This window comes from Heptranchias perlo, chromosome 12, assembly GCF_035084215.1.
Source record: "Heptranchias perlo isolate sHepPer1 chromosome 12, sHepPer1.hap1, whole genome shotgun sequence".
In the NCBI taxonomy this organism is placed as follows: domain Eukaryota; kingdom Metazoa; phylum Chordata; class Chondrichthyes; order Hexanchiformes; family Hexanchidae; genus Heptranchias; species Heptranchias perlo.
The window spans coordinates 5,936,939-6,225,296 of record NC_090336.1 but is presented as its reverse complement, the minus strand read 5'-3'; the positions used below and the strand labels follow the sequence as shown (position 1 = coordinate 6,225,296).

At 46.5% G+C, this 288,358-nt stretch overlaps 1 protein-coding gene and 1 long non-coding RNA gene across 2 annotated transcripts; both read left to right on the top strand.

Annotated features, from left to right (window-relative positions):
• The first annotated feature begins 13,027 nt into the window (after positions 1-13,027).
• LOC137327661 (uncharacterized) lies at positions 13,028-19,084 on the top strand. The gene is made up of 2 exons (XR_010964500.1): positions 13,028-13,166; positions 19,008-19,084. It is a non-coding gene; the product is annotated as an uncharacterized lncRNA (long non-coding RNA).
• Positions 19,085-64,702: 45,618 nt separating this feature from the next.
• On the top strand, positions 64,703-258,068 carry LOC137328125 (low choriolytic enzyme-like). The gene is made up of 14 exons (XM_067994304.1): positions 64,703-64,832; positions 92,762-92,903; positions 95,554-95,584; positions 102,865-102,942; positions 125,095-125,235; positions 172,268-172,385; positions 174,825-175,023; positions 181,756-181,877; positions 191,559-191,716; positions 196,718-196,775; positions 198,531-198,709; positions 210,449-210,530; positions 254,046-254,173; positions 257,968-258,068. The coding sequence occupies exons 2-14, from the start codon at positions 92,835-92,837 to the stop codon at positions 258,066-258,068; spliced, it is 1,464 nt and encodes a 487-aa protein (XP_067850405.1). The 5' UTR covers positions 64,703-64,832; positions 92,762-92,834.
• Positions 258,069-288,358: the final 30,290 nt, after the last annotated feature.

Genomic DNA, 288,358 nt, shown 5'->3' with positions numbered 1-288,358 from the left:
CTAGTATGGCAGGGGGATGGGAACCAAAGGGCAGGTGCAGATAGGACAAATTCAGACCAGGAAACGGGAAGTAGAAAAGTAGTTAGTGACGTAGTTAGCAACTCAGAAAGGCAAGAGAAGGAAAGGTTTAATAGTGTTCAGCACAGGAATTTGATGGGGTTAAAGGGTGTATACTTCAATGCAAGGAGTATTACAAACAAAGCAGATGAGCTAAGGGCACAGATAGACACATGGCAGTATGACAGCATTGCTATAACGAAAACCTGGCTTAAAGAGGGGGATAATTGGCAGCTCAATATCCATGGATATAGAGTTTTCAGGTAGGATAGAGTGGGTGATAAAAAAGGAGGGGGGTAGCATTATTGGTTAAAGAATCAATTACAGTTGTGAGAAGGGATGATATGCTAAATGGATCATCAATCGAGGCCATGTGGGTTGAGCTAAGAAATAAAAAAGGGGCAGTCACACTACTAGGAGTGTACTATAGACCCCCGAATAGCGAAAGGGAGACAGAAGAACAAATATGCAGGCAAATTTGAGTGCAAAAATAAGAGGGCAATAATAGGAGGGGACTTCAACTATCCTAACATCAACTGGGATTCAAACATTGTGAGGGGCACAGAGGGCGCAAAATTCTTGATCGGTGTCCAGGAGAACTTTTTTAGCCAGTATGTGACAAGCCCAACAAGAGGGGATGCAATTCTGGAGTTAGTCCTGGGAAATGAAGATGGGCAAGTGGGTGAAGTGACAGTGGGTGACCATATTGGGGATAGTGACCACAATTCAGTTAGTTTTAGCATTATTTTGGAAAAGGACAGAGTTAAATCAGGAGTAAATGTTTTAAATTGGGGGAAGGCAAATTTTACAGAACTAAGGTGATTTGGCAGAAGTGGACTGGACACAACTAGTTGAGGAGAAATCATTGGCAAGCCAGTGGGAGCCACTAAAAAGTGAAATTCTACAGGTACAATGCAGTCATGTCCCCTCAAAGAAAAAGGGTGGCACTGCCAAATTTAGAGCCCCCTGGTTGTCTAGAAGTAAATGGGGCAAGATAAAGCAGAAAAAGAAAGCTTATGACTGTCACAGAAAACTAAATACTGCAGAAAGGAGTATAGAGGAGTATAGAAAGTACAGGGATGACGTAAAAAAGGAAATAAGGAAAGCAAAGAGAGGGCATGAAAAAATATTAGCTAGTAAGATTAAAGAAAACCCAAAGATGTTTTATCAGTACATTAAGAACAAGAGGATAGCTAAGGAAAAGGTGGGACCTATCAGGGATGATAAGGGTAATTTGTGTGTCAAAGCAGAGGATGTGGGTAGGGTTTTAAATGAATATTTTGTCTCCATATTCACAAAGGAAAGAGATAATCCGGACGTAGTAGTCAAAGAGGAGAGGTGTGAAATATTGGATAAGGTAAACATAACAAGAGAGGAAGTACTAGAGGGACTGGAATCCTTGAAAGTTGATAAGTCATCGGGCCGGATGGATTGTTTCCTAGCCTATTGAAGGAAGCCAGGGAGGAAATAGCGGATGCTCTGAGGATCATTTTCCAATCTTCACTAGATACAGGGGCGGTACCGGAGGACTGGAAGGCTGCAAACATAGTACCATTGTTTAAAAAGGGTACGAGGGAAAGGCCGAACAATTATAGGCCGGTCAGTCTTACCTCGGTGGTGGGCAAACTATTAGAATCAATACTGAGAGATAGGATAAACTGTCACTTAGAAAGGCATGGTTTAATCAGGGATAGTCAACATGGATTTGTTCAGGGAAAGTCATGCCTTACAAATCTGATTGAATTCTTTGAGGCAGTGACAAGGAGGATTGATGAGGGTAGTGCAGTGGATGTTGTCTACATGGATTTTAGTAAGGCATTTGACAAGGTCCCACATGGCAGATTGGTCAGAAAGGTAAAAGCCCATGGGATACAAGGAAATGTGACAAATTGGATCCAAAATTGGCTCAGTAACAGGAAACAAAGGTAAAAGTCGATGGATGTCTTTGCGAATGGAAATCCGTTTCCAGTGGTGTGCCACAGGGCTCAGTGTTGGGTCCCTTGCTGTTTGTGGTATATATTAATGATTTGGACTTGAATGTAGGGGGCATCATTGGCAAATTTGCAGACGACACAAAAACTAGCTGTGTAGTTGATAATGAAGAGGATAACGAGACTCCAAGATAATATCAATGGGTTGGTGGAATGGGCGGAAAAGTGGCAAATGGAGTTCAACCCGGAGAAGTGTGAGGTAATGCACTTAGGGAGGGCAAAGAGTAAAAGGGAATACGCAGTAAACGGGAATATATTGAGAGGGGTAGAGGAAGTGAGAGACCTCGGTGTGCATGTGCACAGGACCCTGAAGGTGGCAGTATAGGTAGATAAGGTTGTGAGGAAGGCATACGGAATGCTCTCCGTTATTAGCTGAGGTATAGAATGCAAACACACGGATGTGATGATGGAACTGTATAAAACGCTGGTGAGGCCACAGCTGGAGTATTGTGCGCAGTTCTGGTCACCACATTACAGGAAGGATGTAATTGCTCTGGAGAGGGTGCAGAGAAGATTTACAAGAATGTTGCCAGGGCTTGAAAATTGCAGCTACGAGGAGAGATTGGATAGGCTGGGGTTGTTTTCCTTGGAGCAGAGGAGGCTGAGGGGAGACTTGATTGAGGTGTACAAAATTATGAGGGGCCCAGATAGAGTAAACAGGAAGTACCTGTTTCCCCTAGCGGAGAGTTCAAGAACTAGAGGACATAGATTTAAGCTGATTGGCGGAAGGATTAGAGGGGACATGAGGAAAAACTATTTTACCCAGAGGGTGGTGGATGTATGGAATTCGCTGCCCGAATTGGTGGTAGTGGCAAGGACCCTGAACTCTTTTAAAAAGTACCTGGACCTGCACCTAAAGTGCTGTAAGCTGCAGGGCTGCGGACCGGGTGCTGGAAGGTGGGATTAGAATGGGCACCTGGTTGTTCTTCGAGCTGGCGCGGACACGATGGGCCGAATCTCCCTCTTCTGTGCTGTATCTTTTCTATGGTTCTATGCTCAGGAAAACAAGGCTGACACCTGAAATGTCTTTGGATAAGCAGTTATACCAATGTTAGTCAATTGGTACTTATGCTCAGATATGGCAATATAAAGTAACTGACATTCATATATAGTTGTGTGTCATAATTGGTAGTGAATGGCTTCTCTTCCCACTCCCGCACCGTTACCTCTGGAGTCTCCCAAGGATCTATCCTTGGCCCCCTCCTATTTCTCATCGACATGCTGCCTCTCAGCGATATCATCCAAAAACACGTCAGATTCCACGTGTACGCTAATAACACCCAGCTCTACCTCACAACCAACTCCTTCGACCCCTCCATTGTCTCTCATTTGTCACACTGCTTGTCTGACATCCAGTATTGGAGAAGCAAAAATTTCCCCCAGCTAAATATTGGGAAGACTGAAGACATGGGACTCGATTTTCCCAGGAAATTGCAGGTACGTTGCGGGCAGGGGGGCTCTGAAAATCAGGGAAATCCCGTTTGGGTTTGGAAGCCGGCTCCAACCCGCCGACTTCTGAGTTCCCCACGGATGCACCTGTGTGCGCACGGGTGTCCCGAATCCAGAACTCCTCCGGCAATTAAAGCATCCGGGATGATAATTAAAGAGCCAAATGTGGATCATAGATGTACTTAAGGCACTTTACTTGTGACATATTAGGTAGTTGGCACAATTTTTAAACTTACCTGGGTGGCTTGCCCATCGCTTGAAGGTGCGCGTGGCAAACCCAAATAAACAAAACTTACTGTTTCTGACGCGATCGCAGCCAGCCTGATTGACAGGCGTGAAGCGCCGGATCAGGTAAAAAGAAACTAAATAAATTAAATAAAAAACTATTGCACAAAGTTAAAACACAAAATCAACCTGCCTTTCCACCCTGCTCTGATGTCTCCCTCTCCATTCTCCCCCTCTTAACCTCCCCGATGTCCCCCGATCTCCCCCTTTTCACCCCCCCAATGTCTGCCCGATCTCCCCCTCTTCACCCCCCAATGTCCCCCTGATCTTCCCCTCTCCCCCCCTGATCTTCCCTTCTCCCCCCCGATTTCTCCCTCTCTCCCGCCTGATCTTCCCCTCTCCCCCCCGATCTCTCCCTCTCCCCCCCCGATCTTTCCCTCTCCCCCCCGATCTTCCCCTCTCCCCCCCGGATCTTCCCCTCTCCCCCCACCGATCTTCCCCTCTCCCCCCACCGATCTTCCCCTCTCCCCCCACCGATCTTCCCCTCTCCCCCCCCCCCGATCTTCCCCTCTCCCCCCCCCAATCTTCCGTTCTAGCGCCGGGTGACATCTCACTCTTTCTCTTTTTCTCTCCCCTCTCCTGGCGTTGCAGCTCCTGACGGCAGCCAGCCTGTCAATCAGGCTGGCTGCCGAGCGCGAAACCCGGAGAGCACGTTACGATGCGATCGCATTGGAAACAGTAAGTTTTGTTTATTTGGGTTTGCTACGTGCACCTTCACCTCCGCCCCCCCCCACCACCCGCTGTCAAGACCGCCTACTTCCACCTCCATAACTTTGCCCGTCTCCGCCCTTGCCTCAGCTCATCTGCTGCTGAAACCCTCATCCATGCCTTTGTTATCTCTAGACTGGACGATACCAATGTTCTCCTGGCCGGCCTCCCATCTTCCACCCTCTATAAACTTCAGCTCATCCAAAACTCTGCTGCCTGTATCCTAACTCGCACCAAGTCCCGTTCTCCCACCACCCCTGTGCTCACTGACCTAAATTAGCTCCCTGTCCGGGAACTTCTCAATTTTAAAATTCTTATCCTTGTTTTCAAATCCCTCCATGGCCTCGCCTCTCCCTATCGCTGTAACCTGCTCCAGCCCTACAACCCTCCGAGATTTCTGCGCTCCTCCAATTCTTGCCTTTTTGCGCATCCTCGATTTTAATTGCTCCACCATTGGCAGCCGTGCCTTCAGCTGTCTAGGCCCTAAGCTCTGGAATTCCTTAATTCCCTCCCTAAACCTCTCCGCATCTCGACCTCTCTCTCCTCCTTTATGACGCTCCTTGAAACCTACATCTTTGACCAAGCTTTTGGTCATCTGTCCTAATATCTCCTGATGTGGCTCGGTATCAAATTTTGTTTGATAACGTTCCTGTGAAGCGCCTTGGGATGTTTTACTACATTAAAGGTGCTGTATAAATGCAAGTTGTTGTTGTGATTCTTATGATTTACCATGGCACTTTTCGTTAAATCATTCATTTTCTTTCACATGTCTCTCAAAGCATGGCAGGTTGTGGAGACCATTTTTACTTTCCACGTTATTGCCTTGGATGCCTGATGGACTTTCTGTTTAATAGTGAGTTGCCCTCTCAGCCCAGTTCTCCATTCCATGAATTCAGCCATGATAAACCAAAGGATTTCTTCAGTAAAGACAGCCTTTCTACGAATGGGACAAATATATACCCAGGATTCACAAGCACAGAGTAAACTTCTATTAATTTGTTAATCCTAAATGGATCAACAAATTACTTTGAAGCAAAATAAAGAGGAAAGATAAACTTTATAAATCCTTTGCGGAGAAAGGTGAAGGGATCCACTGAGATGAATACAGGAACATGTTAAACAGGTCGTCAGAGCAAGAAAGAGGGACCTAGAAAATTACATAGCTGTGGATAGAAAATATAAGAGTAAGAAATTCTTTCAGGATTATAACAGTGAAAAGATAGTCAGAGAATAGATGAGAACACTCAAACACGCTAACATACCAAAACTTAGGTGGAAGTTAAAATAGACTAAGAGGGCTCCAAATACATAAATCCCCAAGATTAGGTGATATTTATTCCTGAGTAAGAAGAGATGCAAAGTATGAGATTTGTGGGATATTGCTGGTTGTTATGATTGAATCAATGAACATTAGGTAGCTTCTGATAGATTGGATATAGGCTCATGTGGTGCCCATTTACAAAGAGGGTACTGATTCAGACACCTACAGATCCATTAGTCTTGATTCTGAGTAAAAATTACCCCAATAATAGTAACCTGGTAAACAGCAGCCAACATGATATCAGAACAGAAAGATCTTTCCTGACCAGTCTCCTTGACTTTCTTGAGGAAGAATACTGGTGAGGATGATGATACCTCAAAGGAGTGCAGTCCATAGCAAATCCATGGCATCATGGGGCAAAGGACTGCACAGGGGGGGCACAGCAAAGTGTAGAAATGCAGTGGTCATAGGGAATTCGATAGTCAGGGTGATAGGCAGGTGTTTCTGCAACCGCTGACGTGAGTCCCGCATGGTGTGTTGCCTCCCTGGTGTAAGGGAAGATGACATAATTGAACGGGTGCAAAACGTTTTGTGGTTGGGGGTGGGAGTGGAAAATAAATGCACGGAGCATGGTAAATAAGGTTGGGGAGCTGCAGGCACAAATTGCCACATGAGGTATGATATAGTGACAATAACGGAGACTTGGCTCAAACAAGGAGAGGATTAGGAACTTAATATTCCTAGCTACAAGATATTCAGGTATAACAGGGAAGGAAGAAAAGGAGGGGGTGGCCGTATTAATCAAAGATACTGTTACAGCACTGGAAAGGGATGATGTGCTTGAGGATTCAAAGACAGAATCTATTTGGTTAGAATTAACAATACAGGAGCTATTACACTGCTGGGTGTGTACTGTCGGCAACCAAATAGTGGAGGCCATCAAATAGTGGGAAGGAGATAGAGGAGCAAATTTGCAGAAAGATGCAAAAACTTTAGAATACTGATAATGGGGAACTTTAATTATCCTAATATAGACTGGGAAAATAAGTGTAAAGGCCAAGAGGGGGATGAATTCTTGAAATGTATACAAGCGAACTTTCTTGATCAATATGTTTCCAGCCCAACGAAGAAGGAAGCAGTGCTGGATCTCGTTCTGGGGAATGAAGTGGGGCAAGTGGAGCATGTTTCATTGGGGGAGCATTTGGGAAACAGTGATCATAATATCATTAGGTTTAGAGTAGTTTTGGAAAAGGACAAGGAAAAATCAAATGTAAAAATGCTGTACCGGAGGAGAGCTAATTTCAGTGAGTTGAAAAGGGAGGATTGAAATCAAAGATTGGCAGGTGAAACAGTAAATGAGCAATGGGAGGATTTCAATGAGGAGAAAGTTCTGGTTCAGACTAGACACATTCCCACGAGGGTGAAAGGAAGGGTATCCAAAGACTAAAGATATAGATTAAAATGAAACTGAAAAAGGAGGCTTATGACAAATGTCAGGTTCATAATACAGTAGAGAACCAAGCTGAATACAGAAAGTACAGAAGAGAACTGAAAATGAAAATGAGGGCCAAAGAGAGTGTATGAGAATAGATTAGCGGGTAACACAAAAGGGAACCCAAAAGTTTTCTACAAACATATAAACAGTAAAACAGTAATCAAAGGAAGGTTGGGGCCGATTGGAGAGCAGAAAGGCAATCTTCTTTTGGAGGCAGAGGGCATGGCTGAGGTCCTAAATGAATACTTTGCATCTGTCTTCACTAACAAAGAGGATGTTGCCAATGTCACAGTAAAGGAGGAGGTACTAGAGAAATTGGATACAATGAAAATAGATAAAGAGGAGGTTCTGAAAAGGTTGGCAGTGTTCAATGTAGAAAAGTCACCCAGTCTGTATGGGATGCATCCTGGGTTGCTGAGGGAAGTAAGGGTGGAAATTGCTGAGGCTCTGGCTGCAATCTTCCAATACTCCTTAGATATATGGGAGTGGTGCCAGAGGATTGGAGGATTGCAAATGTGACATCCCTGTTCAAAAAAGGGGAGAGGGATAAACCTGGCAACTGCAGGCCAGTCAGCCTGATGGCGGTGGTGGATAAACTTTGAGAGACAATAATCAAGGATAAAATTAATTGGCACTTGGAAAAATGGGTTAATAAATGAAAGCTAACTTAGATTTATTAAAGGCAATTGTGGTTGACTAACTTGATTGAGTTTTTTGATGAAGTAACGGAAAGGATTGATGAGTGTAGTGCAGTTGATGTTGTGTATGTGGATTTTCAAAAGGTGTTTGATAAAGTACCACATAATAGACTTGTTAGCAAAATTGAAGCCCATAGGTTTAAAGTTGCAGTGGCTGCATGAATACGAAAACTGGCTAAGGGACAGAAAGCAAAGAGTCGTGATGAACCGTTGTTTTTCAGACTGGAGTGAAGTATACAGTGATGTCCCCCAGGGGTTGGTGTTTAGGACCACTGCTCTTTTTTATGTATATTAATGACCTGGACTTGGGTATACAGGGCATAATTTCAAAGTTTACAGATGACACGAAACTTGGAGATGTAGTAAACAGTGAAGAGGATAGCAACAGACTTCAGGAAGACACAGACAGACTGGTGAAATGGGCATACATGGCAGATGAAATTTAACACAAAGTGTGAAGTGATTCATTTTGATAGAAAGAATGATGAGAGCTAATATAAACTAAATAATACAATTTTAAAGGGGGTACAGGAACAGAGAGACCTGGGGGTGTACATACCCAAATCCTTGAAGGTGGCAGTACAAGTTGAGAAGGCTGTTCAAAAAAAGCATATGGGATCTTATTAATATGGACAGAGTACAAAAGCAAGGAAGTTATGCTAAACCTTTATAAAACACTGGTTAGGCCTCAGCTGGAGTATTGTGGCCAATTCTGGGCACCACACTTTGGGGAGGATGTCAGGCCATGGAAAGGTTGCAGAGGAGATTTACTAGAATGGGGTCAGGGATGTCGGACTTCAGTTACGTGGATAGACTGGAGAAGCTGGGATTGTTCTCCTTAGAGCAGAGAAGGATAAGGGGAAATTTGAAAGAGGTGTTCAAAATGATGAAAAGTTTTATTAGAGTAAATAAGGAGAAACTGTTTCCAGTGGCAGATGGATCGGTGACCAGAAGACACGGATATAAGGTGATTGGCAAAAGAACCAGAGGCGACATGAGGAAAAGAACTTTTACGCAGCGAGTTGTTATGATCTGGAATGCACTGCCTGAAAGTGTGACAGAAACAGATTCATGAGTAACTTTCAAAAGGGAATTGGATAAATACTTGAAGGGGAAAATTTCTCAGGGCTATGGGGAAAGAGCTGGGGAGTGGGACTAATCAAACAGCTCATTTTATGATGTGCGTCCCAGGGGAATTAAGAAACGGCCTACAACAAAGTGTTCCTTAACTTCCATGTTCCACATTAAAGCCTACTATTTAAAAGATTAAAGGAGTGAGACTCAGGATAATACTTGGGAATGGATAAGAAATAGCTGACAGGCAGGAAACAGAAATTATATCAGGGTATGGGTGAGGGAAGTGCTGAATGGGGTGCTGCAATGGAGTGCTGCAGGATTTGTTGTTTGGACTCCTATTGATTCCAAATTACATTAAAGACGTGGATTCAGAAGCTCAATGCAAACTGGCTAAATTCGTAGACGATACCAAATTAATATACCTGTGACTCGGCCAATGTTGTCTACCTCATACGTTGCAGGAAAGGATGCCCCAGAGCATGGTACATTGGCGAGACCATGCAGACACTGCGACAATGGATGAACGGACACCGCGCAACAATCGCCAAACAGGAGGGTTCCCTCCCAGTCAGGGAACACTTCAGCAGTCAGGGACATTCAGCCACCGACCTTCGGGTAAGCATACTCCAAGGCAGCCTTTGAGACACACGACAACGCAAAATCGTCGAGCAGAAATTGATAGCCAAGTTCCGCACCCATGAGGACGGCCTCAACCGGGATCTTGGGTTCATGTCACGCTACACGTTACCCCACGAGTGAACAAATGTTATCTGTTTTTAATACAACGGGTCAGTTGCTGTCTTTTCTATGTTCCTGCCTCTCTCTCTTTTTTTTTGGTGGTTTGTATATTCGGGGGATCTGGAGGTAACACCTGTGTGTCTGCACACTGATTGCCTTGGCAACGGGCAGTTGAAAACACTGTCTGTAATCACCAAGCATTGTTCTGTGATTTATAAATGCGATAGGTTCGAGGATTTCATTTCCACATTCACCTGAGGAAGGAGGAAGCCTCCGAAAGCTTGTGAATTTCAAATAAAATTGCTGGACTATAACTTGGTGTTGTAAAATTGTTTACAATTGTCAACCCCAGTCCTTCACCGGCACCTCCACATCAAATTAAGAGAGGCAGTTTAATTTGAAGAGGCAGCATGGCAATGACAAAATATGTGTAAGTTGGCAGAAGAATGACAGATGAAATTTAAAGGATTGCAAATAGGAAGAAAAAAATGGGCAACATCAGTATCCCATGAATAGTGTTGAACTTGCCATGGATGAAGTCAAAAGAGACGTACAAACGTGATTTGCCTGCTATATGCCCTGGCCAGTATAACTTGGTAGTGCTATTTCAGTAATGAACAAGAATGTTCCTTCTCCACTCTGATCTGCAGCTTTATTTAAATGGAATACAAACTGTAACCCCACACCACTTAGTGGGCATTAGAAGGTCATAAGAAACAGTAATTGAACACTTAATGAGGCATTATTTACTTACTTATGTTTGTTCTTGTATTCAGTGCACCTTAACGGGGTGAGAACTAGTATACACAGCTGTTTCTGCCTGAAATAAACGGAGCACTTAGGACACTATAACCAGCAACAGTGCAAGTGGATAATGGTTATCACTTCTTCGCCGATATAAGCGATGGCCCATTTTAAACAATTGTAAACAATTTTACAACACCAAGTTATAGTCCAGCAATTTTATTTTAAATTCACAAGCTTTCGGAGGCTTCCTCCTTCCTCAGGTGAACGTTGTTGGAAACGTTCACCTGAGGAAGGAGGAAGCCTCCGAAAGCTTGTGAATTTAAAATAAAATTGCTGGACTATAACTTGGTGTTGTAAAATTGTTTACAATTATCAACCCCAGTCCATCACCGGCATCTCCACACCATTTTAAACATGCACATTTAAAGTGGCGGGAACTGTATAAGGGTTTTTGAAGATTTGTCGTTGAATCACTGTCCAGCTGCAATCAGCAAAGCAAATAGAATACTTGACGATATAATGAAATAATAGAGTACAAGTCAGAGGAAATCATGCTTAAATTGTATGGTACTATATCAAGTTCTTATCACCAAGATGCAAGGGGTAGTGTTAGGAGAAAAGCGATGTAACTGATCCCTCGGGAGAATTTTAAACCCCAAGAATGGGTGACTTGTGAAAATCATTGGTTTTTTCTAGCGCGACCGCAACCCGGCTCCAACACGCCCACTTCCAGGTTTAACGTGGGCACATTTGATTGCATGTGCGCAGCCAAAACACGGAAGTCACGTCCCCAATTACTGCCAGTGGGCGGGTACTTAACACGTCAATTAAGATTGTTGAGGTAGTTCAGGTAGGCATTTTTTTAATTAATTCTTAAACAGAAACAAATTTAACGCCTCCTGCATGGGTTTCCTGGGGCTTCTGAATCTCACCATTGAAACTGAGGCGAGATTCAGCTGAAGTTGATTTGGGCTTTCAAACCTGTGATTGATACATTTCAATAAAAGCTCAGGTATTGCAGCTTGTCTCTTAGTTTTCTCAGGCAAACGTTTGACTGAGAGTTCTTTGTTGAGACATTTTTAGCAAAATTTTAGAGCCCCTCAAACTGACAGCATCAGGATTGGGGGGGAGTGCAATGGGTGTATTCCAGAGGACATCTGAGGAGGAGGAAAATGACCATCCACAGCAGCCATGTTGTTCTGTGTTGGGATCTGCAGGTGCACAACAAGGATTTGGAGAACAATAGAGAGGGGAGCAACAGAGGTGCGAAGTCACAGGAGGCACAACCCACGTGAGAGGGTATACAGGCAGAGGTTGAGCTTCCTGGACCTCTCTGAGGAGCATTGCCTACGCAGGCTCAGATTGAGTTGTCAGGTCGTCGCAGATATCTGCAGCCTCCTTGAGGAAGAGTTGCTCCCTGCTGGACTTGATGGAAGTTGCAGTAAAAGTAACCACTGCCCTCAATTTCTTCACCTCTGGGTCTTTCCAGGGCTCTGCTGGAGACATCTCCAGGGGTATGTCCCTCATCTGCACATAAGTGTATTAAACAGGTGACGGAAGGGATGTTTTCCGGAGCGTCTGATTATGTAAACTTCACGTGCGACGACAACAGCCAGAACGAGCGGGCAGTGGGTTTTGCCTCTCTGGCTGGCTTCCCACTGTGAAGGGTTAGAAACTGACTTTTACCATTATCAGCCCTAACCTCCTCAGTATATTGATAATGTTATCAGCATACCACATGATCCTCAGCTAAAATGACAACTTTACTGTCACGCTGCCAAGTGCGGGCGGGACTCTTGACATTGTATAAATATACAGCTCGAACAAGGGTTCAGGGTCGAGGTCGAGATGTTGTACCAGAAGGGGCCAGATGGACTACGTGCTCTACCCAGAGGAGGAATGGGGTAATATCGTTTTGCTTCTCTGTAAATTACTGCTTAATATTGAAATATATTAGAACTCGCTTGTATTTGAAATAATGAACCGTTGCACCCAACGTGGTACCACTTCTGAATTCCTCCATCACGGGGGTGGGGGGAGATCAGGCGCAGCTGGGAGGGGGAAAGGGGTCAGCTGGGAGAGGTCGGTCAGGCGGTGGTGGGGGGAGGGGTCGGTCAGGCGGTGGTGGGGGGAGGGGTCGGTCAGGCGGTGGTGGGGGGAGGGGTCGGTCAGGCGGTGGTGGGGGGAGGGGTCGGTCAGGCGGTGGTGGGGGGAGGGGTCGGTCAGGCGGTGGTGGGGGGAGGGGTCGGTCAGGCGGTGGTGAGGGGAGGGGTCGGTCAGGCGGTGGTGAGGGGAGGGGTCGGTCAGGTGGGGAGCGGTTGGTCAGGTGGAGGGGGGCGGTCAGCTGGATGGGGAGGGGTCTGTCAGCTGGATAGGGAGGGGTGGGTCACGTGGTGGGGGGGTCGGCCAGGTGGGTCACGTGGTGGGGGGTCGGTCAGCACTGATGAGCGAGTCGGTTGGGCGCGCGCTGAAAATGGATTTAAAGTGAGCGCGCGCGAGGGTGGAGGAGTCTGGCGGCGGGAGGAAGAGGAGGAGGTCTACAGAACATATCACAGGCCGAGAGAGCCGACAAGGGGCGCTCAGAAAACACCAAAAGATCGCTGAAGGACGCAGCGAAAGTTTGAAGGAAGCTGGAGAAGAGAGCAGCGCGAGAGAGACTGGTAATAGAGCAAATGTTGTCGGTGACGGTGCATGAGGCGGACTCACTGATTGTCATTTTGAAAAGTATTTGCTGTTAACGGGTCTTCAGTACGTGGAAATAGGTGATATCTTGGAGATTTTCCGGTGACTGTTGACCCCTCAGCTTCCCCGCCGTTCTCCTCTGGTGATGTGGGGATCGTTCATTGAGTTTGATATCTGCGAACTTTGCTTCGCCCAAACCGCCGGTGACCATGGCGACCGCAGCCCTTCCGCGTCATCACTGACCTCACCCCGCATGGCGTCATCACTGACCTCACCCCGCATGGCGTCATCACTGACCTCACCCCGCATGGCGTCATCACTGACCTCACCCCGCATGGCGTCATCACTGACCTCACCCCGCATGGCGTCATCACTGACCTCACCCCGCATGGCGTCATCACTGACCTCACCCCGCATGGCGTCATCACTGACCTCACCCCGCATGGCGTCATCACTGACCTCACCCCGCATGGCGTCATCACTGACCTCACCCCGCATGGCGTCATCACTGACCTCACCCCGCATGGCGTCATCACTGACCTCACCCCGCATGGCGTCATCACTGACCTCACCCCGCATGGCGTCATCACTGACCTCACCCCGCATGGCGTCATCACTGACCTCACCCCGCATGGCGTCATCACTGACCTCACCCCGCATGGCGTCATCACTGACCTCACCCCGCATGGCGTCATCACTGACCTCACCCCGCATGGCGTCATCACTGACCTCACCCCGCATGGCGTCATCACTGACCTCACCCCGCATGGCGTCATCACTGACCTCACCCCGCATGGCGTCATCACTGACCTCACCCCGCATGGCGTCATCACTGACCTCACCCCGCATGGCGTCATCACTGACCTCACCCCGCATGGCGTCATCACTGACCTCACCCCGCATGGCGTCATCACTGACCTCACCCCGCATGGCGTCATCACTGACCTCACCCCGCATGGCGTCATCACTGACCTCACCCCGCATGGCGTCATCACTGACCTCACCCCGCATGGCGTCATCACTGACCTCACCCCGCATGGCGTCATCACTGACCTCACCCCGCATGGCGTCATCACTGACCTCACCCCGCATGGCGTCATCACTGACCTCACCCCGCATGGCGTCATCACTGACCTCACCCCGCATGGCGTCATCACTGACCTCACCCCGCATGGCGTCATCACTGACCTCACCCCGCATGGCGTCATCACTGACCTCACCCCGCATGGCGTCATCACTGACCTCACCCCGCATGGCGTCATCACTGACCTCACCCCGCATGGCGTCATCACTGACCTCACCCCGCATGGCGTCATCACTGACCTCACCCCGCATGGCGTCATCACTGACCTCACCCCGCATGGCGTCATCACTGACCTCACCCCGCATGGCGTCATCACTGACCTCACCCCGCATGGCGTCATCACTGACCTCACCCCGCATGGCGTCATCACTGACCTCACCCCGCATGGCGTCATCACTGACCTCACCCCGCATGGCGTCATCACTGACCTCACCCCGCATGGCGTCATCACTGACCTCACCCCGCATGGCGTCATCACTGACCTCACCCCGCATGGCGTCATCACTGACCTCACCCCGCATGGCGTCATCACTGACCTCACCCCGCATGGCGTCATCACTGACCTCACCCCGCATGGCGTCATCACTGACCTCACCCCGCATGGCGTCATCACTGACCTCACCCCGCATGGCGTCATCACTGACCTCACCCCGCATGGCGTCATCACTGACCTCACCCCGCATGGCGTCATCACTGACCTCACCCCGCATGGCGTCATCACTGACCTCACCCCGCATGGCGTCATCACTGACCTCACCCCGCATGGCGTCATCACTGACCTCACCCCGCATGGCGTCATCACTGACCTCACCCCGCATGGCGTCATCACTGACCTCACCCCGCATGGCGTCATCACTGACCTCACCCCGCATGGCGTCATCACTGACCTCACCCCGCATGGCGTCATCACTGACCTCACCCCGCATGGCGTCATCACTGACCTCACCCCGCATGGCGTCATCACTGACCTCACCCCGCATGGCGTCATCACTGACCTCACCCCGCATGGCGTCATCACTGACCTCACCCCGCATGGCGTCATCACTGACCTCACCCCGCATGGCGTCATCACTGACCTCACCCCGCATGGCGTCATCACTGACCTCACCCCGCATGGCGTCATCACTGACCTCACCCCGCATGGCGTCATCACTGACCTCACCCCGCATGGCGTCATCACTGACCTCACCCCGCATGGCGTCATCACTGACCTCACCCCGCATGGCGTCATCACTGACCTCACCCCGCATGGCGTCATCACTGACCTCACCCCGCATGGCGTCATCACTGACCTCACCCCGCATGGCGTCATCACTGACCTCACCCCGCATGGCGTCATCACTGACCTCACCCCGCATGGCGTCATCACTGACCTCACCCCGCATGGCGTCATCACTGACCTCACCCCGCATGGCGTCATCACTGACCTCACCCCGCATGGCGTCATCACTGACCTCACCCCGCATGGCGTCATCACTGACCTCACCCCGCATGGCGTCATCACTGACCTCACCCCGCATGGCGTCATCACTGACCTCACCCCGCATGGCGTCATCACTGACCTCACCCCGCATGGCGTCATCACTGACCTCACCCCGCATGGCGTCATCACTGACCTCACCCCGCATGGCGTCATCACTGACCTCACCCCGCATGGCGTCATCACTGACCTCACCCCGCATGGCGTCATCACTGACCTCACCCCGCATGGCGTCATCACTGACCTCACCCCGCATGGCGTCATCACTGACCTCACCCCGCATGGCGTCATCACTGACCTCACCCCGCATGGCGTCATCACTGACCTCACCCCGCATGGCGTCATCACTGACCTCACCCCGCATGGCGTCATCACTGACCTCACCCCGCATGGCGTCATCACTGACCTCACCCCGCATGGCGTCATCACTGACCTCACCCCGCATGGCGTCATCACTGACCTCACCCCGCATGGCGTCATCACTGACCTCACCCCGCATGGCGTCATCACTGACCTCACCCCGCATGGCGTCATCACTGACCTCACCCCGCATGGCGTCATCACTGACCTCACCCCGCATGGCGTCATCACTGACCTCACCCCGCATGGCGTCATCACTGACCTCACCCCGCATGGCGTCATCACTGACCTCACCCCGCATGGCGTCATCACTGACCTCACCCCGCATGGCGTCATCACTGACCTCACCCCGCATGGCGTCATCACTGACCTCACCCCGCATGGCGTCATCACTGACCTCACCCCGCATGGCGTCATCACTGACCTCACCCCGCATGGCGTCATCACTGACCTCACCCCGCATGGCGTCATCACTGACCTCACCCCGCATGGCGTCATCACTGACCTCACCCCGCATGGCGTCATCACTGACCTCACCCCGCATGGCGTCATCACTGACCTCACCCCGCATGGCGTCATCACTGACCTCACCCCGCATGGCGTCATCACTGACCTCACCCCGCATGGCGTCATCACTGACCTCACCCCGCATGGCGTCATCACTGACCTCACCCCGCATGGCGTCATCACTGACCTCACCCCGCATGGCGTCATCACTGACCTCACCCCGCATGGCGTCATCACTGACCTCACCCCGCATGGCGTCATCACTGACCTCACCCCGCATGGCGTCATCACTGACCTCACCCCGCATGGCGTCATCACTGACCTCACCCCGCATGGCGTCATCACTGACCTCACCCCGCATGGCGTCATCACTGACCTCACCCCGCATGGCGTCATCACTGACCTCACCCCGCATGGCGTCATCACTGACCTCACCCCGCATGGCGTCATCACTGACCTCACCCCGCATGGCGTCATCACTGACCTCACCCCGCATGGCGTCATCACTGACCTCACCCCGCATGGCGTCATCACTGACCTCACCCCGCATGGCGTCATCACTGACCTCACCCCGCATGGCGTCATCACTGACCTCACCCCGCATGGCGTCATCACTGACCTCACCCCGCATGGCGTCATCACTGACCTCACCCCGCATGGCGTCATCACTGACCTCACCCCGCATGGCGTCATCACTGACCTCACCCCGCATGGCGTCATCACTGACCTCACCCCGCATGGCGTCATCACTGACCTCACCCCGCATGGCGTCATCACTGACCTCACCCCGCATGGCGTCATCACTGACCTCACCCCGCATGGCGTCATCACTGACCTCACCCCGCATGGCGTCATCACTGACCTCACCCCGCATGGCGTCATCACTGACCTCACCCCGCATGGCGTCATCACTGACCTCACCCCGCATGGCGTCATCACTGACCTCACCCCGCATGGCGTCATCACTGACCTCACCCCGCATGGCGTCATCACTGACCTCACCCCGCATGGCGTCATCACTGACCTCACCCCGCATGGCGTCATCACTGACCTCACCCCGCATGGCGTCATCACTGACCTCACCCCGCATGGCGTCATCACTGACCTCACCCCGCATGGCGTCATCACTGACCTCACCCCGCATGGCGTCATCACTGACCTCACCCCGCATGGCGTCATCACTGACCTCACCCCGCATGGCGTCATCACTGACCTCACCCCGCATGGCGTCATCACTGACCTCACCCCGCATGGCGTCATCACTGACCTCACCCCGCATGGCGTCATCACTGACCTCACCCCGCATGGCGTCATCACTGACCTCACCCCGCATGGCGTCATCACTGACCTCACCCCGCATGGCGTCATCACTGACCTCACCCCGCATGGCGTCATCACTGACCTCACCCCGCATGGCGTCATCACTGACCTCACCCCGCATGGCGTCATCACTGACCTCACCCCGCATGGCGTCATCACTGACCTCACCCCGCATGGCGTCATCACTGACCTCACCCCGCATGGCGTCATCACTGACCTCACCCCGCATGGCGTCATCACTGACCTCACCCCGCATGGCGTCATCACTGACCTCACCCCGCATGGCGTCATCACTGACCTCACCCCGCATGGCGTCATCACTGACCTCACCCCGCATGGCGTCATCACTGACCTCACCCCGCATGGCGTCATCACTGACCTCACCCCGCATGGCGTCATCACTGACCTCACCCCGCATGGCGTCATCACTGACCTCACCCCGCATGGCGTCATCACTGACCTCACCCCGCATGGCGTCATCACTGACCTCACCCCGCATGGCGTCATCGGCCGCGCGATGTTCGGCTCAAACCCGAACCCGAGCGGGACGGCGGCGGGTTCAAGAGTCTCTCCCGTGCCTCAATTACGCGCCCAACTCGTTCACTTTTCTTTCTTGTTGATGGTAATCGCTGTCCTAGGTTTTGTCAAGCACACTTTTAAATTTTACTTATTTTTGTCAAAGAATTAATCCAAATGAAATGTGATGTGCTCCAGGGTTTCTTTATCCCAGCTGATGTTCAGGGTTCTGTGCTGGGTTGTTCTATATTGGTGAAGGTTGGCATTGACCTTCCCATTTGCTGCTGATTGAGGCACCAGTGTTGACTCTTACCACTTGCAGGGCTAGGTTGGTGCAGCTGATGCTGAATCCTCTGCTCTCCTGGGAGCCTTGTTGTTGATTGAAGTTGGCTGATGCTGTTTGAGAGAAATCATCCCACCCCCACCCCCACCCCCACCCCCACCCCCACCCCCATCCCCATCCAGCCCCAGTGAAGTTTGCAATCACAGTGACTTAACATTCTGATGCAAGGTCATCAACCTCAAACGTTACCTCTGTTTCTCTCTCCACAGATGCTGCCAGACCTTTGAGTGTTTCCAGCAGTTTCTGTTTCTGTTTGTGATTTGATAAAATTTCGTCTTAGAAAGAAGGGCGTTCCTCGGTGCTGGTCATGGTCATTCTTTAACAGCAAAGGAAGACAAAAAAGATAGTAAGTTCTGCAAAAAGAATATGAGAAGAAACTTGAGGGATATTAAGGTTAACAAAGTTTTTACAATTATATTAGAAGAAAAAAGGTAGTTGAGGGTAATGTGGGCCCTTTAAAAACAGATGTGGGTAATATTACAAATGAAAATAAGGAAATGGCAGACTTGTTGAATAATTACTTTTGTGTCATTCTTCACCGTAAAGGAAAAGGATAATATACCTGACATTCCAGGGGAACTAAATGAATCAAGGACTGGAACTTGCTAAAGTTAATGTAGACAGGAAAACAGTATTAGATAAAATAATGGCACTGAAGACTGACATCCCTAGGACCTGATGATTACCACCCCAGGGTTTTAAATGAAGTATGTAAGGAAATTATAGATGCTTTAGCCATAATCTTCCAAAGCTCTCTTGATTCAGGAATTGTCATCTTTAGATTGGGAAAATTGCAAATGTAACTCCATTATTTAGGAAAGGTGAGAGAAACCAGGAAATTATAGACCTGTTAGTTGAACATCTGTTGTGGGGAGTTATTTGAATCTATAATTAAAGATAGAATGACTAAGCACTTAGAGAAATTTGAGCTGATTAGAGAGAGGATTTGACAGAGTAGATACTGAGATGCTGTTGCACCTGGCTGGAGAGTCTAGAACTAGGGGGCATAGTCTCAGGATAAGGGGTCAGCCATTTAGGACTGAGATGAGGAGGAATTTCTTCACTCAGGGTGGTGAATCTTTTAGAATTCTCAACCCCAGAAGGTTTTCAATGCTCAGTTGTTGAGTATAATCATAGCTGAGATTGATAGATTTTTGGACTGTAAGGGAATCCAGGGAAATGGGGATCGGGCGGGAAAGTGGAGTAGAGGCTGAAGATCAGCCATGAGATTATTAAATGGTGCAGCAGGCTTGAGGGACCATATGACCTGCTCCTGCTCCTATTTCTTATGTTCTTAAAGGGTCGATCATGTCTAATGAACCTAATTTAATTTTTCGAGGAAGCAACTAAAGTAGTAGACAGGAAAATGTCTACAGATGTAGTTTATATCAACATTTGATAAGTTTCCACATAAGAGACTGTTAGCTAAAATTAAAGCTCATTGAACTGAAAGCAAATGATTGACCTGGTTAGGAGATTGGTTAGGTGGTAGAAGACTGAGTAGGGATAAGGGGTATGTACTCGAATTGGAAGGAAGTGACTAGTGGTATCCCACAAGGATCTGTGCTGGAGTCTCAACTATTCACTATATATTTACTAATGACTTAGATAATACAATAGAGAGCCATATATCCATGTTTGCCTATGACATAAAGATTGGTGACAGAGTAAGTAGTGTAAACAGGAGCATAAATTTACAAAGAAACTTTGGTAGATTAAGTGAGTGGGCAAAACTGTGCAGATGGATTTCAACACAGGTAAGTGTGAGATCATCCATTTTGGATTAATAAAGGATCGATCTGAGCATTTTTTTAAATGGTGAAAAAAATGAGGAACAGTGGAGGTCCAGAGTGATTTAGGGGTCCATCTACACAGATCGCTAAAATGTCAGGTACAAACAATAATCAAAAAGGCTAATGGAATGTTAGCCTTTATCTCTCTAGAGGGCTAGAATATAAAGGGGAGGAAGTTTTGCTACAGCTATATAAATCCCTGGTTAGACCACATCAGGAGTACTGTGTACAGTTCTGGGCACTGCACCCTAAAAAGGATATATTGGTCTTGGAAGGAGTGTAGTGCAGATTCACCAGAATATTACCAGGACTCCAAGGGTTAAATTATGCAGAGAGATTACATAAGATAGGCTCACATTCCCTGGAATATAGAAAGTAAATGGGTGATTTTTTTTGATTCAGGTTTTTAGGATTTTGAAAGGAATTGATAGGGTAGATAGAGAGAAACTTTTTCCATTGGTGGGGGGGGAAGACGAGTACAAAGGGACATAACCTTAGAATCTGAGCCAGGCCATTCAGGAGAGAAGTTGGGAAACACTACTTCATGCAAAGGTTGGTCGGAGTGTGGAACTCTCTCCCACAAAATGTAGTAGATGCTAGCTCAATTAACTATTTTAAACCGGAGTTCAATAGATTTTTGTTAGCCAAGAGTTTTAAAGGATGTGGAGCCATGGCTGGCAAATGAAGTTAGGATACAGATCAGCCATGATCTCTTTAACTGGTAGAACAGGCTTGATGGATGGAATGGCCTACTCTCCTATGTTCCCATGGTGGACACTGGGGATGCTTTGAGGCCTGCTTGATGTGGCAGCCCTCCCTATCTTATTGAAAAAGAAGCTCTTTATGCTTCGAGCTAGCTTTTCTCTATTAAATGCTGATAAACAAATACATGATTGGCTTTGGCTTGTAAAGCCTTAGGTTTCACGGATCGCTGACAGAAAAAAACAAATGAATCTATTTTTGGAAGGCAGGGACGTATGGTGGTCAGATCCTATTTTAGGTTTCCCCCCTTCTAGGAACTTATGTTCCACTCCACTGAGGCTGTTGGAGGGCTTGTTCCTTAACCAATCTGTGTTCTCCCACTCCAGAGTGGCCTACAATTTTAACATGGCTGCACAGGAACACCCTAGCCCAGAGGGTAGAACCTTTGCTTAGAACCTCCTGTGGTCAACAGTTTTACCTTCCTTTGGGCCACATGCAAACCTTGGTTACTCACAGGGTAGATTGCCTTTGCAGAGGCTACTGATTCCCTGCACGTACACCCAGTCCAGATTCCAGATAGTGTATCACCTGCAGGCACATTGGGTTCAATTTTCAAACGGAGCTGGGAAGGGGGCGGGAGGGGTCAATTTGAGGTCGGAAAACCCATTAGTACGGGTTTCCCAGAAGTCCTTACGATTTTGACGTAAGGACGTTATTTTTTTGCTGGTTTACTGACCGGCTGATTGACAGGCTGGTCTCAGTCGGACGGGAGAGGATGTCTGCAGTTCAATCTTTGTATGGATTGGGGGTGTGGGGAACATGGGTGGGCAAGGGGCATAGATGGGCACAAGGGTCGGGAGTCATGGGGGATGGGATTGGGGGTCAGTCACGTGGTGGGTGGGATCGGGGGTCATCATAGGGGTCTGCGATCGTTGAGGGGTGGGGGATCGAGGTCGGAGGGGGAGGGTCGGGGTCAGGAGTCTGCAATCGGGGGGGGGGGGTGGTGTCTGCGATGGGATGGGGAGGGGGAGTTGGTGCAAGTAAGCTTGTTCGGCTTGGGGGAAGCACTCCTGCTCCTCCGGGCCAACAAGCAGTGCCTTTCTAGGCACTTACCTGCAGTCTCAGGCCGCCTTGCCTCCTTTCTAGAAGCAGAAAACAGCGGAATCATGGCCCCCGGGGTTGAAATGGGGAATTAGTTTAAAAATGGAAGCCTGAAGTCACCTTGAAAGGTTTTATGCCCAACCGCCTCCTGGGAGTGGGTTGGCCTCCCACCCCCATGAAAACCTGAAATGGGTGGGTCTGAAATGGTGGCAATTTTCAATGCCGCCAACCCAACCGTTTATTACTTTGAAAATCGAGCCCATTGTGTTAAAGCTACCATTGAAGAATTCCACTGATTTAAATAGACTACCATTAGACATGCCTACCAGACACAGGTGAAGATAATCTAAACAATTTTACAACACCAAGTTATAGTCCAGCAATTTTATTTTAAATTCACAAGCTTTCGGAGGCTACCTCCTTCCTCAGGTGAACGATGTGGAAATGAAATCCTCGAAATGAAATCGCATTTATAATTCACAGAACAATGCTTGGTGATTACAGACAGTTTTTTCAACTGCCCGTTGCCAAGGCAATCAGTGTGCAGACAGACAGGTGTTACCTGCAAGGTCTCAGAATATACAAATCACCAAAAAAAAACAAACAAAAAAAAACAGATAGAGAGGTAGAAACATAGAAAAGACAGCAACTGACCCGTTATATTAAAAACAGATAACATTTGTTCGCTGGTGGGGTAACGTGTAGCGTGACATGAACCCAAGATCCCGGTTGAGGCCGTCCTCATGGGTGCGGAACTTGGCTATCAATTTCTGCTCGACGATTTTGCGTTGTCGTGTGTCTCGAAGGCCGCCTTGGAGTACGCTTACCCGAAGGTCGGTGGATGAATGTCCATGACTGCTGAAGTGTTCCCCGACTGGGAGGGAACCCTCTTGTTTGGCGATTGTTGCGCGGTGTCCGTTCATCCGTTGTCGCAGCGTCTGCATGGTCTCGCCAATGTACCATGGCGAGACCAATGGTACATTGGCGAGACCATGCAGACGCTGCGACAACGTATGAACGGACACCGCGCAACAATCGCCAAACAGGAGGGTTCCCTCCCAGTCGGGGAACACTTCAGCAGTCATGGACATTCATCCACCGACCTTCGGGTAAGCGTACTCCAAGGCGGCCTTCGAGACACACGACAACGCAAAATCGTCGAGCAGAAATTGATAGCCAAGTTCCGCACCCATGAGGACGGCCTCAACCGGGATCTTGGGTTCATGTCACGCTACACGTTACCCCACCAGCGAACAAATGTTATCTGTTTTTAATATAACGGGTCAGTTGCTGTCTTTTCTATGTTTCTACCTCTCTATCTCTTTTTTGGTGATTTGTATATTCGGAGACCTTGTAGGTAACACCTGTCTGTCTGCACACTGATTGCCTTGGCAACGGGCAGTTGAAAAAACTGTCTGTAATCACCAAGCATTGTTCTGTGATTTATAAATGCGATTTCATTTCGAGGATTTCATTTCCACATCGTTCACCTGAGGAAGGAGGTAGCCTCCGAAAGCTTGTGAATTTAAAATAAAATTGCTGGACTATAACTTGGTGTTGTAAACTTGTTTACAATTGTCAACTCCAGTCCATCACCGGCATCTCCACATCGAAGATAATCTAGGAATGGCTTGAGAAGCCTTCTGTCCAAGACTTTATGCAGATCAGCAATCTTTAGGCTCTACAGGTTGACACCCAGGATTTAGGAATGAGATACATCTGGTTGAGAATTTCTGGCTTCTTGATAAAGCTACACTCTTGCTTCCTGTCCTTGAATAAGGATTTCTTTGGGAAGCAAGTTGAAGAGTTGCTGTATGTTTCAAATGCTACCAGCAGAATTTCAAGTTTATTCTGGAATACCACTGATAGGTGGGCCAAAGCCTGGGGAATAGATGACCCTATCTGTCACCACAAGCCAAGTCAATACCTTTTTCCAACTTATTCAGGCTGCCAGAAGTTCCTTGGCACTGGGTTCACAAAATTGGGTCCTGGGGAAAAATTTCCTGTGTCCATTCGAGATGCATTTTGGTTGCCACTTCTGACCTGAGCCCATTACTTCCACCTTTATTTAAAATCTTTACCCCTCTTTGATTCTTCTCTCCTCCCCTTCTACCCAGTCAGGTGACCTTTCATTTCTCCCCTCTTAGTTACTTTGATCCCTAAATCCTGATCCAATCCATCACTATTCCTCTACCTTCCTATTCTCCTGCTGTCATCCCAAGCTTGACTCCCACTTGGAAAGGGTCGCAGTTTCCCTCTGTGCTTCTCTCTGCATTCTCCAAAAGACCCATTGAGGCACTTGTCGCTGCTTCCTTACGAGTAAAGACCCAATTTCCCCATCCCCTCATTTGAATCTTCCCATCACCCAGCGTGCCCGCCGGGGGCTCATCTCACCAATCTCCTTCCTGTCCCACTCACTCCTCCACTGCTGACCCCTTGGACGCTGCCAGGGGATCAACAATCACCGCCCCTCTCCACATCTCCCTCCGTTCACTTGCGAACAAGGCCCTTGTCATCCATGACCTTATTGTGGATCCATATTAACTTCAGCAATGCAGAAGTAAAAGTTAATTATTTCTAGCTTGTTAAATCCTTTCGGGGTGGGGGCATAGTCAATCAGAATAGCAGATCTCAGACTTGTAGATACCAAATTAAGAAACAGTGCTTTGCAAATGTTCAAATAGATTTAAAACAAGACCATGGGTCTTTAATTTAAACAATATAAAGCAATAGTAGCTTGTAGATGTAATCCAATTAAAAGCAAGTGTTTTGAAGAAGTTCAAATTGATTTATAACCAGACATTATCCCGCAACTGTAACTTGTAATTCTTTAAAGCTGCATTTTAACTTTTTTTCAAAGTCTTTCTGCTGTTAAAATAGTGATAACTTGCACAAATATCCTAATACAATTAAATTCTAGGTAATAAAAGCTGTTGAAACAAGCAGAAATCATTAGTAACATCACTATTAACTTTAAACACATTCTTGTCAGGAAGACAGCATTTCAGTTTGTTCATCTCATTTTAAGAAGAGTACAAGTGCCTGATTTTTTTTTTAATCTACAAATATTTCAGATAAAACTCCAATTGTTATTAAAGCAATTTAGCATTTATTTAAGTGGTGTCCCAAAATTTTATTGATGACCAACTACTCGACATCTCCGGATTGTTAACTGGGGCTAACTAGAGAAGTTAAGGATAGTATTAGATTAATTAACCTTCCCTCCATCATAAGGTCAGAAATGGGGATGTTCGCTGATTGCACAGTGTTCAGTTCCATTCGCAACCCCTCAGATAATGAAGCAGTCCAAGCCCGCATGCAGCAAGACCTGGACAACATCCATTCGCGCCCGACAAGTGCCAGGCAATGACCATCTCCAACAAGAGAGAGTCTAACCACCTCCCCTTGACATTCAACAGCATTACCATCGCCAAATCCCCCATCATCAACATCCTGGGGGTCACCATTGACCAGAAACTTAACTGGACCAGCCACATAAATACTGTGGCTACAAGAGCAGGTCAGAGGCTGGGTATTCTGCGGCGAGTGATTCACCACCTGACTCTATAAAGCCTTTCTACCATCTACAAGGCACAAGTCAGGAGTGTGATGGAATACTCTCCACTTGCCTGGATGAGTGCAGCTCCAACAACACTCAAGAAGCTCGACACCATCCAGGGCAAAGCAGCCCGCTTGATTGGCACCCCATCCACCACCCTAAACATTCACTCCCTTCACCACTGGCGCACAGTGGCTGCAGCGTGACCCATCCACAGGATGCACTGCAGCAACTCACCAAGGATTCTGCGACAGCACCTCCCAAACCCGCGACCTCTACCACCTAGAAGGACAAGAGCAGCAGGCACATGGGAACACCACCACCTGAATCTTCCCCTCCAAGTCACACACCATCCAGACTTGGAAATGTATTGCCGTTCCTTCATTGCCGCTGGGCCAAAATCCTGGAACTCCCTAACAGCACTGTGGGAGAACCTTCACCACACGGACTGCAGCGGTTCAAGAAGGCGGCTCACCACCACCTTCTCCAAGGCAATTAGGGATGGGCAATAAATACCGGCCTTGCCAGCGACGTCTAAATCCCATGAACGAATTTAAAAAACAAGCTTACAATGTTGCCAAAAAGAGCAGTAAGCCTGAGGATTGGGAGGTTTTTGGAAATCAGCAAAGGATTACCATGAAATTGGTAAAGAGGGAGAAAATTGAATGAGAGCAAGAAATATAAAAAGATTGAATGAGCTTCTACAAGTATGTAAAAAGGAAGACATTTGCAAAAGTAAACATAGGTCTGGCAGAAGCAGGAGAAATTATAATGGGGGAATAAGGAAATGGTAGAGATGCTAAACAAATATTTTGTATCTGTCTTCACAGTAGAAGACACAAAAAAATACCAGAAATAGTGGGGAACCAAGGGTCTAATGAGAGTGAGGAACTTAAAGTAGATAATATTAGTAAAGAAAAAGTACTGGAGAAATTAATGGGTCCAAAAGCTGACAAATTCCCTGGACTTGACCTACATCCTAGGGTTTTAAAAGAAGTGTCTGCAGAGATAGTGGATGCATTGGTTTTGATCTTCCAGAATTCCCTAGATTTTAGAATGGTCCCCTGTGGATTGGAAGGTAGCAAATGTAACTCTGCTGTTCAAAAAAGGAGGGAGAGAGAAAACAAGGAACTATAGGCCAGTTAGCCTGACATCAGTAGTCGGGCAAATGCTAGAATATATTATTAAGGGCATCGTAACAGGGCACTTAGAAAATCATAATATGATTAGGCAGTCAACACAGTTTTATGAAAGGGAAATCGTGTTTGACAAATCCATTAGAATTTTTTTGAGGGTGTAACTAGCATGGTAGATAAGGGGGAACCAGTGGATGTAATATATTTGGATTTTCAAAAGGCATTCAATAAGGTGTTACACAAGATTAGGGCTCATGGGAGTGGGGGAAATATATTAGCATGGAGTGAGGATTGATTAATGGACAGGAAGTAGGACTAAACGGGTCATTTTCGGATTGGTAGGTTGTAACTAGTGCTTGGGCCTCAGCGTTTTACAATATATAGCAATGACTTCGATGAGGGGACCGAATGTAATGTATCCACGTTTATTGACGATACAAAGCTAGGTGGGAAAGTTAGTTGTAAGGAGGACGCAAAGATTCTGCAAAGGGATATAGACAGGTTAAGTGAGTGGGCGAGAAGGTGGCAGATGGAGTATAATGTGGGGAAATGTGAAATTATCCACTTTGGCAGGAAGAATAGAAAAGCAGAATATTTTTTAAAAGGTGAGAGACTAAGAAATGTTGAAAGTCAGAGGGTGTCCTTATACATGAATCACAGAAAGTTAACATGCAGGTACAGCAATAAATTAGGCTAATTGTATGTTTAGCCCCTATTGCAAGGGGTTTGGAGTACAAGAGTTAAGGAGGTTTTGCTGCATTTATGAAGGGCTCTGGTGAGACCGCACCTGCAGTACTCTATACAGTTTTGGTTGTCTTTCCTGAGGAAGGATATACCTGCAATGAAGGTTCACTGGATTGATTCCTGGGATGGAAGGGTTGTCCAAGAAGAGAAATTGAGTAGAATGGGCCTATACTCTCTGGAGTTTAGAAGAATGAGAGGTGATCTAATTTTTTAAAAAGTATAAAATTCTTAGAGGGCTTGGCAGGGTAGATGCAGAGAGGCTGTTTCCCCTGGCTGGAGAGTCTCGAACTAGGGGTCATAATCTCAAGGTAAGGGCTTGGCCATTTAAGACTGAGATGAGGAGTAATTTCTTCACTCAGGGTTGTGAATCTTTGGAATTCTCTACCCCAGAGGGCTGTGGATGCTGAGCCGCTGAGTATATTCAAGACTGAAATCGATAGATTTTTGGACACTAAGGGAATCAAGGCATATGGGGATTGGGCGGGAAAGTGGAGTTGAGATAGAAGATCAGCCATGATCTTATTGAATGGAGGAGCAGGCTCGAGGGGCCGTATGGCCTACTCTGGTTCCTAGTTCTTATTGTTATTAGAGATAGCAGGAGATCCTTTAATCATTATTATTCTTTTGGTCACCTTTATTTTCTGACTACGGTCAATCACAAGTTCAAAGGATGCTGTCAGTTTGCTGACAGCTATCACATTCTAGTACAACCAAGATGATTAAAGAAATGGAATCGCCTCAAATGTCACAATGTTAAGATATCAATTCACACTCAGATATTCAACAAAACTCCAAACATATCAATTCACTTGACATTAACTCCTTAATCCACTTCAAATCATTAAGCATTTAAGAAATTCAAAATGCCAATTTTTAGATGTAGTAATCTCATGTCTGGAATTAGAGACTCTGACATTTACAATAACCAGAATTTCACCATGGCCACAATAAAAGTCTATTTTTCACAATTTAATAAGTTAACTAACCTCAAAAACTCCAATTTAATTCAGCAATATCTTACCCTAAACTGAATGCAGAACAGATAAAATTACCAAAATAGCACGTGATTACAAAAACCCATTAAATTACATAATCTTTCTTTGTGTTCTTTCTTCATGCACCTTTCCAAATGACTGTTAATATAACTGAAGAAAAAATTATCCTTCATAGCTAAACAAAAGCTTTGTAACATTACAGAAAAGGGAAAAACACATAAGCATTGAAAGGGGGCATAGCCAGCCACAGTGAAAGGAGAGCACTCGCACAGACTTTTAAAGAGACACTATGCTGAAAACAAAAATCATTTTCTGTAGCTTGTAACTATCTACTTAACCCCATTTCAAAATCTCAAGCTCACAGTCCGTATCCTCCCCTCTAGCCCCTCCATCTTTCTTTTTGTTCCGCTTTTCTTCCTCATCTATCAACCTACCCTTCAGAACGTCAACTTCCCTAGCTCTTGTAGCTGAAACTACAAGACTCCAACTTTCTAATCATCCTCTTTAATTTTCTTCTTCACCAGTTCCTTCATCTTCGTCTCCATCTCACACAAAGCCTGACAGTTTTTAACTAATAAAGCATAAGTTCCTATTTTCTCCTGGACGTACTTCTTGGTTTTACCCACCAGAGTTTTTATTGGCTTTCCTCCCATCTTCCCACAACTATCGACCTCATCTGCCATGGCTAAACACACTCCCTATTTTTGTTCCTTCAAAATCATGAATCCGTGCGAGGATATAATCTCTCACCATGTCAAACAACTCACCATGGTACCGCTCCTGGATTATTACATAGGCCTCTCACAACCCTAAACTCATAATCCCAACTTTACCAGTTTAACCAAAATACTTATACTCTACAAAACTACACTTGGAGAGCCAATATGTAAGTGATCTATTAAATGGTTCAGTCTTTAATCAAAAAGCCTAGAAGGTGTTTTGTTCCAAAGTACAATAGCTTTGTTAAGAAGTTATAATAAGTGGCAAAGATGTTAAAATTCAAGAATATAATTAAATATACCAATAAGATATTGGGATACAAACTGTCAAAACTTGTCACTGTACAAGGTGCATATCTCAAAAATCCATGATATTACTTGTGCATGTTCAGCCTCTTTCCGAGAATGTTCTAACAAATACGATTTTAATTCTCAGCTTATATATATTTTTAACACATTAGCTCTACAGGAGCTGTGTGCAAACGTGGGGCCTCCTCTCAATTATCGTCACTGTCTCATGGAGCATGCCATCTGTTTTGCTCCCTTCTCATTGCCTCCCATTGTCGCCATCAAGGACACCATGTTTATCTCATAGTTTAGTAAGAATACAGGATGCTATGGCCAACTCCCGTTATCCATCTTATGCACACGAGATAAGAGTTAAGGAAGTGGTATCAGGGCACTTAGAAAATCATAATATGATTAGGCATATTTAACAAATGTATTAGAGTTCTTTGAGGCTGTAACGAGCAGGGTGGACAAAGGGGAACCTATGGTTGTAGTATATTGGATTTCTAAAAGATGCCACATAAAAGATGCCACATAAAAGGTTGCTATGCAAAATAAGGGCTCATGGGGTTGGGGGTAATATATTAGCATGGATAGAGGATTGGTTAACGGACAGAAAACAGAGAGTAGGGATAAACGGGTCATTTTCAGGTGGGCCGGTGATAACTAGTGGGGTGCCACAAGGATAGTGCTTGGTCCTCAGCTAATTACAACCTAAATTAATGACTTAGATGAAGGGACCAAGTGTAATGTATCCAAGTTTGCTGACTTAAGAAAGTAAGCTGTGAGGAGGACACAGAGAATCTGCAAAGGGATATAGACAGGTTAAGTGAATGGGCAAGAAGGTGGCAAATGGAGTATAATGTGGGGAAATGTGAAGTTTTTATTTTATTCGTTCATGGGATGTGGGTGTCGCTGGCAAGGCAAGCATTTATTGCCCTTGAGAAGGTGGTGGTGAGCCGCCTCCTTGAACTGCTGCAGTCCATGTGGTGAAGGTTCTCCCAGAGTGCTGTTAGGAAGGGAGTTCACTTTGGTAGGAAGAATAGAAAAGCAGAATATTTTTTTAAATGGTGAGAAACTATTAAATGTTGGTGTCCAGAGAGATCAGGGTGTCCTCGTACAAGAAACACAAAGTTAGCATGTATGTACAGCAAGCAACTGGGAAGACAAATGGAATGTTGGCCTTTATTGCAAGGGGGTCGAAGTACAAGAGTAAAGAAGAATTGCCAGAATTGTACAGGGCTTTAGTGAGGCCACGCCTGGAGTACTATGCACAGTTTTGGTTTCCTTATCTAAGGAAGGACATCAATCCAGTGAACCTTTGTTAAACCCCCTCTAAGGTAAGTTACCCTAGAGGGGGTTTAACAAAGGTTCACTGGATTGATTCCTGGGATGAGAGGGTTGTCCTTTGAGGAGAGGTTGAGTAAAATGGGCCTATATTCTCGAGTTTAGAAGAATGAGAGGTGATCTAGAAACATATAAGATTCTGAGGGGGGTTGACAGAGTAGCTGCTGAGGTTGTTTCCCCTGGCTGGAGAGTGTAGAACTAGGGCGCATGGTCACAGGATAAGGGGTCAGCCATTCAAGACTGAGATAAGGAGGAATTTCTTCACTCAAAGGATTGAGAATCATTGGAATTCTCTACCCGAGAGGGCTGTGGATGCTGAGTCATTGAGTAAATTCAAGGCTGAGATCAATAGATTTTTGGACACTAGGGAAATCAAGGGATATTTGGATCAGGCGGGAAAGTGGAGTTGAGGTCGAAGATCAGCCATGATCTTATTGAATGGCGGTGCAGGCTTGAGGGGCCCTATGGCCCTACTCCTGCTCCTAAATCTTGAGTAATGACCATCCTGTGTCATAAAAACATAAGGGTGCCTCATCTACACAAGGTGACCAAAAGCCTGTTGATGCTTAATAACTGAGAAGAAGCATTGTTCATAGGAAAAGCATTAAATAAACAAGGTTAGCAATATTATATAGAAATCTTGTATAATGCTTCTCTTACACCATCTAAGGCCATAAGCTCTGGAATTCTCTCCCTAACCTCTCTGCCTTTCCACTTCTCTCTCCTCATTTAAGACTCTCCTTAAAATCTACTTTGACAAAACTTTTAATCACCTGTTCTAATATCTGCTTCTTTGGCTCTGTGACAGTTTTATAATGTACCTTGGGATGTTTTTGTACATTAAAGGTGTTATATAAATGCAAGTTGTTGTTGGGATTGTAAAAAGCCTTTTTATCTGGTGGTCCGACCCATCAATGACATTTCCTCCCACCCACACTGGATCTCGTTGGGGCTCTCTGTCCTTTCTAACAGCCAAATGCAAAGAGAGCACCATGGGTGCTTAGAGCAAGAAAACCATCCTCATGGGCTGCCCACTGAGAATTGAAATTCCCAAGATTCAAAAGTATTATTATCTCAAATTCTGAAAAGTTCCCAGCTATGAGTGTGCTGGCTCCTGAAGTATAAACTCTTCAAGATGCAGTAGTCATAGAATGATACAGAACAGAAGGAGGCCATTCAGCCCATTGTGCCTGTGCCGGCTCCTTGTAAGAGCTGTCCAATTAGTCCCACACCCTTGTTCTTTCCCCATACTCCTGCAAAATTTTCCCCTTCAAGTATTTATCCAATTCCCTTTTGAATGTTACTATTGAATCTGTCTCCACCACCCTTTCAGGCAGTGCATTCCAGATCATTACAACTTGTGTAATTTTATTTCCCCTCATGTTGCCTTTGGTTCTTTTGCCAATTACCTTAAATCTGCGTCCTCTGGTTCTTGACCCTTCTGCCAATGGAAACAGTTTCTCCTTATTTACTCAATCGAAACACTTCATGATTTTGAACACCTCTATCAAATCTCCTCTTCTCCTTCTCTGCTCTAAAGAGAACAACCCCAGGTTCTCCATTCTCTCCATGTAACTGAAGTCCCTCATCCCTGGCATCATTCTGGTCAATCTCTTCTGCACGTCTAAGGCCTTGACATCCTAAAGTATGGTGCCCAGAATTGGATACAATATTCCAGCTGAGGCCTAACCAGAGTTCATAGATGAATAATTCGTTCATACTGAATCTACAAGTTGATAGTAAAGGAAGGGATCTTTTTTACTTTTTTTGTTGTTTCCAAAGAAATCAAGGGAGGGGAGAAGAGGGGTTTCCATCTTAAATTTTTCAAGAGAAAGACTACTCAGGCAGCTTGCTCACTGACTAGCTGGAATGGAACCTCAAGGATATCTACTTTCACTTCGTCATTCAGCCAAGTCACTGAAGGCTACTAAGATTCAACATCTGGGGAAAATTGGGAGGGAAACATTTTCTTCCAGTCCAGAACCTCATACTCTACACATTTTTTGAGAGAGACAAATTCTTTCCTTTTGACCTTTCCTCTGCCCTCTCCCATTCATAAAATGCCTTTCTGCTGCAACTTATCGATATATGTGACACTGAAATTCCTGGAGCTGTACTCTGCTGCCGTAAATCCAATGGGCTCAATATTGCCAGGGCTGCGGGTTCGCGGCGGGGGCGGGGGGGGCTATTGGGCGAAATCAGTCTGCCCCGCGCACGATCGCAGCCTAATTGGATCCACTTACCTGGTCTTCCGGGTTCCCCGCTGCTAAGCTGCGCGGCGGGCGGACTGCGCATGCGCAGTAAGGTCTGTCAGCTGGAGGAGCTCTATTTAAAGGGGCAGTCCTCCACTGACTGACGCTGCAACAAATAGGAAAAAATACAGCATGGAGCAGCCCAGGGGGAAGGCTGCTCCCAGGTTTAATGATGCCTCACTCCAGGTATCATTAGATGGGGTGAGGAGGAGGGGGAGGACAGAGATCATCCTCCCCCCCCCCCCCCCCCCCCGGCGGGTGGGAGAAAGCGGCCTGCCTCTGCCACCAGGAAGGCCTGGCTTGAGGTGGCAGAGGAAGTCACCTGCACCACCAACATATCGCCCACCTGCATACAGAGCAGGAGGCGCTCCAATGACCTCAGTAGGTCAGCCAAAGTGAGTACACGTAGTTTTTCCCCTACACTCCGTCTGCCACATCACCGCCCCCACCCCACATCTCCTTCTGCACTGCCAACACGACTCTGTCACATCACCCCTCATACCCACTCAAACCTCATCCTCATCTTACCTGCACTTACTCACCTCGCCAGTACTCACCCCGCCAGTACCACTCAACCCAATCCTCATACAATCTCATGGCTCTATCTCATACTCACCCTCTGATGCATCTCTTTCACGGTCAGCCTCACTCAACCTGCCACTACCTGTGCTGCAGCCACAGGGCATGCATCACATATGTGCAGTAGGAAGCGTAAGGCAAACGTGTCGTGAGCATGAAGGGGATGCACAAGGGTGTTTGAGGGTTTGTCATGGTTTTTACTGCTATTTAATTTCTGACCAACTCACATCACATATTGGCACCACTACTGCCACGTCTTTGCGAATCTTGTCTGGTTTGTGCAATAATGCCCTTTCCTGAGGATCACAATGAAGACCCACACCTGATGCCACCCATTGTGTCACTGCAGAGTGGGTGTAGGTGTATTTGCAGGGCTCTTTTGTGCAGACGACTGAGATGTCGGCGATGTCCCAGGTGGCACCCTGGAAGGATGCGGAGGAGAAGTTGTTGAGGGCAGTGGTGACGTTGACAGCGACAGGTAAGAAGATGGTGCTTGGGCCAGCCGGGAGCAGCTCGGCATGAAGGAGGCTGCAGATGTCCACGACTACATGTCGGGTGACTCTGAGCCTCCGAGTGCACTGTTGCTCAGAGAGGTCCAGGAACCTGAGCCTCGGTCTGTGGACCCTGTGGCGAGGGTAGTGCCCTCTGCGACGCATCTCTCTGCGGTTGCCCTCCCTCCTGCTGTGCAGGTGGATGTGTCACAGCACTGTGTTGTGGAGCTCCACATGTCAGAGGTGGACGGCTTGGCCGGCGAGGCTGGTAATGCTGTTCGCCCTCCGAGGAGGTCATGACTGCAGCTACGGCGGCCCCCATCCAGAAGATGTACATCTGAGGGGGTCTGCAAGGTAGGTACATGTCTCTGGACCCGGGGTAAGTGTGCAAGTTGGTGACTTTGATTGTCAGGAGGAGGGTGGTGGAGGCCAAACTTTGTCCCAAGTGACAGAGTGGCCTCCTGCAATGAGTGAGGGTCTTTTTTCCCCCCCCCTCCCTCCCCCCAACCTGTCAAATGGACCTTTGCAGGCTGATAGCTGCAACATGTCCATTTCAACTGGGAGTGTTTTCTCCCAGTACGGGAAACAGTCCCAGTTGTTTCTAAAATCCCACCCCTCCAGACGTATTCCCTTAATCAGGTCTGTTATTGACCTGAAATAGCAATGTAAATAGTCTTAAGTGGCACCCCGCTGGCTTTAATTGCCGGCGGGAGTCCCACATGCGGGGGCTGCGCGCGCACGCCGGCGCGTCTGTGGGGAACCCGGAAGTGGGTGGGTTGGAGCCGGGCTCCCGACCCGCTCCAGGATTCCCCGATATTCGGAGCCCTCCCTGCCAGGAATGCACCCGATAGCGGGTGCTAAAATGGAGGCCTATGGGTCAGAACTTACAGCACCCTGGCATTGATCCTGTCTCAATTTGTGGGGACAGGGTCATTTCCACAGTTGGGGTTTGGTGACCTGTGCCTGTAGAGGCATAGTGGAAGCATCTGCCCTGAGCTGGCAGAAGTCAGAGCAGCATGCTGCTGCTTCAACAGCAATGGGTAAAAATTCCCTGGCCCGTGGGCCCCTGACCTACATTAAGGGCAGCAGAATTTCGGAATTCCTGTAAACATGTCAAGCTACTACAACTTGATGGAAAAAGGCTATTTACTGAGAAGATGGTTGTGCAGTGTTATACAAAGGTGGTAATTTTTACCTAAATCACCAGGTGGGAAAGCCATGCGATCAGGGGCAATGCCAGTTTTGCACCCCATCCAATATTACTATCCATTGACTTCATTGGAGAGTAAAATCGGGCAGGGCATAAATCCAGCATTGCACCCGAACCTGTAGATTAAAATTACCGCTCAAATATGGTTGTGTTTTTGTTCTGCATACCACTCAGGCTATCTCTTCACACTGCAGTATATTGATTCTCTCTGGTTTTCTTCAAAAATTATTTTTACATTTCCCATTTCTTGTTTTGATATCAATTAATGTGAACTCTTGACTAACTGTTCCATTGCTGGCTACTGCAGCACTCTGGTAGACACTTGAGTGTGTGAAGTCCAAGTTGTTGATTGATGCATGGTCCAGATCAATGGCTTTGAATACATTTGGCAATGTACAGTGTCCATCCTTAATGCAGCAAAAAGCATCAAGTTTGGCAAAAAATGCAATTATGGGCTTCATGTCTGTATCGAGGTGCTTGTCTTTAAAGCATGGCACTTTGTGCTCTGTCTGCCTATGGTTCCTGATCCATATCTACTGGTATATGTTCAAGATGCTTCAGGAGAGATTGAGAAAATAAGCCTTCAGCCATGAGTGTCTTCCTACCAGTCCCATCTTGATCCAGACAAGTGCCACCACAAGCTTGGTAATTGCCAGTACTAGTAGGTATGAAGCAACCCTTGGGCTCCATCCTGACAGTAGTAGGTGACCTGAGTTTTTATTCATTAAGGCTCTGCCCAAAAAGAAATGGAAAAAAAATGGTGGTAGCTTTTACTTTCCAGCCATTCTGCTGCATTAGAGTTAATGTGGCAATGTTCAGGTGTTCAGACCTCCTTTGTATGGTCCTGAAGTTAATTGATTTAAAAATTAAAAATTTCCTCCAACTAAATATTGGGAAGACCGAAGCTATTACCTAGGTCCCCACCACAAATTCTATTCCCTAGCCACCGACTGCATCCCTCTCCCTGGCCACTGTCTGAGGCTGAACCAAACCGTTCGCAATCTTGGCATCCTATTTGACTCTACTATAGGTCCTCTAATAGTAGCAATACCATTGGACAGAGTATTAATCGAGAAATAATAGGAGCTTGTAACAAAGGTAATGTAATAATCATGGGGGCTTTAATCTACATATAGACTGGACAAATCAAATTGGCAAAAGTAGCCTGGAAGACAAGTTCATGGAATGCATTCGACAGTTTCCAAGAAGGTAGACTGGGAAATTAGATTAAAGGGTATGACGGTCAATAAGCAACGGCAAACATTTAATTAAATATTTCAATATTCTCAAAGAATATATATTCCATTGAGAAATAAAAACTCCACAGGTAAAGTGATTTATCCATGGCTAACTAAAAAGTTAAGGATAGTATTAGATTAAAAGAAAAGGCTTATAATGTTGCCAAGAAGAATAGTAAGCCTGAGGATTGGGAGAGTTTTAGAAACCAGCAAAGGATGACCAAAACACTGATTTAAAAGGGGAGAAAATAGAATACAAAAGTAAACTAGCAAGAAATATAAAAACTGATTGTAAGAGCTTCTAAAAGTATGTAAAAAGAAAGAGAATAGCAAAAGTAAACATTGGTCCCTTAGAGGCTGAGATAGGAGAAATTATAATGGGAATAAAGAAATGGCAGAGACTTTAAACAAATATTTTGTATCTGTCTTCACAGTAGAAGACACAAAAAGCATACCAGAAATAGTGGGGAACCAAGGGGCTAATGAGAGTGAGGAACTTAAAGTAATTAATATCGGTAGAGAAAAAGTACTGGAGAAATTAATGGGACTAAAAGCCGATAAATCCCCTGGACCTGATGGCCTACATCCTAGGGTTCTAAAAGAGACGGCTGCAGAGATAGTGGATGCATTGGTTATGATCTTTCAAAATTCCTTAGATACTAGAACAGTCCCAGCAGATTGGAAGGTAGCAAATGTAACCCCGCTATTTAGGAAAAGAGGGAGAGAAAAAAAACAGGGAACTACAGGCCAGTTGGCCTGACATCAGTCGTCAGGAAAATGCTGGAATCCATTAGTAAGGAAGTGGTAACAGGGCACTTAGAAAATCATAATATGATAAGGCAGAGTCAACATGGTTTTATGAAAGGGAAATCGTGTTTTCCAAATCTATTAGTTTTTTGAGGATGTAACTAACAGGGTAGATAAAGAGGAACCAGTGGATGTAGTATATTTGGATTTTCAAAAGGCATTTGATGAGGTGCCACATAAAAGGTTGTTACACAAGATAAGGGCTCATGGGGTTGAGGGTAATATATTAGCATGGATGGAGGATTGGTTAAAGGGCAGAAAACAGTAGGGATAAACGGGTCATTTTCAGGTTGGCAGACTGTAACAAGTAGGGTGCTGCAAGGATCAGTGTTTGGGCCTCAGCTATTTACCATCTATATTAATGACTTATGATGAAGAGACCAAGTGTAATATATCCAAGTTTGCTGATGATACAAAGGTAGGTGGGAAAGTAAGCTGTGACGAGGACATGAAGTCTGCAAAGGGATATAGACAGGTTAAGTGAGTGGGCAAGAAGGTGGCAGATGGAGCGTAATGTAGGGAAAGTGAGGTTATTCACTTTAGTAGGATGAATAGAAAAACAAAATATGTTTTAAATGATGAGAAACTATTAAATGCTGGTCAAAAGCAAAATACCACAGATGCTGGAAATCTGAAATAAAAACAGAAAATGCCGGAGAAGCTCAGCAAGTCAGGCAGCATCTATGGAGAAAGAAACAGTGTTAACGTTTCAGGTCGAAGACCTTTCCTCAGAACTGGAAGATTTTAAGCGTTAGTTTTTGAGCAAGTACAGAGCCAGGGAAAGGAGGGAGGGGAGGAAAGAACAAAAGTGAAGGTCTGTGATAGGGTAGAGTGTAATCAAGCTAGCTGTGGGAGATGTTGGGCTTATAATGGATGTTGGTTGACAGCCTATCCCCAGAAATGGAGATAGAGAAGAGTCGGAGATGGACCATGTGAAGGTGAGGGAAAGGTGGAAATTTGAAGCAAAGTTGATTAAATTTTTCAGTTTGGGGCGAGAGTAGGAAACTACACCAATACAGTCATCAATGTACTGGGGGGAATAAAAGGTGAGAGAGGGGACCTGAGTGGGACTGGAACAAGGAGTGTTCCACGTATCCCACAAAAAGGCAGGGATAGATGGGACCCATGTGAGTTCCCATAGCGACACCTTTTATTTGGAGGAAGTGAGTGGAGTCAAAGGAGAACTCTTCCCTTCCCTTCCTTGACATCTCTATCTCCATTTCTGGGGATTGGCTGTCAACCAATATCTATTATGAGCCCACTGACTCCCACAGCTACCTTGATTACACTTCCTCCCACCCCGCTTCCTGTAAGGACTCTATTCCCTTCTCCCAGTTTCTCCAGCTCCGTCGCATCTGTTCTGACGATACCACCTTCCACACTATGGCTTCCGACATGTCTTCCTTTTTCCTCAAGCAAGGATTCCTCTCCACTGTAGTTGACAGGGCCCTCGACTGTGTCCGCCTTATTTCTTGCACTTCCGCCCTCACCCATTCCTTTCCCTCCCAGAACCATGATCGGGTCCCTCTTGTCCTCACCTCCCACCCCACCAGCCTCCACATTCAACGAATCATCCTCCGTAATTTCCGTCACCTCCAGCGCGATCCCACCACCAAACACATCCTCTCTCCTTTCAACATTCCGAAGGGACCGCTCCCTCCGCGACACCCTGGTCCACTCTTCCAACACCCACTCTCCTCCCCACGGCACCTTCCCGTGCGAGCGCAGGAGATACAACACCTGCCCCTTCACCTCCTCCCTTCCCACCATCCAGGGCCCCAAACACTCCTTCCAGGTGAAACAGCAGTTTACTTGTACTTTCAATTTAGTATACTGTATCTGCTGCACACAATGTGGTCTCCTCTACACTGGGGAGACCAAACGCAGACTGGGTGATTGCTTTGCTGAACACCCTCGTTCTGTCTGCAAGCATGACCCTGACCTGCCGGTCGCTTGCCATTTTAATTCCCCTTCTCACTCCTATCCTGACCTCTCTGTCCTCAGTCTCTTATTCTGCTCCAATGAAGCTCAACGGAAGTTCGAGGAACAGCACCTTTATCTTTCGTTTAGGCACTTTACAACCTTCCGGACTCAACATTGATTTCAATAACTTCAGATCATAACCACTGCTCCCATTTTTTCGATCAGCTAGTGCTAATAATAGTTCTGATGCTGCCATTTACAGTTACTCCTGATCAATCTTTTGTTTAACCTCTCCCATTACCACCTTGCACCATCATCCCTTTTGACATTCAATCACTTGTGCCCTTTACCCTATCACAGACCTTTCCTTTTCTTTCCTCCCACCCGCCCCCCCGCCCCCCCCCCCCCCACTTGCTCAAAAACTTTAACTCTTACAACATATTCCAGTTCTGATGAAAGGACTTCGACCTGAGCCATTGGGCCCAATATTAGGCGGGAGGCGGGTTGCCAGCAGGGGGATTGACTGGGCACGTGGGTAACCCACCCAGTAAAATCGGTGTGTTCCCCATGTGATCGTAAGTAAATTGAAGCCACTTATCTTGGCGTCCGGGTTTCGTGCTGGAAAGCTGTGCAGTGGGCGGACTGCACACCCGCATTATAGGCTGTCAGCTGGAGGAGCCCTATTTAAAGGGGCAGTCCTCCACTGACTGATGCTTGCAGACAGGAGCAGCCCAGGGGGAAGGCTGCTCCCAAGTTTAATGATGCCTCACTCCTGGTCCTACTGGATGGGCTGAGGAGGAGGAGGAGGAGGAGGAGGACAACAACAGAGATCTTCTCCCCGGCAGACGGGAGGAAGTGGCCTGCCTTTGCCACCATGAAGGCCTGGCTCGAGGTGGCAGAGGAGGTCACCAACACCACCAATATATCACGCACCTGCATACAGTGCAGGAGGCGCTTCAATGACCTAAGTAGGTCAGCCGAAGTGAGTACACTCCGTCTGCCACATCACTGCTCCCACCCCACATCTCCTTCTGCACTGCCAACACTACTCTGTCACATCACTCCTCACACGCACTCAAACCTTATCCTCATCTTACCTACATTTACTCACCTCGCCAGTACTCATCCCGCCACTACCACTCAACTCAATCCTCATACAATCTCAAGGCTCTATCTCATCCTCACCCTCTGCATCTCTTTCACGGTCAGCCTCACTCAACCTGCCACTACATGTGATGCAGCCACAGGGCATGCATCACATATGTGTAGTAGGAAGCGTAAGGCAAACGTGTCGTGAGCATGAAGGGAATGCACAAGGGTGTTTGAGGGTTTGTCATGGGTTTTACTTATATTTAATTTCTGATCAACTCATTACATATTATATTGTCACCACTACTGCCACGTCTTGGCCATTCTTGACTGGCTTGTGTAATAATGCCCTTTCATGAGGTTCTCCATGCACACCCTTGATGTCATCCTACAGTGGGTGTATGTGTAGTTGCACAACTACTTTGTGCAGGTGCCTGTTGCGCAGCACTGTGTTGTGTAGCTCCACGTGGCGGAGGTGGACAGCATGCCTGACGAGGCTGGTGATGTTGGTCGTCCTCCAATGCAGTGATGAATGCAGCAATGGAACCCCATCCTGTCGGTGTGAGTGTGAGGGGGTCCACAAAGTAGGTAAATGTGTTTGAACAGCAGAGTTTAGGGTATGATTAATAATTTGGAGTGTGGCGACAATGGTGTGGCAGGCAAAACTTTGTCTGAGGTGACAGAATGCCCTGCTGCAATGAATGAGGGTTTACCCTGCACTTGCTAAATGGACCTTTGCAGCTGCCACTGGCTGCAACACATCAGTTTAAACAGGGAGTGTTTTCCCCCAGCATGGGAAACACACTCTGGGTAGTCCAAAATCCGAATCCTCCTAAAATCTCCAACTAACGTGGTCTGTAAACGACCTCAAGTACCCAGATAATGATCTTAAGTGGGATCCCATCGGCTTTGAATGCCAGTGGGAGTCCCGCATGCGGGGGCTGCACGTGCACCAATTGGCGTCATTGGGGAACCCGGAAGTGGGCGAGTTGGAGCCGGGAGCCGGGCTCCGGTCCCACTCCGGGAATCCCCAATTTTAGGAGCCCCGCCACGAATGCACCTGCTTGGCCATCCAAAAATTGACCCCACTAACTGTTTCTTTCTCCACAGATGCTGCCTGACTTGCTGAGCTTCTCCAGCATTTTCTGTTTTTATTAAATGTTGGTATTCAGAGGGATTTGGGTATCATCGTACAAGAAACACAAGAAGTTAGCATGCAGGTACAGCAAGCAATTAGGAAGGCAAATGGAATGTTGGCCTTTATTGCAAGGTGGTTGGAGTACAAGAATAAGGAAGAGTTACTACAATTGTACAGGGCTTTGGTGAGACAACACCTGGAGTACTATGTACAGTTTTGGTCTCCTGATCTAAGGAAGGATATACTTGCCTTGGAGGCGGTTCACTAGATTGATTCCTGGGATGAGAGGGTTGTCCTATGAGGAGACATTGAAAAGAATGGGCGTATACTCTTGAGTTTAGAAGAATGAGAGGTGATCTAATTGAAACATAAGATTCTGAGGGGGCTTGACAGGGTAGGAGCTGAGAGGTTGTTTCCCCTGGCTGGAGAGTCTAGAACTAGGGGGCATAGTCTCAGGATAAGGGGTGGTCATTTATGACTTGGATGAGGAGGAATTTCTTCACGCACAGGGTTGTGAATCTTTGGAATTCTCTACCGCAGAGGGCTGTGGATGCTGAGTTGTTGAGTATATTCAAGGCTGAGATCGATAGATTTTTGGACCCTAAGGGAATCGAGGGATATAGGGATCGGACTGAAAAGTGGAGTTGAAGTCGAAGATCAGCCATGATCTTATTGAATGGTGGAGCAGGCTCGAGGGGCCGTATGGCCTACTCCTGCTCCTAATTCCTACGTTCTCTTATGTTCTGAGCTGAGCTGAGATTCCGACCATTGACCCGCTTCATCACCAATTCCCCCAGTTCCATCTCCGTAACACCGTCTGTCTCCACCCCTGTCTCAGCTCATCTGCTGAAACCTTCATCCATGCCTTTGTTACCTCTAGACTTGACTGTTCCAATGCTCTCCTTGCCGGCTTCCCATTTTCCACCCTCCATAAACTTGAGCTCATCCAAAACTTTTCTGCCTGTATCCTAACTCGCACCGAGTCCCGTTCTCCCTTCGCCCCTCTGCTCGCTGACCTACATTGGCACCCGGTCCGGGATCACCTCAATTTATAAAATCTCATCCTTGTTTTCAAATCCCTCCCTATCTCTGTAACCTCCTGCAGCCCTACAACTCTCCGCGATGTCTGTGCCACTCCAATTCTGGCCTCTTGCACATCCCCGATTTTAATTGCTCCACCAGTGGTGACCATACCTTCAGCTGCCTAGGCCCTAAGCTCTGGAATTCCCTCCCCAAACCTTTCCGCCTCTCTACCTCTCTCTCCTCCTTTAAGATTCTCCTTAAAATCTACTTCTTTGACCAAGCTTTTGGTCACCTGTCCTAATATCTCCTTATATGGTACAGTGTCAAATTTTGTTTGATAACCTTCCTGTGAAGCGCCTCAGAACATTTTACTATGTTAAAGGCGCTATATAAATGCAACTTTTTGATGATAGCAGCACTACCAGTAAAAGGAGAAGTCTTCCAGCATTGGCTGGTGCTGAAATATCCTCATTGGCTGTTGCCAATTGAGCTAGATTACCCCATAATGCACTCTTCTGTCAGTGAGTCCCTCACCACCATATGGCACCCTAACCACATCTGATCTGAGTTAGACCATCAGCGCTTAGGTGTTCCTGTTAAGGATGATTATTGTGGCTGTGGGGTGAGTTCCATGTCCTCTGTTATGTTACAGGTCTGGGTTCCTGCTCATACCTCTTAGGACAGCCTTTCATATGGTCTCTGCATATCCTAGAGTTGTCCTGGTGCAATGGATTTTGACATCCAATAAACATCAGGGTTCCCCCCCCTTTTGTCCCAGCAGTGACAGGAGTTCATGATTGGTAGTTTTGAGTCTGTCAGTTCCTCTATTTATAAGCTCATACCAGTAGTAGTCATCATCATCACCACTAGTCCCCTTGAGATCACCAACTGTTGTATCTGTCCCAGATACAGTCCCATCCATGGCAAATGAATGGGAGGGAGTGTTGATGCATGGAGAGGAGGAGAATGAGTACATGGTCGAGGACATTATGGAGCTAATGCTCCTTTGTTTTCCTCCTTCCGCTTGCACATTCACTCTTGCTGTTCCATTTCAACTTTCTTTTTAAGCATTTCTGGCTGCTGCGCGTGGGCCTTATCCTCCATCACTGGCATGCGATCCACCTCACTCAGTATTCCTCTGTGTTCCACCCAGGCCCTATGTTGTGTCCAAGCAGTGAGGAGGAAAATCTGCCCCAAAATCTCTAAAACTTATTAGAAAGAGTTCTGCCCTGAATGACACATCCAGTCTGTTAACATCCTCTACTACTTTTACTGAGGGTATGTTGCTTTGAACTCTCTCTCTCAAACCGGGAATTAAAAATGTTTCCCATCTGAAACAATTGTCAGAATTTTAGAAACACAGCTAAACTGAAACAACTCTGCAATTTTTTAACCTCTTAATTCCTTTGAAGTTAAAACTTTCAGATAAATTTAATGATGGGCCTGGGGATTTACGTACACAAATCTTTGAAGGTGGTAGCACAAGTTGAGGCGGCTAGTAAAAAACCATATGGGATCCTTGGCTTTATAAACAGAGGTGTAGGAGTCAATTTTGAGGTCGGGAAAACCATTAATACAGATTTCCTGGACGATCTTACGATTTTGACCTAAGGACGCCTTTTTTTTTGTCGGTTTCCTGTCCAACTGACCGGCCTGATTGACAGTCGGATGGGAGATCAGCCAGGGAGAGGACGTCTGCAGGTAAGTCTTTGTTTGCATGGTGGTGGGGGGGGGAAACTGGGGGCATGGGTGGGCAAGGAGCATAGGTGCATAAGTCTCAGGCCTTCTCGCCTCCCTTTACGAGACGTAAAACAGAAGGCCCGGAATCCTGGTCCCCCAGGGTTGGAACTGGGAATTAAAATGGAGGCCTGAAGCCTCCTTGATAGGTTTTAAGGCCCGGCCCGACCCGTCTCCTGGGAGCGGGTTGGCGTCCCGCCCCCGCCATGAAAACCGGAAATGGGCAGGATGGAGGCGGGTTTGAAATGGTGGCAATTTTCAATGCCCCCCTGCCCCTAACCCACCTATTCTTTACTTTTAAAATTGAGCCCATAGAGTACAAAAGCAAGGCAATTATGCTAAACCTTTATAAATCACTGGTTAGGCCTTAACTGGAGTATTGTGTCCAATTCTGGGCACCGCACTTTAGGAAGGATGTCAAGGCTTTAGAGAGGGTGCAGAGGAGGTTTACTAGAATGGTACTAGGGATGAGGGACTCTAGTTATGTGGAGAGACTGGAGAAGCTGGAATTGTTCTCCTTGGAGCAGAGAAGGTTAAGGGGAGATTTAATGTGGGTGTTCAAAATTACAAGGGGTTTTAGTAGAGTAGGTAGGGAGAAACTGTTTCCACTGGCAAGAGAATCAGTAACCAGAGGACACAGTTTTAAGTTAATTGGCAAAAGAACCAGAGGTGACTTGAGGATAAACATTTTTACGCAGCAAATCTAGAATCCACTGCCTGAAAGGGTGCTGGAAGCAGATTCAATGGTAGCTTTCAAAATGGAATTGGATAAATGCTTGAAAAGGAAAAATATGCAGAGTTAAGGGGAAAGAGTGGGGGAGTGGGACCAATTGGATAGCTCTTTCAAAGAGCCGGCACAGGCACGATGAGCCAAATGGCCTCCTTCTGTGCTGTACAATTCTATGATCTTACACACAAATATGCAATGGACTCTGCTGTATACAGAGATCCAAATTTCTATGTTAAGTGAGTAACTAGATATGATTGGCATGACCCAGTTAGAAGAACACCCCTACTTTCCCATCAACACTTCAGTCTGTCACTAAAATAAACAGTTTTTAACTTTTGATCAAAAGGCACTCTTTGCTTCTTTGATTAACAAGAAAACAAAGCAATTCAGATATTGTGGCATCATTCTCCCAACTTCCTGACCAGATTTCCGATGGGTGGCTACCGTACGGGGCCCACTTAAATAGATTCCATTTTTTCCAATAGCTTATCTGCATTACCATTTGCTCTTCCCATTTAGTATATGACGACCTTATAAATACAGGCAAATCAATACTCCAGTGTAGTTACCGCTTATTTTTGTTTATTATTGAATTTAGCTATAACAGAAGACTGTGGTCAGAATATGTTGTGACTAAAGTTCCTCAGGCATTGCTTGCGGTATTTGCAGCCCTGGTTCAGCATTAAAGAAAAAGATGGAGGACGGGTGGGGAATAAAATTTGTCAGCTGGGGATTAAAAAAAAGAAAAGGATTCATAACTGGGGGTTAAAGATTATGACAGCAATTGGAAAAAAAATAAAGAAACGGAACAGACTGTTTATTAAAGTGTCGGTTGATAATTTAACAAGAAGAGGCACATTTAGGGGTTAAAGGACAGGATGGAGAATAAAAGAAAAAGGTGCAATGGAGGGGGGCTGGAGAAAATACTGAAGTTGAAGAAAAATTAGAAGGGGAAAGTGAAAGTAAAGAAATATAAAACTATCATCATAAAAAGATGCAAAAATGGTTCTGAAAATGAAGAACTTTTGTAATTGCAATAGAGGGCTGCAGGCCCATATTTAAATTTTATCAGGGCTGACGAGCAGGGAGCGCTGAGGGATACTGAGCTAAAATTTTCATAGAGACCGACAAATTGAGAGTAGAGAACAAGGTCGGAGGCCCAAAGTTCAGATTTTGGAGGAGTTGGACAGGCCACATTGGGGCTGGAGGTAGGCAGGAAACATCAATAAATATATGAAAACATTAAAATTTAATCAAACATAGTAATTTAATTTAAGGTTATCTCTTTATGCAAAGAAGCTGAAGTGTTGTGATGGCTGTGCTGCAGATTTTTAAATTTTCAAGAATTTTGATAGACTGAACAGGGAAAGACTATTTCTCTGGTTGAAGAGTTGGTGAGAAGGGGTCATCAATTTAAAATTGTCACAGAGTTCGGAGAGAGGTTGGGAGAAATTTCTTTCCGCAGCATGTTGCTGGAGCATAGAATGCTGTCACTGGCACTGGTTGAGGCAGAGACCATCGCATCTTGAATAAATATTTGAAACAGAATAATCAGGGCTATGGAGAGAAAGTGGAGCTGAGCGATTAGTTTTTGATTACTCTAGCAAAGAGCCAGCACAGACACAATGGTCTGAATGGCCTATTTCTCTGCTGTCAACATCTCTGGTTTTATGGATGTGGAGGCTCTACAGCTGCACCAGATGACACAACTCTACTTGGTGGTGCCATGCAACGGGAGGCTGGGCAGCTGGACCTGCTGGCGTGACAGGGACCAGTGACACCTCATTGCTCAGTTCAGAATAGGAAATTGTTTTAAAGTGCCATCTACAGGCATGACAGGGAATTGTACCTGCTAATTATTGACATTTTAATAGAAATTACATAGAAGATGCTTGCCAATTTCTTCAGTGGGGTGTGTGACCTACATATAGATTTGCACCGTATGAATCCAACTGGGGTTTGGTAGCTTACACCACATGGTGTATTGTTTCTCATTCACAGGGTAGACCATTTCTCCCACCAATAGCTGTAGCTCAGGTAAATGGCACTGTACCACTCACTCATTTCTCCTAATTTAGTGTGGTTTCAGTGGCATGGCTTCCTTTCGTCAGTTCAGATGCTGTTTTCTGATAAGGTTGGTTAATGCAGTTATTGTTCTGGTCATTTATCTCAATGTTGTTTTGGGATATTACTGTGTGTAATTTGTCTGCTGTTTTTTTTTATTGATTCTCGATGTGGGTGTCACTGATAAGGCCAGCATTTATTGCCCATCCCTAGTTGCCCTTAGAAGGTGTGCCTTCTGGAACCACTGGGTAGCCGTTTGATACAACTGAGTGACTTGCTAGGCCACTTCTAAGGGCAGTTAAGAGTCAGCCGTGTTGGAGTGGGACTGGAGTCACATGTAGGCCAGACTGGATAATTTCCTTCCCTAAAGAACATCAGTGAACCAGTTGTGCTTTTAAAACAATCTGACAGCTTCATGCTACGTAACAATAGTGACTGCACTGCAAAGGTAATTCATTTGCTGTGAAGGACTTTGGAATCTCCTGAGGACGTGAAAGACACTATATAAATGCAAGGTCTTCCTTAATCTTTGTGGTCTCTGCTTCTTTGTCATAGGGCGAGACCATTGTGAGATAGTTTCCACTTTCATTTGTAGGTTTCTGTTCCCGCGCAGCCACCAACATGGTAACCATGTCGCAATTTTGTGTTTTTCAAGAACCATTTATATTTTATGGCTTCACAGCAATTCCTGTAAGTGGACTTAGTTCCCTATGATTTGGTGGCGTTATCTTTCCTATAATTTGCCATGCAGATGTGTGCTATCTCTAGCACTGAAAGTTATTACATTAGCAGTCATCTGTATACCATGGGAACATAAGGGCAGGTGTAGACCATTCAGCTCTTCAAGCCTGTTCTGTCATTCAATTATATCATGGCTGATCAATTCCATTCACCCGCCTATGTTCCATATCGCTTGATACCCATACCTAACAAAAATCTATTGATCTCAGTCTCGAAGGTTTCAATTGACCCCCAGCATCCACAGCCTTTTGGGGGAGAGAGTTCCACATTTCTACCACCGTTTGTGTGAAAAGTGCTTCCTGATTTCACTCCTGAATGGCATGGTTCTAACCAGAGGAAATAGTGGGAGGAATTTTAACCGCCACAACGGGTGGGACAGTGTGGGGGGGGCGGGTAGGTTAAAATTGCAAAAATCGGAAACCCGATCTCAACCTGCCGCTGATGCACCTACTTCCGTTTTAACCGAAGCGGGTTTGGATGTGGCTGAGAATCCTGTTCTGGAGAGGCGGATCACAATTAGAATATGTTAATGAGGCTCCTTTCATCAGATTTGGCAGCAATTTGAAATGAACGCCCTCCTGCGCGGGTTTCCCTGTGGTCGGGAAACTCGACATTAAAACAAAGGCGAGATTGAGTGGCACGTTAACAGCGGGATGGTTAACAGTCAGGTGTGTCGATAGGAATAATGGCTTAGTGCTCACAACTGCTTTCATAGAATCATAGAAAGTTACAGCACAGAAGGAGGCCATTCGGCCCATTATGTCCGTGCCGGCTGAGAAAAAGCTATCTAGCTTAATCCCACTTTCCAGCAGTTGGTCTGTAGGCACATCCAAGTATTTTTTAAATGCGATGAGGGTTTCTGCCTCTACCACCCTTTCAGGCAGTGAGTCCCAGATCCCCACCACCCTCTGGGTGAAAAAATTTCTCCTCAGCTCCGGTCTAATCCTTCTACCAATTACTTTAAATCTATGCCCCCTGGTCAATGACCGCACTGCTGTGGGAAATAGGTCCTCCGTATCCACTCTATCTAGTCCCATCATAATTTTATATACCTCAATTAAATCTCCCCTCAGCCTCCTTTGTTCCAAAGAAAACAACCCCAGCCTATCCAATCTTTTCTCATAGCTAAAATTCTCCAGCCCTGGCAACATCCTCGTAAATCTCCTCTGCACCCTCTCTAGTGCAATCACATCTTTCCTGTAATGTGGGGACCAGAACTGTATGCAGTACTCAAGCTGTAGCCTAACCAGTGTTTTATATATTTCCAGCATAACCTCCCTGCTCTTATATTCTTTGCCTTGGCTGGGAAATGGTTTGCTGAGAGTTCTTGTGCTGGGAGACCTGTTGGGAATGTTTGGAGGAGTTCACACAGAGAACATCAGGATGGTGGTGCCATGGCTGCTCTAGATTGGACTTTGGATGAGGAAGACAATCACCATCTACAGCAGTAATGATGTGCTGTGGAGAGAGGTGCAGGTGGACAACACAGAGGTGGGTGGCAACAGAGAGGTCTAGTTCGCAGGAGGCACTACCCAACTAACAGGTTCTACGGACAGAGGCTCAGTTTCCTTGACCTCTCTGAAAAGCAGTGCTTCCGAAAGCTGAGATTGTCACATCAGGTGGTTGCAGACATTTGCAGCCTCCTAGAAGATGACCTGTTCCCTGATGGAATATGTGGGAACTACTGGACAGTTTTGTCCAGGGCGACTACATCTGCGGTAAGTGTCCCCAGCTCGAGGAACTTCGGCTCCGAGTTGAGGAGCTGGAGTCCAAGCTGTAGACATTGCGAGGCTTCAGGAGGGAGAAAGTTACCTGGACACTTCAATCCAGGAGGCAGTCACACCCCTTAGACTAAATACTGTAGAATTGGCACATGGTCAGGGACAGGAGGGTGTGACTGCAAATGAGGCAGGTACAAGGATCCAGGAGGGAGCATTGCAGGAGTCTCAGCCTCTGCACTTGTCCAATAGATAAGAGGTTCTTGCAGCCCTTGTGGACGAGTGCAGGGACTGCAGGGAGGACAACCAAACTAGCCACAGCACCGTGTTTCAGGGGACCATTCAAGTGGGGGGAGTAAAAAGGAATGTGGTTGTAGTAGGCGACAGTATAGTTAGAGGGATAGGCACTGTTCTCTGCAGCCAAGAGGGGGCGTCCAAAGGCTGTGTTGCTTACCCGGTGCCAGAGTTAAGGACATCTCCTCAGGGCTGGAGAGAAACTTGGAGTGGGAGGGGGAGGATCCAGTTGTCGTTGTCCACCTAGGTAACAATGACATAGGTAGGACTAAGAAAGGTTCTGCTGAGGGAGTTTGAGCAGCTAGGGACTAAATTAAAAAGCAGAACCACAAAGGTGATGACCTCCGGATTATTAACTGAGCCAAGAGCAAATTGGCACAGGGTAAATCAGATCAGAGAGATGAATGTGTGACTCAAAGATTGGTGTGGGAGAAGGGGGTTTCGATTCATGGAGCACTAGCATCAGTACTGGGGAAAGAGGGAGCTGTTCCATTGGGACAGGCTTCACCTGAACCATGCTGGGACCAGTTTTCTGGCAAACCAAATAACTAGGGTGGTAGAGAAGGCTTTAAACTAAATAGAGGGGGGGGGTGCTCAGGTGGGGTGAAGTTTAGATTGATAAAGAGAAAAGACAAGGAAGTAGTACAGGAAAGTGATAGAGATAATGATAAACAAAGTGTGTCATGGAGGGACAGAGCGTACAAACATAAGAGTGCACTAGCAAATGGGGCCAGGGTAGGAAAGAATGGTAAAAAGACAAAATGCGCGCAGCATTTGTAATAAGCTAGATGAATTGACGGCACAAATAGAAACAAATGGGTATGATCTCGTGGCCATTACAGAGTCGTGATTGCAAGGTGACCAAGGTTGGGAGCTAAATATTCAGGGTTATTTAACATTTCTGAAGGATAGGAAAAAAGGTAAAGGTGGTGGGGTAGCTCTGTTAATAAAGGATGAAATTGGTATAATAGTGAGAAATGATCTTGGCTCCGAAGATCAAGATGTCGCATCTATTTGGGTGGAGGTAAGAAATAACAAGGGAAAAAAAATCATTGGTGGGAGTAGTATATAGGCCCCCTAACAGTAGCTGCACTGTAGGGCAAAATATAAATCAGGAAATAAGGGAGGCTTGTAAAAAAGGTAATACAATAATCATGGACGATTTTAACTTTCACATAGATTGGACAAATCAAATTGGTAAAAATAGCCCTGAGGAGGTGTTCATAGAGTGTATTAGGGACTGTTTCTTCGACCAATACGTTGGGGAACCAACCAGGGAACAGGCCATTTTGGATCTGGTAATGGGTAACGAAACAGGATTAATTAATGATCTCAAAGTAAAGGATCCCTTGGGAAGCAGTGATCGTAACATGATAGAATTTCACATCCAGTTTGAGAGCGAGGACCTACTGTATTAAACTTAAATAAAGGCAATTATAAAGGAATGAGGGCGGAATTAGCTGAAGTGGACTGGGTAAACAGACTAGATAGTATGATGGTGGTTAAGCAGTGGCAAACATTTAAAAAGATATTTTATGACTCGCAACAAAAATATATCCCTGTGAGGAGGAAAGACGCCACAAAAAGGGTGAACCAACCATGGCTAACTTAAGGAAGTCAAGGATGGTATCAGCTTAAAAGAAAAAGCATACAATATGGCAAAGATTACTGGTAAGCCCGAAGATTGGGAAAACTTTAAAAACCAGCAAAGGATGACTAATAGAATAATAAAGAGGGAGAAAATAAATTGAGAGTAAACTAGTAAGAAATATAAAAACTGACAGTAAAAGCTTCTACAAGTATATAAAAAGGAAGAGGCTAGCTAAAGCAAACATTGGTCCCTTAGAGGATGAGACTGGGGAAATAATAATGGAAAACAAGGAAATGGCAGAGGAATTGAACAGATATTTTGTATCTGTTTTCACAGTAGAAGACACTAATAACATACCAATAATAGTAGAAAATCAAGGGGCAAAGGGGAGGGAGGAACTAAAAACTAAGTAAACTAATGGGTCTAAAGGCTGACAAGTCCCCTGGACCTGATGGCTTGCATCTGAGGGTCTTAAAGGAAGTGGCAACAAAGATAGTGGATGCATTGGTTGTAATCTTCCAGAATTCTCCAGATTCTGGAAAGTTCCCAGCGAATTGGAAAACCGCAAATGTAACACTCCTGTTCAAGAAGGGAATGAGACGCAAATGTGCTGCTGTCCCTCGAATGAGACAGGAAGCAGGTAACTATAGACCAGTTAGCCTAACATCTGTCATTGGGAAAATGCTGGAATCCATTATTAAGGAAGTAGTAGCAGCACATTTGGAGACTCATAATACAACCAAGGAGAGTCAACATGGTTTTATGAAGGGGAAATCATGTCTGACAAATTTATTAGAATTCTTTGAGGAAGTAACGGGCAGGGTGGATAAAGTGGAACCAATAGATGCAGTATATTTGGATTTCCAAAGGGCATTTGATAAGGTGCCACATAAAAGATTACTGCACATGAGGAAAGATTGAACAGGTTGGGTCTATACTTCGGCTCACCTGGCTGCTCATGAGGCCAGGGAGTCACTGATATGTGAACAGTTCTCCTAACATCAGACAGTGTGAAGAGTCCAGCCCTCACCTGGACAGAGGAGCGCCCACACCAGTCACCCCCACCTCCCTGCACAAAACAGTCCTGCCACTACACATACACCCACTGTAAAGTAACCCAATGGGTGGCATCAAGTGTCGCTATTCATGGTGAACCTCATGAAAGGGCCTTATTACAGAAGCCAGTCAAGCATGGTCATGACGTGGCAGTCGTGGTGACAATAATAATATTTAATGTGAGTTTAACAAAAAGCAAATATAAATAAAAAACATGACCGACCGTCAAACCCCCTAGGGCATCTCCTTCGTGCTCACAAAACCTTTGCCAATCGCTTCTGACTACTTCTATGTGGCTGCAGCAGAGGTAGTGGCAGGTTGCTCTTTTTCATGCCCTCACTGATTAGATGCTTTGGGCCTACGCACCCTGGATTTTGGGGTCCGTGAGGGCCCCTCCAAAGACTGCTTCACCTGCACCTGTGCAGGGGCAGACTCGGCCACCTGGAGAGGAGGCAGCATTGCTGGTACTGGCTAAAAGTGGTCAATGGGTGAGACATGGGAGCGCTTTGAGTGGGTTCCCCACTTCCATGTACCCTTTTGCCACCATCTTACCCCTGGGCCAAGCCCACACCACTCCTACCACCCTGCTGGACGACAGTTTGGAGAATGTGTGTGAAATCTTGTAAGGCCAGTGCTAATGTATCTGCCTGCCTGTTTAAGGGGGCAGAATGTTGTTCACCCTGAGTCCGAAGGGCAGTTGTCAGGGCCTGAATGGACTCGGTGTGAGCCGTGCTTGAAGCTCAATGGAGGCTAGCCTTCCCTCCATCGCAGACGTTCCCGCACTTACCTGCGACACTATCTGAGATGCCCTCATGTCCCTGTGACAATATCTGAGATTCCTTCCCGTACCTGTGCCACCGTTCCACTCATGCAGGAGTTGGACTCCGCCATCCTCTGCGCGATTGTGGAGAGGGCGTGTGGCACCTGTTCCCTCGCAAATGTGCTGCTGTCCCTCGATCATTCTCCTTTGAAAGGATGGCCCCCAGGGTTCAGCATCTGCGTCCAGCTGAGCAAAGCCTGGAGAGGAGAGCTCCAACCGACGCAGACTCTCCACAGCTGCCCCTGCCATCAGTGTCTGCTCGTGTTCACGTGTGTGGTGACTCACCACGTGCGACCCCAACTAACTGCGGACTCGGACCCATGAGGTGTGAGTACCTGTGCTGGTAGATGGCTCGCTCAGATGTGACTGTGCCCCCTCAGGGGTCGGCAGGTCCTCTGTGGAATCACCCTCTGCCGTCACAGCAGTCGCTGAAGGCCCTGTAAGAGAACAGAATGCAATATTAAGCATGATCACAGATGTGTCATGTTGCGATGAGCATACTGAGGTGCTGAAGATGGCAAGGCATGTTATCAATTCATATTGTGTGTGTTGAATGTTAAGGTTCTGTCACCAGACGTTTGTCTGGTGCCAGTCTCGGCGTCCCCAACGGACAGGCTCTCGAGGGTTCGCCTCCGCTCCAGCGCCTCCTGCTCCGCGTCTGTGAGGATGACGATCTGTTGTGGCCCCCCCTCCAGTCCTCGCCCTTTCCCGTGCATTCTGGGCTCCCTTCTATAAGGGGAGAAAGTACAGACGCGTGAGTGAGTGATGGTGACGTGGCCAACCGATGAATGCATTGGCTTGGGTGAGGCTGACCGTGAAAGAGATGCATCAGAGGGTGAGTACAAGACAGAACCATGACATTGTATGAGGATTGGGTTGAGTGGTAGTGGTGGGGTGAATAATGTAGAAGTGAGGAAGTGCAGGTAAGTTGAGGATGAGCTTTGAGCGCGTGTGAGGAGTGATGTGATAGAGTAGTGTTGGCAGTACAGAATGAGTTGGGGGTTGGGGGCGGTGATGTGGAAGACTGAATGTAGGAGAATGAGTAAGTGTACTCACTTTGGCTGACCTAGTTTAGGTCATTGAACTGTTTCCTGCACTGGATCCAGGTACAGGAGATGTTGCTGTTGCTGGTGACATCCTCTGCCACCTCGAGCTGGGCCTTCTTGGTGGCAGAGACAGGCCACTTCCTCCCATCAGCCGAGTAGAACACATCCCTCCTCCTCCTCACCCCATCCAGTAGCACCAGGAGTGAGGCATCACTAAATCTAGGAGCAGCCTTTCCCCCGTGCTGCTCCATTGTGCTGTTTGGGTTTTTGCTCCAGGTGCAGCCATTGGAGGACTGCCCCTTTAAATAGATCTCCTCCAGCTGACAACCTGTGATGTGGGTATGTAGTCTGCCCACTGTGCTGCTTTTGGACGGCAAACCCGGAAGCCACGTTAAGTGGCTCCAATTTACCCGCGATCACGAGGGGAACGGACAGATTTTATTGGGCAGGTTACCCACGTGCCCAATCACCCCCCACCGCTGCCATCCCACCTCCCAGCTAATATCGGGGCCATCAAAGCTAACAGTAGAAGTTTTTATAAATATTTAAGAAAAAGAGAGCAGTAAGAGGGAAATGTGGGCCCATTGAAGACAGATGTTGGTGAGACTGTAATGGATAATAAGGAAATTCAAGACTTGTTAAATGAATACATTGTTTCTGATTTCACAGTGGATGAAGAGGACAAAATACCAGCAGTACAAGGGAACCTAAAATTAAGTCAAGGGGAGGAATTTATCAGATTTAATACAAATAAAAAATGGTAATGGAGAAAATAATGGGACTTTATGCTGACAAATATTCAGGACTTGATGGTTTCCACCTATGGTGTTAAAAGAAACAGGTGGGGAAATTGCAGATGTGTTGATCATAATTTTCCAAAGCCAGATTCGGGAATTGTGCTTTTGGATTGGAAAATTGTGACTGTCACTCCATTATTTAAGATAGAAGTGAGGGAGAAACCAAGAAACTGCGTGTCAGTTATGGAGAAGTTACTGTACCGGGGCCTATAGCTTTTCACCATATATATCAATGACTTGGATGCAGGAATAGAGAGTTGTACATTCAAGTTTGCAGGTGACACTAAACTAGGAGGAGCAGTAAGTTGTGTAGATGGGATCAGAAAGTTATGAAGGAGCATACACATATAAATGAGTGGGCAAAACTGTGGCAGATGGAGTTTATTGGAGGGCAATGGAAGGTAATCCACTTTGGATCCAAGAAAGACAAATCAGAATATTTTCTCAATGTTGAGATACTAGAAAGTGTGGAGGAGCAAAGAGATTTGGGTGTCCAGGTACATATCACTCAAGGCTAATGCACAGGTACAAAAAGTAATCAAAAAGGCTAATGGACTGCTTGCCTTTATATCAAGAGGGCTGGAATACAAGGGGAGGAAGTTATACTTCAGAGCCTTGGTCAGACCCATCTGGAGAATTGCATTCAGTTATGGGCAGTACTCAGGAAGGATATAGTGGAGGGGAAACAGCAGATTTGCCAGAATGGTACTGGGACATCAAGGGTTAAATTAGAAAGCAAAACATTTTATTTTTGTTAGTCAAGAATATAGAGTAAAAATATTTCTTCTGAATCAAGGATATCTTTTTCATATAAAACCTGGGAAACTGCGTACATGTCAAACTTTATTGTACAAGCAGCTTGCCATTTTTGGCTGTCCTTTTATCAGTGCTTCACGCTGTTCGCTTATGTTCCTACTTTTGCACAAGTCATTAAATCCAATCTGTAATTTTATTGCCGATATACTGGCACCTAGCCTTGATTCTTGACTCCTGCTGACCGTAAAGCAGCTTCTTTCCTTTCCAGCATCACAGCAGTCCGTGAACTGAGCCTTCCTGTTACGCGCCTGAGACGTGGTGGCCTTGGAATTAAACTCGTCTCTGCTGTGTTAATATTGGCAAAAATATATTTGAAATAGTGAAATGGCTGTTCAGCCTTTTTAGAAGTGTGAATCTGGCTGTATCATAGAATCATAGACTGATACAGCACAGAAGGAGGCCATTCAGCCCATCATGCCTGTGCCAGCTCTTTGAAAGAGCTATCCAATTATTCCCACTCCCCTGCTCTTTCCCCAAAGCATATGGGATCCTTGGCATAATTAATAGATGTATAGAGTACAAAAGCAAGGAAGTTATGCTAAACATTTATAAAACACTGTTCAATTCCCTTTTGAAAGATATTGAATCTGCTTCCACCACCCTTTCAGGCAGTGCATTCCCGATCACAACAATTTGCTACATTAAAAAAAATGTTCACGTCTCCTCTGGTTCTTTTGCCGATCACCTTAAATTTGTATCCTCTGGTTACCAACCCTCTTGCCGCTGGAAACAGTTTCTCCTTATTTACGCTATCAAAACCATTCATGATTTTGAACACCTCTATCAAATTTCCTCTTAACCTTCTCTGCTCTAAGGAGAATAACCCCAGCTTCTCCAGTCTCTCCACATAACTGAAGTCCCTCAGCCCTGGCACCATTCCATTAAATCTTTTCTGCACCCTCTCTAAGACCATTGTAAACAATTTTACAACACCAAGTTATAGTCCAGCAATTTTATTTTAAATTCACAAGCTTTTGGAGATTTTCTCCTTCCTCAGGCAAATGTTTGCCTGAGGAAGGAGAAAATCTCTGAAAGCTTGTGAATTTAAAATAAAATTGCTGGACTATAACTTGGTGTTGTAAAATTGTTTACAATTGTCAACCCCAGTCCATCACCGGCATCTCCACATCTAAGACCATGACATCCTTCATAATGTGTGGTGCCCAGAGTTGGACACAGTACTCCAGCTCAGTGTTTTATAAATGTTTAGCATAACTTCTTTGCTTTTGTACTCTATGCCTCTATTAATAAAGCCAAGGATCCCATATGCTTTTTTAACAGCCTTCTTAACTTGTCCGACCACCTTTAAAGATTTGTGTACATGCATCCCGAGGTCTCTCTGTTCCTGCACCCTTTAAAAATTGTACCATTTCATTTAAATTGCCTTTCCTCATTCTTATTACAAAAATGTTTCACTTCATACTTCTCTGCATTATATTTCATCTGCCATATATCTGCTCATTTCACCAGTCTGTCCATGTTCTCCTGAAGTCTGTTATCCTCCTCATTATTTACCACATTTCCAAGTTTCGTGTCAGATGCAAAATATGCAATTATGCCCTGAATAGCCAAGTCCAGGTCATTAATAAAAATCAAAAAGAGCAGTGGGTCTAATAATCCACCCCTGGGGAGTATCACTGTGTACTTCCCTCCAGTCTGAAAAACAACTGTTCACCACTACTCTCTGCTTTCTGCCCCATGGCTAATTTCGTATCCACGCTTCCACTGCCCCTTTAATCCCATGGGCTTGAATTTTGCTTACAAATCTATTATGTGGTACTTTATCAAACAGCTTTTGAAAGTCCATATACACAAGATCAACACTCTCCATTACTTCATCAAAGAACTCAGTTCCAGTACAGCTACAACACTGGCATCTACCCGACAATGTGGAAAATTGCCCAGGTATGTCCTGTCCACAAAAAGCAGGACAAATCCAATCCAGCCAATTACCGCCCCATCAGTCTACTCTCAATCATCAGCAAAGTGATGGAAGGTGTCATCGACAGTGCTGTCGAGCAGCACCAACTCACCAATAACCTGCTCAGCGATGCTCAGTTTGGGTTCCGCCAGGACCACTCGGATTCAGACCTCATTACAGCCTTGGTCCAAATATGGACAAAGAGCTGAATTCCAGAGGTGAGGTGAGAGTAACTGCCCTTGACATCAAGGCAGCATTTGACTGAATGTGGCACCAAGGAGCTCTAGTAAAATTGAAGTTAATGGGAATCAGGGGGAAAACTCGCCAGTGGCTGGAGTCATACCTAGCACAAAGGAAGATGGTAGTGGTTGTTGGAGGCCAATCATCTCAGGACATTGCTGCAGGAGTTCCTCAGGGCAGTGTCTTCGGCCCAACCATCTTCAGCTGCTTCATCAATGACCTTCCCTCCATCATAAGGTCAGAAATGGGGATGTTCGCTGATGATTGCACAGTGTTCAGTTCCATTCGCAACTCCTCAGATAATGAAGCAGTCCGTGCCCGCATGATCTGGACAACATCCAGGCAAGTAACATTCATGCCAGACAAGTGCTAGGCAATGACCATCTCCAACAAGAGAGAGTCTAACCACCTCGCCTTGACATTCAACGGCATTACCATCACCGAATCCCCCACCATCAACATCCTGGGGGTCACCATTGACCAGAAACTTAACTGGACCAGCCATATAAATACTGTGGCTACAAGAGCAGGTCAGAGGCTGGGTATTCTGTGGCGAGTGACTCACCTCCTGACTCCCCAAAGCCTTTCCACCATCTACAAAGCACAAGTCAGGAGTGTGATGGAATACTCTCCACTTGCCTGGATGAGTGCAGCTCCAACAACACTCAAGAAGCTCGACACCATCCAGGACAAAGCAGCCCGCTTGATTGGCACCCCATCCACCATCCTAAACATTCACTCCCTTCACCACCGGTGCACAGTGGCTGCAGTGTGTACCATCCACAGGATTCAATGCAGCAACTCGCCAAGGCTTCTTCGACAGCACCTCCCAAACCCGCGACCTCTACCACCTAGAAGGACAAAGGCAGCAGGTACATGGGAACAACACCACCTGCACGTTCCCCTCCAAGTCACACACCATTCCGACTTGGAAATATATCGCTGTTCCTTCATCGTCGCTGGGTCAAAATCCTGGAACTCACTACCTAACAGCACTGTGGGAGAACCTTCACCACACGGAAGGTGCCAGCTCGAGAGGGTGAGGTCGCACAATGGTTCTGCTGCAGAGGAGTCAGATGGCGACTTTGATGGGCCAGGCGACAGAAGATGGCTGATGGACGTACATAACCAAATATTTGGGGCACTGGAAAGCCTGCCAGAAAGTCTGTGCACAGTGACATGGGGCATGGAGGAGTCCAGTTCCAACTTGGCACAGGGCTTTGCGCAGAGCTTGGACCCATCCTTTCCAACATGGAACGGGTGGTTACTTCCATCAGCGCACCTGTGAAACCCACTGTGATGCAGCGTCTGATGACTGATGTCTCAGCTTCCATTGCAGCACAAACATCTTCCATCCAAGGTCTGTCTGCTGCTTTGGAAGCTCAGACTGCTGCTATTGTGGGTCTGGGGACCACTGTGGAACGTGGCTTCTTGGGCATCACAGCACTCCAGCAATTCATTTATCAGCTGATCACCAGGATTGCTGAGGCGCTGTTCCGGGAGAGTGGCAGTGGCTCCATGGCAGTCGAACCTGCTGTCCTCCCTCAGGATGACAGCCTTCCTGCTCCCACCCCTGCCACTCCGCCAGTGCCCTTACTGTTGCCTATCGGCCAGCCAGGCCAGATTGCTGCAGCCCGTGCTGAGATGGTGCAGTCTAAAGCCAGCTCCTCCTGGCCCAGAAGTGCTCGAGGTCGTCCTCCAATGCCATCTGCACGCTCCACCATTGAAGGTCAGCAGCCTTCCACCACCCATGCTCCAGCCACTGGGATGCACCTCGTCGGAGCATTAGGATAGGTAAAGGCACACGAACAAAAGGCACTAAGGGAATGCACAAGGGTGAATAGTCTAATGCTGTATACATGATTTCATGTGTTAATTTATAAATGTGTATTTGAAGTCGCAGTTTGTGGTTTTTATTTCTGCGATGTGCTGCGGGAGGAAGCAATGTGTAATCATGAGGACAATTTGATGGTCATGTGAGAGAGGAAAGGTGAGGAGTGTGGGACTGTTGTTGACTTGGGAGATGTCGTTCAGGTTACTGATATTGCTCATTAATAAGGTGAGCACACAGAGCCCTGGCAGGCAGGGCCTGTGCACCTTGTTGCCTCCTTGCCTCTTCCTTCACTTCCTTCTCCATCTCCTCCTCAGCCTCTTCCTCATCTTCCTCTTCCTCCTCTGCCTCTGGCCCAGGGTCTTGGTGGGTATGTGGTGGAAGAGCTGTTCCCTCATAAGGGTGAGGTTATGCAGCATGCAGCATACCATGACCAACCTTGACACCCACTCAGCGAAGGACTGCAGGGCTCCACCAGAACGGTCCAGGCAGCGGAAGCGTTGCTTTAGGAGGCCTTCGGTGTGCTCGACAAATCTGTGTGGCCGCATGGCTCTCGTTGTATGCCTGCTCTGCACATGTGCATGTGTGCCTGACCAGAGTCACGTGCCTCCTCATGAGGGGATAGCCCTTGTCACCCAGTAGCCAGCCTTTGACTTGCCGAGCCGATTGAAAGATAGTTGGGACGTTGGACTGCCGAATAATGAAGGCATCGTGACTGCTGCCAGGGTAGCGGGCAATTACCTGCATGATGTGCAGCGTGTGGTCACACACCAGCTGTACAATGAGGGAGTGGAAGCTCTTTCTGTTCATGAAGATGACCGAGTTGAGATGTGGAGCATGCATGGCAATATGCGGGCAGTCAATGGCACCCTGCACCATGAGGAAGCCTACAAAGTGAGCAAACCCTCGTGCTCGCTCATTCTGCTTCTCTCTGTTGAGAGGGAATGTTATGAATCTGTTGCGCAGCTCGTAGAGAGCTTCAGTGACCTCCCTTATACAGCAGTGCACTGCAAACTGCAAGATGTTGCACATATCGCCAACATCAGCCTGAAAGGATCCAGAGCCGTAAAAGTTCAGCGCCACGGTTACTTTGACAGCCACAGGCAATGCTGTCCCTGCCCTGCTCTCCGGCTCCAGTTGTGGCTGCAGCAGTTGACATATTTTTGTCACAACCTCTTTGGTGAACCTCAGCTGTCGGACGCACTGATCTTCACTCAGGTTGAGGTAACAGAATTGGTCCCTGAAGGTCCTCATTGGATATGGCCTCCTGCTCAGTGCCCTGTGCTGCCTCCTCCTCCTCCCTCTTCTTGCAGCTTGACCTGCTCTCTGTGGCCTCTCTGTATGCTCCCAGTCACGTTCAATGCCCTAGCAGGTCACCCATAATTACAGTAAACCTTGTTCAGCACACTGTTTTAAATGCCATTAACCTGCCAGACCACTCTCTATATAATATTGCAACTTTCTCCAAGTATAGGAAGCTTCAACAAACACCTACAATTGTACCAACAGCCAGAAGCAATAATCCACCAAATAACCTGCAACACCTGCATGATCCCTTTGAATAGCGCTGGGGGGGGGGGTCTGCCAGGCCATCTATGACTTGTTCAGCTGTGCGAGGTTAAGACAGTGCGTTGGCTGGAACTTTGAGTTCCAAAATTGCATCTGTTCCTTTAAATCAGTGTGGCACACTGATATACCGCATATTCTCCCTACTTTACACGGTGCCGGTGTTCATTATCTGCCTCCTGCCTTTACCAAATGGTGTCCGGCACACGTCACGCTAGAAGTGTGCGCGTGCATTCCGGATGCCATTTTGGGTCCTTAGGAGTCCGCATAGCACCTACACAACGGGCACTATGCCCAATTTATAGCCAGTGAGATCAGACTAAGAGAATACGAGAAGGTCTAAAATAAGTTTAGAGCACATGTAAACGCACGAAGTGTGGTAAATAAGGTTGGTGAGCTGCAAATAGCCACATGGGAATACGATGTCGTGGTGATAACAGAGACCCGGCTCAAAAAAGTGCAGGATTGGGTTCTAAATATTCCTGGATACAAGGTGTTCAGCTCTTGTCGAGCAGAAATTGATAGCCAAGTTCCGTACCCATGAGGACGGCCTCAACCGGGATCTTGGGTTCATGTCACACTATATGTAACCCCACCAGGGGAAAAAAAAAGTTATCTGTTTTTAATACAACTGGCCATTCTTTGTCTCTCTCTCTCTCTCTCTTTGTAATCTGACCGCTTGCGTATTCAGTGGTCTGGGGTGTAATGTTCCCCTGTCTGAACACCATCCATGCAGAGGTGTGATAATGGGCAGTTGGAAAGATTATCTGTAATCACCAGGCATTGTTCTGTGACTATTTATGTGGTGCTTTTATGGAAACCTTCACACACCTGATGAAGGAGAAAAGCTCCGAAAGCTTGTGATTTTCAAATAAAACTGTTGGACTATAACCTGGTGTTGTAAGATTCCTTAATTCCAAGGTGGTGATGCTCATCCATTCTTGTTTGCTACCCTCCCTTCTTGCAGATTCCCTATAGCAATGGGCAGCACAGGAGGAGGAAGATGATGGTAAAGAAATAAAGACCAAGCCAGTCAGCAGTCGCAGTTGCATGATACCACCGTTTCTCAGGACAGCAGCACATGCCAGGCCTCCAGAATTTAGCAGTAAATGGCAATTGATTCCATTTGTACACTGGCATACCATTTCCATCTTCTAAGACGTGATGTAACAGTGCTGCAATACCTGCAGGTAATGTTTCATTAAGAGCTAATCCTGGTCTCCTTCAACATTCTCATTTCTTTTGGTTTCATCCACGATTCTCCTCTATTAGAAGGGAGCATTGGGGGAGTCAAGTGCAGGTAGAACGGGGTGGGGGGGGTGTCAAGTGCAGATGGGGGAGGTCAAGTGCAGATGTGGGGGTCAAGTGCAGGTGGGTGGTCAAGTGCAGATTGGAGGGAGTCTAGCACAACTGGGGGGGGTCAAGTGCAGATGGTGGGGGCAAGTTCAAATGGAAGGTTTCAAGGGTAGATGCGGAGGTCAAATGCAGATAGGGGTCAAGTGCAGATGGGGGTCAAATGCGGTTACGGGGAGTCAAGTGCAGATGGAGCGAAGTCAGATGCAGTTGGGGGCGTCAAGTGCAAATGGGGGAGGGGTGTCAAATGCAGATGGGGGGAGTCTAGTGCAGCTGGGGGTTCAAAGGCAGATGAGGGGTTCAAGGGAAGATGGGGTCAAGTGCAGATGGGGGAGTCAAGTACAGATAGGCCGAAGTCAGGTGCAGTTAGGGGGGTCAAGTGCAGAGGAAGGGCGTCAAGTGCAAATGGGGGGGGGGGGGGGGGTTGAGTGCAGATGGATGGTCAAGTGCAGGTGGGGAAATCAAGTGAAGATGTGGGGTTGAGTCAAGAGCAGATGAGGGGGTCAAGTGCAAATGGTGGGGGGGTCAAGTGTAGATTGGGGGGTCAAGTGTAGATTGGGGGGTCAAGTATAGATTGGGGGGTCAAGTGTAGATTGGGGGGGTCAAGTATAGATTGGGGGGGTCAAGTGTAGATTGGGGGGTCAAGTGCAAATGATGGGGGCAAGTGCAGATGGGTTCAAGGTCAGATGGTGAGGTTTAATTGCAGATGGGGAGAGTCAAGTGCAGATTGGAGGTCAAGTGCAGATGGGAGTCAAGGTACATTTGTGGGGTCAAGTGCAGATGGGGGGGTTCAAGTACAGTTGGGGGCTTAAGTGCAGATTGGAGGAAGTCAAGTGAAAATGGGGGTTTGAGTCAATTGCAGATGGGGGTTCAAGTGCAGATGTGGGGGTCAAGTGCAGTTGCAGGGTTCAAGTGCAGCTGGGAGGGGGGTTCAAGTGCAGCTGGGAGGGGGGTCAAATGCAGCTGGGAGGGGGAGTCGAAGATAGCTGGTGGGGGGGGGGTCAAGTGCAGCTGGGAGGGGAGGGGAGGGGCTCAGGTGCAGTGGGGGGAGGGGCTCAGGTGCAGTGGGGGGAGGGGCTCAGGTGCTGCGGGGTGGGGGGGAGGGAGGTCAGGTGCAGCGGGTGGGGAGGGGGTCAGGTGCAGCGGGGTGGAGGGTGCAGTGGGGGGAGGGGCTCAGGTGCTGCGGGGTGGGGGGCAGGGAGGTCAGGTGCAGTGGGGGGAGGGGCTCAGGTGCTGCGGGGTGGGGGGAGGGAGGTCAGGTGCAGCGGGTGGGGAGGGGAGGGGGTCGGGTGGGGGTCAGGAGCAGCGGAGGGTCAGCTGGGAGGCGGATGGGTGGGTCACGTGGTGGGGGGTCGGTCAGCACTGATGAGCGAGTCGGTTGGGCGCGCGCTGAAAATGGATTTAAAGTGAGCGCGCGCGAGGGTGGAGGAGTCTGGCGGCGGCGGGAGGAGGAGGTCTACAGAACATATCACAGGCCGAGAGAGCCGACAAGGGGCGCTCAGAAAACACCAAAAGATCGCTGAAGGACGCAGCGAAAGTTTGAAGGAAGCTGGAGAAGAGAGCAGCGCGAGAGAGACTGGTAATGGAGCAAATGTTGTCGGTGACGGTGCATGAGGCGGACTCACTGATTGTCATTTTGAAAAGTATTTGCTGTTAACGGGTCTTCAGTACTTGGAAATAGGTGATATCTTGGAGATTTTCCGGTGACTGCAGCACGTTTTTAAATTCCACTATTACTTTTGTCAAAGAATCCGTCCAAGTAAAGTGTGATGTGCTCCAGGGTTTCTCTATCCGAGCGGATGTTTTGAGTTCTGTGCTGGGTTGTTGTGTATCGGTACAGGGTGGCATTGACCTTCCCATTTGCTGCTGATGTTGTAATTGGTAATCAGGAAATGGCAGACTTACTAAATAGTTACTTTGTATCAGTCTTCGCTGCAGAGGATGAGGATAAAGTACCAGAGATGCCAGGAAAACTAAAAATAAATCAGTTGTGGGGATAATTACTAGAATCTGTTATTAGGGTCAGAGTGACTGAGCATTTGGCCAAATATGAGTTGATCAGAGAGAGCCAGCATGGATTTGTAAAGGGTTGATCATGTCTAATGAACCTAGTTGATTTTTTTTTGAGGCGGTAACTAACCTGGTAGATATGGATGTTATTTATATGGACCTCCAGAAGGTATTCGACAAGGTTCCACATAAGAGAATGTTTTTTTTTAAAAAGAGCGCATGGAATTGGAGGCTACCTATTGGCTTGGATAGGGAATTGGTTCGGAGGTGGGGATGATGGGTACGTACTCAAATTGGCAGGATGTGACTAGAGATCTGTGCTGGGGCCGCAGCTTTTCACTATATTTATAAGTAACTTGGAAGAAGGATTAGAGAGCCGAATATCTAAGTTTACTGATGACACTAAGTTAGGTGGCACGATAAATAGTGTAGATGGGAGCAGACAGTTGTAAAAGGGGCATCGATAGATTAAGTGAGTGTGCAAAACTGTAGCAGATGGAGTTCAGTGTGAGAAAGTGTGAGGTCATCACTTTGGACCTAAGAAAGATCGGTCAGAGTATTTTGTAAATGATGAGAAGGAACTGTGCTTGAGCAGAGAGATTTAGGGTTCCAAGTACAGAAATCACTAAAAGCTACTGGACAGGTACAAAAAATAATTAAAAAGGCTAATGGAATTTTGGCCTTTATCTCAAGGTGGCTGGAATACAAAGAGGTGGAAGTTATGTTAGAGCTGTACAGAGCATAGGCCCCATGTGGAGTATTGCTTTCAGTTCTGGGCACTGCAGCTCAGGAAGGATATGTTGGAGCGGGTGTAGTGCAGATTCACCAGAATGATACCAGAGCTAAAGGGGTTAAATTATGAGGACAGGTTGCATAGACTAGGCTTGTATTCTCTTGAATATAGAAGATTAAGAGGTGATCTAATTGAGGTGTTTAAGATGATTAAAGGATTTGATGTAGATTGAGAGAAACTATTTCCTCTGGTGGGAGAGTCCAGAACAAGGGGGCATAGTCTTAAAATTAGAGCCAGGCCATTCAGCGATGATGTCAAGAAGCAGTTCACACCGAGGGGAGTGGAAATCTGTAACACACCAAAAAGTTTGTTGAAGCTTGGGGTCAATTGAAAATTTCAAAACTGAGATTGATGGATTTTTATTAGGCAAGGTTAATAAAGGTTACGGAACCAAGGCAGGTAAATGGGGTTAAACTACAGATCGGCCTTGATCTAATTGAATGGCAGGACAGGCTCGAGGAGCTAAATGGCCTACTCCTGATCCTATGTTCTTATGACTGAGGCACCAATGAATACTCTTACCACTTGCAGGGCTAGGTTGGTGCTGAATCTTCTGCTCTATCCTTATCATTGTTGTTTGAAGTTGACTGATAATACTATTTGAGAGAAATCACCATCTCCCCCCGCCCCCCAATCCATCCCCAGTGAAGTTTGCAATGACAGTGACTTGACAAGATTCTGAGGAAAGGTCATCTGTCCACAGATACTGCCTGACCTGCTGAGTGTGTGTTTCCAGCAGTTTCTGTTTCAATTTTAGTGACTTGACAACACTTGGTCTAAAAAGAAGAAAAGGCATCCTTTGTTGATTGCTGGTCAGGGTTGTTCCTTGATGCTGATGGGCACTGGGGATGCATTGAAACCCACTTGATGGTGGCAACCCTCCCTATCTTCATTTAAAAAAAAATCTTGTGGTACTTGAGTAGTCTCTTTATGATTGATTGGAGCTAGCTTTTCTCTTTTTAAATGCTAATAAACTAATACAAAATTGGCTTTGGCTTGTAGAGCCTTAGGATGCATTAGTCGCTAACAGTAAATTGCCCAATGAATCTTTATTTTTGGAAGGCAAGGGATATGGTGGTCAGATCTTATTTTAAGTCTCCCTTTCTAGGAACTGATGTTCCACTTTTCTCTGAGGCTGCTGGACGGTATGTTCCCATCACCAATCCTTTTTTCCCTCTATTCCGTGGGACCCAGTAGCTTCATCACCAGCTAATGAATGGAAGGAGTTGATGAATGAGGGATTTCTTTTGTAAATGATCCGTAAAAGGGCCTCTTTTTAAAAAAAAAAAAATAGGTTGGGGGTGGTGGTGGTGGTTTGAGGAGGAAATGCACAATGGAGCATGAGATTTTATATTTCTCTTTTTAGCTAAGTCCTCCAACTTCTCTAATTCCAGAGTGGCCTACAATTTTAACATGGCAGCTCAGGAACACCTTAGCCCAGAGGGTCGAACCTTTGTGGTCAACGGTTTACTCATTACAGCTTTTGTCCTTCCTTTAGGCCATATGTAAAACTTGGTTATTGACAGGGTAGATTGCCTTTGTAGGGGCTACTGATTCCCTGCACGTATACCCAGACCAGATTCCAGGATAGTGTATCACAAAGGACAAAGCAGCCCGCTTGATTGGCACCCCATCCACCACCCTAAACATTCACTCCCTTCACCACCGGCGCACAGTGGCTGCAGTTTGTACCATCCACAGGATGCACTGCAGCAACTCTCCAAGGCTTCTTCGACAGCACCTCCCAAACCTGTGACCTTTACCACCTAGAAGGACAAGAGCAGCAGGCACATGGAACAACACCACCTGCACGTTCCCCTCCAAGTCACATCATCCCTACTTGGAAATGTATCGCCGTTCATTATCACTCAGTCAAAAACTTGGAATTCCCTTACTAACAGCACTGTGGGAGAACCTTCACTGCATGGACTGCAGCAGTTCAAGAAGGCGGCTCACCACCTCCTTCTCAAGGGCAATTTAGGGATGGGCAATCAATGCTGGCCTTGCCAGCGACGCCCACATCCCATGAACAAATTTTTTTAAAAGTGTTAAAGCTACCATTGAAGAATTCCATTGATTTAAATAGCCTACCATTAGACACGCCTACCAGCCATCGGGATTTTGATAATCCAGGAAGCCTTTTGTTCAAGACTTTATGCAGATCAGCAATCTTTAGGTTCTACAGGTTGACACCCAGGATTTGGGAATGAGATACTTCTGGCTGAGAACTTCTTGATAGTGCTACACTATTTCTTCCTCACTGTCTTTCAATAAGGGGTTCTTTGCGAAGCAAGTTGAAGAGTTGCTGTATGTTTCAAATGCTACCAGCAAAATTTCAAGTTTATCCTGGAATATCATTGATGGGTGGGCCAAAGCCTGGGAAGTGGACTACCCTGTCTCACCACTAGCTAAGTCAATAACCCTTTTCCATCTTATACAGGCTGCTCTCATTCTTGGCACTAGGTTAACAAATCTGGGACCTGGTGAAAAATTTTCTGTCCATTTGTGTGTGCATTTTGGCTGGGACTCTGGACCTGAGCCCATTATTTCTATCTGCCTTTTATTGATCTTCTCTCCTCTCTCCTTCTCTTCCTATCACCCAGTCATGCCAACTTTCATTTCTCCCCTCTTAGTTACTTTGCCCCCCAAATCCCTAACCCAATCGTTCATTATTCCTCCACCTTCCAAGTCTCCTGCTGCCATTCCAGGCTTGACTCCCACTTGGGTAAGCTTTGCCTCGCTTGGCATTCTCTGAAGGGCCCATTGATGCATCCTCACAAGTAGAAACCCAATTTGCCCGTCCTCCTCATTTGAACCTTCCCATCTCCCAGCGCGCCCACTGTGGGCTAATCTCACCAACGTCTTTCCTGTCCCACTCACTCCTCTCATCGCTGAGCCCTTGGACTCTGCCAGTGGATCAACAATCTCCACATCTCCCTCCGTTCACTTACGAACAAGGCCATTGCCATCCATGACCTTATTGTGGATGCTTGCATTCATATCATGTCTTGATGGAAACATGGCCCATAGGTAATGACACCTTGCCCCTTACTGAAGTCGTCCTGCCCAGTTATACTTTCCGCCACTTGCCCTGCCGAAACCACCCTAGTGGCGGTGTGGCCGTTATCACCAAATATCATCTTGGTCTCTTCCCCCCCCCCCCCCCCCGCTCTGGTACCTTGATCCTCTTTTGACGTCCTCACCTAGTTCTACCCCTCTTGTGTCGCCTTTAAAATCCTCATCCTTTACCTCTCACCCAAGCCGCACCCCAAGTTTCTCAGACATCCTCACTCTTGCCTAAGCCTCCAAACTGATTGACTCTTCATACTCGGTGATTTCAAGCTCCATCTCAACTTACTTTGCCCTCTCTCCTCTAAGTTCATTGTCCACCTGTCACCCTTAATCTTTCCCTCCATATAAACTCTCCTACCCATATTCATGGCCACGCTCTCAACCTTGCCATCTCGGGTGACCCCTCTATTCCCATCGTCTCAATCACACAATTACCACTCATATCCCCCTTTCAACTCACGTCCTTTGGGGGGGGGGGGGAAACCCTTCCCCAAGTCACTTACAACTGGACTTTCATATTCCTAACTGTCTAGCCTCTAGTTCTGTAGTTGTCGATCCGCTCAATCACGCCACGCCCCCCACCTTTGATGCGCTTGTCCCCATCTTGGTCGTTCCTGGTGGTGCGGCTCCCATCATTGCTGCCTCAAGTGAAAGGGACGCAGACTGGAACATATTTGGCGCACAACTGGTTTTGGCCATTCAACGCTAGATTTGGCTAGACCATATTAAGCCCTGTCGAACCCTGCTCTCCTCTGCCAAAACTGCTTACTACTTCATGATTATCCTGGAATGCAAAGTTAACCCCAGCTTCTTTTCTCTACTATCAACCACCTCTTTTTAACCCCTTTCCCCTGCCCCCTCTGCTCTGACCTCCAACAGCATGCATTCAGCTGCCTCTGCCACATCCCCCACTTTCCTTTGCCCACCAGGCCAAGCATCCCCCAAGGTTCCCCCCAGCCTAGCTCTAAAACCACACCCTTCTCCAGTTACTTTCCTATCTCCCCTGATGCCCTGTCCTCCGTGAGACCCATCCCCAGCTCTCTCCACCCTATTCCCACTAAATTGAGGACTACCCAACTTCTCTTCCTAGCCACCATTCTATCTAACATTATAAATGTTTCCCTCTCCTCAGATATTGCCGTCATCACCCCCTACTCAAAAAAAAAAAAAACCCACCGTTGACTGCTCTGTCCTTACAAAACTACCCACTTTTCTTCTCCAGTCCTTGAATGTGTTGTCACCTCATTCGCAACTCCATGTTTGAAACTCTCCAATCAGATTTCTGCCTCTGCCACAGCACTGAAGCAGCCCTAATCAAAGTTACAAATGACATCCTCTGTGACTGTGACATTGGTGCACCCTCTTCTCATCCTTCTCCACAGACAGGTGCAAAAGCCATAGAGTAGTGATAATGGGGGATTTCAACAATCCTAATATAGACTGGGATAACAATAATATAAGGGGCAAAGAAAGGGAAGAATTTTTGAAATATGTTCAGGACAACTTTCTCGACCAGTATGTTTCTGGCCCAATGAGGAAGGACAAATTTCTGGACTTGGTTCTAGGGAATGAGACGGACCAAGTGGAACAAGTGTCAGTGGGGGAGCATTTAGGGAGCAGCAATTACAGTATCATAAGGTTTAGAATAGCTATGGAAAAGGACATGGAGCACTCCAATGTAAAAATACTCAATTGGAGGAGGGCCAATTTCAGTGGGATGAGAACAGACCTGGCCCGGGTAAATTGGAATCATAGATTGGCAGGCAAAACTGTAATTGAACAATGGGCGGCCTTTAAAGAGGTGATGATTTGGGTACAGACAAGGTACATTCCAACGATGGAGAAAGATCTGGCTTTACTTGCCCTATCTCCCTGGATGACAAAGGAGATAGAGAATAAGATGAAGTGGAAAAAAGCGGGCGTATGACAGATGTCAGGTTGATAACATAAGTGAGAACCAAACAGAATATAGAAAGTTCAGAGGGGAAGTGAAAAAGGAAATAAGAGGGGCGAAGAGAGAGTATGAGAATAGACTGGCGGCCAACATATAAGGGAATCCAAAAGTCTTCTACAGACATGTTAACGGATAGTAAGAGGAGGGGTGGGGCCGATTAGGGACCATAAAGGAGATCTACTCGTGGAAGTGGAGGGGAAGGCCGAGGTACTAAATAAGTGCTTTGCATCTATTTTTACCAAAGAAGTTGCTGCCAGAGTCTCGGTAAAGGAAAGTATAGTTAAGATACTGGATGGGCTAAAAATTGATAAAGAAGAGGTACTAGAAAGGCTAGCTGTACTTAAAATAGATAAATCACCTGGTCCGGATGGGATGAGGGAAGTAAAGGGGGAATTGCGGAGGTACTGGCCGTAATCTTTCAGACATCCTTAGATACGAGGGTGGTGTCAGAGGACTGGAGAATTGCAAATGTTATACTCTTGTTCAAAAAAGGGTGTAAGGATAAACCCAGCAACTGTAGGCCAGTCAGTTTAACCTTGATGGTGGGGAAACTTTTAGAAACGATAATCCGGGACAGAATTAACAGTCACTTGGACAAGTGTGGATTGATTAGGGAAAGCCAGCACAGATTTGTTAAAGGCAAAACGTGTTAAACCAACTTGATAGAGTTTTTTGATGAGGTAACACAGAGGGTTGATGAGGCCAATGCAGTTGATGTGGTGTATATGGATTTTCAAAAAGCATTTGATAAATTGCCACATGGTAGGCTTGCGATTAATATTGCGTCCAATGGAATAAAGGAGGCAATAGCAACATGGGTACAGAATTGGCTAAATGACAGGAAACAGAGTAGTGGTGCACGGTTGTTTTTCGGACTGGAGGGAGGTGTACAGTGGTGTTCCCCAGTGGTCGGTGCTGGGACCACTGCTTTTCTTGATATATATTACTGACTTGAACTTGGCAGTACAGGGCACAATTTCAAAAGATGCGGATGACACAAAACTTGGATGTGTAGTGAACAGTGAGGAGGATAGTAATAGACTTCAAGAGGATATAGACACTGGTGGCATGGGCGGACACGTGGCAGATGAAGTTTAACCCGGAAAAATGCGAGGTGTGCATTTCAGTAGGAAAAATTAGGCGAGGCAATATAAACTAGAGGGCACAATTCTAAAAAGGGTGGAGGAAGAGAGGGATCTGGGGGTATATGTGCATAAATCGTTGAAGGTGGCAGGGCAGGTTGAGAAAGCGGTTAAAAAAGCATACGGGGCCCTGGGCTTTATAGAGCACAAAAGCAAGGAAGTCATGATGCACCTTTGTAAAACACTGGTTCGGCCACAACTAGAGTATTGTGTCCAGTTCTGGGCACCACACTTTAGGAAGGATGTGAAGGCTTTAGAGAGGGTGCAGAGGATATTTACTAGACTGATTCCAGGGATGAGGGACTTTGGTTACGTGGATAGACTGGAGAAGCTTGGATTGTTCTCCTTCAGAACAGAGAAGGTAGCGAGGAGATTTGATAGAGGTATTCAAAATCATGAAGGGTCTAGACGGAGTAGATCGAGAGAAACTGTTCCCATTGGTGGAAGGGTCAAGAACCAGAGGGCATAGATTTAAGGTGATTGGCAAAAGAATCAAAAGTGATGTGAGGAAAAGCTTTTTTACACAGTGAGTGGTTAGGATCTGGAATGTTCTGCCCGAGGGAGTGGTGGAGGCAGATTCAATCATGGCCTTCAAAGGGGAACTGGATAAGTACTTGAAACAGAAAAATGTGCAGGGCTACGGGGATAAGGCGGGGCAGTGGGACTAGCTGGATTGCTCATGCATAGAGACGGCGCGGACTCGATGGGCCAAATGGCCTCCTGTGCTGCAACCTTCTATGATTCTCAATCTCTTTGCCGTCTTTGACGTGGTTGATCATACCATCCTCCTAAAACGCCTCTCCTCCATTGTCTAGCTCAGTAGTTCCACTCATATATCTATCCAACCTTAAGACAGAAAATCTCCAAAATGACTTCTTTTTCCACCTGCACACCTTTACCTCTGCAGTCCCCCAAGGATCTATCCTTGGCCACCTCCTATTCTTCACTTACATGGTGCGCTTGGTGACCTCATCTGAAGATATATCATCAGAGTCCAGATGTACTCTGACACCCAGCTCTACCTCACCACCGCCTCTCTCAACCACTCCACTGACTGTATTGTCTGCCTGCTTGTCCAACATCCAGTCCTGGATGAGCTGCGATTTCCTACAATTAAACATTGGTAAGACTGAAGCCATTGTCTTTGGCCCTGTCACAAACTTTGTTCCCTTGCCACTGATTCCATCCTCCTCCCTGGCCGCTCTCTGGCTGAACCAGACTGTTGACAAATATGGCATTCTATTTTACCCCGAGCTGAGCTTCTGACCCCACATCCTCTCCATCACAAAGACTGCTTACTTCCACCTCCGTAACATTTCCTGTCTTTGCCACTACTTCATCTGTTGCTGAAACCCTTCTCCTTGCCTTTGTTACCTCAAGACTCGACTATTCCAATGCTCTCCTGGCTATTCCTCCATCCTTCACCTTGCATAAACCTGAGCTCGGCCAAAACTCTGCTCCCTGTATCTGGACCAAGTCCTGTTTAATCATCACCCCTGTGCTCCTGGTCTACCAACACCTCAAATTTAATATTCTCTTACTCCTGTACCAATCCCTCCATGGCCACACCCCTCCATATCTCTACAACATTCTCCGGCCCTATGACCCCCTCAAGAACTCTGCGTTCCTCCAACTGTGGCCTCTTGAGCATCCCCATGCCTTTTGCACTACCATTGGCAGCTGTGCCTTCAGCCTTCTAAGATCCTATGCACTTGAACTCCATCCTGCGTTACTACAGTGACCAAATTTCAAAAGTATTTTTTTATTCATTCATGGGATGTGGGCATCGCTAATTGCCCTTGAGGAGAAGGTGATAGTGAGCCGCCGCCTTGAATCACTGCAGTCCGTGCGACGAAGGTACTCCCACAGTGCTGTTAGGTAGGGAGTTCCAGGATTTTGACCCAGTGACTATGAAGGAAAAGTGATGTATTTCCAAATCAGGATGGTGTGTGACTTGGAGGGGAATGTGCAGGTGGTGGTGTTCCCATGCTCCTGCTGCTCTTGTCCTTCTAGGTGGTTAGAGGTTGCGGGTTTGGGAGGTGCTGTTGAAGAAGCCTTGGCGAGTTGTTGCAGTGCATCTTGTCACTCGCCACAGAATACCCAGCCTATGACCTGCTCCTGTAGCCACAGTATTTGTGGCTGGTCCAGTTAAGCTTCTGGTCAATGGTGACCCCCAGAATGTTGATGGTGGGGGATTTGGCGATGGTAATGCCGTTGAATGTCAAGGGGAGGTGGTCGTTGCCTGGCACTTGTCCGGCATGAATGTTACTTGCCACTTATCAACCCAAGCCTGGATGTTGTCCAGGTCTTGCTGCATGCAGGCATGGACTGCTTCATTATCTGAGGGGTTGCGAATGGAACTGAACACTCTGCAATCAGCCCCACTTCTGACCTTATGATGGAGGGAAGGTCATTGATGAAGCAGCTGAAGATGGTTGGGTCTAGGACACTGCCCTGGGGAACTCCTGTAGTGATGTCCTGAGGCTGAGATGATTGGTCTTCATTGGCTAAAAAGTGCTTTGGGATGTCCTAAGATTGTGAAAGGCACTATATAAATTTAAGTCTTTTTAAACCTCTCTGCCTCTCCACTTCTCACTCCTCATTTAAGACCCTCCTTAAAATCTACCTCTGACCAAACTTTGTCACCCCTCCTACTATCGTCTTCTCTAGCTCGGTGTCAATTGTTATAATGTACCTTGTCATTTTCCTATGTTAAAGGTGCTATATAAATGCAAGCTTTTGATGGGATTGTAAAAAGCCCTTTCATCTGGTGGTCCTGCCCTTCAAACGTTTCCTCATTTGCTCACGGTGAATCTGGTTGGGGCTATGTTTACTTTCTAAGTACAAAGAGATCACAATGTGTGTTTAGAGCAAGAAAACTGTCTTTATGGGCTGCCCATTGAGAATTGAAATTCCCAAGATTCAAAAGTGGTGTTATCTGTAAAATTCAGAAAAATTCTCAGCTATTAATATTCCAGCTGCTGAGGTACAAACTCTTCAAATACAGCATTCATAGATGAATCTGCAAGTTGCTGGTAAAGGAAGAGATCTTCTTTATGTTGCAATTCCCAAAGAAATCAAGGGAGGGGAGAAGAGGGGTTTCCTTCCTGTTCAGGGCTCAATCTATTCAACAACTTTTTCAAGAGGAAGACTCTGCCTCAAACTACTCTGACAGCTTGCTCACTGACTAGCTGGAATGTGACCTCAAGGTTATCTACTTTCACTTAGTCATTCAGCCAAGGCACAGCATGCTACTAAACTTCAACACCTGGGGAAATTGGGGGTGAAGGGTTTTCATCCCATCCAGAACCTCATGCTCTACAATTTTCTTGAAAGACAAATTTGTTCCCTTTTACCTATCCTCTGCCCTCTCCAATGGTATTCATAAAATGCCTTTCTGTTGCAACTTATCTACAGTTGCAGAATCTATATGTGTGGCATTGAAATTCCTAGAGCCTCACTCTACTGCTGGAAATCCAGTGGGTCAGGACTGCCAGCACCCTGGCATTGACCCTATCTCAAATTGTGGGGACAGGGTTCCTAGTTGGGGTTTGGTGACCTGTGCCTATAGAAGCACCGCCCTGAGCTGGCAGACGTCGGGGCTGCTTCAATAGGGGAACCCTAAGCCCCAAGAAGGGGTAAAGAAAGAATGACAGCAAACTTTTTGGTAAGCTTTTAGGGAGCATCAGGGTTGCATTTTAAAGGTAATCAATCTCTCTGGGATCGATTATTTTGTGACTGGTAACCATGGGGCCTTTTTAAGGTCCAGTATGGGACTGCAGATGCTCTCCTGTACTGGGAAGAATTCTTGGAGTAGCCCAGGCATGCTCTCAAAGATAGTGAGAGTGGGCGGATGACTCATGTCTTTCTCCCCATTGGAACTTGGGTCGCATGCAGCAGAGCCCGAGCAGATCCAGGTTCTGCCCCTAAATTACGGTCAATCGTGGTCAATCTGCCTGTTTTGTGCCCCTCCAGGAATTTTGGTCCACAATTATAGAATCATAAAGGTTACAGCACGGAAGGAGGCCATTCGGCCCATCGAGTCCGCGCCGGCTGTATGCAAGAGCAAGTTACCTAGTCCCACTCCCCTGCCCTATCCCAGTAGCCCTGCAAATTTTTTCCTTTCAAGTACTTATTCAGTTCCCTTTTGAAGGCCATGATTGATCTGCCTCCACCACCCCCTCTGCAGTGCATTCCAGATCCTAACCACTCGCTACGTAAAAAAGTTTTTCCTCATGTCACCTTTGGTTCTTTTTTGCCAATCACCTTAAGACGATGTCCTCTGGTTCTTGACCCTTCCGCCAATGGGAACAGTTTTACTCTATCTAGACCCTTCATGATTTTGAATACCTCTATCAAATCTCCTCGTAACCTTCTCTGTTCCATGGAGAACAACCCCAGCTTCTCTAGCCTATCCATATAACTAAAGTCCCTCGTCCCTGGAATCATTCTGGTAAATCTCTTCTGCGCCCTCTCTAAGGCCATCACATCTTTCCTTAAGTGTGGTGTCCAGAACTGGACGCAATACTCCAGTTGTGGCCGAACCAGTGTTTTATAAAGGTTCATCATGACCTCCATACTTTTGTACTCTATGCCCCTATTTATAAAGCCCAGGATCCCGTATGCTTTTTTTTAAACTGTTTTCTCAACCTGCCTTGCCACCTTCAATGATTTGTGCACATATACCCCCGGATCTCTGTTCCTGTACCCCTTTTAGAGTTGTGCCCTCAAGTTTATTTGAACATACATACGAATTAAGAGCAGGAGTAGGCCTTTTGGCCCCTCGAGCCTGCTCTGCCATTTGATAAGATCATGGCTGATCTGACTGTGACCTCAATCCTACTTTCCGGTCTACCTACTATAGCCTTTGAATCCCTTGTTAATCGGGAATCTATCTAACTCGGCCTTAAAAATATTCAATAACCCTGCCTCCACTGCTCTCTGGGGAAGGGAGTTCCACAGATTCATGACCCTCTGAGAGAAAAAATTTCTCCTCATCTCCATCTTAAATAGGAGACCCCTTATTTTTAAACTGTGGCCCCTAGTTCTAGTGTTTCCCACAAGGGGAAACATCCTCTCAGCATCTACCCCTTCAAGTCCCCTCAGGATCTTATATGGTTCAATAAGATCACCTCTCATTCTTCTAAACTCCAGTGTATACAGGCCCAACTTGTCCAACCTTTCCTCATAAGATAACCCCCTCATCCCAGGAATCAGTCAAGTGAACCTTCTCTGAACTGCCTCCAAAGCAATTATGTCCTTTCTTAAATAAGGAGACCAAAACTGCACACAGTATTCTAGATGTGGTCTCACCAGTGCCCTGTACAACTGTAGCAAAACGTCTCTACTTTTATATTCCATTCCCCTTGCAATAAAAGACAACATTCTATTTGCCTTCCTAATCACTTGCTGAACCTGCATACTAACTTTTTGTGATTCATGTACTAGGACACCCAGATCCCGCTGTACTTGAGTTTTGCAATCTCTCTCCATTTAAATAATATATTGCTTTTCTATTCCTCCTGCCAATGTGGACAAGTTCACATTTTCCCACATTATACTCTATCTGCCAAATTTTTGCCCACTCACTTAACCTATCTATATCCCTTTGCAGACTCCTATGTCCTCTTCACAACTTAGTTTCCTACCTACCTTTGTGTCATCAGCAAATTTAGCAACCATACATTCGGTCCCTTCATCCAAGTCATTGATACAGATTGTAAATAGTTGAGGCCCAAGCACTGGTCCCTGTGGCACTCCTCGTTACATCTTGCCAACCTGAAAATGACCCATTTATGCCTACTGTCTGTTTCCTGTTAGCTAGCCAATCCTTTATCCATGCTAATGTTACCCCCTACACCATGGGCTCTTATTTTGTGTGGTAGGCTTTGATATGGCACCTTGTCAAAAGCCTACTGAATCGAAGAACACCACATCCACAGGATCTCCTTTATCCATGTTGCTTGCTACTTCCTCAAAGAACTCTAATAAATTAGTCAAACACAATTTCCTTTTCACAAAGCCATGTTGACTCTGCCTGATTGTATTGAGATTTTTTAAGTGCCCCGCTATAACCTCCTTAATAATAGATTCTAGCATTTTGCCTATGACCGATGTTAAGCTAACTGGCCTGTAGTTTCCTGCTTTCTGTCTCCCTCCTTTCTTGAATAGAGGAGTTATATTTGCTACTTTCTAATCTGATGGGACCCTTCCAGAATCTAGGGAATTTTGGAAAATTAATACCAATGCATCTACTATCTCTGCAGCCACTTCTTTTAAGATCCTAGGATGAAGTCCGTCAGGACCTGGGGACTTGTCAGCTTTTAGTTCTAATTTTTTTCAGAACCCTCTCCCTGGTGATTGTAAATGTTCCTCCCTCCCTTTCACCTCTTGATTCACAATTATTTCTGGCATGTTATTTGTATCCTCTACAGTGAAGATGGATGCAAAATATCTGTTCAGTTTATTCACCATTTCCTTATTCTCCATTATTAATTCCCCAGATTCACTCTCTCGACGACCAACACTCACTTTACTTACTCTTTTCCTTTTTAAGGAAAACCCTTACTATCTTTTTATATTTCTAGCTAGCTTTCTCTCGTATTCTAATTTCTCCCTCCTTATTATTCTTTGCTATGTTTTATATTCTGTCCAATCTTCTGACCTGCCACTAATCTTCTCGGAATTGCATCTTTTTCTTTCAATTTGATACTATCTTTAACTTCTTTAGTTAGCCACGGATGGTATGTCCTTCCCCTAGAGTCTTTTTCTCACTGGACTGTATCTTTGCGTGTTATGAAATGTCTCATTAAATGTCTGCCACTGGACTGACCTATCCCTTAACCTAAGTTCCGAGTTCACTTTAGCCAGCTGTCTTCATGCCCTCATAATTGCCCTTATTTAAGTCTAAAACACTAGTCTTAGACTTGCTCGTCTCTCCCTCAAACTGAATGGGAAATACAATCATATTGTGATCATTGCTACCTAGAGGCTCCTTTACAATGAGGTCATTAATTAATCCTGTCTCATTACACATTACCAGATCTAGAATAGCCTGCTGTCTGGTTCTAGAATGTGCTGCTCTAAGAAACTGTCCCGAAAGCACTCCATGAACTCATCTTCCAGGCTACCTTTGCCAATCAGATTCTTCCAATCTATATGTAGATTAAAATCACCCATGATTATTGCTGTTCCTTTCTCACAAGCTCCCATTATTTCTTCCTGTATACCCTGTCCTACAGTGTGGTTACTGTTAGGGGGCCTATAAACTACTCCCACAAGTGACTTCTTGCCTTTACTATTTCTTATCTCTACCCAAACTGATTCTACATCTTGGTCTTTAGAACTAAGGTCCTTTCTCTCTATTATACTCATGTCATCCTTAATTAACAGAGCTATCCCTCCACCTTTTCCTAGCTTCCTATCCTTCTGAAATGTAAAATGAATATTCAGGTTCCAGCCTTTGTCGTCTTGCAGCCATGTCTCTCTAATGGCTATCAGATGGTACATATTTATTTCTATTTGGGCTGTCAATTCATCCATTTTGTTACGAATGCTGCACGCATTCAGATACAAAGCCTTTAGTGCTGTCTTTTTTTACTATTTTTGCAACCTCTCGCCTTATCTGCACTCTTAAGTTTGCATGCTCTGTCCCTTTCTGCCACTCTCTAATTATCATTTCCCTTATTGCTACCTTGCTCTCTTGCCTTGTCTTCTTTCTTTAATTTATCACATCTTCCCTTACTTGACCCTTCGCCCCCATTATTTAGTTTAAAGCCTTCTCTACCGCCCTAGTTATACGATTCGCCAGAACACTGGCCCCATCCCAGTTCAGATGAAGGCTATCCCAATGGTACAGCTCCCACTTTGCCCAGTACTGGTGCCAGTGCCCCATGAATCGAAACCCATTTGTCCCAGACCAAACTTTGAGCCACAAATTTAATTCTCTAATCTTATTTACCCTATGCCAATTTGCTCATGGCTCAGGTAATAATCCAGTGAGTATTACCTTTTGAGGTTCTGCTTTTTATTTTAGCTCCTAGCTGTTCATACTCCCTAAGCAGAACCTACATGGACGACAACAACTGGATCCTCCCCTTCCCACTGCACGTTCCTCTCCAGCCTAGAGCCGATGTCCCAAACCCTGGCACCAGGCTGGTAACACAGCCTTCTGGATTCTCGTTCTCGGCTGCAGAGAACTACACTGTCCCCCATTCCCACACATTCCTACTAACTCCCCCTGCTTGAATGGTTTCCTGTACCATGGTGCCACGGTCAGTTTGCTCATCCACCCTGTCGCCCCTGCTTTTGTTCATACAGGCTGCAAGCATCTCAAACATGTTGGACAATTGCAAAGGCTGAGGCTCCTCCACTTCTACCTTCTCGATCCCCTTACCTGCCTCGCTCGCAGTCACGCTCTCCTGTCCCTGACCACTGACCAATTTAGACGACCTTGTCCTAAGGGGTGTGACTGCCTCCTGGAACCGGATGTCCAGGTACTTTTCCCCCTCTCTGATGTGTCGCAATGTCTTCAGCTCGGCCTCCAGCTCAATCTCTCTGAGCTGAAGCCCCTCAAGCCGCAGACACTTACTGCAGACGTGTTTGCCCTGGATCACACTGGCGTCCAGGAGCTCCCACGTTCTGCAGTTGCTAAACGTCACCTGCCCTGTCATCTTTATGATAGAGTTATACAGCACGGATAGAGGCCCTTCGGCCCATTGTGTCCGCGCCGGCCGTCAAGCCCAGTCTAATCTAATCCCATATTCCAGCATTTGGTCCGTAGCCTTGTATGCTATGGCATTTCAAGTGCTCATCCAAATGCTTCTTGAATGTTGTGAGGGTTCCTGCCTCCACAACCCTCTCAGGCAGTGAGTTCCAGACTCCAACCACCCTCTGGGTGAAAAAGTTCTTTCTCAAATCCCCTCTAAACCTCCCGCCTTTTACCTTGAATAGCTCCATCATAACCTCCTTGCTCTTATATTCTATGCCTCGGCTAATAAAGGCAAGTATCCCATATGCCTTCTTTACCACCTTATCTACCTGTTCCGCCGCCTTCAGGGATCTGTGAACTTGCACACCAAGATCCCTCTGTCTTGCCTAGGGTCTTCCCATGTGTTTGTTAATTAATTATTCTTAATAAAATGTATAATTTATATACCCTACTACTCCCAATAAGCTTTACAATTGCTAGTAAACCTTCTACTACTACTACTACTACAACAACCTTACAATTAGTAAGTTCAGCTCGTTTTGAAAGTTAAACGATTCAAAAACCCACCAACTGATTTTATCCCCGCTCTGTCTGCTGCTGTTCAGGTCCACTGCTGCTCTGCAGGAAAAGCAAAGGAGCACCTCCTTCCCCCACTTCACTGAAGTCCCACACTTACCAAACTCTAAAGTTACTCACTCTGTGCCCACTGCACTCAGTGCTGGTTGCACTCACAGGCCCCTGTATTTCTACTTTTTGTGACTCAGATGAGTCAGCCCTGCTCTGGCACTGTTACAGGAACCAGTTTAATCTAGCTAACTAATTAACTAACTACAGCAGCTCTTCAGTAGGAGAGCTTGCTTGTTTGCCTCTGCTTTAGCCTGACAATCTTTAACTTAAATTTTAAACTGTAAATTTTTAACACTTGATCTTAGTTAAAAGCTAATAGCAATTACGACTAGATTTTGAGATTAACCCTTAAAACACCCACATTTACCAAACTTCCAAGTTGCTCACTTTGTGCTTGCTGCACTCAGTATATTGCCTCTCCTTGTTCTTCCTACTGAAATGATCACTTCACATTTTTCTGTGTTAAATTTCATCTACCATGTGTCCGCCCATGCCACCGTCCTGTATATCCTCTTGAAGTCTATTACTATCCTCCTCACTGTTTACCACCCTTCCAAGTTTTGTGTCCTCTGCAAATTTTGAAATTGTGCCCTGTGTATCCAAGCCCAAGTCATTAATATATATCAGGAAAAGCAGTGGTCCCAGCACCAACCTCTGGGAAACACCACTGTACACCTCCCTCTAGTCCAGAAAACAACGGTTCACCACTACTGTTTCCTGTCACTTAGCCAATTCTGTATCCATGTTGCTACTGCCCCCTTTATTCCATGGGCCGCAATCTTGATGATAAGCCTACAATGCGGCACTTTATCAAACACCTTTTGAAAGTCCATATATACCACATCAACTGCATTGCCCTTATCTACCCTCTCTGTTACCTCATCAAAAAAACTCTATCAGGTTAGCTAAACAGGATTTGCCTTTAACAAATCCGTGCTGGCTTTCCCTAATCAATCCGTACTCGTCCAAGTGACTGTTAATTCTGTCCCGGATTATCGTTTCTAAAACTTTCCCCACCACTGAGGTTAAACTGACTTGTATATAGTTGCTGGGTTTATCCTTGCCCCATTTTTGGACAAGGGTGTAACATTTGCAATTCTCCAATCCTCTGACACCACCCCTGTATCTATGGATGTTTGGAAGCTTATTGCCAGTATCTCCACCCTTACTTCCCTCAGCAACCTAGGATGCATCCCATCTCGACTGGGTGACTTATCTACTTTAAGTACAGCTTGCCTTTCTAGTACCTCTTCTTTATCAATTTTTAACCCATCCAGTATCTCAACTATATTTTCCTTTTGTTGAGACTCTGGCAGCAGCTTCTTCCTTGGTAAAGACAGATGCAAAGCACTCATTTAGTATGCGGGCCATCCCCTCTGCCTCCATGAGTAGATCTCCTTTATGATCCCTAATTGGCCCCACTCCTCCTCTTGCTACCTGTTTACTGTTTACATGCCTGCAGCAGACTTTTGGATTCCCTTTTATGTTTGCCACCAGTCTATTCTCATACTCTATCTTTGCCCCTCTTATTTCCTTTTGCACTTCCCCTCTAAACTTTCTGCCTGGTTCTCACTTGTGTTATCAACCTGACATCTGTCATACACACTTTTTTTTCCATTTCATTTTACTCACTCTCTTTTGTCATCCAGGGAGCTCTGGCTTTAGTTGCCCTACCTTTCTGCCTCGTGGGAATGTGTCTAGACTGTATCTGAACCATCATCTCTTTAAAGGCTGCCCACTGTTCAATTACAGTTTTGCCTGCCAGTCTTTGATTCCAATTTACCTGGGCCAGATCTGTTCTCCTGCAATTGAAATTGGCACTCCTCCAATTGAGTATTTTTACTTGAGAGTGGTCCATGTCCTTTTCCATAGCTATTCTAAACCTTGTGATACTATGATCGCTGCTCCCTAAATGCTCCCCCACTGACACTTGGTCCACCTTATTCCCTAGAACCAAGTCCAGTAATGCATCCTTCCTCGTTGGGCCGGAAATGTACTGATTAAGAAAGTTATCCCGAACACATTTCTAAAATTCCTCCCCCTCTTTGCCCTTTATTATTGATGTGGAGATGCCGGTGATGGACTGGGGTTGACAATTGTAAACCATTTTACAACACCAAGTTATAGTCCAGCAATTTTATTTTAAATTCACAAGCTTTCGGAGGCTTCCTCCTTCCTCAGGTGAATATTGTGGAAATGAAATCCTCGATGAAATCTCATTTATAAATCACAGAACAATGCTTGGTGATTACAGACAGTTTTTTCAACTGCTCGTTGCCAAGGCAATCAGTGTGCAGACAGACAGGTGTCTGTCACCTGTCACGGTAACCTCTGCAAGCCATGCCAGATCATCGACAGATACCACCATCACACGAGAGGACACCACCCACCAGGTGCATGGTTCATACTCCTGTGACTCAGCCAACGTTGTCTACCTCATACGTTGCAGGAAAGGATGCCCCAGAGCATGGTACATTGGCAGACGCTGCGACAACAGATGAACGGACACCGCGCAACAATCGCCAAACAAGAGGGTTCCCTCCCAGTCGGGGAACACTTCAGCAGTCAAGGACATTCAGCCACCGACCTTCGGGTAAGCGTACTCCAAGGCGGCCTTCGAGACACACGACAACGCAAAATCATCGAGCAGAAATTGATAGCCAAGTTCCGCACCCATGAGGACGGCCTCAACCGGGATCTTGGGTTCATGTCACGCTACACGTTACCCCACCAGCGAACAAATGTTATCTTTTTAATATAACGGGTCAGTTGCTGTCTTTTCTATGTTTCTACCTCTCTATCTCTTTTTTTGGTGATTTGTATATTCGGAGACCTTGTAGGTAACACCTGTCTGTCTGCACACTGATTGCCTTGGCAACGGGCAGTTGAAAAAACTGTCTGTAATCATCAAGCATTGTTCTGTGATTTATAAATGCGATTTCATTTCGAGGATTTCATTTCCACAATATTCACCTGAGGAAGGAGGAAGCCTCCGAAAGCTTGTGAATTTAAAATAAAATTGCTGGACTATAACTTGGTGTTGTAAAATTGTTTACAATTGTCAACCCTTTATTATTGTTATCCTAGTCCATATTAGGATAGTTAAGGTCCCCAGTTATCACTACTCTATAGCTTTTGCACCTCTGTAATTTCCCTGCAAATTTGCTCCTCTATTTCCTTCCCGTTAGTTGGTGGCCTGTAGGATACACCCAGTAGTGCAATGACACCTTTTTTTTTATTCCTTAACACCAAACAAATAGATTCTGTCCTTGACCCCTTCAGGATATCCCCTCTCCCCAGTACTGCAATATTCTGCTTAATCAATACTGCCACCCCCCCTCCTTTCTTTCCTTCCTTAACTTTCATCAACACCTTGTATCCAGGAATATTTATTACCAAATCCTGCCCTTTGTTGAGCCAGGTCTCCGTTATCGCCACAACATCGTATTTGCATGTGGCTATTTGTGCCTGCAGCTCACCAATCTTGTTTACCATGCTTTGTGCATTTACGCACATGCATTGCAAACCAGTCTTAGACTTTCTTGTACTCTCCCTTAGTCAGATCCCACCTAATACATAAGAACTAGGAGCAGGCCATCTGGCCCCTCGAGCCTGCTCCGCCATTCAACAAGATCATGGCTGATCTTCTACCTCAATGCCATTTTCCTGCACTATCCCCATATCCCTTGATGTCTTTAATATCTAGAAATCTGTCTATGTTTTGAATGTACTCAATGACTGAGCCCCCACAGCCCTGTGGGGTAGAGAATTCCAAAGACTCACCACCCTCTGAGTGAAGAAATTTCTCCACATCTGAGTCCGAAATGGCCTACCCTTTATTCTGAGACTGTTTCTAGACAATCCAGCCAGGGGAAACATCCTCCTTGCATCTACCCTGTCGAGCCCTGTAAGAGTTTTGTATGTTTCAATGAGATCACCTCTCATTCTTCTAAACTCTCGAGAATGCAGGCCTAGTCTACTCAATCCCTCCTCATACAACAATCCCGCCATCCCAGGAATCAGTCTGGTGAACCTTCGCTGCACTCTCTCTGTGGCAAGTACATCCTTTCTTGGGTAAGGAGACCAAAATTGTACACAATACTCCAGGTGCGGTGGCACCAAGGCCCTATATAATTGCAGTAAGACATCTTTACTCCTGTACTCACATCCTCTTGTAATAAAGGCCAACATACCATTTGGCTTCCTAATTGCTTGCTGCATCTGTATGTTAGCATGTGCAAGGACACCCAGGTCCCTTTGAACATCAACATTTCCCAATCTTTCACCATTTAAAAAATACTCTGCATTTCTGTTTTTCCTACCAAAGTGGATAACTTCACATTTTTCCACATTATATTCCATCTACCATGTTCTTGCCCACTCACTTAGCCTGTCCATATCCCCTTGAAGCCTCTTTGCATCCTCCTCAAAACTCACATTCCCACTTAGTTTTGTGTCATCAGCAAACTTGGAAATATTACATTTGGTTCCCTCATCCAAATCATTGATATAGATTATGAATAGCTGGGGCCCAAGCACCGATCTCTGGTACCCCACTAGTCACAGTCTGCCAACCTGAAAAAGACCCGTTTATTCCTACTCTCTCTTTTCTGTCTGTTAACCAATTCTCAATTCATGCCAGTATATTACCCCCAATTCCATTTGCTCTAACTTTGCTCACCAACCTTCTGTGTGGGACCTTATCGAAAGCCTTCTGAAAATCCAAATACACCACATCCACTGGTTTCCCCCTTATCTATTCTATTAGTTACATCCTCAAAGAACTCCATTAGGTTTGTCAAACATGATTTCCCTTTCATAAATCTGTGCTAACTCTGCTAAATCCTATTATTTTCTAAGTGTCCTGTTATCACGTCCTTTATAATAGATTCTAGCTTTTTCCCTACTACTAATGTCAGGTCTGCAGTTCCCTGTTTTCTCTCCTTCCTTTCTTAAATAGTGGGGTTACATTTTCTACCCTCCAATCTGCAGGAGCTGTTCCAGAATCAATAAAACTTTGGAAGATGACAACCAATGCACCCACTATCTCTCGAGCTACCTCTTTCAAAATCCTGGGATGTAGATCATCAGGTCCTTGGAATTTATTGACTTTCAGTCCCATTAATTTCTCTAGTACTATTTTTTTTTTACTGTTATGAATTTCTTTCTGTTCCTCATTCTCGCCAGACCCTTGGTTCTTTAGTATTTCTGGGAGGTTTTTTGTGTCTTCTCCCGTGAAGACAGACACAAAGGGCTCGATTTTCGCACCCGCGATCGTGTGCGTTCGTGGCGGGGGGGGGGGGCTGCGAAAATCGGGGATTCCCGGGGCGGGTCCGGAGCCTGGCTGCAACCCGCCCCATTTCCGGGTTCCCCGCTGACATGCGCGCGCAGCCCCCGCATGTGGGACTCCTGCCGGCAATTAAAGCCGGCGGGGTGACACTTGGGGTAATTGAACAGGTACTTCAGGTTGTTTACAGACCTGATTGACCTGTTATTTTAGCAGGGATGGGATTTTGCAACTGACGGACTGTTTCCCATACTGGGGGAAACACTCCCAGTTCAAATGAACGTGTTGCAGCCTTCAGCCTGTGGCAGCTGCAAAGATCCATTTGACAGGTTGGGTGGGGGAGACCCTCATTCATTGCAGGAGGCCACTCTGTCACTTGGGACAAAGTTTGGCCTCCACCACCCTCCTCCTAACAATAAAATTCACCAACTTGCACATTTACCCCGGTGTCCAGACACATGTACCTACCTTGCGGACCCCCTCAGATGTACATCTTCTGGATGGGGGCCGCCGAAGCTGCAGTCTTGACCTCCTCTGAGAGCGAACAGCATCACCGGCCGCGCCGTCCGCCTCTGACCTGTGGAGCTCCACAACACAGTGCTGTGACACATGCACCTGCACGGCAGGAGGGAGGGCAACCACAGAGAGAGCTGCGTCGCAGAGGGCACTACCCTCGCCACAGGGTCCACAGACCGAGGATCAGCTTCCTGGACCTCTGAGCAGCAGTGCACACAGAGGCTCAGAGTCGCTCGACATGTAGTCATGGACATCTGCAGCGTCCTTCATGCCGAGCTGTTCCTGGCTGGCCCGAGCACCATCATCTTACCTGTCGCTGTCAAAGTCACCACTGCCCTCAACAACTTCTCCGCATCCTTCCAGGGTGCCACCGGGGACATCGCCGACGTCTGTCAGTCGTCTGCACAAAAGAGCCCTGCAAATACACCTACACCCATTGTGATCCTCAGGAAAGGGCATTATTGCACAAACCAGACAAGATTCACAAAGATGTGGCAGTAGTGGTGCCAATATAATATGTAATGTGAGTTGATCAGAAATTAAATATAAGTAAAAACCATGACAAACCCTCAAACACCCTTGTGTATCCCCTTCATGCTCACGACATGTTTGCCTTACGCTTCCTACTGCACATATGTGATGCATGCCCTGTGGCTGCAGCTCAGTTTGTGGCAGGTTGAGTGAGGCTGACTGAAAGAGATGCATGAGAGGGTGAGTATGAGATAGAGCCATGAGATTGCATGAGGATTGGGTTGAGTGGTAGTGGCGGGATGAGTACTGGCGAGGTGAGTAAGTGCAGGCAAGATGAGGATGAGGTTTGAGGGAGTGAGGAGTGATGTGACAGAGTAGTGTTGGCTGTGCAGAAGGAGATATGGGGTGGGGGCGGTGATGTGGCAGATTGAGTGTAGGGGAATGAGTAAGTGTACTCACTTTGGCTGACCTACTTAGGTCATTGCAGCGCCTCCTGCACTGTATGCAGGTGGGCGATATGTTGGTGGTGCAGGTGACTTCCTCTGCCACCTCAAGCCAGGCCTTCCTGGTGGCAGAGGCAGGCCGCTTCCCGCCCGCCCGCCGGTGGGGGGGAAGATCACTGACCTCCCCCTCCTCCTCACCCCATCCAATAAGAGCTGGAGTGAGGCATCATTAAACCTGGGAGCAGCCTTCCTCCTGGGCTGCTCCATGCTGTATTTTTTCCTATTTCTTGCAGCATCAGTCGGTGGAGGACTGCCCCTTTAAATCGAGCTCCTCCAGCTGACAGACCTTACTGCGCATACGCAGTCCGCCCGCCGCGCAGCTTAGCAGCGGGGAACCCGGAAGACCAGGTAAGTGGATCCAATCAGCCTGCGATTGCGCGCGGGGCAGACTGATTTCACCGGGTGCGCAATCTTTTTTTTTCCCCTAAAGGAATATATTTGTTGCAAATTATGTATTAATTCATTAAATGCTGGCCATTGCCTGTCTACCGTCATACCTTTCTAATGTAGTTCCCCAATCAACCACAGTCAACTTGTGCCTCATACCTTTGTAGTTTCCTTTGTTTAGATTTAAGACCCTAGTTTCAGATTGAACTACATCACTTTCAAACTTAATGGAGAATTCTATCATATGGTCACTCTTCCCTAAGGGCTTCTTTACAACAAGTTTATAAGTTAACCCTTTCTCATTGCACATTACTAGATCTAAAATAGCCTCTTCCCTAGTTGGTTCCTCAACATACTGATCTAGAAAACCATCTCCTATACATTCCAGGAATTCGTCCTCCACAGTGTTAGTGCTAGTTTGGTTTGCCCAAATTAAAGTTCCCCATGATTTAATGTATTACCCTTGTTACATGCACTTTTAATTTCCTGCTTTATACTGTGCCCTACATTACCAGTACTGCACTGTTACTTGCTCTAGTGCTATCTTTCTCTCCTGATCCTTTGTGCCCCTTGTTTCTCTTTTCCAATGCTACATCCTGGTGCCCATTCCCCAGCTAAATTAGTTTAACCCCCCCCACAGCACTAGCGATCCTCCCCATGAGGACATTGGTCCCAGCTCTGTTGAGGTGCAATCCGTCCGGCGTGTACAGGTCCCACCTCTTCCAGAACTGGTCCCAGTGCCCCAGGAATCTAAAGCCCTCCCTCCTGCACCATCTCTCCAGCCACGCATTCATCTGCTCTGTCTCCCTATTTCTATACTCACTAGTGCGTGGCACCGGGAGTAATCCGGAGATTACTGCCTTTTGAGGTCCTGCTTCTTAATCTCTTTGCTAACTCCTTAAAATCTGCTTGCAGGAACTCATCCCTCTTTCTACCTATGTTGTTGGTACTGATATGGACCACAACATCTGGTTGTTTACCCACCCTCCCCTGCCCTCCCCCACTCCCCACTGTTCTGCAGCCGCTCAGTGACATCAGTGACCCTGGCACCAGGGAGGCAACATAATTCTTTTCTACCCTGACATTGGTAAACCTATCAACAATATTAGTGCTGTTGTTGTGTAGTGCAAGGACTGCTATCTCAGTGATTGCTCTATTTTTTAAATATCTTCCCCCTTGACCTTTACCCCTCTACCAAATGCCAAGAAATCACTAATCTTGTTCTTGCAAATCAATACCCCTTCCTACATCCTCTCCTAACGGCCTTCACACTCAATGTTCCCTAATTCTGCACTGCCAGTTTCTAAGATTTACAAGCGGAACTCTCCCAACAGGTTCAAGTGATGAATTTCTGTAGGGGTTCCCTATTGCCCTAACTTCAGCAGAAGAGCCATGGATGCAATGGAAAAATGGAGTAAATACAATTTATATTTTTCTGTAGTTTCCGCGGCTCTTCTCCCAAAGTTACAGATGACGATCTGGCGAACTCCCAAGGAAATTCACTCCTTAATGTTTTAGCTTACTCATCTTCTACCATCCTCATCTTTTCTTGCTTTAACTTATTCCATTATCTCTCCCCTTGTACCCTCCTAATTTTTTTGATGCTGTTTGCTGCTTTGGTGCTTTCAGATTCTGTTGCCCAAATCATTTCTTCACCATGGATGTCCTGTCCATCTATATCTCCATACTTATGCTTCTTCCAGTCTCCACCCTCCTTTGCTTGGCTGAATTTGTTCTAATGCTCAACAATTACTCTTTTAACTCTATGCACTTTCTCCAGATCAAAGGTTTTGCTATAGGAACCTTCGTGATCTTGATTATACTTTTCTATAGGATATGCCTATGTAACTCAGAATTCCCTTTGTATCCTTTCCCATGTGCATTTTGGCTGTCTAAGCCCACTACTTCCGCTCCCCGTCCCGCTCGCCCGCGATTAATAATTATCGACCATCTGTCCATTTCACTCCAGGATATCCACTCACTCGTAAACGAGTCCTTTGCCATCCATAACCTTATTTTGGATGATCGTATTGGCATTCTGGCATTTACTGAATTTTGACTCGTAGGTGGCAACTCCTCCCTTACCTCAGCTTTCCTGCCTTTCGCCACCTGTCCTACTGAAACTGTAGTGGTGGTGGCATGACCCTTGTCACTAAGTCACATTTTTCCCTCATCCTCCAGTATCACCTCCTCCTTCGAGCACCTCACCCTGATCTTCTACTCTTGTTTCTCCTTTAAAATCTGTGTCATCTATTACTCCCCAAGTTTTTCTCAGAGTTGCTCCCCAAGATATCCTCCTTCTTTCTTCCATCAGCCTCTACACAAAGTGATTCTTCAACCTTGGCAATTTCAATTTTCAACTCAGCTCATCTTGTTCATTCTCTAAATTCACCATCCTCCGGTCCTCACTAAATATTTTCTATGTACACTGTCCTACCCATAATCATGCCAACCCCTCGATATTGCCATCCACTGTGGCCAATCTACACCTATGGTCTTGATCATCGATAAGGCTATGTCTGAACATTTTCATGTATCCCTCACCATCCACGTCCTCCTAATCCTTCAACCCTAAGTCTTTTCGGCATCTGGCCATGGCAAAAAAAACACCCTGCAAGTCACATCCCATCACCTTCAAGCTTCCACCTGTCTAGGATTTGGCTCTGCAGTTGTTGATTTCCTCAAGCAGTCCTCACTTCTGTGGGAGGGCAGAGAGCCGTCAGGTTTTCTAATGCTGCTGTGGAAATGTCAGTTGCAGCCAAAGATATCCTAGAATCTTGGTATTGTAGCTTCCTAGAAAAAGATGTTTTTTGTCATCAGTATATCTGAGAGGGAGATTATACCTTCATATTCTTGATCTGATATTGGTAGCCCTCTTTATCTAAGGCTAGTGGACCCTTCACAGTCCAGTTTGATAGAGATCGGTGGGGTAAAGCTGTGGAAATATTTGAAAAAGGAAGAGGATATTAAAGTCAGTGTATTTGGGTCATGGGAAACCAGTGGAGATTGAAAACGACCGGATTGTTGGGAGCATGGGACTTTGTGCAGGTGAGAAAGCAGGCCAGGCCATTCTTCGATGACGTGTAATTTGTGGAGTCTGGCTAGAAGAGTGTTAGAGAAGTCAATGCTTGAATTGATCAATCCTGAAACCCTAGTTCATGTCTTTGAGGAGGAAATAATGGCAGAAGTGGGCAATGTTGTGGAGGAGGGGAAAAAAGCAGTTTTGGTAATGGAATGGGAGGAAATTCAGCTTGGCGTAGAGCAATTTGCTACCAGGCTAAGCCTGAGGTGGTAGGCAGGGAGGTTACTGGAATGAAGACCATTGGTAGTTCAGTGCTAGTGGAAGCCAAAGAAGATGGATTTGTTTTACCAACATTAAGTTGCAAGAAAGTTTGGCTTATTCAGGGACAGATGGAGGAGGCAGAGGTAAAACTGGATGTTATCAACATGCAAATGAAAGCTGACCTCATCCTGCCTGATAACTCATTGAGGGGTAACATGTAAATGATGAGGAAGGGGGCTGAATGTGGAGCCCTGGAATACACCAAAACTACTTGCTGAGATTTTGTTTTGATACCTAATTTGAAGTGCAAATTTAATGATTCAAATACAAAAAGCTAGCAAAATATAGGTCAGTTATTAGAAATGAGCCAAATAATATTTGCATTGCAATTATATGTATTAAAATTTATTTACTTAAAGCATATTCAATAAGTTTTTTTTATATCAATCACATTAACACAACACAAAGATTTTACAATATAACTGCCATTCCCCCTGTTCATTTAGCAAAAGTATTGATCTATTATGTATCTTCTATACTTAAGTAAAGGTGGAAAAAATTAATATAACTCAAGGTACTTCTTCATTTTTTTCTTAACTGTCAATAAGATATTTAAAAAAGGTGACAATACTGTATCACAAATATAATGTAAATAGGACAATGCAATTTTTCTTTCAGTAGAGTATGGTAATTGTAATAACTATGCTTGGAATAGCTAATGAGGTTTAATTTTTTTATGTGATATTTGTTTAGAACAATTCCTCAACTCTGCCATTCTCCACATTCATACAAGGCAGATGTACAGATAACGGTGAAACAACAGAAGATGGATTTTATCCTTGGAGAGGCATTAACCTTATCCCTGATGATCATATCAAGCAGCAATCCTGTAATGGTAAGAGAAGAACATAGGAACAGGAGTAGGCCATTCAGCCCCTTGGGCCTCTTCCGCCATTCAACGAGATCATGGGTGATCTGTATCCTAACTCCATCCACTCACCTTGGCTCCATATCTCTTAATAGCCGTGGTTAACAAAAATCTATCAAATTATTAATTGAGCGAGGCATCTATTGCTGTTTGTGGGAGAGAGTTCCACCCTTTGCATGAAGTGTTTCCCAACTTCTTTCCTGAATGGCCTGGCTCTGATTTTGAGATTATGTCTTCTCTTGTCCTCGACTCCCCCACCAGTGGAAAAAGTTTCTCTCTATCTACCCTATCAATTCCTTTCAAAATCCTAAAAACCTCAATCAAATCACCTCTTAACCTTCTATATTCCAGGGAATACAAGCCTAGTTTATGTAATCTCTCCTCATAATCTAACCCTTGGAGCCCTGGTGTAACAGAATCATAGAATGGTTACAGCACAGAAGACGACCAATCAAGCCCGGGCCGGCTCTTTGTAAGTGCAAACTAGTTAGTCCCATTCCCCCGCTCTTTCCCCGTAGCCCTGCAAATTTTTTCCCTTCAAGTATTTATCCAATTACTTTTTGAAAGCCACGGTTGAATCTGCATCCACCACCCTTTCAGGCAGCGCATTCCAGATCATAACTACTTGCTGCGTGGAAAAAAAAAAGCTTTTTCCTCACATCGCCTTTGGTTCTTTTGCCAATCACCTTAAATCTGCGACCTCTGGTTCTCGACCCTTCCGCCAATGGGAACAGTTTCTCTTTATTTACTTTATCTAAGCCCTTCGTGATTTTGAACACCTCGATAAAATCTCCTCTTAATCTTCTCTGCTGAAAGGAGAACAACCCCAGTATTTATTTTGAGGTTTCTCTCGCCTGTATTGAGTGTAAAGGAGTGAGGGGCATGTTTGCCCCTCGTCAGTGAGGTCCATCCTTTGAAGGGGGAAAAGCTCAAGTTATTTTTTTGTAATACTGTTTTCTTGCTTATGTTAATTTCAGTCCTTGATTCATTATTAGTTTCTCTGGAATGTCCGGTATATTATACTCTTCCTCCACTGTAGAGACTGACACAAAGTAATTATTCAACAAGTCTGCCATTTCCTTATTTTCATTTGTAATATTACCCACATCTGTTTTTAAAGGGCCCACATCATCCTTGACTGCCCTTTCTCTTCTAATATAATTGTAAAAACTTTTTGTGTTAATCTTGTTATCCCTCAAGTTTCTTTTCTTATTCCCTTTTTGTAGCTCTTTCTATCTTTTTTAACTTCCTTTGCTGTTCTTTATATATCTTCCAGTCCCCTGGATCTACAATATTCTTTGCACTTTTGTATGCTCTTTCCTTTAGTTTTATGTTATGTCTCACCTCTTGTCGACCATGGCTGTTTTATTTGGGGTATAAACTGGTCCTGCATTAAGCTAAATTATTTTTTGAACACCTCCCATTGTTCTGCTGTAGTTTTACCTGATAACAGTTTTGACCAGTTTGCTGTCATCACTGTCTCATTCAGTTAAAGTTAACATTACCAAAATCCAGAATCTTAGTAACTGTGTTAAGTTTCTCCTTTTCAAAGCTAACATTGAATTCGATCACTGTTAGATAAATGTTCCCTTACTGTTAGATTATTAACTATTAACTGGCTCATTACTCATTACTAAACCTAGTATGGGCTGCCCTCTTGTTCCTCGAATATATTGCTCCAGAAAACTATCTTGAATGCACTCAAGAAATTCACAATCTTTCTGACTTGAGCTACTTGGCTCTTCCCAATCTATATGAAAATTAAAGTCTCCCATTAAAACAACTCTGCTTTTGCTACAAGCCTCTCTAATCTCTGAATTAATACATTCTGCCACTTCATTGCTGCTATCAGGAGGCCTGTAGATAGATAACTCTCATTAGTTTTAAGTCCTCTCTTATTCCTCAATTCTAACCATAGTCTTTGCTGATTTGCTTTCACTTACTAATGTTGTAATAGTATTTTTAATCAATAAGGCTGCCCCTCCTCTTCTTTCAGTTTCCCTATCCTTTCTAAATACCTTAAATATCCCAGGTTATAACTCCAATCATCAGCTTGTAGCCATGTCTCAGTAATGGCCACTATATCATACCCTCTAATTTACTCAGTTTATTTCTTATACTCCGTGTCTTAGTGTATGAAACTCTTATTTGAGTAAGAGACTCTAACCTGTCCTTCTGCCCTGATGCTGTCTTTCTCACACCATTTAACGTAACCTGTTTCTTATGTCACTTCTGCTGTAACTACTTCAGTTATTTTAGTATTCCCTTCACCTGAAGTATCTATATCATTGTTTGTGACCTGAACTCTACTCTTATCCCATTTTAATCTTTAAACCATCATTTTTACTATTGTTTCTGACTGAGCCCTCTCTTTCTCCTCCCTTTTCCCCCCCCCCCCCCCCCCCCCATTTATTAGTTTAAAGTCCTTTTTTACCACCCTATTTATCCTTTCCACTAGGTCCTTAGTCCCAGCCGGGTTCTGGTGCAGCATGTCCCAACGGTATAGCTCCCTTCCGTCCCAGAACTGGTGCCAATGTCCCATGAAATGGAACCCCTCCTATCAGCATTGCTTGCTTATGTGTAATTATTTTTGTAATACAAATTTCTTTTAATGCAGGTGAACAATTCAACGACAAAGACATTACAAGGTTTGTTTTTTATACAAAGTATCATTCCCAAGTATTTTCGGATTTGAAGGTAAAATTTACTTAACACAATGCCTGTTGAAATTAAAACAGGAAGTTAGGCAAAATAGGATTTTTTTTTTTAGGAAGAGGAAATCATTAAGCCCAACATCCCATCTATTTTTCATTGATTACCTACACCCCTTGTCACCAAATCCTTAAACTCTTATCTCTGCATCAAATAGATTGAATTGTCTCGATCATTTATACTGTACATTTCAATGGCCTTCCCTGGTAACTTGGTCAATTTCTATCACCCCTTAGGTGAAAAGGTTTTGCCTGATTTTCCTTCTTCCTAACCTACTAATTTTTAACTTGTAAATATAGAAACATGGAAAATAGGAGCAGGCGTATTCATTCGGTCCTTCGAGCCTGGTCCACCATTCAATAGGATCATGGCTGATCCTCTATCTCAATACCATATTCCTGCTCTCTCCCCATACCCCTTGATGCCTTTTATGTCTGGAAATCTATCTAACTCCTTCTTAAATATATTCAGTGACTTGGCCTCCACAGCCTTCTGTGGTAGTGTTCCACAGGTTCACCACCCTCTGAGTGAAGAAATTTCTTCTCATCTCAGTCCTAAATGTCCTACCCTGTATCCTGAGACTATGACCCCTTGTTCTAAATCCCCCAGCCAGGGGAAAACATCCTCCCTGCATCCAGTCTGTCTAACCCTGTCAGAATTTTATACGTTTTAATGAGATCCCCTCTCATTCTTCTAAACTCGAGTGAATACAGGCCGAGTCTCTCCTCATACGACAGTCCTGCCATCCCAGGAATCATTCTGGTGAACCTTCGCTGCACTCTCTCTGTGGCAAGTACATCCTTTCTTGGGTAAGGAGACCAAAACTGCACACAATACTCCAGGTGTGGTCTCACCAAGGCTCTGTATAACTGCAGTAAGACTTCCTTGCTCCTGTACTCACATTCTCTTGCAATGAAGACCAATATACCATTTGCCTTCCTAATTGCTTGCTGCACTTGCATGTTTGCTTTCAGTGACTGGTGTACAAGGACACCCAGGTCCCTTTGTACATCAACATTTTCCAATCTATCACCGTTTAAATAATACTCTGCCTTTCTGTTTTTCCTTCCGAAGTGGATAACTTCACATTTATCCACATTATACTCATCTGCCATTATTTGCCCACTCACTCAACTTGTCTAAATTGCTTTGAAGCCTCTTTGCATCCTCCTCACAACTCACAGTCCCACCTAGTTTTGTGTCGTCAGCAAACTTGGAAATATTACATTTGGTTCCCTCATCCAAATCATTGATATATATTGTGACTAGCTGGGTCCCAAGCACCGATCCCTGCGGTACCCCACTAGTCACTGCCTGCCTCTCCGAAAAAGACCCATTTATTCCTACTCTCTGTTTCCTGTCTGTTAACCAATTTTCAATCCATGCCAGTATATTACCCCCAATCCCATGTGCTCTAATTTTGTACACTAACCTCTTATGTGGGACTTTATCAAAGGCCTTCTGAAAATCCAAATACACCACATGCACTGGTTCTCCCTTATCTATTTTACCAGTTACAGCCTCAAAAAAAAAAATGACGATTGTATGGTCTAGTATTTGAACCCTTCACTATCACAAACAGTTTGCTTGGATCAATTTTGTCAATTCCGTTTGTATGCTTGAAAAGTTCGATTCCTCTGCACAACCATCCTATGAAAATCTGTCAAGGGACCACAACACTTTAACATTTTTTTTGTAGGCACCCTTGGTCGCTGCCTCTCTTCCTGTTTGATGTTTTTCTTTGTGGCAGCATGGCTGTCATTGTAGGCCTGCTGTGCAACTGTGCGCAGGTTCCTAATTGGAGTCATGAGCCATGTCTGGAGACGATAACCCTTATCGCCCAATAGCCAGCCTGTAACTTGGAGGACTGGTTCAAATAAAGAATGCACAGGGGACTGGCTCAGAATGAAAGAGTCGTGTCTGCTGCTGGGATAGCAGGCATAGACCTGAATGAGTCACTGCCTTTGGTTGCAAACCAGCTGTACATTTAAGGGAGTGGAATTCCTTGCGATTGATAAATATTCCAGGGTGCTGATGTGGAGCACGTAAGGTGTTGTGCGTTTAGTCAATGGGACCTTGCACCATGGGGGTGTCTACCATGTGGGCAAAACCTCGTGCTCTCTCGTCCTGCTGCTCTCTGTCAATAGGGAAGGCGATGTAAGTGTTTCTCTTGGTGTAGTGAGCCTTGGTGACCTTTTCCATACAAGGGTGCACTGCGAACTGAGATATTGCTGATGTGACCTCTTACAGCCTGAAAGGAACACATGGCATGAAATTTGAGGGCAATGGTGACCTGGACAGCCACAGGAAATGCTTTCCATGCACTGGTTTGAGGTTGAAGTTGTGGCTGCAGCAGCTGACATAACTCGGTGATAATCTCCTTGGTGAAACGAGGGTGCCTCATACATTGGTCCTCAGTGAAGTGAGGTAGGAGGATTGCTCCCTGAAGATCCTCAGTGGATATGGCCACAGTGGATATGGCCCTCCTCCTTCTCCTCCCTCTTACTGGTTGTCCTGCTCTGTGTTGCTCCCAATTGTGCTCTATTCCCAGAGGCAGCCCTTACCTGACCACCCATGTTTGCAGACTGACTATCTGATAGGCTAACAACCAGAGCAGTGCAAAGGCAGCCAAACCTCTCTTTTATGTCGAGAAAGTGAAGTCTGGAGTGGTAGAACACAGCCAAAAAGGCCTAGAAATCAAACAGTAGCCAGAAGTACTGTACCAGCAACTAACCTGTAAGTACTTAATGATTCCTTAAATATCACCTGCGAGGGTCCTTCCTGCTGGTTAGCATCCTGTTATGCTGAGCGAGGTCAGCACATGCCATCCAATCAGCTGGAGTGATCCAAAATCATGAGTGCGTCCTGCCTGCAGCAGATAATCCTCATCTTAATAAATTATTTTTAACTTTAAATGCTGCCAGCGTGCGATCATAATTCGAGCGCTATCTCCTGTACCAAAATGTCGATCCTGCCATTTTGGATCCTTAGGTGGCTGCGCAGCACCTGAAAATCAGGACTACTGGGAGGCAGTAGGGCAGTGGGATTAGTTTTTGATTACTCTAGCAAAGAGCCGGTACAACCACAATGGTCTGAATGGCCTGTTTCTCTGCTGTAAACATCTATGGTTTTATGGATGTGGAGGCTCTACAGCTGCACCAGATGACACAACTCTACTTGGTGGTGCTCAGCGATGGGAGGCTGGACAGCTGGACCTGCTGGCGTGACAGGGACCCGTGACACCTCATTGCTCAGTTTAGAATGGGAAAACTATTAAAGTGCCATCTACAGGCAGGACTGAATTGTACCTGCTAATTATTGACATTTTAATAGAAATTACATAGAAGATGCTTGCCAATTTCTTCAGTGGGGTGTGTGACCTACATATAGATTTGCACCGTATGAATCCAACTGGGGTTTGGTAGCTTACACCACATGGTGTATTGTTTCTCATTCACAGGGTAGACCATTTCTCCCACCAATAGCTGTAGCTCAGGTAAATGGCACTGTACCACTCACTCATTTCTCCTAATTTAGTGTGGTTTCAGTGGCTTTTTTTTTGGAATATCCGTGTGAGCTATGAAATCTCCAATTTAAATGAACTGATTAAACAGAATCTCTGCACAGTTTAGCTTCCTTTAGTCACTTACTTGTTCGGGGGCTGTTTTGATTGTCAAGGTGTAGTTATAGTTCTAGTCATTTATCTCATTGCTGTTTGTGGGGCATTTGGCTGCTGTGTTTGCGTACATAAGTGACTGCACTTCAAAAGTAATTAATCAGCTGTGAAGTGCTTTCCTGAGGACGTGAAAGACGCTATATAAATGCAAGTTCTTTCTTAATCCCTGTTGTCTCAAGGAAAGCCCGTACCTGCTCCTTTGTCAAAGGGATAGACTATCGTGAGAGTCTCCACTTTCATTTGTAGGTTTCTGTTTTCCACCCACCCACCAATATGGTAACCATGTTGCAATTTTGTGTTTTTAAAGAACCATTTATATTTAATGGATTCACAGACAGATGTATCCTGGTGACATTGAGAGGGAGTCTGGACCCCTTTGTAGGCCTCCATAGTATTCTTTGCAACCAGAATGGGGTTCTCCCTTTCTTTGCTTCATTACAAAATATTTGGCATTCACTGCAGCTGGTTGTGCTGAGTGCATCGGCTTGGCTGTGTTTATCAGCTATCACGTGACTAAGTAACCTAACTTGCTACCCCTAGCTTTGGACCTATATTGTTTCCCAATCAAACGTCATAATGTCACTACAACTTGTACCATTTGTTTATCCATCCAAAATGGATAATTCAGTATTACTTTTAGGTAAGGCAACTTTGCTCCGACAGTACCACTAACAAAAGCATTTCTGTAAGTACTGATCATTCTATACAAGATGCAGACATACTCAAATGAGAACATCTTGCACCATGTGAGCTGTTCATTGTTTGACCATTTCCCAAAATCAAAAGTAAACTACACTGCATTCTGTGGGATGCAGATTGTTAAATACTGTGCAATGTGCTTTAATGGCACTTGGTCTTCCTGAATATGCCTCTGCACTCCCTTGTACCAACATTCGTTCATTCTGTGTCCAGCCTTATTCCATTTGGAGAATTTAACTTTCTTGGAATCACCCTTTTAAAACCTGTAGAACTGTGCAGTCCTTCTCTTCTGGTGTTTCAATCAGTTACTTTGTTCAGTGAAGTGCCAGAGACCACATAAAGATAATTGTAAACAATTTTACAACACCAAGTTATAGTCCAGCAATTTTATTTTAAATTCACAAGCTTTCGGAGACTTCCTCCTTCCTCAGGTAAATGTTTCAGGAGCTCCTTGAAGCCTACGCATTTATACATATAGAACAATACATGGTGTTTACAGACTGCCCCTGCAACTGCCCGTTGCCAAGGCAATCACCGTGTTCAGACAGAGAGGTGTCACCTGCAGAACCCCCGAATACACATTCAACAAAAAAACAAACAGGGAAAAAAAACAGAGAAAAAAAAAAGAGAGAGGCAGAAACATCCGGAAGGCAGAGAGAGCCAGCAAATGACCCATTATATTAAAAACAGATAACATTTGTTCGCTGGTGGGGTAACGTGTAGCGTGACATGAACCCAAGATCCCGGTTGAGGCCGTCCTCATGGGTGCGGAACTTGGCTATCAATTTCTGCTCGACGATTTTGCGTTGTCGTGTGTCTCGAAGGCCGCCTTGGAGTACGCTTACCCGAAGGTCGGTGGATGAATGTCCATGACTGCTGAAGTGTTCCCCGACTGGGAGGGAACCCTCCTGTTTGGCGATTGTTGCGCGGTGTCCGTTCATCCGTTGTCGCAGCGTCTGCATGGTCTCGCCAATGTACCATGCTCTGGGGCATCCTTTCCTGCAACGTATGAGGTAGACAACGTTGGCCGAGTCACAGGAGTATGAACCATGCACCTGGTGGGTGGTGTCCTCTCGTGTGATGGTGGTATCTGTGTCGATGATCTGGCATGTCTTGCAGAGGTCGTCCAGTACTTCCCCGGAGCGGAGAAACTACGCCATGTTCTCCGCAGCCTTCAACATGTCATCAATGAGGACAAACACCTCGCTATGGCCATCCCCACACCTCCACTACTCGCCTTTAAACAGCCACCCAACCTCAAACAGACCATCGTTCGCAGCAAATTACCTAGCTTTCAAGAGAACAGCGTCCACGACGCCACACAACCCTGCCACGGTAACCTCTGCAAGATATGCCAGATCATCGACACAGATACCACCATCACACGAGAGGACACCACCCACCAGGTACATGGTTCATACTCCTGTGACTCGGCCAACGTTGTCTACCTCATACGTTGCAGGAAAGGATGCCCCAGAGCATGGTACATTGGCGAGACCATGCAGACGCTGCGACAACGGATGAACGGACACCGCGCAACAATCGCCAAACAGGAGGGTTCCCTCCCAGTCGGGGAACACTTCAGCAGTCATGGACATTCATCCACCGACCTTCGGGTAAGCGTACTCCAAGGCGGCCTTCGAGACACACGACAACGCAAAATCGTTGAGCAGAAATTGATAGCCAAGTTCCGCACCCATGAGGACGGCCTCAACCGGGATCTTGGGTTCATGTCACGCTACACGTTACCCCACCAGCGAACAAATGTTATCTGTTTTTAATATAATGGGTCATTTGCTGGCTCTCTCTGCCTTCCGGATGTTTCTGCCTCTCTCTCTTTTTTTTTTCTCTTTTTTTTCCCTGTTTGTTTTTTTGTTGAATGTGTATTCGGGGGTTCTGCAGGTGACACCTCTCTGTCTGAACACGGTGATTGCCTTGGCAACGGGCAGTTGCAGGGGCAGTCTGTGAACACCATGTATTGTTCTATATGTATAAATGCGTAGGCTTCAAGGAGCTCCTGAAACATTTACCTGAGGAAGGAGGAAGTCTCCGAAAGCTTGTGAATTTAAAATAAAATTGCTGGACTATAACTTGGTGTTGTAAAATTGTTTACAATTGTCAACCCCAGTCCATCACCGGCATCTCCACATCACATAAAGATAGGCTTTCTTGGCCATCTCATTAGAGGTTTTTGATTCCTGAACCAGCAGCCAAAGCCTTAAATCTACTGAAACTGCTTCTAAAAAGTGATCATTTAATAATATATTAAATTGATTGAAAGTCATTAGATTTTCTCCCTCAAGCAACAGTTCCCACATGCCTTGCATTTCAATTGCTTTTTAGAATTACGATCATTGGCTTATGTAGCATTTTAAATTGATGTTTCAGGAGTGAGAATAAAATTGCTGATTTAATTTACTTTAAATCTCACTTGAACCTCTGATCATCTTGGGTTGCATGCCTCAGTGTCGCATCAAGGATATATTTATGTACTATGATTTTGCAACATGATGCTCCATTGAATTGTGGCTAATTGTGATTGGACATGAGTTTGTGTTTAATTTTCAAAACTGAAATGTCTTTTTCTTGGCCATGATGTCGGGAGGAATTGTTGTGCATAGATAATGCTTCTTGCTCAGGAAATTGATGGACACATGCTCTCTTGTGCACTTTGTAGAGGACTGAGGGAAGGCAGGTCACCTGCTTTCCATTAAAGAATGATGTGGCATGAAATGGAGAGTTCAGGTCTGGCATGGAGGAATGAAAAAGGAAGGGATAAATATTTGCTTAAAATGAGGGGAATAAATTAGGAAACTAAATACAGTTATTATTGATTTTCAGGTGACTTGAAAGAAAAAGTTCAAGACTTCACTGAGGTGGATGTGTTTACCAGAATTGTAGATGTTAACCAAGGGCTGGGTAAGAATCAAACAATTGCTTTTTTTTAGGAGAATGTGTGTGTAACCCAATGTTTAGCAAAATAGGATACAATGAAACATTAAGAAAGTGCCTCATTGGTGAATGCATTGCCCAAATCGGAACTGAGCCATACAAACTGGAAATCTTTGGTTAGATCCCTGCTTTGCGCTGAATTAGCTGGTCTTAGTGGGGTGGTGGACAAGGCAGAATAAGTCTCAGCACCCATAGACTAGGGAGGGAACAAATCAATTTGATTGCTCATGGCTGAAAGCTACAGAAAATAACGAAGATGATTATTGAAGTTAGAGGAGAATTTCACCAGTTTTCTCCCCTTGCCTTCTTTCCTCAAGGCATTACTTCCTGGGGTATAGTTCCACAGGCACTGATCGCTCTCCAGTACCTTGTCCAAATGGCCACTATTCTATTCATGCATGAGCCTTGAAAGTGGGGGTTGGCAGACATACAATTAAGCCTGACCCTGTGCTTGCTAAAATTTGAAGTGCCAAATTTTAAACTTTGTACTAAAACAGCAACATATGTACAACTTTGCATGTGCTATTGCTTAAAAGTCAAAAGTACGACTTTCATTGTCTAACCCTGGAACTTTCCTGATGTCACAGAAGGTTTGTCCAGGCCAGAACTCAAACACTACGTTGCTAGTATGTCCAAGCAGACTGAGCATTCATCCCACCTATGCTGAAAATAATTGAACAGTTGTGCCCGGTGCTGCTAGCAATAGCCATTTGCATTCGCCACCAGGAATGATGCAGTCCCCACAGAAGCCTAGAAACTACTCCTGACCTAGCTTTTAACTCCTGTGGTGGCAGTAGCACTACTTCATTTATATTAATGTGTTGTTGGATGGTAGTACCATAATATACAAGGACAGAAAACTGAACAATGATATTGAAAGTCACAGGTTTAAAATTAGCCAGCTTCAAACAAGGCTAGTGGTTAGAAGAACTTTTTGCCCTATGTAAGAAGAACATGAGAAATAGGAGCAGGAGTTGGCCATACAGCCCCTTCAGCCTGCTCCGCCATTTAATAAGATCATGGCTGATCTTCTACCTCAACTCCACTTTCCCGCCCTATCCCCATAATCCCTTGATTCCCTTGGTGTTCAAAAATCTATCGATCTCAGTCTTGAATATACTCAACGACTGAGCATCCACAGCCCTCTGGGGTAGATAATTCCAAAGATTCACAACCCTCTGAAGAAATTTTACCTCATCTCAGTCTTTAATGGCCGACCCCTTATCTTGAGACTAAGGTCCCTTGTTCAAGACTCTCCAGCCAGGGGAAACAGCCTCTTAGCATCTACCCTGTCGAGCCCTCTAAGAATTTTATGTTTCAATGGGATCACCTCTCATTCTTCTAGATTCCAGAGACTATAGGCCCATTCTACTCAATTGCTCCACATAGGACAACCCTTTCATCCCAGGAATCAATCTAGTGAGCCTTTGTTGCACCCCCTCTAAGGCAAGTATATCCTTCCTTAGGTAAGGAGACCAAAACTGTACACAGTACTCCAGGTGAGGTCTCACCAGAGCCCTATATAATTTCAGCAATACCTCCTTACTCTAATACTCCAACCCCCTTGCAATAAAGGCTTACATACCATTTGCCTTCCTAATTGCTTGCTGTACCTGCACGTTAACTTTTTGTGATTCATGTACAAGGACACCCAAATCCCTCTGACTACTAACATGTCTTAGTCTTTTTTTAAAAAAAATTCTGCTTTTCTATTCTTCCTGCCAAAGTGAATAATTTCACATTTCCCCACATTATACTCCATCTGCCACCTTCTTGCCCACTCACTTAACCTGTCTATATCACTTTGTGTCCTCCTCACATGGTAGTGACTGTGCAACAGGCTCCCAGTAAAAGCATTTGCAGTTTATCAAGTTTTTTTTATATATAAAGGAGCTAATCAGTTGTTTAGCAATGGGACTGGTGGTGCTATGGCTAGGTTAAAAACTGACATGATCAATTATTCTACAGGACACAATTAGTCATGTGTTGGGGAAATCAGTGAGGACTTCTGGATAAACTACCCTCACAAGATCAAATAAATGAGTTTATAATAGAGTTTACTGTGCCTAGCCTCGGAGCAATTCGGACTTGTACTGCTCTTTTCTCATTCCATTCTTTATGTTCCAATCCAGAGACATTTGCCTAAAGTGTCTTCTGTCTGACTGTGTGACTACTTGTACTGGGCCTGTTTTAGACTTGGTTGGAGCTGGGAGGCTGAATCTGTAAGACTCATTTCAATCTTCAGATTAAAACCAAGCACATGTTCTCCTGTCAGATACAACAATTAAGTCCCCTTCTGTGAAAACACATAAGGCTGGGAGAAGGAGTTTGTGGTCTTGACGGTTCATGTGATCTCCTCCAGCATCAGTCACAGGTGCAAACCTGCTGCCGAGATCCGCTTCAGCAGTGGAGATGATTGGCACTGACAGGGTGACTGTCCTATTTGGCATTGGCTGTTTATATCACAACTTAATGTTTCAAATCAAGCTTCACTTCTTCTAGTTTAACTTGGTCTGCCTTTGGAGAGAGTGAAGAAATGTGTACAAAAGACACTGATGTCCAGTCCAACAACAGCAACTTGCATTTATATAGCACCTTTAACATAGTAAAATATCCCAAGGGACTTCACAGGAGTGTTATCAGACAAAATTTGACACCAAGCCACATAAGGAGATTTTAGGACAGGTGACCAAGAGCTTGGTTTTAAGGAGTGACTTGAAGGAGGAGAGAGAGAGATGGAGAGGTTTAGGGAGGGAATTCCAGAGCTTAGGGCCCAGGCAGCTGAAGGCACGATAGTGGGGTGAAAGAAATCGGAGATGTGTAAGAGACCAGAATTGGAGGAGCCAAGAGATCTGAGGTTTGTAGGACTGGAGGAGGTTACGGAGTTTGGGAGGGTCGAAGCCATGGAGGGATTTGAACACAAGGATGAGAATTTTAAAATCGAGGCTTTGCCGGACTGGGAGTCTATGTAGGTCAGCAAGCACATGAGATGATGTGTGAGCGAGACTTGGTGAGTTAGGATATTGGCAGCAGAGTTTTGGATGAGCTCAAGTTTACAGAGGGTAGAAGATGGAAAGCCAGGAGAGCATTGGAGAAGTTGAGTCTGGAGGTAACAAAGGCATGGATGAGGGTTTCAGCAGCAGATGGGCTGAGGCAGGGGTGGAGATGCACGATGTCAGAGGTGGAAGTCCAGAATATCAGTACGAGTCAATTCACATAAAAGTGAAATGTTCCAATATTTGTTGCCATTAAACCCGAGAAGGTATCTTTGGTAAACCTGAATTTGTGGGATACTGAGGTATACTGGTGACAAAGGCAATTTAAAATGATTAAAATTGCAGGTAAATGGAACAGAAGCAGTGAGATCAAAAAATGTCTGAATCCAGAGAAGTTGAGCATAGGTTGGTGGCTGATAGAGGCTCTGCTAAAAGAGCATTAGTTTTAATTACAACTTGAGTGACGCAGATAGAAAGAAGAGCAATATAAACAGGAAAAAGTGCAAAAATGAGAGAAATACAGATTACAAGAGGGAACTATACAAATTTGAAGCTGAGAAGGACAAACAGTGTCCACAAGAGGAGAAACGGCCCCAATATGAGGCGGATGAGAAGAGGCTGCATCAGTATGAAGCCAGCGAGATGAGAAAGAGCATTGTTGTGCTCCTGATTGGCAGAGAAACATACCAGTAACAAGTTTGATAAGTGAGTTTACGGAACACAGGGCTAACTATTTTATTAAATCAAACCTATTCCAAATTTTAAAGATGGATATAATATTGAATTTGAATTATTATCCAGTGACCACAACTGGGACAGAAATGAATGAGCCAACCAATCCGCAGTCACTAAGCAGAAAGGTGTTTGCAACATTTTATTGTCAATTCTGCTGATAGTATGGATAATAATCTTATAAAATATGCCGTTCTTAGGGATTATGATTTAATGCCTGAAACATACAGGCGGAAGTTTAAAAATCATCTTGAAGTACTTATTGAAGAATGGTTATCCAGGGAGAAGATTTGTGGCTGGAAAGAAAAGATGCAACAGACTACCTCATGAATGCAAATCAGCTGTTGCACAGACAGGAAACCAGATGCCTCATGCGTTTCCATGGACAAACAGCTCAGCAAGCCAGCTTATCACTCTGTCCTGGCCAAGGCCAGAAGAGAACATCAAAACAGAAGTCACGGGTCCAAAGACAATGATGTCAGGTGTTTTAAATGTGGTAAGGTAGGCCTCTCATGGAAATCTTGGCAAGCAAACTGGGAGGCCACATGAGCTCATAATGCATGAGACAGCCAATTATCCAGTGCCCGCTGATGTAGTAGGTTGATTCTATAATTGGCCGTGGTGAATGGGGCATATCTAAGCAGGTTACAAAGCACTAGCTGCTCTTTCACCAAAGTACATGGCTACCTAGTAAAAGACTACATTTACATATAGGGCAAAGTTACCTAGATTTGGGGAAAGTGGATGACCACAGAAGACCCTGGGCCCAGAGTTTGAATATTTTGGTTGTGCAAGGGTCACAGAAGTAGGGGTATATTCATCCGTGCTGTTTGATATTTTTAATAGGGAATGACATCGATGCCAAGGGGGACTATAGACAAGCAGCTCAGGGTAGAGGAAATCAGTGTGATGCCGTGCAGAGCTAGCCATATTGGTCTGGCACAGGCAACTGCAGAAAGCGCTGACCGAGTTGCATAAACCCTAGGGTTCCCCACACTTGAACAAACCCAGGGCTGAGGCAATTTCAGGTGGAGCACTTGCTTGGTCAACTCCAAGCACCATGGAGGAGGGTGGGGTGGCAGCAACAGTACGCTGAATGATCTTAGGAGTTTGACATTCCAGCAAATGCTGGATAGTATAAACCGAGTTAGCCAGCTGCACTTACCACACCCGATGCCTCAGAGAAAGGCGGACAGAAAGCTCACTCGTCTCACCCAGTCACCCAGGGGGACATACGGTGTTCAGGAAGTGGGTCTGCACCACATCTCCTGCATGATAATATACCCTTATGTATCTTAACTGCTCAAGGGACAGGTATGAGCGGCCATGCGGTGCACCAACTAGCTGAGGGCAAGGCAAAGGTTCATTGGGCATAGCTGCTTTATCTGAGTAGCAGATAGGCAGGTGGAGGCAGTCTCTAGTAGAATCCAAGAGCAGTATCTAGCGTCCTGAGACAAAGCAGGGGTGCATGGTGGTCCGACTACAGGTGATTCAGGCTGACCTAAAAACTATCCAAACGATTGTGGTTTGTCTTGCATTCCTTTGGGAAAATCTGGACTTTGTTTTCAACCTTAACTTGTAAAAACATTTTTAGCCCTTCGATACATGGCTGAATTTTTTTTTTGGTACTAGGGCCTTGACTCATGCTGACTGTGGATACACACTCAAAATATGGTTAGATGGTTCCATTCTGCCAATTGTCAGTGTTAAGACCTTGCTGAACCTAAACACCTGTCCAAGGCTGATCTCTGTTGACCATTCTTAAGATGTTTTCACAGCTTGTCCTTTTGTAAGTGATTACTTCTTACTGTAAATGAAAACAAATGCCTAGACCTTTTCTCTCCAGAGCTTTTTATGAAACTGAATCAAGTTGGATGTTTCAAAGAGGGTAGCAGAGGTTTTTATTTTGGATATGTGCTTAATTAGAAGTCAAGCACTGAACATTGAGCACCTGTCTGACCTTTAATGGTCTGATCCAACATGCACTTGTAAGGTCAACCTATTAACATAATTTATGTAAGTTCCTTAAGTTGAAAACACTTGTAATTGGGAAGTTGTTGGTAGGTGGGAATTTAAAAAAAGAAAATTCTCTCAACGTTGCCAAGGCTGGCATTTATTGCCCATCTCTAGTTGCTCAGAGAAGCTGGTGGTGTGCCACGTTCTTGAAGCACTGTGATCTTTGTAGTGAAGGTGCTTCCACAATGGTGCTACATAGGGAGTTCCATGATATTGACCCAGTGATGATGAAGGAATGTCCAAATCAGATTGTTGTGTGGCTTAGAGGGGAACCTGGAGGTGATGGTGTTCCCTTGACGTTGCTGCTCTTCTCCTTCTCGGTGATAGAGATTATGGGCTGTGAGATACTATCGAAGTAAGCATGGTGAATTCCATCCTTTAGATACGACACACTGCAGCCACAGTATACCTGTAGTAGAAGGGGTGCTGATCAAGAGGACTGTTCTGCCCTGGATAGTGTTGTGCTTCTTAAGTGTTATGGCTGCACCTATCTAGACAAGTTGCAAGTATTTCTTCACATTCATAGCCTCAGTCTTGTAGCTGATGGAGAGACTTTTAGGGATCAGAAGGTGAGACACTTATTGCAGAGTACCCAGGTTCTGAACTGTTCTTGCACTTGTGATGTTGATATGGCTGGTCCTGTTAAATTTGGTGCTGCAGAAGATTTGGAAGGACTGCGGCAGCTTAGAAGGGCAGGCATTGTGGAAGATTTCCAAGTTAGGAGAAAGTATCCTCTCTGAGAACTTGCAGGCAGCAATCGCTTTTCTTTCACAGGCTCTTCCAGCAACTGGATGGCTTCTTTTTCTAGGCCCTCCAAATTGAAACCTATTTGCTGGGTGAAGTTGTGGCATTTGCAATAGACTGCCATGATCCTTAATACCTTAGGTGGGCTAAATTGCAGGAAACATTTGACATGTCCAGGCACTTGAAGTGCTGTTTGCACACTAATGGTGTGCTCCATGATTACTCTGATAGAAGCATGCACCACATTGCACCTGTTTTCAGCTGGTGCCCTGCACTGCCCCAGAAGTGGTATGAACTTAAACCTCCAGAACACATCCTGCCACTTTCTTTTGTGGGTCACATATTGGTGGCATGGTGGATTGCCTTAATATGTTGGCATTGTGACTGCTGCCTGTAAAGTGAGCACTGAGCTGCATAATCCAATGCTGGTGGTTGCAAATAAGTTGAACATTCAGAGTGGAACCCTTTTCAATTCATGAAGGTAATGGTATTGTGCAAGAGATCGTACAAGGGCCACAAGGGTGCAATATCCAACCCCTGGACTTTGAAGAATCCTGCAACATCTGAACAGCCTCTCATGCTCTTGCCAATTGTCCAAAGGGAAGGTTAAGTTCGGCACAATTCAATCCATGTGAGTTGGAGCGTCTACAGGCATTGCCACCAGCCTGTCTTTTCCTCTTGAAGTCTATCACTATCCTCCTCACTGTTCACTACCCTTTCAAGTTTTGTGTCATCTGCAAATTTGGAAATTATGCCCTGTACACCCAAGTCCAAGTCAGTAATATATATCAAGAAAAGCAGTGGTCCTAGTACCGACCCCTGGGGGACACCGCTGTATACCCCCCTCCTTACCGCTTCACTCAATCCTTTATCATATACTCTATCTCTCAGCAACTGGGTGTCAGGGAAACTCACTGCTGCAAACGGCAACAATTCCAAAAACTTTCTTTACTCAAAATTGCTCTTTCAACTCACTTGTGTGCCACAACAACACCTCATCTTCAAGGACACCATTCAAAGAGACAAGGCACCATCACCTCTCATCATCATGACCTGATATGGGGAAAGTCTCCATGACACTCACAGGACACTTTCAGTCCTATCTGGGAATGACAAATGAGAATCTGTGTTCTCAAGCTCTGGTTAAGGAATGAGGCTGATGCAGAGCTGTCCCATGTTCTGTAAGTACACCTGTGGCTACCACATACAGACACAATAATGATCAGCTACAGCTTGAAACTTGCCGACATGCTGCAATGCTAACCAAGGAGGGCGTTACAATGGAGTGGCACAGAGGGCAGCCCTCTTCGCAGGCATCTCATGCGCCACCATTACACATCAGCATCCATCAAACAGGGAGTTGGTGCTGGGCTATTCCATCTTTGTCTGTAGATTTGTGCCTGCACCCAAGGACCAACTCTGGTGGGGTTGGTGCTGGAGTGTACCAGTAGGCATGATTCCAGCCACTGGGATTGCAGCCCATGGAATTTCAGGACCATAGTATAAATGAATCCTTTAAAAGTACCTATCTCCTCAGGACCCTTGACCCCTTTGTCCCATTTTCTAGACATCTGTTCTTACCACCTCCCCTATTTCACAATGACAACAGGGTACCCTTGTCCGCACCTTCCACCCCACCAACTTCTGTACTTGTCTTGTCCTATTCTACCATTTCCACCACTTACAACACAATCCCACTGCCAAGCACATTTTCTCCTGATCTCTGCCTTCTGGAGGGACTGATCTCTGCCTTCTGGAGGGACTGATCTCTGCCTTCTGGAGGGACTGATCTCTGCCTTCTGGAGGGACTGATCTCTGCCTTCCCCTATTTACTTTTCCAAGATCCCTAGTTCTAGCAGTCCTTCCTGTGCAACTGCAGGAGATGCAACACTTGTTCATTTGTGTCCTCCTACACATGTATTCTTTAAATGAAGTTCAGTTTCCACATACAAAACATTCTCTCAGCCTACCCTTCATACTTTTTTGACCTGGTGTTGCTTGAAGCTGTATTTTGTTGTAAATACTTTTTTTTTATTATTACTGTAGTGTTTCAGAGTTCATATTCCTTTAGGTCCCTCTTCTGCCTTTGCTGGACAAAAGAACTGAAGGCCTGCCTCAAACCAAGGCTATGATATGCCCAATCTACAGATAAAAGTGACGTATGACCGGTGACTTTTCCCCTTAAAATAATATTAATTCCTAATTGTTCTTGGCAACTTGAATTCTTTCAATTCTTCCAGTAACTTCCAGCAGTGGCTTTCATCTAAACAGTCAGCCTACAAAAGGCTATGGAGAACAATAACTACCCAATGGCACACATCTCCTATCTGGTAAATCAGGTTTCAGGCTCACCCGTTCTTTGCTAATGATCACCTAGCTTCTTCAGTTTATATTTAATTTAATGTTGCTGCAGATTTGTTGCAACCCATTTCCATGCACTCAGTCTTTCTCCATGTTTTCTTTCTCCCTACATAATTTTTTTTTCTTACTTCATATGTTCCCTTAATGATATTGGGAATAGATACACTATCTACGTGACCGCTTGGGGAGCCCCTACTCCGCTACTCACTTCCTGGTTCCAAAAGATTCGAATCGACCCTAATTGGTTACAGTGGCATATACTCTTATTACGAAGAACAGTTTAATACACTCGTTATTTAAGCAGCAGTTTACAGGATGGAAACTGGAGAGATATAACCTGCTTCCACTCCGAGTAGAGCTTGCGCCTTGGACTCTCGCTTCTTATGGGCCCACCCTCTTGGATCCTACCTTCTGCAGACTACTTCTTCTGACACAGGCATGGGCTCCTGCCAGCACATCCGCCTTAACAAACCTAGCCTACTGTTCCTGGAAGGTTCCTCTACGCTGCACCTTGGTTTGAGCTGCGACAACGGATGAACGGACACCACGCAACAATCGCCAGACAGGAGGGTTCCCTCCCATTCGGGGAACACTTCAGCAGTCAAGGACATTCAGCCACCGATCGTCGGGTAAGCGTACTCCAAGGCAGCCTTCGAGAAGACACATGACAACGCAAAATCGTTGAGCAGAAATTGATAGCCAAGTTCCGCACCCATGAGGACGGCCTCAACCGGGATCTTGGGTTCATGTCACGCTACACGTAACCCCACCAGGGGGGAAAAAAAGTTATCTGTTTGTAATGTTTTCCGTGGCTAACCTGTCTGAACACCAACGACACCTTTGATTGCTGTGACCGTCTCCCAGCCTAATATATGCTATGCGATTTTACAACCTCACTCACCTGACGAAGGAGGTAAGCTCCGAAAGCTTGTGATTTTCAAATAAAACTGTTGGATTATAACCTGGTGTTGTAAGATTGCTTACATTTCCTCATTAATATGGCTGGGCTGGTGCTGCTGCCTTGCTGAGCACTTAATCTATCTGGGAGCTGAGACAATGGGAAGGCCCTTTCCCAGTCATCTCAAACCAAGATGTGGAGATGCCAGTGATGGACTGGGGTGGACAAATGTAAGGAATCTTACAACACCAGGTTACAGTCCAACAGTTTTATTTGAAAATCACAAGCTTTCAGAGGCTTTCTCCTTCGTCAGGTGAGTGTCGAGACTCATTGAAAATTACCGCATATATAGTCATAGAACAATGCCTGGTGATTACAGACAATCTTTCCGGCTGCCCGTTATCAAGGCCATCAAATTAATTGAATAGTGTTCAGACAGAGAAACCTTGGATACCCCAGACAACTAAATATACAAACGGCCAGAACCAAAGAAAGAGAGGGAGAGAGAGAAACATCCGAAAGGAAGAGAGAGAGAGAATGACCAGTTGTATTAAAAACAGATAACTTTTTTTTCCCCCCTGGTGGGGTTACATGTAGCGCGACATGAACCCAAGATCCCGGTTGAGGCCGTCCTCATGGGTGCGGAACTTGGCTATCAATTTCTCTTCGACGATTTTGCGTTGTCGTGTGTCTCGAAGGCCGCCTTGGAGAACGCTTACCCGAAGATCGGTGGCTGAATGTCCTTGACTGCTGAAGTGTTCCCCGACTGGGAGGGAACCCTCCTGTCTGGCGATTGTTGCGCGGTGTCCGTTCATTCGTTGTCGCAGTGTCTGCATGGTCTCGCCAATGTACCATGCTCCGGGGCATCCTTTCCTGCAACGTATGAGGTAGAAATCGTTGGCCGAGTCACAGGAGTATGAACCACGTACCTGGTGGGTGGTGTCCTCTCGTGTGATGGTGGTGTCTGTGTCGATGATCTGTCATGTCTTGCAGAGGTTGCTGTGGCAGGGTTGTGTGGTGTCGTGGACGCTGTTCTCCTGAAAGCTGGATAATTTTGCTGCGAACGATAGTCTGTTTGAGGTTGGGTGGCTGTTTGAAGGCGAGTAGTGGAGGCGTGGGGATGGCCTTAGCGAGGTGTTTGTCGTCATCGATGACATGTTGAAGGCTGCGGCGAACATGGCGCAGTTTCTCTGCTCCGGGGAAGTACTGGACGACAAAGGGTACTCTGTTGGTTGCGTCCCGTGTTTGTCTTCTGAGGAGGTCTATGCGATTTTTCGCTGTGGCCCGTCGGAACTGTCGATCGACGAGTCGAGCGTCATATCCTGCTCTTACGAGGGCGTCTTTCAGCGCCTGTAGGTGTCCATCGCATTCCTCCTCGTCTGAGCAGATCCTGTGTATTCGCAGGGCCTGTACATAGGGGATGGCCTCACCAAGAGTGAACTGTGACTCTAGAATATACATCTCCCCTGCTGATGACCTTAATATAATGAGTGTCTGTGGCTAGCCCCAGTAAAAGTCCCTGATAGACCTATAATTTGTGCAAGATGTGTGGTTACATATTAGATTTATTTCATGATACATGGCTAAAAAAAATTCTTTGGTATTTGTTACACTTTTAGTGCAAACCTGCATAATCTAACAATTATGCCTTAAATGCAAAAGATAAAGTTTCTTTTCTAGATTGTTTTCTTTTCTGGAATAAATTGTCCCCATCAAGGGATCGTCAAAACAATCCAAGTAATCTAAATCTCAGCCTTTTACCACCTTGTCTTTATGATTTTCAGACAAGAAAGCTTTTCACAACAATTAAGGCCAACCAAAAATCAGCTTTAACCCCTTAAGTTAACAATCATTACCACCTATTCAGTATGCAAGGTAACTTCTAAAGATGTCAGTCATTTTTCAGTGAATTTATATGAGCTGTGGTAGGATGAAAATCAAGAAATAGTTCTAAATCTAAAGAGTAGATGAAGGCAATGCAATTGATATGGTGTATATGGACTTTCAAAAAGTGTTTGATAAAATGCCGTATGGTAGGCTTGTCATCAAGACTGCGCCTCATGGAATAAAGGGGGCTGTAGCAACATGGATACAGAATTGGCTAAGGGACAGGAAACAGAGTAGTGGTGAACGGTTGTTTTTCAGACTGGAGGCAGGTGTACAGTGGTGTTCCCCAGGGATCAGTGCTGGTACCATTGTTTTCCCTGATATATATTAATGACTTGGACTTGGGTGTACAGGGTACAGTTTCAAAATCTGCAGATGACACAAAACTTGGAAGGGTAGCGATCAGTGAGGAGAATAGTGAAAGACTTCAAGAGGATATAGGCAGACACGTGGCAGATGAAATTTAATGCAGAAAAATGCAAGTGATACATTTTGGTAGGAAGATCGAGGAGGGGAAATATAAACTAGAGGGCACAATTCTAAAAGGGGTACAGGAACAGAGAGATCTGGGGGTATATGTGCACAAATCGTTGAAGGTGGCAGGACAGGTTGAGGAAGTGGTTTGAAAAAGCATACAGGATCTTGGGCTTTATAAATAGATGCATAGAGTACAAAAGTAAGGAAATTATGATGAACCTTTATAAAACACTGGTTCGGCCATAACGGGTATTGTGTCCAGTTCTGGGCACTGCACTTTAGGAAAGATGTGAAGGCTTTAGAGAGGGTGCAGAAGAGTGCTAGAATGATTCCAGGAATGAGGGACTTTAGTTATGTGGATTGACTGGAGAAGCTGGGGTTGTTCTCCATGGTACAGAGAAGGTTATGAGGAGATTTGATAGAGGTATTCAAAATCATGAAGGGTCCAGACAGAGTAGATAGAGAGAAACTGTTCCATTGGTGGAAGGGTTAAGAATGAGAGGGCATAGATTTAAGGTGGTTGGCAAAAGAACCAAAAATAACATGAGGAAAACTTTTTTTACACAGTGAGTGGTTAGGACCTGGATTGCATTGCTCAAGGGGGGCGGTGGAGACAGATTCAATCGTGGCCTTCAAAGGGGAACTGGATAAGTACTTGAAAGGAAAAAAAAATTTCAAGGCTATGGGAATAGATCGGGGGAGTGGGACCAGCTGGATTGCTCTTGCATAGACTCGATGGGCTGAATGGCCTCCTTCGGTGCTGTAATCTTTCTATGAAATTGCAGATAAAGAATGAAGATCGATCAATAGTTCCCAATCAGTTACTCTTTTAAGGTATTTCAAGGAAACATATTGTGGTGGGGGGGGGGATTTTAACCCCCAAGGATGGGTGGGTTGGGGGTGGGTGAGAAAGTAAAACATTTTAAATTCGTAAACCCAATCCAAACCTGCATCCAACCTGCCCACTTCTGGGTTTTAACGGAGGTACGTTTGTATGCGTGCAAGTAACCTGCTCGCCAGAGGCGGGTCGATCATTATCACATGCTAATGAGGCACATTTGAAGACATTTCAACAGGGATTTGCATTTAAACCTTCAGCATCGGCTTCCCGGGGCTCAGGAAACTTGCCAGTGAAACAGAAGCGAGAGTGAGTGGTACTTCATGGTGTTTAAAGTTGTTATTGCCTCATATATGAATAAAGGTTCAGTGCTAACAGCTGCTTTTTCAGTTCCCTCTGGCAAACATTTTGCAGAGAGCTCTTGTGATCATAGAAGTGTTTCAGAAGTTTGGAGGCTTTCAAACAGACAACATCAGGATGGGGAGATGCCATGGATATTTTTGAAAGGGCGTCGGCTGGGGAAGACAATCACTGGCCATGGCAGTAACGTCATGTGGTGGGATCTGCAACTGGACATGACCGATCTGGACAACAGATCTGGAGAGCAGCAGAGGGGCCGGAGGTCGTAGGAGGCTCTACCCATGTGAGAGGGATCCTACAGACAGAGATTCAGCTTCCTTAATCTATCTGAAGAGCAGAGCTTCTGCGGGCTCAGATTGACACGGCAGGTGAGCCTCCTTTAAGAACAGCTGGTCCTGGTGGCTATGCATTGCCTATCACTATGAAAGTCACATCTGCCCTCAATTTCTTTGCATCTGGCTCCTTCCGGTACACTGCCGGAGACATCTCGGGTCTTTTTTTATTCGTTCATAGGATGTGGGTGTTGCTGGCAAGGCCAGCATTTATTGCCCATCCCTAATTGCCCTTGAGAAGGTGGTGGTGAGCCGCCTTCTTGAACCGCTGCGGTCCGTGTGGTGAAGGTTCTCCCACAGTGGTATTGGGTAGGGAGTTCCAGGATTTTGACCCAGTGATGATGAAGGAACGGCGATATATTTCCAAGTCGGGATGGTGTGTGACTTGGAGGGGAACGTGCAGGTGGTGGTATTCCCGAGTGCCTGCTGCCCTTGTCCTTCTCGGTGGTAGAGGTCGCAGATTTGGGAGGTGCTGTCAAAGAAGCCTTGGCGAGTTGCTGCAGTGCATCTTGTGGATGGTACATACTGCAGCCACAGTGCGCTGGTGGTGAAGGGAGTGAATGTTTATGGTGGTGGATGGGGTGCCAATCAAGCGGGCTGCTTTGTCTTGGATGGTGTCGAGCTTCTTGAGTGTTGTTGGAGCTGCACTCATCCAGGCAAGTGGAGAGTATTCCATCACACTCCTGACTTGTGCTTTGTAGATGGTGGAAAGGCTTTGGGGAATCAGGAGGTGAGTCACCCACCACAGAATACCCAGCCTCTGACCTGCTTTTGTAGCCATAGTATTTGTGGCTGGTCCAGTTAAGTTTCTGGTCAATGGTGACCCCCAGGATGTTGATGGTGGGGGATTCAGCGATGGTAATGCAGTTGAATGTCAAGGGGAGGTGGTTAAACTCTCTCTTGTTGGAGATGGTCATTGCTTGGCACTTGTCTGGCATGAATGTTACTCGCCACTTATGAGCCCAAGCCTGGATGTTGTCCAGGTCTTGCTGCACATGGGCATGGACTGCTTCATTATCTGAGGGGTTGCAAATGGAACGGAACACTGTGCAATCATCAGCGAACATCCCCATTTCTGACCTTATGGAGGGAAGGTCATTGATGAAGCAGCTGAAGATGGTTGGGCCGAGGACACTGCCCTGAGGAACTCCTGCCGCAATGTCTTGGGGCTGAGATGATTGGCCTCCAACAACCACTACCATCTTCCTTTGTGCTAGATATGACTCCAGCCACTGGAGTCAGTCAGCTGCATGTAAATGTATAAAGCAGGTAACGGGCAGGTTGTTTGCGAGTGCTTCGACTTATGTCAACTTCCCCTGTGACAACAATAGCCAGAATGAGTGGGCAGTTGGATGACTTTCCACAGGTACAGGGTAGAGGGTGCCATTGATTGCACACATGTGGCAATCTTAGCACCATCAGGTGAACCAAGAGTTTTTATCGACCACAAGGGATCTCATTCCATCTATGTACAGCTGGTGTGCAACCACAAGAAGAGGTTCATGCAGTTGTGCTCCAGATTACCTGGGAGCTGTCATGATGCTTTTATACTGCGACAGTCCAACAGCCCAAACCTCTCCCTGCCAGGAAACTGACTTAAGGGCTGGCTCCCGCCACCCGTGAGGAACCCCACCAATGAGACGTAAGGGCGCTACAACGAGAGCCACATGACCATCATCGAGCAAGCCATCGACATGTTGAAGATGCCCTTCAGGTGCCTAAATAGGTCTGGAGGCGTCCTTCAGTACTTGCCAATGTTGGTGTCCAGAATCATAGTGGTGTGGTGCATCCTGCGCAACATTGCACATCAGTGACAATTAGAAGTGGAGGACGACCAAGGGGCAAATCAATCATCTTCTGATAATGAGAACATTGAAGAGGAGGAGGAGGACGACTAGCAATATGAAGATGGGTCACCCATTACTAGACCAGCAGCATACATTGCTGCCTGGGAAGCCAGGGATGCCCCAATAGCATGAAGGTTCAGCTAGTGACTCTCCCTGGGAAAATTAAAAAATGAAATTCTTTGTCCAGCTCCCACCACCACCACCATCCATCCCCCTTTGCACAAGACAGTCCTTCAACCAAGCATACACCCATTCCACATCCCGAATAGGTCCCGTTGTGTATTGATGTTACATCGAAACTACAGCACAAACAGGTCATTTGGCCCAACTGGTCTAGGCTGGCGTTTATGCTGCACACGAGCCTTGTCCCTCCCTACTTCATCTAACCCAATCGAAGTGATACATTTTGGTAGGAAGAACGAAGCGAGGCAATGTAAACTGTGGGAACAGAGAGATCTGGGTGTGTATGTGCACAAGTCGTTGTAGGTGCCAGGGCAGGTTGAGAAAGCGGTTAAAAAAGCATACAGGATCCTGGGTTTTATAAATAAAGGCATAAGAGTACAAAAGCGAGGAGGCTATGATGAACCTTTAGAAAACACTGGTTCGGCCATAACTGGAGTATTGTGTCCAACTCTGGGCACCACACTTTAGGAAGGATGTGAAGGCCTTAGAGAGGGTGCAGAAAAGATTTACTAGAATGGTTCCAGGGAGGAGGGACTTCAGTTACGTGGATAGACTGGAGAATCTGGGGTTGCTCTCCTTAGAGCAGAGACGGTGAAGAGGAAATTTGATAGAAATATTCAAAATCATGAAGGAATTAGATAAAGTAAATAAAGAGAAACTTTTCCCATTGGCATAAGGGTCGAGAACCAGAGGACACAGATTTAAGGTGATTGGCAAAAGAACCAAGGTCGAAATGAGGAAAAATGTTTTTACACAGTGAGTGGTTATGATCTGGAATGCACTACCTGAAAGGGTGGTGGAGGCAGATTCAACCATGGCTTTCAAAAGGGATTGGATAAGTACTTGAGGGGAAAGAATTTGCAGGGCTACAGGAAAAGGGTGGGGGAGTGGGACTAACTGGATTGCTGTTGCAGAGAGCCAGCACGGACGCGATAGGCCGAATGGCCGCCTCCTGTGCTGTAAACATTCTATGATTCAATGATTCTATCTATATTGAAATTCATTTGCCAATTACATGCCCATTTTGCAAGTTTACTAATGTCCTCTTTCATTTTGATCCTTTAATCCTTTGTATTAACAATACCCTCCAATTTGTTGTTGTCTGCAAATTTTGAAATTGTACTTCCAATTCCCAAATGCAAATCATTGATGTAAACTGTTAACCACAATAGTCCCAGCACTGATCCCTGGGATACACCACTTCCCACCTTTTGCCAGTCTGAATATGTACCTTTTAACCGCTGCTCCTTGTATTCTGTTTTGTAGCCAGCTTGCTATCCATTCTGCTTCCTGTCCTCTGATTCCACGTGCTCTGACCTTAGCCATGAGTCTACAATGCGGTACCCCCTTATTGAAGGTCTTTTGACAATCCAAATATATTACATCTACTGCATTACCCTTATCTACGATTCTATTACTTCGTCAAAGAATTCAATAAGGTTGGTCATACATGACTTTCCCTTCTGAAATCCATGCTGACTATTTATTATATTTTCATTCTCGAGATGCTTTTCTATTACATCTTTGAGTAAAGATTCCATTATCTTTCCTACCACCGACGTTAAGCTAACTGGTCTATAGTTCCCTGGACTTGTTCTATCTCCCTTTTTAAATGTAGGAATAACATTAACTGTCTACCAGTCCTCTGGCACTTTTCCCTTTTCTAGTGAATTATTACATATATGTATTAGTGCCTGTGCTATCTCCTCCCTAATTTCTTTTAATATTGACAGACGCAATCTATCCAGTCCAGGGTCTTGTCCTCTCTTAGTTTGATTAGTTTATCAATTATCTCCCCCTTTCTATTTTAAATGGTTTAATACCTTTTTCATCCTCCTCTTCTAATGTCCTGCCCACCTTGTTAATCTCCCTGGTAAACACGGAGGCAGAGCAACTATTCAATATTTCTGCCATTTCTCTGTCATTACCTGTGAGTTTATTTGTGCATCCCTTAGTGGCTTTATCCCTCTTCTGATTTTTCTCTTGTTATTTATGTGTCTGTAGAATACTTTACTATTTCTTTTTATATTCCTTGATAATTTAATCTCTTCATTCCTCTTTGCTTTCCTAATTGTTTTTTGACTTTCCTAATCTTTTCGTATTCCCTTTTGTCATCCCCTCTTTTATTGTCTGTGTACTTAGAATATGCCTTTTTTCTTTAGTTCCCATTTTGCCCTTATTTCTTTGTTCATCCATGAGTATCATTTGTACAGTTTGTTCTTGCTTTTTCGTGGGATATATTTCTCTTGAACTCTATTGATCACCATTTTGAATATTATTCACTTCTCTTCTATTTCTTTGTCTGTCAATTTTTTTCCAGTTTACCTACCCTAGTTCCACTCTCATTGCCTCAAAATCTATTACTTTGGTCTTTGTCGTACTTACGGCTTTCTCAATCATTATTTTAAACCTTATTATGTTATGATAGCTATTGTCTAGGTGTTCCCCTGTGCTTCTTTCTCTTATCTGTTCTGGTTCATTTCCCATTACTAGATCCAACAGTGATTCCTCTCTTGTTGGCCTTCTCACATATTGGGTAAGAAAGGAGCCATGTACACACTGTTTAAAAACTCCATCTCTTTTCCCCTTTGCCTATCTCTTCTTGCCAGTTTATTTGGGGGTAGTTGAAATCTCCCATAATTATTATTCAATGTTTTTTACTTATTTCATAGATTTGCCTAAATACTTCTTCCTCCACTTCCTTTCCACTATCAGGTGTTCGGTAGAATATACCTATTAATGTGATCGATCCCTTCTTATCCTTTGTCTCAATCCAAATGGATTCTGTTTCTATCTTCATGTTACTTATGTCCCTTTTTCCTATTGTCATTATGTTGTCTCTAATTAGTATAGCTACCCCATCCCACCCCCCACTTCTTCCTTTACAATCCTGCAATATTTAATTGCCAGTTCTGTTCTTTATGTAGCCATGTTTGTTATCCCTATCACATATGGCTCATTATGAATTATTGCCTCCAGCTCCCCCATTTTGTTTTGGATGCTGTGCACATTGCTGTGCAAACAATTTAATTTGTTTTTAATAATTGTTCCCATCCCTTTTTGTTTTTAACGGTCATTTTGCACGTGTTCTATAACTGTTTTTGTTCCATTACCGTTTGTTACCCTTATTCCTTAACTTGGTCTGACCTTCACTTTCATTTCCTATTTCTTTTTTCTTCAGACTTATGTTCTCGTCTCCAGATCTACCCCCCCCTCCCCCACTAATATTACTATTTTAAGTCCTAGTGACAGCCCAATTATCCTTTCCGTTAGGACACTGGTTCCACTATGTTTCAGGTGGAGCCCGTCCCAATGGTACAGCTCCTTCCTGACCCAGTACTGGTGCCAGTCTTTCAGCCACCCATTCACCTGTCTGACCTGTTTATCTCTATGCCAATTAGCACGTGGCTTGGATAGTAATCCTGAGATTACCACCCGTGAGGTCCTGCTTTTTAATTTAGTTCCTAATTTCTGATATTCCCTTAGCAGGACCTCCTCCATTTTGTTCCCTACATCATTGGTCCTAACGTGGATCACAACAACTGGATCTTCCCTCTCCCTTTCCAAGTTCTTCTCCAGTTGCTCCGAGATATCCTTTACATTCATCGTGAAGCAACTGAAAGGGCGAGTTGGCACTCTGGACACAATAATGGGCAAGATGGGGAACTGGTGGAAATCATTAAAATTTATGTGCATTGTAGAAAAAGGAAACTGAACGACATAAGCACATGGGTGTTTGACAAAATGTTACCATTGGTAAATTGCAGTAGTTTTCTCTTACACTTCCTATCGCTTCTACGTAGTGCATCCCCTGTAGCTTCAGCAGAGTTAGAGGCAGAGTTAGAGGCAGGCTGCTCAGATCCCTGCTCTGACTGCTAAGGTGCTTTTGGCCTACGACCTCTGGGTTTTGGAGCCCCTGAGGGCCCCTCCAAAGATTGTTCCACCTGCACATGTGCAAAGGCAGACTTGGCCATTGGAAGACGAGGCAACATGTCGGGTACTGGTTGGGGGGGAGCAATGGGTGAGACATGGGAGCGCTTTGAGTGGAGTTTCCATCTCCATGTCCCCTTTTGCCATCAACCCTCTCCTGGGCCAGCACCACATCACTCCTACCTCTCTGCTGGAGAACAGCTTGGTGCAGATCAGTGATGCATTGTAAGGGCATGGATAAGGTATCTGCCATCCTGTTTAATGCAGCAGACATCTCCTGCACGGCCGTGGTCATGGTCAGCATAGACTCATTTAAGAACATTGTTTGAAGCTCTACAGAGGCGGCCACTCTCTCCAAGGCAGACGTTCTATCAATTACCTGCGACTCCAATCCACTACTGTAGGAGCTGGACTCCTTCATCCTCTCCATTATTGTGGAGAGTGTGCATGGCACGTCTGCCAGTACCTCGCAAAGTTGTTGCTGTACCTCGATCGTTCTCACTCAACGATGACCCCCAGGGTTTAGCATCTGTGTCCAGCTGAGCAGAGTTTAGTTAGGAGTGCGCTCCCACCCCCCCACCGAAGAGGACTTTCCGCAGCTGGCCTTGCCACCAGTGTCTGCTCGTGTTCACTTGTGAGTTGGAAATCACCAGGTGAAAACCCAATTAACTGTCTAACTGGATGCAGCGAAGTCTGAGTATTTGCACTGGTATGTGGCTGTACATCCTGTGACGGTGCACCGTCAGAATGGAGGAGGTACTCTGAGGAATTGTCATCAGGCATGGCCACAGACTGTTGCACTAAGTGTGAAGGCCTTAGAAGATAAAAAAAATGGATATGAATTAGTCCTGACAATGTAACAATCTTGACAGTCACCATACTCGGGCTTCTTATAGTTCAGTCATTGATGAAATAAAGTCAGCATGCATGTCGGAGATATTTTTAATTCTGTCACTGGGTATCTGCGAGGTCCCATTCTCTCCAGCTCCAATTGACGGACATAGATGTGCCACTTATCTTCATGACCTCTTGTGAGCTGCACAATTTATGGTGAGCCACCTTCTCTCTCTGTCTCTGTCTGTCCCTTGCATTTTGCGCTCTCCTCCTACAAGGGGCAAAAGAACAGACCTATGAGTGACTGAAGGTCATGTATTCACCCGATGGATACAATGCATTCAGTGAGGGTGACTACCAGAAAGATGCATCACATTGCATATGGATTGAGGTGTGTGGTAGTGGTGGATGGAAAAATGGGGAGGTGAGGAAGTGCATAGAAAGTGAAGGATGGGTGCTGTTGAAACTTAAATGGGTGTGAGTAGTGATGTGATGGCATATGCATGGTAAGACAGAGTGAGGAAGGGGGAGTTGTACACCACAGTATGTAGGTGAATCAGCAACTGTACTCACTTTTCCTGACCTGGTTAGGCCAATTAAACCGCTTCCTGCACTGCATTTAAGACCGGGGCACAATGCTCCTGCTGCTCACCTCCTCAGCCACCTCCAGCCATGCCTTTTTGGTGAGAGCAGCAGGTTTCTTCCTCCCATTGCTGGGGAAAATAATCTCTCTCCTGCTTCTAACTTTACCCAGCAGTAAATCAAGGGGAGCATCATTAAATTTGGGTGCTGGCCTTGCTTGCGTTGAATCTATGTTCACTAACTCTCACCGACTCTTTCCAAAACCTCCTTGCTCCTCCAAATTCCATTTTTGCATTGGCCCTTTAAATAGTCGAGTTGCGATTGCATCATGTGGGTGCATATCACGTCTGCAGTTTTAAGACGCGAAACCTGGAAGGGAAAATTTAATTAGGTAATCCAGTTGAAATCGCGCATTCCGACTCACTAAATTTTCTTCCAGGTTTTGCGCACGTAATTCCTCCCCTCCCCGTGCTCGGTACCCGTTTTTGCATCAATATCTGGGCCAATGATCAGGTGGAAAATGACACAAATGACAAATCATGAAATTGAGGAAGAAATCGTTGAACCTAATTATTCAAAGTAGCCTATTTTATATGAAGTCTCATGTTTATTTTTTTAAAATCCAGTAATACTTTAGAGTTAGATTGTGGTTAAAAAAATTTGCAAATATAATATGGGACAAGCTCACGGTGGGAAATAGAATGCCTCTATCGAACTACCCAAGAATTACCTCTTAGAATTTGTTAAATGGAAGCAAGAATTACTTTGTTGCATGTTTTCAGTTTTGAATGAGATTGCTTTTGCTTTTAATTTTTTCCTGAACAAATTTTACTCTATCAAATCATAATTCTGCATTTTAAAAGAAAGCAGAATTTTAATATTTGACTTCTGTCAAATTGCCAATGTATTATTCTTGCTATTTTGGAGGCATCGGCCAAATTGTGTCTCAGATTGTCATTGTTTTGGATGATGGATAAATTTCATACGTAGATGTATGTGATCTCATGAAAATCTAGTTTCTACTTCAGAACTTGGGTGAATCTACTGAACTTCACATTTCTATTTTATATTTTTAGTATTTGGAGCTGTTTTCTTATTTTAGGGGAAGACATTAAGTATGGAGATATTGCAACTGGAACTTCCAAAAATGCCTTGAAATGTTTACTTGGCCCCAGATCCTGCTTGTGGCCTCGTTCAAGGGATGGGACTGTTTATATACCATATACAATCGATCAAGTCTACAGTAAGCTGAGCTACCTTTCTTAATATTTGTTCCCGATTGAAGGATAAATATATAATCTTGTAATAAATATTATGATGAAATATTATCCAATCATACATGGACTTAAGTGAATTGATTTAGTTCAGGGCTTAATTTAATACCAGTTAGTATATTGAAAGTTATTTTTAATTGTGGTTACAATATTGAAATCTGGTAACCCTACTGCTATAATGTATGGGGAGTAGTACAGAGGTTTAGTAAATGTGTTTTTGATCACTGCTTTAAGTGCTATAAACTCACTTTGCATACTATTACAGTAATGCATTATTCTGAATTTAGATTTTCTTAATAGATATATTTGCAATATATATATATGGAGGACACAACTGGTAACAAATAGGCCACCATTCACATAAGCATTCCAATGTTGTCAAGACCCCTAAAATATAGGAGCATCCGATTAAGCTGAACATTCCAGAAACAGATACGCCAGTGTGAAGGCATTATAATGTTAAAATATTTTATGGGAAGCTGTCTATTATGTTCTGGATCTCTCCAACTGCGTGTGCAAGATGACTTTCAAACAGTGAAGGAAACCCTCTGAGGTAGATAATCTTTGTTTCTGGTAACACCATTTTAGCTTTGTTAATCAAGGCCCTATGATTTCCTGAATATGAATAGTGCCTATCTTACCTCACTACCTTATAGGAACGATGTCCCTTAGATGTCCCAACCAAAGGCTTTGCATTTACTGTGTAGCTTCCTACTGATTATCCAGTTAGGACCACAGTACATGTTAGGGCAAAAGCTTTCAAGATTATCTGGAGCTGAGTGGGAAACATTACAGCTCTCAGTGATAGGTTAACCCCTCCAGGATCCATTACTGAGCCAGGCAAGCTGGTCAAAATCATCGATAGTCCTCTAGATTATTACATACCTGCCTAGTTCAGGCATTGCTTTATCAAGTGTACCACATTGGGATGATTTGGTTGCAATCTTCCATCACCAGACATTTATTCTGGATGGATACCGGTTACCTCAACTCTCCAACCAGGAGGAAAGACAATGAACAAACACTGGTTTCAGTCCTCTATGTTGGATAACAGGTACCAGAAGCTCCTCACAAATAGCATGGTGAGCAGCAAAACTGGCCATAAAATATGTAAGTACATAGCACATTATAATATAGACACACACCATTCTCCTGTGAATGATGTTTCACCAGTCTGAGATGCGCAGCTTCAGGAGCAGATGCTTGCTTCTCTGTAAACCAATCATAGTGGGCATTGAGCCCTGTATATACAAGTCCATATTTTCATAACTGGCCTCCAGGTAGAGCTTTTCAATAGCTGTCATCACAAAGCCTCAGTTTGTTGATCAGCTTTACAACTGACATGTTCCTTCAGTATGGTGGAGGATCTACACTGGGTAACATGCATTGTCCCAGGATGTCACAGATGTTGCAGAATAGATTTACTAGAATGGTACCAGGAATGAGACACTTCAGTTATGTGGAGTGACTGGCGAGGCTGGGCTTGTTCTCCATAGAACAGAGAAGGTTAAGGAGAGATTTGATAGAGGTGTTCAAAATCATGAACGGTTTTGACAGAGTAAATAAGGAGAAACTGTTTCTAGTGGCAGAGGGGTCGGTAACCAGAGGGCACAAAAGAGCCAGAGACGACATGAGGGAACTTTTTTTTTATGCAGCAAGTTGTAATGATCTGGAATGCACTGCTTGAAAGAATGGTGGAAGCAGATTCAATAGTAACTTTCAAAATAGAATTGGACAAATACTTGAAGGGAAAAAAATTTACAGGGCTATGGGGAAAGAGCAGGGGAATGGGACTAATTCGCTAGCTCTTTCAAAGAGCTGGTACAGGCATGATGGGCCGAATGGCCTCCTCCTGTGCTGTACCTACGATGATACTGTGAAGTCCAAATTCAGTGCTGCATACCATGCTTGCTCATCAGCAACTGCTTAATTTGATGTCCTTGTGTGAGAGACTTTGGCCATCGGCTAACATTCTGTTCAGGATTCTGTGATTTCAGGTTGGTCAGTGTAGGCTGGAGGCCTCCCTCCCCATAACTGCTTCTCCCTTTTGCCACCAATCCGCCCCAAAGCTTAGTCCTGGACTTGACATAGGGGTTGGAGGAAATTCCTCCTTTGCGTGCCTAGGAATTCTAAACCATAAAAGCGAATTGTTTGGACACATCTTATGCACCACAAGTTTAATCTGCAATAGGACTTTGCTTATTGTACTTCTCAGCGTGGTCCCAAAGCCTGTTTTCAGACCGTTTACATCTACCAGGACCGTCTGATAACGATACGAGTCAACAACTTGATTAAATGCCTCTTGTAACCTCTGATATGTACCTTCAAGATCCCCCTGAGCCATGCATAGTCATAATAGCACACTTTGGGGGTTGGGTGGTGGGGTAGTGGTTGGAACTCACTGCTGGTTAGCCACTGGTTAGCCCATTGTTCAAGATGGTTGGTAGAGTGCACTAGATTCACAGATGAGTCTTCCCACATCACGATAATACCTGCAACATTTTCCCACGTGTCTAGCCAAAGTTGTACTTTGCCCATCTCTTTAGTGTGGTGGCTACTCATCATCTTTGCAAATGTCTAGCCAACACCTCTCTCTATTTGATGTGGAGAATCAAAACGGGCAATGCCCCATTAAGACATTTCCCAATCTTGAAAAAATATTTATTCTTGGAATGTGGGCATCGCTGGCAAGGCCAACATTTATTAAAGCCAATCCGTAGTTGCAACTGCTCGCTTGCCAGGCCACTTCAGCGAGCAGTTGAGAGTCAACCACATTGGTGTGTCACATGTAAGTCAGACTGGGTAACTATGGCAGGTTTCCTTCCCTAAAGGATATTAGTGAACCAGTTGGGTTTTTACGTCAATCCAATAGCTTCAGTGTCACTTTTACTGATACCAGTCTTTTCTCATTCAAGGGTACGGTAGCATAGTGGTTATGTTACTGGACTAATAATCCAGAGGCCTGGACTAAAAATCCGGAGTCATGAGTTCAAATCCCGCCACGGCAGCTGGCGAATTTAAATTCAATTAATTCAATTCAATTAATTAAATAAAAATCTGGAATTAAAATACTAGTATCAGTAATGGTGGCCATGAATCTACCGGATTGTTGTAAAAACCCATCTGGTTCACGAATGCACTTTAGGGAAGGAAACCTGCCGTCCTTACCCGGTCTGGCCTGTATGTGACTCCAGACCCACAGCATTGTGGTTGATTCTTAATTGCCCTCTGAAATGGCCTAGCAAGCCACTCAGTTGTAAAATCTCGTTACGAAAAGTCATAAGAATAAAACCGGACGGACCACCCGGCATTGGACCACTAGACACCGGACACGACAACGGCAAACCAAGCCCAGTCGACCTTGCAAAGTCCTTCTCACTAACATCTGGGGACTTGTGCCAAAATTGGGAGAGCTGTCCCACAGACTAGTCAAGCAACAGCCTGACACAGCCATAGTCACAGAATCATACCTTTCAGCCAACATCCCAGACTCTTCCATCACAATCCCTGGGTATGTCCTGTCCCACCGGTAGGGCAGACCCACCAGAGGTGGCGGTACAGTGATATACAGTCAGGAGGGAGTGGCCCTGGGAGTCCTCAACATTGACTCTGGACCCCATGAAATCTCATGGCATCAGGTCAGACATGGGCAAGGAAACCTCCTGCTGATTACCACCTACCACCCTCCCTCAGCTGATGAATCAGTCCTCCTCCATGTTCAGCACCACTTGGAGGAAGCACTGAGGGTAGCCAGGGCACAAAACGTACTCTGGGTGGGGGACTTCAATGTCCATCACCAAGAGTGCCTTGGTTGCACCACTACTGACCGAGCTGGCCGAGTCCTGAAGGACAAAGCTGCCAGACGGGGCCTGCGGCAGGTGGCGAGCGAACCAACACGAGGGAAAAACTTACTTGACCTCGTCCTCACCAATCTACCTGTCGCAAATGCATCTGTCCATGACAGTATTGGTAGGAGTGACCGCCGCACAGTCCTCGTGGAGACAAAGTCCCATCTTCGGACTGAGGACCCCATCCAACGTGTTGTGTGGCACTACCACCGTGCTAAATGGGATAGATTCAGAACAGATCTAGCAGCTCAAAACTTGGCATTCATGAGGCACTGTGGGGCAGCAGCAGAATTGTATTCCAGCACAATCTGTAACCTCATGGCCCGGCATATTCCTCACTCTACCATTACCAACAAGCCAGGGGATCAACTCTGGCTCAATGAGGAGTGTAGAAGAGCATGCCAGGAGCAGCATCAGGCGTACTTAAAAATGAGGTGCCAACCTGGTGAAGCTACAACTCAGGACTACATGCATGCTAAACAGCGGAAGCAACATGCTATAGACGGAGCTAAGCAATTCCACAACCAATGGATCAGATCAAAGCTCTGCAGTCCTGCCACATCCAGTTGTGAATGGTGGTGGACAATTAAACAACTAATGGGAGGAGGAGGCTCTGCAAACATCCCCATCCTCAATGATGGCGGAGTCCAGCACGTGAGTGCGAAAGACAAGGCTGAAGCATTTGCAACCATCTTCAGCCAGAAGTGCCGAGTGGATGATCCATCTCGGCCTCTTCCCGATATCCCCACCATCACAGAAGCCAGTCTTCAGGCAATTCGATTTACTCCACGTGATATCAAGAAACGGCTGAGTGCACTGGATACAGCAAAGGCTACGGGCCCCGACAACATCCCAGCTGTAGTGCTGAAGACTTGTGCTCCAGAACTAGCTGCGCCTCTAGCCAAGCTGTTCCAGTACAGCTACAACACTGGCATCTACCCGACAATGTGAAAAATTGCCCAGGTTTGTCCTGTCCACAAAAAGCAGGACAAATCCAATCCGGCCAATTACTGCCCCATCAGTCTACTCTCAATCATCAGCAAAGTGATGGAAGGTGTCGTCGACAGTGCGATCAAGTGGCACTTGCTCACCAATAACCTGCTCACCGATGCTCAGTTTGGGTTCCGTCAGGACCATTCGGCTGCAGACCTCATTGCAGACATGGACAAAAGAGCTGAATTCCAGAGGTGAGGTGAGAGTGACTGCCCTTGACATCAAGGCAGCATTTGACCGAGTGTGGCACCAAGGAGCCCTAATAAAATTGAAGTCAATGGGAATCAGGGGGAAAACTCTCCAGTGGCTGGAGTCATACCTAGCACAAAGGAAGATGGCAGTGGTTGTTGGAGGCCAATCATCTCAGCCCCAGGACATTGCTGCAGGAGTTCCTCAGGGCAGTGTCCTAGGCCCCAACCATCTTCAGCTGCTTCATCAATGACCTTCCCTCCATCATAAGGTCAGAAATGGGAATGTTCGCTGATGATTGCAGTGTTCCGTTCCGTTCGCAACCCCTCAAATAATGAAGCAGTCCGAGCCCGAATGCAGCAAGACCTGGACAACATCCAGGCTTGGGCTCATAAGTGGCAAGTAACATTCACGCCAGATAAGTGCCAGGCAATGACCATCTCCAACAAGAGAGTCTAATCACCTCCCCTTGACATTCAATGGCATTACCATCGCCGAATCCCCCACCATTGACCAGAAACTTAACTGGACCAGCCATATAAATACTGTGGCTATGAGAGCAGGTCAGAGGCTGGGTATTCTGCGGCGAGTGACTCACCTCCTGACTCCCCAAAGCCTTTCCACCATCTACAAGTCACATGTCAGGAGTGTGATGGAATACTCTCCACTTGCTTGGATGAGTGCAGCTCCAGCAACACTCAAGAAGCTCGACACCATCCAAGATAAAGCAGCCCGCTTGATTGGCACCCCATCCACCACCCTAAACATTCACTCCTTTCACCACCGGCGCACAGTGGCTGCAGTGTGTACCATCCACAGGATGCACTGCAGCAACTCGCCAAGGCTTCTTTGACCGCACCCCCCAAACCCGCGACCTCTACCACCTGGAAGGACAAGAGCAGCAGGCACGTGCAAACAACACCACCTGCACGTTCCCCTCCAAGTCACACACCATCCCGGCTTGGAAATATATCGCCGTTCCTTCATTGTCGCTGGATCAAAATCCTGGAACTCCCTTCCTAACAGCACTGTGGGAGAACCGTCACCACACGGACTGCAGCGGTCCAAGAAGGTGGCTCACCATCACCTTCTCGAGGTCAATTAGGGATGGACAATAAATGCCGGCCTCTCCAGCGACGCCCACATCCCATGAACGAATAAAAAAAAAGGAGAATTTAGATTCTTAAACTGCCATGGTCGGATTTGAACTCACATTCTCTGGAATATTTTAAAAGCAATATACTGTAGATGCTGGAAATCTGAAATAAAAACAGAAAATGCTGGAAATACTCAGCAAGTCAGGCAGCATCTGTGGTGAAAGAAACTGAGTTAACGTTTAGTTGGGTGACCTTTCGTCAGAACTGGAAGAAATAAAAAATTTAACAGTTTTTAAGCAAGTACAGAGCCAGGCAAAGTTTGTCGGGGTGGGGGCGGTGGGGGAAAGAAGGGGAGGGGAGGACAGAGGTCTGTGATAGGGTGGAGGGTAGGAGTGATTAAAGGACAAGAGGGATGATGGTGCAAGGCAAGGAGGGTGGTAAAGGGACAAGTAAAGAAACAAAAGATGATTCTAGAGGAACTGTAAATGGCAACAACAGAATTATTACCAGCACCTGCTGTTCGAAAAAATGGGAGCAGTGGTTATGACCTGAAGTTATTGAAATCAATGAGTCAGGAAGGTTTTAAAGTGCCTAATCGAAAGATAAGGTGCTGTTCCTCGAGTTTCCGTTGAGCTTCATTGGAACAGTGTAGGAGGCCGAGGACAGAGAGGTCAGAGTGGTAGTGGGATGGTGAATTAAAATGATAAGTGACTGGAAGCTCAGGGTCACACTGACTGAATGGAGGTGTTCAGCAAATCGATCACCCAATCTGCATTTGATCTCCCCAGTGTAGAGGAGACTGCATCATGAGCATACTAACTTGAAAGAAGTACAAGTAAATTGCTGTACCACCTGGAAGGAGTGTTTGGGGCCCCTGATGGGAAGAGGTGAAAGGGCAGGTGTTGCATCTCCTGCACTTGCATGGGAAGGTGCCGTGGGGAGGGAGGGCTCCAGCCTACACTGACCAACCTGAGATCACTGAGAATCCTGATGGAAGAGTGGACCAGGGTGTTGAGGAAAGAATGGTCCCTTCTGAATGCTGAAAGGGGTGAGGAGGGGGAAGATGTGTTTGGTGGTGGCATTTTGCTGGAGGTGACAGAAATGATGGAGGATGATCCATTGAATGTGGAGGCTGGTGGGGTGGAAGGTGAGAACAAGAGGGACCCTGTTGTGGTTCTGGGAAGGAGGGGAAGGGGTGAAGGCAGACACAGGAAATGGGACGAACACGGTTGAGGGCCCTGTCAATTACAGTGGAGGGGAATCTTCGGTTGAGGAAAAAGAAAGACATATGGGAACATAAGAACATAAGAAGTAGGAGTAGGCCATACGGCCCCTCGAGCCTGCTCCTCCATTTAATAAGACCATGGCTGATCTTCTACCTCAACTCCACTTTCCCACCCTATCCCCATATCCCTTGATTCCCTTAGTGTCCAAAAATCTATTGATCTCAGCCTTGAATATACTCAACGACTGAGCATCCTCAGCCCTTTGGGATAGAGAATTCCAAAGATTCACAACCCTCTGAGTGAGGAAACGTTTCCTCATCTCGGTCCTAAATGGCCGGCCCCTTATCTTGTGACTATGACCCCTAGTTCTAGACACTCTAGCTGGGGAAACAGCCTCTCAGCATCTACCCTGTCAAGCCCGCTAAGAATTTTATACATTTCAATGAGATCGCCTCTCATTCTTCTAAACTCCAGAGAATATAGGCCCATTCTACTCAATCGCTCCTCACAGGACAACCATCTCATCCCAGGAATAAATCTAATGAACCTTTGTTGCACCATCTCTAAGGCAAGTATATCCTTCCTTAGGTAAGGAGACCAAAACTGTACACAGTACTCCAGGTGTGGTCTCACCAGAGCCCTATATAATTGCAGCAAGACCTCCTTACTCTTATACTCCAACCCCCTTGCAATAAAGGTTAACATACCATTTGCCTTCCTAATTGCATGTTAACTTTCTGTGATTCGTGTACAAGGACACCCAAATCCCTCTGAATACCAACATTTCTTAGTCTCTCACTTTTTAAAAACTATTCTGCTTTCCTATTCTTCCTACAAAAGTAGATAATTTCACATTTCCCCACATTATACTCCATCTGCCACCTTCTCGCCCACTCACTTAACCTGTCTGTATCCCTTTGCAGCCTCTTTGCATCCCCACAACTTACTTTCCCACCTAGATTTGTATCATCAGCAAACTTGGATACATTACCCTCGGTCCCCTCATCTAAATCATTGATATATATTGTAAACAGCTGAGGTCCAAGCAGCTGATCCTTGTAGCACCCCACTAACTATCACCTGCCAACCTGAAAATGACCCGTTTATTCCTACTCTCTTTTCTGTCCATTAACCAATCCTCAATCCATGCTAATATATTACCCCCAATCCCATGAACCCTAATCTTGTGTAATAACCTCTTGTGTGGCACCTTATCGAATGACTTTTGAAAATCCAAATATATTACATCCACTGGTTCCTCCATATCTACCCTGCTAGTCATACCCTCAAAAGACTCTAATAGATTTGTCAAATGTGATTTTCCCTTTCATAAAACCACATTAACTCTGCCTAATCCTATTATGATTTTCTAAATGCCCTTTTACTACGTCCAATCTACCTTAGCCAACTTGCCCCTCATACCTATGAAATCGGCTTTGTTTAATTTTAAGACCCTAGTTTCGGACTTAACGACATCACTCTCAAACTCAATATGAAATTCTACTTTTTTTTTAATCATTCTCTCCCAGGGGATCCTTTGCTATAAGATTAATAATTAACCCTGCCTCATTACACAATACTAGATCTAAAATAGCCTGTTCCCTAGTTGGTTCCTCAACATATTGTTCTAGAAAACTGTCTTGAATCCCTTCCATGAACTCGTCCTCCAAACTACTTTTGCTAATTTGGTTTGCCGTCTATGTGAAGATTAAAGTCCCCTAGCATTATTGCATTATCCTTGTTACATGCCCCTCTAATTTCCTGATTGATACTCTGTCCAACACTATTACTGTTAGGGGGCCTATAAACTACTCCCACCAGTGTTTTCTGCCCCTTGTTATTTCTTAGCTCCGCCCGTACTGATGCTACTTCCTGATTTTCTGAGCAAAGATTGTTTCTTACTACTGCCTTTATCTCATCCTTTATTATCAGGGCTACCTCCCTCCTTTTCCATTTTGCTTATCTTTTCTAAAAGTCAAGTCCCCTGTAATATTTAGTTCCCAACCTTGGTCACCCTGCATCCGTGTCTCAGAAATGGCTACTAGATCAAACCCATTTATCTCTGTGCCATTAATTTATTTATCTTGTTACGATTGGTTCATGCGTTCAGATATAGCACCTTTAATTTTAACTTTTTACTGTTTTCCCCTAATGTGACTTAGTCAGTAATGCCCTATTACCTTTGTCAAGCTTGTTGGGGGCTAAATTGGGCCGTGCAAAGCCCATTTTGTAGGTGCTACGCCGCCTCCTAAGGACCCAAAATGATGTCCAGGATGCGCGCGCACACACTTCTAGTGTGAATGCACCAGACGCCACATTGTTAAAGGCGTTTGCGCGCACACAAATAATGAACGCCGGCACCAAGTAAAGTAGGGAGAATATGTGGCAGATCCGTGTGCAACGCTGATTTAAAGGGGCAAAAGCAATTTTGAAACCTCCAGCCAACATATTATCTTAACCTCGCACAGCTGAACAGGTCTTAAACAGCATGGAGGGCCCCCACCCCCCACAACCAGCGCTATTTTTAAAGGGATCATGCAGGAGTTACAGGTTAGTTGCTGAATTATTGTTCCTGGCTGCTGATGTATTTGTACCTGTTTTTGGAGGTCTCCTACACTTGGATACTAGGACTAGGAAAACATAGCCTAAAAATTAAAGCCAGGCCTAGCAGGATTGAAGTTAGGAAACTCTTCTACACGCAAAGGGTGGTAGAACTTTGGAATACTCTTCCATCAACAGCAGTTGATGCTAGCTCAATTGTTAATTTAAAATCTGAAATTGATAGATTTTTGTTAACCAAAGCTATTAAGGGGTATGGGGCTAAGGCGGGTATATGGAGTATAGCCACGATCAGCCATGATCTCATTGAATGGTAGAAAGGGCAATTAGGGATGGGCAATAAATGCTGGCCTTGCCAGCGACGCCAACATCCCATGAACGAATGAAAAAAACAGGCTCGAGGGGCTAAATGGCCTACTCCTCTTCCTATGTTCCTAAAATAAAGTTTCAGTACTCTACAGGGAGTAAGCTGGCTAACCGTCAGACAACAGTAAGGGGAGTGGCAGGGGTGGGACAGGAATGCTGTCATCCTGAGAGAGGACAGCAGGTTCATGTTTCATGGAGCCGCTGCCTCCTGTTATGTGCCCCTTCTCCCGCAAGAAAGCGGGACGTGTGTTGGTGAGTGTCCTGCAAAATCTTTGGGTGATGTGGCTGTCATGGTTGAATAGCTGCCAGTGTGTGTGACCTGTGATTTGTGGGTGTGTGTGGCTTGCAACACTGGTAATGTGTGAGGGTGAGAGGAAGCATCTGATTGGAAGAATTGAATACTGATTGAAAGACTTTGTTGATAGGTGGGTGATGGGGGGGGGGGGGAATGTAGTGCGTGGAGCAGTGGATGCGGCTAGTGGTGCAGTTTGTAGGAGATGCCACTTGACGGTTGACCTCACTCACCTTGACCACTCATGTCAAAGCATTGAACTTCTTCCTGCACTGCATCCATGTTCGTGGTACTATGTCGTCTGGCATTGAATTTGTTCTCTACTGCCTTGGCAGCATATGTTTGGAGGGCCTCTTGCCCCCCCCTGCAGACATAGGATACCCCTGCTTCTGACCACCTCTTGCACCAAGGCCTTTAGTGCATCATCAGAGAACCTTGATGCACGCTCTCTCGAAGGCCTGGTACAAACTTAGATCGGTGGGTCTTGCGTGCAGATTGGAAGATGTGGGATTTAGTAGTGCGCAACCTTTATTTAATGCTTTAAAATAACTCAACAGTTTGTAAACATAGGGATGGGACCTGCAACTGTGTTTTATGTGTTCGATGCCTGACCTCTGTTCATACTTTGTGCAGACCCATATCTTATTGTGCAGATATCAGAGTCCTATAAAAGTTGAGCAGCCTAGCTGTTGCTCGTTAAAAATTCCAAAGTTCCGATCATCTCCATGCTGCACTATATTGCACCACAGATTCACTTCCCAATTGACTTCCTCCAGCCACAATACACCTTCCGTTTAAGAGGTGCGGGCTGCCTTTAAGTGGTGCTAGCCACTTACAATATCTGGGCCCCCTGCTGGTGAGCAGCCACTCAATAGTGCAGGTAGGCCTGGCTGCATACAGCAATCACTGAAATCACCAGGCAGCACGAATGTTACATGCTGCCTGCATCTCAATGACCAGGTACGGGTTCATCGCGCACCGCGACCTGCATGTTTGGTTTCGAGGGTTATCCAATATAACCCCCTCTGTACCTTCCTGACACGCTCTGCTTGTTTTTACCCAAATCGCTACTCTGCTCTACAGCCTTGACTTTTCTCTTTAGACTTATAAATTTACCCTTACCAAAACCCTCCCCCCTCTTATTAGTTTAAACCCCTATCTATCTGGTGTGGAAGGTAGCATCGTCAGAACAAATGCGAAGGAGACTGAGAAACTGGGAGAATTGAATAGAATCCTTACAGGAAGCGGGCCGGGAGGAAGTGTAATCAAGGTAGCTATGGGAGTCGGTGGGCTTATAATAGATATTGTTTGACAGCCTATCCCCAGAAATGGAAATAGAGAAGCCGAGGAAGGGAAGGGAAGAGTGGAAGATGGACCATGTTGAAGATGAGGAAAGGGTTGAAATTGGAAGCAATGTTGATAAAATTTTCCAGTTCGGGGTGAGAGCAGGTAACTGCACCAATACAGTCATCATTGTACTGGAAAAAGAGGTGAGGGAGGGCACCCAAACGCAGATCGGGTGATTGCTTTGCTGAACACCTCCGTTCAGTCCGCAAGCATGACTTTGAGCTTCCGGGCACTTGCCATTTTAATTCTCTGTCCCACTCCCACTCTGACCTCTCTGTCCTCGGCATCCTACACTGTTCCAATGAAGCTGAACGTAAGCTCGAGGAACAGCACGTCATCTTTCGATTAGACACTTTACAACCTTCCAGACTCAACATTGATTTCAATAACTTCAGATCATAACCTTTTCCCATTTTTTTTCGGACAGCAGGTGCTGTTGCCATTTACAACTCCTGTGTCCCTATCATTTGTCTCTTTTACTTTTCCCATTACCACCCTCCTTGCATTGCACCATCATCCCTTTTGTCATTTAATCACCCCTGCCCTCCACCCTATCACAGACCCTCCCTTTTTGTTCTGTCCTCCCTTCCCTTTCCTCCTCCCCCAACTCCACCCCCCCCCCCCCCCCCCCCCCCCCCAAACCTTTTGCCTGGCTCTGTACTTGCTTAAAAACTGTTAAATATTTAATTTCTTCCAGTTCTGACAAAAGGTCATCGACCGGAAACGTTAACTCCATTTCTTTCTCCACAGATGCTGCCTGACTTACTGAGTATTTCCAGCATTTTCTGTTTTTATTTCTCGGAATTTTTAGTCCAGGCCTGTGTAACATATCCACTACACTACCGTAAACGTCTAAATTCAGTGCAGTATAGGAGTGGAGTGACACCCAAAGGGTTAGTTTGCTTTTCTCTGCCTGTGAAAATGTATTTGCTTTGAACCATATTTGCTTTACACTGCACCATGTTTTTATTAGATTCTCCACATTGACCAATATTTATGTGTTCCCCTTGCTTGTTTTTGCATGCGTACGAGGTTCATGTTGATTGTGGCCATTGTCTGTTTAGTTATTGATTTTGCTAGGATATCCATTGTCAGAGCTACCTGTTTCATAATATTGATTTTTTTTTCTTGCATGAAAGGGTTCTTTCTCGGTAGCACCATAGCTTTCTGTTTTGGGTTCAAGCATCATGTTAAGGGCATTTAACATTGTTGGTAGGCGAGAAAAGTACAAGAAGGCCTTGCCATGGAAACACAACACAAACTCATGTTGAATCTGTCTGGTCCTTGCCATGTACCATCCTGATCTGTTCCTGGCCATCTTGAAGACAAAATAAAACAGAAGTCACACAGCAAATTGGCATCATTTGTTTCTGCATCAGCCAGCACCAAGCAATCTAGCATGGATTTGGTATCAGCTGACACCATCTCACTGAAAATGATGAAAGTCTCCAAGTCAGAGGACATGTTTTTGTTCTCTGGTATAGCATTGATGCCTCATTCTAACCTTGAACAGGCTGATATATCAGTTGGACTTGATGGCATGTGTACAGATAGGGCCCAGGGTACATTGTTACTGACCAGTTACTCAGAGATTATTCAGTGTTGGCCAGCATTTTGTGGCCATGAAAAACCCATTGGCTGCTTGATTTGTATATTGTGTCCCTAGTTTTCTAATTGACATTGATTGAGGATGCCCCAGTATCCACTTGTACTCAGACTCCCATAATAGATTTAAAAAGAACATGGTTGACCCCAGGTCACCATACAAATGGGTTGAATTGTGTATGAAATACCCATTAACTGTTGGTTCTGGTTCCTTTTTGGATAATGACCATGCAGGCATAGCTTTTGTTATAGATCCTGGTCTCTTCCTTCCACTTTAAGAATACTTTCTGTTCACTCCCTGCAACTCCAGGAGGACACTACAACCTTACCTAAGCCATTACTGGGTGTGTCTGCATGACTATTAGACTTCTTCAAATCCAGAGATGGACGGAGCCTGAACATACTTTCCCAGGGGTACCAACTATGGCGGGGCAGAGCTATGGCTGCAGATGTCACACAGGTCACCTTTGTCAGTCTTTCAATGAATTTAACCTTTTATTGACTTGTGAACACAACCCCAGTACCAGCCAGAGTAAACTGCATCTACAGGGTACATTGTGTTTTAGCTGATCTGTACGTACCACCTGCTGCCAACTTGGTGTGCCTAGTATTTAGCAGACCATGGCAGGACCTCCATAGGTTGTAAATCCCATATCATTCAGTCAGTTCGACTTACTTAATAGGTGGATCTTAACTCAGGGATCAATCTTTGTGCAGTTATCTTGTTAAATCTTCTGAGCATGTTTTTTATTTAAGTAAACAACCAAACTCAAGGCTGTGGCTGTGGCTTCTCAAGATTATTTTTTAGACCTGTTAGAGAACCTTTTCCAGACTTTCTTGCTGTAGCTGTAGGCTGCATTGGACATGCTAAAATTAGGTGCATATTCCTTAGCCAAGGACATTATGTTTTGGTGTCTGGATTGGCTGTGCATTTTCATGTTTTCACGGGACTGCAGCAAAAGATTTTCCTAGTTACTGCATCTACAAGCCCAGGCAGAGACAGCAACAGCCTTTTTGGGATGTTGGCTTACGTACCAGAACCCTGCACACTAGCCATAAACCAGGACCAGAAACTGTTCAGTGCTCACTACAAGTTCCTCTTGGCCTCAGGTGGACCGCCAGCCACCAACAATAAATTTTGCCACCCTGACTCTAGGTGGGCAGATGCCGCCTTTACTTTGCAGCTGAGTGGGAACAATCTTGTTGGATACTTGGATCTGGGAGATCATCAGAAGATGTTCAATTCATTTACTCCAAACATTTAGAGGATTCCCAATTGGTAGCACCAGTGGGAGCCATGATTGGCAACCTCTTGTCAAGTGCAGAAATTGAACAGGTTCTTCCACATCAAGCAAGGTTTAGGTTCTACTCATGCAACTTGTGGTTCCCAAAATGTTCCTAAGATACAGTTTTCACTGTCAGGATGCTCCCTATCAGCCTTTCCTCAATCCCAAGGTCTTCATAAAATACTGGTCTGCCATTGCATCTTATTTGCAGCTTAAGCACATGCATGTTTACTCTTATTTAAATGTTTGTTTTATGAGAATTTCCTGTTAAGAAGTAGCTTAGACAATTGACTAACAGTTTCTCACCCCTGTTCTGAAGTTGACTTCCTGAAAAAAGTCTCAACTGGATCCAAAGTTGTTCATATTGTTTGTTGATGCTTATCTGCCGTTTTTCACTCTCTTTTCCCCTCCCCCCCCACTCCCAGGCAGGAGCCTTATGAATTCATGCAAATTCGGATACTAGGATGTCATTAGGATTCCGATACAATTATAACATTTAAAGACTGAAGTCCTGCTCATCTAACATAGTGGAATTGGTTTCCAAAGGGTCATTGGAAATGGTATTTAAAGGGGAACTCACCAGCAAGTATATGGCGTTTTGCTATAGTATTTTTTCAATTTCAACGGGAGAGTTTGCCTTGGAGATTGTCTTTTTCTACATTTATTCTGTCCCGTGCTCTCAATAACACTCAGTTTATGATGGGTGTCATTCTTGGAACTTTTGTTTGGTTGCACGAAGAGAAGCAACAGGAGGTTCAACTGCAAGGAACTGCAGTTGGGCCTTTCAGGAGACAATACGCGAGGGAGGCTGTTCGAAGAGGGCCTTACCCAGTTCATAGGGTATAGAGGCCTAGAGTCACATTCCTGGATTTGCCTGAGGAGATTGCGCTATTCCAGATAGGCTGTCGCAGACATCTGCAGCCCCCTACAACAAGGCCAACTGCCCGCTGGGCCAGTTGCCCACGCTTTGCTTAGGGCAGTGAAAATCACCACCGCTCTTAATTTCTTTACCTCAGTCTCCTTCCAGGGTGCAACAGGGGTCATTTCTTTAATCAGTCAGCCTACAGTCCATAAATACAACAAGCAGGTCACCAATACCCTCTTTGCCATGGCCAACAACTACATTAGTTTCCCAATGAATGGCAGCAATCTGAATGCGAGTGGACTGGGATTTGCAGCAGTAGCTGGCTTCCTGCATGTTCAGGGGGTCATAGACTGTACACGTAGCCGTTAGGGCACTAGAAAAGCAGCCAGGAGCTGGATTAACAGGAAAGGAATTCATCAATGAATGTACAGCTGGTTAATCACCACCGCCACAGAATAATGTAAGTCTGTGCCAGGTTTCCAGGCAGCTGACACGATTGCTTCATTGTGCACCATTCAACTATTCGCTCCCTCCTCTGCCTGTCATGGAATGTTAGAATATGGCTGCCAGGGGACAAGACTACTCCCTCCACATATGGCTTATGACACCCGAGCATACATGCAGAGGTGAGGTACAGCCAGAGCCATGTGACCACCAGGATGATCATCAGTTGGGCTCCTGAAGCAACGGTTAGGTGCCTGGATAGATCTCGCTTCAGTACAACCCACAGAGAGTCTCCTGCATTGTGGCAGTGTGCTGCATCTTTTGCAACCTGGCTATGCTGAGAGGACTGTGCGTGGAGGAAGACCAGCAAGAGGACCTCCCCGTATCTGATGAGGAAAACTAAGGTGAAAGCGAGAATCGAGCAGAGAAGGGAGGGCTAACACACCACCTTGTAGCCAGAGATGCTAGGGATGAGTTCATTGCCCATCGCTTTGCTTGATGTACTCATTCTCCTCAAATGTTCTCCAATCCTCCTCCGCATTAATAGTCCTCAGTACCTCAGTATCATTGAGCCAAATATCATATATATGACAGCCTGACATAGGAGGCTCAAAACTTCCTCTGAAACCACATTGCAGATAAAAGTGACAAATTAGAAAAGGTGAATTTTTTAGTGCTTTTCTTAAAACAATGTTTTTACTAATCCTATGACCTACAAGTAGATTCAGTATAGCTGGTGGTTACTCAAATAAGGACCCTTTGGATGCTCATGGTCAGTGACCTCTTCAAGCTCGAGCCTTAGAGGGCCTTGCTGCAGACTGCAGCACTTCGGCTTCTGCCAGGGCAGTCTGGCCCAGCTGGCTTTCTGTCACCATGACTGGCACTATTGAAGTGGTGGAAAGGGAGCTGACATCCTGAGAGAGGGGAATATGTGCCACTCCTGTTGCACTGCTGCCACTCTAATGGGTCTGCAATTCATTACTCCTATTGATCTGCAAGAGGGCAGACTGCAGTAGATCATGCAACACGATTGAAGTCCCTATTCATGTAGTCCACCAGCCAATCCAAGGAGGTACAGACGTTGGAGCCCAGAATCTGAATGGCAGCAGTTTGAGCTTCCAATGAAGTTGCCAAAGCTGGTAACACAGACATCTGGTGTGAGGGCCTGGCTGCAGCATCCATTGAGGTGCCCACACACTCCCTGATAGACTACAGATTACTAATGCCCTACAACAGAATGCCGCACAAGCTGGAAGCAGTCTCCTCCAGACTTTCAGAAATGGTACAGCAACTCCAATACATCATACAATTGCATCTGTGCAAATAGCAGATTTCTTTTGAGGGCTGGGCCCCTGAATTCAGCATCTCTGTCCTCCTCAATAGAGCATGGAGCTGAACCTTGCCCTCTGGTGAGCCGACTCCTGAGCTGTTCATTCCACTAGTCCCTGCTCTTGCTCACTTGTGCTAAGTGCTTCATCGAGTGCAGACCCCTCTACTTCCCTATCTAAATCACCAATCTCCGTGCTTGTTCTTGGCAGCGATGGAGCACAGGACGGTACTGCTTCCAGAGGATTGTCCTCCTCCGAATCCTTTTCGATCTGGTCCAGGTTTTGAGAAGTACCTAGAGAAAGGGGAAAAGGACAAGAATTAGCATGGCACTGACAGCCTAGACAGCGGCAGATGATACACATCACTATGCAGCATAAAGTTGCCAAGCTGCTTGAATGTGCTATTGCTTGAGGTCAAAGGGTACAAGTAACAGGCAGACACTCTGCTCAGTATAGTCTTCAGCCTTACCACCTCCGATGTGTTTTGCTCTGGATAGCCCAATGATATCCATGGCTGTCTGCTACATCTGAGTGAAGGCCAGGATGCTTGCTGATCCTCCCCCCAGTTTTAGTCCCCTATTTTACATTGTGGGACATCTTCTCCTGAAGAGAGAGGGAGAGAATTAGTGAGTGGTATTGAAAAGGGATGTGCATACGTGTGGGACTTTTTCATATAGTGTGCCTTCTCAGAGTGAGAAGTAGCAAGTTGTCAACAAGATGGGTAGGTGTTCCAAAGAAAGAAAATAACTGGACTGTGAACTGAGAAAGCAGTCAGCAGAAGAGTGCAATGCTTGACATTTGCTATCAGGTGATAACAGAATGCTGTCAGTGCCTGTTGTGAAGGCAGCAAATAACTTGTTTGCTTGAGTATGTGATTGGAATAGGAAGGAGAGTTGGTACAGTGTCCCCTTGTGTTTGGTGGGGAGCAATAAGGTGCAGACGAGGGAGGTGTTCAGAGTGCTAGGGAAGTGGGGGGAGTGCTGTTGCTAGGTGTAATACAGAGAAATGGAGATATTAGGCCGGATTTTGCTGTGAAAGTAACAGTGAGGCTAACAGCGCTCACCGTTAACTATGTGCAAATCGGACAGCAATTGCTAGCGGACGCACGTGCAGTTAACTCCGGAAGTGGTGTCCAAGATGCGCTGCCCTTCCGTAAGCTGCGCGAAAATGGCATCTCGCAGTCTGGCTCCCCATTCAAATCTATTGAACGGCATGAAGTTTCTGTACTGACATCGTAGAAACGGACTAAACTCACCAAAAAAGTTAGGGTTTGTCCATTCCAGTATAAGTATCCTTTTAGTGAAGTGGTAAGTCTTAATTACTGCCAATGAACCTCTCTGGCACTGAAAATTAACTTTTACAAATGTGGAATCTCATTCCTTCAGCTTTTAATTATTTTTGGAGATTTTTTTAAAATTTAAATTTTTTTGTTTTTACTTTTTCTTTCTAACTCTTTTATCGCTCTCTCTTAATCCAACCTTTCTTTCCCTCTCTTTATTTCGCTTTCTGTACCTGATTTGATATTGAATTCACTATTCTAACTTACACTTCCTGGTTCCAACTCTGCGCTGCTCATTTTTGACTGGTTAAGGAGATACACAGCTGCTTGCCCTGTTCACACAGGTCACAAATGCCCTGTTGAGAGCGCCACAACATTTGGCTGTCCTATTGACAGCAACATGCCGTGCAAAAACCCATAGAAAGTCTATGGGCATGTGCAAGTCTAACAAACTGCTAGCGCCGTCATTTAACCACTCACAGCAAAATCGACCCCACTAAGTACCCATACTCACCCTTGCTGCTCTGGTCAGGTCGTTGAAGCATTTGCTGCACTGAATCCAAGTCCTGGGGTTGATGCACTGAGCAGTCACTATCTCTGACACCTCTCTCCAAGCCTGCTGCAAGTTCTGTTTTAGGAGCTTCCGTCCAACAATTGGGAGGAGGATGCCCTTCTGTACCTTCACTTCCTCAACCATGGTTGTGTCTGAGAACTATGGACTTTCTTATGATGCATCTTGTAGTTACAGATGTTTCCAGCAAAGCCACACAAATTCTATCTATTTAAATGCAACCTCCCTTTAAGAGGTGCGTTAGATAGCCATCGGGAGGCCCTCAAAAAATCCCACCCTGCAAGAGGATGGCTGCTGTCACTGACGTGATTGGGTGGGCAGCGAGCCTGTCACATGTTAATGAGGCGCAGCAGTTTAAAACCTTCCCGGCCTTAGAATGATTATGTCAGGTTGGCATGTCGCCCATTCCACCACCCACTCATCTAAATACCACTCCCAGTTAAAATCCCCTCTATTATTTGAAATATTCCTGACCATATTTGCTTCTCCCCAAGACCCGCTCCCACAAAGGAGATATACATAACCTTAGCACTATCTTTGTATTCATAACTTGATGATAATGATCATTGTTGCAGTTCACAGTGTAAGTCTTTTTATGAGATCGCTGAAGCTGGACCTGCTATGCTAATGGCTCCCAACTAATGTTCTTTTCACAAATGTTCTTAAGACCAAGCTTCTGTTCTGAATCTGAGGTGCTGGCTCCAGGAGCAACAGCTGCAGTCAACTTAACTTTCACTGACACTAGTAACAGTTGCTCCTCTGTTTGGCTGCGCAGTTTGCATCCAGAAAGCATGGACCCAAAGTAGAATTTACATGCACATCAACAGAATCCAACTTTGAGTCACAGTGTTGGCACTGACCCAATTTCACAATTTGGTTCAGACAAGTTAGTGTATTTCTGGAGAGTCAACGCAACAGTAATTGGATACATCAACAAGCAAGGCTGGATTCACTCTGTCCCTCTTCTAGATTGCAGTTACGATGAGGATAACACTTTCAGAGCACAGTGCACCCTCATTAGTAGATGAACATTTTTAGGAGTTGGATTACCTGTCAATAGACTTTATCCAGTAATGGGAAAATCATTAGTTCCCTTAATTTTGCTAAAGAACTACAGATAAATCCACAAGAAGGTTTGATGCTTTATCTTTTTCTTAGAAAGGGATGTTTCTGTATATGTTGCTTCCATTTCCTCTGATATCCAGGATTTTATAGAAAATAAGAGCAGACAGATGGTGACTCTTCATTGCAGGCTTCTTGCATATGCAGATGGAGAGGAATGGTATTAGTACTGACTGTCTTGAAAAATCATGCAAGGGCTGACTTCTCTTCACGATGTCATGACGTGATCATATTGGGGACGTACCCTCCTCCCCACTCTCATTTACTATATTAAAAAAAAGAACCCAGCCTGGTAGGATGTTTATTCCCATCGGCAAAACCGGTCTTGAGCCCTCTCACCCAATTTTCTGTTTTTTTTTCAATCAAGGCTGTTTTATAGATTTGTGCTTCTCCTCATCTGTCACAAGAGCGTAAGAAAAGCCTGAGGTGGGAAAATGCTACTAGGTTTATTGAAGCCCATCCCTCTGACACTGTGATTTTTCACTATCACAACATCCAACTGTATTTTAAGAACTCTAAAGCTTTTACCTCTGTCACCCTGTCTGGCAAATTATTTCAAACATTTTATTCTTCTGCAAAGAAATTCCCCCTGATATATCTATATTACATATATTTTTCACTAATGTTCATTTATGCCTTTTGGTCCCACTTTCCTGGCTTACTTTGAAGTAATATTCTAGGTTTACTTTATCTAAATGATTTAATATTTCCTGCAATTGGATGAAGTCCCCCATTAATTGGTCCTTTCTGAAATTTTAAAGCATAATTTTCTCTAATCTTTTCTCAAAGCTCACCTCCTTCATGCTTTGGATTAATCTTGTGTCTGTATTCTGTACTGCTTTCAATGCAAGTATATTTAAGCATCATAGTAGCAAATATTCTCTGTATATTAAAGGTAGCAACTGTGCACATGCTAAGTGATTGTTATCTATTAGGAATGTTGTGTGTTTGTGTTAGTGTCTCAATCATTCATTTGGCCACCATTTGAAATGAATCAAGAGGTGAAAGGGAGGGGGGATCTTAAAACATTTACAATCACTAGGGAAAGGGTTCTGAAAAAATTATTGGAACTAAAAGCTGACAAGTTCCCAGGTCCTAACGGACTTCATCGTAGGGTCTTAAAAGAAGTGACTGCAGAGATAGTAGATGCATTGGTATTAATTTTCCAAAATTCCCTAGATTCTGGAAGGGTCCTATCAGATTGGAAAATAGCAAATATAACTCCTCTATTCAAGAAAGGAGGGAGACAAAAAGCAGGAAACCACAGGCCAGTTAGCTTAACATCTGTCATAGGGAAAATGCTAGAATCTATTATTAAGGATGTTATAGCAGGGCCCTTAGAAAATCTCAATACAATCAGGCAGAGTCAACATGGCTTTGTGAAAAGGAAATTGTGTTTGACTAATTTATTAGTTCTTTGAGGAAGTAACAAGCAACGTGGATAAAGGAGATCCTGTGGATGTGGTGTTCTTCGATTCAGTAGGCTTTTGACAAGGTGCCACATCAAAGGCTATTACCCCCCACACCATGAGCTCTTATTTTGTGTAACGTATTAGCATGGATAAAGGATTGGTTAGCTAACAGAAAACAGAGAGTAAGCATAAATGGGTCATTTTCAGGTTGGCAAGATGTAACAAGTGGAGTGCCACAGGGACCAGTCCTTGGGCCTCAACTATTTACAATCTATATTAATGACTTGGATGAAGGGACCGAATTTATGGTTGCTAAATTTGTTGGAGACAAAGGGAGGTAGGAAAGTAAGTTGTGAAGAGGACATAAGGAGTCTGCAAATAGATATAGATAGGTTAAGCAAGTGGGTGAAAATTTGACATGTAGTATAATGTGGGAAAATGTGAACTTGTCCACTTTGACAGAAGGAATAGAAAAGCAGTATATTATTTAAATGGAGAGATTGCAGAACTCTGAGGTACAGAGGGATCTGGGTGTCCTAGCACATGAATCACAAGAAGTTAGTATGTAGGTACAGCAAGTGATTAGGAAGGCAAATGGAATGTTGTCATTTATTGCAAGGGGAATGGAATATAAAAGTAGAGATGTTTTGCTCCAGTTGTACAGGGCATTGGTGAGACCACATCTAGAATATTGTTTGCAGTTTTGGTCTCCTTATTTAAGAAAGGACATAATTGCTTTGGAAGCAGTCCAGAGAAGGTTCACTTGACTGATTCCTGAGATGAGGAGGTTATCTTATGAGGAAAGGTTGGACAAGTTGGTCCTGTATACATTAGAGTTTAGAAGAATGAGAGGTGATCTTATTGAAACATAAGATCCTGAGGGGACTTGAAGGGGTAGATGCTGAGGATGTTTCCCCTTGTGGGAAAGACTAGAACTAGGGGCCACAGTATAAAAATAAGGGGTCTCCCATTTAAGACGGAGATGAGGAGAATTTTTTTCTCTGAGGGTCGTGAGTCCGTGGAACTCTCTTCCCCAGAGAGCGGTGGAGGCAGGGTCATTGAATAGTTTTAAGGCTGAGTTAGATAGATTCTAGATTAACAAGGGAGTCAAAGGTTTTTGTAGGTAAACAGGAAAGTAGGATTGAGGTCACAATCAAATCAGCTATGATCTTATCAAATGGCAGAGCAGGCTCGAGGGGCCTACTCCCACTCTTAATTCGTATGTTCGTATGAACTGTGTGTTAGTAATTGTTGCCTCTGTCAATGCATAAATGTAACATTAACAGTCCTTGCTAATGAGCAATTAAATTATTTACTCCAATCAAAGCTCGCGTAAAAACACTGGAGACAGCTGGTAGGGTTTGAGGGGTGAGCAAAATAGGGGATATCATTCTGAAATAGTTAGAGTACTCTTCGAGTAAACACTGCAGCATTCTGCTGCATTACATCTGTCATTTTGTTTTTTTTGGAGGAGTAGTAATGGAACCATCAGGAGAGAGCCAAAGTGACTTAATGAAACAAGAGGTAGACTGTCAATACTTGCCAGTGCTGAATGCACTGTAAGTACTGCAGATATGTTAACAGGCTGTACCTCACTCGTGATGCAATCAATAATCTGCATCATTTGCCTAGGATCAGACATGCAGCCAAGAAAAAGCACCTAGATGGCACTACCAGTGGAAGTGAAACTTCTATGCCACTGGGTAATTCCAGAAATCGCAGCTCATCATTGTGCTACAGAGTTAACAGATACTGTCTTATGTCTGTATCTGCATATATAAAGTTCAACACTGAGATGCAGTAGCAGTTGGATTTGAGATAAATGGCATTCCTAGGATACAAGATACCATTAATTTCACTCACATCACCATTCTTTCAGGGTGAGCAACTTTCTGCCGCCTTAAACAGGCAGGCAGATACTCTGGCACTAGCCTTACCAGGCTTCAGACATATCCTCCAAACTGTCGTCCAGCAGGGTGGAAGGAGTGATGTGGGTCTGACCCAGGAGAGGGATGATGGCGAAAGGGGACATGGAAGTGGGGACGCCACTCAAAGTGCCCCCATGTCTCACCCGTTGCCCCCCTCTCAACCAGTACCCGTAATGCTGCCTCCTCTCCAGGTGGCCGAGTCTGCCCCTGCACAGGTGCAGATGGAGCAGTCTTTGGAGGGGCCCTCATGGGCACCGAAACCCAGAGGGCGTAGGCCCAAAGCATCTAATCGGTCAGGGCATGAACAAGAGTAACCTGCCAATACCTCTGCTGCAGCCACAGGGGTAGCACCACATAGGAGTACTCGTAAGCATAAGGCGAAGGTTTTGTGAGCACAAAGGGGATGCTCGAGGGTGTTTGAAGGTTTGTCTTGTTTTTTATTTATATTTGATTTTTGTTAATGGCACATTAAATATTATTATTGTCACCACTACTGCCACGTCTTGGCCATTCTTGACTGGCTTGTGTAATAAGTCCCTTGCATGATATTTACCATGAACACCCACACTTGATTGCACCCATTGGGTCACTCTACAGTGGGTGTATGTGTAGTTGCAGTTGCATGAGTATTTTGTGCAGGTGCCTGTGGCGCAGCACTGTGTTGTGGAGCTCCACGTGGCGGAGGTGGACAGTGTGCCTGGCGAGACTGGTGATTTTGCTTATCCTCGGAACGCGTCATTGGGGAATCCGGAAGTCAGTGGGTTGTAGCCGGGCTCCGAACCCGCTCTGGGATTCTGCCATTTTAGGAGCTCCTCCTCCCTCAATGCACCCGCTCGGCCATCCGAAAATCGGCCCCGTTGTGTCCTCCTCACAGCTTGCTTTCCGACCTAGCTTTGTATTGTCAGCAAACTTGGATACATTACACTCGGTCCCTTCATCCAAGTCATTATTATAGATTGTGAACAGCTGAGGCCCAAGCACTGATCTGCGGCACCCCACTAGTTACAGCCTGCCAACCTGAAAATGACCCATTTATTTCTACCCTCTGTTTTCTGTCCATTAACTAATCCTCTATCCATGCTAATATATTACCCCAACCCCATGAGCCCTTATCTTGTGTAATAACCTTTTACATGACACATTATTGAATGCCTTTTGGAAATCCAAAAATACCACATCCACTGGTTCCTCTCTATCTACCCTGCCAGTTACATCCTCAAAAAATTCTAATAGATTTGTCAAACACGATTTCCCTTTCATAAAACCGTGTTGACTCTGCCTAATCACATTATGATTTTCTAAGTGCCCTGTTATCACTTCCTTAAGAATGGATTCCAACATTTTCCCCAACGACTGATGTCAGGCTAACTGGCCCGTAGTTTCCTGTTTTTTCTCTCCCTCCTTTCTTGAATAGCAGTGATACATTTGCTACCTTCCAATCGGCTGGGACCTTTCTAGAATCTAGGGAATTTTGGAAGATCACGACCAATGCATCCACTATCTCTGCAGCCACCTCTTTTAGAGGTAGGCCATCAGGTCCAGGGGATTTATCGGCTTTTAGTCCCATTAATATTTCCAGTACTTTTTATTTACTAATCTTAATTACTTTAAGTTCCTCACTCTCATTGGATCTTTGGTTCCCCACTATTTCCTCATTACTTCTTTGTTCCACTTCCAGCATGTTAATGGATAAATTTGGATTAATAGTACTCTTTTGTGAAATTATTCAAGCAATGGCACTGAAATTCGGTGAGGCCATAACTACAGCAGGAGATTGACAGAAACCCTAGGGAAACAACATAAACAGGGGCTCTGCCAGTATCTCAATGAAGCTAAGGGCCTGGAATTTCCTGGATCGCACTGACAAAAATGACACCAAAATTTACGACGGTTCCTGTGCCGATCTTACCAACTTACACAAAATAGCTTTGGATGCCCTTCCTTTCCCCCTCGTGGGAATGTGTCTAGTCTGTACCCACACTATCTCTTTGAAAGCCTCCCATTGCTCATTTACTGTTTTACCTGCCAATCTTTGATTCCAATCCACTTGGGCCAGATCACTCACTGAAATGAACCATCCTCCAGTTGAGTATTTTCAAGTTTGATTGTTCCTTGTCTTTTTCAACAACTACTCTAAACCTAATGAAATTGTAAGCACTGTTTTCCAAATGCTCCCCCACTGATGCATGCTCCATTTGTCCCACTTAATTCACCAGAACCAGATTCCAATCCATATTAGGATAATTCCCCATTATCACTACTCTACAGTTCTTGCATCTTTCTGAAATTTGCCTGCAAATTTGCCCCTCTCTCCTTCCCACTATTTGGTGGCCGATAGTAGACACCCAGCAGTGTAACTGAGTTACATTCAGTTACACTGGGGGTGAAATTGGGCTATGTAGCACCCGTTTTTTTAGCGCTACACAGACACCTAAGTCCCGAAAATGGGGTCCGAGATGCGTGCACAAACTTCCGATTGGAAATGCGCAGGACACCATCTTGGTAAAGGGGTTTGTGTGCATGCGCATCTAATGACCACCAACAGCATGCAGAGTAGGAGGAGATTATCTCGTGCATCAGTGTGTAGTGCTGATTTGAAGGCTATTTTGGAACTCCACGCTCCAGCCAATGCCCTATCTTAACCTCGCACAGCTGAACAGGACTAAAAGGGCATGAAGGACCCTCACCAGTGCTATGTAAAGGGATCATGAAGTATTTAAAGGTTAGTTAGTGGATTATTTCTTCTGGCTGCTGGTGCAATTGTATATGTTTTTGGAGGTTTCCTCTATTTGGATAAAGTTTTATTATTCTACAGGGAGAGTGGTCTGGCTGGTTTTGCTGTACTCTTTGTGTCATTTAAAATATTGTGTCGAAAAAAGTTCTTTCCAGACATGGGTGGCCTGGTAAGGCTTCCTTTGGGAATTGAACATGTCTGGAAGAATGAAGAGAAGCCATGCAGAGCGGGACAAGCTGCAAGAAGAGGGAGGAGGAAGAGGAGGAACAGGGCAATCAGCAGAAGGTCATATCGGTGGAGGATCTTCAGGGAGCAATTCTCTTATCTCAAATTCAGCGATGACCAGTGTATCAGACATCTTCGGTTCACTAAAGAGGTCATGACTGAAATTTGTCAATTGCTGCAGCCGCAACTGCAGCCTCAAAGCAGGGCAAGGACAGCCTTACCTGTGGCTGTCAAGGTGACCGTGGCTTTTAATTTTTATGGCTTTGGCTCCTTTCAGGCTGCTGCTGAAGATAAAGCAATATCTCGCCATTTATAGTATAAGGGAGGACAGTGAGGCTCTCTATACAATGAGAAACATTCATCTCATTCCCTATTGCCAGAGACAAACTGGAGGAGAGAGCACAAGGTTTTTCTCGCATTGCAGCCTTCCCCATGGTGCAGGGTGCCATTGACTGCACGCACATTACCTGGCATGCTCCTCATCTGAACTCGGCCACATCCATGAACAGAAAGGGATTGCATTCCTTCAATGTGCAGCTGGTGTGTGACCACAGACAGCGATCCTGGCAGCAGTCATGATTCGTTCATTCTGCAGCAGTCCTCTGTTCCACCTGTATTTCAACCAGCACCACAAGTCAAAGGCTAGCTACTGGCCGACAAGGGTTATCCCCTCATGACAGGGCTCATGACTCCGGTCAGGAACTCACACGCACATGCACAGCAGACCTACAACAAGACCCATTCTGCCACAAGGAACATCATAGAGCACACCATAGGACTGCCTGGACCACTTTGGAGGAGCCCTGCAGTACTCAGCTGAAAGGGTATCAGGATTTGTCATAGTATGCCGCATTTTGCGCAACCTGGCCATTATGAGGGAACAGCCCTTGCCACCGCCTATCAGGCGAGAACCTGAGGAGCATGAGGAAGAGGAGGAGGAGGATGTGCAACAGGAAGTGGAGGAAGAGGAAGGGAGGCTACAACATAGACAGGCCCTGTCTGCCAGGGCACTACATGATCAGATTATTAATGAGTGATATCAGTAACCTCAACTATACCTCCCCATTCACCAACAGTCCCACACTCCTCACCTTTCCTTTCTCACGTGATCATAAAATCGTCCTCCTTATGATTACAGATTGGTTCCTCCCTCAGTTCATCGCTGAAATAAAAACCACCAACAAATGTAAATTTAAATCCTCAATTATAAATTAACACATGAAATTATGCAAACAAAATGAGACTATTCAACCATGTGCATTCCCTTAGTGCCTGTCTTTACCTTTCCTAATGCTCCTATGAGGTACTTCCCCAGTGGCTGGAGCATGGGTGGTGGAAGGCAATTGAGGAGACTGCAGATGGCCTTGGAGGACAACCTTGAGCTTCTCTAGGCTTAGAGGACCCAGCTTCAGACTGCACCATCTTGGACTGGATTGCAGCAGTCTGGGCCGGCAGGCTGACAGGCAACAGCAAGGGCACTGGTGGAGTGGCAGGGATGGGAGCAGGAATACTGTCATTCTGAGAGAGGACAGCAGGTTCCTGTTCCATGGAGCCACCGCCACTCTCCCAGGGCGGTGCCTTAGCAATTCTGGTGATCTGTTGGAGAATAGACTGCTGCACTGATGTGATGCCCTGGAAGCCCCTTTCAACAGTGGTACCCAGAGCCACGATGGCAACAGTCAGACTTTTGATGGAAGCTGTTGCATCGGTCATCAGATGCTGCATCATGGTGGGTTCCAAAGATGTGCAGTGGAGATGACCTCCCGTTCCATGTGCAAAAGGATGGACTCCAAGTTCTGCGCAAAGTCCTGTGCCAAGTTGGAGCTGGACTCCTCCGTGCTCCTTGACATTGTGTGAGGCTTTCCAGTGCACCAAGCATTTGGTTGTGTACGCCCATCAGCCTTCTTCTGTACCCTGGCCCATCAAAGTCATCATCTGACTCCTCTGCAGCAGAACTAGTGTGCGACCTCATCCTCAGGCGAGCTGGCACCTGTGGTATCCTTTCCCCCCGCCCCGGCTCCTGTGCACATGCAGATTCCTCTTCTATCCTAACCTCCGAAGTATGCACGGTGTCAGTTTCTAAGCTGGTGGCTGCGAGTGTAAGTATGTGCAGTGTCAGTCTCTAAGCTGGTGGCTGTGAGTGTAAGATCGAATGACGGTTTTCCTTCATCATCACTGTCTTCTTCCTGTGCCTCCTCTGACTGGAAAGGTTCCAGTTCTTGGGTATCTGAAATGACAAAGGGACAAGGGTTCGATTGTGGTGAGGGGAGAGGCGAAAGGAAGAAGTGTGTGCTTACACCATCTGCAGCACATGAGTCAGAAAAGATTGTGGGATAAGGGAACAGTGGAAAGAGAGAAGGAGGATTAGGTATGCAGAGACCCTCATCATCGATCCCTCCAGTGCCGCCAGTGGCCATGGCCTCAACGATCCTTCTCATGATTTCCAGCACCGTCTCCTCCATGGGGGTTAAAACGTGTAGGCGCACTTGTCCTCCTCCAGTTGTTTGTTGCTACCTACTGTTTTGTGCCACCTACTCCTGCAAGAAAAAGGGAAGTGTATCAGTGAGTGTCCTGCAAGATGTTTGGGTGATGTGGCTGTCGTGGTTGAATAGCTGCCAGTGTGTATGAACTGTGAGTTGTGGGTGTGAGGCTTGCAACAGTGCTAAGTGTGTGAGGATGAAATAAAGCGTATGATTTGAGCGGTTGAGTACTGATTGAAAGAGTTTGTTGGTAGGTGGGTGATGGGGGCATAGTGTGTAGAGCAGTGGATGCGGCTACTGGTGCAGTTGGTAGGAGATGCTACTTGACAGTTGACCTCACTCACCTTGACCACTGGTGTCAAAGCATTGAACTTCTTCCTGGATTGCATGCATGATCTTGAAGCTATGCTCCTGGCATTTACCTAATGCGCAATTTCCTCCCACTACCTCTTGAGTGTTTATCTGGAGGACCAACTGCCCCCTGCGGATACAGGATGCCCGTCCTTTTCTCCAGCTCCAGCACCAAGGCCTCCAGTGCATTATCAGAGAACTTTAGTGCACGCTTTCTCACAGGCGCAGCCATTCTTTAAAGTATTACAGCACTGATTCACTTTACAAATGACTCCCACCATTTCTTGCAGCCACAATGCACCTCCCCTTCAAAAGGTGCAGGCTGCCTTTAAAAAGCGCGAGCCACTCGCAATATTGGGGCCCCCTACTGATGTGTACACCCAATCAACAGCGCAGGTAGCACTGGCTGAACGCAGGAATCATTTAAAAGAGAAGGCAGCACGAATGTGACGTGCTGCCTGCATCGAAACGACCGGACGTGGGTTAATCGCGTACTGCACTCCCTGCTCCAGTTTTCAGGGGTTATCCAATTTAATCCCCATTGAGCCTATAGCACAGAAACAGGCCATTCGGCCTAACTGGCCTATGTAGGCTTTTATGCTCCACATGAGCCTCTTCCCTCCCTACTTCATCTACCCTATCAGCATACCCTTCTGTTGCTTTCTCTCTGTGTGCTTATCCAGCTTCCCTTTAAATGTATTAATGCTGTTTGCCTCAACTACTCCTTGTGGCCGTGTGTTCTACATTCTTACCACACTTTGGGCAAAGAAGTTTCTGCTGAATTACATATTGGATTTATTAGTGACTATCTTATAGTGCTGACCTCTAGTTTTGGACTCCCCCACAAGTGGAAACATTTTCTCTACGTCCGCCCCAGGACGTCCACCCTGCCTCAGCCTGTTTACTTTTCCCTAATAAGTATATCCTCTCAGTTCTGGTATTATCCTTGTGAATCTTTTTGCATCTTCTCCAATGCCTCTATATTCTTTTCATAATATGGAGTCCAGAACTGTGCACAGTACTCCAAGTTGGTCTAACCAAGGTTAAGAACATAAGAACATAAGAAAAGGAGCAGGAGTAGGACGTACAGCCCCTCGAGCCTGCTCCGCCATTCAATAAGATCATGCCTGATGATCTACCTCACTCCACTTTCCCGCCCTATCCCCATATCCCTTGATTCCCTTAGTGTCCAAATTAGTTCTATACAAGTTGAACATAACTTCTCTGCTTTTCAATTCTGTCCCTTTAAAAATGAACCCCAGTGCTTGGTTTGCCATTTTTATGACCTTATTAACCTGTGTCGCTACTTTTAGTGATTTGTGTATCTGTACCCCAAAATTCTTTTGTTCCTCTACCCAATTAGGCTCTTATTGCCCAAGCAACATGTGGCCTTCTTATTCTTCCCACCAAAATGCACCACCTCACACCTATCTATAATGAAATTCATTTGCCAATTACATGCCCATTCTGCAAGTTTATTAATGTCTTCTTGCATTTTAGCGCATTCTTCCTTTGTATTAAATATATCCCCCCAATTTCGTGTCGTCCACAAATTTTAAAGTTGTACTTCCGATTTCTGAGTTCAAATCGTTGACATCCAGTGTATGTTTTTTTTTAGTTTCAATTTCATCCTTATCTCTTTATTCATCCATAGTATTTCATTATTGGCTAGTTTATTCTTGTTTTTTAGAGGGATATATTTCTCCTGAACTCTATTAATCATTTTTAAATATTTCCCACTACTGTGCTATCTCTCTGTCTGTCAATATTTTTTCCCGTTTATCTTCCCTAATTCCATTGTCATCCCCTCAAAATTATCTTTTTTCCAATCTATTACTTTGGTCTTTGTCTTATTTATGTCTTTCTCAATCATTATTTTAAACCATATTATGTTATGACTGCTATTGCCGAGATGTAACTCTACACTTACTTCTCTTATCTGCTCCGGTTCACTTTCCATTACTAGATCCAGCAGTGATTCCTCTCTTGCTGGGCTTCTCACATACTGGGTAAGAAAGGAGTCATGTACATAAGAACATAAGAAATGTACATAATGTAAAAACTCCATTCTCCTTTCCCTTTTCCCTGCCTCTTCTTGCCAGTTTATTTGGGGGTAGTTGAAATTTCCCATGATGTTTTTTCCTCATTTCATTGTAAAGCTCCTCTATTGTTCCTTTATTCAAATAAACCAAATAGATTCTGACTTTGAACCCTCAGGAATATCATCCCTTTCCAGTGCTATAAGAGTATCTTTGATGAATACATTTTTCTTATTCGTTCATGGGATGTGGGCGTCGCTGGCGAGGCCAGCATTTATTGCCCATCCCTAATTGCCCTTGAGAAGGTGGTGGTGAGCCGCCTTCTTGAACCACTGCAGTCCGCGTGGTGAAGGTTCTCCCACAGTGCTGTTAGGAAGGGAGTTCCAGGATTTTGACCCAGTGACGATGAAGGAACGGTGATATATTTCCAAGTCGGGATGGTGTGTGACTTGGAGGGGAACGTGCAGGTGGTGGTGTTCCCACGTGCCTGCTGCTCTTGTCCTTCCAGGTGGTAGAGGTCGCGGGTTTGGGAGGTGCTGTCAAAGAAGCCTTGGCGAGTTGCTGCAGTGCATCCTGTGGATGGTACACACTGCAGCCACAGTACACCAGTGGTGAAGGGAGTGAATGTTTAGGGTGGTGGAAGGGGTGCCAATCAAGCGGGCTGCTTTGTCCTGGATGGCGTCGAGCTTCTTGAGTGTTGTTGGAGCTGCATTCATCCAGGCAAGTGGAGAGTATTCCATCACACTCCTGACTTGTGCCTTGAAGATGGTGGAAAGGCTTTGGGGAGTCAGGAGGTGAGTCGCAGAATACCCAGCCTCTGACCTGCTCTTGGAGCCACAATATTTATATGGCTGGTCCAGTTAAGTTTCTGGTCAATGGTGACCCCCAGGATGTTGATGGTGGGGGATTCGGCGATGGTAATGCCGTTGAATGTCAAGGGAAGGTGGTTAGTCTCTCTCCTGTTGGAGATGGTCATTGCCTGGCACTTGTCTGGTGCGAATGTTACTTGCCACTTATCAGCCCAAGCTTGGATGTTGTCCTGGTCTTGCTGCATGCGGGCACGGACTGCTTCATTATCTGAGGGGTTGCGAATGGAACTGAACACTGTGCAATCATCAGTGAACATCCCCATTTCTGACCTTATGATGGAGGGAAGGTCATTGATGAAGCAGCTGAAGATGGTTGGGCCTAGGACACTGCCTTGAGGAACTCCTGCAGCAATGTCCTGGAGCTGAGATGATTGGCCTCCAACAACCACTACCATCTTCCTTTGTGCCAGGTATGACTCCAGCCACTGGAGAGTTTTCCCCCTGATTCCCATTAACTTCAATTTTACTTGGGCTCCTTGGTGCCACACTCGGTCAAATGCTGCCTTGATGTCAAGGGCAGTCACTTTCACCTCACCTCTGGAATTCAGCTCTTTTGTCCATGTTTGGACCAAGGCTGTAATGAGGTCTGGAGCCGAGTGGTCCTGGCGGAACCCAAACTGAGCATCGGTGAGTAAGTGCCGCTTGATAGCACGACATCTTCCATCACTTTGCTGATGATTGAGAGTAGACTGTTGGGGCGGTAATTGGCCGGATTGGATTTGTCCTGCTTTTTGTGGACAGGACATACCTGGGCAATTTTCCACATTGTTGGGCAGGTGCCAGTGTTGTAGCTGTACTGGAATAGCTTGGCTAAAGGTGCGGCAAGTTCTGGAGCACAAGTCTTCAGCACTACAGCCAGGATGTTGTCGGGGCCCATAGCTTTTGCTGTATCCAGTGCACTCAGCCGTTTCTTAATATCAAGTGGAGTGAATCGAATTGGCCGAAGACTGGCTTCTGTGATGGTGGGGACATCGGGAGGAGGCCGAGAAGGATCATCTACTCTGCACTTCTGGCTGAAGATGGTTGCAAATGCTTCAGCCTTGTCTTTTGCACTCACGTGCTGGACTTCGCCATCACTGAGGATGGGGATGTTTGCAGAGCCTCCTCCTCCCATTAGTTGTTTAATTGTCCACCACCATTCACGACTGGATGTGGCAGGACCGCAGAGCTTTGATCTGATCCTTTGGTTGTGGCATCGCTTAGCTCTGTCTATAGCATGTTGCTTCAGCTGTTTAGTATGCGTGTAATCCTGAGTTGTAGCTTCACCAGGCTGGCACCTCATCTTTAGGTACGCCTGGTGCAGCTCCTGGCATGCTCTTCTACACTCCTCATTGAATCAGGGTTGATCCCCTGGCTTGTTGGTAATGGTAGAGTGAGGAATATGCCGGCTCATGAGGTTACAGATTGTGCTGGAATACAATTCTGCTGCTGCTGATGGCCCACAGCGCCTCTTGGATGCCCAGTTTTGAGCTGCTAGATCTGTTCTGAATCTATCCCATTTAGTATGGTGGTAGTGCCACACAACACGTTGGATGGTGTCCGCAGTGCGAAGACGGGACTTGGTCTCCACAAGGATTGTGCGGTGGTCACTCCGACCATTACTGTCATGGACAGATGCATTTGCGACAGGTAGATTGGTGAGGCTGAGGTGAAGTAAGTTTTTTCCTCGTGTTGGTTCGCTCACGACCTGCCGCAGACCCAGTCTGGCAGCTATGTCCTTCAGGACTCGGTCAGTAGTGGTGCTACTGAGCCACTCTTGGTGATGGACATTGACGTCCCCCACCCAGAGTACATTCTGTGCCCTTGCTACCCTCAGTGCTTCCTCCAAGTGGTGCTCAACATGGAGGAGGACTGATTCATCAGCTGAGGGAGTGCGGTAGGTGGTAATCAGCAGGAGGTTTCCTTGCCCATGTTTGACCTGATGCCATGAGATTTCATGGGGTCCGGAGTCAATGTTGAGGACTGCCAGGGCCACTCCCTCCTGAATGTATATCACTGTACCTCCACCTCTGGTGGGTCTGTCCTGCCGGTGGGACTGGACATACCCAGGGATGGTGATGGAAGTGTCTGGGACATTGGCTGAAAGGTATGATTCTGTGAGTATGGCTATGTCAGGCAGTTACTTGACTAGTCTGTGGGACAGCTCTCCCAGTTTTGGCACAAGTCCCCAGATATTAGTGAGGAGGACCTTGCAGGGTCGACTGGGCTTGGTTTGCCTTTGTCGTGTCCGGTGCCTAATGGTCCGATGCCGGGTGGTCCGTCCGGTTTTATTCTTATTGTGACTTTTTGTAGCGAGATTGAACGACTGAGTGGCTTGCTTGGCCATTTCAGAGGGCAATTAAGAATCAACCACATTGCTGTGGGTCTGGAGTCACATATAGACCAGACCGGGTAAGGACGGCAAGTTTCCTTCCCTAAAGGACATTAGTGAACCAGATGGGTTTTTATGACAATCCAGTAGTTTCATGGCCACCATTACTGATACTAGTATTACTGCCACCTCCCCCTTCCTTTTTTTTCCTTCCCTATCTTTCCTGAATACCTTGTAGCCAGGAATACTAAGTTCCCAAACTCCAGGTCTCCGTTATTGCCACTATATCATAATCCCATATGGCAATTTGTGCCTGAAGCTCACCAACTTATTCACCAGGCTCCGTGCATTTACGCATATCGGGAGTTATATTGTGTAACCCCCGAAACTGGGTGCGGGGGTTGCAGTGCGCGATTAACCTGTGTCCGGTCATTGAGATGCAGGCAGCATGTAACATTCGTGCTGCCCACTGTTTTAAATGATTGCTGCTCACCAGCAGAGGGCCCCAATATCGTGAGTGGCTCGCACCTCTTAAATGCACCTGCACCTCTTATTTGCAAAATATAAGATATGGGTCCACACGGAGGCTACACAGAGGTCAGACGTCCCACACGTAAAACACAGATGCAGGTCCCATCCCTATGTTTACAAACTGTTGTGTTATTTTAAAATATTGAATAAAGATTGCGCACTACTAAATCCCACATCCTCTAATCTGCATGCCAGACCTCACCAATCTGCCGATCTGAGTTTGTACCAAGCCTGTGAGAGAGCGTGCACTAAGTTTCTCTGTTGATGCACTGGAGGCCTTGGTGCAAGAAGTGGACAGAAGGAGGGGCATCCTATGTCTGAAGGGGGGAGGGGGCAAGAGGCCCTCCAGACATACGCTGCCAAGGGAGAGGGGGCACTAGGGGATGAAGTCAATGCCAGGCGCATAGCACCACAAACATTGATGCAGTGAGGAAGAAGTTCAATGCTTTAACACAAGTGGTCAAGGTGAATGAGGTCAACTGTCAAGTGACATCTCCTACCAACTGCACCACTATCCGCATCCACTGCTCCACGCACGACATCCCCCATCACCCACCTACCCACAAACTCTTTCAATCAGTCCTCAACTCTTCCAGTCAGATGCTTCCTTTCACCCTCACACATTACCAGTGTTGCAAGCCGCAGAACCATAACTCACAGGTCACACACACTGGCATCTATTCAACCATGACAGCCACATCACACAAAGATCTTGCAGGAAACTCACCAACATATGTCCCGCTTTCTTGCAGGAGAAGGTGGCGCATAACAGGAGGCAGCAAGTGGCAGTGACTCCACGAAACATGAACCTGTCCTCTCTCAGGAAGAGTACGGTAACATAGTGGTTATGTTACTGGACTAGTAATCCAGAGGCCGAGACTAATAATCCAGTGTCATGAGTTCAAATCCTGCCACAGCAACTGGGGAATTTAAATTCAATTAATCAAATAAAATCTGGAATTAAAAAAAACTCGTATCAGTAATGGTGGCCATAAAACTATCGGATTGTCGTAAAAATCCATCTGGTTCACTAATGCCCTTTAGGAAAGGAAACCTGCCGTCCTTACCCATATATGTAACTCCAGACCCACAGCAATGAGGTTGATTCTTAATCGCCCTCTGAAATGGCCCAGCAAGCCACTCAGTTGTACAATCCCGCTACGAAAAGTCATAATAATAAAACCGGACAGACCACTAGGCACCGGACACGACAAAGACAAACCAAGCCCAGTCGACCCTGCAAAGTCCTCCTCACTAACATCTGGGGACTTGTGCCAAAATTGGGAGAGCTGTCCCACAGACATAGCCATACTCACAGAATCATACCTTTCAGCCAACGTCCCAGACTCTTCCATCACCATCCCTGGCTATGTCCTGTCCCACGGGCAGGATAGACCCACCAGAGGTAGTGATATACAGTCAGGAGGGAGTGGCCCTGGGAGTCCTCAACATTGACTCCGGACCCCATGAAATCTCATGGCATCAGGTCAAACATGGGCAAGGAAACCTCCTGCTGATTACCACCTACCGTCCTCCCTCAGCTGATGAATCAGTCCTCCTCCATGTTGAGCACCACTTGGAGGAAGCACTGAGGGTAGCAAGAGCACAGAATGTACTCTGGGTGGGGGACTTCAATTTCCATCACCAAGAGTGGCTCGGTAGCACCAGAGCTGGCCGAGTCCTGAAGGACATAGCTGCCAGACTGAGCCTGCGGCAGGTGGTGAACGAACCAACACGAGGGAAAAACCTACTTAACCTCGTCCTCACCAATCTACCTGTCGCAGCTGCATCTGTCCATGACAGTATTGATAGGAGTGACCACCGCACAGTCCTCGTGGAGATGAATTCCTGTCTACACACTGAGGACACCATCCAACGTGTTGTGTGGCACTACCACCGTACTAACTGGGATAGATTCAGAACAGATCTCGCAGCTCAAAACTGGGCATCCATGAGGCGCTGTGGGCCATCAGCAGCAGATTTATATTCCAGCACAATCTGTAACCTCATGAGCCGGCATATTCCTCACTCTGCCATTACCAACAAGCCAGAGGATCAACCCTGGTTCAATGGGGAGTGTCGAAGAGCATGCCAGAAGCAGCACCAGGCGTACCTAAAAATGAGGTGCCAACCTGGTGAAGCTACAACTCAGGACTATATGCATGCTAAACAGCTGAAGCAACATGCTATAGTCAGAGCTAAGCGATCCCACAACCAACGGATCAGATCAAAGCTCTGCAGTCCTGCCACATCCAGTCGTGAATGGTGGTGGACAATTAAACAACTAATGGGAGGAGGAGGTTCTGTAAACATCCCCATCCTCAATGATGGTGGAGTCAAGCACGTGAGTGCAAAAGACAAGGCTGAAGCATTTGCAACCATCTTCAGCCAGAAGTGCAGAGTAGATGATCCATCTTGGCCTCCTCCCGATATCCCCACGATCACAGAAGCCAGTCTTCAGCCAATTCGATTCACTCCACGTGATATCAAGAAACGGCTGAGTGCACTGGATACAACAAAGGCTATGGACCCCGACAACATCCTGGCTGTCGTGCTGAAGACTTGTGCTCCAGAACTAGCTGCGCCTCTAGCCAAACTGTTCCAGTACAGCGACAACACTGGCATCTACCCGATAATGTGAAAAATTGCCCAGGTATGTCCTGTCCACAAAAAGCAGGACAAATCCAATCCGGCCAATTACCGCCCCATCAGTCCATTCTCTATCACCAGTAAAGTGATGGAAGGTGTCGGCGACAGTGCTATCAAGCAGCACTTACCAATAAGCTGCTCACCGATGCTCAGTTTGGGTTCCGCCAGGACCACTCAGCTCCAGACCTCATTACAGCCTTGGTCCAAACATGGACAAAAGAGCTGAATTCCAGAGGTGAGGTGAAAGTGACTGCCCTTGACATCAAGGCAGCATTTGACTGAGTGTGGCACCAAGGAGCCCTAGTAAAATGGGAATCAGGGGGAAAACTCTCCAGTGGCTGGAGTCATAACTAGCACAAAGGAAGATGGTAGTGGTTGTTGGAGGCCAATCATCTCAGCCCCAGGACATTGCTGCAGGAGTTCCTCAGGGCAGTGTCCTAGGCCCAACCATCTTCAGCTTCTTTATCAATGACCTTCCTTCCATCATAAGGTCAGAAGTGGGGATGTTTGCTGATGATTGCACAGTGTTCAGTTCCATTCGCAACCCCTCAGATAATGAAGCAGTCCGTGCCCGCATGCAGCAAGACCTGGACAACATCCAGGCTTGGGCTCATAAGTGGCAAGTAACATTCGCGCCAGACAGTGACCATCTCCAACAAGAGAGAGTCTATCCACTTCCCCTTGATATTCAACGGCATTACCATCGCCGAATCCCCCACCATCAACATCCTGGGGGTCACCGTTGACCAGAAACTTAACTGCACCAGCCACATAAATACTGTGGCTACAAGAGCAGGTTAGAGGCTGGGTATTCTGCGGCGAGTGACTCACCTCCTGACTCCCCAAAGTCTTTCCACCATCTACAAGGCACAAGTCAGGAGTGTGATGGAATACTCTCCACTTGCCTGGATGAGTGCAGCTCCAACAACACTCAAGATGCTCGACACCATCCAAGACAAAGCAACCCCCTTGATTTGCACCCCATCCACCACCCTAAACATTCACTCCCTTCACCACCGGCGCACCGTGGCTGCAGTGTGTACCTTACACAGGATGCACTGCCTCAACTCACCAAGGCTTCTTCGACAGCACCTCCCAAATCCGCGACCTCTACCACCCAGAAGGACAAGAGCAGCAGGCACATGGGAACATCACCACCTGCACGTTCCCCTCCAAGTCACACACCATCCTGACTTGGAAATATTTCGCCGTTCCTTCATCGTCGCTGGGCCAAAATCCTGGAACTCCCTACCTAATAGCACAGTGGGAGAACCTTCACCACACGGACTGCAGCGGTTCAAGAAGGCGGCTCGCCACCACCTTCTCAAGGGCAATTAGGGATGGGCACTAAATTCTGGCCTTGCCAACGATGCCCACATCCTATAAGCGAATAAAAAAAAGGATGACAACATTCCTGTTTCACCCCTGCCACTCTGCCATCATCCTTGCTGTTGCCTGTGAACTCACCAGCCCACTCCCTGTAGAGTATTGAAACTTTATTATGGGAACATAGGAAGATAGGAACTTCAGCAGGTCATTTAGCCCATCGAGCCTATTCCGCCATTCACTGAGATCATGGTTGATCTGTGACCTAACCCCATATATCCACCTTAGCCCCATATCCCTTCATACCTTTGGTTAACAAATATCTATCAATCTCAGATTTAAAATTAACAATTGAGGTAGCAGAAGAGCATTTGCGGAAGAGTGTTCCAAACTTCTACTACCCTTTGCGTGTGGAAGCATTTCGTAACTTCACTCCTGCAAGTCCTGGCTCTAATTTTCAGGCGTACATCCCCTAGTCCCAGTATTCAAGTATAGGGGGCATCCAAAAACAGGTACAAGTGCATCAGCAGCCAGAAGCAATAATCCAGCAACTAACCTGTAACTCCTGCATGATCCCTTTAAATCGTGCCGGTGGGGAGCCCTCCTTGCTGTTTCTGAGCTGTTCAGCTGCTCAGGGCTAAGACAGTGCATTTGCTGGAGCGTTGAGTTCCAAAATCGCTTCTGTCCCTTTAAATCAGCATTGCACACTGATCTACCGCATATTCTCTCTACATTCTGCCGGTGTTCATTATCTGCACCTACGCAAACGCCTTTACCAAGATGGCGTCCGGCACACGTCACACTAGAAATTCCTTAGGAGGCCACATAGTACCTCAGACTCACATCTCTTATGAATTGTAGCTTGCAATCTTCTATGTGATTATTAATTGGATAGAGTGCCATTAGGCTAACAATTACATTCTTACCTCAGTATTTTGCACTGGAGATTATCTGTGCTGCACACCATTTTCTCCTATTCACTTGGAAAGATGAAAAATACCATATTGCCAGACTGTTGCACTGAGGCTAAAACCAATCGTTGATTTTTACTTATAAGCAGTTTAATTGCACAGTAGAGGAAGAAGAATATAACAAGAAACCACCAGTAAATATTTGACTTACAAATTAAACTACTTTTTTAGAAATCCATTTTAAAAACTTTTGAATTAAGTATCCAATGAAACATTACCTGCTAAGTGCGCATAGAGCCCCTCTTCACTGCCTTGAGCTGGAAATTGCCAGTCCAAAACGGGTAACTGTAAATACAGGGAGAACCCATTCTTCTTATACAATTTTTCAAGGCTCCCCAAAAAGCAGATTTTTTTCAAATATCAAAATCACTCTTTTTAATAGTTAGGCAATATTAATGAATTCAGCCACCCAGGGAGATGAACAGCTGTCTTGGTTGTCTGATGAATTGTTTGCTCTGGACACCTGACTGCAGTAGAAACTATTCTGAATGTCAACAATGAGCCTTTAAATTTACATTCACTAACATTTATAGAGGAATGGGACTAATTGGATAGCTCTTTCAAAGAGGCACAGTGGGCCCAGTGGCCTCCTTCATAGCTGTACCTATTATGATACTATGATTTCAAACATATATGAGACTGGCAAAACAAACTTGACCTGATTTGATTCTGACCTGTCTGCAGCCTTTGACACGGTTAACTACACCATCCTCCTCCAACACCTCTCCTCCGTCGTCCAGCTGGGTGGTATTGCGCTCACCTGGTTCCATTATTATCTATCCAGTCGTAGCCAGAGAATCATCTGCAATGGCTTCTCTTCCTGCTCCCGCACAGTTATCTGTGGAGTCCCACAAGGATATATCCTTTGCTTCCTTCTATTTCTCATCTATGTGCTGCCCCTCGGCAACATCATCAGGTTCTGCATATATGCTGATGACACCCAGCTCTACCTCACCACCACCTTCCTCGACCACTCCACTTCCCTGTTTTGTCACACTGCTTTGAGAGCAAAAATTTCCTCCATCTAAATATTGGGAAGACCGAAGCCATTGTCTTCGGTCCCCGCCACAAATTCCGTTCCCTCTCCCTGGCCACTGTCTGAGGCTGAACCAGACCGTTTGCAACCTTGGCGTCCTATCTGACCCTGAGATGAGCTTCCGACTACATATCTTCTCCATCACCAAGACTGCTTACTTCCGCCTCCGTAACATCGCCCATCTCCGCCCCGCATAAGCTCATCTGCTCCATCATCCATGCCCTTGTTACCTCTAGACTTGACTATTCCAATGCTCTCCTGGCCAGCCTTCCATCTTCCACTGTCCATAAACTTGAGCTCATCCAAAACTCTGCTGCCCGTATTCAAACTCACACCAAGTCCCATTCACCCATCATCTTTTAAAAATACAGCTACCCAGACCCAGTCTTTAAATCACATTGTTTTGGCTGTTGAAAAAGATTTTTAAAATTTCTTGTTTGAGGCATGTTGATGCTTTGCTTCCATCACAGTCCTAGGGTTTGGTTTTATCTCCTAGGGGCGAGTGCTGTAAAGCGAGTGGCCAGCCCATCCAGGAGAGGGAGCAAGGAGGCTTGACCAATTTTAACAGCGGCGCCTCATTAGCAATGCCGCTTGCCAACTACCTGACCAAAGCGGCTGGGAAGTTGGCGTGAAGTGACTGCCCGGCAGTTAAAATTGAGCAGCATGATGTCAGTAAACATTGTAATGGGAGATCATCCTTTTATATAATTTTTTCGAATGAACATAACCTCATGCCATATCATTGCACCCGTGTGGAAGTTGGCCATTTGATTTCATTTGTTCTTGGGATGTAGGCGATATGGCCAAGATAGTATTTATTGCTGATCTTGAATTTCTGCTCATGCAATACTTAGAATATGCTTGGATTTTCTGAAAAGGTTGCACTTTAAAATTCTCATGCAATTTTAGGACTTGCTGGTATGTTGTGGATGGAGTTTTGAAATCATTTTGGAGCAGCTGCACCACAAGTGTGCATGCCAGCTTCTTGAAGACAATTCTTGAAGACATAAGGTAACTGATCTTTCTTCATCATTATTAGCATAGTGTAACTTAATGATTATGGTATTGGACTAGCAACCTCATGCCAGATCATGTGGAAGTTGGCCATTTGATTTCATTTGTTCTTGGGATGTGGGTGATATGGCCAAGGTAGTAATTATTGCTCATCTTGCGTTTCCCTGAAGACATTAGGTGTCAACCACATAGTGTGGGACTGAAGTCACATGTAAGCCAACCAGATAGGGGTGGCAAGTCCCTTCCTTGTAGAACATGAGTGAACTGTTTGGATTTTTATGACAATCTAGCAGCTTTCATCGTTATTTTCTGGTGCTAGTCCACAAATTGCAATGGTGGGATTTGAACACATGACCTCTGGGTTGCTAGTCCAATATCATAATCATTAAGTTACACAATGCTAATAAGGTAACTGATCTTTCTTCATCATTAGGTTAATAAGGGAAGGAATCACTGTAATACAGAGAAAAGATATTGGGACAAAAGATCAGGATAATGAAACAGTTTGGGTAGAGATAAGGAATAATAAGGGGCAAAAAACACTTGTGGGCGTAGTATATAGGCCTCCTAATAGTTGCAACTCTGCTGGAAGAAGTATTACTCAGGAAATAGTCGGGGCATGTAATAAGGGAACAGCTATAATTATGGGGGATTTTAACTATCATATTAACTGGACAAATCAAATTGGGCAGGGTAGCCTTGAGGAAGAGTTTATTGAGTGTATTAGGGATGGATTTCTTGAGCAGTATGTAACTGAACCAACAAGGGGGCAAGCAACCTTGGACCTGGTCCTGTGTAATGAGCCAGGGTTAATTAATAATGTCCTAGTTAAGGATCCCCTTGGAATGAGTGACCATAACATGGTTACATTCCATATCCAATTAGAGGGTGAGAAGGTTGGTTCTCAAACAAGTGTACTGAGCTTGAATAAAGGAGACTATGATGGTATGAGAGCGGAATTGATTAAAGTGGACTGGGAAAATAGATTAAAGGGTAAGACAGTACATGAGCAGTGGTGTTCATTTAAGGAGTTATTTTACAACTTTCAAAAAATATATATTCCACTGAGGAAAAAAGGGTGTAAAAGAAATGACAGCCATCCGTGGCTAAGTAAAGAAATTAAGGATAGTATCCGACTAAAAACAAGGACATATAAGGTAGCCAAACTTAGTGGGAGGATAGAAGATTGGGAAGTCTTCAAAAGACAGCAAAAAGTAACGAAAGGATTGATTAAGAAAGGGAAGATAGATTATGAAAATAAATTAGCAAAAAATATAAAAACAGATAGCAAGAGTTTCTACAGTTATATAAAAAGAAAAAGGGTGGCTAAGGCAAACGTAGGTCCTTTAGAGGATGAGACCGGGAAATTAATGGTGGGAAACATGGAGATGGCAAAAATGCTGAACAAATATTTTGTTTCAGTCTTTACGGTAGAGGACACTAAGAATATCCCAACATTGGACGAACAGGGGGCTCGAGGGGGGGAGGAGCTAAATACGATTAAAATCACTAAGGAATTGGTACTCAGTAAATTAATGGGACTCAAGGCGGATAAATCCCCTGGACCTGATGGCTTACATCCGAGGGTCTTGAGGGAAGTGGCAGTAGGGATTGTGGATGCTTTGGTAATAATTTTCCAAAATTCTCTGGACTCGGCAAAGGTCCCGGCAGATTGGAAAACTGCCAATGTAACACCCTTATTTAAAAAGGATAGTAGGCAGAAGGCTGGAAATTATAGACCAGTTAGCTTAACATCTGTGGTGGGTAAAATTTTGGAGTCTATTATTAAGGAGACAGTAGCAGAACATTTGGATAAACATAATTTAATAGGACAAAGCCAGCATGGCTTTACTAAGGGGAAGTCATGTCTGACAAATTTGCTTGAGTTCTTTGAGGATATAACGTACAGGGTGGATAAAGGGGAACCAGTGGATGTAGTGTATTTGGACTTCCAGAAGACATTCGACAAGGTGCCACATAAAAGATTATTGATCAAGATAAAGAATCACTGGATTGGGGGTAATATTCTGGCATGGGTGGAGGATTGGTTATCTAACAGGAAGCAGAGAGTTGGGATAAATGGTACATTCTCGGACTGGCAACCTGTAGCCAGTGGTGTTCCGCAGGGGTCGGTGCTGGGTACCCAACTCTTTACAATCTATATTAACGATTTGGAGGAGGGGACCGAGTGTAACATATCAAAGTTTGCAGATGATACAAAGATGGGAGGGAAAGTAGAGAGTGAGGAGGACATAAAAAACCTACAAGGGGATATGGACAGGCTGGGTGAGTGGGCAGAGATTTGGCAGATGCAATACAATATTGGAAAATGTGAGGTTATGCACTATGGCAGGAAAAATCAGAGAGCAAGCTATTATCTTAATGGCGAGCAACTGGAAAGTACTGCAGTACAAAGGGATCTGGGGGTCCTAGTGCAAGAAAAGCAAAAAGTTAGTTTGCAGGTGCAGCAGGTGATCAAGAAGGCCAACGAAATGTTGGCTTTTATTGCTAGGGGGATAGAATATAAAAACAGGGAGGTATTGCTGCAGTTACATAAGGTATTGGTGAGACCGCACCTGGAATACTGCATACAGTTTTGGTGTCCATACTTAAGAAAAGACATACTTGCTCTCGAGGCAGTACAAAGAAGGTTCACTCGGTTAATCCCGGGGATGAGGGGGTGGACATATGAGGAGAGGTTGAGTAGATTGGGACTCTACTCATTGGAGTTCAGAAGAATGAGAGGCGATCTTATTGAAACATATAAGATTGTGAAGGGGCTTGATCGGGTGGATGCGGTAAGAATGTTCCCAAGGATGGGTGAAACTAGAACTAGGGGGGCATAATCTTAGAATAAGGGGCTGCTGTTTCAAACCTGAGATGAGGAGAAACTTCTTCACTCAGAGGGTAGTAGGTCTGTGGAATTTGCTGCCCCAGGAAGCTGTGGAAGCTACATCATTAAATAAATTTAAAACAGAAATAGACAGTTTCCTGGAAGTAAAGGGAATTAGGGGTTACGGGGAGCGGGCAGGAAATTGGACATGAATTTAGATTTGAGGTTAGGATCAGATCAGCCATGATCTTATTGAATGGCGGAGCAGGCTCGAGGGGCCGATTGGCCTACTCCTGCTCCTATTTCTTATGTTCTTATGTTCTTATTATGTCTTCAAAAATTGTCTTCAAGAAGCTGGCATACACACTTGCAATCAGCTGCCCCAAATTGATTTCAAAACTCCATCCACAACATACCAACAAGTCCTAAAATTGCATGAGAATTTTAAAGTGCAACCTTTTCAGAAAATCCAAGCATATTCTAAGTATTGCATGAGCAGAATACCAAGTCAAGTAAGGTTGATTGATAACGTTTTACTGACCTTATGTGCTGAAACCAGACAAACCAACATTACAATATTCAAAAGTAGTCAGTTGGCTGTAAAGTGCTTTGGGAAATCCTGTAAATCTATAGACATCTATATAAACTCTTTCTTTCTAAAAGAGACATTTAATATTGTAGGTTGGCACAAAGCCACTGAGCCCTCCCTGGCTTGAATCCACGCTAAGTATTTGTCTCCTTATGACAACTGAGTCTTTTTAGATTGGCCACCAAGTCCCTGTTGTCTCCTTATGATTGTCACTAGCTTTGCCTGTAAAGCCAGATAAAACATACAGCTGTTAGCATTTGGGAGAGAAGAAAGTTCCATCCTAATGCCCAGGCTTTTTCTCACCTGGTGTGAGCATATGACAAAGCATCATGCAAGTAGTTTTAGTTTGATGCAGTGTCACAACATATAAAATGTGTGACACTGGAAGCATTTTCAAGTATCAGCCACAAAGTTCATTCTGGAGCATTATGACATGGAACTGCAGATGTGAAAGATATGAAAAGTTTTGTTAGTGTTTCCTATACTCTCTCGCTGATGCTGCATGATGTTAAGATTGTAGTGCTATGGCATGCACGCTATGGCCATATACTTAAATTAGAGTTGTGTCCAACCTCTATCAACTTCAGATACTATGAGGCCAGTTTGAAGTCACTCCACTGGGTGGAAACGAGGCAATGGCAGCCCGCTGTCCCAGTCCAGCCTGCTGCTACTTTCCTGGAGACCTTTACATGGTTGGAACAGCCACCCACTTCATTCCAATATGCTAATCCTATGAAATACATCGGACTATGATGCAATGTTTTAGGTAAAATTGGGTGGAGCTTCTTCATTTGGCAGTTAGATACTAAAATAAGGTCTGGTGTTTGTGATAGTCTGCTGATTCTCAAAGACTTGAGGAAGATACTGTGGAGCCTAAGGATAAATCCAGTAGTTAAAGCCAAGTCTAAAGTAAGATTCTATTATCTTGGGCAAATTGTCAAACCTTATTTAGATATTAGGGCTAGTGAAAATACTCTCAAAGCTGTAGAGAGCCAAGATTCACTATGAGGGTAGTCTAACATGCAGAAGGCAAAAATATCTAGAGTAAGAAGGGGCAGAAAAGATCCAAAAATGTAACAAATCAGATTATAATATTCAATTTTAATTGAAAGAGCAGGCCAAAAAAAGCACATTGGCTGTTGACAGTTGTATTCTGGTTTATTTTGTTAGATTTTTGTATAATTGCATTATATTGCTTTATAGCTTGTAAATAATATGCATGCCCAGTCAGGGTTAGAAAATAAATGGTAAATTAAATACACCCTATTGTGTTTTTGTAACTATAGGTAGATCAGAGCAAGATGTAATACAATATTCTATGAAGGAGTTTGATCTTCTAACATGCGTAAAGTTCGTATATAGACGACATGAAAGCAAATACATTAAAATTATTTCAGGAAATGGGTGAGTTGAAGAATGCAGATACCCATATCTAATGAGATTGTGTTGACTCGTGTCCATTATAATTAATTGTTATGTGAGAAGCCTGATAGAATGTGAAGTATTTTAGCCATTAATAAAAAGTCGAGACAATAATATTTTTTTAAATCACCAAAATAAATTCTAACAAGACTAGAGAGTCTAGATGCAGGGAGGATGTTCCTGTTGGCTGGGGAGTCCAGAACCAGGGGTCACAGTCTCAGGATATGGGGTATGCCATTTAGAACCGAGATGAGGAGAAATTTCTTCACTCAGAGGGTGGTGAACCTGTGGAATTCTCTACCACAGAAGGCTGTGGAGGCCAAGTCATTAGATGTATTCAAGAAGGAGATAGATATATTTCTTAATGCTAAAGGGATCAAGGGATATGGGGAAAAAGCGGGAACAGGGTACTGAGTTAGACAATCAGTCGTGATCATTTTGAATGGCGGAGCAGGCCCAAAGGGCCGAATGGCCTACTCTTGCTCCTATTTTCTATGATTCTATGTTTCTATATAACACTACCATTTTTAAAAAATAATTTTTGAAGTTTATCTACCTATATATTTATAACATTAGTAAATTGCCCATGTATTTGCCTGTGGTTAGTTGATGAATACAAGTTTTTTTAATTGTACAAAACAATGACAGATTTGGGAGACTTTAGAAACTCACTCCACAGAACCACCTAGTGGCCAGATCCTGTACTACATTGTGACCATTGGGAGAACAAAATTGAATAGGAAATGTTGACATAGCAATTTACAGTAATAAATGTTGACAGAAAAATGTGACCACAAATCATGACAACATAAAGTAGGTTCTGTGAACAGGAAATGCGTGCCCTATGTAAGATTTTTAATAATGTCTATAATATGTTAAAAATGCTACATCTGCACACACTTCCTGTCAATAAAGCCTTACTCCTTATTGCCACACTTTTGTGTTAATCTTTCCTATTATAAATTATTTTATCCACACTTATAATGAAAACTGTTGCGTTGCAATTATATGCTGCCACCAGTGATGATGCTGTAGCATCTCAGTTTGTGACTCCCAGCTCCTAAGAGAAATAGCTCTAAAAATCTTAGAACTGCACAGTGCTCCATTTATGCTACTGCCCTCTAATATGCTTGACCAGAAGACTATGGTTCGTCGTTACTCCCTGTGCACAATAACAAGAAGTGAGTTTGACCAGTGTAGATATTAGGGGTAAGAATTCTGCTTTTGAGCTCGCCAGCCTGTGATTTTCCCTATATTCACTTTACTAGACAGAAAATTGCAGGCATCTGAGCAGAGAGCCAGAATTTTTACCCCCAATGATCTTGCCTATGCACACAATTCCTGTAATTGTCACAGTTACAATATGATTGTTTATTCTCTCCCCTCCATCCTTTGTCTCCCCTCCACTTCTTACCTACTCTCAGAAGTTTATTTTCTGACTGTAGTTTAGTTTCTCTGTTGCAGTCTCCCTTCTCTCTACTATAGGTTTATCTCTTCCTCTCTACTCTGTCACGGGGGATGGGTTGTTACCAAGGTGGGGAGCAAGTCACTGGGACAAATAAAAGAAAACAAATATACAGCATACTACTGGCAACTAGAAAAAAACAACGTGGAAAGGATTGCACAGAGAAAAATTAACAAAATTAAAAGCAATTTAAAAGTAACAAAGACAACAGCTTTTTAAAGAAAAACACTGAAATTTCTGTGGCATTGCTCAAGGCTACACAAGAAGGCACCCGTGGTTGCACCAGGAGCAAAGACAGCAGTCTTGAAGCCAAGCTAAAGCTCCAGGCAGAGGATTAGCTTCCTAAGGCCTAACCTCAATATAGAGGTTAGGTCTCGGATAAAACTTAACAGACACATTTCCAACAGGAGTTGGGCAATTTTATGAATAAATTGAAATATTTTTTGCTATTTATGGTTTTGAATATTTGTTACATTGTAAGTTGTATGTCTTGCCAGTTTGCTGGCTGTAGATGGTGACATAAAAGATTTTCAGAAAATATTAAAATATTATTGGTTTCCTTTGTTTCAAATTGGTAGTTGTTTCCTTACTATTGATTACTCATTTTCATATGTCCTTAATAGTTTTTCACTGGAAGTTTTTAAACCCAGGTTAATTTGGTATGTTCATGACCTATTCAGTTGTGATTAATTGCTGTTTTACAAATGTGAAACTTGAGCCAATCAGTTGCAAGTGTTGTACTAATATTTGCATGTAACAAAGCGTGAATTCTGAAGTCTGACAGATAAAATGTGCACCAGGCGCAAGACACACTTCTGTACACATTTCGTGTCTACAAATTTTTGCTTCCTTTAACATATTTTTGTCACACATTTACGACAAAGTTTCCATTATAAATTCCTCGGTCCACATTTAAAGTGCAAACTGCCTATTTAAACATGTCACACTGTCCTCAGCATCCTATTTGACCCTGAGCTGAGCTTTCGACCCCATATCATCTCCATCACCAAGACCGCCGACTTCCATCTCCGTAACATTGCCTGTCTCCGCCCCTGCCTCAGTCCACCTGCTGTTGAAACCCTCATCCCTGCCATCGTTACCTCAGGAATCGACTATTCCAATGTCTCCTGGCTGGCTTCCCGCCTACCACCTTCTGTAAACTTGAACTCATCTAAAACTCTGCTGCCCATATCTTAACTCGCACCAAGTCCCGCTCACACATCACCTCTGTGATTGCTGACATACATTGGCTCCCAGTCTGGCAGCGCCTCAATTTTAAAATTCAAATCCTTGTGTGCAAATCCCTCAATGACCTTACCCCTCCCTATCTCTGTACCCTACTTCAGGCGTACTACCCTCCGAGATCTCTGCGCTCCTCCAATTCTGGCCTCTTGCGCATCCCCGATTTTAATCACTCCACCATTGACGGCTGTGCCTTCAGCTGCCTGGGCCCTAAGCTCAGGAATTCCCTCCATAAACCTCTCTGCCTCTCTACCTCTCTCTCCTTTAAGTCACTCCTTAAAATCTACCTCTTTGTCCAAGCTTTTGGTCACCTGTCCTAATATCTCTCAATGTGATTCGGTGTCAAATTTTGTCTAATAACGCTCCTGTGAAGCACCTTAGGATGTTTTACAACGTTAAAGGCAATATATAAATGCAAGTTGTTGTCGTAATTGCACCATCCTGTCAGCATTGTAGCTTTCCATCTTTCAGCTTTCCCAGAAATTCTGCCTGTAAAGCAGAGAAACTCCGGTGCTCCAACCAACTCTACATCCCTGTTCTGCAAGCTCTTCAACTGTAAATAGTAGTATAAAATCAAAGTATTATATAAAAAGGGCAGAATGGGGCCTGAATTATGTCTGCCCTCCTGGTATCTCTGCCTTCTAACCCTACCTCACCATGCTCTGGTACAATTATTCTCCAGACTTTAACCCTTCTGAAGATTACACTTGATTTCGACTTACCATATGCAATACCATGGCAGATCACACATATATATTAATGCATCAGGGAGAGAGAAAGTTACCTGGACATTTTGATCCAGGAGGCAGTCACACCCCTTAGACTAAATACTGTAGAATTGGCACGTGGTCAGGGACAGGAGGGTGTGACTGCGAATGAGGCAGGTACAGGGATCCAGGAGGTAGCATTGCAGGAGCCTCAGCCTCTGCACTTGTCCAATAGATATGAGGTTCCTGCAGCCCTTGTGGATGAATGCAGGGATGATGAGCAAACTGGCCATGGCACGGTGGTTCAGGGGGCCATTCAAGTGGGGGGAGTACAAAGGAATGTGGTTGTAGTAGGCGACAGTATAGTTAGAGGGATAGACACTGTTCTGTGCAGCCAAGAGCGAGAGTCCCGAAGGCTGTGTTGCCTACCCGGTGCCAGGGTTAAGGACATCTCCTCAAGGCTGGAGAGAAACTTGGAGTGGGAGGGGGAGGATCCAGTTGTTGTGGGCCACCTAGGTACCAATGATATAGGTAGGACTAAGAAAGAGGTTCTGCTGAGGGAGTTTGAGCAGCTAGGGACCAAATTAAAAAGCAGAACCACAAAGGTGATAATCACCAGATTATTACCTGAGCCACGAGCAAATTGGCATAGGGTAAATCAGATCAGAGAGATGAATGTGTGACTCAATGATTGGTGTGGGAGAAGTGGGTTTCGATTCATGGGGCACTGGCACCAGTACTGGGGAAAGAGGAAGCTGTTCCGTTGGGACAGGCTTCACCTGAATCATGCTGGGACCAGTGTTCTGGCAAACCAAATAACTAGGGTGGTATAGAAGGCTTTAAACTAAATAGAGTGGGGGAGGGCTCAGGTGGGGCGAAGTTTAGATTGATAAAGAGAAAAGACAAGGAAGTAGTACAGAAAAGTGATGGGGGTAATGATAAACAGAGTGTGTCAGGAAGGGACAGAGTGTACCAACATAAGAGTGCACTAGCAAATGGGGCCAGGGTAGGAAAGAATGGTAAAAAGACAAAATTAAAGGTTCTTTATCTGAATGTGCGCAGCAGCCGTAATAAAATAGATGAATTGACGGCACAAATAGAAACAAATGGGTATGATCTCGTGGCCATTACAGAGACGTGGTTGCAAGGTGACCAAGGTTGGGAGCTAAATATTCAGGGTTATTTAACATTTCAGAAGGATAGGAAAAAAGGTAAAGGTGGTGGGGTAGCTCTTTTAATAAAGGATGAAATTGGTATAATAGTGAGAAATGATCTTGGCTCAGAAGATCAAGATGTTGAATTAATTTGGGTGGAGATAAGAAATAACAAGGGAAAGAAATCACTGGTGGGAGTAGTATATAGGCCCCCTAACAGTAACTACACTGTAGGGCAAAATATAAATCAGGAAATAGGGGGGCTTGTAAAAAATGTAATACAATAATCATGGGCGATTTTAACTTTCACATAGATTGGACAAATCAAATTGGCAAAAGTAGCCCTGAGGAAGCATTCATAGAGTATATTCGGGACTCTTTCTTAGACCAATACGTCGGGGAACCAACCAGGCAACAGATCATTTTGGATCTGGTAATGGGTAACGAAACAGGATTAATTAATGATCAAAGTAAAGGATCCCTTGGGAAGCAGTGATCATAACATGATAGAATTTCACATCCAGTTTGAGAGCGAGGATCTTGGGTCTGAAACTATTGTATTAAACTTAAATAAGGGCAATTATAAAGGAATGAGGGCGGAATTGGCTAAAGTGGACTGGGTAAACAAATTAGATGGTATGATGGTGGATAAGCAGTGGCAAACATATGAAAAGATATTTTATAACTTGCAACAAAGATATATCCCTGTGAGGAGGAAAGACTCCACAAAAAGGGTGATCCAACCATGGCTAACTAAGGAAGTAAAGGATGGTATCAGGTTAAAAGAAAAAGCATACAACATGGCAAAGATTACTGGTAAGCCCGAAGATTGGGAAAACTTTAAAAATCAGCGAAGGATGACTAAAAGAATAATAAAGAAGGAGAAAATAAACTATGAGAGTAAACTGGCAAAAAATATAGAAACTGACAGTAAAAGCTTCTACAAGTATATAAAAAGGAAGAGGGTAGCTAAAGTAAACATTGGTCCCTTAGAGGATGAGACTGGGGAAATAATAATGGAAAACAAGGAAATGGCAGAGGAATTGAACAGATATTTTGTATCTGCCTTCACAGTAGAAGACACTAATAACCTACCAATTATAATAGAAAATCAAGGTGCAAAGGGGAGGGAGGAACTAAAAACAATCACTATCACTAGAGAAAAAGTACTAGATAAACTAATGGGTCTAAAAGCTGACAAGTCCCCTGGACCTGATGGCTTGCATCCGAGGGTCTTAAAGGCAGTGGCTACAGAGATAGTGGATGCATTGGTTGTAACCTTCCAGAATTCACTAGATTCTGGAAAGTTCCCAGCGAATTGGAAAACCGCAAACGTAACACCCCTAATCAAGAAGGGAGTGAGACAGAAGCAGGTAACTATAGACCAGTTAGCCTAACATCTGTCATTGGGAAAATGCTAGAATCCATTATTAAGGAAGTAGAAGCAGGACATTTGGAGACTCATAATACGATCAAGGAGGGTCAACATGGTTTTATGAAGGGGAAATCGTGTCTGACAAATTTATTAGAGTTCTTTGAGGAAGTAACGGGCAGAGTGGATAAAGGGGAACCAATGGATGCAGTATATTTGGATTTCCAAAAGGCATTCGATAAGGTGCCACATAAAAGATTACTGCACAAGATAAGAGCTCATGGTGTTGGGGGTAATATACTGGCATGGATAGAGGATTGGCTAACTAACAGAAAACAAAGAGTCAGGATAAAAGGGTCATTTTCAAAATGGCAATCTGTAACTAGTGGGGTGCCGCAGGGATCAGTGTGGGGGCCCCAACTATTTACAATATATATCAATGACTTGGGATGAAGGAACAGAGTGTCTTGTGGCCAAGTTTGCTAATGATACAAAGATAGGTGGAAAAGCAAATTGCGATGAGGACACAAAGTGTGTGCAAAGGGATATTGACAAGTTAAGCGAATGGGCAAAAATTTGGCAGATGGAATATAATGTGGGAAAATGTGAAGTCATCCACTTTGGGAGGAAAAATAAAAAAGCAAAATATTATTTGAATGGAGAAATACTACAAAATGCAGCGGTACAGAGGGATCTGGGTGTCCTTGCACATGAAACACAAAAAGTCAACATACAGGTGCAGCAGGTAATCCAGAAGGCAAACGGAATATTGGCTTTTATGGAGTATAAAAGCAGGGAAGTCAAGCTACAACTGTACAGGGTGCTGGTGAGACCACACCTGGAGTACAGTTCTGGTGCCCTTATTTAAGGAAGGACATGCTTGCATTGGAGGCAGTTCAGAGAAGGTTCACTGGGTTGATTCTGGGTATGGAAGGGTTGTCTTATGAGAAAAGATTGAACAGGTTGGAGTTTAGAAGAATGAGAGGAGATCTTATTGAAACATACAAGATTCTGAGGGGACTCGATAGGGTAGATGCTGAGAGGATATTACCCCTCATGGGGGAATTTGAAACTAGGGGGCATAATCAGAATAAGGGGTTGCCTGTTTAAGACAGAAATGAGGAGGAATTTCTTCTCCCAGAGGGTCGTGAATCTTTGGAATTCTTTACCCCAAAAAGCTGTGGTGGCTGAGTCATTGAATCCATTCAAGGCTGAGTTAGAGAAATTTTTGATCAGCAAGGAAGTCAAAGGATGTGGGGAAAGGGCGGGAAAGTGGAGTTGAGGTAAAAATCAGATCAGCCATGATCTCATTAAATGGCGGAGCAGGCTCGAGGGGCTGAATGGCCTACTCCTGCTCCTGTCTCTTATGGTCTTATGGTCTAATCAATGTCCAGTAATGCTGCACACAGTGAGCCAAGACTAATTGGAATTCTTAGCTCAAGGACTCAGGGGACTACAGAGAACTCCAATGCTGCAACCTCGAAGAAGCGATTGGGAAAACCTAGAGCAGTGTGTGTGGGAGGGGTAAGGCACATTGGGATCGGGGAGGGAGGGAAGATTTTGCAGGGTTAGAGGAGGCTTAGAAGTCTGGGGAAGGAAGGTAGAGGAGGTTTAGAGACTGGAGGTGAGTAATGGGAAGGGAGAGTATGGTTAGATATAGGGGAGCAAGAGGGAAGTTGGCGAAGGTTAGAGACAGGTTGGGAGAGAAGGTGGATTTCTGTTGGAGCTGGCACATATAAAAATTCCTGGTGGTGGTCTCAAGATGTAGGCTATGGTTAGGGCTGCCATACTAGAGTTGCCATACTGGAAGTTGAGGCCAGCAGGGCGGGGGAGGGTCCCAATATATTGTTGGAAGTGGCTGAAGCTAGGAGCAATGCGGCGGGGAGATGAAAGTGATCATAAGAGTCAGTGTTACGATTATATCCACAGTTAGGATCAGTTTCATGGCAGGGTGGGGGGGAGGCGCTATCTGCCACACTGGTTAGTGGGGCGGGAGATGGGAGTGAGCAGCACAGACTGGAACTAGGCTGATGAAGTCGAGTGAGGGTCAGTGCCTGCGGGGTAGAAGGTGCAAGTGAACGGCCCAGGCAGCCACAGCAGAGGATATGCTTTTTAAGGTGGAGTTGCCGGGTGGGTTCAGAGGCGGTAATATGTACATTTTACTTATTAAAACAAGAGAATAGTAAATTAAAAAATTTTAGGACACTGACTGTAAGAGGGATATTGTCTGGAGGAGGGTGTGGGGGGGAAGAGGAGGGGAGGAGGAGGTAAATCTCTTACTCCCTCCCAACCTGGTTGTTCCCCTCGTTTTGGCCTCCGCAGGCAAACGTCAGCAAACTTCTATTTTTCTTTTACTGGTAAGGAATGAGTCTATCCTAATTCTGCTTGCATGGCTGTGCCAGTTTAGACTTTCTTTGCCAGGGTTTTTCTTTAAGCTTCTGAGCCACTCAGACAGACACACTTTTGGAATGAAAGATATGGCTGAAGTGAGTACTGAGTGGACACCAAGGTTTTTCTGATGCTGCCTTGGAAGCCCTGGTGCAGGCAGTGGACAGGAGAAGGGACATCCTCTTCCCCCCAGGGGGCAGGGAGCCCTCCAGGTATCAACTCCACCATGAGGTGGGAAGAAATTGCTGAACATGTCAATGCCAGGAGCATCACACCCAGGATATGGTTGCAATGCTGGAAGAAATTCAGTGATCTCACTAGAGTTGTTAAGGTAAGAATACTGCTCTCTTACTCTCTGCTCACAGCTGTACCACTTACAGCTTCAGCACTCACAAGACTCTCCTCCCCCACTACCCCTCACTCTCCTACATTCACTGCACCACACTTCACCACACCGCCTTCTCATACTCACACATTCACCAATATTACAACCCTGACTCACCCACAACTCACATCTTACGTAGAATTACAGAAACAGGCTATTCAGCCCAACAGTTCTATGTCGGTGTTTATGCTCCACACAAGCCTCCTCTCACCCTTCTTCATCTAACTCCATCAACATATCCATCTTACTCACAGACTATCAGCTATTCCACCATGACAGGCATATTCCCCAAACACCTCACAAGACTCTCTCTAACACACTCCCTTCTTTCTTGCAGGAGAAGGTTACACACAACTTGAGACAGCAGGCTGGCAACTGAGGAGGAAGACCTCTCTCCCCCCTCGAAGAAAGCATGCTTGCCATCATGGGCAGGAGCAGAGTTGAGGCCATGGCACCTAGCAACACTGGAGGGGACATCGCGCCGGATTTCTTCATATCTATTCCTCTTTGTCTCTTTTAACTTCTCCCTCACCCCACACACTCTGCATGACAAGCTGCAGATGCTTTCACCACCCACTTCTCTCTATCTGCTCTCCCTTCACACCACAAACTTACCCTTGTCCCTCTGTTTCATTTCAGCTGCTGAGAATGTGGAAGCCCTTGTGCCAGTGGAGGAAGAGGAGGCCAACCTTCAGGGTTCTCAAACTCACCCTCGCAAGCACCAGCTCAGATCCTAGCAAAACGCAGACTTTAGAGGCTAGGTTAGAGGAAGTATCTCACCTGATGACTCACCAGACACAAATGCGCAGTAGCTAGGGGATAGGACGCTGGAGGACGAGGTCGTATACTAGATGTTCTGCACAGGATTCAGGTGCAGACTTCGAGGGCCCAGGCTGCCAAAGAAGGCTGATGGGCGTCTACCAGGAAATGATAGGTACTTTGGGCAGCAAAGGGTCAGAGGGCTTGCACATAATGTCACACAGCATGGAGCTCCAACTTGTCTCAAGGCTTTGCGCAGAATACGAAGACTTCTTGCCAACATGGACTGAGCACAGACTGCTGCAATGGAAGCTCAGACGGCTACTGTGGCAGCTCACATTGCTGCCATGCAATCCCAGACAGCTGCCATCTTGGCTCTGGCATCCAAGCAGTCCAGCAGTCTGTTCTCACACAGAGCCGTAGGAGTGCTGAAACGCCGTCCCAGGAGAGGGGCCTTGGCTCCATGAGAGAGGCACCTGCTGTCCTCTCTCTGGATAATAGCATGCCTGCTGCCCCGCCAGACAATCCACCAGTGTCCTTGTTAGTGCCACACTGCCAGTTGGGCCAGACTGCTCTGGTTCACACTGAGATGGTGCAATCTGCAGCCGGGCCCTCAAGGCCCACAGCTGCTCGAGGTCGCCCACCACAGCCGTCTGAAGTGTCCTCAATGGAAACTCAGCTGCCCACCTCGCAAGCTGCAGCAACTGGAGAAATACCTGGTAGGAGCACTAGGATGTGGAAAGGAACATGCAAGACAGGCACTAAGGGTGATTCTTAATTATTTCTATTAATTATTATGTGGAGATGCCGGTGATGGACTGGGGTTGACAAATGTAAACAATCTTACAACACCAAGTTATAGTCCAACAATTTTATTTGAAAATCACAAGCTTTCGGAGGCTTCCTCCTTCGTCAGGTGAATGTCAGGAAATCCTTGAACCTTTCGCATTTATATTCAGAGAACAATACCTGGTGATTACAGATAATCATTCCAACTGCCCGTTGTCAAGGCAATCAAAGTGTTCAAACAGAGAGGTGTTACCTACAGGACCACCGAATATACAAACGGCCAGAACACAAAACAGAGAGAGAGAGGAAAGGATGCCCCGGAGCATGGTACATTGGCGAGACCATGCAGACACTGCGACAACGGATGAACGGACACCGCGCAACAATCGCCAGACAGGGGGGTTCCCTCCCAGTCGGGGAACACTTCAGCAGTCAAGGACATTCAGCCACCGATCTTCGGGTAAGCGTACTCCAAGGCGGCCTTCGAGACACACGACAACGCAAAATCGTCGAGCAGAAATTGATAGCCAAGTTCCGCACCCATGAGGACGGCCTCAACCGGGATCTTGGGTTCATGTCGCGTTACACGTAACCCCACCAGCGAATAAAAGTTATCTGTTTTTAATTCAACGGGTCATTTTCAGTCTTTCTCTTCCTTTTGGATGTTTCTCCCTCTCTCTCTGTTTTGTGTTCTGGCCGTTTGTATATTCGGTGGTCCTGTAGGTAACACCTCTCTGTCTGAACACTTTGATTGCCTTGACAATGGGCAGTTGGAAAGATTATCTGTAATCACCAGGTATTGTTCTCTGAATATAAATGCGAAAGGTTCAAGGATTTCCTGACATTCACCTGACAAAGGAGGAAGCCTCCAAAAGCTTGTGATTTTCAAATAAAATTGTTGGACTATAACTTGGTGTTGTAAGATTGTTTACATTTATTAATTATTAGGCAGAGATGTAATTGAGTTGATTGATAAATTTGTATTTTGTTCTGGATTCGATGTTGATGTTTATATTTGTAGTGAAATAAGGGGAAGACCCTTAAATCTGAACTGCAGTAAGGCAATCAGATGATGGTTGTAAGGAATGTGGTAAGGATCGTGGGACTGTCGGTGTATTGGGGCTGGGAGGGCTGATTTTGGTGATGAAGGGTGTTTTTGGGGTTGTTCTCACCCTATTGATCGGTGCAGATATCTGGTCCCCGGTTTAGCCAAGAAACACTTATACCTCACGGATCGGGGGGTTCAGGAAAATGGGACTTATGCTAACGTACCCGGTGATGGATCACGTAGCCGAATAGCACAGAGAACCCACAAACTCAGTGTTTGAATTGAATTGGAATGTTAGTTTTATTATACCGTCAACACAAAGAAAATAACGATAAAAACGGTCCTACACAGTACATTGAGTTACACACACCCACTACAGTACTTTATCCCGCTAAACTAAGAGGTTGGTAGGGACTCTGGAGACACCTATCACACACACACATGTATGGTCGAGGCTCACCAATCCTTTGCACTTGCAGGTTTGGCTGACCGGTTCTCTCACATAGGGTTCGTTGGTTTCGCTGGAAGCTGCTCTCCTCCCTGGAGAGTTCGGGTGAAAAAAACTGATCAGGAACTAAGGGGAAGAGAGAGAGAGAGAGAGAGCTGGAAAAGAGATGAGAGCTAAGAAGTACCAGAGACAGCAAAAGTAAGGCTGCAAAACAAGAGAGAGGCAGAACAAGAGGAGCAAAAGCAAGACTGCCAAACAAGAGAGAGACAGAACAAGAGGAGCAAAAGCAAGACTGCCAAACAAGAGAGAGAGAGAACAAGAGAGAGAGGGGTTTCGAGTTTCCACTTATGTATCCCTCTCTTACAATGGTCTTTGTCACTTAAATGAGGCACTTCCATGCCTGTTTAAACAGTTCTTACAAAATCCTTAAGAATCTTTGATGGCTTTTGGTGGTCTCTCATCATGTTGCAATTGCTTTTCTCGATGGGCCATTGTTCATTCCGATTTGAGGAGCACTTGCCATACAAGGCTTCCTTTTCATCCAATGTCCTGGGTGTTGATTGGTTTTGCTTTAAAACAAAGACATGGCTCCATCATGTCTGGAGTAGTTGCCTCTTTCAATGGCCTACTGCCTTTCTGATCGTTGACCACCAGCTGTAGGTTTTGCATTAAAACAGAAACATGTCTGAAACAGTAATTCTCCCACATTCCACTGTGTGTGTTGTTGATTCGTCTGGTGACCTCTTACCTATCCTTCCATCTTAGGATTTTTGGTCAATGGCCAAAGTTTTACATATTCAGGGAAAAGGTGCAATTCCCAGAATTCTTACAGTGAAGCACTCCTCGATGAGCTTGTCTCTGAGAGCTCTGGCATAGAGGGACACTGATGGTCACTCCTCTCCTCTTCCTGTTCCTCCTCTCTTTCTGCACCTCTCCCACTTCCTGCTCCTGCTCCTCCTCCTGCACTTGTTGCTACCCAGGTGGTACTAAAGGCTCGTCCCTCATGATGGCGAAGTCATGCAGCATGGAACAGTCGACCACAAATCTAGATACACACTCAGGGATGTACTTCATAGCTCCTCCCGAACGGTCCAGGCAGCAGAAGCATTGCTTGAACACGTCAATTTTTGCCTAATGATGTTCTTTATGGCAACATGGCTCTCATTGTAGGCCAGATCTGCAGCTGTGCACGGGTTCCTGACAGAAGTTATGAACCACATCTGGAGGGGATAACACTTGTCACCCATAACTTGACAGCCTGGTTGGAATAAAGGCGGCACAGAGGACTGACGCAGGATGAAAGAATCATGACTGCTGCCAGGATAGCGGGCGCAGACCTGCATGATGCTTTGCCTGTGGTCGTAAAGCCAGCTGTACTTTAAGGGAGTGGAATTCCTTTCAATTGATGAAGATGCAAGGCAGGGCCATAGCTGCAGCCAAACTATCTATGAAGCAGCCAAAAAACATGCAAGACTAGCAAAATCTTGCTCTGTTTAGACTTTCCAGAGTGATAAAGCACACCAAAAAACATCTAGAAGTTAACCAGCAGCCTGAAATGAGAAACTAGCAACTAATCTGTAAGCACCGTGTCATCCCTTTGAATAGCGCTGGTGAGGGGACCTTCCTGCCGGTTAGCACCGTTTTGTGCTGTGTGAGTTCAGCACGTGGCGAGTGAAGCACTGGGGCATACGAATATTGAAAATAGGTCCTTCAAGATGAGCAGGACCCTAATTTAAATAAATTATTCTTCCGTTTAAGTAGTCTAGACATGTGCTCCTGATGCTACTACCACATCCACCTTATCCAATATGGCGGGGAGCATACTTCCGCCTGGAAACAGGCCCACTCTTCTTGTCCACCATGCGGCCGAATTTCTAGGCTTATTTTTCTCATTCTAATTTCCTCCTAGTGCATTGCAAGCATAAAACTAGGAAATTGGGGACTACTGTGATACTGGCCTCATTTACATATATTTTCATTAGTTGGCTGGACACTTGGATGGGCGGATCGCTGGGAGGGCCAAATCGTGTTTGAAAACTCGGGGATCGATTTTGGGACAAACAACTGGCATGGGAACAGGAGTAGGCCATTCAGCCGCTCAAATCTGTTCCGCCATTCATTTAGATCGAGGCTAATCTGTACCTCAACTCAATTTACACGCCTTTTGTCCATATCCCTTGATACCTTTGCCCAACAAACATCTATCGATCCTAGTCTTGAAAATTGCAATTGACCCAGTATCCACAGCTTTTTGAGGTAGACACTTCAGCCAGTTTCTGTGGTCATTTCATCTCTCATCCCTTCGAAGTTTGCACTACTTACATTTAAAACCCTTAGTTTGTGATTCTCCCCTTTCCCTCTCCAACCTAAAATCAAATTCAGTCATATGGTTACGATTCGTAAAATGTTCCCTTAGAATCAGATTGTTAGCCAATTCTGGTTCGTTACTCATCACTAAATCGAGTATGGTTTGTTTCCTAAAATACATTGACCTAGAAATTAGGCCCATTTTTCTGGTACTGCTTGGACTACCAAGGCTCAATATGACAGGCAGGAAGCATTCACACATTTCCGGCTGGAATTGAGCCACCCGCCATGTTGGGTAAGGACAAACAAGAGGCGTCCTCTACCCAAGCCTGAAGCAAGCGTTAGGCCCTTTTCATGTGCAAATAAGGGGCCTAATACCTCTTTGAGGCCTCCACTTCAACATTGGTTAGCCGCCGGCTGCATTCAGGGAAATCAGCCCCAGGGATAGGCTGCAACAAAGCAGGAATGCTCCTCCCGATCCCACATTAAAGGACCCGATCGCCGCTCTTGACTCCCCCCCCACTCCATTGCCGCCACTTCCAACGCGATCCCTGGCCCCGATGTCCCCTCTGCTCCTGACCCAACTCCCATGATCCCTGACCCCTGACCCGATCCTCGGCCCCAATCTTACCTCTGCTCTTGACCCAACCCCCGTGATCCCTGACCCCTGACCCAACCCCCGCAGTCCCCGGGCCCGATCTCTCCTCTGCTCCTGACATGATCCCTGACCCCCGACACTTATTCCCATGACCCCTGACCCAGGCCTTGATCCCTGACAACACTTTTTTGAGGGCCAGTACTACTGCAACTTGGATTCCTCTTCACCAGCGGGCACTTGACACTTCACCGACAACATTGAAATGATGTCCAATAGCTGGAGAACCTCAGCCCTCAACATTCGGGCATGGGGTAGGGGTGGAGCAAACTATTCCCCCCCCCCTCCCCCACCACATGCCAAAAAAGGGTCGTGGCCAATTTTTAGTCCATTATTCTAGAAAACTGTAGAAAACTTCCAGACAATACATTCTAAAAATTCATTATCTTTACTAATTAAGCTCTTCTGCTTCTCGCAGTCTATGTGAACATTAAAATCTCCCATTGTATCCACATTGTTTTTGCTACATTCTTCCCTTTGCTACATTTACACATCCCACCATTACATCACTATTATGAGGAGGTCTGTAGACAACTTCTACCAGTCTTGCATTCTTTGCTGTTACTTAGCTGTACTGCCACCGCCTGATCACCCTTACTAAAATCCCATCTTTCTGCTGTAATTGTATCTTTTATCAATATCGCTATCCCACTCCTTTCCCAATTTCCCTGTCTTTTGAGAAGATCCTATAGCCCGGAATGTTTAGCTCCCAATTATGCCCAGCTTGTACCCAGGTCTCTGTAATGGCTACTACAGCACAACCTTTAAACTGAATTTGTGCTTCTAATTCATTTGTTTTATTTCTTACGTTACATGGATTCATGTATAGAGCTCTTATTTGGGTAACTGTTCCCACCCTGCCTGTATGTCCTACTGATCTTTTTCTCACACTTTTGACTTATCCTGTGGATTTTCCCCTCCCACCCCCCTAACTAATTTAAATCTTTCCCCACTGCCCTATTTACCCTTTCTGCAAGGACACGGGTGCCTCTCAAGGTCTTCCTGTCAATACAGCTCTCCCTGGTCACAAAATTTTTTCCAGAGTCCCAGGAATCTGAACCCTCCTCTACCTACACCATCCTTCCATTTATGTGTTGACAATCCTAATCCTTCTCTCCCTGTCTAGTCTAGCACGTGGCACTGGGAGTAATCCAGAGATTACTACGCTGGAAGTTCTGCTCCGTAATATAGAATATAACTCTTGAAATCCCTTCACAGAACCTTGTACCTACTCCTATCTATGTCATTTTTCCCACATGAACCTCGGCCTCTGCCTGCTCAGTGATGTCCCGAGCCCTTGCACGTGGGAAGCAACATACCAATCAGGACTCTAGATCACGTCTACAAAAGAAACTAACTATCCAATACAAATGGCTTCCACCTCAATTTGCTGGTCTGAAAAATGGTTTGCCCTGATTTATCACTATAAAAACACCAAAATGGCATGGATTCTCAGGCCTATCTTTCACGGCATTGTGCACAATGTGTCCTCTGCCCATGATTTTTGTGTTTTTCCCATTCTGTCCTATCTGCTCTCTCTTCCTCTGTCCCATGCATCTCTCTTTTTCCTTTCTCAACCTCTCTTCCTCTGCTCTGATCTCTTCCTGTCCCTTGATCTGTCAGTGTGATCTTCTCAATAGCATCTCATGCCCTCTTTCATCTTTCTTTGCCCTGATTTTTCACCCAATGGAAATAAAAATCAGGAGAGATGTAAAACGGAGACATGTAGGACTCAAAGATACGACCGCTGTGACTCCAGTTGTTATAGGGGACTGGGAAGGGGGGTGGTAGGGTCGTGAGGGAGGGAGGGCGATCGGGCGGGAGGGTAGCTGTGGCAGGGAGGAGGGTATCTGCCGGAAGAAGGGGTGAAGGTGATTGGGAATGGTGGGTAGCGGTTGACGGCAATCAGGGTGGGGGAGTTTAGTGATCTGGAGAGGAACCCGAGGTTGCATTGCGGGGTGGGGGGGAGCGGGGAGGAGAGTGGTGATCAGCAGTGGTTTTAATGTGAGGCCAAGAGGTGCATTTACTCACCACGTTCAGGTAAGTATATTTTAAACATTTACCTTGCTGGTTGCAGCCTTCAACAGTTCCTTTAAGGATCGCTTGTTAGGCCGTATGTAGACCTGGTTCACCTGAATGCAGTCAGCACTGCCTCAGAGCAAACCAGTAATGCAGAGGGGACTTCAAACAGGTGTAAGGCATCTTATTTGAATATGCAAAGGATCTTTGTTTTTGTTCGTTCATGGGATGTGTGCATCGCTGGCAAGGCCAGCATTTATTGCCCATCCCTAATTGCCCTTGAGAAAGTGGTGGTGAGCCACCTTCTTGAATCGCTGCAGTCCGTGTGGTGAAGGTTCTCCCACAGTGCTGTTAGGAAGGGAGTTCCAGGATTTTGACCCAGCGACGATGAAGGAACGGCGATATATTTCCAAGTCGGGATGATGTGTTACTTGGAGGGGAACGTGCAGGTGGTGTTGTTCCCATGTGCCTGCTGCCTTTGTCCTTCTAGATGGTAGAGGTCAGTAGAGGTCATGGGTTTACAGGTGTGAGCCCTGTCCACCTATTTTTTTGCCTACACCAATATGGCAGATGGCGCACTTCCTACCCGTAATGAGTGTGTGCTTCCTGCCCGCTATATTGGAGGCATAGGAGGCTGTTTCGCACCCAAAGAATGAGTGCTGCGCGGTCATATTTCTAAGCCATAGTCATCAAACATATAGATTTATCTACCAGAAGGTCAAAACTATGCAATTAAAAAAACAACTATCTTTATGCTTCTTCTACTGGCCATGAAGGGGCCTTGGAGATTTGGGCTGATGTTTGGACATTTTCCAGATGTCAGAATGGATTCTTAAATACAATCTTTCCCACTAGCATTCCTAACCGCATCCCCGCAGCCCGTCCCCACCCTTGCGAGCATGAAAGAATTTCTCAGGTCTGCATACATTATCTTTTAATATCATGTTCTGACCTTTATCCATCCATTCCAGCAGCCTTCACTTCATCCATTTAATAATGCACATCATAATACAGACAAAGAAAATCATAACATATTGCACAGCAAGCAACATTTTAAAGGCAATTATTCTCCATTTCTTACCATATGCTAAGAAATTATCCCCAGGACTTAAAAGCTCCTTCAGATCTCCTTTTACTGTTAGTCATCTTATGGGTAATTCTGACTATGTATACTTAGCCCTCACATGTTCCAATTTGAGTGTTAACTCAGAAGAAACATCCCTGAATTTTGTAATTTCAAATTCTATGTCCTCTACACCAATTCCAATCCCTCTGATAAATATCAGTGTGTCCTATCCTAGTTGTTCCATTAATTTGTATGTAAAAAGGTCGGTTTCTCTATGGAGCATGTATCAGAGATTTAAGTGAATAGTTTAAGTTAGTACTGATACAGAATGGGGGTTAAATTAGATAATCAGCTACCTGCGCTGTTGATTGGCTGCACGCATCAGCAGGGGGCCGCATATCGCAAGTGGCTAAAGCTACTTAAAGGCAGCCTGCACCTCTTAAAAGGGAGGTGAATTGTGGCTGCAAGAAGTGGTGGGTGACCTTTGTGAACTGAATCTGTGCTGTAATATATTGAAGGACGGCCTAACATGCGTGAGAGCATACACCAAGGTTTTCTGATAATGGACTGGTGGCCTTGGTGCAAGAGATGGAGAGAAGGAGGGACATCATGTATCCGCAGTCAGGGGAGGGGGCAGGAGGCCCTCCAGACCTATGCTTAGGAGGCAGTGGGAGGAAGTAGCAGCGGTCAATGCCAGGAGTATAGCATGGCGCAGTGCAGGAAGAAGTTCAATGATTTAACACGAGTTGTCAAGATGAGTAAGTAAGTTCAATCTTCAAATGGTTTATCCTACCAACTGCACTACTAACCTCATCCACTCCTCAATTCACTACACTCCCATCACCCACCTACCAGCAATCTCTTTCAATCAGTACTTAATCCTTCAATTCATATGGTTTACCTCACCCTCACACACTTAGTACTGTTACAAGCTTCACACTTACAACTCACACACATTGAAAGCTATTCAACCATGACAGCCACATCACCCAAACATCTTGCAGGACACTCACTGATACACTTCCCTCCTTCTTGCAGGAGAAGGTGGCGCAAAACAGGAGGCAGCAAGAAAGAGCTGGAGGAGGACAAGCGCATTGACATGTTTTAAACCCCATGGTGGAGACAATGCTGGTCATCAGGGGAAGGGGCATTGCTGAAGCCGTGGCCACTGACGGGGCTGGAGGGATCGATGATGAGGGTCTCTGCATACCTAATCCTCCTTCTCTCTTCCCACTGTTCCCTTATCCCACAATCTTTTCTGACTCATATGCTGCAGATGGTGTAAGCACACACTTCTTACTTTCTCCTCTCCTGTCACCACAATCGAACCCTTGTCCCTTTGTCATTTCAGATCCCAAGAACTGGAACCTTCTCAGTCAGAGGAGGCAGAGGAAGAAGACAGTGATAATGAAGATCCACCCTCACTCGATCTTACACTCACAGCCACCAGCTCAGAGATTGACACTGCGCGTACTTTAGAGGCTAGGATAGAGGAGGGATCTACACGTGGTAAGACACTGGGCACAAGTGCGCAGGACCAAGGGCGGGGGGAAAGGATACCACAGGCCCCAGCTCGCTGGAGAGCGAGCTCACACACTATTTCTGCAGCAGAGGATTCAGATGGTGACCGTACCACAGGTACATTGGGGGTAATTTTAACTCCCAATAACGGGTGGGCTGGGGGCAGGTGGGCAGTAAAAATTGTTGATTTCATCAGCGGGACTGCAACCCGGTTCCAACTTGGCCACTTCCGGGTTTAACCCAGGCATGTTTGGATGAGCGCGCACATCTGGAACCAAGAAGTTGTGTCCCCTATTAATGCCGGCAGGCGGATCGTTAAAGGGGTAATTTACCTACATGAAATACTTAAGGTAGGTAATTTTTTGTGGATTCTGAACCTGAAACTAATTTTACCTTACCTACATGGGGTTCTTATGGCTTCTCAAACTCGCCAGTGAAACGGAGGCGAGACTTATGCAGAAGTTGATTTGACCCTTTAAATCTCAAGAAAAGCACAGGGATTCCAGCTGGCCTCTCAGTTCTCTTAGGCAATGTTTGGCTGAGATTTGTTGGATCTCTATTCACTCTTCATCACTCAATTAAATTAAATAAACTGAAAATAATCAATTGTTAACATCCTGAATTAATGTTGAGTGTGTGCACAAGCTTATATTTTTAAGAATGATGACAACATCTGAAATATTGGAATATTCTGCAGTCAAGTTACTTGAAAGAATCATAACATTTGATAAGAACTTGGCTGTTTTGCTGATTAAAAATTATAGCACTCCAAATATGTTTCCAATTCTCATCCATTCTTTACCTTTGTCTGGTCCATCTGTTCCCTTCTTTTTCTGGCTTTCTCTCTCTCCACCTTTGGCAATAGGCTTTCCATAGGTATTTATTACAAGCTATTTGGATTCTTCCCACCCCACTTCCAATAAATACTTCATCCCTTTCTCTAATTTTCTCTTTCTCTGGCATATTTGGTCAAATAAATCTACTTTCCACACCAGAGGTCCTTCTTTTTCCTCAGCTGAGTCTTCCCTCAGCAGTGGTTGACAGGCCCTTTGATTGAATCTACCACATTTCCCATATGCAGTGGAATATAACTGCCAGGGACATCCATTAAGGTTTTCATATTTTAATGCTAATGCTGGTGCTGTTAGGAGGTTCAAAATATGAATGTTACTTATATTACACTGATCATGAAATTGCTTCTCTCCTTCTCCACCTCACCTTCTTCTCTCCCTCTACCCTCCTCCTGCTCCATCTCTAATCCTCTCCCCTTTCATTTTATCTCTCTCCTCTCCCTTACCATCCTCCTCTCCCCTAATCTCTCCATCACCCCACCCCTCCCCTGTTCTCACTGGGTCCAGCTGAGCAGAGCCTGGAGAAGAGTGCTCCCACCGACGCGGACTCTCCACGGCTGCCCCTGCCACCAGGGTCTGCTCATGCTCACATTTGCGTGGTGACTCACCATGTGCAAGCCCAACTAAGTGAGGATGGGGACCCACCGAGGTGTGTGTATCTGCGCTGGTGGATGCATGGCTCAGATGTGACGATGGACCCTCAGAACCGGCAGGTCCTCTGCGGAATTGCCCTCCATGCTCACGGTGCTCGCAGACGGCCCTGCAAGAGAACAGAAAGCAATATTAGGCTTGTGGACAGATGTTGAGGTGCTGCAGATGCCAAGTGATGCTAAGATCATTCGCTATCATGAGTGCTGAATGTTAGCTTTCTGTCACCGGCCGTTTGTGCAACCCCAGCCTCGGCATCCGCCACGGACAGGCACTCCAGCGTGTGGCTGATCTCCAATGCCTGCAGCTCCGCGTCCGTTAGGACCACCTGGTGTGGCGGGCCCCCTCCGTTCCGTGCCCTCTCCCGGGCGTTCTGGCATCTCTTCTCCTATCAAGGCAAAACACAGAGGCGTGATTGAGTGATGGTTGCACGGTGAGACGCTGCATGCATTGGTGTGGGTGGGTTGAGCGTGAGGGAGATGCATGGGAGGGTGCGTGTGCAACATAGCCATGATATTGTATGAGGATTGGGGTGCGTGGTAGTGTTCGAATGGGGACAGGGGCGGTGAGTATGTGCAGGCACGGTGAGGATGATAGTTGAGTGGATGTGAGGAGTGGTGCAAGAGCGTTGTGGTGGCAGTGCAGAAGGGGTTGTGTGGTGGTGGAGGTGATGTGGAAAACGGAGTGTGGGAGAATGCGTAAGTATACTCACTTTGCCTGACCTGGTTAGATCATTAAATCTCTTGCAGCACTGGACCCAGGTTCGTGCAACGTTGCCGCAGCTGCTGACCTCCTCTGCCACCTCCGACCATGCCTTCCTGGTGGTGGAGGGAGGGCACTTCCTCCCATCAGATGGGAACAATGTTTCCCTCCTCCTCCTCACCCCATCCAGCAGCAGCTGGAGTGAGGAGTCTGAGAATGTTGGGGCAGCCTTCCCTCTGGAGTGCACCATGGTGTAGCATTGGTTGTTTGCTGCAGGAGGAGCATTGGTGGACTGCCCCTTTAAATAGAGCTCCTCCAGCTGACAGACCTTACTGCGCATGCGCAGTCCGCCCGCCGCGCAGCTTACCAGCGGGAAACCCGGAAGCAAAAGTAAGTGGCTCCAATTATCCTGTAATTGAGCGCGGAGCAGACTGATTTCACCGGGCGCGTTACCCACGCGCCCAGTCGATCCCACCGCCGCGAACCCGCCACCATGGTAATATCGGGCCCATTGTCTATTGGAGCGGTTGAGATATGTCTGTAATTACATGGGCATCAGTATCAGTGGTTACTGGTTATTTCAGATAGAGTCTGCTCTGCCTGAGCTGCTCCTCTTCACCCTACAGTTCTTTCTCTTCAAAGCACAGGTTTAAAAGGATCCCTAATGGAAATGATATTTGTGCTGTGCTTTGTGGCTAAAGATTCAAAAAAAACTCCCCTGCATCAGCAGCAATGGTACAACTATCACCTCCAAAAATGCTAAAAAACATTCTTCAGCGGCAAAGTTTAACCAAGTACATTCTCCTAAGAGGCTTTTAATAGCATGTCCGATGCCACATAGCAACCAACAACACCTTTTATACAGGTATTGATTTTTTGAGGTGGGACACAAGTGGTGGGGAGGGAAATCCAGCTTTGGAAATCAAAACATCATTTAAATTGCATTTGCACACGACAGGTTCGAATGATTGGTCACATCGTGGGTGGGGCAAAAAGATTCAGCACTCAGCTTCTTCACCCCATTTTCCACCCTAATCCACTGAATGATTACAAATCTCCACCCTCCCCACAGCAATCTGTAGCAACACTGGATGCAAGGAAAGCAGCAGCATTCAATCAGACAAAAATTGACACCGAGCCAAAGAAAGAGATATTAGGATATTGGCCAAAGAAGTGCTTGAAGGAGAAGAAAGAGGTGGAGGGGCGGAGGGGTTTAGGGAGGGAATTCCGAGCTTAAGGCCTGGACGGCTGAAGGCACGGCCGCCAATGGTGGGGCAAAGGGGGTCGTGGAAGCAGAAGAGGCTAGAGTTGGAGAAACGCAGAATTTTGGAGAGTTGTAGGGCTGGAGGAAGTTACAGAGATGGGGAGAGATTAGGCCATGAAGGGATTTGAACACGATAAGAATTTTAAATTGAGGCATTGGTGGACTAAGAGCCAATGTAGCAAGCACAGAGGTGATGAGTAAGATGGATTTGTTGTGGGATATGATAAATGCAGCAGAATTTTGGATAAGCTTGTTTATGCAGGAGGCATAAATATCACTAGCGGGGGCGTCCTTCACGCCGTTTAGCGCCATGCTCTGCCGAGCGAGGTAGAGACATAGCATTGGTTTCACTGTTGAGTTCCAAAATTGCAGCAGGGGTTTCAAATCAGCATAGCACACTGATCCACATCATGATCTCCCTGTTTTAAATGTTGCCGGTGTTTGGTAGGTGTGCGCACTAACCCTCTCTCCAAGATGGTGTCCAGCGTACTTCCCGTTGGAAGTGTGTGCGCGCATCTTGGACATCATTTTGGGACCTTAGGTGGTTGTGTGATGCCTGAAACTGGGTGCTATATGGCCCAATTTATCCCCCCATGTCTTCAGATGATGTTGCCAGGGAAATTACATTATGAAACACCCATCACCAAGAAGAATTCACTTGTGTAGCGAATATGGATTGAAAAATCAAAGAAAAACCTATTAAAAATGATGACTAGGTCTGCTTGCATGCGGCCAGATACATGCATTGGTCACCTACTGACTGACCATGCTACAAAACAAAGGGATCTTCACTTAAAGCCTTCCCATTTTTCATGATACCATTTAAAAAAAAACAGATCTAACCTATCTCAAATCACATAAAATAAAGCCTTCATTTATGTCACAAGGAAATTTCCACCCCTCCCCTCCCTCCCAATTGGATTCTAGGATGGGAAACTTGGAATGTTAGCGATATGGCCTTCAGTAGACCGAAGAAAATGGAAATCTCCAATTTTAGTGGGTCAGTCCTATTGACTGGAGTACTCTGTCCTTTACAATAGCATCCCTCCTCCTTGTGCTAAACTGGTCAGTTTGCAGTAGTGCATGGAGGATGACTGGAATAGTCACATCTTTATTTTTCAAATGAAATACATTCTCCACATACAATGTTCCCATTCACTCAGACCCTGCTAGGGAGCATATTTAGAGTATTTTCTCTTTCATTTTTGAATACCATTCTGAGCAAAACAATTTGGTGCTGCGAAGCTAATTCGCCTTTTCATACAGTGGGGGAATTATGTGGGTATCAACCCCAATGTCATGATGCCAAAATCTCAAAAATAGAAGTAGCCCTTATCTCCTTGTTAATTTACATGGCTGGTGCCAGATCTTTACAGCTATGGGGTCGATTTTAACCCCGAGCAGGTTTCAGGGCAACGGGGTGAGTCCAAAATGCATTTGCTGGTCTAAGTTTGAGGCCCAGGTATTATAACTCCCGGGCCTCATCTACATGCCACTGCTCAGTTGTCTGTCTGAAATGAAAAGGGCAGGAGAGGAAGTTCGGTCTTCCACATGCACTAAGAGAATGCTCATCAACAAGAAGGTAAGTCCCGGGGAGGAGGTTTTGGGAAGGTTTCGCAGGAAGGAAGGAAGGGTACCCAAGGCATGGGAGAACGCAACTTTTCTTATGGGGCCCGAAGGGGCATTACTGATCCTCCTAGTCCCACAAAGGAAAGCATTAGACTTATATTGGAGGGCTTCTTCTGTCTGCATACTAGCTTCAGACCTGCTTCAGCCTAACGGGAAAGCCGCAGTCACTTCTCTGCTCAGGCCCCAGTTAAAATGATGTAATAGGACCCCGATTTGCATAAATTCATTAGATCAGGTACATCAGCCGATTGCAGAACCCTGCATGTTATAGTCCAAAATGGCGCTAAAGGTTCGGGATCTGAGCGGGTAAGTTTTTAACTACCCAGCCGCCTGGTTTCCGTTGGGTGAGTAGGGTTGAAATCGGCCACTATGGTTGAAGGGTGCTTTCTCCATTCAAAGAATGAATAATAGAATAATAAGCAGGTAATCTTTCTTTCTAAGACTGAGGAAGGTGGAACAGGAGAAAGGCAATCTTTTTTGGTTGATGGGTTGCTTTGAATGAACTTGCTACATTACTAGTAATTACAATGCACAATTTTAAAACAGTTAAAAGTGAAATTTCCTCAAGTTGCAATTTAAAGCAGAAAGTTATTACCTCAAATATTCTCTGGATTCCAGCCTAGATTCCTATGGATAAAACAGTACACATAAGAATTTGATTTGAACATGTTAGCCATTGTTCACAAAACAGTGCATGGAGGAATTTCAATTCTTGAATTATTGGCAAGGTATTTAATCATGAAAGCATCATTGCTGAAAGTGATTCTGATGTGGAATATCGTCAGATGCATACTTTTCTGTAGTGGGCCGCTAGATAGCAACTGGGAGCACGAGCCGTAGCTGTTTTTTTTTACCTCTCCTGGGAACACTGAAGCCAGTTTGAAGTGCCCCTAGTGTTGCCCAGGCGGAGAGTAACTAACTCAGCACAAAGGGGGAACTGTACTTGGAACTTTCTTGTTACCTCTAGACTCGACTCTTCCAATGCTCTCCTGGCTGGCTTCCCATCTTCCACCCTCCATAAACTTGAGCTCATCCAAAGCTCTGCTGCCCGTTTCCTAACTCGTACCAAGACCCGTTCACCCATCACCCCTGTGCTCACTGACTTACATTGGCTCCTGGTCTGGGAATTTTAAAATTCAAATCTTTGTTTTCAAATCTCCATGGCCTCACCCCTCCCTATCTTTGTAACCTCCTCCAGCCCTACAGCCCCCTGAGATCTCTGCGTTCCTCCAATTATTGCCTCTTGCGCATCCTCAATTTTAATCGTTCCACCATTGGTGGCTGTGCCTTCAGCTGCCTAGGCCCTACGCTCTGGAATTCCCTCCCTAAATCTCTCTACCTCTCTCTCCTCCTTTAAGACGCTTCTTAAAACCTACCTGTTTGACCAAGCTTTTGGTCACCTGTCCTAATATCTCCTTATGTGGCTCGGTGTCAAATTTTGTTTGATAATGCTCCTGTGAAGCACCCTGGGACATTTCACTATGTTAAAGATGCTGTATAAATGCAAGTTGGTGTGGTTGTTGTTATATGTATAGCTCAGTACCACACAATTTTGTGGGTTTACTTACTGAGCCATTGGAGTCCCCTACATAAATTCATTAAAGTTACATTTCTTTTGGCAATTTTGGTATCAAAAATAATTTAACTAAGCTGATTTCAAAGGTAGAAATATTAATTTACGTTTTTTATTTTAATTGTTTCTTTTTAGCTGCTGGTCAAATCTAGGATATAATAAGCGAGTACAGTTTGTGTCACTGCAAAGAAATGGTTGTGTACAACATGGTGTTATACAGCATGAGTTACTACATTCAATTGGTTTTAATCACGAGCAAAATAGAAGTGACCGTGATGACTATGTATCCATCATATTTAAAAATGTTATAAAAGGTAAGCATATTTAAAACATTCACGTTCGTAACTGAAATTAAGTTAAAGGGATTAGAGCCAATTGGAGATGAAAAAGGAAATCTTATGGACAATCAAGAAATGCCAAAGATATTAAATTAGCACTTTGCTTTGACTTTCACAGAAGTATGTGTTAGTGGGAACGAAAGGGTTCAAGAGGAGATAATGGAGCAATTGTATTAAAGTGGAAAATGCACTTATCATGTTTTGTTATTCATGGAGATTATAGGAAAGTGAGCACTCATTTGGTGCTGACTTATTCACTCAGGTGAAGATTATTGACAGAGTCATGTTGGGGCAAAGAAAGCTCCTCTATGAGTGAATGTCATCTAAATGTTCTAGTCCTTGCAATTCAGGATCTTTGGAGCTGGCACCACCTTTTCAGTGATATCAGCTGCAACCCTTTATGGATGGCAAAGTAGTGACGGGCACAGCAAGCACTGATAATTCTGGAGACACTCTCTGGTGTATACTGTAGAACTACACCTAACCTATCCAGGCATCGAAAGTATGCTTTCAGTACCTCAATAGACCTCTTAATCACCAACCTGATAGCTGCATGGGCCTCATTGTACTTGCTCCTCTATTTGTATTTGTGGTAGTCAAAAGGGGTCATCAACCATGTGTAGGGACAAAAGGAGCAATATGTTGTTATTTAAATTGGGAAAAAGCCTTTTTATCTCCATACAATTTAATTTTATATTTAACTTAATGGGCATAAATGGAGTCAAAATCTAGGTCCTTAAATTGCCTTTCCTCAATATTGAGGTGGTCTTTTCCCCCAAAATACACATGTTTAAGCCTATTAAAATAATCCCTAGGGTGTTCATCAGGTTTGCATGAAATTGCATGAGCTGCTTTTATTGCTACAGCGCTATTGCTTTCTCAACGTTACAGAAACGGCCTCTATGGTTTCTTTTGTCTCCAATGGTAACTGATCAAACCACTCTCTATGTTCATTATTTAAGGACACCACCCAAACATTTCAATTTTTCCTCTCTCTGAATTTATTTCAAGAATGTTCAGATGCCTTTTTAGACTCTACTGATGTGTTCTTCAATGGAACATTTTGACATATCATGCCAGTATTGCCTTCCTATCAAGTTATTCAGGTGATAGATTTTCTTTGCCTTAGACATGGCTGTGTTCTGTTTTGGGGATTTCTGTTTCCTTTGGTAACTATACTTCTGGTCCCACTCAGAATCACTACTCTCGAGATGGGAGTTTTCATTCCTATGTTTATTTTCTCTTTGCTTAACCTAGTGTTACCAACTCTGGTTGAATGCATTCCTAGAGGTTTCATCACATGACTTCAGCTACAACCGCCATTGGTCGCCCAACACATCCATTCTCATGGCGCACCACCTTCCAAAGCAAATTGGAAAGCAAAAAGACTCTTCATTACCCAATTGGATGATGCTTGACTGTCAGTCAAACAACCTTTTTTCCCATCTTCAATATTTTTATAACTAATAAACAGAAGTGTTCAGAGAGAAAAAAAACAGCAGTCACTAGAGATTAATCTTCAATTCCTGGAGATTCCAGGCTAATCCTAGAGGATTGTCAACCCTAGCTTAACCCCATAACCCCAACTGATTCTGTAGGTCCATTTCTTCTCTGCTCCTTGCAAAGAGGAGATGTGCGCAGAGGTCCAGTAGAAGAGCTTCCAGCGGAACAAGCACGTTTTACCTCTGAGTCACTCCTCTCTGTGTAAGTTCTTTGTTTCCGGTTCAGTCTTTAATCAAAAAGGCTGCGAGTAAGTCTTGGTCCAAGCATAAGGTTTTATTAAGAGCTACAATACAAGATAAGTAGCAAAAGATGTTAAAATACAATAATACAATTCTAAGTGCAATTATAAGACGTTGGGATACAAACTGGCAAAAGTTTTACATCAACAAGGTTCCCGAGGTGATCAAACTCGATCCTACAATAAGATATCGAGCTGTCCAGTTGCTCCGAGAATATCTCAACTAGTACGCTTTAAGTCTCAATTTATATATGTTATAACCACCCATTAGTTCTTACAGGACCTTGAGCCCCGCCCCTCCTCACTTATTGGGCCCGCACATCAATCAATCTGTTGACTCCTGCACATTCCACAACAATACAGAAACTAACGGTTTCCCATGCCATCAGCATATAAAGATTAAATAATAATGGAGACATGGGGCATAATTTTAGCATGGCGACAGGAACTCAGCTGGTGGGTAAATAGTCGCGTGGGAAGCCAGGAATTAATTTTAGCACGCCGGATTGAGCGTTCACAACTCAATTGAAGGCACTTAATTTTACTTCTGGGTTTCGCATCCCTGAGCTGTGCAGTGGGCACACTGCGCACTTAAAGGGCCAATACAAAAATGGATTTTGAAGGAGAAAGGAGGAGCATCGAAAATGGAAAAACACAGAGCAAAGGCAGCACCCAGGTTCAACGACACTTCCCTTGAGGTGCTACTGGCTGGTGTGAGAGGCAGGAGTGACGTCCTGTATCCAGCTGACAGGAGGAGGAGACCTGCATCTGCCCCTAAGAAGGTATGGCTGGAGGTGGCAAAGGAGCTGAGCAGCAGCAGCACGGTGCCCATGTCTTGGGTTCAATGCAGGAAGCAGTTTAATGACCTAACCAGGTCAGGAAAAGTGAGTTCATTTGCTGATTCACCCACATCCTGTGAAAAGAACCCTTCCACCCAACCCCGTCTCTCACTCTGTGTTGGCAAGCCTACTCCATCACATCACTCCTCACACCCACTTAAGTTTCAGCATCAACGAACCTTCACTTTCTATGCACTTCCTCACCTCCCCATTTATTCACCCACCACTGCCATGCACCCTAATGCTGATGAAATGTGATAAATCTACCTGATAGTTACCCTTTGATGCATCTGTTTCTTTGTCAGCCTCACCCAAAGCAATGCATCCATTGGATGAAGACGTCTCCTTCAGTCACTCACAGGTCTGTTATTTCTTTCCTTGTAGGAGAATAGAGCGCAAAATGCAAGGGAGAGCAGTAGGACTAGAGGTGGACCACCACAAATAGACTAATTGACAAATGAAGAGGAGGAGGCCATGGACATTAGTCGGACCGTTGCATGCCTGTCCGTTGGAGATGGAGAGACTGGGAACCCAAAGATGGCTGGTGACAGAACTTTAACATCCTTCACACACATGATGAATTGATGTTATCAATGATTGACTTGTTCCACACTTCAGTATGGTCATTGGAAAGATTGTCACTTTTCCGATGAATAATTAATATTGGTTTATGTTGTCTTCCAGGACCATCATGGATTCAAGAAGAATCAGCTGCAATGGAAGAAGGCGATTCCTCAGAGGAGCTTAATCCTTCTGATGGTGCACCGTCACGGGACATACAGCCATGCATCAACGCAGATACTGGCACTTTAGTGAGTCTTGTTAGCCAGTTAGTTGGTTTGTTACCTGGTGATTCACCACTCACAAGTGTGCATGAGCAGACACTGGTGGCAGGGGCAATTGTGGAGAGTCCGCATCGGGGGGCTCATTCCTGTCCAAGCTCTGCTCAGCTGGACACAGATGCTGAACCCTGGGGCCATCGTTGAGATTGAGAATGATAAGGTACAGCTGCACCTTTGCGAGGTACTGGAAAACATGCCACGCACACTCTCCACAAGAGCAGAGAGGATGGAGGAGTCCAAATCCATCACTGGTGGATTGGTGGCGCAGGTAAGTGCAGGAATGTCTACGATGGAGAGAATGCTATCCTCCTTTAAGCTTCAAGCATGGATCTCTAATGAGTACATGCAGGCTAGGACGACAGCCGTGTAGACTCTGGATGCCAACATGACTGCCGCCTTAAACAGGCAGACAGATACTTTAGCCGTGGGCTTACAATGCATCTTTTCACCAGCCTGCTGGTCAGCAGAGCGGTGGGAGTGATGTGGTGCTGGCCCGGGAGAGGGATGATGGTGAAAGGGGATATGGAAGTGGGGACACCACTCAAAGCACTCCCACGTCTCACCCATTACCCTCACCTCAACCAGTACCCACAATGCTGCCTCCTCTCCCAATAACTGAGTCTGCCCCTGCATAGGAGCAGATAGAACAGTCTTTGGCGGGACCCTCACGGGCTCCAAAACCCAGAGGTCGTAGACTGAGAGCATCTCATCAGTTTGGACAAGGATCTGAGCAACCTGCCACTGCCTCTGCTGAAGCCACAGGGGATGCACCATGTTGAAGCGCTTGGAAGAGGAAGGCTAAGGTTTTGTAATTCATCAAGGATATGCACAAGGGTGCCTGACGAAATATCATGTTGTTAATTTATATTAGTTTTTTGTTTATGTCACATTAAATGTAATAATTCTCACCACCACTGCCGCGTCTTGCCCATTCTTGAGTCCCTTTTGTGAACTCGCCCTTTCATGTGCTTCATCATGAATGCCAAGGCTTGTTGCCACCCATTGGGTGCATTTGCAGTGGGTGTATGTGTGGTTGAAGGACTGGTTTATACAAGCGGGGTGTGGGGGGCCTGAGTAGTTCAAAGTCTTCAATTTGCAGATCTCATTATGAGAACCTGTTAGAGATGTGGGAATCCCTGGCATCACGGGCAGCAATGTGTGCCGCTGCTTTGGTGATGGGTTCCCCATCTTTATTTTCCTCCTCCTTCTCATCCTCATCGTCTTCTTCAATGTTGCCGGCAGATGAGGATGCTTCATGAACGCTTTCAGCATCCTCCACCTGTAACTTTCTCTGCTGAGCGATGTTGTGCAGGACGCAACACAAGACGATTGTTCTGCACACCTTCGCTGGTGAGTACTGAAGGACTCCCCCAGATCGATCCAGGCACCTGAAACGCATCTTCAGTATGCCTATGGCTTACTCAATGACAGACCTGGTGGTGATGTGGCTCTGGCTGTACTGCTGCTATGCTTGGTGGTGGGGTTTCTCAGAGGTGTCATGAGCCACATTTGCAGGAGGTATCCCTTGTCTCCAAGGAGCCAGCCCTTACGTCTGTCTTGTGTGTTGAAGAGATCCTGGATGTTGGTCTCGCGCAAAATGAAGGAATCATGGCAGCTGCTAGGGAATCTGGCACTCACCTGCAAAAACTTCTCCTAGTGGTCGCACTCCAGCTACGCATTGATGGAGTGATATCCCTTTCAGTTTATGAACAGTCCTGGCTCATGTGGAGGTTCTCCTATTGCTACGTGTGTGCAATCAATTGTGCCCTGCACCCATAGGAAGCCAGCCAGAGAGTTGAAACCCACTGCCCTCTCAGTCTGGCTCATGTCGTTGATGGGGAAGTTCAGGTAGTCAGATGCCTTGGCAAACAAGCCATCCGTCACCTGTCATATACAGTTATGTGCAGACGACTGAGAGACCCTGGAGATGTCACTGGTGGCGCCCTGGAAGGAGCTGGAGGCCAAGAAATTGAGGGCAGTGGTGACTTTAACTGCAACAGGTAATGCGTAGCCACCAGGCGCATGAAGGAGGCTACAGATGTCTGCGACCACCTGGCTCAGCCTGCGTTGGCACTGCTTCTCATAGAGGTCCAGGAAGCTGAGCCTCTGCCTGTAGTCCCTCTCACGTGGGTAGTGCCTGTGATCTCGGCCCCTCCGTTGGGCCCCTCTCTGCTCTTCTCCAGGTCCTTGTTGCGCACCTCTGTCTGATGCACCTGCAGATCTCAGCACTGCACACCTTGCCTGCTAAGAATGGTGATGTGCCTCCTTCTTAGATGTAATGTGCAATACATCCATTGCACCCCCTATCCTGATGCTGTCAGTTTGAGGGGCTCCAAAATGTAGGTAAATTTGTGTGAACACAAGAATTCTCAATCTCAACAAAGAAATCTCAGCCTAAACGCAAACAACACCCAGCCAAAGGTTTGTTTGAGAAAACTGAGTGCCCAGCTGCAATACCTGACCTTTTATCGAGATGTGTCAATCACTGGTTTAAGGGCCAAATGAGCTTCGGCTTCAACTCGCTTCCGTTTCTATGGCATATTTCAGAAGCAACGGGACATATGTTCAGGAGAAGTTGAATTCGATTCTGTTGCAGAATCCACAAAAAGTTAATTACCTTAAGTCTGATAAGTACCTGAATTGGCCCTTTAAATATCGGCCCACCGGCTTTAAGTGGGCACAGGTTTCTGTTGTGTGCGCGCATCCTAACGCGCCTGGGTCAATCCTGGAAGTGGGCATGCTGGAACCAGGATATGTTCCGCTCCAAAAAGCTGTTACTTTAACCTCCCACCCGCCCCCCAATCCACCCATTCTTGGGGGTTAAAATTACCCCCATTGATGTCTCATGACACACTATTATAACAAGATTTAAGCAATCTTTAGCTGAAGGTTGACAAAATTATGTGGACACAGTTTTGTTGATGCTCTTAACAATCTTTAACCGAAAGCCTGGAAAATACTGTTCCTTATACTCCGTAACTGAAATATAGGCTATTTGCTCCTTAAAACTTGCAAAGTGGAACTGTTTTATTTTGTTTTCCAATGAGTTTACTGCTACTTTCAATACCCAGCATTCTAATTGGTAACTATCTACTTTTGCACTAGCTTCCTTTTCTTTCTATTTTAAAACCATATTGCTTCCCTGTTCTGGTTTATTTCTACCAAATAGGCCTCTGTTTTCTTTAGACAGTTTTTCATTTGCAAACCTTAAGAATTTGTTTTCTTTTTGCACGGCATGAATCCTGGCTTTATCCTTTATTTTGTCATTATTTCTCTGACCAGTAGGTGTTGCTATGGTAGGGGAGCAATCCTGTCTTCCCTTAAGCAAGCAAATTTCTTTTCTCAAGATCTCCCTCTCATCTAGTAAAGACTCATGGGGGTCGATTTTCAGATGGCCGAGCGGGTGCATTCGTGGGGGGGGGCTACTAAAATTCGGGATTCCCGGGGCAGGTCCGAAGCCCGGCTCCAACCCGCCCACTTCCGTGTTTTCCAATGACGCGCTTAGATGCGCGCACAGCCCCTGCACGCGGGTCTCCCACCGGCAATTAAAGCTGGCGGGATCCCACTTAAACCAATTAGATAGTTCAAGTCATTTGCAGACCTAATTGAAGTCGTGGACATCTGCAGCCTCCTTGATGCCGAGCTGCTCCCGGCTGGCCCAGGTACCATCTTCTTACCTGTCGCTGTCAAAGTCACCACTGCCCTCAACAACTTCTCCTCCGGATCCTTCCAGGGTGCCACTGGGGACATCGCCGACGTCTCTCAGTCGTCTGCACAAAAGAGCCCTGCAAATACACCTACACCCACTCTGCAGTGATGCAATGGGTGGCATCAGGTGTGGGTCTTCATGGTGATCCTCAGGAAAGGAAATTACTGCACAAAGCAGACAAGATTTGCGAAGACGTGGCAGTGGTGATAACAAATTTTAATGTGCTTGACAAAACAAACAAAACAAAATGAAAAACATGACATTCTGTCATACACCCTTGTGCATCCTCTTTGTGCTCACAAAACCGTAGCCGTACGTTTACGGGAACCCCTACGTGGTTCTACCCCTGTGGCTTCAGCAGAGGTAGTGGCAGGTTGCTCTTGTCCATTAGATGCTTTGCGCAGACGCCCTCTGGGTTTCGGTGCCCATGAGGGCCCCTCCAAAGACTGCTCCACCTGCACCTGTGCAGGGGCAGACTCAGCCACCTGGAGAGGAGGCAGCATTGCAGATACTGGTTGAGAGGGGAGCAATGGGTGAGACGTGGGAGCGCTTTGAGTGGTGTCCCCACTTCCATGTCCCCGTTCGCCATCATCCCTCTCCTGGGCCCACATCACTCCTTCCACCCTGCAATCGGGAGAGGGGAGGTCGGCCGCGATTGCAACTTGGAGAGGCATCTGGGCTTGGGGCGTGAGAAGTCGGCCGCGATTGGCTGGATGGAGAGTGAGGCCATCAGGGCTGAAGGTCAGTGATCGCGGCAGGAGAGAGGCCGTGACCGGCAGAGGGGAGGCTGAAGGCTTCCTTGAGGTGCCGAGGAGAGCACTGCTACTCCTCCTGGCAGGAAACGGAAGAAAAAATGATAATGAGGTCCTGCTGTTAAATTTGGCAGAACCTCTGCGTCCCTGGCCTTGCCAAGTTCCTCGGCGTTTCCAGCCTCCCTCACACCTTCCTCGCCTCCCCATAAATATCAGGGACATACAGTTCTACTAGAGCCTGAACATATCTCAAATTCCTCTTTAAAGTTACCATATTTGTACATATAATTTAAAGCTTTTTCTTCAGCGGCAGTTAGTGATGGCTTAGCTGACATTTTGAGTCGAATCAATTTGATTATTTCTTTTAAAAGTCACGGGATGCACCGAAATTTCTAAACAACAGTTCCTAATCTTTAAATGCAAAACAACATATCTTAGGATGTGAAAATTAGAATGTCCGCATTCTCCACTAAAACTATGTGGAGACAAAAGGCAAAATGTTTTGTTGTTCTTAATTTGAGGAAATGCCTTCTTAGCTCCACACAATTTAGGAACATAGGAACAGGAGTAGGCCATTTAGCCCCTCAAGCCTGTTCCGCCATTCAATGAAATCATGGCTGATCTGTGACCTAACTCCATATATCCGCCTTAGCCCCATATCCCTTAACAAAAATCTATCAATTTCAGATTTAAAATTAACAATTTAAAATTTAATTTTATATTTAACTTAATGGGCTCTTTTTCCGAAAGAAACTTCAGGCATAAACCATGGCTTTGTAAAGAAAACAATCATTATTATACACTAGAAATCGAAATTAGAATTAAACAACATCTTAGGTTCATGCACGATTTAGAATTGCTTTAACAACAATAAAAAAAACCTTCTGACTCTCCAAAATGCATAGCCTTTTGGAAAACAAAAATCTATCTTAGACTACCCCTTAACCAAAGTTTATATATTCATGGTTTTGCTCAGGCTTGTCAAGGTCCTCTAAATATCCTGATGGATACGAGTTGTGGTGTAGCACATGGTATTTTCTTGTAGTCAGGTCCGCCATTCCAGAAGTAATCTGTAAGCCTGCATCCAGGTAGAAAGTGGTGAGGTGGGAGCAGTCAGTGCACCGTTCTTTTACGTGGTTGGGTTTTTAATTTTGAACCACACCTCTAGGGCGGTTGCTTGCTGACAGTAGGCTTTTACAAGTACAACCCCAAGTTTGATTGACACTGCATTTGTTTTCTTTCTGTGTCTTTGATGGGTCTAGAGGAGCTGTAAATGGCAATAGCAGAACCATTACCTGCACCTGCTGTCCGAAAAAATGGGAGTAGTGGTTATGATCTGAAGTTATTGAAATTAGACCCATCTTTTGTTCCTTTACTTGTCCCATTACCACCCCCTTTTGCCTTGCACCATCATTTGTCATTTAATCCCCCCACCCTATCACAGACCTTCCCTTTTGTTCTTTCCTCCTTCCCCCCTGCCCCCCCCTTTCCTTGGCTCTGTACTTCTTTAAAAACTGTTAAACCTCAAACTTTTTCCAATTCTGACAGAAGGTCATTGACCTGAAACGTTAACTCTGTTTCTTTCTGCACAGATGCTGCCTGACCTGCCGAGTATTTCCAGCATTTTCTGTTTTTATTTCAGATTTCCAGCATCCGCAGTATCTTGCATTTGTTTTAGCTATTCTTAATATATGGTTTTTCTCCATGAAGAATTACATAGAACGCACAGCACAGAAACGGGCCATTCGGCCCAACTGGTCCATGCCGGTGTTTATGCTCCACACGAGCCTCCTCCCTCCCTATTTCAGCTAACGCTATCAGCATATCCTTTTCTATTCCTTTCTCCCTCATGTATTTATCTAGCTTCCCCTTAAATGCATCAATGCTGGTTGCCTCAACTACCCCTTGTTCTTTAGCAAGTTCCACATTCTAACCACTCTCTGGGTAAAGAAGTTTCTCCTGAATTCCCTATTGGATTTATTAGTGACTATCTTATATTTCTGGGCCCTAGTTCAAGTCTCCCTCGCAAGTGGAAACATCTTCTCTACGTCTACCCTATCAAACCCTTTCATAATCTTAAAGACCTCTATCAGGTCACCCCTCAGTCTTCTCTTTTCTAGAGAAAAGATCCCTAGCCTGCTCAATCTTTCCTGATAGGTATATCCTCTCAGTTCTGGTATCATCCTAGTGAATCTTTTTTGCACCTTTTCCAGTGCCTCTATACCCTTTTTTATAATGTGGAGACCAGAACTGTTCACAGTACTCCAAGTGTGGTCTAACTAACATTCTACACAAGTCTAACATAACTTCTCTGCTTTTCAATTCTATCTCTCTAGAAATGAACCCCAGTGCTTGATCTGCCTTTTTTTATGGCCTTATTAACCTACGTCGCTACTTTTAGTGATTTGTCTATCTGTACCCCCAGGTCCCTATGCTCCTCTACCCCATTTAGATTTTTATTATCCAAGCAGTACGTGGCCCCCTTATTCTTCCTACCAAAATGTAATACCTCACACTTATCTATATTGAAATTCACTTTCCAATTACACGCTCATTCTGCAAGTTTATTAATATCTTCCTGCATTTTGTCGAAGTCCTCCTCAGTATTAACTATATCCACCAATTCGGTGTTGTCCGCAAATTTTGAAATTGTACTTCCGATTCGCGAGACCAAATCGTTTATATAAATGGTGTACAACAGTGGTCCCAGCACCGATCCTTGTGGAACACCACTTCCCACCTTTTTCCAGTCGGAATAACTACCTTTAACCTCTACTCTCTGTTTTTTGTTTTGTAGCCAGCTTGCTATCCATTCTGCTACTTGTCCCCTGACTCCACATGCCCTGACCTTAGTCATGAACCTACTATGCAGTACCTTATCGAAGGCCTTTTGAGGGAGATGAGGGAGTGCTGAATGCTGGAGGATTAAGACGTCATGGTAGCTTCTTGCATACTGGGTGTTGACATGAAGGATCTGCTAAGTAGCTTCCTAATTATCTGCACATTCATAGAGTGGAATCCCTTCCTGTTCACATAAGTGAGGCGGTGTTGGCACCTTCAATACAATATGGGTGCCATCAATGGCACACTTTACCTTGGGGAATCAAGCATAGAACTGTCTCTCTGCTGTGATGCCAAAGACAATGAAGTGGGGTGCTCTGCTGTACAGGATGTCAGTGAATGGGTGTAACCATGCCCTTACTGCTTCCTAGCCTATGTTACAGAGATCCCCTGTGGCTGCCTGAAAGGTGACTGAGCTGTGAAAGTTGAGGTCTGTGGTGACCATTGTAGATAGAATAGTGTTGGCAAATAAACCAGCTTCAGATCTTCATTCAGAAAGTTACAGAGATGGTCAATGGCAGCTTTGGAGAAGTGATTCCTTCGGATACAGACCTCTTTATAGGATCTGCGTTGCTTGTAGGTTCTTTAAGGGGGGTAATATCTTGTAGACCGCAGCTTTCCGTCATGAAGGCTCTTCTTGTTTCCAAACACTGCTCTCCTCCATAATAATAATAGCATAGAGAGGTATGCCCCTGGGAGACGCCGTACCTGTTCCTGACCACAGACCTCAATCTGACCAGTGGTGCATTGGGTGCCTGTTATACACTCTACCCAATGGAAAGGGAAATTGTGAGGGGTGTTATAATGGGTAGTCGATCCAATATTTCCTGTTTTACACTATCGCTAGAAGTTAAAATTACCCTTGGTGACTTAAATTAAAAACAAATACCTTTGATGACTTGATTGAAGATAAAGGGAGCAAATTAATATATTAAAACTGACCAGAGCAAAATAGTTTATTTCAGTTATTCCTGTATGTGTTATTTTACAGGTGCAAAGTACAATTTTGATCGACTGAACACCAATAACCTGGGGACACCATACGATTATTCTTCAGTCATGCATTATGGGAAGTAAGTATGAGGCCAGCATTTTGCATTGCAAGAATAGAACTATGTAGTTTTGGAAGATTGCTTTGAGACATAAAATTAAAGCTTATTTTCAGAATATAAAGAATTAAACATGTCTATGGTGTGTGTTGGAAATAGCATTACTTGTACCTAGCCTTTTTATAAGCAGATAAAAACTTTTCATTCACCTTCATTCTCATACATCTTGAACATACCACTGGATTCAGTCAGCACCTAAACCAATTGCCTGGAGAAAATCAGGCAGGAATAATTTTCCTTAAGACATTTTGATGTCATAACATTGAAGGATAGTCCATAAGTTTTTGTTTTCCTGCAGTACAAAACATTGCACACACCCCAGACAGTCATCTGAGTTTTCCTCATCTGATAAATAATTGCTGTTCTACATGTTGTGTTGTGTCTCCTGCACATGGCGAAATTTTAAATTTTCTGCATTGTTTAATGCCATATTCAATCTTTTATTTTAATCTAACATTGTTTGATCTTTACTTCAATCAACATAAGACACTGAAGGGTATGAATGAACAGAGAGACCTAAGGGTTCAAATACATAGTTCCCTGAAAGTGTGAATGCAGGTAGATATAGCCATAAAAAAGCCAATAGCATTTTAGGTGACATAAATAGAGGCATGGAATACAAGAGCAAAGTAAAGAAGTAATGATATATTTTCACAAAACAATAGTTAGGCCACAATTAAAAGAACTGTGTGCAGTTTGGGCATTCCATTATGGAAAGAACATTAAAATCACAGATTGTGTACAGTGTGGATTCAACAGAATGATGTCAGGGATGCAAAATAATAGTTATGAGGAGAGACGTAAGATACTGGGATTATTTCCATTGGAGCAAAGAAGGCTAAGTGGATATTTAATAGATATTTTTTAAAATTATGAATGGTTTCGATACAATCTAAAACTTATTGGAGGAGTCAGTGACAAGGAGTCACCAATATAAAATTTTTAATAAGAAAGTTAGAAATTTCTTTACAGGGGACAGAGAGAATTGAGGCAGAAACAGTTGTACGTTTTAAGGGAAAATTGGATACATATTTAAAGCAGAGGCAGATGCAAAGTCATGAGGAGAGAATGGGGCACGAGGATTAGTTTTGGATTGGTCTAGGAAAGAGTTGGCACAGACATAATGGGCCTGATTTTAGCAGGCCTGCGGGTTTCCGGCGGGTTGGGTTTCGGGTGCGTGGCCTCCGCGCCCGGTGAAATTAGTGGGTTGCCCGCTCGATCGTGGCAGGCAATCCACTAATTGGAGCCACTTACCTGCTCCTCCGGGGTCTGCGCTGCTGGTCTGCGCGTCGGGCGGGCTGCGCATGCGCAGTACGATCTGTCAGCTGGAGGCTCTCTAGTTAAAGGGGCAGTCCTCCACTGACAGATGCTGCAACCAATGGAACAAATTACAGCATGGAGCAGCCCAGGGGGAAGGCTGCTCCCAGTTTAATGATGCCTCACCCCAGGTATCATCAGATGGGGTGAGGAGGAGGGGGAGGACAGAAATCTTCCACCCGGCGGGCGGGAGGAAGCGGCCTGCCTCTGCCACCAAGAAGGCCTGGCTCGAGGTGGCAGAGGGGGTCACCTACACCACCAACATATCGCCCACCTGCATACAGTGCAGGAGGCGCTCCAATGACCGCAGTAGGTCAGCCACAGTGAGAACACTTACTCTTTCCCCTACACTCCGTCTGCCACAACACCGCCTCCACCCCACATCTCCTTCGGCACCGCCAACACTACTCTGTCACATCACCCCTCATACCCACTCAAACCCCATCCTCATCTTACCTGCACCTACTCACCTCGCCAGTACTCATCCCGCCACTACCACTCAACCCAATCCTCATACAATCTCATGGCTCTATCTCATACTCACCCTCTCGTGCATCTCTTTCACGGCCAGCCTCACTCAACCTGCCACTACCTGTGCTGCAGCCATAGGGCATGCATCACATATGTGCAGTAGGCAGCGTACGGCAAACGTGTCGTGAGCATGAAGGGGATGCACAAGGTTGTTTGAGGGTTTGTCATGGTTGTTACTTATATTGAATTTCTGACCAACGCACATTACATATTATATTGGCACCACTACTGCCATGTCTCCGCGAATCCTGTCTGTTGTGTGCAATAATGCCCGCTCCTGGGTATCACTATGAGGACCCACCACTGATGCCACCCATTGTGTTACTGCAGAGTAGGTGCAGGTGTATTTGCAGGGCTCTTCCGCGCAGACGAATGAGAGACATCGGCGGTGTACCCGGCTGCACCCTGGAAGGATGCGGTGGAGAAGTTGTGGAGGGCAGTGGTGACTTTGGCAGCGACAGGTAAGCAAACGGTGCAAGGGCCAGCCAGGAGCAGCTCGGCATGAAAGAGCCTGCAGATGTCCACGACTACATGTCGAGTGAATCTGCGCCTCCGTGTGCACTGCTGCTCGGAGAGGTCCGGGGAGCTGCGCCTCGGTCTGTGGATCCTGTGGCGAGGGTAGTGCCCTCTGCGACGCATCTCTCTCTGCGGTAGCCCTCCCTCCTGCTGTACAGGTGGATGTGTCACAGCACTCTGTTGTGGAGCTCCACGTGTCAGAGGTGGACGGCGTGGATGGCGAGGCTGGTGATGTTGTTCGCCCTCCGAGGGGGTCATGACTGCAGCTATGGCGGCCCCCATCCGCAATATGTACATCTGAGGGGGTCCGCAAGGTAGGCACATGTCTCCGGACCCCGGGGTGAGTGTGCAGGTTGGTCACTTTGACCGTCTGGAGGGGGGTGGTGGAAGCCAAACTTTGTCCCAAGTGACAGAGCGGCCTCCTGCAATGGGTGAGGGTCTCCCCCCCCCACCTGTCAAATGGACCCTTGCAGCTGCCACAGGCTGACGGCTGCAACACGTCCATTTCAACTAGGACTGTTTCCCCCAGTGTGTGAAACAGTCCCATGTTTCCCCAAAATCACACACAGTCCCTTAATCAGGTCAGTTAATGACCTGAACAAGCAAAATAAATAACCTCAAGTGGAACCCCGCTGGCTTTAATTGCCTGCGGGATTCCCACCAGCGGGGACCACGCACGCACCCCCGCACGTCATCGGGGAACCCGGAAGTGGGCGGGATCGTGGCGCGAAGCGGTCACGTGACTGGATATCGGGATTTTCGGGGGCCCCCCCCGCTGGAAACCCACAGGAAACCCGACGGTAAAATCGAGCCCAATGAGTTGTAAAATTCTATGCTTCTACGTTCATTTCACAATATGTCCACAAGAATTGACTTCAAACACTGTAAGAAGTGACCACAGTGGTTACATGTGTTCTGTTTCCTGAAAATATGACACCAATAGTTGCACCATTTTTCTGAAGTTCTTGACCTGCAGATGAGACATCCATCAATAGTTGAAGAAAAGGCCTACAGTGTCATGGCACTAAAATTCCTGGTGATTTCTTTGGCTTCTCTTGCTCCATTCACGTTGCCTTGTTCATCCATCACTGCCCATCATATTCCTTTTATTCTTGATTTAAAGTGCTTAAAGACATCTTCTCGGATGTGAATGGAGCTACATAAATGCAAGCAGTTGTTAAATTTGTGAATTTGACAACTTGGGCCCGATTTTACCAGGGGTGCGGGTTCTCGGCGGGTAGGCCAGCGGGCGCGTTGAAAACACGCCCGGTGAAATTAGTGGGTTGCCCGCGCGATCGTAGCAGGCAACACACTAATTGGATCCACTTACCTGCTCCTCCGGGTTCCCCGATGCTGATCTGCGCGTCGGGCGGGCTGCGCATGCGCAGTAAGATCTGTCAGCTGGAGGCGCTCTATTTAAAGGGGCAGTCCTCCACTGACAGATGCTGCCACAAACAGCAAAAATTACATCATGGAGCAGCCCAGGGGGAAGGCTGCTCCGAGTTTAATGATGCCTCACCCCAGGTATCAATACATGGGGTGAGGAGGAGGGGGTGGACAGAGATCTTCCCCCCGGCGGGCGGGAGGAAGCGGCCCACCTCTGCCACCAAGAAGGCCTGGCTCGAGGTGGCAGAGGGGGTCACCTGCGCCACCAACATATCGCCCACCTGCATACAGTGCAGGAGGCGCTCCAATGACCTCAGTAGGTCAGCCACAGTGAGAACACGTAGTCTTTCCCCTACACTCCGCCTGCCACAACACTGCCCCCACCCCACATCTCCTTCGGCACTGCCAATACTACTCTGTCACATGACCCCTCATACCCACTCAAACCTCATCCTCAACTTACCTGCACCTACTCACCTCGCGAGTACTCACCCCGCCACTACCACGCAACCCAATCCGCATACAATCTCATGGCTCTATCCCATAGTCACCCTCTCGTGCATCTCTCTCACGGCCAGCCTCACTCAACCTGCCACCACCTGTGCTGCAGCCACAGGGCATGCATCACATATGTGCAGTAGGCAGCGTAAGGCAAACGTGTCGTGAGCATGAAGGGGATGCACAAGGGTGTTTGAGGGATTGTCTTGGTTCATACTTCTATTGAATTAAAGAACAACTCACATCACACATTATATTGGCACCACTACTGCCATGTCTTCACGAATCCTGTCCAGTTTGTGCAATAATGCCCGCTCCTGGGTATCCCTATGAGGACCCACCACTGATGCCACCCAGTGTGTCACTGCAGAGTGGGTGTAGGTGTATTTGCAGGGCTCTTCTGCGCAGACGACTGAGAGACATCGGGGATGTCCCCGGTTGCAGCCTGGGAGGCTGTGGAGCAGACGTTCGGGAGGGCAGTGGTGACTTTGACAGCGACAGGTAGGAAGATGGTGCACGGGCCAGCCAGGAGCAGCTCGGCATAAAAGAGGCTGCAGATGTCCAAGGCTACATGTTGAGTGACTCTGAGCCTCCGTGTGCACTGCTGCTCAGAGAGGTCCAGGAGGCTGATCCTCGGTCTGTGGACCCTGTGGCGAGGGTAGTGCCCTCTGCGACGCATCTCTCTCTGCGGTAGCCCTCCCTCCTGCTGTGCAGGTGGATGTGTCACAGCACTCTGTTGTGGAGCTCCACGTGTCAGAGGTGGACGGCTTTGATGGCGAGGCTGATGAGGCTGGTGATGCCGTTCGCCCTCCGAGGAGGTCATGACTGCAGCTACGGCGGCCCCCATCCGCAAGATGTACATCTGAGGGGTTCCGCAAGGTAGGTACATGTCTCCAGACCCCTGGGTAAGTGTGCAGGTTGGTGACTTCGACCATCAGGAGGAGGGTGGTGGAGACCAAACTTTGTCCCAAGTGACAGAGCGGCCTCCTGCAATGGCTGAGGGTCTCCCCCACCCCCCCCCCCACCCCCACCTGTCAAATGGACCTTTGCAGCTGCCACAGGCTGACGGCTGCAACACGTCCATTTCAACTGGGACTGTTTCCCCCAGTGTGTGAAACAGTCCCATGTTTATCCAAAATCACACACAGTCCCTTAATCAGGTCAGTTAATGACCTGAACAACCAAAGTAAATACACTCAAGTGGCATCCCGTTGGCTTTAATTGCCTGCGGGATTCCCACCAGCGGGGGCTGCGCACGCATCCCCGCACGTCAGCGCGGAACCCGGACGTGGGCGGGATCGAGGCGCGATCCGGTCCCGCTCCGGGATTTCGGGATTTTCGGGCCCCCCCCCGCCGAGAACGCACCCGGTAGCGGGTGCTAAAATCGGGCCCCTTGTTACAGTTTCTTTCGCTCAACTGTTATGGTGCGCTTCCAGTGCATGCCTGAACTGGGAGGCCTGAGGCTAGCCTGAAATTGGGCCTTGGGCCTCATTTAATAATTGGCATGAGCTGCTGGCGCCATTTGCGCCTCCAGGGGCAGCTTGCCACTGTGTCCCGATCCAATTTGGACTGCTTATCTTGCCAGCAACAACCTAAGGTAAGTCCTGCAAGTGCGGGGGAGGAGAGAAGAAAAACGACAGTGGCTCTCAGGAGTTCTGTGGAGCCAGGAGGAACACCCCTACTCCTCTCGGCTCCGCAGGATGGTAAGTAAAATAAATACTTTTTGGTGGTGGCCACTTATTAGGCTGCAGCAATGCCATCAAAATCTGACCAGACCTGCCCTGTTCAGCGCTAACAGATTTTGCTGAGGGGTTCTTAAACAGGTATTAGGCCCATCATTAGCATACGCAAGGATCGTAACGCCTGTTTAAGGCAGCCGCCCAGGACGCCTGAAAGCTGTCTGACGCCAGTAAAGCATCGGACATATTTCAGGTGTTCTTGAGACGCAGGGCATAGCCCTGCGAAACTGGTCATTTTTGCCATTTTCCACCTAGAAAACAGGCACAATAAGGAACAATTTCTACCCCAGTGAGTCCAAAGGGCAATTTTAATATATTTAGTTTGTGGGGTAGAAACAGGCCCTCGTTTCGCCCGTTTTATGGTTGTAAAATGGATGCAATAAGACTCAAATTCGGAGACTAACATCCTAAGGATGCCTGAAAAACATTTGACCCGAAATTGGATTGGGCTGTTTTTCAGGGGTCAGGCCTGCTCTGCTCAGGATTCTTAAGCAGTTGCGAACTAAAGGTAAGGTTAAAAAAATGTTTTTATTAAAAAACTACCGTCTTGTGGTTCCAGAAGGAGCAGGAGTGCTTCCCTGACCCACAGTTGTCGCAATCGCCCTTCCCCCCAAGTTGCCCATTCCAATCCCCCTCCCTGATCTTACCTTCAGGCCACTGTTGGTGAGGCAAGCGGTCCAACAGTCAAGCTTCTCAATTGCTCATTCTGCCTGTGGAGGCATGACAGGCACCAGCAGCTCACGCATTAAATGTTAATGAGGCTCGAGGCTCAATTTCAGACTGGCCTTGGGCTTCTCGGTTGGGGCGTGTGCTGCCTGCGCAGCGTCAAGTCGGTGCTCAAAAGCGGGCCCAGACAAATTTCTTCCCCAGTGAGTCTAATGGCCAATTTGTACTACATTTATTTAATGAGTCCAGTGGGTGATTTTCACTATATTTAATTAGAGTCCAACAGGTGTCATTTGCAATATTTTACTATATTTATTTAGTGAAACAAAAGGGTGATTTTCATTTTATTTATTCAGTAAGTTCAATGTGCAATTTTCCCCATGTTAATTTAATGATTCCAATTGGCGATTTTCATTATATTTATATAGTGTCCATTGGATGATTGTCACGATATTCATTTAGCAAGTCCAGCAGATGATTTTCAATGGTCCTTAAATTGCTATGAGCGGTGAACTAGCATTGCTCGCCGTTCATTGGATTTAAACTCACCCACTGAATTACCGCGTTCTTTTTCATAGAATCATAGGGCTCCATTTTCGCACCTCCGAGCAGGTGCGTTTGTGGCGGGGGGGGGGCTGCGAAAATCGGGGATTCCCGGGGCGGGTCTGGAGCCTGGCTCCAACCCTCCCACTTCCGGGTTCCCCAGTGACGCGCTGACATGCGCACACAGCCCCAGCATGTGGGACTCCCGCCGGCAATTAAAGCCGGCGGGGTGCCACTTAAAGTACTCATTAAGGTATTTCAGGTCATTTAGAGACCTGATTAACATAACATTTTAGGAGGGGTGGGATTTTGCAAACAACTGGGACTGTTTCCTGTACTGGGGGAAATACTCCCAGTTCAAATGGACGTGTTGCAGCCATCAGCCTGTGGCAGCTGCAAAGGTCCATTTGACAGGTGGGTGGGGGGGAGACCCTCACTCATTGCAGGAGGCCACTTTGTCACTTTGGACAAAGTTTGGCCTCCACCACCCTCCTCCTAACAATAAAATTCACCAACTTGCACACTTACCCCGGTATCCAGACACATGGGGCCCGAATTTAGCAGGCCTGCGGGTTCCCAGCGGGTGGTCCTCCGGGAGCGTGGTCAACACTCTCGGCGAAATTAGTGGGTTGCCCACGCGATCGTAGCAGGCAACCCACTAATAGGAATCAATTACCTGCTCCTCCGGGGTCCACGGCGCTGGCCTGCGCGTCGGTCGGGCTGCGCATGCGCAGTACGATCTGTCAGCTGGAGGCTCTCTAGTTAAAGGGGCAGTCCTCCACTGACAGATGCTGCAACCAATGGGACAAATTGCAGCATGGAGCAGCCCAGGGGGAAGGCTGCTCCCAGTTTAATGATGCCTCACCCCAGGTATCATCAGATGGGGTGAGGAGGAGGGGGAGGACACAGATCTTCCCCCCGGCGGGCGGGAGGAAGCGGCCTGCCTCTGCCACCAAGAAGGCCTGGCTCGAGGTGGCAGAGGGGGTCACCTGCGTCACCAACATATCGCCCACCTGCATACAGTGCAGGAGGCGCTGCAATGACCACAGTAGGTCAGCCACAGTGAGAACACGAAGTCTTTCCCCTACACTCCGTCTACCACAACACTGCCCCCACCCCACATCTCCTTCGGCACCGCCAACACTATTCTGTCACATCACTCTTCATACCCACTCACACCCCATCCTCATCTTACCTCCACCTACTCACCTCGCCAGTACTCACCCTGCCACTAACACGCAACCCACTCCTCATACAATCTCATTGCTCCATCCCATACTCACCCTCTCGTGCATCTCCCTCACGGCCAGCCTCACTCAACCTGCCACCACCTGTGCTGCAGCCACAGGGCATGCATCACATATGTGCAGTAGGCAGCGTAAGGCAAACGTCTCGTCAGCATGAAGGGGGTGCACAAGGGTGTCTGAGGGTTTGTCATGGGTGTTACCCATATTGAATTTCAGAGCAACAAACAGCACACATTATATTGACACCACCACTGCCATGTCTCCGCGAATCCTGTCCGTTGTGTCCAATAATGCCCGCTCCTGGGTATCACTATGAGGACCCACCACTGATGCCACCCATCGTGTTACTGCAGAGTAGGTGCAGGTGTATTTGCAGGGCTCATCCGCGCAGACGACTGAGAGACATCGGCGGTGTAGCCGGCTGCACCCTGGAAGGATGCGGAGGAGAAGGTGTGGAGGGCAGTGGTGACTTTGCCAGCGACAGGTAAGCAGTTGGTGCTGGGGCCAGCCAGGAGCAGCTCGGCATGAAAGAGGCTGCAGATCTCCACGACTACATGTCGCGCGAATCTGCGCCTCCCTGTGCACTGCTGCTCGGAGAGGTCCGGGGAGCTGCGCCTCGGTCTGTGGACCCTGTGGCGAGGGTAGTGCCCTCTGCGACGCGTCTCTCTCTGCGGTAGCCCTCCCTCCTGCTGTGCAGGTGGGCGTGCAACAACACCGTGTTGGGGGGATCCACGTCCCTGCGGCGGACGGCGTGGACTGCGAGGCTGCTGGTGCTGGTCATGCTCTTCGTCCTCCGAGGGTCTCCACACACCACCCAACTGGCAGGTGTTGGTCTGAGGGGTTGTGCAGGGTAGGTGTGTGGTTCCTCGGACTGGGGCTGCGGTTTCGTGTCGGTCTGTCCTCTGGCTTGGCGGGGGGTGGTGGAGGGCAGGGGTTGCCCTATGTGACGCGGTGGCCTCCTGCGTGGGTGAGGGCTCTCCCCCGTGGAGCGCACCTTGGCACCTGCCACAGGCTGCTGGCTGCAACACGCCTGGTTGGAGGGAGACTGTTTCCCCCAGTGTGGGAAACTCACTGCCTTGAACCGAAAATCCCACACTTCCTCTTTTGACAGCTGCTTCAGCTCATTAACTGACCACAACGAGCAAGGTAAGTACTCTCAAGTGGAACCCCGCTGGCTTTAATTGCCTGCGGGATTCCCACCAGCGGGGCTTGCGCGCGCAGCCCCGCACGTCAACGCGGTACCCGGAAGTGGCTGGGATTTCGTCGCGATCCGGTCACGTGACCGGAGATCGGAATTTTCGGGGCCACCCCGCTGGGAACCCGCCGGAAACACGCTCCTAAAATCGAGCCCATGTACCTACCTTGCGGACCCCCTCAAATGTACATCTTGCGGATGGGGGCCGCTGTAGCTGCAGTCATGACCTCCTTGGAGGGCGAACAGCATCACTAACCTCGCCAACCACGCCGTCCACCTCTGACACGTGGAGCTCCACAACACAGTGCTGGGACACATCCACCTGCACGGCAGGAGGGAGGGCAACGGCAGAGAGAGATGCGTCGCAGAAGGCACTACCCTCGCCACAGGGTCTACAGACCGAGGCTCAGCTTCCTGGACCTCTCTGAGCAGCAGTGCACACGGAGGCTCAGAGTCACTCGACATGTAGTCGTGGACATCTGCAGCCTCCTTCATGCTGAGCTGCTCCCGGCTGGCCCAAGCACCATCTTCTTACCTGTCGCTGTCAAAGTCACCACTGCCCTCAACAACTTCTCCTCCGCATCCTTCCAGGGTGCCACCTGAGACATCGCCGACGTCTCTCAGTCGTCTGCACAAAAGAGCCCTGCAAATACACCTACACCCACTCTGCAGTGACACAATGGGTGGCATCAGTTGTGGGTCTTCATTGTGATCCTCAGGAAAGGGCATTATTGCACAAACCAGACAAGATTCACAAAGAAATGGCAGTAGTGGTGACAATATAATATGTAATGTGAGTTGATCAGAAATTAAATATAAGTATACACCATAACAAACCCTCAAACCCCCTTGTGCATCCCCTTCATGCTCACGACACGTTTGCCTTACGCTTCCTACTGCACATATGTGATGCATACCCTGTGGCTGCAGCACAGGTAGTGGCAGGTTGAGTGAGGCTGACCGTGAAAGAGATGCATAAGAGGGTGAGTATGAGATAGAGCCATGAGATTGTATGAGGATTGGGTTGAGTGGTAGTGGCGGGATGAGTACTGGCGAGGTGAGTAGGTGCAGGTAAGATGAGGATGAGCTTTGAGTGGGTATGAGGGGTGATGTGACAGAGTAGTGTTGGCAGTGCAGAAGGAGATGTGGGGTGGGGGCGGTGATGTGGCAGACGGAGTGTAGGGGAATGAGTAAGTGTACTCACATCGGCTGACCTACTTAGGTCATTGCAGCGCCTCCTGCACTGTATGCAGGTGCGCGATATGTTGGTGGTGCAGGTGACCTCCTCTGCCACCTCAAGCCAGGCCTTCTTGGTGGCAGAGGCAGGCCGCTTCCTCCCGTCCATCGGGGGGAAGATCTCTGTCCTCCCCCTCCTCCTCACCCCATCCAATACTACCTGGAGTGAGGCATCATTAAACCTGGGAGCAGCCTTCCCCCTGGGCTGCTCCATGCTGTAATTTTTCCTATTTCCTGCAGCATCAGTCAGTGGAGGACTGCCCCTTTAAATCGAGCTCCTCCAGCTGACAGTCTATGCTGCGCATGCGCAGTCCGTCCGCCTGCTGCGCAGCTTTCCAGCGCGAAACCCGGAAGCACAGGTAAGTGGATCCAATTAGCCTGCGATTCCGTGTGGATCACCCCGATTTCACTGGGCCCGTCGAGCCTGTGCTGGCTCTTTTGTAAGAGCAATCCAGTAAGTCCCATTCCCCCCCACCCTCTTTCCCCATAGCCCTACAAATTTTTCCCTTCAATTATTTATCCAATTGCTTTTTGAAAGCCATGATTGAATCTGCTTCCACCACCCTTTCAGGCAGTGCATTCCAGATCATAACTACACGCTGCGTAAAAAAGTTTTTCCTCATGTCGCCTTTGGTTCTTTTGCCAATCACCTTAAATCTGTGTCCTCTGGTTCTCAACCCTTACGCTAATGGGAACAGTTTCTCTTTATTTACTTTATCTAAATCCTTCATGATTTTGAATACTTCTATCAAATTTCCTCTTCACCGTCTCTGCTCTTGACGATCCGGATTCTTTCCCCTCAGTCTGGTTCAGTAATAACTGAAGTCGAATACATTTTAAAGTTCAACACATCTTTAATAGCAGGGTTCTTAGTCTGCAGCATTGATTTGGACTCCTGATAGAGTCCCTCTATGCTGGCAGAGCAAGAACAAGAAACATACAGAAATCCACACGTTTTTATACAAATCAATAGGGTTGGAACATACTTAACGAGGGTCAACACCAATCATAAGCCGGGCATAGGTTGCCATGCGAGGTTACATTATTTCCGGCCAATCATAAATAATCATGTGCTGACCATGTTGCTGTTAGACATCAAAGGGGATACTTCCTCATCTTCCAACTTGGAATGTTCTTCCCTGTCCCTTCTGTTCCTTATCTCCCAACCTGGAATGTCTTTCAACTTTGGCTAAGCTCGTTACCTATATTGATCTGCCATAAACATGGAGACATTCAGACCAGTCCTTGACTCACATCAAAGACCTATCATTGATAAGACAATGCAGGCCTGCTGACTACGCAAACATATGGCCCAGCAGGAGGGCAGGCCACCTGTACCAATCTCAGTTACTAACTAATTAACCCTTTCTAACCATTTTGCATTCTGCTTCTTTGCCACGTAGACATTTTAATATTTTACCAAAAACTGACCACGTAGGGATTCTCACTCTAAGGAGAGCAACCCCAGCTTCTCCAGTCTATCCACGTAACTGAAGTCCCTCCTCCCTGGAACCATTCTAGTGAATCTTTTCTGCACCCTCTCTAAGGCCTTCAAATCCTTCCTAAAGTGTGGTGCCCAGAATTGGGCACAGTACTCCAGCTGTGGCCAAACCAGTGTTTTATAAAGATTCAACATAACTTCCTTACTTTTGTACTCAATGCCTTTATTTATAAAGCCCGAGATCCCGTATGTTTTTTTAACCGCTTTCTCAAACTGTCCTGCCACCTTCAAAGATTTGTGCATATATACTCCCAGGACTCTCTGTTCCTGCACCTCCTTTAGAATTGAATCATTTAGTTTATTTGACTCTCCTCATTCTTCCTGTCAAAATGTATTACTTCACACTTCTCTGTGTTAAATTTCATCTGCCATGTGTCTGCCCATTCCACCAGCCTGTCTATGTCCTCTTGAAGTCTATTACTATCCTCCTCACTGTTTACTACACTTCCAAGTTTTGTGTCATCTACAAATTTTGGAATTATGCCCTGTACATCCAAGTCCAAGTCATTAAAAAAATTTAAAAAAACAGTGGTCCTACTACTGACCCCTGGGGAACACCACTGTATACCTTCCTTTAGTCCGAAACACAACCGTTCACCACTACTCTCTGTTTCCTGCCACTTAGCCAATTTTGTATCCATTCTGTTACTGCCCCTTTTATTCCATGGGCTTCAATTTTGCTGACAAGCCGATTATGTGGCACTTTATCAAACGCCTTTTGGACGTCCCTATACACAACATCAGCTGTCTTGCCCTCATCAACACTTTCTGTTACCTCATCAAGTTAGTTAAACACAATTTATCTTTAACAAATCCACGCTGGATTTCATTTATTGATCCACACTTGTCCAAGTAATTATTGATTTTGTCCCGGATTATCGTTTCTAAAAGCATCCCCACCACCGAGGTTAAACTGACTGGCCCATAGTTGCTAGGTTTATCCTTACACCTTTTTTTGAACAAGGGTGTAACATTTGCAATTCTCCAGTTCTTTGGCATCACCCCCTTATCTAAGGAGGATTGGAAGATTATGGCCAGTACCTCTACAATTTCCACTCTTAATTCCTTCAGCAACCTAGGATGCATCCTGTCCAGACCGGGTTACTTATCTACTTTAAGTACAGCCAGTCTTTCTAGTGCCTCCTCTTTACCAATTTTTAGCTTAACCAGTATCTCAACTACCCCCTCTTGTACTGTGAATTTGTCAGCATCTTCTTCCTTGGTAAAGACAGGTGCAAAGTACTCATTTAGTACCTCAGCCATGCCCTCTGCCTCCATGCGTAGATCTCCTTTTTGGTCCCTACTCACCATCACCCCTCCTCTTACTATTTATATGCCTATTGAATACTTTTGGATTCTCTATTATGTTCGCCACCAAACTAGTCTCAAACTCTCTCTTTGCCCCTCTTATTTCACTTGTCCTCTGTATTTTCTATATTCAGCCTGGTTCTCACTTGTATTATCAACCTGACATCTGTCTTCCGCCCCCTTTTTCTGCTTCATCTTGCTCCCTATCTCTTTCATCATCCAGGGAGCTCTGGCTTTGGTTGCCCTACCTTTCCCCCTCGTGGGAATGTACCTAGACTGCACCCGAACCATCTTGTCTTTAAAGGCCTCTTATTGTTTGATTACAATTTTGCCCACCAACCTTTGATTCCAGTTTACCCGGGCCAGTTGCGTTCTTAGCCCACTGAAATTTACCCTCCTCCAATTAAGTATTTTTACTCTAGTTTGCTCCTTGTCCTTTTCCATAACTAATCTAAACCTTATGATTCTATGATCAATGTTTCCTAAATGTTCCCCCACTGACACTTGTTCCACTTGACCCACTTCATTCCCCAGAACTAGATCCAGCAATGCCTCCTTCCTCGTTGGGCCGGAAACATACAGATCAAGAAAGTTCTCCTGAACATACATCAGAAATTCCTCCCCTCTTTGCCCTTTACACTATTACTATCCTAGTCGATATTTGGATAGTTGAAGTCCCCCGTTATCACGACTATCATTTGCTCCTCTATATCCTTCCCACTACTTGGTGGCCTATAGCATACACCCAGTAGTGACTAAATAGATTCTGTCCTTGACCCCTCAAGGACATCCTCTCCCTCCAGTACTGCAATATTCTCCTTAATCAATACTGCCCCCTCCTCCTTTCTTTCCCTCCCTATCTTTCTTGAACACCTTGTATCCAGGAATATTTAGTACCCAATCCTGTCCTTTTTTGAGCGAGGTCTCCGTTATCTCCACTACATCATATTCCTATTTGGCTATTTGCGTATGCAGCTCACCAACCTTCTTTACCAGGCTTTGTGCGTTTATACACGTGCACTCTAAACCTATCTTGGACCTTCTCGTATTCTCTTAGTACAGTACTACTACTGTACTATTTCTTACTCTAGTGCTATCTGTCTCTCCCAATCCTTTATGCACCTTGTTTCTCCTTTCTAATGCTATATCCTGGTGCCCAGCCCCCTGCCAAATTAGTTTAAATCTCCCCCCACAGCAGTAGTGAACCTCCCCGTGAGGACATTGATCCCAGCTCTGTTGAGGTGCAACCTGTCCATCTTAAACAGATCCCTCCTACCCCAGAACTGGCCCCAATGCCCCAAGAATCTGAAGCCTCCCTCTTGCACCATGTCTCTAGCCATGCATTAACCTGCCTTATCTTCCTATTTCTGTACTCACTAGCGCGTGGCACTGGGAGTAATCCCTTTACTACCTTTGAGGTCCTGCTTTTTAATTTCCTCCATAGCTCCTGAAACTCTGACCGCAGGACCTCATCCCTTTTCTTTCGTATGCTGTTGGTGCCCACATGGATCATGATTCTGGCAGTTCCCCTTCCCCCCGCATAATGTTTTGCACCCTTTCCATGATATCCTTTATCCTGGCACCAGGGAGGCAACACACCATGTGGGACTCACGTCAACCGTCACAGAAATGCCTGTCTGACCCCTGACTATCAAATCTCCTATGACTACTGCATTTCTACACTTCACTGTGCCCCCCCGTGCAGTCCTTTGCCCCACACTCAGGACTGCACTCCTTCGAGGTGTCGTCACCCTCACTGGTATTCAATGCTGAATACTGGTTTGTGAGTGCCACATACCCAGAAGATTCCTGCACTGCCTGCCTCTTCCTACCCTTTCAGATGGCCACCCACTTGCTATCCTTTATTCTCTGTGGCTGCAGGGTGACCACCTCCTGGAACGTATGATCCAGGAAACCTTCAGCCTCCCTTATGCTCTGCTGTGACTCCAGCTGCCCCTCAAGCTCAGAAACCCTCAGCTTGAGCTTGAGCAACTGGAGGCATTTCCTGCACATATGGCCCTCCAGGACACATGAAGCGTCCTGAAGTTCCCACATGGCGCAGGAATTGCGGGTAATGGGTCTCAGCTGCCTGTCCATTATATTTAAAAACCTTTTTTTTCTGAACTCCCTTCAGATACTCGATTATTATTAATTTACTTACTGTTTACTTACACCGATTAACCTACCCTTTTATTCCCTCTCAGAGCTCCTCCTCTCTGTCTACTGCGACGTCACTTAGATGTCACTCTTTCTGTTCTTAGTGACTGGAAATGGGCTCCTCCCCTGGTGCTCAGTGCTGCTTCTCTCCACTCCGCTCCACTCCCACCTTCGTATTGATACCTGGGGCTCCTCCCCTGGTGCTCAGTGCTGCTTCTCTCCACTCCGCTCCACTCCCACCTTCGTACTGATACCTGGGGCTCCTCCCCTGGTGCTCAGTGCCACTTCTCTCCACTCCGCTCCACTCCCACCTTCGTACTGATACCTGGGGCTCCTCCCCTGGTGCTCAGTGCCACTTCTCTCCACTCCGCTCCACTCCCACCATCGTACTGATACCTGGGGCTCCTCCCCTGGTGCTCAGTGCTGCTTCTCTCCACTCCGCTCCACTCCCACCTTCGTACTGATACCTGGAGCTCCTCCCCTGGTGCTCAGTGCCACTTCTCTCCACTCCGCTCCACTCCCACCTTCGTACTGATACCTGGGGCTCCTCCTCAGTGCTCAGTGCTGCTTCTCTCCACTCCGCTCCACTCCCACCTTCTTACTGATACCTGGGGCTCCTCCCCTGGTGCTCAGTGCTGCTTCTCTCCACTCCGCTCCACTCCCACCATCGTACTGATACCTGGGGCTCCTCCCCTGGTGCTCAGTGCCACTTCTCTCCACTCCGCTCCACTCCCACCTTCATACTGATACCTGGGGCTCCTCCCCTGGTGCTCAGTGCTGCTTCTCTCCACTCCGCTCCACTCCCACCTTCGTACTGATACCTGGGGCTCCTCCCTGTTGCTCAGTGCTGCTTCTCTCCACTCCGCTCCACTCCCACCTTCATACTGATACCTGGGGCTCCTCCCCTGGTGCTCAGTGCTGCTTCTCTCCACTCCGCTCCACTCCCACCATCGTACTGACAGCTGGGGCTCCTCCCCTGGTGCTCAGTGCTGCTTCTCTCCACTCTGCTCCACTCCCACCTTCGTACTGATACCTGGGGCTCCTCCCCTGGTGCTCAGTGCTGCTTCTCTCCACTCTGCTCCACTCCCACCATCGTACTGATACCTGGGGCTCCTCCCTGTTGCTCAGTGCTGCTTCTCTCCACTCCGCTCCACTCCCACCATCGTACTGATACCTGGGGCTCCTCCTCAGTGCTCAGTGCCACTTCTCTCCACTCCACTCCACTCCCACCATCGTACTGATACCTGGGGCTCCTCCCTGTTGCTCAGTGCCACTTCTCTCCACTCCGCTCCAATCCCACCTTCTTACTGATACCTGGGGCTCCTCCTCAGTGCTCAGTGCTGCTTCTCTCCACTCCGCTCCACTCCCACCTTCTTACTGATACCTGGGGCTCCTCCCCTGGTGCTCAGTGCTGCTTCTCTCCACTCCGCTCCACTCCCACCATCGTACTGATACCTGGGGCTCCTCCCCTGGTGCTCAGTGCCACTTCTCTCCACTCCGCTCCACTCCCACCATCGTACTGATACCTGGGGCTCCTCCCCTGGTGCTCAGTGCTGCTTCTCTCCACTCCGCTCCACTCCCACCTTCATACTGATACCTGGGGCTCCTCCCCTGGTGCTCAGTGCTGCTTCTCTCCACTCCGCTCCACTCCCACCTTCGTACTGATACCTGGGGCTCCTCCCTGTTGCTCAGTGCTGCTTCTCTCCACTCCGCTCCACTCCCACCTTCATACTGATACCTGGGGCTCCTCCCCTGGTGCTCAGTGCTGCTTCTCTCCACTCCGCTCCACTCCCACCTTCTTACTGATACCTGGGGCTCCTCCCCTGGTGCTCAGTGCTGCTTCTCTCCACTCCGCTCCACTCCCACCATCGTACTGACAGCTGGGGCTCCTCCCCTGGTGCTCAGTGCTGCTTCTCTCCACTCTGCTCCACTCCCACCTTCGTACTGATACCTGGGGCTCCTCCCCTGGTGCTCAGTGCTGCTTCTCTCCACTCTGCTCCACTCCCACCATCGTACTGATACCTGGGGCTCCTCCCTGTTGCTCAGTGCTGCTTCTCTCCACTCCGCTCCACTCCCACCATCGTACTGATACCTGGGGCTCCTCCTCAGTGCTCAGTGCCACTTCTCTCCACTCCACTCCACTCCCACCATCGTACTGATACCTGGGGCTCCTCCCTGTTGCTCAGTGCCACTTCTCTCCACTCCGCTCCAATCCCACCTTCTTACTGATACCTGGGGCTCCTCCTCAGTGCTCAGTGCTGCTTCTCTCCACTCCGCTCCACTCCCACCTTCTTACTGATACCTGGGGCTCCTCCCCTGGTGCTCAGTGCTGCTTCTCTCCACTCCGCTCCACTCCCACCATCGTACTGATACCTGGGGCTCCTCCCCTGGTGCTCAGTGCCACTTCTCTCCACTCCGCTCCACTCCCACCATCGTACTGATACCTGGGGCTCCTCCCCTGGTGCTCAGTGCTGCTTCTCTCCACTCCGCTCCACTCCCACCATCGTACTGATACCTGGGGCTCCTCCCCTGGTGCTCAGTGCTGCTTCTCTCCACTCCGCTCCACTCCCACCATCGTACTGATACCTGGGGCTCCTCCCCTGTTGCTCAGTGCTGCTTCTCTCCACTCCGCTCCACTCCCACCTTCATACTGATACCTGGGGCTCCTCCCCTGGTGCTCAGTGCTGCTTCTCTCCACTCCGCTCCACTCCCACCTTCGTACTGATACCTGGGGCTACTCCCCTGGTGCTCAGTGCCACTTCTCTCCACTCCGCTCCACTCCCACCATCGTACTGATACCTGGGGCTCCTCCCCTGGTGCTCAGTGCTGCTTCTCTCCACTCCGCTCCACTCCCACCTTCGTACTGATACCTGGGGCTCCTCCCCTGGTGCTCAGTGCCACTTCTCTCCACTCCGCTCCACTCCCACCTTCATACTGATACCTGGGGCTCCTCCTCAGTGCTCAGTGCCACTTCTCTCCACTCCGCTCCACTCCCACCTTCGTACTGATACCTGGGGCTACTCCCCTGGTGCTCAGTGCTGCTTCTCTCCACTCCGCTCCACTCCCACCATCGTACTGATACCTGGGGCTCCTCCCCTGGTGCTCAGTGCCACTTCTCTCCACTCCGCTCCACTCCCACCTTCATACTGATACCTGGGGCTCCTCCCCTGGTGCTCAGTGCTGCTTCTCTCCACTCCGCTCCACTCCCACCATCGTACTGATACCTGGGGCTCCTCCCCTGGTGCTCAGTGCCACTTCTCTCCACTCCGCTCCACTCCCACCTTCATACTGATACCTGGGGCTCCTCCCCTGGTGCTCAGTGCTGCTTCTCTCCACTCCGCTCCACTCCCACCTTCATACTGATACCTGGGGCTCCTCCCCTGGTGCTCAGTGCCACTTCTCTCCACTCCGCTCCACTCCCACCATCGTACTGATACCTGGGGCTCCTCCCCTGGTGCTCAGTGCTGCTTCTCTCCACTCCGCTCCACTCCCACCTTCGTACTGATACCTGGGTCTCCTCCCCTGGTGCTCAGTGCTGCTTCTCTCCACTTCGCTCCACTCCCACCTTTGTACTGATACCTGGGGCTCCTCCCCTGTTGCTCAGTGCTGCTTCTCTCCACTCCGCTCCACTCCCACCATCGTACTGATACCTGGGGCTCCTCCCCTTGTGCTCAGTGCTGCTTCTCTCCACTCCGCTCCACTCCCACCTTCATACTGATACCTGGGGCTCCTCCCCTGGTGCTCAGTGCCACTTCTCTCCACTCCGCTCCACTCCCACCTTCGTACTGATACCTGGGGCTACTCCCCTGGTGCTCAGTGCTGCTTCTCTCCACTCCGCTCCACTCCCACCTTCGTACTGATACCTGGGGCTCCTCCCCTGTTGCTCAGTGCTGCTTCTCTCCACTCCGCTCCACTCCCACCTTCGTACTGATACCTGGGGCTACTCCCCTGGTGCTCAGTGCTGCTTCTCTCCACTCCGCTCCACTCCCACCTTCGTACTGATACCTGGGGCTCCTCCTCAGTGCTCAGTGCTGCTTCTCTCCGTTCCACTCTACTCCCACCTTCATACTGATACCTGGGGCTCCTCCCCTGGTGATCAGTGCTGCTTCTCTCCACTTCGCTCCACTCCCACCTTCGTACTGATACCTGGGGCTCCTCCCCTGGTGCTCAGTGCTGCTTCTCTCCACTCCGCTCCACTCCCACCATCGTACTGATACCTGGGGCTCCTCCCCTGGTGCTCAGTGCCACTTCTCTCCACTCCGCTCCACTCCCACCATCGTACTGATACCTGGGGCTCCTCCCCTGGTGCTCAGTGCCACTTCTCTCCACTCCGCTCCACTCCCACCTTCATACTGATACCTGGGTCTCCTCCCCTGGTGCTCAGTGCTGCTTCTCTCCACTCCGCTCCACTCCCACCATCGTACTGATACCTGGGGCTCCTCCCCTGGTGCTCAGTGCTGCTTCTCTCCACTCCGCTCCACTCCCACCTTCATACTGATACCTGGGGCTCCTCCCCTGGTGCTCAGTGCCACTTCTCTCCACTCCGCTCCACTCCCACCATCGTACTGATACCTGGGTCTCCTCCCCTGGTGCTCAGTGCTGCTTCTCTCCACTCCGCTCCACTCCCACCTTCATACTGATACCTGGGGCTCCTCCCCTGGTGCTCAGTGCTGCTTCTCTCCACTCCGCTCCACTCCCACCTTCGTACTGATACCTGGGTCTCCTCCCCTGGTGCTCAGTGCCACTTCTCTCCACTCCGCTCCACTCCCACCATCGTACTGATACCTGGGTCTCCTCCCCTGGTGCTCAGTGCTGCTTCTCTCCACTCCGCTCCACTCCCACCTTCGTACTGATACCTGGGGCTCCTCCCCTGTTGCTCAGTGCTGCTTCTCTCCACTTCGCTCCACTCCCACCTTTGTACTGATACCTGGGGCTCCTCCCCTGGTGCTCAGTGCTGCTTCTCTCCACTCTGCTCCACTCCCACCATCGTACTGATACCTGGGTCTCCTCCCCTGGTGCTCAGTGCTGCTTCTCTCCACTCCGCTCCACTCCCACCTTCGTACTGATACCTGGGGCTCCTCCCCTGGTGCTCAGTGCTGCTTCTCTCCACTCCGCTCCACTCCCACCATCGTACTGATACCTGGGTCTCCTCCCCTGGTGCTCAGTGCTGCTTCTCTCCACTCCGCTCCACTCTCACCTTCATACTGATACCTGGAGCTCCTCCCTGTTGCTCAGTGCCACTTCTCTCCACTCCGCTCCACTCCCACCATCGTACTGATACCTGGGGCTCCTCCCCTGGTGCTCAGTGCCACTTCTCTCCACCCCGCTCCACTCCCACCTTCATACTGATGCCTGGGGCTCCTCCCCTGTTGCTCAGTGCTGCTTCTCTCCACTCCGCTCCACTCCCACCATCGTACTGATACCTGGGGCTCCTCCCCTTGTGCTCAGTGCTGCTTCTCTCCACTCCGCTCCACTCCCACCTTCATACTGATGCCTGGGGCTCCTCCCCTGTTGCTCAGTGCTGCTTCTCTCCACTCCGCTCCACTCCCACCTTCGTACTGATACCTGGGGCTACTCCCCTGGTGCTCAGTGCTGCTTCTCTCCACTCCGCTCCACTCCCACCTTCGTACTGATACCTGGGGCTCCTCCCCTGTTGCTCAGTGCTGCTTCTCTCCACTCCGCTCCACTCCCACCTTCGTACTGATACCTGGGGCTCCTCCCCTGGTGCTCAGTGCTGCTTCTCTGCACTCTGCTCCACTCCCACCTTCGTACTGATACCTGGGGCTCCTCCCCTGGTGCTCAGTGCTGCTTCTCTCCACTCCGCTCCACTCCCACCATCGTACTGATACCTGGGGCTCCTCCTCAGTGCTCAGTGCTGCTTCTCTCCACTCCGCTCCACTCTCACCTTCATACTGATACCTGGGGCTCCTCCCCTGGTGCTCAGTGCTGCTTCTCTCCACTCCGCTCCACTCCCACCTTCGTACTGATACCTGGGGCTCCTCCCCTGGTGCTCAGTGCCACTTCTCTCCACTCCGCTCCACTCCCACCTTCGTACTGATACCTGGGGCTCCTCCTCAGTGCTCAGTGCTGCTTCTCTCCACTCCGCTCCACTCTCACCTTCATACTGATACCTGGGGCTCCTCCCCTGGTGCTCAGTGCTGCTTCTCTCCACTCCGCTCCACTCCCACCTTCGTACTGATACCTGGGGCTCCTCCTCAGTGCTCAGTGCTGCTTCTCTCCGTTCCACTCTACTCCCACCTTCATACTGATACCTGGGTCTCCTCCCCTGGTGCTCAGTGCTGCTTCTCTCCACTCCGCTCCACTCCCACCTTCGTACTGATACCTGGGTCTCCTCCCCTGGTGCTCAGTGCTGCTTCTCTCCACTTCGCTCCACTCCCACCTTCATACTGATACCTGGGTCTCCACCCCTGGTGCTCAGTGCTGCTTCTCTCCACTCCGCTCCACTCCCACCTTTGTACTGATACCTGGGGCTACTCCCCTGGTGCTCAGTGCCACTTCTCTCCACTCCGCTCCACTCCCACCTTCATACTGATACCTGGGGCTCCTCCCCTGGTGCTCAGTGCTGCTTCTCTCCACTCCGCTCCACTCCCACCATCGTACTGATACCCGGGGCTCCTCCCCTGGTGCTCAGTGCTGCTTCTCTCCACTCCACTCCACTCCCACCATCGTACTGATACCTGGGGCTCCTCCCTGGTGCTCAGTGCTGCTTCTCTCCACTCCGCTCCACTCCCACCTTCGTACTGATACCTGGGGCTCCTCCCTGTTGCTCAGTGCTGCTTCTCTCCACTCCGCTCCACTCCCACCTTCGTACTGATACCTGGGGCTACTCCCCTGGTGCTTAGTGCTGCTTCTCTCCACTCCGCTCCACTCCCACCTTCATACTGATACCTGGGGCTACTCCCCTGGTGCTCAGTGCCACTTCTCTCCACTCCGCTCCACTCCCACCATCGTACTGATACCTGGGGCTCCTCCCTGTTGCTCAGTGCTGCTTCTCTCCACTCCGCTCCACTCCCACCTTCGTACTGATACCTGGGTCTCTTCCCCTGGTGCTCAGTGCTGCTTCTCTCCACTCTGCTCCACTCCCACCATCGTACTGATACCTGGGGCTCCTCCCCTGGTGCTCAGTGCTGCTACTCTCCACTCCGCTCCAATCCCACCTTCATACTGATACCTGGAGCTCCTCCCTGGTGCTCAGTGCCACTTCTCTCCACTCCGCTCCACTCCCACCTTCGTACTGATACCTGGGGCTCCTCCCCTGGTGCTCAGTGCCACTTCTCTCCACTCCGCTCCACTCCCACCTTCGTACTGATACCTGGGGCTCCTCCCCTGGTGATCAGTGCCACTTCTCTCCACTCCGCTCCACTCCCACCTTCGTACTGATACCTGGGTCTCTTCCCCTGGTGCTCAGTGCTGCTTCTCTCCACTCTGCTCCACTCCCACCATCGTACTGATACCTGGGGCTCCTCCCCTGGTGCTCAGTGCTGCTACTCTCCACTCCGCTCCAATCCCACCTTCATACTGATACCTGGAGCTCCTCCCTGTTGCTCAGTGCCACTTCTCTCCACTCCGCTCCACTCCCACCATCGTACTGATACCTGGGGCTCCTCCCCTGGTGATCAGTGCTGCTTCTCTCCACTCCGCTCCACTCCCACCTTCGTACTGATACCTGGGGCTCCTCCTCAGTGCTCAGTGCTGCTTCTCTCCACTCCGCTCCACTCCCACCTTCATACTGATACCTGGGGCTCCTCCCCTGGTGCTCAGTGCTGCTTCTCTCCACTCCGCTCCACTCCCACCTTCGTACTGATACCTGGGGCTCCTCCCTGTTGCTCAGTGCTGCTTCTCTCCACTCTGCTCCACTCCCACCTTCGTACTGATACCTGGGGCTACTCCCCTGGTGCTCAGTGCTGCTTCTCTCCACTCCGCTCCAATCCCACCTTCGTACTGATACCTGGGGCTCCTCCTCAGTGCTCAGTGCTGCTTCTCTCCACTCCGCTCCCGCTTATATATTTTGTTTCTCAGTGCTCCAACGTAACGTCGCTTTTTGACTTTTTTTTTTGTTTTTTATATTTCGCCACTGAGGTCCACTCTTGCCGCCTTTCCTCTTATTCTCCCAGGTCACTCTCACTGCTACTCCTTTTGTTCTCCTTGGCGACATCTTCCTTGAAATCAGAGTTCAGAAAACTGCAGCATTCTTTCCCGTGCTGTGTGAGCATGGAAAGGATCGCTATGTTCCCTCAACCAATCAGCTTGAAGCAAGCCACACTGTGAGAACCAGGAAGTGAAACTCATTGACAAATGTTTTTTCAATTTTCAATGTCCAAAAACTATTAAAATCAAGGGTAATGAGATGCCACATTTTTAAAAGTAAATTTTCAGCACCAGAGAAGTTATTTGGCAGTTGTTAATACTTACCATGCCGTTAAAACTTAGTTTGGACCTAAAAACCTCAGCGTACCTTTTTTGTGGCGAGATTGGTTAGTTTCCAGCTGGGCACGAACATAAGTTTGGGCTGGTCCATTGATTGCAGCCGGCGAGATCACTTTAACGTGAAGCTTTCACATCACTGGTGAATCAGGAAGAGCAAGTTCTGGATTTCCACGTTTCACTGCACGTGTTCTTTCCGGAATCTGCTTTTGCATTTTCACTGAAATAACGGTGAGCCTTGTTAGCTTCACCGTTATTTGAAGAGCAATTTCTGGGCCAACAAGTTTGTTTAGTGAGTCCAGTGGGAAATTTTTAATATATTGATTTCGTGAATAGAACAGATGATTTTCACTATCTATTATTTATTAGTCCAACAGATAATTTTCACCATAATTAGTGGGGTACAAATTGGTCCCCCTTGTGCCCATTTTATGGCTGTCTGAAGTCTTATTGGTCTCGGATGATTTTCAGGCGTCCTGAGCGACTACCTGAAACAGGACCCCACAGCAAAATTCATTAGCACTGAGCAGAGCAGGTACCGGGCCTGGTCGTTTCGGTTTTGGTGGAATTGCTGCGGCCTAACAAGTGGCTGCCACCAAAAAGTAAGCACTTTTTTTTACTTACCTTCCTGTGGAGCCAGGAGGAACAGGTGTGCTCTTCCAAGCTTGGCAACACTCTTGTGGGCCACTGCTGGCCCGTGATCATCCCCCTCACGTTCTTCTTCCCTCCCTCCAGGACTCACCTTGGTGTCGAAATTTGATCGGGCAACAGGGGCAAGCAAGCAGACATTGGCAGCTTGCCCCAGTTATTAAAATGAGACTCGAGACCCAATTTCAGACCTGCCTAGGGCCTCCTGCTTTGGCTGTGCACCGGAAGCACACCGTCAGTTATGTGCCAGAAAACAGGACATAATGAATTTATACCCCAGCGAGTGCAATCTGTGACTTCTACTATATTTTTTTAGTGAGTCCAACAGGTGATTTTTCTGTATTTCTTTAATTAAGTCAATGTAGGGTTGCCAACTCTGGTTGGACGTATTCCCAGTGGTTTCATCACATGACCTCCCACCTTTAACCGCACCGCCCAGTCAAGCAGCCTTTTTTCCCATCTCCAATATTTTTATAACTAATAAACAAAAGTGTTCAAAGAAAAACAAGCTGAATGCAGAAAGTACAGAGGAAATCTAAAAAATGGAATAAGAGGGGCAAAGGGAGAGTATGAGAATAGATTAGTGGCTAACATAAAAGGGAAGCCAAAAGTCTTTTATAACATATAAATAGTAAACGGGTAGTCAAAGGAAGGGCGGGGTCAATCAGGGACCCAAAATGAGATCTTCTTGTGGAGGCAGACGGCATGGCTAAGGTACTAAATGAATACTTCGCATTCGTCTTCACTGGAGAAGAGTGTCGCAGTAGAAGAGGAGGGAGTAGCGATATTAGATAGATTAAAAATAGATAAAGAGGAGGTACTTAAAAAGTTGGCAGTACTTAAAGTAGAAAAGTCACCCGGTCCGGATGGGATGCATCCTAGGTTACTGAGGGAGGTAAGGGTGGAAATTGTGGACGCTCTAGCCACAATCTTCCAATCGTCCTTAGATATGGGATTGGTGCCAGAGGACAAGAGGATTGCAAATGTTACACCCTTATTCAAAAAAGAATAAGGGAGAGGGAAAAACCCGGCAACAACAGGCCAGTCGGCCTAACGTCGGTGGTGGGGAAACTTTTAGAGACAATAATCTAGGACAAAATTAATTGGCACTTGGCAAAATATGGGCTAATAAATCAAAGTCAGCACGGATTTGTTGAAGGAAAATCGTGTTTGACTAACTTGATTGAGTTCTTCGATGAAGTAACGGAGAGAGTTGCTGAGGGTAGTGCGGCTGATACTGTGTATATGGACTTTCAAAAGGTGTTTGATAAAGTACCACATAATAAACTTGTTAGCAGAATTAAAGCCCATGGGATTAAAGGGACAATGGCAGTGTGGATTCAAAATTGGCTAAGGGACAGAAAACACAACGGTGAATGGTTGTTTTTCGGACTGGAGGGAGGTACACAGTGGTGTTCCCCAGGGGTCAGTATTAGGACCACTGTTCTTTTTGATATATATTAATGATCTGGACTTGGGTATACAGGGTATAATTTCAAAGTTTGCAGATGACACGAAATTCGGAAATGTAGTAAACATTGAGGAGGACATAGACAGACTGGTGAAATGGGCAGACACATGGCAGATGAAATTTAATGCAGAGAAGTGTGAAATGATACATTTTGGTAAGAAGAATGAGCAGAGGCAATATAAACTAAATGGTACAATTTTTAAAGGGGGTGCAGGAACAGAAAGACCTGAGTGTATATGTACACAAATCTTTGAAGGTGGTAGAACAAGTTGAGAAGGCTGTAAAAAAGCATATGGGATCCTGGACTTTATTAATAGAGGCATAGAATACAAAAGCAAGGAAGTTATGCTAAACCTTTATAAAACACTGGTTCAGCCACAACTGGAGTATTGTGTTCAATTCTGGGCACCGGACTTTAGGAAGGATGTCAAGGCCTTAGAGAGGGTGATATAAGATTTACTAGAATGGCACCAGTGATGAAGGACTTCAGTTATGTGGAGAGACTGGAGAAGCTGGGGTTGTTCTCCTTAGAACAGAGAAGGTTATGAGGCGATTTGATAGAGCTGTTCAAAATCATGAATGATTTTGATAGAGTAAATAAGGAGAAACTGTTTCCAGTAGCAGAAGGGCCGGTAACTAGAGGACACAGACTTAAGGTGATTGGCAAAAGAACCATAGGCGACATGAGGGAAAAAATGTTTATGCAGTGAGTTATTGTGATCTGTAATGCACTGCCTGAAAGGGTGGTGGAAGCAGATACAATGGTAACTTTCAAAAGAGAATTGGATAAATACTTGAAGGGAAAAAATGTTCAAGGTTATGGGGAAAGAGGAGAGGAATGGGACTAACTGGATAGCTCTACCAAAGAGCTGGCACAGGCATGATTCTATGGTCACAATATTAACGGGGGGGAGGAGGAGAGGGGGAATTGTATGCGCGAAACCGGGAAGAAATGTGCAATTTTAACTTGATTGCCTAATTAAATTTTCCCTTCTGGGTTTCGCGTCTCCAAACTGCGACAGCGGGCTTGATATGCACCTACATGACCTGATTGCAATTCGACTATTTAAAGGTCCAATGTAAAAATGGAATTTGGAGGAGCTAGAAGGTTTTGGAAGGAGACAGTGAGCGTTAGTGAACATGGATTCAGGACATGCAATACCAGCACGCAGATTTAATGATGCTTCCTATGCTTTACTGCTGGATGCTGTCGGGAAAACATAAGAACATAAGAAATAGGAGCAGGAGGAGGCCATATGGCCACTTGAGCCTGCTCCGCCATTCAATAAGAGCATGGCTGATCTTCGACCTCAACTCCCCATATCCCATGATTCCCTTAGTGTCCATTGACCTCAGCCTTGAATATATTCAATGACTCAGCATCCACAGCCCTCTGCGGTAGAGAATTCCAAAGATTCACAACCCTCTGAGTGAAGAAATTCCTCCACATCTCAGTCCTAAAGGGCCGAACGCTTATCATGAGACCATGCCCTCTGGTTCTAGACTCTCCAGCCAGAGGAAACAGCCTCACAGCATCTACCCTGTGAAGCCCTCTCAGAATCTTATATGTTTCAATGAGATCACCTCTCATTCTTCTAAACTCCAGAGACTATAGGCCCATTCTACTCAATCTCTTCTCATAGGACAACCCTCTCATCCCAGGAATCAGTCTAGCGAACCTTTGTTGCACCACCTCTAAGGCAAGTATATCCTTCCTTAGGTAAGGAGACCAAAACTGTACACAGTACTCCAGGTGTCTCACCAATGTCCTGTACAATTGCAGCAAGATGTCCTTACTCTTGTATTCCAACCCCCTTGCAATAAAGTCCAACATATCATTTGCCTTCCAAATTGTTTGCTGTACCTGCATGTTAACTTTCTGAGTTTCATGTACAATGACACCCAAATCTCTCTGAACACCAACATCTAATAGTTTCTCACCATTTAAAAATATTCTGTTTTTCTATTCTTCCTACCAAAGTGAATAACCTCACATTTCCCTACATTATACTCTATCTGCCACTTTCTTGCCCACTCACTTAACCTGTCGATATCCCTTTGCAGACTCTTTGTGTCCTCCTCACAGCTTACTTTCCCACAGAGCTTTGTATCATCAGCAAGCTTGGATACATTACACTCGGTCCCTTCATCTAAGTTATTAATTTAGATTGTAAATAGCTGAGGCCCAAGCACTGATCCTTGCGGCACTCCACTAGTTACAGCCTGCCAACATGAAAATGACCCATTTATTCCTACTCTCATTTTCCATCCATTGACCAATCCTCAATCCATGCTAATATATTACCCCCAATCCCATGGGTTTTCACCTGGCGATTCACAATTCACAAGTGAGCACGAGCAGACACTGGTGGCAGGGACAGCTGTGGAGAATCCATGTCGGGGGGGTGCACTCCTCTCCAAACTCTGCTCAGCTGGACACAGATGCTGAACCCTGGGGACCGTCATTCAGAAGGAGAATGATAGAGGTACAGCAGCAACTTTGCGAGGTACTGGCAGACGTGCCACGCACACGCTCCACAATAGCGGAGAGGATGGAGGCGTCCAGTTCCTACAGTAGTGGATTGGAGTTGCAGATTAATTGGGAAGATATTTGCCATAGAGAGAGTGGCCGCTTCCGTGGAACTTTAAGCATGGTTCTCAAATGAGTAGATGACACGGCCGTGCAGGAGATGTCTGCCACCTTAAACAGTATGACAGATACCATGGCCGTGGCCTCACAAGGAGATATTGATCTGCACCAAGTTGATCCCCGCAGAGAGGTAGGAGTGATGTGCCACTGGCCCAGGAGAGGGTTGATGGTGAAAGGGGACATGGAAGTGGGAACTCCATCAAAGTGCTCACACTTCTCAACCATTGCACCCACCCCACCCCGCAACAGTACCCGACATGATGCCTTGTCTCCCGATGGCCATGTCTGTCCCTACACAGGTGCAGGTGGAGCAGTCTTTGGAGGGGCCCTCAGGGGTTGCAAAACCCAGAGGTCTTAGGCCAAGAGCATCTCAGCAGTCAGAGCAGGAATCTGAGCAGCTGAAGCCACAGGGGATACACCACGTAGAAGCGACAGGAAGCGTAAGATAAAGCTATTGTAATTCACTAAGGGTATGCACATGGGTGTTTGACAACTGTACAGGGTGCTGGTGAGACCACCCCTGGAGTACTGCTTACAGTTCTGGTGCTCTTATTTAAGGAAGGACATACTTGCATTTGAGGCAGTTCAGAGAAGGTTCACTAGGTTGATTCCGGGTATGGAAGGGTTGTCTTATGAGGAAAGATTGAACAGGTTGGGTCTATACTCACTGGAGTTTAGAAGAATGAGAGGAGATCTTATTGAAACATACAAGATTCTGAGAGGACTCGATAGGGTAGATGCTGAGAGGATGTTACCCCTCATGGGGGAATCTAAAACAAGGGGGCATAGTCTCAGAATAAGGGGTCGCCCGTTTAAGATGGAAATGAGGAGGAATTTCTTCTCTCAGAGGGTTGCGAATCTTTGGAATTCTTTACCCCAAAAAGCTGTGGAGGCTGAATACACTCAAGGCTGAGTTAGACAAATTTTTGATCAGCAAGGGAGTCAAAGGATATGGGGAAAGGGCGGGAAAGTGGAGTTGAGGTAAAAATCAGATCAGCCATGATCTCATTAAATGGCGGAGCAGGCTCGAGGGGCTGAATGGCCTACTGCTGCTCCTATCTCTTATGGTCTATGTTGTTAAGTTTCCTTTTTTTATAACAGCACATAAAATGTTATGATTTCCACCACTTCCCCGTCTTGCCCATTATTGCATCCCAAATGCCAACTCGCCGTTTCAGTTGCTTCAATATGAATGTCAGTACATGATGGGACCCATTCGGGATATGCAATGGGTGTCTGCTTGGTTGAAGGACTGTTTTGTGCAAAGGGAATGGATGGTGATGGTGGTGGTGGGAGCAGGCCGGAGGATTAAATTTTTTTCCAGTGTGAGTCAATAGCTGAACCTTCGAGCTATTAGGGCATCCCTGGCTTCCAGGGCAGCAATGTAAGCAGCTGGCCTGGCAATGGGTGCCCCATCTTTATATTGCTCGTCGTCCTCCTCCTCCTCTTCAATGTTCTCATTATCAGAAGATGATTGATTTGCCCCTTGGTCGTCCTCCACTTCTAATCATCACTGATGTGCAATGTTGCACAGGATGCACCACGCCACTATGATTCTGGACACCAACACTGGCAAATACTGAAGGACGCCTCCAGACCTATTTAGGCACCTGAAGTGCATCTTCAACATGCCGATGGCTTGCTCGATGACACATCTGGTGGTCATGTGGCTCTCGCTGTAGTGCTCTTGTGCCTCATTGGTGGGGCTCCTCACAGGTGTCAGGAGCCAAGTTTGAAGGGGGTATCCCTTAAGTCTGTTTCCTGGTAGGAAGAGGTTTGGAATGTTTGACTGCCACTATAAAAATATCATGACGCTCCCAGGGAATCTGGCGCAGACCTGCATGAACCTCTTTTTGTGGTTAAACAGCAGCTGCACATTGATGGAATGAAATCTCTAGCATTTGATAAAAACTCCTGGTTCATCTTGTGGCCCCCGGATTGACACGTGTGTGCAATTGATGACACCCTATACCTGTGAGAAGCCAGCAAGAGACGCAAATCTGACTGCCTGCTCATTCTGGCTATTGTCGTAACGGGGGAAGTTGACATAAATCGATGCCCTGGCAAACAACCCGCCTGTTACCTGCCTTATACATTTATGTGCAGCCAACTGACAGACCCTCGAGATGTCGCCGGTGGCGCAATGGAAGAAGCCAGAGGCAAAGAAATTGAGGACAGTGGTGACTTTCACAGCGAAAGACAATGCATGGCCACCAGGTCTAGCAAGGAGCAGCTCTTCTTAAAGGAGGTTGCAGATATCTGCTTCCACTTGCTGTGTCAATCTGAGCCTGCGGAAGCAGTGCTCTTCAGCTGGTCAAGGAAGCTGAGTCTCTCTTTGTAGACCCTCTCATGTGGGTAGTGCCTCCTGTGACCTTGGCCCCTCTGTTGCTCTCCTCTCTGCTGTTCTCCATTCTGTTCTCCTCTCTGCTGTTCTTTACTCTGTTCTACAGATTTGTGTTATCCAGATCAGTGTTGCACACCTCTCTCTTGTCTACCTCACTCTTGTGCAACTCTCTTCTGCAGCTGCATATCTCACCACAGCACCACGTTGCTACCATGGACAGTGATTGTCTTCCCCATCCGATGTCCTATTGAAAACATCCATCCTGATGTTGACTATTTGAAAGCCTCCAAACTTCTAAAACACGTCCATGATCACAAGAACCCTCTGCAAAATGTTTGCCAGAGAGAACTGAGAAAGCAGCTGTAAGCACTGAGCCTTTATTCATTTTAGGCAATCACAACTTTAAACACCCCCATGAAGGGCCGCTCAATCTCGCCTCTGCTTCATTGGCGAGTTTCCCGAGCCCTGGGAAACCCATGCTGGAGGCATTAAATTCAAATCCCTGTTGAAATGTCTTCAAATGTGCCTCATTAGCATAATGATTGACCCACCTCCGGTGAGCAGGTTACTTACACACAGCCAAACATACCTCCGTTAAAACCGGGAAGTGGGAGTGTTGGAGGCAGATTGGGGTCGGGTTTGAGAATTTTAACATTTTTGTCTTCTCACTTGCCTCAACCCACCCATCCTTGGGGGTTAAAATTCCCCCCTATGATACTATGATTTTATGAAACTGCCAACACACAATTTTTTTCCTGTGATTTTTCTCCTGGGTTGCTTGCAGCAATGTCCAGGAGAATAATCTTTAATTCCTGGAGATTCCAAGGCAACCCTGGAGGATTGGCAACCTTAGTTCAACAAGCAATTTTTAATCCAAGTTTGCAGGTGACACTAAATTAGGAGGGACAGTAAGTAATGCAAATTTGAACAGGAAGTTGCAAATGGACACAGACAGATTAAGTGAGTGGACAAAACTACGGCAAATGAAGTTTAATGTGGGCAAGTGTGAGGTCATCCACTTTGGACCCAAGAAAGATAAATTGGAGTATTTTCTAATGGTGAGAAACTAGGAACTGTGAAGGAGCAAAGAGATTTGGAAATCCAAGTACACATCATTAAAAGCTAGTAGACAGGTACAAAAAGCTATCAAAAATGCTAATGAAATGTTGGCCTTTATCTCCAGGGGCCAGGAATACAAAGGGGAGGAAGTTATGCTTCAGTTGCATAGAGCCTTTGTCAGACTCCATCTGGAGTACTGCATTCAGTTTTGAGCACCGCACCTCAGGAAGCCTTGGAGGGGGCACAGTGCAGATTCCAGAATGATACCGGGCTTAGAGGGTTACATCATAAGGACAAGTTGCATAAACTTAGCATCTATTGCCTTGAGTACAGAAGTGTTTAAAATGTTAAAAGGATTTGACAGGACAGATACAGAGAAACTATTTCTTCTCGTGGGGGAATCAAGAACAAGAAAGCATAATCTTAAAATTAGAGCTAGGCCATTCAGCAGTGAAATCAGGAACCATTTTTTCACACAAAGGATAGTAGATATTTGGAACTCTCTCCCACAAAAGGCTGTGGATGTTGGAACAATTGCAGCTTTCAGGGCTGAGATTGATAGATTCTTGTTAGGTAAAGGTATCAAGGGATATGGAACAAAGGCGGGAAAATGGAGTTTAGGTACGGATCAGCCATGATCTAATTGAATGACGGAGCAGGCTCGAGGGGCTGAATGGCCAACTCCAGTTCCGAATATTCCTATCTTTCTACATTTATTTAGTGAGTACAACAGGTGATTTTTTTTTTTACATATATATTTAGTTAGCTGAAACCCTTATTCATGCCTTTGTTACCTCTAGGCTTGACTATTCCAATACTCTACTAGCCGGCCTCCCACCTTCCACCTTCCGTAAACTTGAGCTCATCCAAAACTCTGCTGCTCATACCTTAACTCGCACAAAGTCCCATTCACCCATCATCCCCACCCTCGCTGACCTACATTGGCTCCCACATTGCCTCGATTTTAAAATTCTAATCCTTGTCTTAAAATTCCTGCAATGTCTTGTCCCTCCCCATCTCTGCAACCTCCTTCAGCCCTGCAACACCCTGAAATCTCTGAGCTCTTCCAATCTGGCCTCTTGCTCATCCCCGCTTTTCAACGCTCCATCATTGGCGACTATGCCTTTAGTTTTCTAGGCCCTAAGCTCTGGAATTCCCTCCCTAAACCTCTCCACTTTTGTTCATCTGTTCTAATATCTCCTTATGTGGCTCGGTGTCAAATATTGTTTGATAACGCTTCTGTGAAGCGCCTTGGGACGATTTACTACGTTAAAGGCACTACATAAATACATGTCGTTGTTATAGTGAGTTTAATGGATGATTTTCAACATATTCATTTAGTGAATCTAACTGGTCATTTTAATATATTTTGTGAGTCCAAAAGGAGATTTTTGCTATATTTAGCAATTCCTATTTGTGATTCCTATGGTCAATTTTCACTACTTTTATTTACTACATTCAACAGGTAATTTTTACTATTATTAGTGAGTCCAATCTGTGACTTTTATATTTATTTAGTGAGCTCAACGGGCGGGTTTCATTATACATATTTAGTGAGTTGAAAGCAATTGTTAATTGCACCTACTGTGTTTTTCACAGGGTGTGACAGGCAAGGTGTGATACACTTAACATTGAAAACTTCGATCACAGTGCCACCTACAGGTATACATCAAGTTACATCAGGTCTACAGCACAGAAACAGGCCATTCGGCCCACTAGTCCATGCTGGCATTTATATTCCACATGAGCCTCCTCCCATCTTTCTTCATCTAAACCTATCAGGATACCCTTTTATTTCTTTCTCCCTAGTGTGCTTATCTAATATCCCCTTAAATGCATCTATGCTATTTGCCTCAACTACTCCTTGTGGTAGTGCGGTCCACATTCTTACCACTCTATGGGTAAAGAAGTTTCTCCTGAATTCCCTACTGGATTTATTAGTGACTATTTTATATTTATGACCTCTAGTTTTGGACTCCCCCACTAGTGGAAAAATTATTTTAAAGACCTCTAACAGGTCACCCCTCAGCTTTCTCTTTTCTAGAGAAAAGAGTCCCAGCCTGTTCGGCCTTTCCTGATAAGCATATCCTCTCAGTTCTGGTATCATCCTTGTGAATCTTTTTTGCACCTCCTCCAATGCCTCTACATTCTTTTTATAATATGGAGACCAGAACTGTGCACAGTATGCCAAGTGTGGCCTAACCAAGGTGCCATACAAGTTTAACATAACATCTCTGCTTTTCAATTCTATCCCTCTAGAAATGAACCTCAGTGCTTGATCTGCCTTTTTTATGGCCTTATTAACCTGCATCACTACTTTTAGTAATTCGTGTATCTGTGCCCCCAGGTCCCTTTGTTCCTCAATACCATTTAGACTCTGTGGGCACTACATTTGGCCTTGTAGTGCCCGTTGTTTCGGCGCTACACGGCCTCTCCGACATCCAAGATGGCGTTTCCTGCGTGACGTATGCCGAATGCCATCTTGGTATAGGAGTTAGCGCATGCGCTATACCAGACGCTGGAAGCATGTAAAGTAGGGAGAAAATGGCTGCAATCAGTGTGCAACGCTGATTTAAAGTGATACACACAATTTTGGATCTTAATGCTCAACTCAACGCACAGTCTTATCCCCGACCATCTAAATGTTTCTTACAGTGCCTGAAGGACCCCTTACCAGTGCTATTTAAAGGGCCATCCAGGTGGCTGCTAGAGGAGAAGGAAGTGTTTTTTGTAGCTCCCTATTCTTATTGAGAGTTCCTACACTACTTTTGAGAGTGCTTTGGCAGGTATTGGCTTATGGGTCGGAAGGTTAGAACCCTGGTAGAGCAACATTCCTGCCAACCATGGGTGGTCTGCCAGGGCTCCCGTTGGGCATTGAGCATGACTGGGAGCATGCAGAGAGGCCACGTCCAGCAGGTCAAGCTGCGAGGAGACGGAGGATGAGGAGGTACAGGGCACTGAGCAGGAGGCCCTACCCAATGAGGGCCTTCCGGGATCAATTCTCTTACCTCAACATGACCGAGGAGGATTACATCCAACGCCTGAGGTTCACCAAGGAAGTCGTGACCGAGATCTGTCAACTGGTGCAGCCACAACTGCAGCCTCAGAGCAGAGCGAGAACAGCATTGCCTGTGGCTGTAAAGGTCACTGTGGTGCTGAATTTCTATGGCTCAGGAGTATTTCAGGCCTCTGCTGGTGACATGTGAACATCTCGCAGTATGCAGTGCACTGCTGCATAAGGGAGGTCACAGACACACTGTACCACATGAGGAACAGGTTCATCACCTTTCCTCTCCACAGAGACAAGCAGAACGAACGAGCACTGGGGTTCACTCGCATTGCTGGCTTCCCCATGGTGCAGGGTGCCATTGACTACACACATATTGCCCTGCGTGCCCCGCACATCAACTCGGCCGTCTTCGTCAACCGATAGGGCTTCCACTCCCTCAACGTGCAGCTGGTGTGCGACCATACGCATCGCATCATGGAGGCTGATGCCCGCTACCCTGGGAGCAGTCACGATGCCTTCGTCATGCGGCAGTCCAACGTGTCAGCTATCTTTCATCCGACTCGGCAAGTCAAAGGCTGGCTACTGGGCGACAAGGGCTATCCCCTCACGACGTGGCTCATGACACCGGTCAGGAATCCACGCACACGTGCACAGCAGGCCTATAATGACAGCCATGCTGCCACACGCAACATCGTGGAGCACACCATAGGCCTCCTCAAACAACGCTTCCGCTGCTTAGACCGATCTGGAGCAGCCCTGCAGTACTCCCCTGAGTGGGTGGGCAGACTCGTGGTGGTCTGCTGCATGCTGCACAACCTCGCCATCATGAGGGACCAGCCTTTGCCACCAATGACTGCAGAAGATCCTGAGCCAGAGGTGGAGGAGGAAGAGGTGGAGGTGCAGGAGGAGGAAGAGGCTGAGGAGGAGCAGGTGGAGGCGGTGGAGGAAGACGCAAGGATGCAACAGGATCCACGTGCCTTGTCTGCAAGGGCTCTGTGTGCTCCCCTGATCCGTGCCTGGTATCAATAATTGGAACTACATCTCCCAACTCACCAAGAGTCCAACATTCCCCACCTTTCCCTTCCCACAAGACAATCAAATCGCCCTCCATCAGATTATACATTGGTGTCCCTCTCAGCTCAATGCATGAATAAAAAACACCACCAAATGCAAAATTAAACTCTCATTAATGGATTAATAAATGAAATTATGCAAACATAACAGAACTATTCACCCTTGTGCATTCCCTTAGTGCCTGTTGTTCGTGTGCCTTTACCTATGCTAATGCTCTTACGAGGTGCTTGCCCAGTGGCTGGAGCATGGGTGGTGGAAGGCTGCTGGCTTTCAATGGAGGAACGTCCAGGTGGCCTTGGAGGACGACCTCGAGCACCTCTGGGCCTGGAGGGCCCGGCTTCAGACTGCACCATCTCAGCATGGGCCGCAGCAGTCTGACCTGGCTGGCCGAGAGGCAACAACAGGGGCACTGGCGGAGCAGCAGGGGTGGGAGCAGGAATGCTGTCGTCCTCAGAGAGGACAGCAGGTCCGACTGCCATGACATCACTACCACTCCCAGGGCGGCGCCTCAGCAATCCTGGTGATCGGCTGGAGAACGGATTGCTGGAGTGCTGTGATGCCCTGGAAGCCTCGTTCTACAGTGGTCCCCAGAGCCACGATTGCAGCAGTCTGAGCTGTCAGACCTTGGATGGCAGATGTTTGTGCTGCAATGGATGCTGTGACATCAGTCATCAGATGCTGCACCATGGTGGGTTCCACAGGTGCGCTGATGGAGATGACCACCCGTTCCATGTTGTAAAGGGCTTCAAGCTCTGCGCAAAGCCCTGCGTCAAGTTGGAGCTGAACTCCTCCATGCCCCTTCTCATTATGCGCAGGCTTTCTGGCAGGCATTCCAGTGCCCCAAGCATTTGTTGGTGTACGCCCAACAGCCATCTTCTGTAGCTTGGCCCATCGAAGTCCTCATCTGATTCCTCTGCAGCAGAACTAGTGAGCGACCTCACCCTCCGCCGAGCTGGCACCTGTGGTATCCGTTCCCCCCCGCCCCGGCTCCTGCGCACTTGTGCCTGGTGTCTCACCACGTGCAGATCCCTCCTCTAACCTAGCCTCTAAAGGACGCGCAGTGTCAGTCTCTGAGCTGGTGGAAGCAAGTGATCGAGTGACGGTGTGGCTTCAGTGTCCTCCTCCTCCACCTCCTCCTCGGGTGCCATCACATGTTCTTGGGTATCTACAATAATAAAGGGAACCAAGTTGAGTTGTGGAGTGGGGAGAGGAGCAAGTAAGAGGTGTGTGCTGACAGCATGTGCAGCACATGAGTCAGAAAAGATTATGGGAGGAGGGAGATGTGGAAAAGGAGAAGGATCATTAGATATGCAGAGACCCCCTTGACCAGGACCTGCAGCGCGGCACGTTGTGACGGCTGCAGCGACGGCTCGCCTAATGATCCGCAGCACCGTCTCCTCTAGGGGGGTGAGGACGTGCAGACGTGCCTGTCCAGCCTAAGGTCCCTCCTGCTGCCGGGTGTTATACGCCACCTTCTCCTGCAAGACAGAGGACAGTGTGTCAGTGAGTGTCCTGCAAGGTGTGTGGGTGATGTGCCTGTCATGGTCGAATAGCTGCCAGTTTGTGTGACTTGTGAGTGGTGGTTGTGTAGCCTGCAAGTGTGGTACTATGTGCGGGTGAGATGCAGCATTGCCTATGTCTGGGCAGTGTTTGTTGGTGGGTGGGTGGGTGTCGGGACGTGTCGTGCATGGAGTATTGGTGCAGTTGGTAGGATGTGTCACTTGACACTTGCATTCACTCACCTTGACCACTCGTGTCAAATCATTAAATTTCTTCCAGCACTGTACCCACGTGCGTGGTCCATTGCTCCTGGCATTCACCTCCTGCGCCACAGCCTGCCAATGCCTACACAGCTGTAGTCTAGAGGGTCTCCGGCCACCCTGTGGGTACATGCCTGCCCTCCTTTGGTCCACGCCTTCCACCAGGGCCTCCAGAGCATCGTCCAAGAATCTTGGTGCCCGCTCTCTTGCTGGTGCAGCTACTTGCGATGCCATTCTCCCTTCTCCTTGGCTGTGTATCTGCCATTGGAAATGTGCCTGCACCTTTAAGTAGTGCAGGCTGCTGATGACGTGCGCTGTGCATGCCCCATTTCCAACTTCCTCATTCTCCGTGCAGCCTCTCAGCAGCGAGGGCTACGCTTGCTGCACAGAGATTTCATGGTAAGTATCTAGTAGCACGAAGTTCACGTGCAGCCTGCGTAGGGTTTGTCGGGCGCGGGGTGGTATCGCCATGGCCCAGAACGGACCCTTATTCAATTTTTCCCCCTTATTATCCAAGCAGGATGTGGCGTCCTTATTCTTCCTACCAAAAATGCACAACCTCACACCTGTTTATATTGAAATTCATTTGCCAATTACACACCCATTCTGCAAGTTTATTAATGCCTTCTTGGATTTTGTCGTATTCTTCTTCGGTATTAACTACACCCCCTAATGTAGCGTCGTTCGCAAATTTTGAAATTGTACTAGGTGTATTATAATGGGATTTCCCAGAGAAACATGATACACATTAAATCTTTTTGAGGAAATACTCGCCCCACAAACTAAATTTAATATATAATAGACAGATGGGTAATGGAACTGAGGATACCGCCAAGAGTGAAGCTTTTACATACAACAAAGTCAGGGAAAATCAGATGCCTACTCAATTTTTGATTTCCTTAAAGGCCAGTTCTCCAGATGATTTTCTTCTTTTGGGGTGATGGGGTACATACATGAGTGAAAATTTAATGACTGAGAAGAATCAGTCATTCTTTATATGTTAATGCCTCATCAATACCAAATCAACTTTAGATTCTCTGAAATTTACCCTTTATTCTGTTGCGTCCTTTCCCTACAACAACAATAATAACTTGCATTTATATAGTGCCTTTAACGTAGTAAAATGTTCCAAGGTGCTTCAGAGGAGCATTATCAAAAGCCACAAAAAGAAATATTAGGACAAGTGACCAAAAGCTTGGTCAAAGAGGTAGGTTTTAAGAAGTATCTTAAAGGAGGAGAGAGAGGTACAGAGGCGGAGAGGTTTTGGGAGGGAATTCCAGAGCTTAGGTCCTAGGCAGCTGAAGGCACGGTCGCCAATGGTGGAGCGATTAAAATTGGGGATGCACAAGAGGCAAGAATTGGAGGAGTGCAGAGATCTCGGAGGGTTGGAGGACTGGAGGAGGTTACAGAGATAGGGAGGGGCAAAGCCATGAAGGTAGTTGAAAACAAGGATGAGAATTTTAAAATTAAGGCAGACCGGGAGCCAATGTAGGTCAGTCAGCACAAGGGTGATGGGTGAATGGGCCTTGGTGCGAGTTAGGATATGGGCTGCATAGTTTTGGATGAGCTCAAGTATACAGAAGGTGGAAGATGGGGACAGCATTGGAATAGTCTAGAGATAACAACGGCATGGATGAGGATTTCAGCAGAAAATATGCTGAGGCAGGGGTAGAGACGGGCGATGTTACGGAAGTGGAAGTAGGCGGTCTTGGTGATGGAGTGGATATGTGGTCGGAAGCTCATCTCAGGGTCAAACAGAACGCCAAGTTTACGAACGGTCTGGTTCAGCCTCAGACAATGGCCAGGGAGACAGATGGAGTCAGTGGCTGGGAACAGATTTGTGGCGGGGACCACAGACAATGGCTTCGGTCTTCCCAATATTTAGTTGGAGGAAATTTTTGCTTATCCAGTACTGGATGTCAGACAAGTAGCGTGACAAATTAGAGGCTATGGAAGGATCGAGAGAGGTGGTGGTGACGTAGAGCTGGGAGTCGACAGCGTACTTGTGGAACCTGACCTTGTGTTTTTGGTTGATGTCACCGAGGGGCAGCATGTAGATGAGAAAAAGGAAGGGGGCTCCAGAGGTACGGGAAAAGAAACCATTGCAGGTGATTCTTTGGCTATGACTAGATAGATAGTAATGGATCCAGCAGAGCGCAGTTCCACCCACCTGGATGACAGAAGAGAGGCGTTGGAGGAGGATGGCGTGGTCAACCATGTCAAAGACTGCAGACAGATTGAGAAGGATGAGGGTGGATAGTTTACCACGGTCACAGTCACATAGGATGGCATTTGTGACTTTGAACTTTGAAAAGGGCAATTTCAGTACTGTGGCAGGGGCGGAAACTTGTTTGGAGGGGTTCAAATGTGGAGTTGCAGGAAAGATGGGCACAGATTTGGGAAGCGACAACATGTTCAAGGAGTTTGGAGAGGAAAGGGAGATCGGAGATGGGGTGGTAGTTTGCAAGGAAAGGGGTTAAGGGTGGGATTTTTGAGGAGGGGGGTGGTGACGGCAGATTTGAAGGGGAGGCGGACAGTACCTGAGGAGAGGGAATCATTAACAATGTCAGCTAACATGGGGGCTAGTAAGGGAAGTCGGGTGGTCAGCAGTTTAGTGGGAATAGGGTCGAGGGAGCAGGAGGTGGGTCTCATGGACAAGATGAGCTCAGACGGCATGAGGGGAGATAGGAGAGAAACTGTGGTCCAACCAGATCTGGCGATAAATGGCTAAACCAGTTGTCCGCCATAAACTTGCAAGTCAGCGTCCCTTGGACTTAAGGGAGTACAGATGAGGGTCGTATCGGGGGAACAACCAACATGAGAGAAAGTAATGGTTTTAATGGGGACAAGGGCATCAAAGGTGGAGGTGAGGGTGTGGGCGTGATTGAGTTACAGATATGTTTGCTGGAGACAATTAGAAAGGACAAAAGATTTACATCTCGCATTAAGTTTCAGCAATAAATCAAACCTAAACTGAAAATAAGTTAACTATTTGGCTTCTTTTCATCTTGGGTTTGATTTATTGCTGAAATTTACTGATGGCAGATATAGTGCCAAACTGAAAATGAGAAATATGGCATTAACACAATGGCAGTAGATTTGAATTTACAGAGATCACAGAGATAAGTACAGATAAAGGACATCATTTAGCCATCTGGCCATCACTGCATCTAACCACTTCTTGAGCAGTTCCAGAGTTTTTGCCTCCATCATCCTACCCTTGAAGACCATTGTCATACTAATCATTCTGTGTGAAGAAATCCTTCCTGACATCAGTCCAGAACTTGCCTTTTGCACCTATGTCCCCTTATTCTACCTCTAGAATCATAGAATCGTAGAAGTTTACAACATGGAAACAGGCCCTTCGGCCCAACATGTCCATGTCGCCCAGTTTATACCACTAAGCTAGTCCCAATTGCCTGCACTTGGCCCATATCCCTCTATACCCATCTTACCCATGTAACTGTCCAAATGCTTTTTAAAAGACAAAATTGTACCCGCCTCTACTACTGCCTCTGGCAGCTCGTTCCAGACACCCACCACCCTTTGAGTGAAAAAATTGCCCCTCTGGACCCGTTTGTATCTCTCCCCTCTCACCTTAAATCTATGTCCCCTCGTTATAGACTCCCCTACCTTTGGGAAAAGATTTTGACTATCTACCTTATCTATGCCCCTCATTATTTTATAGACTTCTATAAGATCACCCCTTAATCTCCTACTCTCCAGGGAAAAAAGTCCCAGTCTATCTAACCTCTCCCTATAAGTCAAACCATCAAGTCCCGGTAGCATCCTAGTAAATCTTTTCTGCACTCTTTCTAGTTTAATAATATCCTTTCTATAGTAGGGTGACCAGAACTGTACACAGTATTCCAAGTGTGGCCTTACTAATGTCTTGTACAACTTCAACAAGACACCCCAACTCCTGTATTCAATGTTCTGACCAATGAAACCAAGCATGCCGAATGCCTTCTTCACCACCCTATCCACCTGTGACTCCACTTTCAAGGAGCTATGAACCTGTACTCCTAGATCTCTTTGTTCTATAACTCTCCCCAACGCCCTACCATTAACAGAGTAGGTCCTGGTCTGATTTGATCTACCAAAATGCATCACCTCACATTTATCTAAATTAAACTCCATCTGCCATTCATCGGCCCACTGGCCCAATTTATCAAGATCCCGTTGCAATCCTAGATAACCTTCTTCACTGTCCACAATGCCACCAATCTTGGTGTCATCTGCAAACTTACTAACCATTCCTCCTAAATTCCCATCCAAATCATTAATATAAATAACAAATAACAGCGGACCCAGCACCGATCCCTGAGGCACACCGCTGGTCACAGGCCTCCAGTCTGAAAAACAATCCTCTACAACCACCCTCTGTCTTCTGTCGTCAAGCCAATTTTGTATCCAATTGGCTACCTCACCTTGGATCCCGTGAGATTTAACCTTACATAACAACCTACCATGCGGTACCTTGTCAAAGGCTTTGCTAAAGTTCATGTAGACCACATCTACTGCACAGCCCTCATCTATCTTCTTGGTTACCCCTTCAAAAAACTCAATCAAATTCGTGAGACATGATTTTCCTCTCACAAAACCATGCTGACTTCCTAATCAGTCCCTGCCTCTCCAAATACCCGTAGATCCTGTCTCTCAGAATACCCTCTAACAACTAACCCACTACAGATGTCAGGCTCACTGGTCTGTAGTTCCCAGGCTTTTCCCTGCCGCCCTTCTTAAACAAAGGCACAACATTTGCTACCCTCCAATCTTCAGGCACCTCACCTGTAACTCTACTTGAAATAATTCTCCAGTTAATCATACTGCTGTTAAAAAAAACTCTGTACTCCCACCCATCTATTTCCAATTGACTATTACCAATGAAAATAGTTGAAATTCTTTGAAATCCTTCCCCTATGACTTTCCTATCTGGTAGGTGCCAATCTACCTATGCCACAAGTAAGAAAGGAATTTCCTTAAATATGCCCAGAATCTGTCTTCCGGTCTGGTTGAGGTTGATTAGACTGGAGTTCTTCATTTTTTTGCAAGGCTCTATCAAGTTGAGTAACAAACTGTCTGTTTCCCAAGCAAATGCAGAATTTGATTGTTAAGCATTAAATCTGAAAGTTAAATCCCGAGCAGGAGTTAAAATATTTATTTTTTTAATTGCAGATTTTCTTTTTCTAAAGATGGCAGAAGCACCACCATTGTGCCCAAACCAAATCCAAACGTGCCTATTGGGCAACGTTTTGGGATGTCCTCCCTTGACGCTTTGAAGGTTAACAAGTTGTATAAATGCAGTAAGTGTAAAATTTTTACTTGTTTTGTGTGAATTTAATGAACATGTTGAACCGATAGACAGAATTTTGTGACTAATCATAAAATAAAACAGATTGGTCCCAGTGAGTAGCAAAACGTACGTTCAGTTACCAGAATTTCCTACTCAATGAATTGTTGATCTTATTCAAGGCCATGTAGAAATAAAGAACTGGAATTTAGGTTTATTTTATATGGTTTATATTTATGATGTCCAATTTACCATTGAGTCAACCATCCTTTATAAACCAGCTCTAGAGATCCACCCACAGCTCAATCATTAGCAGGAACTATGCACAAGACTCAATTTGATGTGCAACTAGCAATTACTTTATTTCATTACTTCTACATAGTCAAGGGTAGCACGATTATCGTTGTAATCAGCGCAAACAGAACAATAATTTAGTTTTGGAATTACTGTAACACAGGATTAGCTAGGTTCAATTCAGTATAGCATAACCTAGTTCAGAGTTATAATGGCATAGATGTTTCTGTGGTTAAATGGGATCTCATTAAATTAGGAACTCTAATGAGGCTCTGGCATACGTCTTGCAAAGTCTCCAGATACATATCAAATTTTCAATCGTTGAGTTCTGTTTATCCGAAGTTCTGGGATTATATTGTATTTTTAGATATCTGTTTCTGCATTGTACTTGGTACATTACTTACTGCTGGTGCTTGGTGCTGTTCTTCTTGGATTTCAGGATTATTGTTTGCATAATCTTTTGCCACAATAGCTGCTATTTAACTGGCAACAACAAATTTTTCAGCATAGAAATTCCTTTAGGCATTCTGCTGGGAATCCTAGATTTGGAAGAGGAAAAGGTGTTTATGCAGAGGGAACAAAGGAAGGTGTAGTTGCACATGAGACAATTGGTATCTACTTCCCCTTGTCCCAACAGCTGCATGGTTAGATCCAGTCACAACTACTTGGGTATGTGGACTTACCCACGTAGTCTATAACTCATGTGGAAGGCTGTGATCAAGTTATATCATCTTCTCCTCAAAAATTACACCACAAGCACAGGCTGTGAAGCTGACCACAGCATTACATTTCTATGCATTTGAAGCTCGACACCATCCAGGACAAAGCAGCCCGCTTGATTGGCACCCCGTCCACCACCATCACTCCCTTCACCACCGGCGAACAGTGGCTGCAGTGTGTACCATCCACAGGATGCACTGCAGCAACTCGCCAAGGCTTCTTCGACAGCACCTCCCAAACCCGCGACCTCTACCACCTGGAAGGACAAGAGCAGCAGGCACATGGGAACAACACCACCTGCACGTTCCCCTCCAAGTCACACACCATCCCGACTTGGAAATATATCGCCGTTCCTTCATCGTCGCTGGGTCAAAATCCTGGAACTCCCTTCCTAATAGCACTGTGGGAGAACCTTCACCACACGGACTGCAGCGGTTCAAGAAGGCGGCTCACCACCACCTTCTCAAGGGCAATTAGGGATGGGCAATAAATGCCGGCCTCGCCAGCGACGCCCACATCCCATGAACGAATAAGAAAAATCCAAGCCGCCATTTGATATATTTGTCAGATCAAAATGTGCACAAATATATCAAACAAGTGCCAGGCTTAACTTTGCACTCTTCCGCAGGTGAGAGAATTGTTTTTATTCATCTGGGACCAAGATATACGCACATGGGACAGTGTTGACCCAGTGTGCCATCTGCTACCATGCTTGCTGCACATTGCAGTGTTCAGAAGGCTTCCCCTCAATCACAAGTGTGCCTACCTTCTTCTGCACCTCTCCCAGGAGAATGTCTAAGTTGTCTTCATCAAATGGGACAGTTCTACCTCCATCCTCCCATTCCATCTCCAGTTTCTTGACTGCAGATTTCCAGCAGGCTACAAGATGAGCTTGCTTCAACTTGGATCAGCAGCCCTTTAAGAAGTGCTGCCCTATGGAGATGGAAGTAGGCAGTCTTGGTGATAGAGCGGATATGTGGTCGGAAGCTCATCTCAGGGTCAAATAGGACGCCAATGTTGAGAACGCTCTGGTTCAAGCTCAGACAGTGGCCAGGGAGAGCGATGGAATCGGTGGCTAGGGAACGGAGTTTGCGCGGGGCCAATGACAATGGTTTCAGTCTTCCCAATATTTAGATGGGGGAAAGTTTTGCTCATTCAGTACTGGATGTCGGTCAAGCAATGTTACAAATGAGAGACAGCGGAGAGGGTCGAGGGAGGTGGTTGCGAGGTAGAGCTGAGTGTTGTCAGAGTACATGTAGAATCTGACGTGTTTTCAGTTGATGTCGCAAGGGGCAGCGTGTAAATGAGAAATAGAAGGGGGCCAAAAATAGATCCTTGGGCGACTGCAGAGGTAATGGTGCGGGATCAGGAAGAGAAGTCATTGCACACTCACATTGACTACTACCCTCGGTTTAGCAGGTTCCACTCACATTGACTACTAACCTCGGTTTAGCAGGTTCCACTCACATTGACTACTACCCTCGGTTTAGCAGGTTCCACTCACATTGACTACTAACCTCGGTTTAGCAGGTTCCACTCACATTGACTACTAACCTCGGTTTAGCAGGTTCCACTCACATTGACTACTAACCTCGGTTTAGCAGGTTCCACTGACAAATTGACTACTACCCTCGGTTTAGCTGGTTCCACTGACAAATTGACTACTACCCTCGGTTTAGCTGGTTCCACTGACAAATTGACTACTACCCTCGGTTTAGCTGGTTCCACTGACAAATTGACTACTACCCTCGGTTTAGCAGGTTCCACTCACAAATTGACTACTAACCTCGGTTTAGCAGGTTCCACTCACAAATTGACTATTACCCTCGGTTTAGCAGGTTCCACTCACAAATTGACTACTAACCTCGGTTTAGCAGGTTCCACTGACAAATTGACTACTACCCTCGGTTTAGCTGGTTCCACTGACAAATTGACTACTACCCTCGGTTTAGCTGGTTCCACTGACAAATTGACTACTACCCTCGGTTTAGCTGGTTCCACTGACAAATTGACTACTACCCTCGGTTTAGCAGGTTCCACTCACAAATTGACTACTACCCTCGGTTTAGCTGGTTCCACTGACAAATTGACTACTACCCTCGGTTTAGCAGGTTCCACTCACATTGACTACTAACCTCGGTTTAGCAGGTTCCACTCACATTGACTACTACCCTCGGTTTAGCAGGTTCCACTCACATTGACTACTAACCTCGGTTTAGCAGGTTCCACTGACAAATTGACTACTACCCTCGGTTTAGCTGGTTCCACTGACAAATTGACTACTACCCTCGGTTTAGCTGGTTCCACTGACAAATTGACTACTACCCTCGGTTTAGCTGGTTCCACTGACAAATTGACTACTACCCTCGGTTTAGCAGGTTCCACTCACAAATTGACTACTAACCTCGGTTTAGCAGGTTCCACTCACAAATTGACTATTACCCTCGGTTTAGCAGGTTCCACTCACAAATTGACTACTAACCTCGGTTTAGCAGGTTCCACTCACAAATTGACTGCTACCCTCGGTTTAACAGGTTCTAAACACATTGAGAACTGTCCTCCATTTAGCTGATTCTATTCACATTGACTGCTACCCTCGGTTTAGCTGGTACCATGCACATTGACTACTAACTTCGGTTTAGATGGTTCCACGAACATTGACTACTAACCTCAGTTTAACAACTTCTACACACATTGACTACTAACCTCAGTTTAACAGCTTCTACACACATTGACTACTAACCTCAGTTTAACAGCTTCTACACACATTGACTGCTACCCTCGGTTTAACAGGTTCTACACGCACATTGACTGTTAACCTCGGTTTAGCTGGTTCCATGCACATTAACTACAAACCTCGTTTTCACAGGCTCTACACGCACATTGACGACTAACCTCGGTTTATCAGGTTCCACACTCACATTGACTACAGCCCACATTTTGGCAGGTTCCACACTCACATTGACTACTACCCTCGGTTTAACTGGTTCTACACTCACATTGATTACTACCTTCAGTTTAGCTTGTTCCGTGCACATTCACTACTACCCTTGTTTTAGCAGGTTCCATGCACATTGATCACTACCCTCGGTTTAGCTGGTTCCACGCACATTGACTACTAGCCTCAGTTTAGCAGGTTCCACACTCACATTGACTACTATCCCCGGTTTAGCTTATTCCACGCACATCGACTGCTAACCTCAGTTTAGCTGGTTCCAAGCGCATTGATGACTAACCTCGGTTTAGCAGGTTCCACACTCATGTTGACTGCTAACCTTGGTTTAGCTGGCTCCATGCACATTGACTAGTAACCACGATTTAACAGGTTGTTCACTCACATTGACTACTACCCTCGGTTTAGCTGGTTCTACACTCATATTGACAACTACCCTCGATTTAGCTTATTCCTCGCACATTGACTACTAACCTCAGTTTAACAGCTTCTACACACATTGACTACTAACCTCAGTTTAACAGCTTCTACACACATTGACTGCTACCCTCGGTTTAACAGGTTCCACTCACATTGACTACTAACCTCGGTTTAGCAGGTTCCACTCACATTGACTACTACCCTCGGTTTAGCAGGTTCCACTCACATTGACTACTAACCTCGGTTTAGCAGGTTCCACTCACATTGACTACTACCCTCGGTTTAGCAGGTTCCACTCACATTGACTACTAACCTCGGTTTAGCAGGTTCCACTCACATTGACTACGACCCACGGTTTAGCAGGTTCCACTGACAAATTGACTACTACCCTCGGTTTAGCTGGTTCCACTGACAAATTGACTACTACCCTCGGTTTAGCTGGTTCCACTGACAAATTGACTACTACCCTCGGTTTAGCTGGTTCCACTGACAAATTGACTACTACCCTCGGTTTAGCAGGTTCCACTCACAAATTGACTACTAACCTCGGTTTAGCAGGTTCCACTCACAAATTGACTACTAACCTCGGTTTAGCAGGTTCCACTCACAAATTGACTATTACCCTCGGTTTAGCAGGTTCCACTCACAAATTGACTACTAACCTCGGTTTAGCAGGTTCCACTCACAAATTGACTGCTACCCTCGGTTTAACAGGTTCTAAACACATTGAGAACTGTCCTCCATTTAGCTGATTCTATTCACATTGACTGCTACCCTCGGTTTAGCTGGTACCATGCACATTGACTACTAACTTCGGTTTAGATGGTTCCACGAACATTGACTACTAACCTCAGTTTAACAACTTCTACACACATTGACTACTAACCTCAGTTTAACAGCTTCTACACACATTGACTACTAACCTCAGTTTAACAGCTTCTACACACATTGACTGCTACCCTCGGTTTAACAGGTTCTACACGCACATTGACTGTTAACCTCGGTTTAGCTGGTTCCATGCACATTAACTACAAACCTCGTTTTCACAGGCTCTACACGCACATTGACGACTAACCTCGGTTTATCAGGTTCCACACTCACATTGACTACAGCCCACATTTTGGCAGGTTCCACACTCACATTGACTACTACCCTCGGTTTAACTGGTTCTACACTCACATTGATTACTACCTTCAGTTTAGCTTGTTCCGTGCACATTCACTACTACCCTTGTTTTAGCAGGTTCCATGCACATTGATCACTACCCTCGGTTTAGCTGGTTCCACGCACATTGACTACTAGCCTCAGTTTAGCAGGTTCCACACTCACATTGACTACTATCCCCGGTTTAGCTTATTCCACGCACATCGACTGCTAACCTCAGTTTAGCTGGTTCCAAGCGCATTGATGACTAACCTCGGTTTAGCAGGTTCCACACTCATGTTGACTGCTAACCTTGGTTTAGCTGGCTCCATGCACATTGACTAGTAACCACGATTTAACAGGTTGTTCACTCACATTGACTACTACCCTCAGTTTAGCTGGTTCTACACTCATATTGACAACTACCCTCGATTTAGCTTATTCCTCGCACATTGACTACTAATCTCAGTTTAGCTGGTTCCACGCACATTGACTGCTACACTCGGTTTAGCTGGTTCCATACACATTGACTACTAACCTCGGTTTAGCTGGTTCCATACACATTGACTACTAACCTCGGTTTAGCTGGTTCCATACAAATTAACTACTAATCTCAGTTTAGCTGGTTCCATACACATTGACTACTAATGTCAGTTTAGCTGGTTCCATACACATTGACTACTAACCTCGGTTTAGCTGGTTCCAAGCACATTGACTACTAACCTCAGTTTAGCAGGTTCCACACTCACATTGACTACTAACCTCAGTTTAGCAGGTTCCACACTCACATTGACTACTAACCTCGGTTCAACTGGTTCTTCACACATTGACAACTAACCTCGGTTTAGCAGGTTCTACACACATTGACTACTAACCTCGGTTTAGCAGGTTCTACACACATTGACTACTAACCTCGGTTTAGCTGGTTCCATGCACATTGACTACTAACCTCTGTTTAACAGGTTCTACACGCACATTGACGCCTAACCTTGGTTTAGCAGGTTCCACATTCACATTGACTACTACCCACAGTTAACAAGTTCTACACTCACATTGCCTACTACCCTCGTTTTAGCAGGTTCCATGCACATTGACTACTACCCACGGTATAGCTGGTTCCACGCACATTTACTACTTTATTTTTATTCGTTCATGGGATGTGGGCGTCGCTGGCGAGGCCGGCATTTATTGCCCATCCCCAATTGCCCTTGAGAAGGTGGTGGTGAGCTGCCTTCTTGAACCGCTGCAGTCCGTGTAGTGAAGGTTCTCCCACAGTGCTGTTAGGTAGGGAGTTCCAGGATTTTGACCCAGTGATGATGAAGGAATGGCGATATATTTCCAAGTTGGGATGGTGTGTGACTTGGAGGGGAACGTGCAGGTGGTGTTGTTCCCATGTGCCTGCTGCCCTTGTCCTTCTAGATGGTAGAGGTCGCGGGTTTGGGAGGTGCTGTCGAAGAAGCCTTGGCGAGTTCCTGCAGTGCATCCTGTGAATGGTACACACTGCAGCCACAGTGCGCCGGTGGTGAAGGGAGTGAATGTTTAGGGTGGTGGATGGGGTGCCAATCAAGCGGGCTGCTTTGTCCTGGATGATGTCAAGCTTCTTGAGTGTTGTTGGAGCTGCACTCATCCAGGCAAGTGGAGAGTATTAAATCACACTCCTGACTTGTGCCTCGTAGATAGTGGAAAGGCTTTGGGGAGTCAGGAGGCGAGTCACTCGCCGCAGAATACCCAGCCTCTGACCTGCTCTTGTAGCCACAGTATTTATATGGCTGGTCCAGTTAAGTTTCTGGTCAATGGTGATCCCCAGGATGTTGATGGTGGGGGATTTGGCGATGGTAATGCCGTTGAATGTCAAGGGGAGGTGGTTAGACTCTCTCTTGTTGGAGATGGTCATTGCCTGGCACTTGTCTGGCGTGAATGTTACTTGCCACTTATGAGCCCAAGCCTGGATGTTGTCCAGGTCTTGCTGCATGCGGGCTCGGACTGCCTAATTATTTGAGGGGTTGCGAATGGAACTGAGCACTGTGCAATCATCAGCGAACATCCCCATTTCTGACCTTATGATGGAGAGAAGGTCATTGATGAAGCAGCTGAAGATGGTTGGGCCTCGGACACTGCCCTGAGGAACTCCTGCAGCAATGTCCTGGCGCTGAGATGATTGGCCTCCAACAACCATTACCGTCTTCCTTTGTGCTAAGTATGACTCCAGCCACTGGAGAGTTTTCCCCCTGATTCCCATTTTACTAGGGCTCCTTGGTGCCACACTCAGTCAAATGCTGCCTTGATGTCAAGGGCAGTCACTCTCACCTCACCTCTGGAATTCAGCTAATTTGTTCATGTTTGGACCAAGGCTGTAATGAGGTCTGGAGCCGAGTGGTCCTGGCGGAACCCAAACTGAGCGTCGGTGAGCAGGTTATTGGTGAGTAAGTGCCGCTTGATAGCACTGTCGATGACACCTTCCATCACTTTGCTGATGATTGAGAGTAGACTGATGGGGCAGTAATTGGCCGGATTGGATTTGTCCTGCTTTTTGTGGACAGGACATACCTGGGCAATTATCCACATTGTCGGGTAGATGCCAGTGTTGTAGCTGTACTGGAACAGCTTGGCTAGAGACGCAGCTAGTTCTGGAGCACAAGTCTTCACACTACAGCCGGGATGTTGTCGGGGCCCATAGCCTTTGCTGTATCCAGTGCACTCAGTCGTTTCTTGATATCACGTGGAGTGAATCGAATTGGCTGAAGACTGGCTTCTGTGATGGTGGGAATATCGGGAGGAGGCGAAGATGGATCATCCACTCGGCACTTCTGGCTGAAGATGGTTGCAAACAGCCTTGTCTTTTGCACTCACGTGCTGGACTCTGCCATCATTGAGGATGGGGATGTTCACAGAGCCTCCTCCTCCCGTTAGTTGTTTAATTGTCCACCACCATTCACAATTGGATGTGGCAGCACTGCAGAGCTTTGATCTGATCCGTTGGTTGTGGAATCACTTAGCTCTGTCTATAACATGTTGCTTCCGCTGTTTAGCATGCATGTAGTCCTGAGTTGTAGCTTCTACTAACCTCGGTTTAGCAGGTTCCACACTCACATTGACTACTACCCTCAGTTTAGCAGGTTCTACACTTACATTGACTACTAACCTCGGTTTAGCTGGTTCCACGCAAACCGACTGCTACCCTCGGTTTAGCTGGTTCCACGCACATCGACTGCTAACCTCGGTTTAGCTTGTTCCAATCACATTGACTACTAACCTCTGTTCAGCAGGTTCCACACTCACATTGACTGCTACCCTCGGTTTAGCTGGTTCCATGCACATTGACTACTAACCTCGGTTTAACAGGTTCTGCACTCACATTGACTACTAGTCTCGGTTAAACAGGTTCGACATTCGCATTGACTACTACCCTCAGTTTAGCTTGTTCCACGCACTTTGACTACTAACCTCGGTTTAACAGGTTCCACACTGACATTGACTACGACCCTCATTTTGGCAGGTTCCACACTCACATTGACTACTACCCTCGGTTTAACTGGTTCTACGCACATTGACTACTACCCTCGGTTTAGCTGGTTCCACACTCACATTGACTACTACCCTCTGTTCAGCTGGCTCCATGTATATTGACTATTAACCTCGGTTTAGCAGGTTTATTAGATTCATCCAGGAGTCCAGCAGAAGTGAGTGGTGGCCTCCGTGACTACTAGTGCACACCAATGGATCCGGTATACCATTGAAGAGATGAATGGAGTCAGCAGAATAGGGAGGCAGGTGGAAAGTGGCAGAGCAGTTATCATTCGGCAGCAGTGGAGGGGAACATTAGAACAAAAGAACATAAGAAATAGGAGCATGAGTAGGCTATACATCCCCTTGAGCCTTATCCACCATTCAATAAGTTCATGGCTGATCTTCGACCTCAACTCCACTTTCCTGCCCGATCCCCATATCCCTTGATTCCCCGAGAGTCCAAAAATCTATCTATCTCAGCCTTGAATATATTCAATGACTCAGCATCCATAGCCCTCTGGGTGAAGAAATTCCTCCTCATCTCAGTCTTAAATAGCCGGCCCCTTATCCTGAGACTATGCCCCCTAATTCTAGACCCTCCAGCCAGGGGAAACAACCTCTCAGCATCTACGCTGTCAAGCCCCCTCAGAATCTTGTATGTTTCAATGAGATCACCTCTCATTCTTCTTAACTCCAGAGAGTATAGTCCCATTCTACTCAATCTCTCCTCACAGGACAACCCTCTCATCCCAGGAATCAATCTAGTGAACCTTTGTTGCACCGCCTCTAAGGCAAGTATATCCTTCCTTAGATAAGGAGATAGAAACTGTACACAATACTCCAGGTGAGGTCTCACCAAAGCCCTGTACAATTGTAGTAAGACATCCTTACTCCAACCCCCTTGAATTAAGGCCAACATTCCATTTGCCTTTCTGATGGCTTGCTTTACCTGCATGTTAACTTTTTGTGTTTCTTGTACGAGCACACCGAAATCTCTCTGAATACAAACATTTAATAGTTTCTCGTCATTTAAAAAATATTCTGTTGTTCTATTCTTCCTACCAAAGTGAATAACCTCACATTTCCCCACATTTTACTCCATCTGCCACCTTCTTGCCCACTCACCAACCCGTCTATCTATATCTCTTTGCAGACTCTTTGGGCCCGATTTTAGCAGGGCTGCGGGTTCTCGGCGGATGGGCTAGCGGGCGCGTGGGTAATTAGTGGGTTTCCCGCGCGATCATAGCAGGCAAACCACTAATTGGAGCCACTTACCTGCTCCTCCGGGTTCCCCGCTGCTGATCTGCGCGTCGGGCGGGCTGCGCATGCGCAGTAAGATCTGTCAGCTGGAGGCGTTCTATTATATTGAATTTCAGAACAACTCACATCACACATTATATTGGCACCACTACTGCCATGTCTTCGCGAATCCTGTCCGGTTTGTGCAATAATGCCCGCTCCTGGGTATCACTATGAGGACCCACCACTGATGCCACCCATTGTGTCACTGCAGAGTGGGTGTAGGTGTATTTGCAGGGCTCTTCTGCGCAGACGACTGAGAGACATCGGCGATGTCCCCGGTTGCACCCTGGAAGGCTGCGGAGGAGAAGTTCGGGAGGGCAGTGGTGACTTTGACAGCGACAGGTAGGAAGATGGTGCACGGGCCAGCCAGGAGCAGCTCGGCATGAAAGAGGCTGCAGATGTCCACGGCTACATGTCGAGTGACTCTGAGCCTCCGTGTGCACTGCTGCTCAGAGAGGTCCAGGAGGCTGAGCCTCGGTCTGTGGACCCTGTGGCGAGGGTAGTGCCCTCTGCGACGCATCTCTCTCTGCGGTAGCCCTTCCTCCTGCTATACAGGTGGATGTGTCACAGCACTCTGTTGTGGAGCTCCACGTGTCAGAGGTGGACGGCATGGATGGCGAGGCTGGTGAGGCTGGTGATGCTGTTCGCCCTCTGAGGAGGTCATGACTGCAGCTACGGCGGTCCCCATCCGCAAGATGTACATCTGAGGGGGTCCGCAAGGTAGGTACATGTCTCCGGACCCCGGGGTAAGTGTGCAGGTTGGTGACTGACCGTCAGGAGGAGGGTGGTGGAGACCAAACTTTGTCCCAAGTGACAGAGTGGCCTCCTGCAATGGGTGAGGGTCTCCCCCCCCCGCCCCCACCTGTCAAATGGACCTTTGCAGCTGCCACAGGCTGACAGCTGCAACACATCCATTCGAGCTGGGAGTGTTTCCCCCAGTGTGGGAAACAGTCCCATGTTGATGAAAAATCACACACAGTCCCTTAATCAGGTCAGTTAATGACCTGAAATACCAAACTAAATATTGTCAAGTGGCATCCCGCTGGCTTTAATTGCCTGCGGGATTCCCACCAGCGGGGGCTGCGCGCGCACGCCGGCGCGTCAGCGGGGAACCCGGAAGTGGGCGGGATCGAGGCGGGATCCGGTCCCGCTCCTGGATTTCGCGATTTTCGGGGCCCCCCCGCCGAGAACCCACCCGATAGCAGGTGGTAAAATCGAGCCCTTTGTATCCTCCTCATAGCTTACTTTCCCACCTAGCTTTGTATCATCAGCAAACTTGGGTACATTACACTCGGTCCCTTCATCTAAGTCATTAATATAGATTGTAAATAGCTGAGGCCCTCGCACTGATCCTTGCGGCACTCCACTAGTTACAGCCAACCAACCTGAAAATAACCCATTTATCCCTACTTTCTGTTTTCTGCCCGTTAACCAATCCTCTATCCATGCTAATATATTACCGCCAACCCCATGAGCCATTATCTTGCATAACAACCTTTTATGTGGCACCTTATCAAATACCTTTTGAAAATCCAAATATACTACATCCACTGGTTCCCCTTTATCTACCCTGCTAGTTACATCTTCAAAAAACTCGAATAAATTTGTCAAACACGATTTCACTTTCCTAAAACCTTGTTGACTCTGCCTAATGATATTATGATTTTCTAAATGTCCTGTTACCATTTACTTAATATTGGATTGCAGCATTCCAGCAATTCCTGATGACTGATGTCAGACTAACTGGCCTGTAGTTCCCTGTTTTCTGTCTCCCTCCTTTCTTGAATAGCGGGTAGCGCATTTGCTACCTTCCAATCTGCTGGGACGTTCCAGAATCTAGAGAATTTTGGAAGATCATAACCAATGCATCAACTATCTCTGCAGCCACCTTTTTTAAATGTAAGGAATCTTACAACACCAGGTTATAGTCCAACAAATTTATTTTAAAATCACAAGCTTTCGGAGATTATCTCCTTCGTCAGATGAATGAATGAAAAGGTTCTCAAATCGCATATCTTATACGATGTTGGGACAGCATCACACCAATCAAAAGGTGTCGTTGTTATTCAAACAGGCCAGTCACGGAGAACAGCACGTCCCAGTACACTCGATATACATTGTGTCTTTTACACAGGCAGGCAGAAAGAAACTCAAAATGGCAGAGAGAGAGAGAGAGAGAGAGAATTTTAAAAAACATATACATTTTTTCCCCCTTTTTGCTGGTGGGGTTACGTGGAGCGTGACATGAACCCAAGATCCCGGTTGAGGCCGTCCTCATGGGTGCGGAACTTGGCTATCAACTTCTGCTCGACGATTTTGCGTTGTCGTGTGTCTCGAAGGCCGCCTTGGAGAACGCTTACCCGAAGATCGGTGGCTGAATGTCCTTGACTGCTAAAGTGTTCCCCGACTGGGAGGGAACCCTCCTGTTTGGCGATTGTTGCGCGGTGTCCGTTCATCCGTTGTCGCAGCGTCTGCATGGTCTCGCCAATGTACCATGCTCCGGGGCATCCTTTCCTGCAACGTATGAGGTAAACAACGTTGGCCGAGTCATAGGAGTATGAACCATGTACCTGGTGGGTGGTGTCCTCTCGTGTGATGGTGGTATCCGTGTCGATGATCTGGCAAGTCTTGCAGAGGTTGCCGTGGCAGGGTTGTGTGGTGTCGTGGACGCTGTTCTCCTGAAAACTGGGTAACTTGCTGCGAACGATGGTCTGTTTGAGGTTGGGTGGCTGTTTGAAGGCGAGCAGTGGAGGCGTGGGGATGGCCTTAGCGAGGTGTTCGTCGTCATCTTTTTTAAAACCCTAGAATGTAGGCCATCGGGTCCTGGGGATTTATCGGCTTTTAGTCCCATTAGTTTCTCCAGCACTTTTTCTCTACTGATATTAATTACTTTAAGAATCCAGAACAGGATGGGATTCAGCAGAAACAGATCAGAGCCACCTCATCTTAGAGTGAAAAATTCCTGGCAGAAGAGCAGAAAATAAAGAAAGCAACAGCAGGCCAAAAACTAGAATTAAGACGACCCAGGAGAGAGTACAATCTCCATCGAAAACGGCAGTGGTGTTGAAAGTCACTATAAGGTCCAGCATCAGTGGAGAAATGGACTTCAGCCCAGGGGAAAGTGCATTTCTGTCCAGGGCCCACACATCAGCAAAATAAAGCTGAGAAATCAGTAGTGCATTAAAGTACAGTAAGAAGCTTAGCAGGTAACAGCAAACGGTGGGGATGGGCTGTCGGCAGGAAAAAATTACGTTGAGACTTGAAGCAACTTAGTAGCAAAGTAGTTCAGAGTCACAGCAGCCGAGTCTTACAGAGTAGTCCAGAAGAGCAGCGTAGTCCTGATGGCAGTGGCATCCAGGAGTTGGTAAGTCAAATTTGTGCTGAGTTCCAGCCGTTGAAAAGAACTCGGTGAAAACAAAGAACAAGCAAGGTCAGGGGATGTAGCTTTAAACTTGCAGCTTGAACTTGTAGTTTGAGCTAAAATGCTCCCACTATTAGAGCCGGGTTATTTGAAGGTATATTTGCTTCAAGGTTGGCTGTGGTACTGTTTTGTGAAATGAAGGTCCCTAGTGTGAATGCATTAACTGGCTTTATTTAAGAATCCTTGTCACTGCATTTACAGAATTTCTGGGGTTTGGAAGTAAAACAGGGAGTTACGTTGAATGGTGATGTTTTACTTATTTTAACAATTCAAATATTTAATCTTTTTACTACAGTGTATTACTGTGATGTGTGATGCAAACAGTTCGTCTGTTTGTGAGTGAGTTACAGTACCTGGTTGCATTCTCAGCTGTTTTCTGTTTGTTTACTTGGTTATTATGGAGGTCCTTTTGGTATTGTTCACTAACTGGGAAGACAGCCTGCATCATTGTATTAGAGCATTCAACATCCATGGGTAAATGTGAGGAGTGATATTAGTATTTAAAAGGAATATGATAGATTTTAAAGCCTAGACTGGAGGAAGTCAGTCAGGTCCATCTGACAGTGCAAAATTCAGCCTCCCCCTCCCACCCCTGTGCCAGTTCCTGAACATCTTTGTGCAGTTTACTTTTTTTAAGAGTGATTTAGAATAATTTACGGTGTTTATTTATTTGAGGTAGTTAAATTAGCATGCCCTCAATCTAGGTAATTCCCATTTGCCTCTAGGCTGTCATTGAGTCTAGAAGAGGGACAGATGCAAGTGAGTCACTCTTGTGAATGTAGAATGTGCAATTGGTTGGGATTATTATAGTTATGCATTGTAAAATGTTTTATTTCACAAATTAACATGATATATCTGGTATTAGATTGCCAATGAAAGAAACTGGATCATATATAAAGTTCTATAAAAGTCCCTAGGACTATTTTTATTGTCATATTTAAAATGTGTGATGCTTCAAGGAGAACTTATTTTTCGCTTCAAAGGCAGAATCACAGTTTAAAAAAGCACTAAATAAAATGTCAAAAATTAAAATTTTCCAGGTGGCACATTCCCCTAGAAAATACATCTCATTCTTGAACATTCACATTTCCCCTTCTCTAATTTCTAAATCTATTACTGATGCAAACCTTACTTTCTGTTGTAAGCTTTCAGTTTTTTTGAAACTATTGATTAGCTTTTGCTAATTTTCTAAGTTAGCATGTATGCGATATTCCAAGGAGAAAAAGTTAATTTAACAAGTTATAAAATGACATATTTCAGCTAGTAAAATGCTGATTGTATAGAATAGCACTTTAGTCACTACATACTGTAATCATTCTAAATCTCTCTTAAAATGCTGATTAGCTAAGTGGAACGGCAGTTGGTGTCCTGGATAAGAAAAATAATTAATTGTTTGTAAATATTTAAAGAAGATAAACACAGAAATGCTGGAAATACACAGTGGGTCAGCATCTGTAAAGAGAAAAGAGAAGTTACTGTTTCGAGCATAACCCTTTGTCAGAATTGAGGAAGAGTTATGCATGAAATGTCTTTTCTCTTTACAGATGCTGAGGAACATGCTATTTGCAGCATTTTGTTTCAGATTTGCTTTTTTTTCTTTTTCTTTATACAGTTAAAGGAAGTAGGTGCACATTTTCAACATGAATTACTACTTCCTCTGGGCTAGGTTAAAACATTTTCCTTGTAGGTTTTTAGAAGTTATTCCAATTTCCCTTTCCTATACCAAATTTGCATTTTGATTGCCACAATCAGCAGGGAGCCACTTACATAAAGTTAGCTTTCAGGCTGTAGGCCCCTTCAGCAAATAGCTCAATTTGGAAAGAAATTGAATTGAACTTTTTTTAATCATTCTTGTGGCCAACTGAGAGATACCTAAGCAAAGAAATGTCTGTACTGGTTGACTGTTTAGTTATACTGTAGTATGGTGCAGTGCAATGCATGTTTGTAATTTTTGTTTTCAATGTCTTATTTCTTTATTTCACCTTTTAGACACATGTGGAGGACTATTAATGACAGAAACTGGAGAATTCACCTCTCCAAATTTCCCAAATTATTATCCAAACAATGCTCACTGCATATGGATAATTAAAACATCTGATCACCAAATGCGGGTAAGTAATATCGCAACAAAAAAATTTCAGGCACAGCTAGCAAACATTATTGGGACTCTTACAGCAGGGTCCAAGAGAAATAACATCAGAGATCTTTAAAACCCACATTTTTTTGTGATTTTCTTGCAGTCATCAACATGGCATTTTAGAACTGGGAAAAAGAACATTTTTTACACTTTTTCATCCAATTTAAGCATCCATCCCTTCCATTATCACGAATAGTATTGACAATGCAAAGTAAAGCTGCCCCTATTCTGATCCAAAAATATGCCGTACCTCAAATGGTTTCTGCACCAGTGTGCCATTTTGTTTTTCACAACAATCAGCATTGTGTTTTTTTCTGAGTGCGACTGCTAGTTTAGTGGCAAATTATAACCCGTTTCTTGCTTCATACTTTTAGTCACTAGATTCCTAACAGAGAGAAGACTTTCATCCCTTAATCTAGTTTTGATTTGAATCCAGGTCCCAGTGCTGAAATTAAAATGTTCAACTCCCAACTCATGGTACCCCAGTCGCATATTTTATATACACATGCACTGGGCAGTAGATGACCTGATCCCTCTTTTTTTTACTTTAACGAGTGAACGTTGAATCCTGGAACCTGCAGGTCTTTTAGCTGAACTTTCATGTAGGGAAATTAAGGAACGTGTTGACAAGAATATCTACTGTATTTGATAAGTCAGATAGATTTAGCGAATCAACATAAATTTAAGGAAGGAAAGGCTTGCTGGACAACCCTACTTAATTTGGTTGCAAATCAATATTTTCTTGTTTGTCTGATCTTTCAAAAGAATGATGATAAGGCCCCTAATAAAGATAAAATATATAGATTGATGGCACTTGGTATATGTAGCAAATATTGCATTAAATGATTAGAAAATGTAAAGCAATGGCTGATTCTTGAAGAAATTTTCAGTAGAGTGAAAATAGAGAAAGTAGAGATTACCAGAGTGCATAGGAACAAATTCAAGACTTGCTGTTTTCCCTCTTCTTCATGAGTACCTCAGATGAGAATAAATAGGCAAATGGAAATTTTGTATGATCATGACCCGAATTTGCTGAAAAAATAACAGCGTGTGAACGATGCATGCCATTATTACATAGAATGTGCAGCACACAAATAGGCCATTCAACCCAACTGATCCATGCCAGTTTATGCTCCACACGAGCCTCCTCCCACCCTACCTCACCTAACCCTATCAACATAGCCTTCATGTGTTTATCTATCTTCCCCTTAAATGCATCTATGCTATTTACCTCAACTACTCCTTGTGGTAGCGAGTTCCACATTCTAACTACTCTCTGGGTAAAGAAGTTTCTCCTGAATTCCCTATTGGATTTATTAGTGACTATCTTATATTTATGACCTCTATTTTTGGACTCCCCATGAGTGAAAACATCTTCCTTACGTCTACCCCATCAAACCTTTTCATAATCTTAAAGACCTATTTCAGATCACCCCTCAGCCTTCTCTTTCTTGAGAACAGAGTCCCAGCCTGTTCAATCTTTCCTGTTAAGTATAACCTCTCAGTTCTGATATCATCCTAGTAAATCTTTTTTGCACCTTCTCCAGTGCCTCTATATCCATTTTATAATACGGAGGCCAGAACTGTGCACAGTACTCCAAGTGTAGTCTCACCAAGGTTTTTTACAAGTTTAACATAACTTCTCTGTTTTTCAATTCTGTCCCTCCAGAATTGAACCCCAGTGCTTTGTTTGCCTTTTTTATGGCCTTATTAACCTGTGTCACTACTTTTAGTGATTTATGTATCCAATGTCATTTGCAAATTTTGTAATTGTTCTTCCAATTCCTGAGTCCAAACCATTGATGTAAATGGGGAACAACAATAGTCCCAGCACCGATCCTCGTGGAACACCTCTTCCCACCATTTAGCAGTCTGAGTAACTACCTGTTTTCTGTTTTGTCGCCAGCTTGCTATCCATTCTGCTACTTATCCCGACTCCACATGCACTGGCCTTAGTCTACCATGCAGTGCCTTATCGAAAGCCTTTTGAAAATCCAAATACATTACATCTACTGCATTACCCCTGTTTACTCTTTCTGTTACATCTTCAAAAAATTCAGTAAGGTTGGTAAAGCATGACCTTCCCTTTTGAAATCCGTGTTGACTATTCTTTATTATATTTTCAGTTTCTAGATGTTTTTCTATTACATCTTTGACTAAAGATCCTATTACCGTTCTTACCACTGATGTTAAGCTAATTGGTCCATAGTTTTCTGGACTTGTTCTATCTCCCTTTTTAAATATAGGAATTAGTCCTTGACTGTCCGCCAGTCCTCTGGCACTATTCCCTTTTCTAATGAATTTTTATATACACGTAATAGTGCCTCTGCTATCTCTTCACTAACTTCTTTTAATATGTGTGGATGCAATCCATCTGGATTTTATCCTCTTTTTTTTATTCGTTCATTGGATGTGGACGTCGCTGGCAAGGCCAGAATTTAATGCCCATCCCTAATTGCCCTTGAGAAGGTGGCGGTGAGCCGACTTCTTGAACCGCTGCAGTCCGTGTGGTGAAGGTTCTCCCACAGTGCTGTTAGGAAGGGAGTTCCAGGATTTTGACCCAGCGACGATGAAGGAACGGCGATATATTGAATAGATTATCAATTATCTCCACGCTTTCTATCTTAGATTTAATTATATCTTTTTTGATCCCTTCTTGTAATGTCATCTCCACCCTGTTAGTTACCCTGATAAATACTGAGACAAGGGGCTCGATTTTACCAGCGGGTTTCGTGTGCGTTTCCAGCGGGGGGGCCCCGAAAATCCCGATATCCAGGCACGTGACCAGATCGCGCCATGATCCCGCCCACTTCCGGGTTCCCTGATGACGTGCGGGGGAGCGTGCGCAGCCCCCGCTGGTGGGAATCCCGCAGGCAATTAAAGCCAGCGGGATGCCACTTGAGAAGATTTATTTTGCTTGTTCAGGTCATTAACTGACCTGATTAAGGGACTGTATGTGATTTTGGAGAAACATGGGACTGTTTCACACACTGGGGCAAACAGTCCTCGTTGAACTGGACGTGTTGCAGCCGTCAGCCTGTGGCAGCTGCAAAGGTCCATTTGACAGGTTGGGGGGGAGACCCTCACCCATTGCAGGAGGCCGCTCTCTCACTTGGGACAAAGTTTGGCCTCCACCACCCCCCTCCTGACGTTCAAAGTCACCAACCTGCACACTCACCCCGGGGTCCGGAGACATGTGGCTACCTTGCGGACCCCCTCAGATGTACATATTGCGGATGGGGGCCGCCGTAGCTGCAGTCATGACCTCCTCGCCATCCACGCCGTCCACCTCCAACACGTGGAGCTCCACAACAGATTGCTGTGACACATCCACCTGTACAGCAGGAGGGAGGGCTACCGCAGAGAGAGATGCGTCGCAGAGGGCACTACCCTCGCCACAGGGTCCACAGACCGAGGCGCAGCTCCCCGGACCTCTCTGAGCAGCAGTGCACACGGAGGCACAGATTCACTCGACATGTAGTCGTGGACATCTGCAGCCTCTTTCATGCCGAGCTGCTCCTGGCTGGCCCCAGCACCATCTGCTTACCTGTCGCTGCCAAAGTCACCACTGCCCTCCACAACTTCTCCTCCGCATCTTTCCAGGGTGCAGCCGGGTACACCGCCGATGTCTCTCAGTCGTCTGCGCAGAAGAGCCCTGCAAATACACCTGCACCTACTCTGCAGTAACACAATGGGTGGCATCAGTGGTGGGTCCTCATAGTGATACCCAGGAGCGGGCATCATTGCACAAAACAGACAGGATTCGCGGAGACATGGCAGTGGTGGTGCCAATACAATGTGTGATGTGAGTTGTTCTGAAATTCAATATAGGTGACACCCATGACAAACCCTCAAACACCCTTGTGCATCCCCTTCATGCTCACGACACGTTTGCCTTACGCTGCCTACTGCACATATGTGATGCATGCCCTGTGGCTGCAGCACAGGTGGTGGCAGGTTGAGTGAGGCTGGCCGTGAGGGAGATGCACGAGAGGGTGAGTATGGGATAGAGCCATGAGATTGTATGAGGATTGGGTTGCGTGTTAGTGGCGGGGTGAGTACTCGCGAGGTGAGTAGGTGCAGGTAAGATGAGGATGGGGTTTGAGTGGGTATGAGGGGTGATGTGACAGAGTAGTGTTGGCGGTGCCGAAGGAGATGTGGGGTGGGGGCAGTGTTGTGGCAGACGGAGTGTAGGGGAAAGACTACGTGTTCTCACTGTGGCTGACCTACTGCGGTCATTGGAGCGCCTCCTGCACCGTATGCAGGTGGGCGATATGTTGGTGGTGCAGGTGACCTCCTCTGCCACCTCGAGCCAGGCCTTCTTGGTGGCAGAGGCAGGCCGCTTCCTCCCGCCCGCCGGGTGGAAGATCTCTGTCCTCCCCCTCCTCCTCACCCCATCTGATGATACCTGGAGTGAGGCATCATTAAACTGGGAGCAGCCTTCCCCCTGGGCTGCTCTATGCTGTAATTTGTTCTATTGGTTGCAGCATCTGTCAGTGGAGGACTGCCCCTTTAAATAGAGAGCCTCCAGCTGACAGATCGCACTGCGCATGCGCAGCCCGCCCGACACGCAGACCAGCAGCGCGGAGCCCGGTAGAGCAGGTAAGTGGATCCAATTAGTGTGTTGCCTGCTACAATCGCGCGGGCAACCCACTAATTTCACCGAGCGCGTTGACCACGCTCCCGAAACCCAACCCGCCGGAAACCCGCAGGCCTGGTAAAATCGGGCCCAAAGTAACTATTCAATATTTCTGCCATTTCACTGTCATTACCTGTGAGTTTATCTTGTGCATCCCTTAGTGGCCCTATCCCTATCCTGATTTTTCTTTTGTTATTTATGTGTCTGTAGAATACTTTACTATTTCTCTTTATATTCCAGAGTGATATGAGGGAAAAATTGTTTCCGCAGTGAGTTGTTATGATCTGGAATGCACTACCTGCAAGGATGATGGAAGCAGATTCAATGATAACTTTCAAAAGGGAATTAGATAAACACTTGAAGTGAAAAAATTTGTAGGGCTATGGGGAAAGAGCAGGGGAGTGGGACTAATTGGATAACTCTTTCAAAGAGGTAGCACAGGCACGATGGGCTGAATGATCTCCTCCTATGCTGTACCATTTTATAATTCTATGAACTTGCATTTATATAGTGCCTTTAACATAGTAAAATGGCCCAAGGCACTTCACAGGAGCGTTATCAGACAACATTCGCCACATAAGAAAATATTAGGACAGGTAACCAAAAGCTTGGTCAAAGCGGTAGGTTTTAAGGTGCATCTTAAAGGAGGAGTGAGATATAGAGAGACGGAGAGGTTTAGGGAGGGAATTCCAAAGCTTAGGGCCTAGACAGCTGAAGGCACGGCCGCAAAATAGTGGGGCAAAGGAATCTGGGGATGTACAAGAGGTCAGAATTGGAGGAATGCAGAGTTCTCGGAGGCTTGTATGGCTGGAGGAGGTTATAGAGATTGGGAGGGGCGAGGCCATGGAGGGATTTAAACACAAGGCTGAGAATTTTAAATTCAAGCCATTGCTGGACCTGGAGCCAATGTAGGTTAAGGAGCACATGGGTGATGGTTGAACTGGAGTTGGTGCGAGTTAGGATATAGGCAGCAGAGTTTTGGATGAGCTGAAGTAGAATAATAAATGCAGAGAAACAGGTAGAGAATAATAAATGCAGGTCAAGTGCAGCTACGTAATGTTTACAAAGGCTTTTCTGCATTTGTGTTTGTATCTTGTCAAAATGATATGAGCAAATTAATTGGAGTACTTTCCAATTACTTTTACTGAACTGAAAGATAGGATTTGCATTATAACTACTTGTCAAATAACTTGGACCCTGGGGATCAGCTTTCTCTCTCATGTAGTATTTTGAAAAACATTAGATATCATTTCACAAAGCCAAATGTGCGTTTTTTTAGACAAGAGTTTCTTTGGTGTGTTTTGGGCATTTGAGATATGAATTCAGCTTGCTTCCTTTTGAAATTTTAGGAATTTTGTTAACTTTATTAGAGATCATGGGCCTGATGTTACCAGGGTTGCGGGTTCTCGGCTGGGGGGCTATCGGGTGCGTGGGTAATGCGCCCGGCGAAATCAGTCAGCTCCCCGCGCGATCGTAGCATAATTGGAACCACTTACCTGCTCCTCCGGGTTCCCCACTGCTGATCTGCGCGTCGGGCGGGCTGCGCATGCGCAGTACAATCTGTCAGCTGGAGGAGGTCTATTTAAAGGGGCAGTCCTCCACTGACAGACGCTGCAACAAACAGAAAAAATCACAGCATGGAGCAGCCCAGGGGGAAGGCTGCTCCCAGTTTAATGATGCCTCACTCCAGGTATCAATACATAGGGTGAGGAGGAGGGGGTGGACAGAGATCTTCCCCCCGGCGGGCGGGAGGAAGCAGCCTGCCTCTGCCACCAGGAAGGCCTGGCTTGAGGTGGAAGAGGAGGTCACCAGCACCACCAGCATATCGCCCACATGCATACAGTGCAGGAGGCGCTGCAATGACCTCAGTAGGTTAGCCAAAGTGAGTACACTTACTCTTTCCCCGACACTCCGTCTGCCACATCACTGCCCCCACCCCACATCTCCTTCGGCACTGACAACACCACTCTGTCACATCACCCCTCATACCCACTCAAACCTCATCCTCATCGTACCTGCACCTACTCACCTCGCCAGTACTCACCCCGCCACTACCACTCAACCCAATCCTCATACAATCTCATGGCTCTATCTCGTACTCACCCTCTCGTGCATCTCTTTCAGGGCCAGCCTCACTCAACCAGCCACTACCTGTGCTGCAGCCACAGGGCATGCATCACATATGTGCAGTAGACAGCGTAAGGCAAACGTGTCGTGAGCATGAAGGGGATGCACAAGGGTGTTTGAGGGTTTGTCATGGTTGTTACTTATATTGAATTTCTGACCAACTCACATTACATATTATATTGGCACCACTACTGCCACGTCTTCACGAATCTTGTCTGGTTTGTGCAATAATGCCCTTTCCTGAGGATCACAATGAAGACCCACAACTGATGCCACCCATTGTGTCACTGCAAAGTGGGTGTAAGTGTATTTGCAGGGCTCTTTTGTGCAGATGGCTGAGAGACGGTGATGTCCCCGGTTGCATCCTGGAAGGATGCGGAGGAGAAGTTGTTGAGGGCAGTGGTGACTTTGACAGCGACAGGTAAGAAGATGGTGCTCGGGCCAGCCGGGAGTAGCTTGGCATGAAGGAGGCTGCAGATGTCCACGACTACATGTCGAGTGACTCTGAGCCTCCGCCTCCGTGTGCACTGCTGCTCAGAGAGGTCCAGGAAGCTGAGCCTCGGTCTGTGGACCCTGTGGCGAGGGTAGTGCCCTCTGCGACGCATCTCTCTCTGCAGTAGCCCTCCCTCCTGCTGTGCAGGTGGATGTGTCACAGCACTCTGTTGTGGAGCTCCACGTTTCAGAGGTGGATGGCGAGGCTGGTGATGCTGTTCGCCCTCCGAGGAGGTCATGACTGCAGCTACGGCGGCCCCCATCCGGAAGATGTACATCTGAGGGGGTCCGCAAGGTAGGTACATGACTCTGGACCCCGGGGTAAGTGTGCAAGTTGGTGACTTTGATTGTCAGGAGGAGGGTGGTGGAGGCCAAACTTTGTCCCAAGTGACAGAGAGGCCTCGTGCAATGAGTGAGGGTCTCCCCCCCCCACCGCCACCTGTCAAATGGACCTTTGCAGCTGCCACAGGCTGATGGCTGCAACAGGTCCATTTGAATTGGGAGTGTTTCCCCCAGTGTGGGAAACAGTCCTCGTTTGCTCTAAAATCCCACCCCTCCTCACATAATCCCTTAATCAGGTCAGTTAATGACCTGAACAAGCCAAATAAATACCTACAAGTGGAACCCCGCTGGCTTTAATTGCCTGGGGGATTCCCACCAGCGGGGGCTGCGCGCGCACGCCGGCGCGTCAGCGGGGAACCCGGAAGTGCGCGGGTTCGAGGCGGGCTCCGGTCCCGCTCCGGGATTTCCCGATTTTCGGGGCCCCCCTGCCAGGAACGCACCCGATAGCGGGTGCTAAAATGCTGCCCCATAGTTCACCGTATGATGTTGGCAGTTCAGTTTTGTGAAAAGTGTGTTTGAAGTTTAGAAACTGACCACATTCAGTAAACTAATTATCTCTGTTTCCTTCATGGTTTAATTTTTCAGTTTTGTTCTTTGTTGCTGCCAATATATTTCATATTGATTAGTATTGTTACAGATATAGCATAGTGTCAACCTTGGCTCAGTCTTGGCAGTCTTGCCTCTAGAGTCAGAATGTTGTGGGTTCAAGCCCTACTCAAGAGACCTGGGCTGCATTGACACTTCAGTGCAGTATTGAGGGGGTGCTGTACTGTACTATCAGATGAGATATTAAACCAAGACCCTGTCTGCTTTTACAATTAGTTATAAAAGATCCACTGACACAATTTGCTAAAGAGTATGGGAATTTTCCTCGTATCCGGGACAACACTTTTTTCTCCACCAAAAGCAGACCATCTGGTCAATTATCTCACTGCATTCATTGTTGTTGTATTTGCCTACATTACAACAGTGGCCCTGATTTTAACTCTGGGCGAGTTTTGGGCGGGTGGGTAGTAGGGTGAGTGTGAAACTCCACCCCCGCCCCAGGAAATAGGCCAGGGGTCTTTTAGCTCCAGGGCCGCATTATAATCTCACGATGGGTTTCCCACCCGATTTGCTGACCTGCCAAGAAACCCACCCACATCTGGAGAGCAATTTCCAGCGGGTCAGCCAGGGGCCTATTTAAAGCAGCATGTGTCATTGCTGGAAAAGGAAGTTGCTCAGAAATGAGCCACAGGCTCTTTGGTTCTCTGAGGCCTCCCTGCAGATCCTGCTGGAAGAGGTCAGGGCCAGGAGAAAAGTTTTCTTTCCAGACAGTGGCAGGAGAATCCCAAAACTCCAAGTCCACCAGACATGGAGAGCGATTGCTGAGCTTGTCAGCTCCAGGAGCATCACCCCCACACCTGGGGCTCGAATTTAGCAGGCCTGCGGGTTCCCAGCGGGTGGTCCTCCGGGAGCGTGGAAAACGCGGACGGCTAATCGTGTGCGTCCCCCACCCGATCGTGGGATAATTGAACTGATTAAGCCCTGCTTCCGGGTTCTCCGCTCCCCAGCTGCGTGCCGGACGGCTGCGCATGCGCAGTACCGTCGACGCGATGTAGGAGCTCCAGTTAAAGGGGCAGTCTCCCAAAGCCCCTCCTTCTACAAGCAAGCGGTTTGAGACGATGGCTCAGCAAAGGGGAAAGGCTGCGCCCCGTTTTTCAGACCTGGCACTGCAGCTGATGCTGGAGGGCGTGAGGAGGAGGAGGGAAACGCTCTTCCCACAAGATGGACGCAAGTTCCCTGCCGCCGCAACCAGGAAGGCATGGGCAGAGGTGGCGGCGGAGGTGAGCAGCAGGGGCAACACCCCAAGGACTTGGGAGCAGTGCCGCAAGCGCTTCAATGACCTGACTAGGTCTGGCAAGGTGAGTACACCAACGCACCCTCCCACATCCCGTCCCCACCATCACGCCAAACAGATCACAACCCTTCCTGCACAGCTACCACTGCGCTCCATCAGCAATCCTCACAGCCACTCATTCACCATCCTCGCCGTGCACGCAAGTACCCACCGTCCCTGACCCCACCCGAACACTACCACACACCCCAATCCCCATGCAATGGGATGGGCACGTGGCCCACGCATCCTCCCATCCATCCGTGCCACGCTCAACCCAACCACACCGATGCTCGATGCGTCTCACGATGCAATACGCACCCACTCACACATCTGTGTTTTGCCTTCACAGGAGAAGAGAAGCAAGAACAATAGGGAAAGGGCACGCACCGGAGGTGGGCCGCCGCAAGTGGTGGAGCTCACCGACGCCGAGGTGGAGGCGCTCGACCTCGCCCGCACGCGACATTGCCTGTCGGTGGCCGATGGCGAGTGTGTCGCTGCCGAAACGGCCGGTAAGGGAAAGCTGACACTCAACACCCATGATCGCGAGTTACCGTATCATCACCTGCCATCAGGCGCACTGTCAAGTTGGTCCACATGCCTCAAAGTGCCCTCTGTTCTCTTGCAGGTCCGTCTTTGTGTGAAGCGATCGTGGAGGGCGATTCCTCAGAGGACATGGCGGTCTCTGAGGGTGCATCGTCACATCAGAGCCAACCATCCACCAGCGCAGAGACATGCACCTCGGTGGGTCCCCTTCGCCAACTAGTTGGGGTAGCACTTGGTGAGTCACCGCGCACGAGTGAGCATGAGCAGACCCTGGTGGCAGGGGCAGCCGCGGAGGGTCCGCGACGGAGGGAGCACTCATCTCCAGGCTCTGCTCAGCCGGACCCAGATGCTGAACCCAGGGGGCCACCAGTGAAAAGGAGAGTCGTCGAGGGCCACCAGCTAATTGCTGAGGTACTGGCAGAGGTGCCGCGCGCATTGTCCACAATAGCGCAGGCGATGGAGGAGTCCAACTCCTGCATGTGGGCATTGGTGGCGCAGGCACAGGAGGGTACCGGCGACACAGTGTCGCGGGTAGGTGCGGGACTGTCTGCGGTGGAGGACAGGCTGGCCTCCCTCGAGCGTCACGCACAGCTCCAGATCGAGTCCATGCAGGCCCTGACAACGTCTGTACGGATTCAGGGTGAGCAACATTCCGACGCCATCAACAGGCTGAGGGATACACTAGGGGTGGCCTTGCAAGGCCTCACACATGCCATCCAAACTGCCGTCCAGCAGGGTGGAAGGGGTGATGTGGGCCGAGGCCAAGAGAGGGATGATGGTGACCGGGGACATGGAAGCGGGGACGCTTCTCAAGGCGCCCCCACGTCCCACCCGTCGCCCACCTCTCAACCAGTACCCGCAATGGTGCCTCCTCTCCAGGTGGCCGAGTCTGCCCCTGCCCCGGTGCAGGAGGAGCAGTCTGTGGAGGTGCCGTCACGGGCACCGAAACCCAGGGGCCGTCCGCCAAAAGCATCTACCCGGTCAAGGCAAGAAGACGAGCAACCTGCCACTACCTCTGCTGGAGCCACAGGGGTAGCACCACGTAGGGGTTCCCGGAAAAGAATTGCAAAGGCCTTATAATCACAAAGGGAATACACCAGGGTGTTTATTAATTTGTACTTTTTTTTTTATATAATGTCACATTCGAGATATTAAATACTCTATTCTCACCACTCCTGCCACCTCTCGTCCATTCTTCCGCGGCTTGTGCAATAGGTGCGTTCCGTGGAGGCCATCATGACGGCGAACACCTGCTGCCACCCATTGGGCACACTGCTGTGGGTGCAGGATTACTGGCAGCACTCTTCAGTGGAGGGGGCTGGTATGTCCGCTCGCATGTGCAGGTGAGGAGATGCGAGCGCCTCGCAGTGTCTGACTCTAGGAGAACCGTTGACGTATGAGTGCCTCCCTGGCCCGGCGACCATCCCGGTGAGTCGCGGCTCGGCGCATGGGTCGTCCAACATCCTCTGGCGCGTCCTCCTCCTCCGCCTCCTCCTCCTCCTCCTCCTCCTCCTCCTCGCCCTCGCCTTCCTCAATGTGGGTGGGGGGTGTGGATGGGGCCTCCTCCAGCGGCACCCCCCTCTGTTGGGCCATGTTGTGCAGGGCACAGCAGACAACTATGATTCGTCCCACTCTGAATGGTGTGTATTGGAGCGCTCCCCCAGAACGATCAAGGCACCTGAAGCGCATCTTGAGAAGCCCTATGGTCTGCTCAATTGTAGACCTGGTAGCAGTGTGGCTGTCATTGTACCGACGCTCCGGCTCGGTGATGGGGTTCCTCAGAGGTGTCATGAGCCACGTGTGTAGGGGATACCCCTTGTCGCCGAGGAGCCAGCCGTTGCCGGCGTTGGGTGCCTGCAGGATGGGCGGGACGGCGGACTCCCTGAGGACGAAGGCATCGTGGCAGCTGCCGGGGTATCTGGTGCACACGTGTAGGAATCTCTGGCGGTGGTCACAGATGAGCTGGGCGTTCATGGAGTGATACCCCTTCCTGTTGATGAACAGCCCTGGCTCATGCGGAGGTGCCCGTATTGCGATGTGGGTGCAGTCGATTACACCCTGCACCCGTGGGAAGCCGGCCATGGCATGGAATCCAACCTCCCTCTCCATCTGGCTGCGCTCGTCCATGGCGAAGTTGATGTAGTGCGAGGCCCTGCGGAACAACCCATCGGTGACCTGCCTTATGCACTTGTGTGCAGAGGACTGACAGACCCCGGTGATGTCCCCGGTGGCACCCTAGAAGGAACCGGATGCGAAGAAGTTGAGGGCAGTGGTGACTTTGACGGCGACAGGTAGGAAGATGCTGCTTGGTCCATCAGGGAGCAGCTCGTCGTTAAGGAGGCTGCAGATGTCGGCGACTACCTGGCGATTGACTCTGAGCCTCCGTATGCACTGCTCCTCGGAGAGGTCCATGAAGCTGAGCCTCGCTCTGTACACCCTGTGCGGAGGGTAGTGCCTCCTGCGACGCATCTCTCTCTGCAGTTGCTCTCCCTCCTGCTGTGCAGGTGGGTGTGCCGCAGCACCGTGTTGGGGGGCCCCACCTCTCCGAGGCGGACGGCGTGGACTGCGAGGCTGCTGGGGCTGGTCATCCTGTTCGTCCTCCGACGATGTCAACGCACCACCCATCTGGCAGGTGTTGGTCTGAGGGGTTGTGCAGGGTAGGTGGGTGGGTCCTCGGACTGGGGCTGCGGTTTCGTGTCGGTCTGTCCTCTGGCTTGGCGGGGGGTGGTGGAGGGCAGGGGTTGCCCTATGTGACGCGGTGGCCTCCTGCGTGGGTGAGGGCTCTCCCCCGTGGAGCGCACCTTGGCACCTGCCACAGGCTGCTGGCTGCAACACGCCTGGTTGGAAAGGGACTGTTTCCCCCAGTGTGTGAAACTCACTGCCTTGAACCTAAAATCCCACACTTCCTCTTTTGACAGCTGCTTCAGCTCATTAACTGACCACAACGAGCAAGGTAAGTACTCTCAAGTGGAACCCCGCTGGCTTTAATTGCCTGCGGGATTCCCACCAGCGGGGCTTGCGCGCGCAGCCCCGCACGTCAGCGCGGTACCCGGAAGTGGCCGGGATTTCGTCGCGATCCGGTCACGTGACCGGATATCGGGATTTTCGGGGCCACCCCGCTGGGAACCCGCCGGAAACGCGATCGCAAAATCGAGCCCCTGGATTCAGTGCAGGAAGCATTTCAATTACCTCACTAGAATAACAAGGGTGAGTACAGATCTTCATTTCTCCATCTCTCGACAACACATGGCAACAGTCTTTCTCCCCTCCCCCACCACTCAACAATTCTCTCCCCTCCATCACAACTGTCAACACTTAGCACAAGGCCACATTGTACCACTTCTCCTTCTCATTGCAAACACACTCACTTCTTCCTTTCTCCTTTCACCCTTGCCACTAGCACTATTCCCTTCTCACTTGCTAGTCTTTCAAATTCACCAACTTCTCGCACGGCTCCTTTCTCACTTCGCACTCCACACAACTGTAGAAAAAGCAGAAGCCCTACTCATCTGCACTGTCCTATGTAGGAGATACTCACTAACTTTCTGACTCTCTCTCTCTGCAGGACAAGACAGTGCACAACACAAGGGAAACACTGGGGGAAGACCACCTAACCTCATGGTGCAAGTGCTGGAGATCAGTGGCCCCTCCAGAGCTGCCAAGATAGGACTAGGAGGCTGAGCGCTTCTGTGAACAGGGTCTGTGAATTGTATGTGCACCCTTCATGAACCTCTGAAAAATATACAATCATGCAGCTTGACTACATCAAGCTGCATCGGCCACAGCCCACAGAAGAAGACACCTTAGAGGAGGAGAATCCTTCTCAGGAGGTACCATCACACTCTCCATCCCTCTCAATTAGAGAGTGAGTTAGAGGGGTCTGCATATGGTGAAACACCCAACACCAGTGAGTAGCAGCAGGTACTGGTGGCAGGGACAGCCCAGGAGTTGGCTCGCTGGAGGGTGAGATCCTCTCAAAACTCTGCTGTTGAGAACAGAGATGTGGACTTCAGGGGCTCAACAATGAGATCTTTGTGATTTTAACAGCTCACCTGCCCTGTTCCCACCTGGTGGGTTGAGTTAAAACCATGGCCAGTGACTACACTTTAGAAGTACTTCATTGGCTGTAAAGTGCTTTGAGATGTTAGCATCCATGGAGATTGGCACCACAAGAGGCAGAAAATAGGAAAAAGCAATAGTTTATTCATTAATCCTGTGCTCCTAGTACTGAGCCTTGTTTGATGGGAGTACAGGTTGGAAATAAGGCACTGTAGCCGCATTTCTGCTAATTGTGATCACATTTGGTAAGGCTTAGTTTAGGATCCTTGCATTAAACCCTAATTACAGCATCGGATGGTGATTGTTGTGTTGACCCGAGATTTTTGCACTGTGAGATCAGAATTTATTTGTACTGTTTTATTGACCACTGTTTAATGATGCCAATTAAGAGCTTTTAACTGGTTCCTAATGGCAATTGAAGCCGTATCCTGTGACAGTATCCAATGTTCTCCACCTTCGTTGGAGTTATTGGGCATGATTTTGACTCCGAGCCGGGAAGGGGGCAGGGATGTCAAATTGCAGACGGGAAACCCGGAAGTACGGGTTACCCGGATCCCCTTATGATTTTGAAGTAAAATCGACTTTTATTTTTTTTTGTCGGTTTGCCGTCCGACTGACCGGCCTGATTGACAGGCTGGCCTCAGTCGGACGGGAGACCAGCCAGGGAGAGGACGTGTTCAGGTAAGTCTTCAGGTAAGGCACTGGGCATGGGTTGGCACGGGGGGAGTCAGTAATGGAGGGAGGAATCGGGGGTCAGTCATGGGGGGGGGTCAGGATCGGGGGTCATCGCACGGGTCCACGATCGTTGAGGCTGTGGGTTTGACGGTCATTTCAGGGGTCCGCGATCATTGGGGGGGATTGGGGGCGGGGGTCCATGATCGTTGGAGGTTGGTCAGCGATCAGGAGGGGTGGTGTCGGCGATTGTTGGGGGATCACTGCAAGTGGGCTTGTTGAGCCTGGGGGAAGCACACCTGCTCCTCTGGGCCCACAAGCTGTGCCAGAAAGGTAACTACCTGTTAGTCACGGGCCATCAGCCTCCTTTCATTTGGTGTGAAAGAGAAGGACCGGGAATCCCGGCCCCCGGGGTTGAAATCGAAACTCTGCAAAAATGGAGGCCCGCAGCCTCCTTGAAAGGTTTTAATCACCAACCCGCCTCCTGGGAGCGGGCTGATCACCTGCCCCTCATCCCCCCACAGTAAAATCTGGAAATGGGCGGGTTGGGGGCGGGTCTGAAATGGTTACGATTTTGAATGCCACCCCGCCCCTAACCTACCTGTTTTTCCCTTTTAAAATCGTGCCCATTGTATCCCTGAGAAAGCTGAATGTAATAATGGAACATGTGCTATCCTATATCACAGCAGGAGACAGAAGGCTGAGCAGAAATGAAGACTGTAGAGGATTCAAAACCACTTGTACCAACTACCTGCAAGGCTATGTCTTCATGCCAATAAACATTAGAGCAGTAGCACTTATAATGACTGAGGCTGTCCACAGAGGTTATTATTGACCTGTTGGGTTTTTATGACAACCCAACAGCTTTATGGTCAGTTTAACTGATACCAGCTTTGAATTTCCAGATTTTTAAAATTAAAATTCTCAATCTGCCATCGTGGGTTTTGAATTCATGTTCTCTGGATTATTAGTCCAGGCCTCTGGATTACTAGTCCAGTAATATAACCATTACGTTACAGGATGATGTTGATCCTAAATGCCGAGGTTGGAATTATTTCCCACTGACGCTTGAATTGGTCTGTTACAAACAGGATAGTCAACCGGCAAACCCTGTGCCTTTTCTCGATTCACACTGCAGGACGCCATTTCCTCATGAGGAATAGTTGCTGGAGCACAAAATACACCTGTATGAGCTGCTACAATCTTTCCTGCAAGGAGTTGAAGCTGGCCCACACAGTTTCCTGCATTTTGTCTTTTAAGGCTCTGTTAGCGGGAGCATTTATTTGATGTGTACACACTGTGCTTATGGTCTCACTTACCGAGGCTGCTACACCATGTGCAACAGAGACCGACTCTTGCTGCACATCATTACTTAGACTGAAGCAGCTTTCCTCATTACCTTACCGATATTGTTCAAGTTGCTCGAGATCTGAAATATGAGCTTTTCCAAACCTTACCACACAGTACTCCCCATGGAGCCAAATGAAGCAGATGCACCAAGCATGTGGTCCACTATCCTCTGCTCAGAGGGAATTGCTGAAGGGATTACTTCTGCAGAAATATGTTGGGAGAGTTTGGGTAGCTTGGCATCTGCTCAGCACATCTGAGCATCTCTGAAGACTTCTCTGCGGACATCCCCTCAGCAATACTGCTGTAACCTTCACTTATGAACATATGAAATGACAGACAGGACAAGACCTACTGGTCCATCCAGCCTGTGCATCACAATACAGACACTCCCTACTTACTATGTAATCTCCCAGAAAAGGTAAAAAAAAGATAAAATCCCAGACCAATTAGAGAAAAAAAGATGGAAAATTCCTCTCCAACCTTGTTAGGGGATTGAAACTAGACCAGGCGATCACATTGGCCCTGATTTATGTTACAGGATACCTACCTCTTGTACAGGATGATCTCCGCCCCAGTCAGAAACAGGCCCAGCTCTCGCTTAAAGGAAGACAGCAAATCAGCATTCACTGCATGAGCCGGCAACCTGTTCCACAGATCCACTGTTCTCTGAGAAAAGAAGAATTGCCTAACATCCAACCTAGTTCTGCCCTTATATAACTTGTAAATGTGACCCCTGGTTCTCCCTATCCTATTCAGTTGAAATAATTGGTCTAAGTACAATCTAATCCTTCATCATTTTATAAACCTCAATCAAATCACCCATAAGTCTACGCTTTTCTAAGCGTTAAGCCTATCTTGGTAACTAAGGTGTTTTAAACTGGGAATTAATCTTGTGGCCCTCGTCTGCACCCTTTCCAAAGCCTCAATATCCATCACCATATGAGGAAAATAAAACTGGGCACACTATTCTAACTGAGGCTTAACTAAGATCGTGTACAAGGACAAAATGACGTGCTTTGTTGTATCGTGAATTGTCCTGTGAATACATCCTAGAACCCTGTTCGCTTCAGGTATAGCTTCACGACATTGGTCATGGACCTTTACAGATTGATGCACTAAAATACACAGACTTCTTTCTTTCTCCACTGGCTTTAATTGTTTTCCCTGCAGGGTGTATGTATGTTTGGCATTTGACCTGCCCACGTGCATGAGACTACACTTGTCTCAGTTTGACGTTGTTTGCCAAACACGGGCCCAATCCCCCAGCACATCTAGATCTGCTTGTAGTAGTCGAGCATCCTCTACAGTCCTAACTCTTGCACATATCTTGGTATCGCCCCCAAACTTGCAAATCATTCTCCCAACACCTACACCTAGATCATTAATGAAAATAGTAAATAGCAAAGGTCCTAACACTGATCCCTGTGGGCACCACTGGTAACTGGTCTCCAAACAGATCTAGGTCGATTGACAACCACTTACTGCCTATGGGCATTCAGCCAATTCTCAATCCACCACAGCAGATTACTGTTAATTCCAGAAGATTCTATCATGTAGAGAAGCTTCTAATGCAGTACCTTATCAAAAACTTTCTAAAAATCCAGATAGACGATGACTACTGGGTTACCTTCATACATTAACCTGGTGACTTCTTCAAAACATTCAATCAAATTGGTATGACCCAATGCCATACATCTCTCGTTTGTTAAGTAGATGATGGGATAGATTTTCATCTTTGGGATGTTCTATAAAGGGCAAGTGATCTGATCCACCAAATTACTCCCCAGGTGGCTAACACCCCTATTTATCTCTTGTGGATGGAGAGGAAAAGCTCCTCCGACAGCTATTTTCTTTCTCCTCTGCGGCTCCAATGACTAGACTTCTGGACTCTTCTTCTCTGAAGAGAGCACCACCAGAAGGAGAGCGCCATCGTCAAAGAGTGAAGTGAGACATTGTTTGCAGCCGGACCAGAAAAGGTGGCCGTGATATTAAAGAGGCAGAAGAGTCCAAACATGAAGAAAGCTCCCGACTGTGTAGGCCTCGCTAGAGGTTGAGGCCTGCAAAGTTAAATGTAAAGAGGTCGAATTGGAGGGAAGAGGAGCCCTCTATTAGACCCCCTTACAGAGGCCAGGGCTGGGGGGGTAAGCCTGGTTGCTCGATTCTCCCCTCATTTTCCATTGCTATCCTGTCTGATTGCA

Excerpts from the sequence above, each read along its gene's own strand:
- LOC137328125 (XM_067994304.1), top strand. The coding sequence starts at position 92,835 with ATGGATTTTATCCTTGGAGAGGCATTAACCTTATCCCTGATGATCATA. Across the intron at positions 95,585-102,864 it reads AACGACAAAGACATTACAAG|GTGACTTGAAAGAAAAAGTT; the intron begins GTTTGTTTTTTA and ends ATTGATTTTCAG. Across the intron at positions 175,024-181,755 it reads CTTCCCGCCTACCACCTTCT|CTGCTGAGAATGTGGAAGCC; the intron begins GTAAACTTGAAC and ends GTTTCATTTCAG.